The 273,121-nt window shown below is 51.8% G+C and overlaps 4 protein-coding genes across 47 annotated transcripts; 2 read left to right on the plus strand and 2 right to left on the minus strand.

Annotated features, from left to right (window-relative positions):
- Positions 1–16,418: 16,418 nt before the first annotated feature.
- IQCE (IQ motif containing E) lies at positions 16,419–63,063 on the minus strand. 26 transcript variants are annotated; one of them, XM_070484116.1, is made up of 25 exons: positions 62,844–63,060; positions 62,511–62,610; positions 57,341–57,388; positions 55,867–55,912; positions 52,698–52,826; positions 52,010–52,144; positions 51,057–51,127; positions 46,480–46,593; positions 46,293–46,343; positions 43,463–43,533; positions 42,276–42,348; positions 41,972–42,021; positions 40,026–40,189; positions 38,417–38,472; positions 36,831–37,030; positions 35,050–35,154; positions 33,589–33,679; positions 29,239–29,406; positions 24,525–24,548; positions 22,010–22,120; positions 21,378–21,499; positions 19,972–20,075; positions 18,828–18,941; positions 17,574–17,689; positions 16,423–17,309 (listed from the first exon to the last, which is right to left on the minus strand). In XM_070484116.1, the coding sequence occupies exons 1-24, from the start codon at positions 63,008–63,010 to the stop codon at positions 17,595–17,597; spliced, it is 2,409 nt and encodes an 802-aa protein (XP_070340217.1). In that variant the 5' UTR covers positions 63,011–63,060; the 3' UTR covers positions 16,423–17,309; positions 17,574–17,594. The 26 variants fall into 26 exon arrangements, 19 of the variants coding, with proteins under 19 accessions (XP_044603497.2, XP_070340214.1, XP_070340216.1 ...); XM_070484114.1 differs by having other exon boundaries at positions 39,981–40,189; XM_044747562.2 differs by lacking the exon at positions 17,574–17,689 and having other exon boundaries at positions 16,419–17,309; positions 39,981–40,189; positions 62,844–63,063.
- A 2,459-nt stretch (positions 63,064–65,522) lies between these two features.
- Positions 65,523–79,101, plus strand: BRAT1 (BRCA1 associated ATM activator 1). Of its 16 annotated transcripts, none has more exons than XM_014846692.3 (16): positions 65,523–65,626; positions 65,990–66,218; positions 66,312–66,440; positions 66,524–66,667; positions 70,098–70,252; positions 72,785–72,932; positions 73,420–73,792; positions 74,004–74,123; positions 75,095–75,186; positions 75,946–76,064; positions 76,141–76,327; positions 76,517–76,590; positions 77,244–77,346; positions 77,485–77,583; positions 77,741–77,916; positions 78,234–79,101. In XM_014846692.3, exons 4-16 carry the CDS (start codon positions 66,541–66,543, stop codon positions 78,930–78,932), a joined length of 2,472 nt encoding a protein of 823 aa, XP_014702178.3. In that variant the 5' UTR covers positions 65,523–65,626; positions 65,990–66,218; positions 66,312–66,440; positions 66,524–66,540; the 3' UTR covers positions 78,933–79,101. The 16 variants fall into 16 exon arrangements, with proteins under 16 accessions (XP_014702178.3, XP_070340207.1, XP_014702180.3 ...); XM_070484106.1 differs by having other exon boundaries at positions 72,788–72,932; XM_014846694.3 differs by having other exon boundaries at positions 66,534–66,667.
- Positions 79,102–86,703: 7,602 nt separating this feature from the next.
- AMZ1 (archaelysin family metallopeptidase 1) lies at positions 86,704–126,307 on the plus strand. 3 transcript variants are annotated; one of them, XM_070484128.1, is made up of 7 exons: positions 86,704–87,007; positions 103,500–104,026; positions 105,785–105,952; positions 110,511–110,639; positions 110,974–111,143; positions 111,712–111,888; positions 114,204–126,307. In XM_070484128.1, the coding sequence occupies exons 2-7, from the start codon at positions 103,723–103,725 to the stop codon at positions 114,762–114,764; spliced, it is 1,509 nt and encodes a 502-aa protein (XP_070340229.1). In that variant the 5' UTR covers positions 86,704–87,007; positions 103,500–103,722; the 3' UTR covers positions 114,765–126,307. The 3 variants fall into 3 exon arrangements, with proteins under 3 accessions (XP_070340229.1, XP_070340230.1, XP_014702184.1); XM_014846698.3 differs by lacking the exon at positions 86,704–87,007 and adding an exon at positions 96,680–96,806; XM_070484129.1 differs by lacking the exons at positions 86,704–87,007; positions 110,974–111,143 and adding an exon at positions 96,679–96,806 and having other exon boundaries at positions 114,204–114,447.
- Positions 125,061–238,059, minus strand: GNA12 (G protein subunit alpha 12). 2 transcript variants are annotated; one of them, XM_044746384.2, is made up of 4 exons: positions 237,628–238,055; positions 187,622–187,837; positions 129,697–129,747; positions 125,061–128,193 (listed from the first exon to the last, which is right to left on the minus strand). In XM_044746384.2, exons 1-4 carry the CDS (start codon positions 237,937–237,939, stop codon positions 127,624–127,626), a joined length of 1,149 nt encoding a protein of 382 aa, XP_044602319.1. In that variant the 5' UTR covers positions 237,940–238,055; the 3' UTR covers positions 125,061–127,623. The 2 variants fall into 2 exon arrangements, with proteins under 2 accessions (XP_044602319.1, XP_070340231.1); XM_070484130.1 differs by lacking the exon at positions 187,622–187,837 and having other exon boundaries at positions 237,628–238,059.
- Between the last annotated feature and the right edge of the window lie 35,062 nt (positions 238,060–273,121).

Genomic DNA, 273,121 nt, shown 5'->3' on the forward strand with positions numbered 1-273,121 from the left:
AACCACGCTGTGGCAAGCGTCCCACATATAAAGTAGAGGAAGATGGGCACGGATATGAGCTCAGGGCCATTCTTCCTCAGCAAAAAAAAAAAAAAAAGATGACTGGCAGATGTTAGCTTGGGGCTAATCTTCCTCAAAAAAAAAAGGTTAAAATCGTGATGCATATTTTCACACACACACACACACACACACACACAATATGGTTACATGTGAAAGTTCCCCGCTCCGCCTCCCTCTCTCCCTCCCTCCCTTTCAGTGAAGGAGAGTTGGGAGTGGAGAGCATGGATGAGAGAGTCTGCAAGGAGAGAACACCGAGGGCTGAGTGGCTTGGAAGCATCTGGTAGGAGCATCTGGAACGGAGTGGGAGGCCAGGCCAGGAACTCCCCAGGGTCTGCCTCCAGGCCAGGAAGGTAGCTGGTTGAGGCTCCTGAATGGTTGTCCCAAGACCTGTGGGCGCCTGGAGCAGGGCCAGGCAGGGGCCGGGTCCCCAGACGCTGGGGTGGAAGCCAGAACAATGGAATCCCTTGCACTGGGGCTCTTCCAAGGAGGTTCACATTTTCCGTGGAGCTGGAGCTCACGAGAACTGGCAGGGAGAAGGGAACGCCGGCGCCTGCCGGGACGTGGCCGGGAGACGCTCTAGCTGCACAGCCAGCCCAGTGCCTGGCTCGCCACAGTCACCTGGCTCATGGACCCCGGCCACAGGAAAGCCCAGGAGCACTGCTTTCAAGCCTGTCCGTGATGGAGCTGGCCTGGTGGCTCTGGGGGCTGGGAGAGATGCAGCCAGCGTGGTCCCCGAGAGGTCCACGGAGCACGACAAACACAGACGCAGCAGGACGAGGATGTGAGCACCCCCGTCATCTGGAGTCACCTGGCCGGCAGCCTCGCCAATCCAGAGAGTCCCGGGGAACCAGGAAATCAGCAGGGATGGCCTCTGAGCATCCGAGGATGCTGTCCCCAGACAGCCCACAAGAGTGGTCCCTCTGAGTCTCTCTACTCGTACTGGACTCACAATACTCACCAGCCTGGTCTCCGGGTCCCAAGCTCAATGCAGACCAAAAGCAACACCCCAAGGGAGGTAGCCCCAGGGCTGATATAAAAAGGAGTCACAGAGACACCCTCCCACCCCGTGTGGGGCAGTTTCCCCACGGCCCCTCATCCCTGCCCGCCTGGCAAGCCAACCTGGCAGCTGGGTTTCGCTGCGATGAGCATGGTGCCCAGAGTCACAGGCCCCGGGGCACGTCTCGGGCTCTGCCCACCAACTATGAGCCCTCTGGGGACGCATGTCACCCTCAGGGGCCTTGGTGCTCGTTCAGCTCAGCTTCCCCCTTTTACAGCCGCAGAAGCAGGCTCTGACACAACCCTGACTCATCAGGAGAGCAGGAAGCTGCGTTCAGGAGCAACTCTTACTCAAGGACAGAGGGCGACCGTGCACGAGCATGCATGTCTGCACAGACACCCCAGACCCTGGGCCCGACGGCTGATCTTTACAGCCCGCGAGGGAGAATCACCTCCCTCATTTTACAGACGAGGAAACTAAGCAGCCCTCCCAGCGTCCCGAGCCAGGAAGCTGGAGACAGTGTCACCCTCTGGCAGGCACCACGGGCCCCTGTGCGGTGACAAACGTGGCCCAGCGCAGACTGAGGTCTGACCTTTGCCCCCACCGCAGGAGGAGACCTGTGTCTCGACTGATAGGTGAGTCCTTGTTGGGGGCGGGGCTGGCCACACCAGAGGGACCAGCCTAGTGATTGAGGATGGGGCTTTGGGTCACCAGCACCAGTTGACCCGGGAGCGATGTCGGCGATCCGTGAATCAACCCACTGTGCCTCTGTAATGGAAAAGCCGGGACACTGGAGCCGGGGCAAGCGTCCCCCGTTGGCAACACTCTGGGTTTGGTCACACGTCAGTGCCGGAGGGTCACCCATCCTGACGACAACGGCAGCTTCTTGTATGGAACCCTCCCAGACTCTGTGGCCTGGAGCTGTTCGTTTGGCTGATGTTAGTCTGTATCCCGTGTCGTAATGAACCATAACTCTGACTGTGCCAGCCTTCAGTGACTTCCGCGAGTCCTTCTAGGAAATGATCGAGTCTCAGGGTGGTTTGGAGAACTCTCCAGACCTGCGATGGGTGGCAGAGGTGAGGCAGTCTTGGGGACTGGGCCCTCAGGCTTTTGGCTGAGGCTAACTCTGAGTAGCCACGGTGCCCTTGCACGGCCAGAGTCTCAATCCTCGCGCGAGACAGATGACCACCATCCTCACTTTACGAGGAAACAAGAGCTCAGAGAATTAGGTGATGGAAACCCCTGTCTTTTTAAATTTTCTGGTCTAACTCTCTCTCCAGCACAGCCCACCGACTGATGTATTTTTTCTTTTGTGTGAAGAAGATTGGCCCTGAGTTAACATCTGTTGCCAATCTTCCTCTTTTTTTTTTTTTTTTTTGAGGAAGACTAGCCCTGAGCTAACTGCTGCCAATCCTCCTCTTTTTGCTGAGGAAGACGGGCCCTGAGCTAACATCCGTGCCCATCTTCCTCCACTTTATATGTGGGATGCCTATCACAGCATGGCTTGCCAAGCCGTGCGGTGTCCGCACCCGGGATCTGAACCGGCAAACCCCGGGCCACTGAAGTGGAACGTGTGCACTCAACCGCTGCGCCACTGGGCTGGCCCCTGCCGATCTTCCTCTTTTTGCTTGAGGAAGATTGTCGCTGAGCTGACGTCTGTGGGCATCTTCCTCTATTTTCTGTGGGTCGCTGCTACAGCGTGGCTTGATGAAAGGCGCTAGATCTGCACCCAGGATCCGAACCTGTGAACTCCGGGCTGCTGAAGCGGAGCGCACAAGCTTAACCACTACGGCACTGAGTGATGTATTTTTAAAAGGCTGATATATGAGTCATCTACCGGTGCATAATGAACCACCCCCCAAACTTAGTGGTTTAAAACAGCAACCACTGTATTTGACTCTGGTGCTTGGCGGCTTGGGCTCAGCTGGCGGTTTCTTTCCTGCTGTCGCCCAGAGTCACGCATGCACCTGCAGCCGCGTGGCAGCTTCGCTGGGGCCGATGGTCTCAGACAGCCCCAGCCATCTGGGTGGTGCTGACTCAGTGGGCCATGTGGCTCCAGGTGGCCACCTGGGGCTTCTTCACCCAGCGTCGAGGGGAGGCAGGCCAGCACGCCCTGAAGCCTGAGCGCTGGTCGGCTTGTGTCCCATCTAATAGGGCCCCACTGGCCAAAGCCAGTCACGGCCAAGCCCAGAGGCAACGGGCAGGACCGGACAAAGCACAGACACGGGGAGGTGTGCACACGGGGCCGCGGCTGTGGCCATTTGATTCCGTGGACTTCCAAAATGGGGAGAGATTTCTTAAAGTTCTGGAGCTCTCAGGGATGTTTTTGCTCAGCTAATAAATTCCTTCCCTCCCTGGTGGGCGCAGGGGAGGGGTCTGGATGCGGGCGGCTGGGAGAGGGGCTCATGGAGGCTGAGGAGCACGTGGTCCCCTCCTGGCAGCCTCAAGAGCCTCATCTCCATCTCCGGGAACAGCGGGAGGGTCTCCGGCCCTCTGGGGACTGGGATCCGCGTTGGTGACAAAGGGGGCCGGGCAGCTGTTCAAAGGATGGACTGCCAATGGCACTACCCCGCGCTTGGGGAGAAAAGACGCCTTCTTGGGACTTTCAGAAGCAGGCCAGCAGCCCGGGCAGGCATCTCCCTCCCGCCGCCTGGGGCCGGGGGAGGGCCAGACTCTCGCTTCCCTCTCCTGAGCCCTGCCAGCTGCTCTCCGGCTTGAGCTGCCTGGTGACATTGTTCCCCTTCCAAGAGGGGAGACCCTTCCACCGGGCAGCTTTCCAGCCTCACTCTCCCAGTCTGCCAGAGGGGGACAGTCACACTTCCCTCCCTGGGGAGTTGCCAGGATTACGCTGGAAAGAGGATGTTTGTAGCTGTAACCCAGCCTCCTGCCTCACTGTGACCCGTCCCTCATGTGACCCGCCCAAGTCCCCTCGGGGAGGGGGGGTGGCTGTCACTCTCCCTGCAGCCACTGCATCTCTGCCTCTCCTGGGTGGAGGCCAGCCACTGCCTCCCCACGTGGGGGTCCCCGGGTCCTCAGATTCAGAGCCGGGCTCCGACAAACCTCGTCCCCTCACCCACCGGGCCTGTTCCGCCAGTCAGGGCGGGGTCCAGGGAATCGGGGTCCACCAGGCCTCCCTCCCTGGGTAGCCCTGGAGACCCCCTCCCCCACTGAGGGAAATGCCATCCGAGCCTGGGCTCAGAAAAGGAAGTGCCCCCTTGAGGTCACGGGTGCTGGGGGCAGCAAGGCCGTGCCCTTTGCCCTGAGCTTCTTCTCCCTTCCTCTGTCTCTGGGGAGGAACCTGACTGCACCTCCCCTCCTGGCCCCTCCCTGGCTCCCAGGGCCTGAGGACTAAGTCCAAAGGCACCCATATCTGCCCCTGGCCCACCTCCCAGGGGTACAGGGCAGGCACAGGGCAGGGCAGGAGCAAGGCCACGATGACGAGGTGACCACAGCAGGGTCCTGATGGGGGCTCCGTGCATGCTTCTGGAACAGACATCACCGTGCTCTCAGAGAGCTTTCCTGGCTGGCACCGGCCCCCTCTGGCCACCGGCTCACAGCCCCCCCGAGACACACTGTCATCACTCCCTTGTTTACAGATGGGGCAACTGAGGCTCATTGCAGGCCCCCGGCCAGCATGGGCCGGCTGGGCCCCTCAGCCGACCTCGGTCCTGCTGACTGAGGGTCCAGGGGCCCTTTCCTCCCCAGACACCCCAGCTGGCCCTGCAGCACGGGTGGGGGCATGTGGCAGGACAGGAGATCCCACCGGCTCACCCTGTGGTCTGCCCGGGACCTCAGCCGGGGCCTCAACCCTGCAGCCCCCCCAAGCCACCCCTCTCTGCTCCGGCAGGGCCTGGGAACACGCTCGATGGCTGCAAATGTGCTCTCCATCTAAGGCTGCTCCCCGCCTGCCAGGCCTCTTCCGCCTCTTGGCCTGGAGCCGCCTGCCCCTCCCCCGGGGGCCCTGGGACGCCGTGAGCCGCTCCTCTCTGCAGAGGGGGCTTCACTGGGCTCCAGTGGGCACTGGGGGGCGGGCAGCGTCCACAGGGCTGCTCACCAGCCTGCCAGCCATTGTGCCACCTCCCAGCTGCCAGCCGGGCCTTCCACCTTCTGAAATGCAAATCCCACCGTGTCATTCTCCTGCCAGCAGCCCTTCCAGGTTCCCACGGCTCCCAGGGCGAGCGAGAGAGGGCCAAGCTCCCCGGCAGAACGTGCAGCCCCCCGCCGAGGCCTCTGCTTCCCTCCTGAGCCCCACGGCTCCACCTGCAGCCCCAGCTGCCTCCTGCTATTTCCATGGCGGGGGGGGGGGGGGGGGGGGGATGCAATGGTTCCCTTGGCAGGAAGACGCCCCTCCCCACCCGCTCAGCCCCTCGTTCCCTCTTCTAGGGGGGCGGGCAGCATGTTCCGGGTCCCCTGGCCGCTGCCCCTCCCCACTCCATGCCCCTGGACCTCCCCGCCTCTCTCCTGGGCCCCCTGGCAGGGAGCACCCAGCCACGGGCCTGCCCGCCTGGGACCCTGCGCTGGGCAGGGGGACGTTGGTGGATTGGGGGGATTTGCTCAGCCCGCACTTCGCGATTGTGCACGCGGCTCCCTCTCTGCGAGCCCGCTGCCTTGCGGACGTGCGGTAAATGTGAAAACAGAAGAAGTGAGCTCGGGGTGTGAGAACACAAGGAAAGGAGAGGCTGATCCCAAAGAGCCGCTCAGCCGGGGGCCCTGTGGGCTGGCTCGGTGGAGGGACATTCCTGGCGGGGAAACAGCACGTGCAAGGGGGCCAGCGGGAGGCGGGGAACAGCCTCGTGGGTTCTGGAAAGGGCCGTGCGTGGCTGGAGGAGCGGGGAGGGGTCAGGCCCAGCGGGGGAAGGTGTGCCAAGCCGGGGCATGGAGGGAATCCAGGGTGCCGCGTGGAAGCGAAATGAGTCTGCTGGGCAGGAGGAGGACTGTGTTTACACTGCTTCTTAACCAAGGACCACCACGGCGGTGTGGGGAGGGGGGACCAAAGGGCCGGACTCTAGAATCCGGGGGGCCGGGAGGGAGGAGAGGAAGAGGGAGGAGGGTGCTGGCCATCCCACTGGATCTTTCCTTCTCTTCTTCCCTAGTAAGAGACCCTCCCGTTTTTATTGAGTCTATGGCCACCTAGAATAAAAACAACTTTTTCCAGGCTCCCTTGCAGCTGGATGTGCAAGTGACCACGTTCTAACCGATGGGATGAGAGTGGAAGTGTCTTCAAGTGAGGGGATGCCCCCTTCTTCCTTCCTTCCTGCTGGCTGGAATGCATATGTTATGGCTGGAGTTCAAGCAGCCATTTTGGCCCATGAAGCCTTGCGCTCATGGAGTGAAGGAACGACAGAGTGTGGGTCTTTGAAGGTCGTGCATCCACCATACCTTTCCCATACTGATTCCCTTGGGATTTGGGGAACTTCTCACTTGTTTGGGTTACCGTGATTTGGGGTGTTCTCACACTCCAGCCAGACCCAAACCTAACCAATGGAAGGGCGGGGAGGAGGGCTGAGACTCTGAGGACTCCACTGAGACAGAGTGGACAGAACTTGGTTCCCAATTTGATGGGGGCCAGGGGGCTGAGAAAGGAGAGCCGAGGCTGCCTCTGAGATCCCATCTTCGGAGGCTGGTCGAATCCTTCGCTTGCTATGCGTCAAGCACTTTCCATGTGCCAAGTGTATACACACGAATCGTATGGCCACTTTCTTCAAGGGGCTTGTGGGCCAGTGGGGGACAGATGGTACAATGGAAGAGCTCTGATGGAGGGAGGTAGGCACCTCACCCTGGAGCTGCCAAGCCCTTCATGTGCTCATTCTGCAGTTATTGAGCGACTACTGTGTACCAGGCGCTGCGGCAGATCTTGGGAACAGCAGTGAGCACCACGAACTCAGCATGGAGCTTATCTCAGGGAGTCTGAAGGGGGAGTCAGACAGCAGTCAGGTCACCACGCCGTTGACTGGCCAGGGCTACAAAGGAGACTCCCGGTGCTGTGAGCTGTCACACCAGGGGGCACAGGAGGCCCCGAGGGGATCTGCGACACTCCAGCTGTGTCCAGTGGGCGTCTCCAGGGCCCCGGGGCTGCCGGCTCTTGTAGAGCAAGGCAACTTCCCCAGCGCACCCCTCACACGTTCCTGGCCGCCCCCGAACCTCGACTGCAGCGGGCAGTGGATGGGGCCTGGCCAAAGCGAGTCTGGGCTGACGGGTCCAGGGGGTGTGGCCACGCAGGCGAGGCTGAGATGGCAGTTGGGCTGTCGTGGGCAGGGATGGACCTGGAGAGGAACAGACAGTTGTGGGCCATATTTAGGAGGTTAAATCAATAGGACTTTTTGTTGATGGACTGGAGATGGTGATGAGGGAGGGAGAGAGCCACGAATGGGCCCCTCCAGGCTCTGGCCCGTGTACACGACGATGGGCAGATGAGGGGCCCTGAGGGTGCACGTGCTTGTGAGGAGAGAACTGGGACTGTCATTTAAAAATTTCTTTCATTGCAATAAAATATATATAACATAAAATTTACCATCTTAGCCATTTTAGAGGGTCCAGTCCTGTGGCATTAACCACATTCATATTTTTGTGCAACCAACACTACCACCCGTCTCCAGAACTTTCCATCTTCCCAAACTGAAACTCTGTCCCCATTAAACACTAACCCCCGTTGCACTCCTCCAGCCCCCGGCCCCACCGTCTACTTTCTGCTTCTGTGAACTTGACTACTGGGTGCTCATATGAAAGGGATCATACAGGATCTGTCCTTTTGTGACCAGCTTATTTCACTTATCATGATGTCTTCAGGGTCCATCCACGTCATAGCAGGTGTCAGACTCTCCTTCCTCTTTAAGGCTGAACCATAGTCCACTGTGTGGATGGACCGCATTTTCTTTATCCATCCCTCCACTCATGGATGCTTGGGCTGCCTCCACATTTTGACTGTTGTGAATGGTGCTGTATGAAGGTGGGTGTCCCTGATTTGAATTCTTTGGGGTTTATGCCCAGAAGCGGAACTGCTGGATCATGTGGTCATTCTGTTTAAGTTTCTGAGCAACCGCCAGACTTTTCCACAGCAGCTGCGCCATCTTGCGCTGCCAGCAACAGTGCACGATGCTTCCAGTTTCTCCACATCCTCACCAACACCTGTGGTTTTGTTTTAATTTTCTATTTTGATAGCAGCCATCCTAATGGGTGTGAGCTTGGGGAGCATAATTTTGGACAAGTTGATGTGGATGTCTTCGAGACATCGAAAAGGAGATGATAAGGAGGCGGCTGGACAGCCAGGCCTGGAGCCCGGAAGACAGTGGGCTAAGGGGACAGATTTGCAATCACCTGCATGGCAGGAACAACCCAAGCCAGAGGTGTGCGTGAGCTTGTCTGAGCGGAGCACACGGCTTCCAGGGCGAGCTTGAAGGAACTCCAAGATGCGACGGCCAGTCGAGTAGCAGTGGCCGCAACGTAGGAGACTGAGGTTTTGTGGGAGGGGACCAGAAGCCAGATGTAGGCTGAGCAGCGAGTGGGAAGGGGGAAGAGAGAGGCTCGTAGACAAGCTTGAGACATTGGAAAGCCAAGGGCAGCGCGCGTTGGGTTTCCAACGGGAGACACCTGAGCGTGTTTAAGCCCCCGCGGGGGGTGGGGCAAAGATGGAGGGGTGAGCCCCGGGCAGAGAACGTCTGCTCAGCACCAACAGGAGGAGGAAGGACCAGATACAGGAATCAAGCTTCCACCAGCAGTAACCAAATGAGGAACGGGGTGCACTCGTAGGTCACAGACTTTGAAAAGTAGTGTGCAAGGAAAAAATTAGAAGATTCCAGAAGGACTCGGTCCCCAGTCCTCCAGAAGCAATAAGGAGGAAAGAAGAAAAGTCCACAGAGTTCTGACAGTTTTTGCCAGGACTTCTCCTGAGTTGCAAAGAACTCACTGCAGGGGTGAGTTGGTAGGCTAGAGAAATGTTCCAGAATGTTCTGGAATGTTCCTAGACCTCACAGCTGCACGATGCAGTTTTCCAAAGCTCCACAATGCCCTCTTGGGGAACAATCGGAAGCCTTCAGCGTGGTTCTAGGCAGAGAAACAGCTCAGGATGCACCCGGGAGCCCACCGAGTCCTTGTACCCCCGCCCGTGCTCAGGCTACAGGACAGGTCCGAGGGGCAGCCTCTGCCCTAAATCCCAGCTCGATGGAATCCCAGCCGGGCCCAGAGAAGGTGGGGAGTAGAACTCACCCTTTATCAGAGGAAATAAGAGGGAGAGCTGCCCTCCGAGGCATAAGCAGTATGAAAACACGATACATGAGATGGAGGATATGAGACACACCGTTTACGGCAGACAGACAGACAACTCAGACTGTCAGAAGACACTACGAAGGACAGAAGAAATCTCTGTGCTGTAAGGTCTAAGAAGAGCATGAACACATAAGGCAGAGCTCGGAGACGCAAGGCCTGCGTGAGCTCAGCAGTTCAGCAGCTCCTGCAGGTTCCCTTTTCTTCTGTTGAATTCAAGGAAAATGAAATGTGATATTTAAAAACCACAATAGCAGGTGTCCGTCTTTTTTCATATGATTGCAAAGTTATTTCCGTGTAGGATTTATCTACCTGTCCTTCCTTCCATCCTTCTGTACGTAAATGCAGAGAGAGGGGTCTGCGATGACATTTACCAGATGTCAAGACTGGCTGTTTCCAGGTAAAAGGATTGGGGACAGCGTGGGTCTGCTCTATACTTTCCTCTCTTCTTGAAGAATGTGTTAGATGTGAAGGAAGTGGTCTGAGGCGGGAGGACCCGGGGAGATGGAAAGGGTTGGAGGGGTCGGGGTCGGCCTCAGGCAGGAGGGAGACCGGGTCGGGGGGCAGCCAAGGTTGGCACGGGAGTGGGGGTCCAGGAGGCTGAGGTCGGGGTGTTTTGGGGATGGGAGCAGCATGGGGTGAGCAGGGCCTTTGTTTCACTCCAGGCCAGTTCAAATATAAGAGGAGGATTTTGCCCAAAAAATTATCCTTTGGAAAAGAGGATAAGCCCTTACGAAGCACTTCATGCCATGGTCTCTCAGTCACTTTACTGGGACAGCCACATACTGTTTGGGACAGCAGCCCAAGGGCCAGAAGCAACGCTCATCAAAGCCGCCTGAGGGAGTCAGCTAAATAACTGTAAGAAAGAAATGTAACTAGATTTAGTCATTATTCCAGGAGTAGAGCCTCGCATTTGCAAGCACTGGGTGTCAGCCTACAGAAAATCACTTTAAAAATACAGCCGGTGGTTATATTCTGGAAATATGGACAGTGGCACCCAGGGCAGAAACCACCACCACCTCGACACGTGGTCCTAAGGTCCTCACGCGGGTCGTCGGAGGTGGGGAAGAAAATTTCCAAAGACGACACATCCTATGTGGATTGTTAATCGCCGTGTGAATCTCACACAGCTTCGACGGAAGTCAGGATGCCGTGCGTGGGAGACTGTGTTAGATGATTCAAAATGGGGTGACATAGATACCGACGTGAGTTCACAGCACTGATGAATGTCTTACTTTATGTCTGATTTTAAATACGTACGTATGACCAAATTAATGCAATTAACTAAGAAGTTGGCATCTGATAATTTCAACCACAATAAAACGTTCATATTTTCTACTTGGTCACACCTTTTCTTTTTTGTGGTCTTCTCTTTGAAAAAATGGAGGCGCCTTATATCACTCAAGATGGCCTGAGTTTAGAGTTTGCGTGTGTGTGTGTTTTTGTGTGTGTGTGCACCTATGTTGATATTGTTTGTAACTGTATATTTGTATACACGTGTTTTGTGTGTGCATTTGTGTGAGAATATGTGTGTGTGCATGCATGTGTGTGTTTGCACTGTGTTTTGTGTATGGCTACTTTTCTGTGTGTTTGCGTGTGCATATTTGTGTTCGTGGGCTTGTTTGCCTGTGTAGGTGTGTGTGCATTTGTGTTTGTGTGTATGTGTTTGTGTATGTGTGTGTCAGCTTAAAAAGCAAATTTGCCTGTTATTTTATCTCAAAATGAGTTTATCAGGGAACAGACAAGATAACCGCAATTTGGGATACGCATGCTATGGCAAACCATAGGCAACTCTGGAGAACAAAGCAGTGAGCTACTTTTACGGAGGAAAAACGGGGAGTAGGCAGGGGCTGCTCTAAAGGAAAGGCCCCTGGGGGACAGTAACAGATCAGGGCAGCAACGGCTTCTCATTGGCTGAGCTGTGGGGTTTCTCATTGGCTGAGCTGTGGGGTTTCTCATTGGCTGAGCTGTGGGGTTTCTCATTGGCTGAGCTGTGGGGTTTCTCATTGGCTGAGCTGTGGCATTTCTCATTGGCTGAGCTGTGGGGTTTCTCATTGGCTGAGCTGTGGGGTTTCTCATTGGCTGAGCTGTGGCATTTCTCATTGGCTGAGCTGTGGCGTTTCTCATTGGCTGAGCTGTGGCGTTTCTCATTGGCTGGGCCGTTGCCAGGTGGGAGAGAAATCTCCCTTCCTAGCAAAGTAGCTGCACTTCCAGTGGAGATGCAATCCCTGTGTCTTCCTGTTTGGTGTAAGTGACCATGTGTGATGGGGGGGAGAGCTCCCCTACAGGCCTTCCCGACTCCAGTTTAGTTTTCTTTTATTAACTTCCACTTGTGAGTGTTTATGCATGTTTGTGTGTGCACATGTGCATGTGTGTGCATGTTTGTGCATATTTGTGTGTGTGTGTGGGCGGCATGGCATGTTCTAGAGTCCCTGGGGGCGACTGGTTGGGTCACTTGGCCCCGCTGCAGCTATGTGAGCAGAGTTGGGGCTCTGAGTGAGGGCCCCTGGGGCCTGGTGAGTGACTGCGGGGTGCGGTGGATGGAGGGAGACAGGGATGATGGTCAGGTTTCCGGCTTGGACGACTGAGAGGCTTGTGATGTTGTTCACTGAGTCAGGACTGCTGGGCGGTGGGGGGGGTGGTTAGGCCAAAGCTGAGCTGAGCTGAGCCCACTCCAGCTTGCAGCCTCTGAGACACGTGTGCGCAGACATCCATACTGACATTTAGAGTCTGGGGGACGGAGCCCACACCTAACAGACAGGCAGAGGAAGGGCTGGCACAGACTAGAGGGCAGAAGAAGAATCTGGTAAGTGGGGAGGTGAGAGATGGAGCGGAGGAAGGGGCCAGCCACCAAATGCTGCAGAGTGAGCAGTGGATTGAGGCGACGCCGAAGAAGTCATCCCTGAGCTGGTGAGGAGGCGGTCTGAGACGGGATGGCAGTGGGTGAGGCCGCCATCAGCAGGGACAGCTGCTTGGGGGCACACATGCCTTCTGTCTATGAGCGGCGCTCCCACCCACCCACCTCCGCCCTTCCTGGCTTTCCTTCCTTCAAAGCTGCCCGGGAAGGGTTGGGAGGAAGAAAGCGCCCAGACTGGGCCTCCTGAATGGCGGCCCCAGGAGCCTTGGCACACGTCAGATCCTCTCCTTTGAATCCCAGGCGGTTCTGGGACTTAATTAATGAATAGCCCAAGGGCCCCCCTCTCCCTATTCAGGAAGGACACAGCACCATGGAGACTCCCCCAGATTCCTTAGGCAGGCACAGGCTAATGGGGCTGCCCCTCTGGGCTCTAACTGGCTCCCAGGATGTTAATGGAAGGTGCTGGCCAAAGGCCATTAGCTGGTGCCCAAGCAAAGGAACTCGGCCCTGTTCCTCCTGCCCATCACGCCTATTCTGAACCCAACAGCGGTGCTAAAAGCAACCAGGAATTTGCATTTGGACTTTTTTTTCCATATTCCTCTGTGACTTTGAGGAATCTCATATTTGAAATCATCTTGGCAAGGACCTGGGGCTAACTCTGAGTTACCAGCCTTTAAGGAGGCCCATGGCTCCTTGATGTCTGTTGTCACCGACTCCTGAAGGCCCAACCAGCTCCTCTGCAAAGTGAACCATGTGAACCATGTGCCGAGACACACGGCGACGGGTGACGGGGTGTGAAGACAGGCTCGGGCAAATGTTGGAGCCAACCAACAAGTCACTGTGGCGGCTTCAAATTCCACCCGGGATAAGGGCCCGGGCCCGCAGCCTCATGCAAGCCAAGCCACGGATGCACCTTGTTCTGCGCAACAAAATACTGGAAAACAGTATTTTCCCAGAAATCAACTTAAAAAAAAATCATTGGCATCTGTTTGATTCCTAAGTACATTAATCCTTCCCCTGCTCCTGAAACAAAAATTAGTAGACTGTGAGGAAATGCCCCCCACAGCCCACACGCACAGTTTCATTTCCTGATGCTCAAGTCCTCACTCATGAAAAGGAAAAGAAATCTGAAGAGGGACGGAGGTGTCAATAGGTGCATCGGAATTCACGTGTGGCTGTGTGGTCCCTTCCCTCCAGCTGTCTCGAAACTCCGGAGCCTGTGCTTGGACAAAGTGGAATGCCAGAAGCCCAGAACAGTGGGGTTTCTGCGGCAGAGCCACCACAGCGTTTGCGCGGCCTGAGCTGCAGCAGCTGTACCCCTGGAGGTAGTGAAAAGTGACGGGTGGACAGGGCAGTCAAGATGAATACCCTGGAAAACAACGTTTACTTACAAAGGCCGATAGTGAGTAGCACAGAGTGACAACCTCAGTCCTCGGACACGGTTCATGGATGAATTACGTGGAAGGCTGGAATAATCCTAAAGAAAAATGCCCAGGACCAGGGATCCACTCCTTCCTCTGCTGAGCCACCTGGTGGTTTCCCACTGCAACTTCCAGTCCTGACTTCTCTCCCCTTGAAGGATGCTCACCCGGCCAGGATCAGCTGCTAACAGGTCCTCGGGAACTTGGTGCGATGGAGCCTGAAGGAGCCAGCAGGACCCCAGCCCGCCTGTGTGTCAGCTCTCCACTCCTCAGAGCGTCTCTGGGCCACACAAGAGCACGGCTGCTTCCAAACAGAGGGCGCCTCTCAGTGAGCTTTGATGGTTATGCGAGAATTCACATTGCATTTGGCTCATGAAGGCCAGCGGGTTTCCTGCAGCAGGTAGTTATGACTCGGGACGAGGCAGAGCGCTCTGTGCTCATCCGGGTAGACTGAGCTCGCTTGGTCTACCTTTCCTAATGCCACTGGTCTTTTTGTCAGGCTGAGGGCTTTTGGTCTGTCTGAAGGGCCGAGAGCACGGCCCTCCCTTCCCTTGTCAGGAGACAAAAAAGAAACTCATCAGACAGGAGATGGCCAGTGAGTGCCATCAGGACCACTCATTCATCTCCTTTACAGGCTCCCTCCTTAATGCACAGATGAATGAGCAAACCAGCCCCTGCTGCAGCAGGCTGCTGTGTCCGGTCAGCTGAGCACTAGTCCCGGGCACGCTGCCCATCGGGAGGCCTGGCGCATGGTGGTCTTGGCTGTCCTCCTCTCTGGGCCCTCTGCCCCTCCTCCCTGGTGGGGACGTCTCCCAGCCACACACCTCTCTCTCCAGGATCACACTCCACACAGACACCCGCAGCAGAGGTCCCTGAAAACCACTGTCACCTGGTCCGCCCCACGCACATCCCCCTCACATCTGCCTAGGGCTTGGGCCCCAGCCTTTATGCCAGCGTCTCGGCAGCCTTCTCTCCTAGCCCCGTGGTCTCCCCGCCAGCACCTGCCCCCTCCTGCACTTCTCCGGAGCCCACGTCTGGTGTGCAGATTTGAACCAAGGGCTGCAGAGATCACCCGGAACCTTCAGAAAGGCGACAGAACAGTGTGGCCCTGCCTCCCGAGCCTGGGGTCTCTCCCCTGTGGTAGGAACAGTATCCTCTGGAGGACTGATGGCCAGACCAGGCCAGCCCCCCTCGCGTCCCTGGAGGGCCCCTGGAGCTTGCCTGATAGCACCTCCCCTGGAGGGGTCAGTGGTGGCAGCAGCCCGGACCATTCCCCTGGCCAGGAGCACCCGCAGCTCACAAGCTCTGCTTCACAGAGGCCACTCCAGTGGTGCCGGGCCACCTGGTGTGCTGCCACCCACAGCTCAGCCCAGCTGGCCCGGAGGTTTCACAGTTCTCTTGGGGCTAGTTTAAGGGTATTTGGGATGGAGAAGGCATGTGCTCCATGGGAGCTAGACTACGCACAGCCTCTAAGAGCAGACGGTGCTGCTAGCGTGAAGTTTGAGGTGTGCGCAGGGGCAGCACTGAGCCCCGCACGCACTCGCCTTCCACCCAGGAGCGCATGACCTGTGCCTTTGGGGCCCTGACGCCGAGGTCGTGGCCCCTTTCTCCTGGATCACTTTTCCCTTCCCAGTCTCCCCGGGGACTTCAGTTGTGCCACCTCTTAAGGCCCCACTCACACCTGACCCCACCCATCCCTTGGCCTCACCCCGCACCCACTGGCGCTGCCCCCACCCTCCACTGCCTGACCCACAGCCGAGGAGTACAGGCAGACACATGCACGTGCAACTCTCAGGGCCTCTCAGCTCCGCCGCCGGCCAGGCCCCTCCAGCTCCAGGCACACGGGCCAGGTGGGAGGCACGCAGAGCCCTCTCCAGGCGGGCAGGGCGTCCCGGCGGGGTCTGGCTCTCCCCGGCTCTGTGACCCTGCGCCTCCCATGCTCCCCCTGCCCTCCAGCGCTTCCACCACCCCCACCCCGCTCCTGCCCCTCTGCTCCAGAGTAGTGCCTCCCAAGCCCTCTGGGGCCTCGTGGGTAGACGGGCTCCTGCAGACCTTTTGCTCAGAGCCCGCACCCAGGGAAGGATGGGTCTGGACGCCGCCGGGGTCAGCCCCAGCGGATGCGACAAGCAGGGGTCCACCACGGGTCAAGTTCGCAAGCAGTCCAGCGGAGAAGGAGAAAACTGACCTGGCAGCACACAGACCAAGAGGAGACCCAACCAGCCAGGCCCTGAAGACACAGAGCCCAAGTGGAGGATGGGGCGGGCTGGGGAGGCCCCTCCCACTCCCACGGTGGCACTGCAGAGCCGCTTCCTGCCATGGCCTCTCCAAGAAGGGTAGGCGTCTCTGGGAGGACATACAAGTCTGGGGGCACCTCCAGGAGGGTGAGCGTCAGCAGGGCCTGCCGCAGGGGTTTGGTGTTCTGGTGGGGACAGGTTGGGGAGTTCAGTCCCCGATCCCAGGGGCATACTCTGTTCAGGCTGAGAAAGCGCTGCTCTCCAACAGCAGCTCTCCTGGGATGCCCGGCCTGTCTGGCCCTGGGCTCCATGGGGTCTGGGTGCCCCTGAAATGCCCCAGAGCCCGAGGCTCGCTGTCGCCCCAGCGAGGGCTGGTCTCACCACAGACACACGTCCAGGGTTGAGCCACTAGAAGGAACTCCGTGCCCGACACACAGGCCGCGGGCTCTGTCGGGCCCCACCCGCACTCCGCGGAGCTGTGCCTGCAGGGGCCAGGGCTGGGGACTGCCACCCTCTCCTCCCCGGGGGTCACTAAGGCTTGGGGACAGCCTGTCCCGCTGCCGTCTTCAGAAGCAAACTTGCTGCTGCTTCTCTCATCATGTAATTTGGTATTTTTTTAATGCTTAATCTACCCAATGACAAAATTCTACCAGACGCCTTCCCGGGACTGGCAGCTCTTGGGGACAGCACCCCAGGTGGGTAGGGAAGATGACAGAGGAAAGGCCTGTGTGGTGAGAGGCAGAGCGGGGAGCCTGGGGAACACTAACTCACTTTGGGACCCGGATGTCTTCAGCGACTCGCGAGCTTTTGCAGCGGCTGCATCCGTCCTGGGGGTGGGAGAAGCCGCCCTCCACTGCAGCCTGTCTCATCTCCCCCTCTGCAAAGGCCCGGCGCGGCATGTCTAGCCTGACCTACTGGGCTGAGATGGGAGCAAATTCTGCTTGGAGAAGCTGTGGCCAAGGACGAGGAGGGCAGTGGTGAGGTCAGCGCCAGCCCGGTACACAGCAGCTCTTCCCGGGTCAAGGCCAAAGGCAGGCCCGTAAGTTGCTATAAGAGAAGGTGTCTTTGCAGGGCTCCGGGCGACCCCCGCCCCAGTCTCTGGCAGCTGTGTCTGTCTGCACTGAGAACCCCCATGTGAACTGCAGTGGAGGGAAGGATGTGACACTGGCGCTTCCCAGAGATAAAATAAAGGCAAATGAACTAGAAGAACCAAAGAGAGAAGCTGACGAAGATGCTGTGGTGTTGAGTAGGCACTGCTCTTTTCCTAAAAGATAAATTACTTTCCATTGAGTTCGTATACCTGCTTTGCCCCAACCCCCCTACAGAGCATCACCACCAGGGCAGACCGGGGGCCTAGGGCGGCAGGGCGCTCTTCCTCGTGGGCAGAGATGGAGCCATGACAATCTCGTCTGAGTCGTCGGAGTGGACGTCATCTGGGGGTGGAGGCGCCATGGGCTGCAGCCCGGCGGGAGAGGACTCAGCTGAAAGGAACCAGAGAGGGTCGGTCACACCACTGCTCGGGGCTGGGGCCCGCCTCAGGGCGCCGGTTATGGACACCTTACACTTCACCTCTTTGCTGGCAGGTGAGCCCAAGGTCACAGTCAGAAGGAGTGAGGGACAGGACAGACCTTCAGAATCAACTTCACGCCACGCCAAAGCCACTCTCAGTATTTCCCAGGCAACCACCCCCCCAAGTCTCCCAGCTCAGCTGTTAGCATTCTGGCCATTTCCAAAAAGCATAACACCTGCAAAAGCACGGAGGAAGCTCAGGTCTGCGGCAGGAGTCCCCTGAGAGGCATCCTTGCAGCAGGTCCCGGCGGTCTGGGCCCCGGGCGAGTGTGCAGATGAGGCCGGCAGCCACCTGCGTGTGTAAGAGCCAGCTTCCTTGTGAGAACACGCCGGTGGAGGAGGCAGGGCAGTACCCAGTGACCCGCCCCCATTTACGCTCCTTTCTTCACACAAGTCTACGTTTCTCAAATCCTGTCATCTCTGCTGGGACGGGTGCCACCTACTGACCACCGACACCCTAAATGGCCACCTTGGATGGGGGCCGCGCTGTGGGGAAGGGCAGGGTCACCACCCAGCAGCCTGGCCCCCCCGGCCACAGGAGAGGGCCTTAGTTTTATTGCTTCAAAAAGATGAAAGTAAAAGAGGAACCAGTGGCTGATTTGAGATAAAATGGGAAGGAAATTACGACTCAACCATGCTATAGAAACTGTAACTGTGTCAGCTTTTTTTCTGTAACTTCCAAGAAAACTAATATTAAAGTGGAAATGAGAAATTTTTAAAAATATCAGTTTTCCAGGTTATTTCAGTTTTCTTTTTCTTTAAAAACCCTTTCAAAATCAGATCAAACAAGGGTTTGACTGACACTTTTCACCCAGACCCGTTTCCCCGGGTAAATACAGCTGAAGGCCAGCCTGCGTCCTGCGACAACCCTCCTTAGACAGGAGGATGAAGCGGCTGCTTTAAAGGCACTGACGTGACCAGAAGAGAAAGGGCAGCTCAGACAAACACGCAGCCCTGATCAAAGCGTCTGAAGGGCACCAGACACGGGCTGGGGAAGCCCGCGGGAGATGGGTCTCTAGAGAAGAGTCTGAAGCTTTTGGGGAGCCCAAAGCTTCCAGCACGGCCCCTGGATTTTCAGGTTTTGCGCATCTGCACGTATTTCCTTAAAACCCCAGTGCTGCTCATCTTTGTTTGCTGAGCTTTACAGCTGGAGGTTTTGGAGAGAATATCAAAGTTCAAGGTTTGCTAGCTCTGACATGGCCAGAAAAAATGACTGAAGTGGATAGAACGCAGTTTAAATGTGGTGACTTCCAGGTGGGACATGGTGTAAAACCCTTAGCTAGTGCAGGAGATTCTCTGAGACACAGGCCCCAGCAGGCCAGCCCCTGGACGGGCAGGGGTCTCCAGGCCCAGGGACTCAGCCTCGGGCCTGCTGTGAGCTGAGTGCTGGCTCTGCCCTGGCTGTGGCCCCGCCACGGCCTCCCACTCACCAGAGCAGGGCTGCGGGGCGGCCGGCTCCCCTGGCCCCCACGGCCTCGGCGCTTCGTCCTCAGCAGCTGGTCCCTCCACGGTCTCCCCACTGCTCACTTCACTGTCTTCCTGACCTGCAATGACACGCACACTAGAAGCACTCAATCTGCAGAGGGACGGCCGCAGATACGGGCAGGGCTTGTCACGTCCGCCCTTCTTTCGACCCTAACATCTCTCGATTCAGAAAATCTGCTCCTTTTGTACTTCCTCCTTGATAGGAAGCACGTGCCCTGCATGCGCCTGTCCCTCTCTGCTTCCATCTTCGTGAGCTAAGGACTCAGCAAAGGACACTTCTTCACTGGAAACTGCCATGTGAGCTAAGTGTGGCGACAGCATTGACCCTGCGTGCCACATTCGTAAATCCGACCTCAACACTGCTCTTCTCAGGCTAACGACAGTCTCAGCCCTCCGAACACGGCCTCTCGGCTGCTCCTTGGCATTCGGTGACAGTCAAAGCAAGCGGCCGTGGACAAAGCTTCCCAATTACGGCAGAAGGGAGAAAGGATCTGAAGTACGGTCACAGAGTCATAGATTTGGGGACTGAAAGCAACTTTTGAGTTGTCTCGCCCAATTTTCCACCTCGCACATGAGGAGGCCCAGAGAACGGCAGGGCCCTGCCCGGGGCCCCACGTCAGGAGTCCGGCAGAGTGCGGACCAGGCCTCACAACTGGGGTGTGGCTCCCCTGCCAGGTCCAGGGGTTTCTCCACTGACTGCTTCTGGCCTTAATGAAGCAGAAAAGGAAATGCAAGGAAAGTTTTACTTAAAACCAAAAAACAGGAGAAACACTGGCCCAAGGGAGGGAAACCACCCAGCTCCAGCTAGAGCTGAGATTAAAAACCAAAGACACAGAAGCCACGAAGCTCCCGGGTGTGGCCTGCAGGTAACGGGAGACACGCTGATGCCCACACTGGACTGTCGGGCTCCAGGGAGTCCCCTGGGGCTTGTCCAGGGCCGAGAGGAACTGTGACAGGGAGGCTTGGCCAGGCGTCTCCCTGCTGAAGGCATGACTTAGTCTGCAGGTGGCCACAGGAGGGACGAGCCCCCATTAACGCTCAGAGGGCCAGCTGCCCCTTGCATCAAAATTCAAAAGGCAGTGAAATTACCGGGAGAAGCTGCAGGGCAGGGTGGAGAGGAGGGTTCGCGGGGTGCGGCCAAGGCAGACCTCCTCCTGGGGGGAGCGGCAGTGGCAGCTCTGTGGCTGGCAGCACTGGAAGAGAGAGGGAAACCAGCTGGCTCTGACTCGACTGGGGCCGACAGCGGCTCACGCATGTGCTGGAGGCAACTCCCCGAGAGATGTGAGCAGCAGGGCAGCCCGCACCGGCCAAGTGCAGGTCCTGATGGGCTGCAGGAGGGGGCCTCAGGCGTGGGCTGTCAGTCTCCCTGGGGCACCCGGCCTCAGACGCCCTCCTCTCCCCAGCTGTCTCTCAGGGCCCCATCTCCGGGGGATGTGGTCACCAGGCGGGCAGCTCTCCAGCTTCTGGCCAGGACTGACCACACCAGGGAGGGACCCCCGACCTATGCTGAGCCCCAGGCCCATCCCAGGTCACAGGGAATCAGGACCTGAGACTTTGACTCGGTCTGGCTCTCCTTTTGCAGGAGAAATTGCAGACTTAAAAGTGACAGTTGGCTGTGGTTTTCTGCCATGTAGGCTGAGAAACAGAGAGGTCTGTGGTGAGAGAGCAGAACGAGCCTAGTGGGGAGGGAGGGGAACGCCTGGGTCTCCAAGCAGCTGGCCCCTGTGCTGGCCCACACCTGGCGGGGAGCGGCCCTGCCCTGTGCCCGGAGGGGCGTTCTCTGAGTCTCACTGTAAATTCCTCTCCATCCAATGGGTTTTTGTTTTTTGGTTTTTGTGTGAGGGAGATCCTCCCTGAGCTAACATCTGTGCCAGGCTTCCTCTACTCTGTATGTGGGATCCCTCCACAGCATGGCTGATGAGTGGGGTATATCCACGCCCAGGATCCAGACCCGCGAACCCCGGGCCACCGAGGTGGAGCACGGGGAATTTCAACCACTCGGCCACGGGGCCGGCCCTGGGTTCTGAGTTTTTGCAACCAGGAGAGCCCTGACCAACCCCTGGCAGATCTAGCAGGAAGGGCGCTAATTAGAACAAGTGTGTGCTGCTGTAGGAAGGCTCTGGCAACAGCCATGTCTTCCTGAACACTGGGATCGCACCACATTTTTCTGTAAAAAGGAGCAATGCATAAAGACAAGCCAGCAGCTTGTTTCCAGGACCTCGCAGAATCCAACCCCGTCTGTTTTCTCCCAGTGTGAGGAAACAGTTCCACACAGGCTGCTTCCTGCAGACAGACCTCGTGGCCCGCCCGACCTGCACGGAGCGGCAGTTTTTCACAGGTGTAACTTTTGCTCTGACAATGTGCCAAGGTCCTGGCCCCCACAGCCATCACCTGGGCGCTACGGGCTGCGCTCCGGATGGGCAGCCTCCTGCGCGGTGTGTGTCCAGCACTGCCCTGTGACAAAGGGCAGAGGTGGGCCTGCCAGTCGGACTCACCTGAGCCTAGCCTGTGCCAGGTGTGCCCGGAAAACAGACTGGATGACAGTAATGGCCTCCTCTTGCCCTGGGTCACCCTCGGCCTCGACGACGGGGCTCGCAGAGCAGGGTAAGGGAGACTTCTGTGGTATAATGACAGCGAGGGAGAGACCTGTGAGAACCTCTGGCCCCTTCCAGGGTGTGGCAGGGGCCACGCCTGGACTTCAGAGCCGAGAACAGCATGGTTCCTTCTCAGATCACTCCTAGCTATATACTCAGCCGTTTCCTGATGGAAGGCTCTTAATCCTTAGACTCTGGACATTCTTAGGATGAACGTCTGTCATTCTCAGAGGAGGGGCTGACACAGAAAGCTCGTATCTTTGCTGAGACTTTTCAGCTGACATCCTCACTGCAAGATGGGCATGCTCCCTGATGTCCCAGCACCTCCACGCAATGTGGCCCCTGAAGCTACAGCCCCCAGAGGCTTGGCCTGAACGTGCCACGGGATGGAGAGGAAGGCACGCCCCCAGGGCAAGGTGTGCACGAAGACTGAAGGAGGCCTGTGCCCGCCCTGGTTGATGAAGTGAGAGCAGAGGCGATGGGGAGGGTGCTACGGGAGCTCTGGGTCTGCGTCCAGCCCCTTTGAGGATTACCTGGCTGGGGAGGCTCGGCACGCTGGGAGATTCTGAACCACATGCTTTGCTCGACAACAGCTTCGCCCGCGCTAGGTGTCCCCTGAAAGCCGCCTGGAGCACAGTAGCCACCTAGCAGGGAAAGAGAAAGAAGCGAGCGTTCACTGCCTGGAGGATGGCAGGTCCAGAAGGGAGATTCCAGGGGACGAGCTCTACGAGCAGAGAAAACGACGTCCTGTGCCACCATAACCACAGAGCATCTAACAGAGCCCTCTCTCTCACCTCCTACTGCGACAGAAACCAACCCTCTCGGGGGGGGGAAAAAGGCACAGACGCTCGATCCGCAGTAAACTGAGTCTTGGAATACAAATGAATCCTCTGTTAAGTGCTATTAAATTTAGCTGCTAATATTAGTCCATGATTTACACAGTCGTGTGAATTAATGTTGGGAGAGTTTATTCCATTTCGTGTACTTTCCATGTACATCTTCTAAAGTCAAGCAGGGGAGCGTGATCTCAAACTGTCGCGGAGGAATTATTGATCCTGCGCCCTTAATCTTAAATGCCCTTCTTGAGAAGCGCGCGGACGCTCTGTGAGTTCTGGACTCGCGGGCGGCACTTTGCTGGGGCCCTGCCTCTGGCCTTGGTCACAGACAGCAGCTCTGGTAACGTTTGCGGAGAAGGACGCGCACGCACACTGAGTCTTGATATGGGGGTGTTTAGAGGTCCAGATGTGTCCAGAATCACAGTCACGTCTTCGTTTTTTCTTGAAGGTGAGGTGACGGGAACATCATGAACGTGGGGTTAAGAACAAGCACAGCGAAGACACGAGAGCACCAGTTCTCGAGGGCACCTCACCCCCCAGCGCAGTGACTAGCAGCCAAGCCGGAAGGTGCACAACGCTCGCGGGACAGTAGAGCCGCTCCACCAGCTGGAGGGGGATGGCCGCTGACAGTACTCCAACCGAAGCCTGGCAGAGGGGGCAGCGTCCTTCGTGCGCACACTGCCCACTGTCACACCTGCCCCCACAGAGGCCCTGTGCAGCAAGTCCTTCACCATCGTGACTTTAGACAAGGGAGGCGAGGACTAGGGAGGGGTCTCAGGAGGGGGAAGGCAGATCATGGCTGACAGCACGTGCTGGTGGTCCATAAACACGCCGTGCAGCCCCCTGAGGAGGCCCAAGTTCGTCCATTCGCTCACTCACTAAATGTTTACTGAACACCTGCCACCCGCCAGGACATTCTAGGAACCGGGGATGGAACAGCAAAAGGACAGAGCTGGCCCCTGCTGCCAGGGACGTACGTTCTGATGGGAGAGATGAGTAATTAAAAAAATGCAAAGGAAAATATCAGGTAGAGCTAAATGCTACGAAGAAAATAAAGCGGGACATGGGCTGGGGAGTGAAGGGTGGTACGGGGCATTCAGAGAAGGGGTTTCTGAGGAGGACCCGTTCCAGCAGAGACCTGAGTACAGCAAGGGGCAGATACCAAACATCTGGAGGGAGAGAGTCTGGGCAGAGGCAGGAACAGCCCTGACGCTTCCGGGTGTGCAGAGGGGCCTCTGGACAAAGCACGGCTGCTGTGCCTTTAGGCTTTGGGCTTTGTTCCCAGCGTGAGAGGAAGTCACCCTGGTGGCCGTGTAGGGAACAGGCCGCTGGAGGGAGGAGAAGCAAGAGGACCGGCGAGGAGGTTACTGCAGTAGTCTGGGCGGCTCCCGGCTGCACTGCTCCAAATGCCACGAGCTCTCTGCCGTTTACAACTCGTCCTGCTGTGCACTCTGACTCCACTTCCGGGCTCACTCCCACGTGCTTCCCGAGCAAGCCGTGCTCTTCTGCACGCCCAGGACTCTACTTTCTGCTGAGAGTGCCCTTTCTCTCCCTTCCCAGTCCAGTGAGTTCCTACTCATTCTCAAGGCCCAGCTCGAACATCAGCCCCTGTGGGGACTTCCCAGGCCTTCACAAGCAGAGCAGGACCAGCAGCTCCACAGTGCCAGGGACAAGGCCCAAACCACCCCTTCTACACTGAAGTGTGATTGTTTACTTTTTTTTTTTTTTTGCTGAGGAAGATTAGCCCTAAGCTAACATCTATTGCCAATTTTCCTCCAATTTATATGTGGGTCACTGCCACAGCACAGCTGACAAGTGGTGTAGGTCCACATCCGGGATCAAAACCTGCGAACCTGGGCCATTGAATCAGAGCGTGCCAAACTTAACCACTCGGCCACAGGCTGGCCCCTGTTTACTCTTTACCTTAATATCTCTCTCTGTCCGAGGGCCCACCAGGTTGCTTCACATAGAACTGATGATCAATAAGTGTGTTGAAAGAATGAATGAATGATTGAATGAATTTTGAAAGTGTGAAATTACCCAAATATTTATTTGATGTTAATATGTCTTATGTATTTTAAAGTTAATGTTGGGGTCTGGTCTGATTTCATGAAAAGAAGTACCTCATGAAGCTTCTTGAAATATCTGCACAGTCATTTCACTCCAGAGTAAAAATACATAATTTGAAATTGGTGAAATAAACCTTGCTTACCTCATCCAGAGCAGACTTTTTTTTCTGAAATAAAGAGATAAATTAAGAATTAGCGTGAGGATGAATTTTCTGCAATACAGCATTCATTCGTTGATCCTGCCCTGCCACAGTGAACAGGGGTGGAAAGCGGAGTTGGGGTCCCAGGACACTCCTCACCAAGAGCCCCCTCCCCACCGCCCACAGCCCAGGAGGCTCCGCGCCCCCGTCTCCTCCAGTCCTGGCTAAGCTGAGCGAGCCAGACGCATCTGCAACAGCAAGGAAGCAAGCAGCCATCACTGGATGGCGTGTCGGTGTGGTCTGCACAGCAGAGAAGTAACTCAGGAGGACCAAGTCTGATGAGAAAGCCCCTCCTCCCACTCAGAGCTGTCCCGACACGGTGCCTCTGTGGATGAACACAGAATGGCTGGACACTGCCTGCTGGCGATGTTACAAAGGGGACCTCGCTCAGGGGTCTGGGTCACTGGCTCCCAAATCTGACCAGTCATCAGTCACCCAGGAACTTGAGTCAGCTGCACCCGAGAAATGCTGAATCAGTCATTGCAGATGTGCCCCAAGAATCTGTATTTTTAAAAAATCTTTTACTAACTTTACTGTCACTAACATCTGTGCCAGTCTTCCTCTACTTTGTATGTGGGATGCCACCACAGTGTGGCTTGAGCGGTGTGTAGGTCTGTGCCTGGGATCTGAAGCTGCGAACCCTGGGCCACCAAAGTGGGTCATGCGAACTTGCCCACTACACCACAGGCCGGCCCCCAGAATCCGTATTTTCATAGATGTAAGCAAAGCCCAAGAATGTACACATGCACTGAGTGGCTCACAACCACCACTAGATGGCATGCACATCAGCCAGCTGATTTTCAGAATTAACCAGAGAGCATGGCCCAAAGCTGTCGTGGGGAAAGGATCTGTCCCTTGAGGGATTAAGGAAAAAGAGAGTACAAGGACCAGCAGGGTGTAAGAAAGAAGCAAAAGAAATATAGGTTTAAGGAAAGTGGCAATGAAGACTGTGGGAAAGACAGTCTGAGACAGCAGATGGGGTAGGCTGGGGAAGGGAAAGTCCAACCGTGGAGCCTGAAGAGTAGAGAAGAGCAGTGACTCGAGAAAGATGGAGACGACGGAACGCTCACTCAGAGAAGCGGCTTTCTGAATCACAGCGCGCAGGGCACTCGCCCACTGAAGGGCTGCTGTCAAGGGCAGCTCGCAGCTCAGGCCCAGCTTCAGCTGTGCTGTGGAAAGACTCTAACAGCCCGAGAGAGCTCCCAGAGAGGTTGGTCTTCCTCCTCGTGGTTCCAGGCATCTTCCTTGACCCCGGCCGTGTGGAGACCAACAAGACCCCAGACTGAAGCCCAAGGATCCTGATCTCTAATCAAGCGGCCTTTCAAACGCTTTACTCTCAGCTCTCTTACTAGACGCATGCGTATTTGACTGTTTCGAGTTCTGCAAAGGCAGAATCCTGAAATAAACTTAGAAAGGACTCAGTTCACAAGAGCCAAGGCGTCAGCTCCTGAGGGGAGAGTAGCGGAAGCCAGCGGGGGAGCCCTGATGACCTGAAGGGGAGCAGCGGCCGGCGCGGGGCTCTCCAGGCACGTGCTCTATGCGTTATCTTCGTGATTAAGCAGAGGACTGATGGGAAGAGAGGGCAGAGGAGAAAGAAGGGCACAAGCAGATAAGTTGCTTCTCCAAAACCACTGCTCAGGAAGGGCGGATGCCAGCCCTGGGGTGAGGATGGCACAGGGGAGGCGACAGCTCGTGCCAGAACATGGGGGCATGCCAACTAGGAGCCAGACCCAAGGGCGGCCAAATTCGGGACCAGGTGAACACGAGAAAGAATAATGATTGCACTTAACTTTAAAAGAGTGCATAGGCAACTAATGTGAAGCCCAGAGTAATACTCCCACCCCTCAGACAGACAGAGGGAGAAGCTCACCTGCCTCCACGGGAGTGACCGCTAGAACAGTCCTTACTCTGAAATCATGTTTCCTTGGTACTGGAAGGTAAACAACTAAGCATTTACCCGTCTTGTTAGGAGGACCTGGAGTTTATGCCCAGCTGAACAGCCGAGAAAGAAGAGTGCCAGATATTGAGTGGAGGGATGGAATTTGAACAAAGTCAACCTGCCACAATCATCTGGGACGGCCAACTGAGGAGAGATGAGGAAAGGATGCTAATGCCATTAGGTGAAAGTGGTGGGGACCATTCACAGAGGGCCAGACTCGCACTCTGGAGATTACTGGTTAGTTACCGAGGGACAGTGTCTCTCTACAGTGGCCAGAGCTGGCAGCCACGACAGGAACCAGTGACCAGAACCAGAGACACAGACGCAGGACGACCTGGTCTTTCTCACGTCTTGAAGTGAGGTCACATACAGGGTGTCACCCATGAGATATTCTTGCCAAAGACGCTGAACCTAATCAGGCCTGTAGCCCTAACTGCCCCCTTACAGGAAATAAAGGGGACAGAGGAACAAGTTAAAGGACACCACGAGCAAACACTCACAGCCAGGATGTGGGACGTTCCGTAGGACACTGGCCTGCACTCTTCAAAAGGTGTCTTTTGAAAGAAAAGACTGTGGAGGACTGAAGTAAACCACACGAAGGAGACTTAGAACCAAATACGATGCCTTGACTGGATTTGAGTCAAAATCCAACCTGCGACGGAGCCTGGCCTGACAAAGACGGCTGCAAATGGCATCTTGGGACATCTGCAGGAATTTGAAAGGGACAGTAGACGATACTATGAAGTTATTAAACTTCCTGGGTGCGATAACAGTATTGTGGTTAAGTAGGAGAACACCCTGATTCTTAGAAGATATGCACTGAAGCTCCATAATGTCTAAAACCCACTTTCAAGTGGTTCTGGAAAAACTGCTATGTATAGAGAAGAAATATGGCTAAATGTTAACAGTCGTTGACTCGAGGTGGTGGGCAAGAATTAGTATAGCATATTGTTGAATAGACTAGACTCTTTCAACTTTTCTCTAAGTTTTGTAAGTTTTCATAACAAAAGTTGAGAAGAAGCAACGATAAAGAAATTCCACTGGCAACCTTGGGAGCTAAGACCTTACAACACTCGGTCAGCAGAGAACAGCTTTCGCTCGTCTGTTCAGCCGGGGAAAACAGGCCTGTGCTGGGTTCTACAAAACTAGCAGCTCTTGTAGAGCACTCCGCTCCTCTGAGGAGCCCACTGTCCTTGAAGGACTGAAAGTCAGTGAGCCACCCCAGGAGCTGAAGAAAGGAACCCCAGGGGCCCGCCTGGTGACCTAGTGGCTGAGTCCCCACGCTCTGCTTCAGCAGCCTGGGCTTCACGGGTTCAGAGCCTGGGCGCCGACCTACATGCTGCTTGTCAAGCCACGCTGTAGTGGCGTCCCACATAAAACAGAGGAAGACTGGCACAGATGTGAGCTCAGGGACAATCATCCTGGCCAAAAAAAGAAACGAAGAAAGAAAGGAACTCTATTCCTCCCTCCACAAGAGAACACTGGGAACATCCCCTGGGCTCCTGGCCTGTTACCTCACTTCACCTCGCCCCCCAGCTTGTTACTCCACTTCCTCCCTGGGATCTTCACCCATTACCACACTTTCCCCCAGGGTTCCTCACCAGTCACCCCACTTCCCCCCGGGCTCCTCATCTGTCACCACACTTCATCCGCCAGGCTCCTCCTCTGTTACCCCACTTCATCCCCTGGGCATCTGTCACCCACTTCCCGCCCGGGCTCCTCCTCCATCACCCCACTTCCCCCCGGGCTCCTCCTCCATCACCCCACTCCCGCCTGGGCTCCTCCTCCATTACCCCACTTCCCCCCGGGCTCCTCCTCCATCACCCCACTTCCCCCCCAGGCTCCTCCTCCATCACCCAACTTCCCCCGCCAGGCTCCTCCTCCATCACCCCACTTCCCCCCCAGGCTCCTCCTCCATCACCCCACTTCCCCCGCCAGGCTCCTCCTCCATCACCCCACTTCCCCCCCAGGCTCCTCCTCCGTGACCCCACTTCCCCACTGGCTCCTCCTCCATCACCCCACTCCCCCCCGGGGCTCCTCATCCCTCACCCCACTTCCCCCAGCACAAGGAACCTGGTGCTGTCGCAGCTCCTCCGTCTCCTGGGTCTGAGACACGCATGCCCACTTCGGTGGACAGCCTTCCTGTCCCGTGACATGCAGCTGCTGTCCTCTGAGGAGCAGCCCATCAAGGCAGGTTTTGAAATTCCTAATAACATAGACTGCACCCCGGCTGCTTGCTCCCATGGAGCCCCCGACTAGGGGCTGCTGCTGGGTGTGAATTTGCACAGAGGCTTCGGCAATCAATCTGCTTATGCTTGGGGTGGGCAGGGTGTTCCCAGGGCACGGTCGGGCCACACCCTGTCACTGTACCTGGGACCCAGCGCCCGGCCGCTGTGTGACAGGTCAGTGATCTATCTAACGAAGGCTTCTGGACAACCCACTGCCTTTCTCTGTCTGCAAATGGAACGGCTCCTCCTTCAAGGACAGCTGGAAGGGGAAACTTCCTCTCCTTCCCAGTGGGACCCAGCCTCCCTCACTGCTCTGCCTCCCCTCGCCCCAGGTGACATGACTTCCACTGCGTCTACTTGGGCCTACACTTTCCCACATGTCAGCTGTGCAGCACGGAGCCCGCATGTCAAAGCAGCTCCCGCAGGTGGAGAAGGCCTCCGTGCACCGGTGCTGGTGGAGCGGGCAGCAGGCTCTGCTCAGGACCCTCACCTTGTGTCTGTACACCTTCCAGCGGGACTGCAGGAGCCGGGCGGCGGTGTCTCTCCTCCCCTCGGAGCCAGGGGAGGGGGCCCGGGAGCCCTCCCCACTCGCCTGGGGCTCGGCGTCCTGCTGAGCGGGGCTGCTGGCTAGACGGGAAGGTTGGGGCTCTTCTTGGCTCTGCGGGAATTCGAGGCAGGAAGGAAGGCTGAGTCGGGCAGGGCAGATGGCTGTCAGGCAAGGGCAGGACACCACCGCCTGACTCGGGCTACACTTATCAGACTCGACCTCTCACTGAGGGGACAGAGTGAACCCACGCGCTTCAGCACGCCACATGACAGAAACTCGAGAAGCAACACACAAGCCAGGCCACAGAGCCACACGGGGGTCTTCAGGCGCCGTCCGAGGCCATCTGGCAGCACTGTCCTGCAGGGTCGAAGAGGCAGCTCGCCCAAGGGTCTGTCGCACCCTTCCTAAGCTCAGAACCATCGGTACATTACTGCAAGAATCATCTGCCCTCTGGGGGTCCTTTTTTAGTCTAACACTGTGTCACCAAAACAGGACTTCTGAGATTAAAGGCAATAGATTTCTAACTTGGTTTTTAAGGTAGAAAGAAGCGAGAATTCCTATTGTGACCATCAAAATAACACTGATTTCTACCACGTAAGGGGCCAAATTTATTATCTACAAGGGTACCTCTCAATAAAAATCAAAATATTTGACTATTTTTCTCAGAAATTCAAGCTCGGTGGAGGCACAGGGCTGGAGAAACCCCTCACGGAGAGACAGGCATCTGATAAAAATCCTCCCCTGGTGAGCTCTGAAACTATCACAGGCCCAGGACACCCAGCCTAGGTGGTCCGCCCACCGACGAGGCCATGGTGTCCCCGGGCCGGCCGTTGTCGTCGCCAATCTCGTCAGGCTGCTCACAGCGCTACTTCCTGCCAAGGTTCCCGCGGCTCAGCCTTGACGTCCCGGCTCTGTTAGCCTGAGGAGGGCCTGTCTCCTTCCCCAATCCTAACACATCTCCAGACCTGCCCCACTGGGGAGAGACAGTCTGTCCCCACATGCCAGTGTGAGCAAAACAGGTAAAATCAGTCTCTGAGAAGACAAGGGAACGTTTACTCCAACCGATCGAGGCACACAGCTGAAAGAACTTCACATGTTGAGATACACACGCATTCCTGGAAGCAACTGTTGAAAACGACTCAGATCACCGCACTGAAACCTACAACTAAGGGCTCACAGCCGCTCGCTGAGAGCCGCCCCCATCAGAACAGGAGTCTTCCTAATTCGTCCCTTTTTACTTTTTCTTTAAAATGGAAATGCTCTTCATGCAGCAAAAACTCAGAGCTAATAATGCTTATTACAAAAAATTCAGACAGTACTAAGAGAAAGTAAAGAAGCACTCGTGATCCACCCCCCCACAGAAACAGCCATATTTTGGTAATCCTTCCAGACATTTTTCTACGTATGTTTCTTCCTAATAAAGGTGATTAACGCTATGAACTTCTTTGGGGCAAGAGGGATTTGTTTTGTCAAGCCATCGGTCACAGGCCTCTCTCCCAGGCAGTCAGTGGAGATCCATTCTACCCTCTGCAGCAGCTGCAGACGCTCCACAGACGAGCCGTGCCACCACGCACGCCTGGGTCTCCCCTCACGGGCCCAGTGCAGCCGTGGGCAAGGCCGCAGTGACCGCCCGCGGACTGAGAGCCTGCGCAGTCACGGCTTCCTTCCTCCGGCCCGCCCTGAATGAATGGCAGGAACCTTGGGATCCAAGATTGGTCCCTGTCATCTACTGCACACATAATCTCAAGGTTGTATAAGATGAGAAAATAAACACCTAGTGTAACTTTGACACCAAGCAAACCTCCTCGGGCTGCCCTCAGGAGGAAGGGAGGGCTGACCGAGGATGCACTTCTTGAAGAAAGGACTCCTCAGGCTCTCTCTGACACGCCTCTCTGCCTGGCACTGAGTTAGCGGAGGACCCACGTCCCAAACGCCTGAAATGAACAGAGAAAGCGGCAAACTCTGCGGGAAACGTGCTCGACGCAAGGAGGGGACCCCGCAGCATCGCACCGGGCCCTTCCAAGCGGCCAGTGAGCGTGACCGGATGCGACAGGCACCTACACCTGGGTCATTTCCTGACTCAATTTGTGCCCAGTTAGTGCAGCAGGAGGAAATCAGTGCTAAGACGACCTCTTCTGCCTCCAAATCAACATGCTGATAAGACAATGGGACACACTTGTTTTCCTTCCGTTTTGAGGGTCTGCAGAAAACCTGACAGGCCAAAGAGAGGGAGGAGTCTTCGAGAACCAGATGAATTCCATACGCAAAGCCAGTATTTCCAGTCCTGTTGGATGTGCAAGATATTTTTTCTCCCTAAGGGATATAGGACTTTGAGTAGAAAGCTTTAAATATCAGCAGAAACACCTGCATGTTCTTACGTCGGGTTCCTCCCAGGGGTCGGGACAACCTGAGGTAGATGCGTCACAGCCGGTGCCCCGTGAGCGCCCCACTGGGAAGGCAGACTCTGCACGCCCAAAAGGGACGTGGTGGCTAGAGAAGACACACAAGCACAGCCCTGCCACAGGACATGCCCGTACTGTCAGCGGGGCAAGGACCATGCCCTGGCGTCGCACCCACCTGGGGCAGACTGCAGGCATTCTGGTAAGCAGGGGGGTCCTGAAAAGTGACCGTCACACAGACACTGGGACAGTGACTCTGCAGGACTCAGGACATTAACCAAAGCACTGGACAAACCGCCACGGAAATGCAGCCACACAGATAACACAAAAAGTTACTGTACTGAACAGCAAAAGTAGTTTCCGAGGGGACTGAGATGGACTCACACTGTCCAATCCTCACGCCTGGCCAGCAGGACATGCGAGATCAGGGCCACTGTACAATGCCCGGGGGCACCAGCTACCATGCACCATGAAAACCGCCTTTCTTCTGCCTACTCGGTAGTGCTGTGGTTTGTCTCAACTTGTAATTACAGATGTGCTCCTCAGCTCCTCCAAATTCCCTAACTTTTAGCTCCTCTCTTCTCCCCGCTGGTACTAGAGCTGAAGGACACGTGGTGTCACGCTAAAAGAACTGGCCTTAAAATTAAGACTCCAGCTAAACAAGCCCACCTTGGAAGAGGGAAGCCAATCCAGAGTCTAAAAACAAAACTCTTTTATTTTCGACCATCAGCAGATACCTCAGCTGTGCGGCCTGACAAGGCCCCTCCTCCTGGTCGCCAACAGCAGCCTCTTCAGGCCACTTGCTACAGTAAGACGCAGCAGAAACAGTACGTTGCTTTCTGAAGCCACACAACTTGTTGGCTAAAACGTGTGCTGGGTAAAGACCCGCCATCCTGGTGGATTCCCCAGGTGCGACTCCAATCTTTCTCGAGCAGAAAGAGGGTCACAGGAAAGGGACCGCAGCGAGGCTGCTGCATAGACTCCCCCACCTCTAACAGGCGCTCGTTGCAGACACACCGCATACCAAGCTGGTTTTACCTATCACACATCCACGCATAGGCTCCTCGTGGAGCAAACTGCAGCCACGGGGTTCTAATACTTCTGTTACTTGTTTTTCGTGTTAGCAGATATCAGACTTTATCTGCCATCTGAAGAATCCATTAACTGGAAAAAAGGATTAGTGAGGAGGTGCATTCTAGCCATCAGAATTCCAAGTGCAGGTAGCACTGGGCCAGTGGGGACCTCCAGGGAGGTGCCAGGGGAACCCCTCACGGCCACAAAGACCACCTTCATGTCCATATAAATGGAGGGAGCGAGGGGACAGGGACAGGAGCACAGTCTGCCTAGACTTGCCTCTCAGCTGCCCAAGGTCCTGCAGAGGGAAGGGGCCGTTTCATTCCACGCCGAAACCCGTGCCACGCCCAGGCAGGAGCAGAGGGCACGAGATGCGCCCGGCCACGGCAAGTACCACCCGCCAGGCCTGTGTCAGTGTCGCATTCCCCCAGCACACAGGGCGGGCACAGGAGGTCCTCACTGAGTGCTCGTGCCGTCCCTTCCCCCCAAGGCCCTCTCGAACTCCTCCTCACCTGCTAACGGACAGCCCCCCTGGGGTAAACTTTTTGTATATTTGAAGTTTTGGGAAGATCTTCACTCACCAGTTTAAATATCCAAGATGTGAATACTAGTTCCAAAGTCAGTTAACTGACAATCGATGCGCCCAGAACTCTGGGATTCAAAACACACAATTCACAGAAACCGAGTGTGATGATCAAAGGAAACCGGACCGTGAGTGCCGGGGTCTGGAAAAACCCTGGGTATGTAAACCGTCAGCGCCAGCACGGCTTGGCTGCGCGGCCACCATGCCTGAACGGGAGGCGGAAAACACCCACCATACCTCAGGAGTGACTTCCGGGGTGTCGTCTTTCTCTTCTTTCTTGAGTTCTACCAGCTCTTGAAACTTCTTGGTAAGTGTCTGAATTTCCTCTCTAAAGTGGGAAGGGAAAAGATGACCCCTGACTGGTCATCACACTGTGAGACGTCCACATGCGACAGCAGGGAGGGCAGCCTGCAGAGGTGGCAGGGACACCTTGCCCAGAGCACTGTGGGGTACACCACCCACTGCACCTGGGCACGGCCCCAGGGACCCCGCTGCAGGACAGCGCTGTCTCCGCTCGCCTCGTTGGCCTGGAGCTCCCCAAGGGCAGGGACTCGGGGTTCCTAGGGCCAAGCGCCACTCCGGCCCCTGGTAAGAACCGAAAATATACTGAGTGCCTGAATGACGAGCAGTGAGGTCTCATTTGGGGTTTTCAACAAGCAATGTGAATGGAAGGAAACACAACTTATGTCCTTGCTACAGATTTTAAAGGCAAAGTAGAAAGAAGTCTTCACTGTGTACCTGCCTTTCTGACTTACCTTAATTCTAGCCTTCTGACAAAACCTAGTCACACTTTTCCTGAAAATAACATTCATTTCAGTAATCTGTATCTTACTAATTATTCTGAGTGCTAAATATTTCTGCTCAGATTTCTAATCTACTATTTTGGGTATTTTTTTAATGGAGATGAAATTCATATAACATAAAATTCACTATTCTAAAGTCAACAAGTAGTTTTTGGTATATCCACAATGTCGTGCAACCATCAATACTACCTAATTCCAGAATATTTCTATCACCCCAAAAAGAAGCCCCATACCTGTCAGTCACTCCCCATTTCCCCTCCCCTACCCCGTGGCAGCCACTAGTCTTTCTCTCTCTATGGGTTTGTCTGCGCTGGACATTTCAGTACCACACGATAGGAGGCCTTTGCCTTTGGTTTCCTTCACTGAGCCTAAGGTTTCCGAGGTCCATCTGTGTTGTAGGGTCAGACCCTCATTCCTTTGTATGGATACACTTCAGTGTTTTATCTATTCCTCAGCTGATGGACGTTTGGGTGGTTTCCACTTTTTGGCTATTGTGAAGGGATGACGTTAAGGAGTGCAGGAGGCAACCATCCCGAGGAGGGAACTGACAGCTGGGCTGAGTCTGGAGCAGAGGTGTGGAACCAGGGTGCAGGCTGAGATCGCCCACAGTGGACACGGCTGGGGTGGAGGATGCACACGGAGGAGTTGGCCGTAACGCTAGAGAGACAAACACTGGCCTCATTATGAAGAACCTTTCCCCAGAGTTTGGATTTTGACTCAGAAGGAAACAAAAAGGCACTGAAAGATTTCAGCAAGAGGAGTGCCTTAGTCAGGCTGGAGTGCTGTAAAGACCACTCCAGAGGCTGCTGAGAACGGAGGGGAGGGTAGCAGGGGCGGCAGGAAGAGCGTGGGACTGCGTGTGTCCCCTAAAAACTCTGACTCTCGGTTCACTCACCTCAAAGCCTCCTCTCTTTCTCTTCTCTCCTTCTCACCTTCCTTCATGTTTTCCAGCTCCTTCTGTAAGTCAGCCTTTGTCTGAAGCAGCTGCTTCACTTCCAACCTGAACATACAGAACCAGAGACATTTCAAGTTCATTAAACAAAAGATCACAGTTACGCCAAGCGTCACACAGCAGGAAGAGCTTTCAGAGAAATAACGCAGTCCAACATCCTCGCTTATGATGGTGGACAGACGACAGGGGCAGAGGATAAGGAAAGGCACTTCTTGTAACTACACAGAACCAAGCACAGACCCGCGAGTCCCGACGCCCAGGCGGGCCTTCCTTCAGGTGTTTACTGAGCCCCTGCTGGGGGCCAGCGACTGTCCGGGGCCGGGAAATCGGAGGTGTGCCTGAGCTGAGGCCTGGACGGATGGCAGCACGGGGTAGGGGTGGGGATGACCCGGGTGACACGTGGCCAAGGACGTAGCTTTAAAACGAGACCTCTGCCTGCATCTCAGTCCCACTGCTTACTGTGTGGTGACCTAACGTTTCAAGGTCCCGTTAATCTCCATGTGAAGGAGATAAAACCCTGCGTTTAGCAGGGTCCCTGTCACCTAGTCAGGGCTCAATAAATGGAAACTATCACCATGCCATGTGATAGCTTGAGAGATAATCACAGAACTTACTTACTTTTCAAAATGACTAGCCTAATTTTTAAAATTCTTCATGAAATACTAGTTTTTACAAGAATCTATCAATTCACGTAGATGCTGTAGTAGACTTTGACTGGCGGTGAAAGAACGGTGGAGTGTGAGGGGATTTGCCTATAAACAGAAGGCAGCAGAACTGAGGCCAGGAGTCAGCTGGTGAGGCCTTCTCAGACCCACACCGCCCTGAGCTACCAGGGGGTCTCAGCTGCAGACTCAGACTCAGATCTGGGCCCGCCTGAGGCTCTGCATCTCCAACCAGCTCCCAGGTGGGTGGGGCCTGAGGCTCTGCATCTCCAACCAGCTCCCAGGTGGGCGGGGCCCGAGGCTCTGCCTCTCTAACCAGCTCCCAGGTGGGCGGGGCCTGAGGCTCTGCATCTCCAACCAGCTCCCAGGTGGGCGGGGCCTGAGGCTCTGCATCTCCAACCAGCTCCCAGGTGATGCTGAGGCTGCTGGCTTCCCAGGCCACACTCTGAGTAGCAAGTCTGAGAGAGAAACACCACCTCAGGAATGCATGGGTTTAGCTTACTCATGACAGGACTGCGACTAGAGAAGCCACAAATAAACAGTGAGGGAAGGAGACAGGTGCATTCGAAGTGGGCTACAGATCAAGACACTGGAGAACAAACAGTGGATAAGCAAATTCTTGCGGCTTAGCTTTTCATTCTTAGAGTCACACTGAATACTTCACAGCATTTATGTCTTATTTGATATACAGATGTAATGTCATAAGCATATTACTGAATCTTTAAACCACTCTGCATAAGATCTAATTGATGGCCTATGTTACACAAATCAATGAGAGTCCATTCTTCTCTAAAAAAGAATTTGGAAATACCTCTGGAATTCAACATAAAGAGATTTAAATGGCAGCCCCCATACTCTTTTAATTACATAATATGGCCAATTAATGTCTCCTTTTTACCACTAAAGCTGCCTTTATTTCAGAACCAAAATATAAGAAGTCTTAGAATCATATAAAAATACTTGCAATCACTACTCTGAGCTGAGCGTCTTTCTCCAGTTCACACTAGCGACAGTACACGTCAACAGAAAGCAGCCCCTCAGGAGACGCCTCAGCCCACGTACTCTTTCTCCTGCAGCTGGCTTTGCAGGGCATTCCGCTCGCCCTTCAGACTTTTCACGGCCCCCCGGAGACGCTCGCCCTCCTCCTGGCGGTCGGATCGCGGCTGCCTGTGCACGGTGGAGCTGGACGAAGAGTCAGCCGGGAAGCCTGCCTGGACCACTTCCGAAGCGGGAGACTTTGGGCTTTCCATCAAACTTATTTTCTGGGGGCAACATAGGCATCTGTTAGATGTTATTTCTTACTTCACCTTCTGTTTATGGAACCCAGAAAAGAGACGCTGACCAACGGGAAACTCATCTCAGGCAAGGGGATGGGAAAGGCTCTGTGTGACCTGAGAAACCTGGGGACGATTCTCCTGCCTCAGGGTTCTGCGGGCAGTGGAGGAGCGCCCTACCCAGCACACTTCTCTTGCACTTGAGCAGGAGAGCGCAGACCCCAGCTGGGGCAGGACGTGGCAGGGCCACTAACAACCCTGAGAGCAAAGGGCGTGCGGGGAGGAGACGTCATAAACTACTTTACTTCTTGCTCACGGACCCTATTATTTCCCCAGAATTTCTGGAATTTTCACCCTATGCTTTCGGTCTTATATGATAAGCCAGCTGGCTGGCTAGGAGACACCGAGCACCCTCAGATTCCCACGGGGACTGGAAAAGCACTGCCCCACAGGGCGTCTGGACCACCTCTGGGGGTCTTTCTCTCCTAACGGGCTTTTTGCTTAAAATATCCACAATTTAGATAAACTTTCTGCTTTGTACCTATGTGAAATTAATTTTTAAAAAATGTCTCCACTGGTTATTTTCAATTACGCTGAATTTGTCAGACAGCGTTAATTAATAATATCCCACATTTTAAAACCTGTAGATGTTGCTCTATATTTGAGTATTTTTGGTATTAACTTTAAGATGGGCTACATGGGAATTGATGAATATGACTTAACAAGAGTTAAAAAAATTAAGAGAAATAAATAATTTGGTTTACTGGTTAAAAAAAAAAAAAGTCCCCTCCAGGTTCACTCTGCTCAGCCGAACGACGACGTGACAGCCCCAACTTTTCACCATCTACTCAGCAGGAGTCGACACCTCCACCCACCTTCAGCAGAAGCAGACTGACTACCTGTTTCAAATTCACACGGGGCAGGTGAGGAAATGGGAATGCCCCAACTTTGCGGTTGGCGAAGTGTGGACAAGCAGAGTTTTGGAGAGAAGAGTCTGGTAAGTGACTGGCTGTAAACAGCCCACGGGTGTGTGTCCGGCTGGATTTCTGAAAGGCTCTATGGTCCCTCTACATTGGCATCCACCCACAGCTACACGCGGAAGTCCGACGCTGCGTCGTGCGACGGCTTTGCCGTCAGTGACACGAGGGATGGCAGGCCGTGACTCTCAGCTCGTCTGCACGGCGAGGTGCCTCCCTTGCCAGCTGTGCTGTGCGCCGTCTGGCAGCCGGGCACGCTCCCACATTCAGTGCGACCTCCCTCAGTCCTACGAGCAAAGCCCCTTGTTTCTGTCCCCACTTTCTAAGTCTCCAGCTACTCCTGAAGCGTGGGCAGGTCCCGAATGAGGGAGGTGACGCTGAGAGGCGTGTGACTCACTTTTTCCAGCTCCGAGATCCGTCGAAGCAGCCGGGGCTTACTCCACTCCATGTAACCTAGTGGAAGCAACGGGATTTTAAGACACGCTGTACAACCACCTCCACAGAGCCCCCAGCCTGGACCACCAGCCTGAGAGCCTCCCCTTCGCAGGCTGGCACAGCCCGTGGAGCCACAGCAAAGCCGGAAGACCACGCCTGGCAGGCTCCTGCGATCTGGGTGCCTCTCGCAGTGAAGGGGCCTCAGTTCCCTGCCTCTGCGGAGCCGTCAACACGAGTGGTCTCTGGAGGCCTCAGTGTGACATGCTGTCCAGATTCTACCCCGGGTGGGCTTGGCCCCACCAGCCCATTAAGATGGTTCTTCTCAAGGTCGCCCATGACCTGACCCTGCCGACTCTAAAGCTTACTCCGAGTCTTCATCCTCCTGAACGGCAGCACACCCGCCCTGCTCCTTCCGTCCCATGCTCCCCTCGCCGGGCTATCAGGCCCCACACGCCCCTGGCTCTACTGGCCGCCTCGCTGGCCACTCCTGTCACCTCCTAGCCCCTTGGTCCCCTCTTTGGCTCTTCTCTGCTCACTCCCGAGGTGATGTGAATCTCACCTGGGTCACGTGTTCACTGCTGCCCACGAGGGGCCTCTGCCCTGACTCATTGATACGTCCAGCCTCCCCCTGACATCTGTGACCCACCACAGACTTGCCCTGGCCCCTCTCCCCACACTGGTCCCTGCAGCTGCTCAGATAAAGACCTTGGAGCCTGTCTCCTCCCTTTTCTCACAGGCGACACCTGATCTCCAAGACGCACCTGGAACCTCTCACCACTGTGGGACCACTTGGTCCCGGCCACCAGCAGCTCCTCGAGGCCACCACAAAAGCTTTCGTCTTCCAGGCCCCTTTGCTACACAGTCCACTGGGCACAGAAGCAAGGTCTCCAAGAACAAGGCAGACGCTTCTCACCTTTGCTCAAACCCCTGGTTCTGGAGTGGCCTTCAAGGCCCTACACTCCATCTGGCCCACCGCTTCTCTGTCTTCATTGCTGCCACTCTCCACTGCTTCCCCACGCTGGGCACAGGGGCCACCTTGCTGGTCCTCAAACATGCCGGGCACACATGGGGCCTGGAGTGCCCTTCCCCCGGCCATCAGCACGGCTGTCCCTCAGCTCTCTCAGACTGTGCGCGGCTGTCACTGTCTCGGTGGGGCCTTCCCTGAAGACCCACTCACAGGTGCATGCCACTGCCCTGAGCTGCTGCCTCCTGCCCTCCTTTAACTGGCTCCATAGCACTCATTCCCACCTGACCCACACTGTACCCGCTGGCTTCTCCTCGCCCTCCCTGCGATGGTGTCACCTCCACGAGGGAGGCTGCACGCTCTCCTCCACTGCTCTGTCTCCAGCACCCAGAGCAGAGTGGCATGCAGCAGGTGCTCACTACGCTTCCAGCAGCGTTGCCCAGCGGGCTGTACCCGCGGCTGTGGCCAACGCAACAGGGCCCTGGGGGTTGGGAGGAAGGAAGGGCCACGATCCCCCATGGCCGCTACCCCACGTCTTCCCTCCAAGAACAAGAGACGCCACCTCTCTCCTCGTGTCTCCCTCCTTGGGTGGCTCTCGGGCAGATACCCTTTGTCTTGGAGACGGTGGGGGAGCTGCTCAGCACGCGGTCCAGGTCCTCCTTCAGGCTCTGGTTCTCCTCCGTGAGCTCCTGGACGCTCCGGGACAAGCTCAGGAGGGCGCTGCTCATCTTCTTCTGCCTTTTCAGGCCGATTTTCTTCTCCACTGGAGGCCTAGGGACAACAAAACCAAGCAGCTAAGGTTTGGGGCTCTTAACTGGCTTCACAAACGTCTTCAGTGAGGAGTGGGCACATGAGGGCCTGGGGCGCCTGTCCATGGCTCAGAGTGGTTTCTGTAGGTGAATATTTGCAGTTGAATAGGGAACACGAACTTTGAACCCCAAATAAGCAAAGTGTTATCCCCCAAAACAGAACTCCATTCTTCTCGTTAGTAAACCTGCATAACAAAATATTGTATTCACTTACCAGTAATATATTTTAAATTCTATCACTAAGAAATCTAAGGAAATTTATTTTCTCTCTTGTTACATAAGTACCTATCTAATAGTTTTGATTTTGTCTCTCATCCCACACAGTCTAAGATAGTTGATCCTCATTATTCACTGATTCCATATTTGCAAATTCACCTACTTGCTAAAGTGAACCTGTAACCTCCTAATCAACACATGTGGCACTCTCCTGGTCACTCGTGAATGTGGGCAGAGTGGCAAAGAACTGGAGTCGCCTGCTGGGCACATTCCCGGCTGAGGCTGAAAATGCACCGCTCCGGCTTCTAATTCCAGCTACTGCACTGTCAACAAGTGTCGTTTTCACCATCTATTTAGTGCATGCTTTTCACGTTTTTGTGATTTTGGTGATTTCGCTGTTTAAAGTGGCCCCCAAACATATGTACAGTGACAGAGAAAAACTAGACTATTGGTGGTGAGCACGATGCAGTCTATACGGAAGCTGACATATGAGAATGTACACCTGAAATTATACAGGGTTATAAGCCAATATGACCTCAATAAAATAAGTAAAAAAATAAGTAAATAAAACGGCGCTCCCGCATGGTGCTGGAGCGCGGGCTGGAGCTCCTGAGTGTGAGAAGGCTGGGATGGGCCTCATGGAGAAAACACGCGTGTCAGACGAGCCTCTCTCAGGCCTGAGTCACAGCGCTGTGGGTGCGAGTCCAATGTCAATGAGTTAACAACATAAACCTCACAAGGTGTGTTTAACAGAAACACACGTACAAAGGTTATGTATTGACCGCTGACAAGAATGTGGTGGCCAGAGGCTCATGGGAACCTGACCCCGGACCCCCAGGCGCAGCGCTTCAGTATTTGCCAATTCAGGACTCGCAGAGACTTTAAGGACACCACTGCTGCGAATAACGAAAATGGACCATAATTACTACCGGCCCTTTACAGGAAAAATTTGCCAACGCACTTGAAACTACCGAGGGAAGAGGAAAAAAGGGCAGACCAGGCCTGGCAGAGTGTAAACACTCGACAAACGTCAGGAATCTACTGCAGACCAGCTATGCGCCCAAATCCATGGAAAGGGGTCGCTCCTTCCATGGTGTGTTGAAAGCCTGAGATGGTTCAGGAAGGGGATCAGGGAAATCTATGCCATAAGGAAACCATGATGTCTCTCCTCATAAACTGATTTGGCAAAATGAGCTTGTACTTGGTATTAAACGTCTTCCGAGAAGGAAGATCTGCTTTGAAAAACAGTGTTTTCTAATCCTAAGCTGGAGGCTGTTAAGCAGTGTGAACGCTTAAAGCACAAGCACTGAACGTGCCGGGGGCAGTCAGCACACGGCCGTGAGGAGGGCACATCTGTGACACCCCAGCCAGACACGTGGCCACTCCCCCATCAAGGACACAGGCGCGGGCCGGTGCTGCTCGAGCTGAGGGCACCGGACACGGCCTCCAGGGAGTGACTGTGCTGCCTCTAGAGCAGCTGAACACGAGGACAACACAGGGGACAGGGCTCCCAAAGGAGAAACCGTACTTTTTTCCCGTAGGTTCAGAAGTTGCCAACAGAGTCTGGAGACGGTGAATCTGCAGGTAACAAATGGAAACGCATTAAAATACAAAGTGAGCAGGCAGACCCTCCTCTGACAAAACTGTAACCAGACTCCCGATTTCTGCCCAGTGGAGGGAAGCAAGCACTCAGTGGCTGTGATGCACGTGCAGGGGAAGACGAAACAGGAGGGCAGGGTGCCCACAGCACAGCCGGGCCGTGGCCCAGGTCAGCAGCTGCCCCTAGCCACACCCTCCAACCCCGAGGCCCCCACTGGGCAGACAGCACACACCTCCTCGTAATACGTCTCCATGGCAATCCTCATCTCTTCCAAGTTAGTGGTCTTTATATCAGTCTGCAGTTTGCTAAAAACCCAAGTTCAGAGTTAACATGGCAGTGCCAGCGTTCCCGAGGGCAGAACAAGGGTAAGACTGTTTCTAGACCATCAGAGGAAGGGCTTTGCAGGAGAACCGCGCTGGGCAGGGAAGCCTGAGTCGGCCCTCGGCTGGCTGGGGGCCTTGCACAGGACTCGTTCCGGGCCTGACAAGGGAATTCCTCACACCACAGGGCGTCCTCCATGTTGGACCAGCTACTTTCCAGGGTGAGGTAACAGGCTCCTTACAGACATGCTTTACTAAATAAGAGGCTGCCCTTAAAAAACTGGGGCAATCGTGAAGAAAGACCTCAGGGGCGGAGAGGACAGGCCATCTTCGGGGGTAGGTGGGAAGGACGGTTTTACAAAGGAAAGAGTCATTTTCTCCCCTTGTCCTGTTCTCACGGTTAACAGACTTTAGGTACACAAGCTCTAGCAGAGAAATGAAAGTAAAGGACAGAGTTCGGGATTCTGAAAGAAGAAATCAGCAAATAAAAACTGTTTAAATCGACAATTTCAGCAAGAAGCAAAGGAGGGGGGAACTTTGTATAAAGAGGAGATGTGGGGCAACAGAAAGCAGAACCTCAGATTTCCTTAAATAAACTCAATCACAGCTAGGAAAGACCCTCCCTCTGCACTAAAGCGACAGGAAAGAGATCTGTGCGGCCGCATCAAAGCCAGCCCAGGAGCGTGCAGGACGGAGAAGAGCTGGGGACAGGTCTGGGCACCAGGGCAGCATCGAGACCCACACACGTCCTACCAGAGAAAAAAGGAATCCACAGAGGACTAAGGGCAGAAAGCATTTCTTAAACGTCACCGGAACAGGAAAGGCCAAAGGAAAATTCCGTTCCTTAGTGACATCGGGAAGAGGCGGCTAATATTTACTTTCGTTTTTTTGGTAGGAAGATGAAGCTGGGACTAGGGACGTGGAACAGAGGACGGCGGTGGGAACTAACGCCGTGGTCTGAGAAAACAGAGCAGATACTGATACTGAAATCACAGGCAGGACGAGGGGCGCGCTTGTCAGCCCGGCCAACTGAGGTGGGCGAGGCCTAGGCGCCCCCTGGAGCCCACGGCCCACAGCCAGCCCCCCAACGTCTCCATACTTGATAGCGTTGTCCTTCTCCTTGCACTGCTGCTCCAGCTTGAGAATCCTCTGCTTTAGCCCATTAACGACCTGCCAAGAGAACACCACCACTTCAGGTTGACCATTTCCACGTCTGCGGCCTTCCTCGCCCTCCGGAGACTCAGACTGTCCTGTCCCCAGGCTGGGTGAGGTGCCCCCTACCAGCTGATCTGGCAGCCCCCGCATGTCATCCCATCGGAGCGCTCTTGTCCTTAACACCCCCCCCCCGCCCCCCCATTTAAGGCTGGCTTCTCTTCTAGGGCACAGGCGCAGCAAAGAGCGAGCCCACCGTCCTGCCTACTCAGCGCACAGCGCGGGGAGGGGAGCTGTGCCAGGGGGCAGCACGCAGCCACGGTCTGCATGCCCGAAAGCTGCCATCTTCCCTCCATCACTTCCATGCTCGGTAGAATGAATGGACAAGACACTTCACCAGTTACTGTCGAGGAAGCCAGATAGGAGAATCACAACCCTCACCTGGCCCACAACTCAGTCCACAGCACTCCCCTGGGAGGCAGCGCACAGCTGGACAGAGGCCTGGCGAGGTCCTGGGGAGGCCCTGCACCTCCCTCACCCGCTCACTCCCTCATCTCTCCCTTCTCTCTGTTAGTGTATCACTGTGGGAGATAATACCCTCTGTTCCTGGAAGAACATCCCTTTCTCTCTTTTTAAATAGCCAAACTACTTTTTCATTGGGTTTTAAGGTAATTTAAAATTATATCAGTAATACACCAATATGTTTCCTGTAAAAAAAACCCTTAAAACACTATAGATGAAAGTATACTCTCTGACCTTACCCCTCTCCACTAATATTGGGGTCCACTCACTGTGCATTCTCTAGACCTTATTCTAGGCATGCATGTGGGCACGCATGCCCCTGAAGGGGCAGCATTGTTTGCATAAATGGTACCCGACCACACATATCATTCTGCAACTTGTCTCTTCCAATCGACAAGCCGCCTCGGTGGCCACGCCTGCTAGTTCCGGTATGGTATGCCTACGCTCTTCCTCCAAAGGACGAACAGACCCGCTGCAGTGGCTCGCTCTTCCACGACAGACGTTTAAGTCGTGACCCGTCTTTGCTATCACAACCACTCCCTCATAGAAACCTCGGCCGGTCCTCCTTGTGCACGTGGCCCGATGTTTCCTGAGCACATGTGGTGACAAGCAGACATGTCCAATCCCAGGACACAGCCGCTGTGAAGGGCGGTTTGGCCATGGTATTAGAATGAAAACTGCATGTGCCCTGTCATCTGGAATTTCTACTTTCAATCAACTTTGATAAAAAAAAAACACGCACAGGATCAGAACAACAAAGATACAAAGAGCCCATTATTTACAGAATTCTACCTCCTCACCCAAATTAATCATGTAGATATTTCTGAACATAGCTGTACTGTTTTACACTCTTTTTTTAAAAAGTTTTTTCTAACCATATTTGATGTAGCGGTATTCCAATTTGAATGGCTTCTCAATTCCCCCCAAATTGAGCAGCTATAAATATCCTGTGCCAGAGGCTTTTTGTCCGGGATTTTTTCCTTGAGACATAGTCCTAAAACGAGCAGTGTCAGACGAATGCTGGGCACGGTCAGAACAACTTACGAGGCAACGACTGAGTTCTGAGGATGCCGTGTTTCCTCAGCCCTGCCCATCATCGTGTGTGTCTATTTTGCACAGGAGTTCAGGATGGGGCTGTCCCTCAAGTATTCACTGCTAGAGGAACGACGGGGATGGAGACAGACACCATCCCGGCCTTCAGAGCTACCGTCATTTATACGAACCCAACCTGGGCGAACCTCTTAGCCTCAGTTTCCCGATTTTAAAAATGAGCGTTGAAGTCCCTATTACGAGAAATCAAATGAGACTATGTACATGTGCAAACTTTACAACTCCACAACATTTAAGAGTTGCTATTATCTGAAAACTTTTCTTGTGGAAACACACTGGTTCCTTCTCAAGCAGTTAAGTACGCACTTTGCGCTGTCCTGAGCACAGAACCAGGCTTTGATCGTTTATTCAGAGAGAATGCTTTCTTCTTGATGGATTGGTATGGAGTCGCCATACATTCTGGAGAGAAAATCCTCTTGTATTGATCAAAATGTCCTCCGCCTCCCCACTACATGATCCGATATCCATCGCAGGCTTAGGGGATTTTATCATAAATTTTAATTTTATGCTATCAAATCCATTAATCGTATCATTAATGTTATTTTATTCTTTGTGTTCAATAATCTCAAAATCGTATCCTTTCCAGTTTTCTTTCAGCATTTCATATTTTTTTAAAAAAATGTACTTCCTTGACTCATATGAGGTTTATTGTGGTACCTTTTTCTCCAACTGCTATAGTTTATTGCCACAGCATTAATCATATAATGGCTCCATTTTCCATCATTTTGTTCCATTCGATGTGTTACGAGTTATTAAATAATATAGGAGAGGTATCCGTAGGTGTTTTAAGGTCTTTATTCTGTTCCTGCTTCGTTTCTCTGTTGTACGTCAGCGCCTCTTGCTAAGGATGGTGTTTTCAGGCACGAAGGGGAAGTCCCCCAATGACTACTTTTTCTACAACGCATTTTTGCCCTTGGGGCAATCAGGGCAGGCCTGCTCAGCCTCTCCCACTCCCCTGCCAGCCCTGAGGCGTCTTCTGCAGGCCCCGCGGCTCCGTGGAGAGCGGGTGGGCAGTTTGGAGCTGTCTCCACAGCTGCTCCTCCTCTTGTAAGAGTGCGGTGGAGAAGAGGCATCTCTCCCGCGGGGTGCGTCTAAAGCCAGGTTTCAGTGGGAAGCTTGCCTGTCTCGCTGGAGATTATACTCACCCAGCCGGTATCAGGCCTTTTCTCTGCCAGAGTCCGAACAAAATCCGTGCCCTGTGGTGAGTGGATGGAGACATGAAGACAATAGGCAGTTCAGCCCCCCGCCGCCCCCGTTAGTCCGAGGAGGGGAGCCTGTGGCTCCCACGCCTCCTGCGGGGGCACCACCACCACCGCCCAGCCAGCAACTTACTCGGGACGGATCCAAAAGCTGCTCTATCTGCCGGTCCTTTCGGCTGTTCTCCTCTTCCAGGCGCCGAAGCTTCGTCCTCATCAGGTCCACGTCACTCTTCTGCATGTGTAACGACTGAAGGAAAAAAGGACCACACACACACACACACCCATGCACACACAAAGTGTACACACAAACATCCAGATGAAACGGAGTTGGAGAAGAATTTCAAGAGCTGCCTGGTCCCCAATCAGGACACTGCGTGTGCGGTGGGATGAGGAGGTCTGGATGTCACAGTAAGGGGCACTGAAAGGCCCTACTGGCATCTAGTGGGTGGGGATTAGGTGGGTCAATGCCCTGTTAGGTGCAGGACCATCTCACCCAACTAAGAACTCTGCCACCCAACATGCCAACGGTACCCCCAGGGAGAAACACTGCTCTATAAATCCACACCGTCAACAGCAACTCCGGAAGGTGCCAATGTCACATATTCTCCATGTCCACAGGAGAAAGCCCATTCCTGTCACACCACAGATCACTAAAACTCATCAAAGGCTAATGTCCATTTAAAATTCTTATTGTCAACTAAGGCCTAGTTGGTCAGGGCAGTGGTTCCCCAATATTCATCTGCGGACCAGTTTTTCAGCAATCTGTGGTGAATTGAGAAGAAAAAGACTATGTAGTCAGTTTTCGCAAAACTAAGTTTATTCACTTTCTACAACTATGCTGTACTTTGAAATTATATCCTTCCTACTATTTGGACTTATCTAGTCCTTTCATCAAACGGTGATGGTAGGGCATTTTTAATTATCGTTTGCAATGTCCTCACCTGAAAAAGCTTCTCCCCAGCCTGTGAGCCCCACAGCCTGAAAAGCACGAGGTTAAAACAGTGCTCACAGCCCCGGCTGGGTAACGCCCACAGGGGTCTGCTGTGCCATAGCTAACTGGCTTCCAGCATCTGCCTGCATCCTAACCAGCCAGGTATCTTGGAAACATCCTTCTCCTTTCAAGGACTCATGCTCAGAAGGGAGACAGTGTCTGAGCAAAACCAGCTCCCACCACTGGAAAGACAATTCAAAGTGCGTGTCCCACCAAGGGAGGCCTGCATGTCAGCCACATATCCACACTTGGCAAGAACGCCAGCGTCCCTACCGGGCAGGAGAGATTCCTGGCACTTGATGAGCATGCAATGAATAAGTTAGTTGGTGCACAGTCATTGGGAAAGACAAGAAGTCTAACCATGGGAATTTGCTTTGGGAAATATGGAGCACATTCACTTTTCCCTATTCACGCTGCTCAGCACAGCTCAAAACCTTGGACACTGTGCGTAGAACAAACATAAGAAGACTCAGAAAGGTAGAGAGAAGAAGGCAGGCTAGCAAGGGACCTCAGGACTCAAGGAACAATGTGCAGAGAGTTCCTCCAGGTCTCTTTCGCCTCCTATATCCTGGACTGGGTGCTGGAGAAGCCAACGGCCTGGACAAGCCAATGCGCACAGACAAGGAAAGCCTCCTCTCTCCAGCAGGAAAGGGGCAGCCTAAGAAGGTAGAAAACTTACAGACAGTAACTGCTGCATCCCAGGCAAACACCACGGAAAACACCGGGGCCCCACCCCTGCAGCAAAGGCTGAGTGGGCAGCCTGGACCTCGACCGGCCAGGCTGCAGCAGGCACTGTGCCTCCACCTCACTGAGGAGGAGGCGGGTTGTCAGAGGAGCCGACTGGAGGGCCAGGACTTTCCCTGCCTAGCGGTAATGCGGCCACACACGCACAAAATAAAATGGGAGACATAGCAAGAATTATATTAAATGTAAATGATCTAAACAAACCTGTTAGAAGACAGAGATTGGCAAAGCAGATTAAAAATCATGATCCAACCATATGCTGTCTAGAAGAGGCTTATTTTAAACATAATAAGACAGGTTAAGTCAAAAATAAACGGAGGGAAAAAGAGATGTCATCAAAACATTAATCAAAAGAAAGCAGGAGTGGGTATAGTAATGTCAGATAAAGCAGACTTAGAGAATAGGAGATTACCAGGACAGAGAAGGACATTATATATTGACTATAAAGGTCAATCCACCAAGAAGACAGCAATCCTAAATGTGTGTTCACCAAATAACAGAGCTGTAAAATATGTGAAAATATGTGGAAAAATTGATGGAACTGAAAGGGGAAATAGAAAAATCCATTATAGTTGGAGACTTCAACATCCCTTTTCTTGATAACTGATGAAACAGCTAGACAGAAAATCAGCAAGCATACAGAAGAACTCAACACCACCATCAACCAACAGGGCCTAACTGCCATTACAGAACACGCCACCCAACAACGGAACAGCCCTTCTCTTCAAATGCCCACGGAATGCATACAAAGACGGACCACACCCAGGGCCATACAGCAGACCTCAACAGATTTAAAAGAGATGAGATTATATAGAGTGTGTTCTGTGGCCACAATGGACTCAAACTAGAAGTCAGCAACAAAAATAACCAGAAAACTTTAAATTCTGAGACACTAAACAATACAATTCCAAATAATTATGAGTCAAAGAGTCTTAAAGTGAAGAATACATCAAAAAAAGACAACATGTCAAAATTTGTAGGACACAGCTACAGCAGTGCTGGGAAGAGAGAACTACTGAAACATGAAACAACATCGATGTGTCTTGGGGCATTCTGATGAGTGGAAAAAGCCAGCCTCAAAAGGTCACATACTGTATGATTCCATTTATATAATATTATCGAGATGTCAAAATTATAGCGATGGAGGGAACAATCAGTGGTTGCCAGGAGCTAGGGATGTTAGAGGGGAGGGAGCTGAGCTTGACCGTGAAGGAGAAGCATGAGAGAGATCTTTGTGGATGGAGTTCTGTGTCTTGATAGCAGCGGTGGTCACAGGAATCTACACAGGTGGCAACATGACACAGAACTACACACGCACATTGTACCAATGTCCGTCTCCTGGTTTTGCTACTGCGCTGTAGTTATGTAAGATGCAACCATTGGGGGAGGTTGGGTGAAAAGTCCAAGGGACCTCTCTGTACTATTGTTGAAACTTCCTGGGAATCTATAATTATTTCAAAATAAGTTTTTTGCAAATGATCTACACTCAGTGACCTTTTCCTGTACGTCAGGCACTGTACTAAAGACTTTTCGGGTTACTCTACTGAATCCCCACAGCAACCCTATGAAACCGTACTATCATCATCCCCATTCTTCAATAGGAAACTGAGGCATCGCTTTGCCATAAAAAAAAACTACTCTGATGCTCAAGATCCCAGAGCCACAGAGTACTGAAAATAAATTTCTCTTCTCTCTGAATTTAGACGCCTCAGCTGATTTTATCCAGAAACCCACGATGGTAAGTTTGAATAAAGTCAATATAACTTTACCCAGAGCCTCATTTCTAGCCCCAAGAAGACTGCTTCCAAGAGTCCTTCGGCGGGGATTATTCAGTTTCAGGGACTCTCAGAGTTTATTTAGTAGTCTCCCAACCAAAATAAAAATTCTGTCTACAATATCCCGGATAGTCAACCAACATCTGTTTAAAATCTATGGGAAAGGGCGTGTACTGACTCATCAGGCGGCACTTCACTGCTAGACAGCTCCTGTGGTGACCATTCTTTTGGTCCTACCTAAGATCTGAGCATCCTCTCTGGACCGACAGAGAAGGGCTGCATCTTGTACCCAGGGGCCTGTAGCAGCTGCCCAGTTTCTCCCTGTGATCCTCAGGTGAGATGGCTTCCGACTCCTCGCCATGCTCTGGGCATGCTGACTGCCAATGTCCTGCTTAACCTCTGGTGCCCAGAAGGACCACAGTCCTCCAGACGCAGCCCAGTTGGCACAGACAGCATGTCCATAAACAGACTAACATTACGGAAGGGAATGAACCCCGGTCATCTCTGCAGGGCACAAGAATATGTATGGATATTCAACACCAGTGTGGGGATAACGGTGGTGGTGGTGGAGGTGATGAGGTTGACGGTAATCTACCTCAATGCAGTCTGCACTCTAGGGAGCAGGAGACAGCAGGGGGTAGCAAAAAGAGCCTTGCCCCTGGGAGGCAGACGACCTTGATGGAAATCCTGGTCCCGCTACTGGTTAACCTTGGACAGACTACTAATCTCTCTCAGTCTTAAGATCATCACCAGATAATAGTTGAAACCTATCGCACAGAGCTCCTATAGAGATCGACTGAGACAAGGTACGTGAAATGTCCTGTTAACACTAACAAATCACACAAACGGAGATTATTGATAATAATGACACCAAATGGCCTTGTCATAAAGTCAAGCCTCAGGGTGCAAAGGGACTCTTAAGTTAATCCCGTCCTTCCCCAGTGTCCTCCACCACACTGGGGAAGCAGAGCACAGATGAGTCTAAACTTCGTTGAGGCCTCTCACAAGCTGGTGCGAGGCCTCGCTTTAACCAGGGTCCCCCAGCTCCTAAGGCCTCGGCCAGTGTTTCAACTCAGGTGTCTCTTTAAAGCTCATGTTCTTTCCACACGGACACATCCCAGCAAAGATACTGCCCTTCCCACCCATTGTTGTAGAAAGCCTGCACTATTTCAGATCAGCAAAGAGCAGAGAGAAAGATACCTTCTTCAGCTCAATGATCTCATCATACATGTCTTCCTTCTCTCGGTAGACAAGGGTCCCAGGAACGTGACCTGGAGGAAGACACACAAACCCCTTAAAAGATTATCTGAAAAGCTGAAAAAATTCTTCGCTACACCTTAACGAACACCTGGAAGTTAATAAAATTTTCCTTTTAAGAAAGAAGAGTAAAAATATTTCAACCTTTTTAGCTTGATCACAATACTTTTCCAAAAAGTAAGGAAACTAAAAATAGTAGTGATGTAGAAAGATGAAGCAAGAGAAAACTGAAAGACGTTAACACAGGGCTTCATTGCAGCAAAAGGACTGCAGAAGGGCGTCCAAAGGAGAAGCGCTATGTGCGGATCTGAACAGCAAACACAGCCAGCCAGCGCTCACAGCGGAGGACACGCCCATTCCCGGGTCCGGCAGCGCAGTGGCCTCTGGTTTCAACGGCTGCCTAACATATTGGGACTCTCAAACATTGAAGCCCCAAATAGAGCCCTTAGCCTGTGAGCACAGTAAGGTGGTCAACTCGGGGGACAGTGACAAGGTTTCCCCACGCTTCCTACAGAGGGCTGCAGGAAGAGCAGTGAAAGCATAGGGCTAAAGGCCAGAGGGGAAGACGGGAACATGAAAACAAACCCATTCTTTTTGGTGTGATTATTTGCAATTTTCATTTCATTTCTAGTATTGTTTACATGGCGAACTTAAACAAGACTCTAAGTTTAGGGAGGGAGGCACAATTGAAGCCTGGGAAGATGTCACCGTGCACATTAGGAAAGCCACTTTCTGGGAGGGCAGAATGGACTTTCAGAGTCACTGTCCTCAGGACACTCCACAATCTCCACCGATGGAGCTAGCACAGGAAGCCTGAAGTCTCACTTTCTCAAAGGACACCCTGGAGTCCCAACGCTTTTCCTTAGCCACGGCTTTGTCACCATCAACGTGCTCACCATTGCTGGCAGAACGCCTGAGGTCTGACCTCCTCCTTCTCAAAGCTTCTGTCAGATAGTCGGGGGTGCTGCGGGGAGGGCTGGTCCATGCGTGCTCCAAGCTGAGCTCTGATTTCAGGGGTGGGGTCAGACCTCCTGGTTTGAATGTGCATGGATTTAATATGACAGGCACAAGCAAATACAACGGCAGGTTTTGTCTCTAATACCGATCTTCCGAGGTTGAAGACAGCTTCAGTCAACCAGCTGACAGTGGCCATCAGCAGGGTGCTGACAAATGTTCAACCACCAGCTCTCAGAAAGAAAGCCCAGATCGACAGCATTTGCCCATTTCCATGGTATAAACAGTTCCCACGATGTCCAAGTGCAAGCTGCCAGTGTGATATCGACTAGCTCACAAAATTCCTAAAAATGTAACAAGTGGCTCTTGCAAGCCGGTAGGAGCTGCCTCCAACACACCCCTGCCAGCAGTGCTAAGACAGCAGAAGGCCCAGAGCGTAGTGTCACACACATGGACCGTCAGGAACCACACTGGCACGTTATGTAAAAGCTATGAGCTCGATGTCTTTGAGAAGATCAAAAACATTGTCATCCACACAACATCTCTTAAAAACTCTCCTTCAAACCACCACCCGCAATTTCTAAAACCCCCCTCGGGGCAGGAAAGGTTTCTGCTGAAGCAGCCACATACCTTGCTTTGAGCTTCCCAGCCACAGCGTCTGTGGGGTCAACGACATTCTGTTACCAAGAGGCATGCTCGTTGCTGTCCTCAGAGACCTCCAGGATGCCACTTTTCTCGGCTTAGAGTGATAAGGTGACTCTAAAAAGCCAATAAATGGTTTTAGAGGTGCAAAATATCAACACCCTCTCAACACATGTGCTTTGGAAAGACAAAAACAGCAAAACAAAATAGTCACGAGAGCATCACGACTCCAGATAAAAACATTCTGACAAGAATAAAAGATACAGTTATGATATACATTATACCTATATACACTGTCATATGATATATATATACTTACACTTGTCTTTTAAGTTTTATTATAAAGAAATAACATAATAGGAAATTTATTTAAAAACATGAATCCAAAATTCTACCAATACTATAATATTTAATTTCCCATTCAGTTTTCAATTCCATACATATTTTTACATCGTCACGGTCATAATGAACACACAATTCTGTATCCTTTGTACTTAACGCTGTAAACATTTTTCATGTTGCTACATACGGACATAAGTAATAATGTTAGAACTTAACATGTAACCGATCTGGAAGAAATGAGAAAAAAATTACACCTTTCCAGAGCACTTTTGATTTTGTCATCAAAATGAGGGAAATGTTTTAAAATCATTTTTCAATCTGGGATTTCAGCTCCTTAATTATGTAAAATGTGACAAATTTATGTGAAAACTAAGTTGTTCACAAAACATGCTTATATTTCTTAAATAGCAAAGAAATTTATATCTGTAGAAGACCTTCAAAATCTAAGTCTAATATACTTAATGTTTTTAATTTCTAAGTTTCTCCATGGCTTCAAAATGTATGGAAAATTTCCCATTATAATTTAGATGAGGGAATAAAGACACATCAGACTCTGGCGCATTTGCACCCCCCCAGGACTGCAGTACCCACTCCCGGGACATTCTGGAGGCCCTGCAAATTTTAAAGATCCACGGAAGAGCTCACTTATAAAAGTAAATCCGTGATCAGAAAAAAAGACCCACAAATGATATTTCCCTCCTAAATGTATGTGATTTATCAATGAATAGTGAGAATCTTCAGGAAAACATGCATGCACGTGGATAAAAGCTGGGAAGGAAGAAGGAAGAACGAAATATACTGGTGACGGACACTGCCTTAGAAACAGGAAACCCTGAAAGAGCGGAGGCGCCACCGCCTGCCTCGTCCTCCCCAGAGCGCGGGGAGGACTAAAAATCTCAGGACACTCTGGAAACTTCAAACCCACGTGGAACTCGATTAGGCACTAAAGAAACACACTTATGAAGTGGACAGGACAGACGCGGTCCCTGCTCTGGCGGCAAAGAAACCCAGAGAGAACCCCTGCTGAACAAGCCTCATGAAGGACGTGACAGGAGCAGGTGACGGGGTGCGACCCGAGGAAGTGACATCTGAGCCAGTCTGAGAGGGCTGAGCGAGCCACATGCAAAGAGCCCCCAGGGCACTCGCTCAGGAGGGGACGGCTGCCCAGCACGGCTGGGGGCAGAGGGCACAGGCACTGAGTCACAGCGCACCTCTCGAGTTTGCAACACTCTGGGGTTCTGGCCGTTCAAAATTACATCAGACCCAATTCTGACATTTACAGAAATCAAGATAAAAAGAATCTGATTATTGCTCTCTTCAATACTTGAAATGCCTGACTTCCAACGAGAGCAAGATGGTCTAATATTTACCTCAGGTACTTTCTAGCCAAGAAGGACTTAAACAAAATGGTTCTAAAATGAGAAGATTTATAACACAAACACCCACACCTTTTCCTTATATCGATTCTCAATTTTCTCCCTGGAAGGAGAGCAAGGCTATCCAAAGTCCAAGTTCTAGATGATTTCTTTCTAATGTTTATATTTATTTGTAATACAAAACTCGCTTTCTTTTCTTTGCAGGAATTTATCTAATTATGCTCTTCTTGCCCTACTATGAAAGCTCATTTGTATTCTCTGAGCGTGTCATATATTCGACATAATATGTCTGAAGTATATATGTATATAAAATCATACATATATGCATATATGATGACATCAGGGAGGGCCACAGGTTTCTGGGGAGCAAAAGGAAGCCAATCTAGGATTTAAAGTTTGTCACACAGACATTCACCAGCGTGAAATTCACACATGGGTCACCGTGCACTGGAGCAATGTTAGAACAGGGGCGGCCGTCTGGACTAACCCCACCTGTTACAGACTGAATGGGTGTATCCCCCAAAGTCCGTCTGTTGAAACCTAACTCCCAATGTGACAGTATTAGAAGATGCGTCTTTCGGGGTGACTAGGCCATGGGGTGGGGACCACACAATGGGATTAGTGCCCCTTTAAAAGTGAGCCACAGAGCTGTCTCATCCCCTCCACCACGTGAGATAAACGAGGAGGTGCCTGTCTGCAACCCAAGAGGAACAACCCCAGAATCCAACAGGACTAGCACCAGGCCTCCAGAATGGTGAGAAGTAAAAGTCTGCTGTTCAGAAGCTGCCCCATCTATGTTACCACAGCCCGAACTGAGTAGATCCACTCCTGCCACGTCCTCCCTGACGGGCAGCCGCCTGCTTGACCAGGGCCACGGACGGAGCCGCCCTCCTCCTGCTGAGGGCAGGCAACCGAAGAATCCTGCCAGCAAAATAAGCCCAGGGCATCCCCAAAGGAAAAAAACCCAACTTTCCAGCTGGTCTTGGAACATCTACACCGTCTCAGTACAGTGCCCAGAGGAGCAGCTCTGATCTCAAGGCACGAGCCTGAGCTTAACAGAAGGCCTGGCCTTGAGGAGCGTCCTGAAGAGGGAAGTGATGAGACAGCGGGAGAGAGAGAACAAACACTAAGGCCCAGAGGCAGTGACTGCGGGAGGCTCAGCCCACAGGGGCCACTCAGGAGCCTCAGCCCTCGGGCCGGCCTCCTCCCACCAGGACCACTGGGACGACGGGGAAGGCGGGGACCCCAGGAGCGTGTGCTCCCGAGATCCCAACACAAATGGAGCCAACTGGCGAAGTGTCGTGTCTCAATGATCCCAAGGGCTCAAAGGAGAAAACATCCTCGGTCTTTCTGCCAGGACACCAGGGAAGGACGGTTCTAAAAACCATTTTCCAGGTTAAATGTGGGAGCTGCGGGGACGGCGGGCTGGCCATACTTACTTGGTGATGGAGGTGGAGGTTTGCGGAAACTTTTCTTTTTTGCCTTCTGAAAGAAAGAAGAAACGCTGTAACGCACGCTAAGCCTTCTCCAGCAGCCAGAATGGCCGCGCTCAAGAAGCAAGGCGTGTTCAGAGCGGGTTGGAGGGGGTGGAAAGGCAACAAGAGAGGAGATAAGCTCAGCGGAGACACAAGCAAAGTCTGAGCGAAGGAAGGAACGCAGGACGCGGGAGGCGCCACAGGGAATGTGGTCAGGGCTGCGCTGAGGCGGCCTGGCCCCAAGCGCCTGCGTGGCTCCAGCCTAAGCACAGGAGGGAGCGCCTGCTGAGCCTGCCTGAAGAGATCGCCCAACTGTCCTCCCGCCAGCACCAGGTGCTGGGCTGTGACTGTCCCTGAGGGCGGATTCAGCAACGTGAGACCTGTGAAGAAGGCCACTGCGAACCCCACCACGGAGGGAGCGTCCAGCAGAGGAAGGACCCTGCCTGGAACACCGTCTCCCGTGACAAGCATGGTGCCAAACGCAGAGGCAGGCGCCCACCGCTTCTCCTGCTGTGGCTGCAGGCCCGGGCAATGCACAGCCCTCCCGCCCTACCTCCTCACCCGCTTCCCACGGACAGAGAGCCCCGTCCTCCCATCCGTGGAGGCTATGCACCTGCTCCGTGCAGGCTGAACCGTCCCCGGGACACTGGTCTGGACCCCTCCTCCTCCCAGGAGCATCCTGGGCCACATCCTCAGCGGTGCCGAGGGGGAATCCTTAACTCTGAGGAGGGCCCTCTCCAGACAGCGGAGTCGTGCTGCTCCCTGGGGCCACAGAGCGGAGGCGGGACGGGGACCAGCCAGGGCCCCCACAGAGCTCCATGCTGGGGTCTGGCTACAACCCTATCTGCTGGGAGACACGCTTCCTTTGCTCTTATTTCACAAGCACATGGAGTGGCTTCATTTTCTACCCAGCCCAGCTTTGCATACAAACCCAGAGGGGCCGGGCTGGGGGCCAGTCTGCCTCTGGACCCCTGGATCTGCCCACTCCTGCTCTCCTCTCTCCCTTCAGGCCAGCTCCCAGCAGCACGGGGGCTGGGCCACCAGGCCAGGACATCATGCACCTCCAGAGCCACAGCGGCCCAAGGGTCTCCTTCCTCCTACCACAGTGGCTTCCAACTCCCTCACCCTGAGCTCTTCTCGCGCCCTGATGAATCAGGTTTGAGGGGTGGAGGGGGGAGTGTGGGCCAAAGCCAGAGGCGGGATAGGAACCTGCCGTCTGCTCAGGACTAACTCTGGATAAGCATTGTAAGATTATAACCACAGCTCTGCACACCCAACTGAGGGCTTGAAACTTCTCAAACGCCGAGCAGCGTCTGGAGCTCGTCCGGCAGCTCTAAGCACGGCACGTGTGGGCAAGGACCCACTGTGCGTGTGCAGGTAGAAGTGCAGGGAACAGCACCCAGCCCCGGACCAGCCGCGGCCTCGCCGTCACACTCACCGTCTCAAAGTCAGAGTCAAAGGTAATTGCGGACAGACTGTCATCCCCCTGGAAGAAGAGACGCAAATGTTGAAACCTTTGGGCTCCTGCATGGCTCCCAGCGGCCCTGCTTACAAAGTGAAGCCAGCTGCGCACGGCCGCCGAGGCGGAAACCCAAGACCAGCGGAGCAGACCCTGCACATGCCGCTCGGGCAGCGGCCAGCCTGTTCAGTCACTGCAGAAGGGACGGGTGGGGGACAGAAAAAAAAACTCCTCCCAGTAGGACCGCTCCCGGGCTGTCAATGTAGCGACAGCATCTCCACAGAATTGCTGTGCACGCTCGATAAAGAAACAGTTCTCGATAAAAGTATTTCATTTTTCACATTGTTTAAATGTTCTCTTATTCACCTTCACATCAAAGCACAAGGAATCTGTGACGGTACCCTGGTAAGAACAAGTCAAAGTCATTAAAAACACACATTCATTAACACACGCATTATTTGGGCTTACAAAGTTTCCTTCCTTCCTGCTGCAGTGACGTGCCCCGGCCCAGGGAGTGAAATAAAATCCGCTCCGTCTAACGGCAGTACCAGGGTGTCAGCAAGAGGGGACTTCCCCAAGGGAAGAAGTTTTCTTTTTTTTTCCTGAAGATTTTATTTATTTTTTATTTTTCCTTTTTCTCCCCAAAGCCCTCCAGTCCATAGCTGCATATTTCAGTTGTGGGTCCTTCTAGTCATGGCCTGTGGGACGCCCCCTCTGCACGGCTCGATGAGGTGCTAGGTCCTCGCCCAGGATCCGAACTGGCGAAACCCCGGGCCGCTGAAGCAGAGCGCGCAAACTTAACCACTCGGCCACGGGCCAGCCCCTAGAAGTTCTCTGTGTTAACCCACTTATTCAAGTCTAAATCCTAAAAAAAGAGGAAGCAGAAAAACTTTTAAAATGCCTTCAAAATACTGTAGAGTCGACTTATGATGCCGATACTGGAAGTGAGGACCGAACGCCTCTATTCCGAGCCACAGCGCTCTGTCTGCGGGGGGAGGTGGCGGTGTGCCGGCGAGCTGTGTGTGGCACAGGTGAACCCACACGGCACCGCGGGGGGATTTCACTGCTTCCTGCAAAGCACACACATCGTCCACAAGGTTAACCATCAGCATGTGAAGCAACGAGTCTGCGGGCAGTTTGAATTTTTACTAGAACTGTAAGGCTGCGCCACAACGTGGATGAGCTGCCACCGTGACGATCGGGCGCCCTCCACTCGCACGCCTCTTGAACACGGAGTGTCCAGTTACAAGCGCGGCGTGACTCGATTTGAGGGACGAGGGGAAGGTACTGCGCTCCAAATAAACAAAAGCTTTAAAAACATCAGCCACTGTCCTAGATGTCTGATGTCACTAAACAGGTGACATTTTAAGGCATAAGCAAAAAGAGGAAGATTGGCAACAGATGTTAGCTCAGGGCCAATCTTTCTCACCAAAAAAAAAAAACACACACACAAAACCCCAAAAAACCCAGTGATGGTCCATTCGTTCCTCCTTCTCTAAGTACTGTTCGAGCTGCCACCTGTTTCCAGACTAGATGCACCTATATTCATCGTGTGTCAGGAACAGGCAGGGCTCTGGCCGGCCGGCAGTCGCTGGGGGGAGTTCAAGACGGCCAGGAGTGGCTCCACGCCAGCCGTGTGATGTTGGTCATGCCACCGACCCCTCTGAATCTCAGCTTCCTCATCGACAAAGGGGCACACGTTCTCCTACCAAATTTTTAAAAGCGTTAAACACATATATAAACAAACTAAAACACTGGGAAAAAAGACAGAGCCCAGAAAGAGATGCAGGGACACACGGGAATTTGGTGTGTGGAACAAGTCAGGAAGGACAGCAACGCCCCAGGAGCCTCTTCCAGAACGGTGGGCGCAGAGCTTGGAAGACTGTCTCCTCAGCAAACCACCATTTACCAGAGAAAGCTATAAAACAGTCAATCACTGGAAGTTTCTAGAAATTGAACTAAGGGCATACAGCAATGGAGAAAGACTAATTCAAGAACATCCCCTAAGCCAGGGAAGCACAGTGAGAGTCGGGGCGCCTGCCCTGCCAGCTCTGTCTGACAGACACTTCTCCAGAGAACTCCACGCCAGGTGGGTGCACCGAGACGACAGGGGTGCTGGTGGGGTTGTGGTCCCCCAGCCAGCTCCCAGAAGCTCCCAGAGGCGGCAGGTTAAGACTCCTGGGTCCCCATGCCCCCACCCCCGCGTGCTGGTAGGAGAGGTTGCACGCAGGGAGGAGCAGGCCCAGGCGGAGTGTCACTCCAGGAGAAGCGCAGCACTGTCCCTGCGCCAGTTCTTGCGTGGTGGCACAGAGGTCCTTCCCAGGGGGAGAGACAGACCAACAGCTGTGCCCTAGGGACGGACTTTATTTGCATACAGAGTGGAGAACTCCACCCCTCCCCGATTCCACCAACTAGGACAATGGTGACCTGGCGGGGAGCACCTGCAGGGCCCTCCTAGCTCCAGGATCGGGGCAGTGGAAAGTGAACCGGCAGGGCAGCCAGAAGGCCAACAGGGCCCAGAAGAGCCTTCCTGGGGTCACCGTCAACCTTGAGGGTCAGGGAGGCTGCCTGCGAGCGCTGGACTGCACCCGCTCAGGAAGGGCGTGAGTTCCACTGGCCCTTGGGGCCTCGGCACAACCTCTGACCAAACACTGGCTGAACAATCAACTACTCTGACCCAAGAGCAGCTCCGAGGAAACCAGGCCTAAGGATGAAACCACACACATCCCTGGAAGCCCGGAGGTCCACAGGCACGTCTGAGGGTGCCCTCTCAGGAGAGACGGCCGAGGGAAAACCCAAGCTACTAGCCCCTGGCTGCACGGTGGGCAGAACCACAAACTCCTGAACTGTGATGGCAGCCCCCGAGCCACCCACCCACCCACACACACACATGCGCAAACACGCACACATGCAATGGTAAAGGGTAAGTCTGACTGGCTGAGGGGCTTACACACAACTTCTGACCAACAAGTGGCCTCTGCTGACTCAGGGGTGACCGCTAGGTAGTCCGGCTAAAAGATTTAAACAGGAAACGAACTGAGCAGGGAACCGGAGGCTGCACAGTGTGGGGAAGTCGACTTCACAGAGTTGGTTCAGCCAAGCCACCCATCAAACCAACCAACCACCAGGCAAAGCACAGCCACCCGCGGGCAGGAGCGATCAGTATTGAGCCGCTATTATCTAAATGTCTAGTTTTCAACAAAAAATCATGAGACATACAGAGAAACAGGAAAGTGTGACCAACACACGGGGACAATGCAGGCACTGGGACTGCTGTTGAAGGGACCCAGATGACGGCCTTAGCAGACAAAGACTTCAGAGCAGCTGTGATCATGACCGATATATTCAAAGCAGTGTTGTTAGGAGGCTCCAACACGAGAGGGGGACTCACGAGGTGGGAGAGCACAGCGGTCACAAGCAAGAGGTCTGGAGGGGGAGACCTGAGCAGTAAAGCACGTGACACAGAACCTCACAGACAGTAAACGCCCGTAAACGTTCTTCTTATCTCGTTCTAGAAACCACGAGCCCTAGTACAAGTGTTGGCCCTTAGATCACTGGTGACCACGCCCAGGCTCCATTTCACCCCTGCAGCCTGCTTACAGCCACAGCAGAGGAGCCCCCGGCACACGGTAAGTGCTCTGTGACGTTCATGGGCAAGTCCAGAGACAGCGCTCTTCCAGGGGACTTGGGGGCCTGGACGGCCTGGACAGTGCCTGCCCTCCAGAGGCTCCCGCCTGGTTTAGAACAGAGCCACGCTCAGCAGAGAGCAGGCCGACGGCTGAGAGGCTCCTAAACGCCCAGAGCGCGGCTCCAGTTCTCCCTCGAGCCTGCAGACCCGGGTGCGGGACTAGCTTGTTTTTGCGTCCTCAGAGCCCGACACGCGGAAAGAACTTAACAAATGCTCACGTGTGAGAACATCCACAGCAGCACTGCTTCTAACAGCAGAAAAGTGAAAACAAAGGGGGTAAATGCAGGGAATGGAGAAGTGAAACAGGGGCCCCCACAGGTCAGAGTGTCCAAAATCATGCTCTAGAAAATGTGTGCATATGGGAAAACGCTAACAACAAACTAATCGGCAAAGACTACTAAACAATACAAGTACGATCTCAAAGTTTTAAAAAGGGTATGGAAAAAAGATGCACTGTGAAAAGACTGGAAGGAAATGTCAGACCTTAACTGTGGTTTTCTGCAGGCAGTTAGATTACAGGTAATTAATTTTCCAAATCTTCTCTAATGGGCATGAATTGTTTTTACAGTCACAACGTGAGAGGCCACTTTGTAAAGATGAAGGAGCTGGAACTGAGGCCCGTGCAGGTGCCAGGCCTCCCAGGGGAGGCAGGACTCGGAGCCTTGAGGAACAAGGAGGAAACCTCACCTGCTCCCGCTGCCAGCAGCACTGAGTCAGTCCCTGCTCTGGGTGAACTGTGCACGCCCGGCTCAGCACTCGCGGGCTCGGGGAGAAGGAAGCAGCGTTCCCTCGGTCTGGAACCCTGCAAAGGCCTCCCGCTGTGTCCTGAATAAATTCAAACTCCTTGCATGGCCTGCAAAGATCTCCGTGGTCAGGCCCATGCCCACCTTCCACCCAGGTCCCCCTGCCCCTAACAGATCCCGGCAAGCTTTCTCTGGGGCCCTGGCACACACTGCAGTTTCTCACCTCAGGGCCTTGGCACTGGCTGGTCCCTCTGCTCTCTGACCTTTACCAGACTGCCTGCTTCTTGTCCATGAGATCAGGGCACGTGTGAGCCCCTCAGAGGGCTGTTCCGGGGCACCCCATCTAAAGCAGCCCTCCCCAACCCCCCTCCCTCACAGGGGCCTGTTTTCTTCTCCCCGCAGCACGTTCCTGACATCTTAGTGATCTGTTTATTGCCTGTCCTCTGCCCCCTACACCCTCGCTCCACGGGAATGCAAGCCTACACATCCGCATCGGTATCTCCAGCAGGAAGGCGCACCCAAAACGCTCGGCAAAGGAACGAGCTGAGAGCCCGCTCGCCCGGATCGGAGGGAGTAACCTTAGCGGGCACCTCCTCCAGGAAGCCTTCTCTGATCAGTGCCGGGCAGGGCCCTGTTCCCAGAGCCTGGGGCTTCCTCCCTCAACACCCGACTCGGGGTCGTCCCGGGCCCTGGAGGCAGGGGGTGAGCGGACACTTACGCAGTGAGCTCGGTCACCGCGCGGGCCGCGGTCGCAGCCCGGCCTCGCAGGCGCCCAGGCGAGGACGCAGGGTCCGGGAGGGCTTCCTGGAAGAGGCGGCCTGTGCAAGGGGCAGGCGGGGTCTAGAGGCGGCTGGAGGCTGCACGGGGGCGGGGGGGGGGGGCGGCGACGCCAGGCCGGCCGCACGCTGGCGGGGGCCCGAGGTCCGCTCTTATGCGGTAACAATAATGGCAGCTGTCACCCGGCGGCCGCAGGCCCTGCGCCCCCGCCTCCGCCCCGCAGGCCCGGCCGGCCGCGGGGAACGAGGAGGCCGGCCCGCCCGCCCGCGCTTACCGTCTCCGAGGCCGACTCTCCGGGGCCCAGCGACATGGCGGCGGCGCTGGCCGGCCGCCCCCTCGGCGCTGCGGGCGCTGCTGTCGGGCTCTGGGGCTGCGCGGACCACCCCCGGCCGCCCGCTGCCTCAGGGAATGCCCGCGCGCCGGCCGCGACCCCGCTGCCATGGCAACGGCGCCGGGCCGCGGAGTCCCGGATGTGGCGGGCGCCGTCCAAGCCGGGCCGACAGTGCGCGTGCGCGGCGGTACCCGCGGGCCGACCCGCAGCGCGCCCGGAGGTGCGGGGCGGAGAGCCGCGGAGGGGGCGGCGCTGAGCAGCTTACGGAGCCTGCGTCCAGGCTCTTCGCTCCTCCAGGCTCCGCGACGAGCCTGGGAGCTGGTCACCAGCGCAGGACGTTAACAAGTCTTTATTAGGTTGACGTTGAAAGAGACAAGGGGCTTGTGCAGTGTCGCAGGCTGCTAGTTCTGGACGCCTGGCATTCAGAAAATTACCCTCCCTGACCTCTATCCTGGGCTTTAGGGCTCTGATCTAGCCACGGGACAGCAAGACAGAAGAAAAGTTTGCATCGCACTCAATGTGTATCATGATCTTTAGGCGCCCTGGGCTCCAAAGTTCATTTAAATTATTATTAGCAAGTAGAATTTGCTCTTTCTCTTCATCCAGGTCTCCAAGGGCATCTGGTCTGTCCCCCTCACCCTGCTTATTTTTTCCAGCTAGCTGAAATTTATTATCTGCAAGAACATTCCATGGCTAGAATGTAAGCTCTCTGGGGCAGGAGCTTTGCTTTGCTCACGGCTGGATCTCCGTCCTTTGGACCAGGGTCTGGCACACCACAGGTGCTCAATCAATGGGTAGTGGCTATCCCGCGAGTCAGGTCCCTTCTCTGTACCTCTGTTTCCTCGAACATAGAGTGGAAAAAAGGGTTGTTGTGAGGATCAAATGAGTCAATATCTGTACAGTTGTCCCTTTCCAGAGTGAGTGCAATGTGACAGTGTAATTGTTACTATGTGGTGAACGAATGAACGAGTCCTCTCGTCGGTGGTGTAGCAGAAGGAACACCTGTCAGGTTATTAGTGTTCTAGTTCCACCTCCAACACCTACTGCAGGGTCCATGGCCCTCTGTTCGTCAGTTTCCTCATCGTTACAAAACGGGCTGAGCTGCCCCTGGGGAAGGTGGTGGTGGTGGGGGGTTCCCCGGCTGTCTCCTCACCAGCAGGGAAAACTGAGCTGGTTAGCGTCAGGAGCCTGGGTTTTGTAGTCTCACCATCAGTCGTTTATAAAAGGCACCTCTTACCAGGCCACTCACCTGCTTACCAGCTTCAGCTTGCTTTCTGGGGGTGTTGTCCACGTGCCAGGCAAGGGCTTTCGATGCCAAAACTACCTATGTACATGTGCCTCTTGCTCCTCTCCCACTTCCGGAGCTCTCCACACATCCTGTCCTTCCTGCTTCTGCTGTGTCACTGTCTTTCCTTTAACTATAGAGACAGTACATGTCCACAGCCTTTTATCTGCCGCTCTGAAAAACCTGTTCCGACCTCAACTCATTTGTCAACAAAAATCTGAGCTGAGGCTATTTATAGTATTTATTTATTCCACTTGCAGTGTATATTTCACCGCAGAACTGTTCATGCATTTGAATGTGGCATGCTGCGTCAGCCCCTGCTGGGATTGCAATCTCATATAGAGTGTATGTGTACCAGGTAACTTTTCTAAAACCTGAACAATTCCGAATTCTGAGCCGTTTGTCCCCAAAAGTTTCAGGTAAGAAATGGTGGACCTGGATAACGTAGTATTCAACTGGGGAGCTAGAATACCTGGGCTTGGTTCCAAGCTGTGCCAGCCCACTAGCTGTGAGACCTGAGGAGGCTGCCTCTCTGTGCCTCAGTTTCCTCATCTGAAGGGGTGGTAATAGGACCCACTCTCCCAGAGTTGCTGCAGAATCACCTGAGTTAGCATAGTGCCACTGTAAGATGTTTTTTCCCCACAACTGACCAATCAGGCAAATATTAGTATACTCATTTTTACAATGAGGACTCACAAGTCCGGGAAGAGAACTGTGCAGTTCAAATCTTTTCACCCAAATAGTTCTAAGGGTGTGTGTGTGTGTGTGTGTGTATCAGGGAGGGTGGTTGTCCCAAGTGGTTCCCCCAACGAAGTCAATGTTCTTAAAGTTTCTTTTTGTAACACCCATAGAAATCCTGCTGTTTCCTCATATATACATGGTGTTTCCCCCAAAATCTTGCTGAAAAACTGACGCTATGGGAAGATGAGCTTTGTTTTTATCCTCTAACTTTGAGAACCTCCAGCACACAGCTGAAGGCCTCTGACGACCCAGTTTCGAGGCCAAAACACCAGAGTTTTGCTCAGTGATGAGTACGCCTGGTTGCGGCACGTGCTTCCCGCCCGCCCAAACGTATGACGCCCCCTTGGCTGGCGAGGCCACGCCCCTTCCTGGAATAGCCCCGCCCTTTCCTCCAGAAGCCCCGCCTTCCGGGCGCAATGCCCGCCGGACGCTCGGGTACGTACCACTGAGAGTCCCAGTGGGGGTGATGGGTCGGGGCGACCGATTTGTCGCCGGCCTGTCCCCAAAGCCTCTCAGCTTGAGCTCGTTTCCAAAGTCTTGGCCCTTGGGGCTTCCAGAGTGGCCATCCCGGGGGAGCTTTCACGGTTCCGCACACCTGCCATCCCCGTCCTCGCCCCCCTCCAGACCCGGCAGGTGGCGCGGTCGGGGCGGGGCCTGGGCGGTGGGGGCGGGGCCTCGGCGGCGGACGGGCGCGGAGCGGGTGAGGCGCGCGCCGGGGAGGGTCTAGGTCGCGGTGGCGCATCCCGTGGAGTCGGGGACCAGGACCCAGGGCGGGCTGGCCGGGGAGCATCCTGCGGCTGGCGCGCGCGGCCTGTGCCGGGTCCTGACGCGACTGCGGCCACCGGCCCGGGCCCTTTCTGGACCCTCCGGGCGGCCCCGACCCGCTGCGGGTTCCACGGGGAGGGCCCCTTCCGCAGGGACCTAGCCTCGCCCTGGATGGACAGACGGATGCCCCAGCCCAGGCAGACCCACTCCTGACCCCGACAGAGTCAGCGGCCACCCTTCCCTCCTGCGAGAGCCCTCCCTGATCACAGGACCGACGGGCTTCCCTGTCCCCTTCCAGGCTGGACACGCGGGTGCACACCCCCGGCCCTGGAGGGACCGACAGTGGACAGAGCGCCTTCCCCTCCGCGCACACTGCTGGCTGCAGGGTTGTCAGATGCAGACGCCCTGACCCCCAGAAGGGACAGAACAGACAGACACTTCCAGCCCGGACTGAGACGCTCTTCCTCTGTCCGCGTTGGCTGGCCCCAGGACGCACACACCCCCTCGACTCTGGCCCTGCAGCCTAGGTGAGCATCCTGCTGTTCTCCTCCCGTCAGAGCCCAAGGTTGGCAGGCTTTGAGCTCCTGAGGTCTCATGGTTTACACCGGACTCCTTTCCAGCTAGGGTGGCCAGGACTCGGCCCTGCTTACTCTTGATCCCCTCCAGCCCCACCCTGGCTGAGGCTTTGCATCCATCCTGGCAGCTTGGAGCTTCTCTCCGAGAGTTGTTTTCCAGCCGCCTGGCCTGAGGTGAAAGTTCTGGGGCCTGAGCAGGCATGGGGACTGCCTGTGACTAGGGTGGGTGGGGTCTGGCCCTGACATTTCCTTTGTAGGAATCTCCAGCCTCACCATGGACCCAGAGTGCTCCCAGCTCCTCCCGGCTCTCTGTGCTGTTCTGGCAGACCCCAAGCAGCCGGTGGCAGATGACACCTGTTTGGAGAAGCTGCTGGACTGGTTTAAAACGATCACTGAAGCAGGTAAGGGTGAGGGTGCTGCTCTTGACTGTTTCCCCGGTGGCCAGAGGGTGCGCGGGGCTCCCCTGTCCTGGGGAAGGGGTGTCCACCTGGTGTCCTTTCTCCACATCCTGAAGGTTCCTCCCGCCTAATTGCATCAAGCTACAGCCTGAGGGAATGATCAAGAGAGCTTGAGGTTGAAGTTTGTAGCTGATTCCAGCCCTGATGCAGGTCTCCCGTTGTTCAGTTCATGTTAGATGGCTGCAGAAGGCACGGACAAACTTACCTTGTTGTTCTCATTGCATTCTTTTGTTTGTTTTAAGAAATCGGCATTCCTTACTGATTATGAAAGTAGCGCATATTCTTTAAATAAAACTTGAACAACACAGAGGGGTAAAGAGGAAAATTAAACCACCATTAACGTTTTTATTTATTTCTGGCCTTTTTCCCTAACACAGCACGAAGCTGTTTTTCTTATGAAAATGAGATCACAGCGTAAATACAATTTGATGTCTTGCTTTTTCTCTCTTACCGTTATAGTGGGTGTTTTCCCCATGGAACATGTTGATTTTATTGACTGTGCCACTCGCTGTATGAATGGACCGTAATTTATACAATCATTCCACTATTTTTACATACATTCCTAATGTTTCGTTGTTGTAAATAATGCTGTAATGGCTTTCTTTGTGCCTACATCTTCTTGTGTAAGTGTTTGTCCTCTTGGCTGATAATTGCCTTAGGGTAGATGCCTTGTCATTAATTTCTGCTGTTTGTTACTTACTTTGGTTTATCCTGTTCTTTTATTTGCTTTTTGAGTTGAATATCTCAGTCTTTCTTGTTTCCTAAAATATGCATTGAAGGCTACACAGTTCTCTGAAAGTGTCACTTGAGCTGCACCCTGCAAGTTTTACTATGCGCTATTTTTATTGTAACTTAGTTCCAGATATTTCATGCTTTTCGTTACGATTTTTCTTTACCCACAAATTATTTATTTATTTATCTTTTTTAAAAGATTCTTTCTTTTCTTTTTTTTTTTGGTGAGGAAGATTAGCCCTGAGCTAACATCTGTTGCCAGCCCTCCTCTTTTTGCTTGAGGAAGATTGTCCCTGAACTAACATTCATGCCAGTCTTCCTGTACTTTATATGTGGGTACGCTGCCACAGCGTGGCTTGCTGAGTTATGTGTCGGTCCACACCCAGGATCCCAACCCATGAACCCTGGGCCCCCGAAGCGGAGCGTGCAAACTTAACTGCTACGTCACTGGGCTGGCCTCACCCCCACAAATTATTTAAAAGGCTATCTTTTAGACTCACAATATGGAGGTTTTTTCAGTTTTTTTATTACTGGTTTTTAATTTATTTCATTGGAATTAGAAAACATCTGTATTTTGATTCTTTTATATCTGTTGAGGTTTTTATTGCAGCTTAGTATGCAGATAGTTTTTGCCAGTGCCCTATAGATTTCACTATCTGGTATTTTTTTTTGGTATTTGTAAGGCTCAATTGTTGCCTAGTTTGTAGCCAAATTTTAAAAATTATTTTTAAACAGCTTTATTCTAGATATGATTTACATAGCATGGAACTGACTTACTTAAAGTGTATAATTCGATGGTTTTTAATACATTCGCAAGGTTGTGCGACCATCACCACAATCTAATTTTGCAGCATTTTCAGCCCTTTGAAAGAAGCCCGGTGCCCGTTAGCAGTTAATCTCTGCTTTCTCCTCCCCCAGCGTGTACTCAGTTTTCCTTCAAGTTCTACCTGATGGAGGAACGTGGTCTCCACACAAGTTCCTTGGTTCAAGTTTGTGTTCAAGCCTGCTCTGTTCTTGCTCACTTATTTACTTAATTGTTCTTGAGAGATGTGTAAAAATCTTACACTAAGATTGCAGAGTCAGCAGTTTTTCTTTGAAATTCTGTCTTGTTTTTCTTTGTATACTTTGAGGTTGGGTTAGGTCCGTGCAGGCTCGGACTCCTGTCTTCTGAGATTTATCTCTGAGCAGTGACTTTCTCTCTAAAGCACTGGTAACACTCTTTGCTTTGAAGTCAGTTCTATCTGATATTACTCTTGCTGCTGCAGCTTTTCCAAAATTAGGATTTGCCTACGTCTCTTTTTACTCTCAGCTTCTCTGCCTTGTCAAGCTTCATCGCTTCTTAGAAACAGACTGTTGCTGGCCTTTGGTTCTTAATTTAATCTGAGCGGCTTTTTCTTTTAACAGACAGGTTAATCTGTTTCATTTGGGAGCTGTTATGTCTGAACCTGTTTTCACCGCTTTCTTTTGTGTTTTTTTAATTTCCCATGCCTTGTCTTTGCTCCCTTTTCCTCCTTATCTGCCCTCTTTGGATTTATAAAGCTTTTGTTTTTCTAATCTTTCTTCTGGCTTTGAAGTTATGCATCTCACTTATGTCCTTTAGGGTACCCTTACAAGCAAACTGGATAAAAACAGTGGGAAGTGCGTTAGCATCTCCATCCTCTGGTCCGACAGCTCGAGTGTCTTCAATGGATCTTGGAGCATTCCAAGCCCAGCACAATGTTCCAGGTTTTTGTGTCTGGTATCTTGATTCTATCTTCTTTTTTTTTTTTTTTGAGGAAGATTAGCCCTGAGCTAACTGCTGCCAATCCTCCTCTTTTTGCTGAGGAAGACTGGCCCTGAGCTCACATCCATGCCCATCTTCCTCTACTTTATATGTGGGACGCCTGCCACAGCATGGCTTGCCAAGTGGTGCCATGTCCACACCCGGGATCTGAACAGGCGAACCCCAGGCCGCCGAAGCGGAACGTGCGAATTTAACCACTGTGCCACCGGGCCGGTCCCTCTATCTTGTCTTAAAACCCTTCAAAAGTTAGTTATTGTTAGTTTTCAAAGTCAGTGCCTATCTGGGTTTTCCCACGTGTTTATTGGTCTCTGCCTCCTGCTTCTCTCTTCTTCACGCTGTCCTTTTTCCTTCTGACTGAGCCGTATTCTTTGGTAGTTCTTTGAGCACCAGCCTCTCCGTGGAAGCTGTCCCCACCTTTCCCCCCCATTGGTGCTTTTGAACGACAGCGTGGGTGAGTGTAGAAATGTTGGATGCCAGTTCTAGAAGGGAGGTACTCTCACGTCAAGTACTCTCGGTTTAAGAAAAAAGTATGCACTGGAGAGGTGAAAATGGTCTCCTGCTTTAATCTGTGTTCCTTTTTTCTAATGGGTGAGACAGAGCATCTTTTCAGGTTTGTCGGCCGTTTATATTTCCTGTCCCCATCCTTTCCCTGTTGTGGAAGTGTTGGCTTTCTGCCGTGTCCCCCGTCGTGGAGTGACAGTTAGGAATCCTTTGCTGCAAGCGTTTTCTCCCAGTTAGACGGGAAATCTCACAGCTGGAGAGAGAAGGGGCCTGGGAGTCATTAGAAGAGCAGTCGTTCGGGCAGATGGGCAGCGGTGCACCCCCGGTGACGTGCCCCCCGGCTGGGCTTGTCTCCAGGGTCCAGCCTGCTGTTGCTGCAGGAGAATCCCTGCCTGGTGGAGCTGCTGTGCCACGTGCTGAAGCCCCAGGGCCTGAGCGCCAGAGTCCTCTCCTTCTCCCTCCGCCTCGCAGGGGTGTTTGCGGCCCAGGAGAGCTGCTTCCAGTATCTTCAGGTGAGCCTGGGCCTCCCACCTCGTGACCCGCCGAGGGGCGCGCGGCTCTTCCCCTGCAGGCCCGTAAAGCAGGGGTGGCTGTCACGGTCCCTCCGTCTCCGAGACGTGCCTTGCCCCTGCGTCTGAGTGTGCCGCAAGGTTTTGCTCCTGAGAGGGACCCCCTTTGAAAGCCCACTGGGAGTGACGTTGGGTGGAGGGGTGAACTTTTTGGAATGAGATGGAACTGGGGTGCGTTCAGCTCTGACGCTTAACCCGCTGGAGGGCCTCGCCCGCCTCCCTGAGTCCCCTGACCTCGGTTTCTCCCTGTGACGGAGAGGAGATCGTGCGTGTCCCATGGGTGTTGTGAGGATTAACCAGATGACCAGTCTGGCACGTAGCCTGTTGGGTGAATGAATGACTCGTGAGAATTTCTACATAGCCCCAAGGCATGGGAGTGTGGAACCCCCCAAGCTGTGTGTCGTGCAGCTTCCCACACCCCTGCGTGGGCGCAGCTGGGCTCACGAGGTGACGCCTGATGCCGGCCTCTCTGGCCCTACCAGTCACAGCAATGGCGTCTCTGGGCACCTCACAGCCCTGCCAGGTTGCGTGGAGGCATGCCTGCCTTCTCTGACCCCTGTGCCAAGAGCCCCGGGGGAGGCCGTGCTGTGATGGAGCCTCTGGGAGAGAGGACAGCAGGAGGGAGGGATGTGTCCTCCCAGTGCCATTGGGATGCTATCACGGGTGCTCCTCAGTTCAGCCGTGCAGGCTCCAGGGACCCAGCGCAGTGCCAGCCTGCTGTGGGACAGCCTTTCTGGGATCCTGTCTGTCGCCTCGCTACACTGAAGTGTGTTTTAGGGCGTAACTTTGTGCTTGCTGCCCTCCCGTGCGGTGATCCCGCCTGGCCTGTGGTGTTTTGCAGTTTATAAAGCACTTCAGAGTTTGCAAGATCGCTTTCGTGTTATCCTGGAAGCTGCGGCCAGTAAGCAGACCAGGAGTCTGTGTCTCCGTTTCCTAGATAAGGAAACGGAAGGCTCAGTGTGAGGACCCCGCAGATCTGGCGGAGCTCACTCTGAACGCTGGAAGTCTGACCGTTTGCGTGACTTGTCCACTGCCTGCTTCTCCAAGAGCGAATTCTCGGTCCCTAGCACGTGGCTCCTCCAGCTGTGTTGGTTTCCTGGGGACTTTGTTGTCCCATCCCTGCTTCTCCGTCTCCTCCTTTTCCTTCCCTGGGGCCGCCGTGCCTTGGGGGCTGGAAAGGCTGCTGGCTGCACCCCCCCCCCACGTCTGGTAGTCCGTCCCCGTATGCCGGGACGAGGGCTCCAGGCTCTGAGTCGTGGGGAAAGCTTGCTCTCCTCTCTCCGGGGCCCACAGCACGGGGTCAGCCTCCCGTCCCCTTTTCACCCACTTCTTCACAGACTCCCAGGTGGTCTCGCAGCCCCTCGTCAGCCAGCGGCCCAGCACTGGCCCTGTCTGCAGTGCACAGTGTCTGGGCAGGGGACGTGCCCACAGTCTACTTGAGGGCTCCCATTGGCTGTGAGCTACCCCCAGGGAGGGGCTATCACTTTGAGAGGGTCCTTAGGTGACAGCAGATCCCGCAGAGGGCCTCCCCGGGGAGCCGCCAGCAGCAGCACCCCCGGGGCTCACGGCCATTGTAGAGTAGACTTCTCGCCTGGAGTGATTGTAAGCGTGTCTCCAAGGCCCTGTGTCCTGTACCCTGGAGTCTGAGATGGTTGGAGCGTTCCTGTCCCTTGAGAATGAGACAAAGCTGAACAGGATGTCCCAAGACCTGGCCTGCCCTGGGCACAGGCCCTGCCCAACATTTCCACCGTGGAGATGGGCGAGGCTCAGAGCAAACAACCACACCAGTGAGGGCTCCATTAATAAGAGGTGGCACCGGGGTTTCCTGATCATGGCGGGAAACGTAGGACAGCGTGCATGCGTGACCGTGGACGTCCATAACCCTGTGGGGACTGAGTGGGGGGTTAGCCGCTGCCAGCCAGTGGGTAGGCTTCACGGGGGCATTGGACTCCCAGCTGGGTTGTAAAGGGTTTGAACGTGGGCGGGGGTGGGGCAGGCCTGGCACACCAGGCCCGCTGGGGCATCGGGGGTAGGGGGGCGCCTGGAGGAGGTGGGTGCTGACCAGGCCCATGTGCCAGGCTCGGGAGTCCAGTAGGCCCTGGAGGACCACTGGGATCCTCGAGTTCAGAATCTCATGGTCAGAGGTGGGCCGTTGGCGGGGAAGCTGGTGGTACTGTTGTGGGGGGATGATTTCTGAATAAGCGGTAACAGGATAGATGGGCCTTTACTTAAAACCCTGTCCTTCTCCCAAAGCTCTGTCCCCTTGAAGGTAGACTTGACGGTGCTGTGGCCACCCTTGGCTGGCGCTGGTGGCCACCCGCCACCTCCCCAAAGCACAGCTGCCGCGGGTGCGGGGGCTCTTTGTATCAGCAGCGCATGAGAAAGTTCCCCAAGTGCCTCAACAGGACGGCCGTCCCCGATCTGCCTGTCCCCTGCAAACAGGCCCGCGTCACCGCTTCCTTCTCTGCTTCCCAGCAGGCGGAGTTGCTGCCCGGGCTCTTTGGGGAGGCCGGACCCCTCGGCCAGGCAGCCTGGAGCGCCCCCACCGTGCGCAGCGGCTGGATCCAGGGCCTGCGCTCACTGGCGCAGCACCCCAGCGCCCTGCCCTTCCTGGCCGACTGCGGTGAGTGCCCCGCCCGCCCTGCCCGCCATCTGTGGCCCCACCGTGCCTAATGCTCTGTGCCCCAGGGAAAGCACTGGACCTTGCTGGGCCTCGTGCTCTCATCTGTAGAACTGTCTATGATCTCACAGGGCTGTTGTGAGGAGCTCACGGGGTGATGGGGGTTAGAGGCCCCTCGAGGGTGTTACAGTGGCCTTTGGCTCATAGGTCAGACCCAGCAGCTAGGGTGGCCGTGAAACTAATTGGAAGGAATCAGAAGCTTCCAAGGGTCTAAGCTGCTCGCCCCGTGAAACTCCGGTGTGGTTCCCTTGCCTCTGCTCAGAGCGGAGGCTGGGGCCTCTGAGGGTGCCTCCTGCAATCGGCCTTGCCCTGCGGTTCTGAAGTCCCAGGTTAAAGCCGCTCAGTGGTCTTAGCATCTCTGCTGTCTGCCTCCGATGCCGTTCCAGCTGATCCCTGTGTTCTTCTCTCCTCACCCCTTGTCCGCCCCCAGGTGCCCTTGACACCATCTTCTCCCTGCAGGGAGATTCCAGCCTGTTTGTGGCCTCGGCCGCCGGGCAGCTCCTGGTGCACATCCTGGGCCTGTCCCTGCAAGGCCCAGCTGAGGGACCACCCAGCCCGCAGACTTGTGACTGGCCAGTGTGTGCCCAGAAGATCGTGGGTCACATTGAAGGATCGCTGCGCTCTATGGCCACCCCACAGGTCACACAGGCCCTCAACGTCCTGACCACCACCTTCGGGCACTGCCACGGCCCTTGGACGCAGGTCCTTTGGGAGCAGCTGAGTCCCCTCGTGGCCTGTCTGCTTCAGGAAGACCCCCTCCCAGCCGCACACTCGCTCGTGGACCTCCTCCTCAGCGTGGCCCGGTCAGCTCCCTGGGGCGCAGCTGGGGGCGGGTGGAGGGGGCGCGGCTGCTGCACCTGGGGCCCGTCCCCTTGGCTCCCGAGAGTGCCGCCTCATCGAGGGGCCCTGGAGGGCGTCTGAAGGCCCGCACGCCTAGGCGGGGCCTTCCATCCGAGCTGGGCCTTGGTGCCCGGGACAGAGCTGTGATTCTCTCTCCCGGGTCCTTCTCTGCAGCTCTCCCGTGTTGAGCTCCTCTGACTGTGGCCTGTGGGAGACGTTGGCACAGACCCTGCGCCGTCTGAGTCCCGCACAAGCAGGGCCTCTGGCTTTGGGGATCCTGAAGCTGCAGGACTGGTGAGGATTGGGGCTCATTGTGTGCAGGCAGGGAGAGAGGTCTCGAGTGTCCTCAGGGAGCTCCTGGAGCTGGAGAACAGTCAGAGCCATGTCCAGTGTGGCCGTGTTGGGGTGCGGCCTCTGCACTCTCCTTAGTGACAGGAGAACTTTTTCCGACAAGAGCTTTATAGGCTCCGTGGAGATAACAGTCAGAGTCACTCTGCCTGGAGCTGGGCCTGCTCACTCAGCTGCCCTCTGTCCCCGTCCCTAGCGGCCTTAGCTTGCAGATCCTGCATAGGCACTGTGCGCACCACTGGGCTGGGTACTAGGGGCTGTGGGACAGTAGAGAGAGACACCTGTAGGTGGGAGCAGCTGGACAGCTCCCTGGAGGGGAAGGGATGCGCCCTGCCTGGAAGGATGGGTGGGGTCTGGAGAGGTGCGGAGGATCAGGAAGTCATCCCAGGGTTCCAGGTTGGCCTGGGCCAGGTGAAAGTGGCCTTAGGACCCACCCCCCAGAGGGGCTGGAGGTCCTGTGTGAGCCCAGCTCTGGGCTCCAGGGTGTCTGGATGCTCTGAGAGAGGGAGTGGTCTGAGGATGGAGGGAAGGATTTGGCAGCCAGCCTGGAAGGTGAGCTCTGGGCCAGCTTAGCCTCCCAGCCCAGCCTGGGCCCAGGTGTGTGGCAGGACCATCTTCCAAGACGTGGGAAGGGACGTCTCCCTGCCCCATGGCTCTGAGCAGGCACCGCCCATCGGGCAGGTCTGGTCAGACCTGGGGGCTGCTCCTGGGGCCTAGGGAGGCGCTGTCTAGCAGCTGCCATGGAGTTGCATGCCAGCGGCCTGCAGTGCCGGCCCCGGTGCCTGCAGGGAAGCTGTTTCTCAAGGGGCATCTGGATCCCAGCACCGCCCCTTTGCCCAGACTTGCTGGGGATGTTAGGTGGGCAGACAGCCCACCTGGGGGTTGGGGAGCCCGCTCACCATGTTCTCTGTCCTCAGTCCACAGGCACTGAGGGCCCAGGCCTTTGGTGTCCTTCTCCAGCCCCTGGCCTGTGTCCTGACAGCTGCCGATCAGGCCCCCGGACCCCCAGGTACGCTGCCTGGGAAGGGTGGGCAGACCAGGAGAGCAGGATTCTGGGGTCCTGAGTGTGTCCTTGCGGTCGGCGCAGGCTGATGGGCCACAGGGCGCCCGGCTCGCCACCCCCAACTAAGAGTGAAGGTGGCAGGGTGTAGGCCGTCGTCCCAGGTGTGGCTTTGCCACTCACGTCTTCATGTCCCCACCCCGGAGTCAGTGGGCAGCATCGTCGCCCCCGTTGGGCATGATGGTGGCCCTGGAGTGGCTGGCTTCTTGTCCCCACCCCAGGCCTTGGTGGTCAGTGGTCACTGTGGGCTCGAGTCACATGGTTGTTCCTGACCCAGAATGGGCACGTGGGCCTGGCACTCATCCTCCCAGAGCTGTCTGGATTCTGGGACGGGCGAGTGGGTTTCCTCCTCTGACTCGTCTTGCTTCAGCTGCATGATGTGTGGAGGATTAGAGATGGGACCCAGGCACGCCATATGGCTGGCGGACGCCCGTGTCAAGCGGAGGGCTGACCTCCTGGCTAGTGGGACCCGGCCAGGAACAGGCTGCAGCGAGAGCTGGGAGTCAGTTTCTCGAAAGCCCTACGCACAGGCTCAGACCCAGCTCCGGCTGTCCAGACATCCCCCTGGACCAGCCACCTGCTTGGAACCGTTGGTCCTCGTCTCTAACATGGAGCAGTGGCCTCGGGGTTGGTGACCGGTGGCAGGGTCTATGCTGGTCACGCAGGAGGTGCCCGTTAACCTGGTACTGTTTCTGGTTTGGCCACCAGGCTTGCCGGAGGGGACCACGGGTGACTCGGTGACAGTGGACACACTCCTCTCCTCCAAGTCAGCCTGTGCCGGTCTCCTGTGCCAGACCCTGGCCCACCTTGAGTTGCTGCAGCCGCTGGTAGGTGTGGCCCTGGCCCGCGTCCACACCGGCAGTGGCGCTCGAGGCCTGCGCTGACCCTCCCTTCTCCCCCCAGCCCCAGCGTCCCTCGCCCTGGCCTCAGGCGCCACTGCTGGGGGCTGCGGTGACAATTCTGCGGTTCTGCAATGGCTCGGCAGCCCCTGCCTCTGACGTGGGGGGCCGCCTCTGTGCGATCCTGGTGGGCTGTGTCCGGGTCCAGCGAGCAGCCCTCGATTTCCTGGGGGCGCTGGCTCAGGAGACAGGTGAGTAGGGGTGCGTTCTCGTGCAGCCCGGCGTCAGGCAAGCCCCCGCCACGCTTTCCTGGCTGCCGGCCTCTGGTGTCTTCTCGGGGGATTCGGCTGACCCGGGGGTTCTGTCCCCTGACTCCCTCCTGTGCTGGGGAGGCCCCGGGGCGGAGGTGGGGGTGCTTCACCCGTCCGCGTCTGCCTCAGGCCCCCAGGAGTTGGTGACGCAGGTGTCTGCTGTCCTCCTGGAATACCTCAGGAGCCCCGACTCCAGCCCCACGGTACGGGCACGGGGGCCGGGGGAGAGGAGGGAGGTGGGCACAGGGACCCCCGTGGGCCTCTCGGAGCGGGGCTTTCCCTGGGGCTGGAGTCACTTTGTGACGCGAATTTGGAGGGGCAGGCGCACGGGGTGAGGCCTGGGTGCGGGGGCTGCGCTGTGGAAGCAGGGAGGGGTTCCCGTCTTCTCCTGGGAATTCTCGAGGAGACAGTGAGCCGGAGCCATGGGGGCCCTGCACTTGGGGTCCAGACTCACTGACATCTCCTGCAGACGTGCTCATTCTCCCACCCATGGCTGAGCCAGGTGTGGCGGGCGCAGTGTCAAAGCCACTGGGCGGGCAGCAGGGGGACTCGGGCGAAAGGCCTGGCAGGCTCCTGGGGCCTTGTGGAGGAGCTGCCCTGGCGTGCCCCGTGTCTTGGTGCAGACATCCCATTTCCCCAGTGGTGGGGGTCCCGGCGAGAGCTGCCTCCTTCTCCATGTCTGGGATGCCAGTTCTGCTGCTTCCAGATGCTTCTGCCTCATAAAAATGAAGCCCAGCATTCCCTTTTCCCTGCACCTGTCCCCATCACGCACCCTGGGGCGGGGGCAGGAGAACAAGAGGCTGATGGGGGGCAGCTCACCCCTCGTGGCCCCACAGCCTTGTCCTGCCCACTGCAGGTCCTGAAGAAAGCCTTCCAGGCCACGCTCAGATGGCTCCTGAGCTCCCCCAGGGCCCCCGGCTGCTGCGATCTGGACCCCGACACCCAGCTGTTCCTCAGAGGTAATCCCGGCCCCTGCCAGCAGTAAACTAAGGGAGCCGTCGGGGAGGAGGCAGCTGGGTGCTGGGTGGGAAGGCCCAGGTGGCCCTGAGGGGTGGGGACGCAAACCTGGCCGCTCTGAGCCGCTCCTCCTGCTCCAGAGCTGCTCCCTGTGCTGCGGAAGCGTCTGTGCAGCCCCTGCTGGGAGGTGAGGGACTCGGGCCTGGAGTTCCTGACTCAGGTGACCAGACACTGGGGAGGTGAGTGTGGAGCAGTGGGGCTGACCCGGCCTTGACATACCAGTCGCCTCTTGTTGGCTTTGGGAACCCGGGCCCCCTTGGCTGACCTCAGGGGAGCAAGGGGAGGCTGCGGGCTCAGCCCTTGGTCACAGCTGGTGGTGGCCCCTTGGACCCCCAGGGCAGGCCAGCTTCAGACACACGCTCCTCGCGTCAGAGGTGCCCGAGCTCGCCAAGCAGCTCCTGCGAGACCCTGAGAGTTACGTCCGTGCAAGCGCGGTGACCGCTGTGGGCCAGCTGTCCAGCCAGGGCCTGCACGCCACCGCCGCCAGCCCAGAACAGCTGGGGGGCCAGAAGGTAGGAGGCGGCAGGGCCCATGCCAGGCAGCCTCCACCACAGCCATCCGTGTGTGTATCTGTCTGGTGCCCATAGCATAGCAAGTCAGCCACCTGGGCGTGGGTGGGGACCAGGGTGCTGTCGGGATGTCCCCTGGGTCTGTGGCCCGGCCCCCAGGCACCCCTGTCACTTGGACATGGTCACCCCATCTGACCGAAGAGAGGAGAGGGCCGAGGGGCTGTGGCCTGAAGGAGGCAGAGCAGACTGAGCCCAGCCCTCCACGCCCCGCCCATCAGGAGCCCCAGCCCCACCGACCCTCCTCCCGCTCTGTCCTGCAGGAGAGCCTGCTCGCGGAGCTGCTGCACGTCCTCTCCACGGACTCGGAGGGCTTCCCCCGGAGGGCCGCCATGCAGGTCTTCACCGAGTGGCTGAGGGACCACCATGCCGACGTGGCTGAGGACACGGAGCAGTTTGTGGCCAGGGTGCTCCAGGCGGCAAGCCGGGACCTGGACTGGGAGGTCCGGGCGCAGGGCCTCGAGCTGGCGCTGGTGTTCCTGGCACAGACGCTGGGCCAGCCCAGTGCCCGCTGCCCCTATGCTGTGGCCGCGCCCCAGGCGACCCCGCCCGGCCCCCTGGCCCAGGTGCTGCGGGCGCTCAGCCGAGTGCGGCTCTTTGAGTTTGCCTTCCGTGCCTTATTTGACTGTGACCGGCCCGTGGCCCAGAAGTCCTGTGACCTTCTCCTCTTCCTGAGGGCCCAGGCCACTCCCTCCGGTGGCCTTCAGGAGGCCGAGGGCAGCCCTGACGTGGTCCCTGTGGAGGCCGCCCTGCAGAGGTGGCAGGCGGGTGAGCAGGGCGAGCCTCTGGGGGACCTGGAGCCTGAGGCTGTGCTGGCCGTGCTGAGGTCCTTGGACCTAGAGGGCCTGCGGGGTGCGCTGGCCGAGAGCAGCGACCACGTGGAAAAGAGCCCTCAGTCACTCCTGCAGGACATGCTGGCCACTGTGGGCGTCCGGGGGGAGAACCAGGCCGACTGCTACTGAGACAGCCCAGCGGAGGCTGCCCAGCCCCTGCTGCTGCCCTGCGTCCCTTCCTCCAGCCTGGCCTGGCTGCACAGGGGACCCTCAGGGAAGCCAGGACCTCGTGAGACCAGCGAGGTCAGAGAGCCCACATTTCGATGTATTATTAAAGAAGTGGCTTATTTTCTACTCAAAATCTGTGGCGTTTGACAGTGCCTCTTTTGAGTCAGGCTGTGTTCTAACACTGTCCAGGGGGAGGCCTCGGCCTCATGGGGTTTGGAAGAACGTCAGGAGGGACCCCTCTGTAGGACAGCCACGTGCTTCGTGGGTGTGTGTTGGCGGAACGGGTCTCCACCTGGACCCTGCTGTGCCCGGTGAGGCCCAATGGTCAGAGAGAAAACACTTGAGGCTGGAGAGTGTCTGGCCTTGGACCCTGCCCCTAAGATAGTGACCCCGAGTCCAACCAAGGCCAGGTTTCCCGCCCTGAACCCCCAGGATCACCCTGAGCTTGTAGCAATTCAAAGCCCGCCGTCTCGACTGAGCAGGTGGAGCTGCCGGTGGTAATGATGGGGAGTTGAGAGCCAGGCTGGTCCCCAGGGGACCAGACAGCTACACCAGGCCCAGCTCCGCGTTTCCTGGCCCTGCGGCCGTGGGCGAGGCACTTCTCTCAGAACCTGTTTCCCCGTCTGTAAAGTGGGGATTTCACCATTTGCCTCCCACAGATAAGTGCCCGAGTGTTCTGAAGCACCCATGTGGTCAAAGGAGAAATCTCAAGAGAAGTTAAAAAATGTTTGAACTAAAGATGAAAATGCAGCTTATCAAAATTTGTGCCATGCAGGAGAAGCAGGACCTAGAGGGAAACTGACAGCATAGAACGCACATATGAGAAAAGAAGATGCCTCTAAAATCAGTCATCTAAGCTTCGACTTTAGGAAACTAGAAAAGGCAGAGCAAAAATAAGTCCAAAGTAGAAGAAAAGATATAATCAAAGAGCAGAAATCAATGGCATTGAAAACAGAAAATCAATAGAGAAAGTCATCTAAACCAAGAGCTGGTTCTCGGAAGAGATCACTAAAATCAATAAGCCTGTAGTCGGGCCAAGAATAAAAGAGAAAGGACGCAAATTACTAATACCAGAAATGAAAGAGGGGACATCACTGCAGATCCCAGGGAAATTGAGAGGATAATGGAATCCTAGGAATAAGTGAGCTTCCACAAATTTGATAACCTGGATGATGTGGACCAAGCCCTTGAAAGACAATCGGCCAGAACTCAGACAAGAAGAATCAAGACAATTGAATAAGGCTGTTTCTATTAGAGAAGTTATGTCAATAATAAATAATGTTCCAAAATGGCACCAGGCCCAGACGGGTTCACTGGTGAATTCTACCAGACCTTTAAGGAAGAAATAACACCAGTTCTCTACATTCTCTTCCCGAAGACAGAAGCAGAGGGAACACTTCCTAACTCATTTTATGAGGCCAGCATTCCCCTAATGCCAAAACCAGACAAGGACATTGCAAGGAAAGAAAACTATGGACTAATATCTCTCACGAACCTAGATGCAAAAATCCTCAACAAAATATCAGCACATTGAATCCCACGATGTATTAAAAAAAACTATACACCAAGATCGAGTGGGGTTTATCTCCAGTATACAAGGCTGGTTCAATCTTTGTACATTTTGGTTCAGTCAACTAATGTCATCCATCACATCAACAGGCTAATGGAGGAAAATAGCATGATCGTAGCAATAGATGCAGAAAAGCCTTTTGACAGAAGCTGTCGTTATCCTCAGTTTTCAGATCAGGCTGAGAGGTGAAGGCCCCACAGCCTCTGGAAAGCCCGTGTCCTTTCCTACATCAGAGAGACTTCCTGGAGGGAGAGGGAGAAATGAGTGTGGACGGCAGGATGACCGGTTCCTGGAAATTCTGTGCTCTTGCAAAGGAGCCGGTGTTGTTTTGGGCGGAATTTGCATTCATGGTACAGGCCCAATGGGCTCCATCTTCCCGCTCCTTCACTAAGGGAAGGGGCCCATCAGATGGACCCGGGTCAAGCCCTCGCCCCACCACTTCCAGGCTGCTGTGTCCTTGGGCAGGTCATTTAACCTGCAGAGCCTGGTGTCCTTGTGTGTGAGATGGGGCGGGAGCTCACCACGCTGTCACCAAGCTGACGGAGACGTGGTGAGTGAAATGCTGGGCATTGCATCATCCACAAGGAAGGCCATCGGCTCGTGCTGGCATCTTGGTTACTCCGTCCCCTTCCTCACCTGCTGTGTTCCCAAGGCGCTGTGGGCCAGCCTGTTCTCTTCCTCCCCTGCCCGCCTCCTCGGAGTACTGTAATCCAGTCCCCTGGCTTCACACAGCACGCTCACACTGAGCCCTCAGGACACCCAGGACACCTGCCCAGACTTCCCTCAGCCCTGGACCTGTGCGACCACTGCCACCTGGTCAGCTGCGCTGGGATGGGACCAGGACACTGACGTGTGAGATCATAACCCTCAGCTGAATCCACTGCCTCTCTCCCATGGATTCCTGCAACCACTTTAAAAAAAATTTTATCGAGGTCATAATAGTTTATTACATTGTGCAATTTCAGTTGTATATCATTATTTGTCAGTCATCATATAAATGTGCCCTTTTACCCCTTTCACCCACCCCCAGCCCCCTTCCCCTCTGGTAACCACGTGTTTGCTTATCTTCCACGTGTGAGTGGAAGTCATACGGTGTTTGTCTTTCTCTTTGTGGATTATTTTGCTTAACGTCATACCCTCAGAGTCCATCGATGTGGTTGCAGATGGGACAACTTTGTCTTTTTTATGGCTAAGTAGTATTCCAATGTATGTATATATTCCACACCTTCTTTATCCAATCATCAGTCGATGGGCACTTGGGTTGCTTCCGTATCTTGGCTATTGTGAGTAATGCTACAATGAGCACAGGGGTGCATAAGTCTCCTTGAATTGTTGATTTCAAGTTCTTTGGATAAATACCCAGAAGTGGGATAGCTGGGTCATATGATATTTCTGTGTTTAATTATTTGAGGAATCTCCATCCTGTTTTCCATAGTGGCTGCACCAGTGTGCATTCCCACCAGCAGTGGATGAGGGTTCCCTTTTCTCCACACCCTCTCCAACAGTTGTTTTTTGTCTTCGTGATTATAGCCATCCTAACACATATAAGGTGATATCTCGTTGTAGTTTTGATTTGCATTTCCCTGATTATTAGTGATGTTGAGCATCTTTTCATGTGCCTGTTGGCCGTCAGTATATCTTCTTTGGAAAAATATCTGTTCATATCCTCTGCCCATTTTTTGATGGAGTTGTCTGTTTTGTTGTATGGGTTCTTTATATATTTTGGAGATTAACCCCTTGTCGGGTGTATGATTTGCAAATATTTTCTCCCACTTGGTGGGTTGTCTTTTCGTCATTCCTGGCTTCCTTTGCCTTGCAGGAGTCTCTTTAGTCTGCTGTAGTCCCATTTGTTTATTTTGTCTTTTGTTTCCCTTGCTTGAGTAGACATGGTATTCAAAAAGATGCTGCTGAGACTGATGTCAAAGAACATAACGCCTATATTTTCTTCTAGGAGTTTTATGGCTGAAACCACTTTTTTTTTTTTTTTAAAGATTGGCACCTGAGCTAACTTCTGTTGCCAATCTTTTTTTCTTCTTCTTCTCCCCAAAGCGCCCCTCTCCCCCCCCCCCCCCCAGCTAGTACATAGTTGTATATTCTAGTTGTGAATGCCTCTGGTTGTGCTGTGTGGGATGCTGCCTCAGCGTGACCTGATGAGTGGTGGCATGTGCACACCCAGGATCTGAACTGGTGAAACCGTGGGTCACCAAAGCAGAGTGGGCAAACTTAACCACTCGGCCACCAGGCTGGCCCGTGCGACCACTTCTTAATGGATTTCCTTCCACCAGCCTTCCCTCCTTCAAATCTCTTCCCCTCTCTGGCTGCCAAAGTCATCTGTCTAAATTTGGTCATTGTCACTTCCCTGCCTAGAACCTGCCATGGCTCCCCATTGCCTGCAGGCTGGCACAAAAGACCCTTTAGGCCAGGTGCCTGTCAGCCTCTTCAGCATGGTCTCTTGCAAAACCCTACTTTATTCCACACCGTGGGAAATCACCAGCATTGGGACTGTCAGAGTCACTTGGCCACAGACAGATTTCTGGGCCCTATGTCAGAGTTTCTGAAGCAGGAGGTCTGCAATGGGGCCAATGAACCTGCATTTTTAACAAGCACCCCAGGAGAGCCTGGTAGTATAAATATCTATTTTGGGGGCTGGCCCGGTGGCGTAGCAGTTAAGTTCTTGCGCTCTGCTTCGGCAGCCCAAGGTTCACCAGTTCAGATCCCGGCTGTGGACCTATGTACCATTCATCAAGCCATGCTGTGGCAGGCGTCCCACATATAAAGTAGAGGAAGATGGGCATGGATGTGAGCTCAGGGCCAGTCTTCCCCAGGAAAAAGAGGAGGATTGGCAGCAGATGTTAGCTCAGGGCTAATCTTCCTCAAAAAGAAGCCTATTTTGGTTTGTTTTAGAATGAGCTCACTTTCATTCTTGGAATATATTTACATGGAGTATCAATCCTGGGTTGGCAGGTCCTTTCTTCCGTGCCACATCGAGCACATTCCATGGTCCGCTGACGTCCGTCATTGTGGCCAAGAGGTTGCCGTCAGTCTAACTGCTTCTTGAAGGTCACCTGTCTTTTTCCTCTGCTGCTTTTAAGACTTTTCTCATTGTCTTTGGTTTTCTGGATTCTACTATCATGTGTAGATGAGAATTTCCTTTCGTTTATTCTTCTTGGGATTCACTGGGGTTCTTGAATCTGTGCATTGGTGTTTTCCCTCAGTTCTGGCAAATTCTCAGCCACTCTCCTTTCAAATATTGTCTCTGATGCACATTCTCTTTCTCTCCTTCTAGAACTCCAGAAACATCTGAGATCTCACTTCTTCCTCCACGCCTTTAGCCTCTCCTCAGTATTTTCCATCTTTTGGGTTCCCTATGTTACGTTTTATTTGTGCTTCTTATAAATTTGTTGTCACTGTATATAGCTTCCTGTTCTGTGCTGACATTTTCAAGCTTGTCTTTGACTTTTTAAAACATAATAAGCTCAGTTGTCTCACAGTCTGGATCTATATTAGTTACGATAACCAGGTGCTTATCAAAGCAACCTTAACACGTCACGGCTCAAACGGACACGAGTTCACTTATTGCCCACAGAGTAGTGCCCTGCAGCTCTTCCCGTTGGGCAGCTTCCCTCCGGGTGGTGAAAGGAGGACCAGGCCCCTTCGTTCTGGCACCTTCTCATCATCAGCCGTGGTTCCTAAGGCTGCTAGGGTTTGGGTCCCTGCCAGCGTGCAGAAACGAGAGAAGAGCATGCAGGATCAGATAGAGGTTTCTATGGGCGAGGTGCAGAAGTCGCACCTGTTACTATTATCTGCATCTCACAGCCCAGACTTCAGTCATGTGGCCATGCCTAACCACGAAGGATTCTGGGAACATAGTAAGGCCGAGTGCACGGGACAGAGTGAGTGGGACCCGCCAGCCAGCGTCTGCCACAACGCGTAACAACTCCAGGACCTGAAGCCCAGGTGAGCCCTCTCACGGCGTGTTGTTTCCACATGTTCTTGGTCATCTCTAACTGCGTGCCGACCACTGGCTTTAAAAAACTTCTCCGTGGGGATGCTTGGAGGCCTAGGTGAAAGGGAACCCTCGTGGGGAGGAGTACGGTGGGGACCCCTCAATCCAAGGTCGCTGCTTGGAGTCCTTGCGCCACCCAGTCTCACGTCAGCGCACGGGCAGATCTGGAGCGCTGGCTTCTCAGGGACTTCTTCCTTCCCGCGGCTCCCGGGGGTCTGGAGCAGGTTGGAGGGGCAGGGTTACTTCTGATCCGTTCCTACTCGACGAGCACAGCCCCACAGGTTTCCAGTTTCAGGCGGGGTGGGTCTTCCATATACTCCACACTCTGGGCAGGACGGGCCCCAACTTCTGTCCCCTTGCCCCACGAGGCCGCCGAACAGGTGTTGGCAGGTATCGGCAAATGCTCTCTGAACGGGGGCACTGATCAGAGTGGACTTTGGCTGGGACGCCCCGTCACGGCATGGCAGCCCAAGCCGACCGCGGTCACTGTTCCTGTGCAGGTTTCCCTTCCCAGGGAAAGTGGGCTGGGCCGTCTACACCAACCCTCTCACCACAGGCCCCGAGAAGGCTGGGTGAGACGTTGTAAGCTGTCAGCTGAAGAGCTCTGAACGGCTGACATGCTAGTGGGGAGAACTGGATCACCCGGGCACAAGCGCCACCCGGCCCGGCTCTCAGCTCAGGGATGGGGCAGGGGGCCGCCCACCAGAAGCTGCGCCAGCATAGCCCTGAGCCACAGTCCTCAGTGAACAGGGACTGAAAAATCGCACCTGTGATGTCCCAGTCCTTGCCGTCACACAGGAAGTGAAATGCTTCTGAACAGGTGCCCCCGGGGGGAGAGAGGAAGAGCTCTGCTCCAGCCGGGTACTGCGGCCACACCTGCCTGCTCCTGAGTGACCCGGGCCTTGAGCAGGTCACCCACCTGCTGCTACCTGTCAGCCGGGACTGGTGGCCCCCCCTCGGTGCTATGGTCTCCTAGACGGCAGAGATGAGCCTTACACATGCAGCTCTGTCTCTTGGTTTCAGTACAGGGCTGGCACATAGTAGGTCTGTGTAAAGCCCTCACACTCTGGGCAGGTCCTCAGTGTCCTGGGGGAGCTTTTAGGGCATTCAGCATGTGCTGACTGTGTGAGGTTGGTGGCTGCTGGCCAGCGCCCTTGAAAGAGGGTGTATCGGTTAGCCACTGCTGGGTAACAAATAACCTCAAGTGACTGAAGACCACAACGCTTCACTATTTGTAAAGGGCCTGGGGCCACCTGGGCGGTCCTCCTGCTCTGGGCTGGCTCTTGTGCGCTGTGGGCAGCTGGTGGGTTGGCTAGGGGCTAGGCCATCTCGGGTGGCCTCAGCCGGGAGCCTGGGGCTCCCTGTGTTCTCTCGCCTCCCAGCAGACCAGCCCCAGCTTGCTCTCACGCTATCTCAGGGGTCCAAGAGAGCAGCAGAAGCAGGCACGGCATGAGGCCTAAGCTCAGGGCTGGTGCAGCATCACTTCTGTCCCCTTTTTTGGCCGAAGCAAGTCACAAGACAGGCTGGATTCAAGAGCGGGGTTACAGGCTCCACCTCCTGACTGGAGGGCCCAGATGGTTCGGGGCGGGGCAGAGAATGGGGTTGGTTTTGCAGTTGATCTTCCACAGAGGGGAGCCTGGCATCCTTGCCCTGTGGAGCCAACCCCTGAGAAGGTGGGCAGCTGAGCTTTGGTGCTCAAGGAGTCACTGACCTGCCCAGGATGGGCCTTCAGTGGGGCAGTGGGGACAATAGGACACGACCATGAGCCCTTTGTGAGCTGAGCCCATCCCTCAGGCAGCTTTGCAACCAGCTCGCGTTTGTTGAATGACCGAATGACCTAAGGCAGCTCCTGTAGCATGTAGCCCAGAGGGAGTCCGGGAGCCTCCTTGGCAGGGTGCAAGGCTAGTTCAGGGCAGGGGGGCGTCTCCCCTCGTGGGAGCATCCCCTCTCCCGAGCCTGAGGACACATAGACCTCGAGTCTGTCCCCTCCTGGAGACGTCTTCCCTGCACTCATCTGGGCCTGTCAGAGCCAAGACGTGTCGCCATGGAAACCGCTTGGCAAAGACCCGCGGGCAGAGGCGGCCGCAGCAGCTCCTCGGCGTGAGGGTGGCGGGCGGCGCGAGCGAGGAGGTGGCCGGGCCGCGGGGAGGGAGGGCTCGGGGCAGCGCGTGCGGCGGGCACGTGGGCGCCGGGGTGCGGTGCGCTCGGAGCGGGTCGCCGCGTGCGCGCGTGTGCCTGTGTGTGCACGGCGGCAGGTGCGTCCGTGTGGGTGCGCCGAGTGCCGGGCGCGGGCAGGGACGCGGGCGTGTGCGGGGACGGGGGCTCCCGCGCCGCGCGGTGAGGCGGGGTGGCCCGGCCACCGAGGCTGAGCGCCCGCACGGGGCCGGGCGCCCGCGGGGACGAGCAGACGGCCGCTGCCCCCGCCCCGGCTGCGGTTCCGCCGAGGACAGCCCCGACCAGGTACCTGCAGTGCCGAGGGGAGCGCGCGACGGGAGGGCTGCCGGGAGGAAGCGGCGGGGCCGAGAGTCTCGGCGCGGGTGGGAGGTGGCCGGGGAGGGCGGGGCTCCGGGGGAGGGGCGCGGAGCGAGGCCGAGGAAAGAGAGGCTGGAGGGGCTCGGGGCCTCATCCTAATCTGGGGGACCCAGCCCGGGTTGCGGGCGCCGGGAGAGGAGGGGCGCCCTCTGGGCAGGGGGACCCCAGAGGTGGAAAGACGGTGCGCGTCTGGGACGGACAACCAGGGGGCGCTGCCAGCTGGCGGGGTGGGATGTGGTGGGCGAGGGCGTCGGGGCGTCAGGGCCCCAGTAGGAGGATGGCGCGTTATCCTAAGAGCAAAGGGAGATCTTGAAAGGCTTCTGCGGGATGTGTGGCTTCATCTGGTGGCGGGTGTGTGGCTTGGAAGGGGCCACGGGGAGGGTGAAGGGGGCTGGCCTGGGGCTGGGGGCAGTGGGAGGTTGACCAGCTGCTCCCTGGGGGCGGTGGGGGATGAGAAAGAGGGGAGGGGCAGGGACGGTGCATTCCTGGGATGGGAAGCACTGAGGGCAGAGCAGTCTGGGGGAAGGTTTGGGTTCCCTGAAGGTGAGGTGCTCGAGCCCCCCCGGAGCTGTCCCACCGGGAAGCCCCGTTACCCACACCCTGTTCTCTGACGTCTCCGACAGGCAGGACACCACAGTGGCCGGAATCACCAGCCCCTGCAGGCTTCTTGTTCCAGGCTGGGTGGGGTGTGTGGCCCACCCAGCAGGCCCTTCCAGAAGACCCCAGCGCCCCTGGGGACTTCCCTGGGCTCCTCCAGAGCCGACTCTTGGAGAGGCATTAAGCTCCGGCCTCAGAGTCTCAGGAGCAGGCTGGTGTCCATGGCCCCGGGCGGGTTCTTAGCCGTCTGCAGGCTCCGAGGCTGGGGTGCAGGCGCGTGGACACGGCAGGAGCTCACGCCTCCCCCAGGAGGGGGGCGGGGGGGGGGGCTGCCTGTTTGCACAGCCCTGCCAGCTCTGTGGGGGTGAGGGCAGAGTCAATGGCTCCCGCAGTGGCCCCTGACACCGGCCCACTGATTCCCCGGGGGGCCACTTCAGGCTGACTCTGGCTCCACCCGCAGGACCCTCCCCCAGCACCTTCCCTGACCAGCCCCTCCCTCGTGTGCCTGCTTGCAGAAGCTTCTGGACTATGGGTTCTGAGGACTCAAACTGGCCACAAAGCTGGGACCCCTCAGGCAGGGCTCGGCATAGCCAGGGGCCCCGACTTCTCACAGGGCTGCCCGGGGCCTGGGGGTCTCCTCCTACTGGGCTCCGGGCCTCCCCAGGTCTCACTAGGGGGCCAAGCCTGGGGCCAGGTGTGCCTGACAACAGGGTGGAGGAGGGGCCTGCTGGGTTCTCTCTGGGGGTAAGGACATCCCAAATCCCAGGGTGGGCCCCCGGCCAAATCACCAAACCCGAGCCTTTGAGACCCCGGTGTCCACTGAAGACGAGCTGAGCGACACGTGCTGGGCAGGCCGCCCCGGGGTCAGAGACCTTCCAGAGTGCCGACATTGACTGTGTTCCTACCTCAGTCTGGAGGACCGCCCGAGCTGGGCGTGGCTGGAGGAGAGACTGAGCAGGATGGGGGCTCCGTCCCGAATCCCCCCATTGGCCCTGCTCTGGGCCCCGATGATGGAGATATTATTATTGTTGTTGTTGGGGACCAAATGCAAGAGCTGTGGAACCCAAATGGGCAATGTCCAGGTCTGACGGGAAAGTCTTCAGGTGGTCCAGGTGCGGACTGACCCTGATGAGGACAGATGTGGCCAGGAGCAGGGCCGCATCCGAGGGGGGCGCGGGTGCTCCAGCAGATGTCTCCCGCATGCCCCACCGGCCCTGTCTTTCTGCTTCTGTTTGAGAAGCAACATGTGGGGTTTCTCTCCCGTCCCCTGACCACACAAACCACGAGAGGCGAAGAGAACGAGATGGAGGGAGGTACACGGTGACAGAGACAGGGAGCAAGATGCCCCAGGAGAGACACACAGGCAGACACAGAGAGAGGCAGAGAGAAGGGGGCGCTGGCCAGAGAACCCCTCTCAGGCGTCTACCCCGCCCCCACCCCAGCCTTGGCTGAGCCCATGAGGGTTCTGGGTGGTCCGGGAGGGACTCCGTGCTGCCACCAGGAGGGGCAGGGCCCTGGGTGTGTGTATGTTGCGGGTAACTGAGCTGAGCCCACCCCCCAGCCGGCCCGGCTGGTCCCTGGAGGGAACAAGGGCTTTCAGAGCTGGACGCCCAGAGTGGACACTGATCCAGAGCTCAGAGGGGCCTCACGGGCAGGCAGGCAGCCCCAGCCCCTCTCTGCCCCCCACCCCTGCAGAGGGCGCTCCGTCTGCCCTGGCCCTAAGCCCGCTGTCTTGCCTCGAACACCAGGGGCTTCTGTTCCCCCAGGCCTGAGAGGGCCCCCTGCCAGCCCAGGTCAGTGGGAGAGGGCTGGAGGTCCCGGGGAGTGGGGTCCCCGGGCACCCTGGGTGGGCACTCCCTAAACGGTCATTTTAAACTGGCTGCCGGGCAGCTCCCGGTGGGCAGGAGGGTCCTTGGCTTCCTCGAATTCCTACAGTGAAACATGGCTCAACGCTGGGAGCACTGGTGGGACAGGAGGCCTGGGGAAACTGAGGCACGGCCGGGAGCCCCTGGCCTGGAGGAGGCCTTGACTCCACGTCACTGCCCACTCGAGTGGACCCCAGGTCCCGCAGGCCAGCACTGAGGGCCTCCTCCCCCGTCCCCTGCCTGGGCCCCGGCTCGGCCCCCCTCGCCTGCCACCTGAACGTCACCTGTCCCCCACCGCACACCGCCCACTGCTCCTTGTCTTGCACCCTTCACTCCAGACCCATCCAGTGACTTCATGTCCCCAAAGGCCCTGCCCGCTCTGCCTTTGGGTCTTTGCTCACGCCGTCCCCTCCGCCTGTCAGGCCCCGTCTCAGCCCGAGAGCCCGGCTCATCCTGTCTGGCCTGTCTCCTGTGGCCCAAGCTCCGAGAAGCCGTCCTCGGCCCCTCCGTCCTTCTCTGGCCCTGCGCTCACCCTGCCTGGGGCCAGTGGACAGAGGAAGCCCCCGTCCCCCACCCCGGGCCTGGCACACAGCAGGTGTCCGAGTGCTTGCTGACTGAACGGCTACCTCTTCTAAGGACCTCCTATGTGCTGAGAACACTGTGCATTTTTCTAATCCCAACAACAGCCACAGGGAGCATTTTCTTGTTTTTCCACTTGTGTTGCTTTCCTGGGCCGCCGGAACAAATTGTCACAAGCTCAGGAGCTTAAAACGACAGAAATTGATTCTCCCAGTTCTGGAGGCCGGGATCCAGGTGTCCCGGGGCCGCCTCCCTGCAGGGGCTCCGGGGGAGGCTCCCTCCTGCCTCTTCCAGCTTCAGGGGGCTCCCGGCATCCCTTGGCTTGTGGCCGTGTCCTCCATCTCTGCCTCCGGTGTCATCCGGCCTTCTTCTCTCTGTGTCTCTGTGTCTTATCCTCTCCTGCCTCTTATAAGGACACCCGCCATTGGATTTAGGGCCCGTCTTAATCCAGGATGACTCATCTTGAGATCTTACCTCACTGACATCTGCGAAGACCCTTATTCCAAATAAGATCCCGTTCTGAGGGTCCGCTGGGCACATCCTTTGGGGACCTCTATTCAATCCCCTGGGAAACGGGGGCACAGTGAGGTGAGGCAGCTTCCTGGGGCCACACGGCCCTCTGGTACCCCAGATCTGCCCGGGGCGGAGGATGGCAGTGAGCATGAAGGTTGGGGCGGCACCCTTTGTCCGCCTGGCTGGAAGGACAGGGAACCCCATATCACGGCCCGTTTCTAGAATTGGCTCTAACGAGGTGGCTTCACAAGAGAGGTCTGGGGTCTGGGGTCTGGGACGAATGTGTCCTGTGTGCAGGGGGTGGGGTGGGCTGACCATGCATTGGCTCCCTCAAGCCTCAGCTGGCCCTGGGCTGGGAGTCAGTGGGCTGCCTCTGTGTTCTGGGGGACCTGGCACCAGGCACCCCCCCACCTTAGGGCAAGGACCCTTCTGGATGAACGGGGGCTCATCTGGATTTCCAATTTCACCTGCTAACCAGGAGGTGAAAGGAGGAGACTTGACAGGTAGTAACTATTCCAGCTGCTCCTGTCCCTTCGCAGCCACAGCAGGGCTAGACGAGTGGGAGGTGGCGTCCCACACCTTCTGTGGAATAACCAGTCTCAGGAGAGGACGTGAGCATTTCTCAGGTTCCGAGTTCTCTGCGCCCCACAGCAATAAATCGGAAAATCCTCGCAGCCCCATGCGTCAAAAGTGTAGCATTGGCAGCCAGAATCCATTTGTAGGGATTTATCCCATGGGGGAGCAATCGGATACCTGTGCAACGAAGATTTACGGAAACCAGATTATCACAGTGCCGTCTAGGTATACACGTAAGAGAGCGAGAAACCGGGAAAAACCGACCTGTCCCGAACTAGGCGATTCCTCCGGGAAGCAAAACGCAGCGCAGTCGAGCGAGGACACCGATTTCTGGCTGTGGACAGGGCAGGGTGTTACATGAGGAAGCCGCTGGCAGAACAGAATAAGTAGTGCGAACCCCTTAAAAATATATTTAAGTGTCGTTAGGTTTACTGGTGCCGTGAGTCGATTCTGACCCCCAGCGCCCCTGTGCACAGCAGAGCGGAACCCTGCCTGGTCTTTTTGTGCCATCCTCTCCCCTTCCAGTGCATGAAAACAGAGTTTTCATGGCCAATCTTTTCGGAAGTGGGTGACCAGGTCCTTTTTCCTAGTCTGTCTGAGTCTGGAAGCTCCACTGAAACCTGTCCTCCACGGGTGACCCTGCTGGTGTTAGGAATCCCAGTGGCAGAGCTTTCAGCATCACAGCCACACGCAGCTGCCACAACATGACAACTGACAGATGAGAGTGTGGTTCCCTGACCGGGACACGAACCCGGGCTGTGGTGGTGAGAGTGCCGGATCTTAACCACCGGACCACCAGGGCTGGCTGTGTTACATATATAGTTAAATGTGGAGGAAAAAACAATTATCTGAGGGACGTCTGACAAAAAGTTAAGAGAGGTCACCTCTTGGTGGCTGGATTCTGGAGTCTTCAGTTCTGTTTTTATTTTTCAGAATTTTCCAATTCTCCTACAATGGACGTCTGTTGTCGGAGCATTTCTCAGGGCTCAAACAAAATTCTCTTGCAGTGTTGGGGACGACGGTGACCAATCCCTCAGCCATCCGTGGGGGCGTTTCTGCAGAATGAGGCGGGGCGGGCCTGGCGGCCTTTGGCTCCGAGGAAGCCCTTACCGTGGAGGTTTCCAGAGGGAAAGCGCGGCTTGGGGGAAAGTCTCTGCGTTCGAGCTGGAGCGATGAGGCCGCCTCCACGGCGGACCCCCTGCACTGGGGGGTCCTCTCCACTCGCTCGGAGGTGGTGGCACGGGGCCCGGGCCACACTCGCAGCTGGCCCTGGGCGGAGCGGGGGTGCTGGCCTCATGGCCGCAGGGTGTGGGGACTGGGAGAAAAGGTGGCCCTCACTCAAGGTGTGTGTCTTGAGAACTTAGACTCCCTTTGCTCCACTCCCCCAGCCCACTGGCCCTCGACAGGACCCCAGGGAAGGGACAGACAGACCCCAGGGAAGCTGGCAGCGGCCAGCCGGATGGTCCACCAGAGAGGAGCTCCTGACCCCAGTAGCGCACTGGGGAGGCTTCCCGTGGGAGGCAGACCCTGACCCAACCAGAGGGGCCCGGAGGCGGGAGATTCCTCCTGACCACCCAGGTGGCCTTGGGGACGGTGTGGGGTGCCCATCCCCCCACCTCACGCGCTCACTATGCCTCCTGAGTCGGGACTCAGAGTAGAAGCTGCTTGAATTAACATGGTCTGTCTTGGCCCCCAGATGGGAGGACACCTTGGGGGTCATATGATGGGCAAGGAGACAGGCACACGACCAGACTCGGTGTGGACACAGGGTCTTAGGACATCAGTGTGCTGGGGGTGGGGGTCCCCAGGAGAACCCCGGCGGGGAGCACGGCTTCCCAGGCTGTCTGCGTGAGGGCAGCTTGAGTGCACCACGACGCTCACAGCCCAAAGGAGAGCAGGTCCCGGCACTGGGCCTGGATCCCCAACCTGAAGGGAGCCCCTGGGGGGCCTCTCGCCTCACCCTGCCGACATGTTGTACCAGGGCTGTCCCTCGGGGTCCCTCTCCAGCTGTGCAGAGACAGGGTGGCAGGGAGACCCTTCCAGGACTTCCATCCACCGCCAGCCCCACCTTCACCATCCGGGCTGGGAGGGGCGCAGGCCCTGCCCGAAAACGGATGCTCGCTCCCCATGGGGGCAGCGCCTGGTGTGTGGGTTGAATGAGGCCACCTCTGGCCCCCACAGCCCAGACCCCAGCCGTGCCCCCCGCATTCTGCCACCCCCGTCCTAGAACATCTTCCTCTGCGCTCCTGAGCGGCTGCTGTCACCCATTCCTCCCGTCACCCCGAAAGAACAGTCGACCTCCGTTTTCCCACCAACCTGCACCCCTCCATCCTGCCATGTGACTTTGACCTCTGCTCCATGGGGTGGCTTCATCTGAGGAAGACCCCAGAGGCCCTGAGGCCTCTTCCCGTCCTGCCCCTCCGGGAGCCCCTCCTCTCTGGGCTGCCAGGCGGCCTGGCCCCTGCACAGTGCTTGTCCCTGGTCCTCCTGGACACGGGGCTGAGTAGACAAAGGCCTTAAGGGGCGCACAGGGCCTGCCTGGTGGGCTGTCGGGAGATGTGCGTGCCCACACCCGCCTTCCCTCGCTGTGACGGTCTCAGACTGCGTGTCTCCGGCCTCTGAGGTATGCCCTCCTTTCGGCAGCTCTGCTCTGGGATCCAGCACCTTGGCTGAGGGATAACGACCCCGTTTACTAGTCTGAGGGTGGAGCTCAGCCCCTAAAGGACCTCCCGGACACCAGCCCCAGGGGGGCGCTGAGGATCGGGGTGTTGGCGGCCCAGGCCCTCCCCACTGGGGGCTAGCCCAGAGTTCCAGGAGGAGACGAGGTGACCTGTCCCTTTGGGTGGGCAGCTCGGAGGCCCGGGGCTCATGCCCAGCCGCTCTGGGGCCCTTCCGGGGCTCCCGGACCAAGGCCTCCGGGGCAGCAGCAGAAGAGAAGCTGAGACCCGGCCAGATGGGGACCAATGTGGCCCTCAAACCCGGGCTGCAGCCGCTGCGCACCCTACCCCAGGGGCAGGGCTCAGGGGTCCCTGTGGCCCCCGGAGGCCTGCACAGAGGCTTCCCCATCCCCCTCCCATCCTGGCCCCAAGCTGGCGTCGGCAGAGGTTTGTTAAGGGAATGAATGACCCTGACTGGACATAAAGACAGGCTGGAGCAGTTTCCATTTATGTGACAGCGTCTCTCTCCACTCACCAAACATCTATGGGACACCTACTGTTTTCCAGGCTCTGTTTTGGGGGCTGATCAAGTCCTAGCAGGAGGGATGGGTGGGGGGCAGGGCAGTGAATGTGGCCTCGGGTCGCCGTCTGAGCTGCAGAACTGAAGCCGGGTGAGGGGAGGGTGCGTGGGGGTCCTCAGGTGGGCCGTCCAGGGGAGGCCTCTCTGGGCTGGATAGAGTGATGGGCGGTGCCAGGGTGTATTTGGGGAAGAATGTTCCAGAAGAAAAGATGGAGGGCTAGAGGAAGAAAGACCACAGAACAGCGCCGGCGAGGTCTGTTGCTGGGTGAAGTCAGGACAAGGACTGGGGTTTGGGACGAGATGAGGTCATGAAGGGTCTTTGGAGCTGCACAGACCTTGGTTTTTATCTAGGTGACAGCTTACGGGCTGTGTGACCCATAAAATGGGGTGACAGTGCTTCCTTCCCCACTGGGTCAGCTAAGCGTTATGTGAGGTGACCGTGTAAGCTGGCCCCCGTCCGGTGCCAGGAGGACCATCCCCATGAGCGACATTGAGCGTGTCTCGTGCTGCTGCAGGGGTGCACGGGGGTTTCAAATGGCCATCTCAGCATCCCCGTGACACTCGCCCTCAGCAGGTGACATTACCTAGAACAGCCCGCATCCCTGCTCTGAGGAGACCACAGGGGTCATTGGCGTCGCCGTGGGGCGGATGAGGAAACAACTCAAAGACGGGATACGACCTTTCTTGGTCTGGCAGCTCCAGCAGTGGGTCCAGAATCCAGATGAGTGACCGCTGGCTCTGTGCTCGGATGGTCACTGGCCCCGGGGCCCAGCAGTCTTCTTCTGCCTCCCTGGGCTTGCTGGGGAGTCCTTGTGAAATCCTCCCGGCCGGGACCCGTCCTCAGTCAAGGCTCTTTGAGGGGGTGGGTATTGGGAACGCCCCTAAACTGCGCTCAGGGCCACAGCGACTCAGGCGGGCCACTCTCAGGGCTGGCCCCTCTGCGTGCGTGTCCACCTGCCCACCCTCCAGACCTCGCCTTCTAGACTGTTCCACCTTCTTCAGCACCAGGGGCCTGGGGTCTGGGCCCATGAAAGGGGAGCAGTGTAGGGTGCAGGAAAGGCTGTGGGGCCTGTGGCCTGAGCCGCATTCGCTATCAGGACAGGGCCCTGTGCCACCACGGGTCCCCATGCTGAGCCGCGGAAGAGAAGGAAGAGGGAGCTGTTAGGGGCTGCCACTGCCCTCGCTCAGCGGCCTGAGAAGATGGTAGGAAGTACAGAGGCCACCGAGACCCCTGGGGCCTTGGCGCCATCCCCGCTGTATCCCATAGAGGATCCTCGGCAGTCTGGGGAGGGCGAGACTGTCGCACACCGAGGCTCAGAGAGGGTAAGCCACAGTTCAGCAACAGCCGAAAGGACCTCCCGTCTGCCACCCGGGGATGTCCCCTTGGCCGTGCTGGCCTCCTGGGGCTAACAGCTCCGGCGCTGTGGTGGCGGGATGTGGCCTCGGCTGCCCTTCTCCTGGGGACACGCAGGGCCCAGAGGCGGCGTGTTGTAGGGACCCTGTGGACAGGGGCCGCCCCTCCTTTGATGTCCTGGGATAAAGACCACCTGGACCGAAGGCAGCAGGACCATCTCTGAGGAAGGACCCCGTCCACACGGCAGCATTCCTGAGCAAGTAGCACCTGTTATTCTTGCCCAGGCGCTGGGTGCCCCCATCACTGCGCTCAGGGGGTGATTAGCCCCTGCTCTGCCCTCTGGGGCTGTCACTTTCCCTGGCCAGTCCTCAGTTTCTCATCCGTAAAATGGGGACAGAAAGGACGGTCATCTCGCAGGCTTGTGAGAGGCTGTCATGAGGTGATGCATTTAGCATATTGTGCCGGGCACATAGAGTTCTAAAATAATCCTTATTACATCCTCATGGGGGGCCGGCAGGGGATGGGTGACAGGGCTGGGCTGCGTGTCATATGCTGGAGTTGAACCCCCAGGTTGCTGGGGTATCCCTGGTGCCAGGGCCTTCCCTGGGCAGCGCTGGCTCACCTCTCTCCCCTGGGGGCTTTGAGACCTCAGGCCCCATCCCCGTCTCCCCAGGGATTTCTGGGAGTGTCAGGGGTGTCCCAGGCATGCTCTGCAAGAACTCAGCAGAGATCCATGTCTGTAAGCCATGTCTGGGGCCCAGGGGCTCCGGCCAGTGGGCTGCCCATTGGTGACCTGCACGGTGGGCGAGAGGCGGTGGGGGAGGGTGTGGTCCTCCTCTCCAGCCAGGAGGCCCCATCGCACTTTCTACCCGGTCCCGCCTCGGTCCCTGCCCCTCTGTGCTGACGTCACGCCAGGACCTCCTCGATTTTCGTGGCCCTCGCCAAGTGCCCATGCTGCCTGCGCCGCCTCTGCCGGCTCCTGAGGGTGAAGGCGCGGGGCTGCGAGGTAGGGGCGCACTGGGGAGGCGGAGGGCGCGGGGCCCGCGGGGACACGAAGGGCTCGCGGGGCCAGGAGGTGGGGGACCTCGGGGTCTGGCGCGCGGAGGGTTTGGCACAGCGCCTCGGTTCTGGCTCTGCGCTCGGCGCCTGAGTCGGGGCTGCCCGGCTGGCCTGGCTGGGGAGCCTGGGGGAGGAAAGGGGCTCGGCGACCCCTCCCCACCATCTGCTCCCCAGGGGATGGCAGCAAACAGGCAGTGGCAGAGCCCGGCGGAAAGCAGGCGTTTCCTGGGTGGCCGGGTGGGCGTGGACGTCCCCCGAGCCGAGGCTTGCAGAGAATCTCCCCTCTGCCCCAGGCTCCTTGGCCTGCGTGCGGGAGGGGCCTCTCGGCGCTTAGGCGTCTATGGAGGAGGCGGCTCCTTGGCTGGTACACACCCAGACCGGGAAAGCAGGGATGGGGTGACAAGGAGATGACAAACTTAAAAAGGCTACAGGGTCAGTAGCGGGAGGCAGGTGCATCCTTCCCGGCCTCTGTCACAGGGAAGGAAACAGCGTCCAGAGTGGAATTTGGGGCTCACAGGTGGGGGCAGCTGCAACAGGAAGCGTGGGTCTGACACCCCTGTGGTCTGAGCCGTCCGCTCCCCTCCTAGCAAGTGGAAAGCTTCTGAGAAGCATGAAACCCCAAACCCCATCTCTCCTTTCCTGGGGGGGCTGCTGAATTGCCCTGAAGGTTCCAGCTGACGGCTAATGAATAGCTCGATGCAGCTGCTGGATGCTTTGCAAAGCGTCTTCAGAATTACAAGAACCGGAGCGTGCTTTCTTCCCCGGAGGCTGGGGCATCTGTCCAGTTGGACTGGAGAACGAGTTGCCGGGGCCGCCTTGTTCGGGGCAGCCTGCCCTTGATCACCTGGCTGGTCAGCCTGCCCTTCCTGCTGGCAGACCCCCCGCCCCGGGGCAGGAGGAAGTGGCCTGTACCAGGATGTGCCCTTTCCCAGGCTCTGGACAAAACAGAGGCTGGAAGAGGAGGGCACGGTGCCCCAGAGGAAGGGGAAGCAGCTGAGAAGTTTGGCTGGGGCCCCAGGAGTAATAGTGGCAGGGCAGAGACATCAGTGCTTTCCGGAGGGGGACGTCCCACCCTGTGTTGATGGTTAGGCCTTCTCTGCTTCTGGAACCCCACCAGAACATTAGGAGCTGGGGTTCCAGTGTGAGGCATGGCCTGGAAACGGGGCCCAGCTACTGCCCAGCTGTGAGACCATGGCCAAGTCCCTTAACGTCGTGAGCCTCGGTCTCCCCCTTGGAGACATGGGGACCTCATAGCGACTGCAGCATCACAGGGTCGTGAGGTGGAGGCGATGGTGCGGGCAGAGCTCAGGTGCAGGGCAGGCGCTCCGAGCACAGTAGGGCTGTCCTGACAATGATGAGGGGAGCGCGACGGATCGTGGCAGAGCCTGAATGACAGCCGAGAGCCTCAGTCTTGGAGGTTCCGTTCAGGGGCATTCACCATTGCCCAGGTTAACAGGGAGGCAAGTAGTGGGGAGGGCTGGGAAGCGCCCTGCTCTGAGCGCGGCTCCCTCCCGGGGCTCTGCGGCTTCCGCGTGGGGAGTGGTCTTGGGCAGAAATGACCTGGCAGGAGAGAAGGGTCAGGCGGGGTTTCCCTTAGTGACTTAGGAAGATGAACGTGGCCACATGGGCAGTCGGGGCCGACACGTCTGTATCCTGGACCCCAGAGAGAGCAGGACCTGCTTAGAAGGACAGAGAGACTCAAACACCCTCATGCCCAGCCTGGAGCCTCGCGTCCCGTGGATCCGCCAGCCTGTGCCCGTCCGAGTTAATGTGGCCACTTGCTCCCAGCTCTGGGCTTCTCAGGTGGCTGGCGGCCCGAGGCTCTGTGCCAGGGCAGGGTGTCGTGGGTTCCCACGAGGATGCTCCGAGCACCTGTGTGCCCGTGGGTGTGCAAACAGGTGTCCCAAGGAGGAGGATTCTGAGAGGAAACAGCAGTTCTCAAAGTGTGTTCGGAGGACCCTGCAGGGGACCCGTGAGGTCAGACCGTTTTCGCAACAATCCCCTTCCTCTTGCTTTGTCTCACGGGCGGGCAGTGGACTTTTCCAGAGGCCACGTGATGCCACGCACCTGTGTGATGCTAAAGGAGGCAGGGTTTTGTGTCCTTGTTTCGCTCATTTCTTGGTTTTAAGTTCAGACGCGGTAAACACTGATGGATATAACCCAGCTAAACAGAAGCTCTTGGGAGCTCAGTGGTTTGTGAGACGGAAACACAGGACCGTGGCCCCAGCCCGGCCACCCCCTTGGGAAACGCCAAGCGTGTCTCGGCTCCTTCCGGCTCGCAGAGTCTGTCCTCGCCGGTCCCCCCAAGAACTTGCCGCTATGGCCCTTCCTGATGCCGCATGACGTGGTCTTCTCTGAAACAGCCCCGAGGTTTAGTTTGGGTCCAAGTCGCACCTGGGATGGACATGGCAGGGCCCTTGAACTTTTGGGAAATAAAAGGGCCGTTTTCATTTCCCGAGGCTTTGCCTGGGTCAGGGCGTCTGTGGGCAGGGACACTGCCCCTCTCTGAGCTTCAGTCTCCTCGGCCCTAAAGTGGGTGAATCCTGGGAGCTACGTTACAGCGGCTGAGGGTTCAGACGAGGTGTTAGGTCAAGAAGTGAGCTTGGAGTTACGGGATGCTGCCCTGTGGGGAGGGATGGAGGCCCCGTGGGGAGGCATGGGGGTCCCGTGGGGAGGGATGAGGGCCCTGTGGGCAGGGATGGGGTCCCGTGGGGTGTGATGGTGCCCGTGGGCAGAGATGGGGCCCCCTGGGCAGGGATGAGGCCCGTGGTGAGGGATGGTGACTGGGGTTGGTTCAGGCAGCCCTCGGATATTGGTGTCTGTTCTGTCTTCACCTCCTTTGGAAAGCTTCGATACAGACTCTCCTGGGGATCCCAAAGGCCCCCGGGCTGCCCCCAGAGAACTAATTTATAGGCTCCTCTCAATGACAGAAAGAGTTCCGCGGCGGCTGTGATGCCAAGGGAGTAATTTAGAGCTAGCCGTCCGCGGTGAAGCCTGGCCCCAGCTCCGTGCGGAGAGGGTATCTGAGCGGAAGGGCTGGGGAGCGCCCAGGGTGCACAAGTGGGGCCGGTGACCCAGGGCCAGGACCAAACCCAGGTGGGCGAGAGGCACTGGTGTCGGGTCCAGGCAGCTCGTGGGCACAGGGCTGAAGTCAGCAGGAGCTGGGCACCTCCTCCTTTTCTTGTGGTCCCACCACGCTCTGGACAAGGATGGCAGGTGGTACCGAGCCCATTGTGCCTGGGAGGAAACTGAGGAACAGCAAGGTTAGAGGTCAGAGGGCCAAGTTCATGGCAGGCCCCCGCGGTCCTGGACTGCCAGGAGCCCACTGCCCACAACCACTCCTGGAGCTTCCTGGGGGGGTCTGTGTCCGCATCCCATGACACCCAGCCTCCCGGGGAGGGGCAGGCTTCCTAGAGCCCTGCCTGCGACGTGGCACCCAGCTCCCGTCACCCCTCTCCACCTCTCCCGCAGGAAAGGCCTGAGCTCTAAGAATGAACAGCCTTCCGAGGGCTGCACGACGTGGCCATCTCCCCTCTCCCTCCTGCACTCCCGACATACTGGTCTCCCACTGCTCTGAGCCCACCGAGGTGTGCATGTGCATGCGCCTGCATGTGTTTGCAGCAGGGCCTTTGCACATGCTCCTTCACTTGGGACACTAGGCCCAGATGCCCCCCGCTCACCCCCAACCGCCTCCTTCCAGTCTCGGCCAGATTGCACCTCTCAAGGAGGCTTCTCTGGTCACCCTGGAAAAAGGCAGTGCGGCTGGGGCCATCCTCCCTCTGCATCTTCTCGTTCACTGTGGCATTTGTCACCTTCCCACACAGTGTGGATGGTATTTACTTTTATTGCCTGTTACTGTCTGCCTCCCTGTCTCTAGAATTTAAGCTCCATGAGGCCGGGCCCCCTGTCTGTTTTGTCCGAGGGTGTTGGCCACGCCCCACAGATGGGCAGGCCCTCAGTGACTCCCGGTGGAAGGAAGGAAGCAGCCCACCCATGCTCTGTGCTGCTAGCTGGGAGCCCGCCCGCCCCACTTTGGAAATGCCAGTTGCCTCTTGGCTCCTTCTGGCTCACCGTCTGTCCTCGCTGCTTCCTCCTTGCACTTTTCTGGCCCCTGGAGAGCTTGCCTCCTGTGGCCCTTCCTGATGCCATGTGATTTGGCCCTCAAGGGTCTGTGCATCTGGTGGTCCAGCAGCGGGTTTTTCACTGCATTGCAAACCGCCAGCGTTGCCTGGAGTCTGGCGGTGGAGACGGGGGTCTGGACGGGGCTCCTGGGAAGGTGGGGGCCCCGCTGCTTCGGGTGACGGGCAGCTGGTGCTTGAAAATCAGTGCATTCCAATCTCGCCTCCCATCCCTACGAGCTGTGCGGCTTTGCCTACTTTCAACCTCACTCTGCCTCAGTTTCACCCTCTTAAAAATGGGGACAGTAACTGTACCCACTTCCCCGGGTGTTGAAGCCAGGGAGCCCCACCTGGAACATGGCGGGGTGGGCGGACTCAGTGCTTCCGGCAATGATTTTTATTTGCTGCTGGCTACTTAGAAATTTGGGGGCCGATGGGGCTGTAAATTGGCATGACCTTTCTGGAAAGCAGTGGCAATACAGATCAAGATTCCTTCAACATCTGCACCCAGTATCTTCTCTTCCGGGAACCCCACATCTATGTACAAAGACGTTCATCATGGTGTTTTTGACCAGCCCTCAAAAATGGCGTTTTTTTATTTTTTTTATTTTTTTAAAGATTTTACTTTTTCCTTTTTCTCCCCAAAGCCCCCCGGTACATAGCCCCCGGTACATAGTTGTATATTCTTCGTTGTGGGTCCTTCCAGTTGTGGCATGTGGGACGCTGCCTCAGCGTGGTCTGATGAGCAGTGCCATGTCCGCGCCCAGGATTCGAACCAACGAAACACTGGGCCGCCTGCAGCGGAGCGCGCGAACTCAACCACTCGGCCACGGGGCCAGCCCCCAAAAATGGCGTTTTTTTAATAGGATGTTTAAGGATTTTGGAAAATGCTTAAGATATACTGTGTCAAATGGATATAAGATTGCATGTGCAGCTGGATCTTCGATTCGTGAAATATAGATGTGGAAAGAAATTCGCGAAGCTCTCCGTTGGCAGGAGTCTCAGCACGCATTCAGCCCTGGGCCTCCCCTCTTCTAAGCCAGAACTCAACTCTGAAAACAATTTATCTATGGGTAGATGGCTATGTATGTGCATCTATGAATATAGCAGCCTCTGGAAAAGATTGTATGTATATGATTTTACAGAGGAAAACATAAATTATATATAGGCCAAATATTCCTCTCTATATGTGTGCATGTGTGTGTATTAGGAGTCCGTATATATAAATGTATTTTCCAGACAGTTTTAACCGGGGTTAGCTGAAGGGAGGACGGGCTCGTTTCTTCGTTCTTCCCAGCAAACAAGGCCCGTGAGGGTTTCCAGCGGGGCTGGGGCCCTGCCCTGTGCCCTGCAGAGCGGGGTTTGCGCCTCTGGCCTGACTTCCTGAGTTAAGAGTCCACCGAGGGCTCCTGTCCCCGTGCTCTGTCTCCCTTGCTCTCCACCCTGTTCTTTGTGCCTCTTCCTTTTTCTGGCTCTGGTTGGTTTCCTCGTTACCTCCTCGTCCTCTCCTCTGTTCTGTGCGGCTTCCCCCATTTCCCGCCCCGTCGATCGTGTGTCCTCGGACGGAGACACGATGTGAAGGCCCAGCCAGCCTGGTGACCAGGGCCCAGCCTTTCCCGGCAGATTTTGGGGAAGGGGTGGTGGAGGAGGGGGTGTCGTTTCTGACTGACAGATGGATGTGCCAGTCCTCGCTCCCGATTCGGAAGGAAAACTCCAGTTTGTAGAGTGACTTTGTCACCGTTCTGCGAGCCCGCCTGTGCCTCCCAGTGTCCCCTCCCCGCCCGGCCTGTCCCAGCAGTTAAAGGCCTCTCTGTTGCTTCCCCACATCTCCCTCTTTGTAGATATCGGCACGTGTGCCTGTCCCTCCCCCCCGGAAACTTCTGGTCAGCCGCTGTGGGGGCTCCCCTCCTCCCCGACATCTGCTTGCCTGGCCCTGGCTGGCCTGGCCACGTGGACACCGGGATCACCGCCCCCTTCCCCGGGCACGCAGGGCCCCTGCCGGGAGAGCTTGTATTGGACAAGGGGGTGCTGGGGGACCCCAGGTGACGGTGGCCCCAGGCAATGGGGCACTTGGTGATCACAAAGGGGTCAGGAGCCGCTAGTTTCCCACCCCGGGGGCCCTTCTGCCTGTGCAGGGGCTCAGCATAAAGGTGGGTGGTCTCCCTTTGAGCGTCCCCTCTTCGAGGGCTCGGGGAGAGTCGGGGTGTGAGTGGACGTTGGGGCTGCTGTCCTCACGGGTCTGTGTGCCCCTCTGCGTGGTTCCAGGGGTCTTGTGGCCTTCGGGGTCCCCTGGAAACACGTGTCCTTGCTGCAAGGAGGGCCCTTGTGCATACTCTGGGCTGGTGGAAGGACCAGCCTGCTGGAGGAGAAAATAGGGTCCTCCTGTCCCCGGCTGGGGGGGAGTGCAGTGTCCTGGGGGGACCAGGCCCCTCTGACAGCGTTCATCCCCTGCCTGAGAGAACAGGCCCGTGTCCATGTGCTGTGCTGAGGGTGTCCACTCAGCAGTGTGTGTCCCCCCACAGGGTGCCGACAGCCGGAGGTGTCCGTGCCACCCCTTGCTGTGGCTGAGCAGGCCTGACGCTGGACAGGGCCAGGCCTCACGGTCCCTTGGCCCAGTGTCCGTCCGTGGGGAGCCCTCAGCAGCCGCTACCATCAGCCTGCAGGAAAGTTCTGGAAGAGGTGGTGGCTGTCCCCCGGGTGGTTCATGGGCAGCGGCAGGGGCTCCCCGCAGTGGCCGGGCCCGCCATGCTGCAGTGCAGGCCGGCCCAGGAGTTTAGCTTCGGCCCCCGGGCCCTGAAGGATGCCCTGGTGTCCACCGACCCGGCCCTGCAGCGGCTCTACGCGTCTGCATTCTCCCCGGCCGAGAGGCTCTTCCTGGCCGAGGCCTACAACCCGCAGAGGACGCTCTTCCGCACGCTGCGCATCCGCACGGCCTTCGACTGGCTGCTCAGCCGCCCCGAGGCCCCGGAGGACTTCCAGACCTTCCACGGCTCCCTGCCGCCCAGGAAGCAGAGCCCGGCTCGCAAACACATCTACCTGCAGCCCATAGGTACCAGGGGATGGCGGGGGGAGGGGGCTGTGGCCCCGTGGGGCCGGCAAGTGGGTCATGAGCTGCATGGGGGGCATCCTGGAGCCATCAGGACCCCACAGAGGGATGAGGACCTAAACTCAGCACAAGGTGGGGTGTCTGTGCCCGCGCCCCAGGCACGACCTGAGATGAGGGGGACAGCACTGGCAGGTTTGGGATTGGGGGGGACAGGGAGACCCCGGCTGGGCTCAGGCTATCCGCCCAGCCTGAGACACTGTTCAATAAGCCCAGGGCTGGGAGCCTTCACAGCAGTGTCACCACCCTGGTCCCCCCCCCGCCAAGGGGCTGCCCCGTCCAGACGTGCCATCCTGGCCCCATCTGTGGATGTGGCATTGTCCCAGGCACTGTGCTGGCTGCTTTACCAGGACCCCTTCCTCAGCGGGGCGGGGTGGTGTGCTGAGACTAGGATCAGCCCACTTCACTGGAGGGGAAACTGAGGCTGCCAGAGGTGTCCTGACCTGCCCGAGTGGCAGAGCTGGCGAATGGTGGGGGCAGGATTCAAGTGCAGGCCTGTTTGACCCCAAGGCCTTGGCTCTTAACCCCAAGGCTGTCTTGGGAGATGCCAGCTGGGCACGGGGTGGGCGGGGGGGCCTCGAGGGTCCCGTGCAGTCACTGTCCTCCAGAGCTCATCATCTGGCACAGGCTGGGGACATGGGGTCCCAGGGGCTCCAAGTGGACCGAGGGCTGAGACAGCTCTGCCCAGTCCTCCGCGAGGTCTGCTGGCAGGGTGCTGGGCCTCTGCAGGCCGAGGGCAGGTGGCTGCAGACGGGCAGGGAGGGCAGTGGGCCCGAGGAGGCACTGGCCTTTGGAGGAGGAACAGGCCAGCACTGAGCTGAGAGTCCCAGTGTGTCACACGGCTCCCCTCGGGGCAGCGTCTCCACAGCCAGCCGGGGAAGGCTAGGTCTCGGCAGGCCTTGCCCCACGCGGCTCATCACCGGCCCACCTGCCCCCTCCTGCGCGTGGGGACTGGGGGCCTGAGGCATCCCCCGTTCTCCATCCTCCCACGGCCCATCTGCCATCCCTGCCCGTGGCCTCGGCCTCCAGATGGCTCCCACAGTGGCCGCGTCGCTCCACATCCCGCTCCAGCTCGGAGCAGCGCTTCTCCTGTTCCAGCGGGCGACACGGGGCATCTTGTTAACATGCAGGCTCTGGTTCAGGAGGGCCCTGGTGGCCTGGAACCTGCATTTCTAACCAGGCCTGGGCGAGGCCAACGCTGCTGGCCCAGGGACGCTGCAGCCACCTCACAGGTCTCCTGCCTTGCACCCTTGATCCGTGTTCCTCTGTCCTCCTACAATGCTCCCTCCGTGGCGCCTTGCCTGCCTGCATGGCCTTGTCCTGCACCCACCATGTCCCACTCCCTGCCCTGGCCAGGCGGGGTGTTGACAGGATTGAACCCCGCAGGCTGTCTCTAAGCTGCCCTCGCTGCCCTCGCCTGGGCAGCCTCAGGGATGCTGGGGCCAGGGAGGCCCTCCCGTCCCCATTTTCTTCCGTTTTTCTCCTTCTTTTGCCCTTTTTTAGAAAACACGGGCTTAACGTCTCTTTTCTGTACCTGACTCTGCTCTGGGAGGGCAGGGCGTCCTGGGGGCTGGCACGGGCTGGTGGCTCCGAGGTTGGGTGCAGGCTGACGGCGCCGCTCTGCCCCCAGATCTGAGCGAGGGCCCGGCGGGCGGTGTGCTGCTGGACCACCTGCGCAGGCTGACGGCGCCCCTCTGCCCCCAGATCTGAGCGAGGGCCCGGCGGGCGGCGTGCTGCTGGATCACCTGCGCAGCTGCACGGAGGCCTTCTTCCCGGGCCTGCAGGTCCGGTGCCTGCCCGCGGTGGCGGCCGCGTCCATCCGCTGCTCCTCGCGCCCCAGTCAGGACTCGGAGAGGCTGCAGCTCCACACAGGTGGGTGAGTGCGGCGGGCACAGCACAGGCCACGCGGGCGCAGCCCTCTCCACTTAGCCAGAGGCCCTTCCAGAAGGCAAAGGGTGGGAGGAAGGAGCCCAGGAGAAGGAAGAAATCCCCCCACTTTTTTTTGGGGGGGGACATCTATTTCCCAGACTTTTCACAAGCAGGACTAAGACAGATGTTCCTTTCCCATCCAGAAGAGGGTCTGGAGACCTGACCGTAAAAGCCAGTGTCCACTGGAAAACTCGGGGCATGTGGAGCAGGTGAAGCAGTCCCTTTCCGGGCCGTCTAAGTCATCCCCCCAGCCTTTTGTCTTTATAAAGCATTTTATAAGCGTCTAGAAGACCCCCAACCCCACCAATGCCTGGGGGTCACTGGCAGCTGCAGAGAGTGAGGCTGGGGTGAGAGGCACAGATGAACCGTGGGCTCCCAGGGGTACAGGAGACCCAGCCTCAAGTTTCAGGAGGTCCCCAGGAGGGGCTGGGCTCTCTCTCTGGCCAATGCTGGGTCGAGCGGGAGTGGACTGATGCGTTTGATCAGTTGTGGAGAATTCTCAGCCACTGTGTCTTCAGACACTGCCTCTGCCCCGCGCTCTCTCCATCCGGGACTCCAGCTGGATGTGGGTCAATCTTCTCTCGCCCCCGTGTCTTCCTTCCTTCCTTGTATTTCACCCGAGCCTTGTTCTCATCTTCCCATTTACTAATTCTCTCTTTAGCTGCACCTAATATACTCTGACAGCCCTATATTGAGTTTCTAGTTTCAGTTATCATATTTTTCAGTTCTGTAGTTTCTGGTGGATTCTTTTTCCAAGGAGCAGTGCCACTTTTTTCCAGTTTCAAGTTTTCTGCTAAAATCTTTGAGTCCAGGGACACGGTTGCTTTATGGCCTGTGTAGGATGACCCCACTACCTGGAGCGCCCACGTGGCTCTCTGTGTAGTTTCTGCTCATTCTATCCTGGTTTCCTGGCCTCGTCATGTGTCTGCTTTTTGACTGTTAGCTGGACAGCTTATATGAAAAATTAGCTGAACTTTTAGGAGAAGGTGTGGCCTGGGATGATGTCATTTTTATCCAGAGACGATTTTATTTTTCCTCAGCCAGGCACCTAAGGGTGCTGACTGTCTGGGGCAAAGTCACGAAGCTTTTCTGGGCCACCTGATGACCCCCGGAGCACAGTCTGCGTCCCCTCTCCCCCGACCCCGTGCAGCTCTTTGGGGCAACAGCCAGGGGAGGGGTGTGTCATCAGGGCCACTCTCCTCCCCCATCTCAGAAAGCTCAGCTTCATCTCTTTGAGCGCTAATCCCCTCCCTCTTTGTTTTATTAGGTCTCTGATATCTTTTGAAGTTGTGTTTACTGAGCCGTAATTGACACAGTGAAATTCTTCCTTTTGAGTTGGAGCAGTTCTGAGTCTTGACGAGCACACGCGTCACCCAGCCATCACCATAATCGTGTGTGAAACATCTCACCTCGCCCCCAAGTCTTCCTGGGTGCCCCCTGTAGCTGCGCCTTCCCTACCTTAGACGTTTTAAGAAGCTGTTTATTTCCCTGGGTTTGTCTGGTTATCTTATAGCGGGGGGGGGGGCTGATCTAATGTCCCTAGCTGCCATGATCGGCAGCAGCTGGCGTTGAGTTTGCAGGGTTGACGGGACCTCCTGGCTGGGGTGGGTGCCATCCCGATGGTGGCTTGTTCTTTCTATGTGCCCGGCTTCGGGTTTGGTCACTCCCATCCTGCTCAGTGGGCACAGGTGTCTGGAGTGGGGCCCAGGGAGCAGTGGCCTGCCTTGGATCTGGCCCAAACACGGGGCCTGGGACCCCCTGCCTCTCCGAGGGCTCAGCCCCCGGCCTCCCACCCTCCCTCAGCTCCTGCGTGCCACTCACGGTGCCGTCACATCTGCTATTGCTTCCGCCTGACTTGTGTCTCTGAGAGACTGGGGTGAAGCCCCAGCTGCCCCGGGGTCTGTGGTGGGCCTCAGGGCCCCCAGTGCTGAGGGGCGTAAGGTCAGGTGTCACTCCTGCGCTTCTCCTCCTCGCTGCTTCATGGATGGACTGCTGTCCCGGCCCCATGCCTGGAGGAAGGAGTGGGCCCAGGAAGGCACGGCCAGCAGGCAGAGCGCGGAGGTCACGCTGGGTGCATCTTGTGGCCACATTTGCCTGGTTTAGATCACTGCATGAGCTTCCTGTGGCTGCCGGGATGAAGTCCCACAGACTGATGGCTTTTAACACCGGAAACGTATCGTCTCGCACGCAGTTCTGGAGGCCAGAGTCGGGGACCAAGGTGTCGGGAGGGCCGAGCTCCCTCTGAAGGCTCCGGGCAGGGTGCTTCCTGCCTCTTCCAGCTTCTGGGGGCTGCTGGCGTCCTGGGTGTGCCCTGACTGGGGGCTGCGTCACTCCAACCTTGTCTCCATCCTCACACCGTTTCTTCCCTGTGTGTCTCTTTGTGTCTCTTCCCCTCTTAGAAGGACATCAGGCATTTTGGGTCAGGTCCCCCTAGTGACCTCATCTTAACTTGATTACATCTGCAAAGACCCTATTTCCGAATAAGGTTACATATTTCAGGCACCCGGGGTGAGGACCTCAGCGTATATTTTGGGGGACTCAATTCAATCTACAATCGTCATCATCATCATCGTTTAAGAGCGAAAAGTCCTTGGTCCCTCCTCCAAGATCTGAGCCCCGCGTTCCCGAGGTCACGGCCTAGGCCTGTGCTGACCGGGACAGCGGCCACTAAACTCGTAAACGTGGCTGGTCTGAAACCGGATGGGCCGTAAGTGCAAATCGCACGTCGGAATTGGAGGCCTGGTATGAGAAACACTATTAACCATCTTATTAATTTTTTCATATTTGAATACGTGTTAAAAAGATATTGGTAAATTAGCTTAAATGAAGTATATTATTAAAATCAATTTGATCTGTTTATTTTACTTTAGAACTAGTCAGCCTCTCTCTGAACCGCTCCTCCCGGATTTCCCGCTCGGCCTCTCTAATGCCCCCAACTAATGGTTCTTTGACCCCGCAGGTGCAACGCGCTCTCCTCCCACCCTCTCCTGCCCCAATCCACCTCCTGCCCTCCCCTCCCGCCTTCCCAGGCTCTGGTTTCATGCTTCATCGCTGTTCCTCATCGCCCTCCTCCCTTCCCGTCCAAACCTGGGTAAATCTGACTCCCGTCCACCCGAGCAGCTGAACAAGACTGGAGGAGAACGCGCTGCCCGAGCCATCTCTCCTCTCAAAGGCGCGACCGTGAGCCCCGGGGCGTCCTCGATGGTGCCCCTCACACCTTCTCCTCCCGCTTCTTTCATATGCTGACCCTGCTGCCTTTTCTTGCCGGGGAAACACAGACCATCAGAGGGGAACTTCCGCTCCTCCCTCCGGCCTCGGCTCCCCACCGGCCGCCTCCTCGCTCCCCATCCTGCGGACGGCCCAGCTCCTCTGGAGGGCCCCCCACCCTGCCTGCTCCCAAACCCCACTCCAGCAGTTCCTGCCGCTCTCCCGCCTCGCACAAGCTGCTGTCACTCCCCCATCTTAAAACCTCTGCCCAGGCGCCTCCAGCGGCCGCCCGTTTCTCTGTTCCTTTTATAAACCCCTTGGAGAGTCTCCCTCCTGGCCCTGCGTCCTGCCTCCCCTCCCCTCCTGCTCCAGTCACTCAGAGCCTGTCCGGCTGCCCGGGCTCCTCCCCAGTCCCGCCTGCACACTGTCCTCCTGCTCCAGGCTCATGGACCCCTGCTGGTCTCTGTGTGCATCACTCCTGGGAGCTGTGTCCGTCCCCCTTGCTGCCGTAATGTCACTGCAAACTTAGCAGCTTCAACGCCGTTCGTTCTCACACTTCTGTGGGTCGGGATTCTCCCTGGACTTCGGTCAAGCAGTGGGCAGGGCTGGCTCCTTCTGGACGCTCCAGGACAGAATCTGCCTCCTGGCCTTTTCCGGCTTTAGCGGCCGCCTGCCTGCCTCGGCTCGCGGCCCCGGCCTCCGTCTTCAGAGTCGGCGCTGCAGCATCTTCAGAGCTCTCTGACCCTCGTGCCTCCTCTTATGAGGACCCGAGTGATTACACGGGGTCCAGCTGGGGGATCCAGAGTAAGCTCCCCATTTAAGGCCTGTAATCACATCGGCAAAGGCCCGTCTGCCACGTGAGGGACCACATTCCCAGGTCCCAGGGACTAGGGTGTGGCCATCTTCGGGCATCCATCAGCCACCGCGGCAGCTCACCCCGCTCCTGGCTGCAGTGTCGCTTTCCCCGGAACACTGGTCTCCTTGGCCCAGCAGCCTTTTTGGCGTCCCCGCTTGGATGTCGCTGGGCTCCTTGGACAACCACGTCCGAACTGGCTCTCCTGACAGTTTGGGAGACCGAGACCCTGAGATCTTACCTGCCCGCCTGAGCCTGAGGCCTGGGGCGCAGCTTCGCTGCTGTGAGTTTTTGGCCTCAGACTGATGGTTTCTTGCAGAATGTCACTAGGTCGCGTCCGACTTTGAGGAGGGCTGATCGGAGGCAGAGGAAGAGGACAGGACAGGGCTCAGCCTGCCCGGGGTCCCCAGCCTCCTCCTCACTGTGCCCTCTGGCCCTCAGACGGCATCCTGTCCTTCCTGAAGAACAGCAAGCCGGGAGACGCGCTGTGCGTGCTGGGCCTCACGCTGTCCGACCTGTACCCCTGCGAGGCCTGGAGCTTCACCTTTGGCAAGTTCCTTCCAGGGCACGGTGAGCGGGGGCCCCGGCAGCCTCTTGCCTCAGCCCGGGCTTGTGGGGGCCCCAGGGGCAGGGCAGCGTGCACGGCACACCCCGACCCCTCCTCCTTCTCACTCTGAGGGAAGATGCTGCATGAATATGGGATGGGCTGCTCTTGAACTTGCAGTCCTGCATTCTAGCTCCTTCTGGGCAGGGAGCCGTTACTCAAATTTGGGCTTCTGCCCCAGGGCCACCTTAACGTGGATGTGCTGGCGGGGCAGGGCCTCTGGGACCCATGCGTCCTGAGGACGGGGTGGCTTTGCCTGTGGGCTGCCCCTGGAGCCCCCGTCTCTCTGCTTCTCCCCAGAAGTGGGCATCTGCAGCTTCGCCCGGTTCTCGGGGGAATTCCTGCAGGTGGGGCCCAGCGCCCCTGATCCGGCCCCGGCAGAGGTGGCAGCAGAGGGCCCCGAGACGCCCCTGCAGGACAGAGGCCAGACCCTGTGCTTCAGCGCCCTGGGGATGGTCCAGTGCTGCAAGGTGGGCGTGGAGGCCAGGGCGCTGGGGGCGCTGCACAGGTTGGGGGAGAAGATGGGCGGACAGGAAGAGGAAGGAAGGGCTGGGGGTCCTGGCAAGCTCTGGGAAGATGCTAAGGATGTGGAATCAGACAGAAGGACATGAACAGACACCAGTTGAGCCCTCTCTGTGTCAAGCCAGTTACACGACCCAGTCCTCACCATGAGGAGGATGACCCTTCACTTTAGAGTATGGAAACCAAGGCTCAGAGACGCCAAGTCCTTTGCCCAAGGTCACACAGCTGTGAAGTGGCAGGGTTGGGATTTGAACCTGTGTCTGTCTGAAGCCTCAGCCCCCACGCCGGGTGCTCCCAGAGCTGACCACACCAGCTCGCCTTTCTCCCTGTGGCCGAGTGGGCCCTTGGCACCCCATGCAGTCAGGGGTGGGGGCCAGAGGGGGGCTTGGACCACTTCCTGGCCATCTGTGCTCACCCGGGGCTGCATCAGGCTCCTGGCGGGGCTGCAGGTGTCCCGGGAGTCGGCCGGGGCGTCTGCATCAAGGCTGCAAGCGCGGTGTGGGCCTTCTCCCTCAGGTCGCGTGCCACGAGCTCTGCCGCCTTCTGGGCCTGGGGCACTGCCGCTGGCTGCGCTGCCTCATGCAGGGGGTGCTCAGCCTGGACGAGGCGCTGCGGCGGCCCCTGGACCTCTGCCCCATCTGCCTGCGGAAGCTGCAGCACGTCCTGGGCTTCAAGCTCGTGGAGAGGTACAAGGTGAGTGTGCTCCTGGGGTGGAGGAGGGCCAAGGGGCAGATGGCTCCTGTTTCTCAGGCGACAACAATTAGAGTCAGTGTTTACTGAGCACTGATCCGGGGCTGGACCCGTCCCAGCACTGCCCGCACCTGCTCCCGCGGGTTCTTGCATCTGGAAGGGGCCTTCCCGGCCGCCACCGCAGCGCTGCTTCTCCACGTGGCTCCAGCCGCCGGAGGAGGCAGAACCAGACTAGACAGGACTCAGAAGGGCGGGGCTCCGAGTCGAGCCCCGCGTCGGGGCTGAGCCCGCGGGGAGAAGCCGCCCTCTGCTGTCGGCCGGGAGCGCGGGCCCCAGGTGGCCGAGGAGCCCCGCCAACCGGTTCAGCTGCCCTGGGGAGACTCGCTCGCAGACTCAGTATTACTCTGAGTTCAGAATTCAAAGGCAGGTGGTGTTTATTTTTTCTTTAAAGCTACCTTTGGTGAAAATGCTGAGTTAAAAAAGGTTTCATTTGAATAAAGGCACAAGGCCTGTCAAGCTTTGGCTTGATTTTAAAATCAAAAAAAATTTTTTTTTTAAAGATTGGCCCTGACCTAACATCTGTTGCCAATCTTTTTTTTTTTTCTTCTTCTCCCCAAATCCCTCTGGTACATAGCTGTATATTCTAGCTGTAGGTCCTTCTAGTTGTGGCATGTGGGACGCTCCCTCAGCATGGCCTGAGGAGCGGTGCCATGTCGGCGCCCAGGATCGGAACCGGCGAAACCCTGGGCCGCCAAAGCAGAGCACGTGAACTTAACCACTCGGCCACGGGGCCGGCCCCTAAAATCAAGTTTTAAGCCACAAGCTTTAAGTGACTGTCATTGTGTTCGAGGCTCAGCTTGTGCTGTTCTGGGAAACCCTCCTGGAGGGTTTCTGACCCCGCACCTGGGGGGTGGGTCAGGATTGGCATTTCTAACAGGATCCCCGGTGATGCTGCAGGTCGGGACTCCATGTTGAGGACCCCTGAACCAGAGGGTGGGCATTTCCGAGTCTCAGAGCTGCCTCTCTACGTGGCTCTTTCTGGAACAGACGACTCCGTGGTAAACAGAATATCAAGGAGGCACCCAGAGATGGTGGGCCCAGCTGGCGAGGGGACCAGGTGCCACCCCGCTGGGGTGGGCTGCCACATCTGCAGAGCAGCGAACAGCAGTCCTCACGTGGGTGTGATTGGCATGGTCACCCGTGCCTCGTTGAGGCTGGCTGCCGTGAGGCCCAGGGCAGGGTCAATGGACTTGGCAGTAACCAGCTTACGATCCTCACGGTGTGTGAGGGGAAGCGAGGCCAGCTCCCGTCTGTGAAATGGGCCGGGCTCCTCCTTTATGTCCTTCCTGGGGCTCCTGTGCACCTGCCACCACCTCGTACACCTTTCATCCCCCACCCATACACACGGCCCTCCCGGCCAGGAAGCGTGCCTGTCCCTGTCCCCTAATCTTGTGAGGTGCCTGGTCTGCTCCGGATCTGAGTTGGAGGAGCAGTCCCTCTTTTCCGCCCAGAGCGCCCCTGAAATGTCGGCCCGCTCCCTTTGTCTCCAGGGGGCATCACTCAGTGACCAGAGGGGCTCTGGAGAGGGGGGGTGGGCTCCAGCCCGAGGGAGGGAGGAGCTGTGGCTGCCACAGCCGTGCTCCTCTGAAGAGGGGGCTCGGGGAGACCCCACAGGGCCCTGGCCTTCCAGGCTGCTGTAGGAGGGGAACTGCCCCTAGAGGTCCCTGGAGTCCTGGTCGGTCCCCGACCAGAAAAGGTCTCTGCTGTCTGTGTATGCTAGTCAGCCGTTAGCTGGAAAACGCCCTCTAGGGAAAAAGCCTTGATCTGTGGCGTCTGCCAGTTTGCATGGTGTCCATGCTCTGACCAGGGCCAATGTCAAGCTGCCACTGGCCGCAGAGCTGGGAGGGCCCCTGCTGTCACACCCCATCACACAGGGTGTCCACATACAGATATGAGAGACGTGAATAACCTGGAGGCAGGACACGGCAAAATGCAGCAAAAACATGTAGGAAGTGATGAGTTTTGACTACTCCCTTTGCTTTTAAGATAATTGCGAAGTGTAGCTGTAAGCTCTATATAATTTAACTGTGACTAATGGTCGGGTTGAACAGCTGGCTTGCAAAGCTCCTGGAAGTTCACCGGCGGGCTCTTGCGAGCTGGTCTGTCTGGCTCGTCTTCAGAAGGTGCCAGTCGGAAGCGACCTGTGTCTGAGTGCTGACACTCGCCCCTGGGTAGCTGGGAATGGCGAGGCCCCCTTAGGTAAGGGGCTGGGCAAGTGGCCCTACAGAGCGAACTCAGCGTGTGTTTCTCCCTCTCAGAGGCTCTACTCCTGGACTCAGGCGGTGGTGGGGACGCCGCCCGGCCCGGAGGCGGGGGAGCCGTCGTTGTCGGAGGACACCCTGCCCGGCAGCGCTGACTCGGGCCTGTGCTGCGAGAGCGACTCGGAGCCTGGCACCAGCCTGTCGGAGCCCCTGAGCCCCGACACCTGGAGCCGTGCCTTCTCCGCAGGGCCCGAGCTGGAGCCTGAGGACGGCCTGAGCTCCCTGGCCGCCTCGGAGGGTCCGCCGCAGCTCGGAATGCCGGCGGAGGCCATCAGGGAGCACGGACGGTGGCTGGCGACGTGCATCCAGGCCCTGGAGAGGGAAGTGACTGAGGAGGAGCTGGCGCGGGTGGACGGAGCCGTGGACGCCCTTGCCCGGTGGGAGATGTTCACGGGGCGGCTCCCGGCCACCAGGCAGGACCTGCCCTGCGGCGGAGACGGCCCGGGGCTGCGCAAGGTCTTGGGGGACAAGTTCTCCTCCCTCAGGAGGAAGCTGAGTGCGCGCAAACCGTCCAAGGCGGACGCCTCGCCCTGTCGCTGGAAGGCTGAGGAGCATTAGCACAGCCAGCGCGTCCTGCCCAGGGCCTGTCTTTCCTTGGGACAGCACCTGCCTGGCCCTGCCCAGCGACCAAGGGTGCTGCGGGCCCACCCGGGGTCCGAAGGAGAGGGCCCCAGGGAAGCCGACGAGGATGTGTGGTCAGGTGGCTCTCTCAGTCCCTGTGTCCCACCACTTGCCCTGTCCTGACCCCAGCCTCCCACTGTGGCCAGTGGCCCCCGGGTCCCACAGAGGGTTCACAGGCACCCAGAGGGGCTGTCCACAGGCTCAGCCTGGACGTCACCATGGGTGGCGGGAGGCAGGGGGCTGTCCCCTGAAGACTGGGGCCTGCAAGTCCCTCTGGGGATTTATAGCTGGGGCTCAGAGGCCGCCTCTGGCAGAGTGACAGGGTGGGGGGCCCGGGGACCCTGCTGCCGCAAACTCGGGCTCCAAGGCCCAGAGCCGAGGTCTCCACTCAGAGGGGACGTGAGGGGGTCTGTCTCTATCCACCATGTCCCCCCTGTACACACACAGAAAGGGTCGCTTTCTGCGGCCCCAATGGCACTCTGATCTGCAGGGCCTTCAGGAGGGCGTCCCTGTGACGGTTCCGGATGGTCACCACCCACCACAGGACATGCCCATTGAGGGCTGCTGTTTCTTGACAAATGCTGAGAAAGGAGACTGCTCTGCAGATTTGAGGGGCTGCAAGGCCCTCTGACGCCCCGAGACGGCTGCCTGCTGTAGCCTGCAGGTCCGTCCCTGGTCCCGTTTCCTGACAGAGGTGGCCTGCGATGTCGGCCTCAGGTCAAGGTGGTTCTCTTGGTGTTGGCAACATCATGTACCTACGGATCTTTTTTGTCTGGTTCTTTCAGTTGCTGAGAGAACAGCTGATGCAGATGTGAAAACATCGGCCACATCTGTGCAAGTGTCTGTGCTTCCCTTTAACTTTGTCAGCCTTGTTCTCGTTATCGGAAGCTCCTTTGTGTGCATACACATCTGATTGCTGTGTTTTCCTATGAATTGGCCCCGTTTTCATTATCAAATGCCCCAGTCTGCCTGCGGCGTACAAGTGACAGCAGAATTGAGTGGTGAGCGGGATCACACCATTTCTCTGGTCTGGAAAGAGGCAGGAACACGGGCAGCTCATGTATCTTGTGGGGAGCTTATACAGTTTTGGGGGCGCTCTAAGAAAAACAGTATATGATACAAATGGAGAATTAGGAGGGTCCCACCCAAGCACGGAAGCCTGGAGCTTCCTTGTCATCTGACTCCGGGCAAGAGCCAGATCCTGGTCCCAGAGACGAGCACAGGGAGCAGCATGTATGGGAGTCAAAGAGCAAAGATGCGGCTCTCAGGTCTCCTCTTCTCTTTTGTGAGGCTGGAAAGAGGCAGCACGAGGATACAGAGGTGACTGTGACGGAAAGGGGTAAGACGAAGGGCTGGGCTCTGCAGAAAGTGAGCCAGGGTGGACCCCACAGAAAGCGTGACCTGGGAACGGGAGGCAGCCAGAGCCTGGGCATCTGTCACAGCGACAAACCACCCAGACCTTGGTGGCTCAGATTCCAACACTGTCTAGCTCGGGAATCTGCACTGTGGGCAGAGTCTGGCGGGGAAGGTTTGCCCCTGCCGCTTGGCCGGAGGGTCGACCTCGAGGATGCTTTGGTCACGTGGCCGCCAGCTGGCAGGGGCCTGGGCACTGTCTTTGTGGCCTGGGCTTCCTTGCAGTATGGCGGCTGGCTTCCCAAAGTGGGATTTCCGAAAGAGTAAGACAGAAGCAGTGTAGCCTTTTATGACTCAGCTTCAAAGTCCTGGGACATCACTTCCACCATCCTCTATTAAGGCCGTCACAAAGGCCGCCCAGGTTCACAGGAGGGGACCCAGATTCCCGCTCTTAACAGGGTGTGCAAAGGTTCCAGAAGAGCAGGTGGGATGGGAAAACATTTACAAAAAATCTGCCCCAGCAGCCTTCACTGCCGGGCCTGGCCATCATGTGGCTACATAATCCTTCCTGTTTTCCAATTCCTTCTGTCTTCTGCAAGTGGTCAGTCACTGGAATGATGCGAGATCAAACAGAGGCGATGCACACGCAGCAGCCTGGCTCAGACTGAAGGGGGGGCTCCTGGGGTTATTACCAGCTTCTCAGCACTGTCTCTCTCTGCCCGTGACCTTTGGCTCTCAACTGTGACAAACGTCCCAAAAAAGCCATTCTGAAGTGGGAAGGGACAGACCCTCCACGGCTTCCCCAGTCGCAGATGGAGGGTAATTTTTTAAAGTAGCTGCTGGGAGGAACATTTTGAAAATAAAACTTTTAGGAACAGAGATCAAAGATTCCTTCCTCTGCTCAAACATGAGCCCCAGCTTCTGTCCCTGACGGCTGGGACAGTCCCCAGGGGGACACGGCTCCGGCAGAGGAGGAGGAGCTTATGAATGCCGTCCTCTCCAGCAAAGTCGCTGTGCACAAATCTCTCTAAATTCTTCAAGCTGGAGGCAGGACACAGTTGAGCGCCTTAACCGAGCTGGACCGGCTGCAGATAGTGGTTTCCGAGAAGCACGGGCCCTGGACTTTATTTCTGTAAAGGTACAAAGTCGACCGCAATGCTTTCCCATGTCCTTATCTGTCTAAAGTCTCCGAGAGTCGTCAGGACAGGTCTCCGAGCTTGCAGGAGAGACTCAGACATCTCGGTGGGCCCAGGCGGAGGGCCCTGCATGGAGCTAAAAATACTCTGGGGTCGTGACATTATCCATATCGCTGTCTGTGTGTGATGGGGCCAGGAAATCCGCACGGGCCTTCTAAAGTAGCTTGAACACACACGGCAAAACTACAGTGTTTGAGGGCGATGAGCAGCGACACCCCACTCTGAGCGGTGCCAGATCCTCTCCGGCAGCCCTGCTTCCCTCTTCCTCCCCGAAGCCCCTCGCCGGGCCGTTTCCAGAGTGTGGGTCAGCGGGGAGGGCTGTGGTCCCGTTAATACTGCCCCACGGGACATCTGATTCAGACCTTTCTGGGAGGAAAGAAATCTCCAAAGGGGCTTAAAGAAAAAACAAACACTCGGTGGCTTAGCCCAGCAGCGGGTGTTAAAGCTGAACCCAAACTCAGATCCCACCAAGTTCAAAGGAGAGGCTGGAGCATTCCAGGGACGCACACGCAGAGCGGGGCCACGCGGAGCCGTCCCCACAGCCGACAGGCGGGGCGGATGCTGGACCAGACCCGCCCAGGACGGGGGGCCGTCTTCCCTGCAGATAAACGCCCCCTTGAACAGGTCCCGCCAAGGGCCAGGGACGTTCTCCCATCCTCCACCTCCTCCCAACCCTGCAAGGCCGAGGCCCTCACCCCTCGGGGTGGATGAAGCCCAGATTACAGGCTGTCATCTGCCCAGGCTGCAAACAGTGGGGATGACATTCAGAACTTCACCCTCTCTTCTAGATCTTTCTGAGGGGAGCATGCTGGGTCAGCCTGAGCGGGAAGGAGGGGCAGAGGCATGGGAGGACAACCTGCTCCCTGACTCCGGAGCGCTGCCCTTGGCCCGCCTCTGCCCTGGCTTTCTCAGACGACCAGCACCTTCGGGCTCCGGCCTCTGGAGTCCGAGCAAGGCCTGGGTGGGTGGCCAGCACTCGTGGGCGAGGATGCCAACGTCAACAAAGCCGGGGCTGCTGGGGCTTCACGGATGTGTTTGTATAACGAGGGCGAGTCCCCAGCAGGAGTATTTTTATCCTCGTGAAGACCGGGAGGATCAGGCGGCTCACAGACCGGAGCGGGAGCCCATGAGCCCAGGGGCCCAGAAAGGCCAGCTTCGGGGCCCGCCCTGCGCCGTGCGGCCAGGCCGCGGAGGCCAGGGGAGGCCGCGAGGGCAGCTCCGCGCCCCCAGCCTGCTCCGGGGCGGGAGCGGGAGCCTCATGTGAGCCAGGTTAGTCCTGATGGCTGCGGGGGATGGCAGAGGAACCCGGTCTCAAGGAAATAGCACCTTGATGGCTGGGAAAGTGACACACGAACAATCTAGGAGTGCCCGCTGCCCGGCTGCAGAGAGCCGCAGAAACCAGTAAATAACTGCAGGAGCGGCTCCCGGGGCCTCTCCGTTCCCAGCACCTCGGAGCGGCACCTTGATGAATGGGGAGCCAGAACAGCCAGCGTTTATTTCTGAACTCGGCTTCCTGGGCAAAGAGACAAATGAAAACAAGCTTATGTCAGGGGGGTATTTTAAAAAGCAATTTCCAAGAAATGTCCTGGGGCCACTACGCGTCCAGTCCACTCCCCACGCCTCGGTGCCAACCGGGGCGGCCGGAGGACTCGCTGCTCAAAGAGGTGGCTGAAGGCAACGGCCCTTGCTCCTGGGCTGCCAGAAGCCTCGCCCCAGGGAGGACCTACAACGAGGGGGTTGGGTCGAGGATGCCTCTGAAAGGACTCCAGGCTTGTAACAAATTGACCAGATACGCCATCCACCAGGTTCCATGAGAGGCCACCCCAAGGGGCCGTTACCCACGCATCCTCATGAGCACACTTTCGTGCACTGAAACTGGGCCAGGCCTCCCGTCACCGGGGCTCTCGACCCCTCTGTCCTCATTGGACTCCACTCGCTCACAGGTCCTGCCCCCCTGGCATCTCAACTCCCGAGGACCCCAGCCCCTGCACCTGGGACTGTCACACATGCTTCTCCCCACTTGTCCCTCCACTCTGTGACAGCGTTCTGCTAGGGTGCGGCTTAAATGTCACTTCTCAGCCGAGGCCAACACGGCTTCCTTCTGGGTTTCACCGACAGCCTGAGCGGCGCGCTCGCCATGGGCCATTCTGCTCTTCTCCTCAGAGGGGCTCCTCTCGGAGACTGACCGTGCGGCTGTGTCGGGTTGGGGGTCTTCACTTCACTTCTCCACGCACACATCCATCCAACACACACTTCTAGGCACCTCCTGTGTTCAGGTCACTCTGCTGAGGTTTTAAAAAACCTATTTATCAAACTGGGTCACTCCATAAATGCTCATTCCCTGTTTCCGTGTTTTCTAAGGTCCAGGTTGATGCTTCCGATGCAATACAACAAAAAGAAAAGGCCAGTTTTTCTGGGGAGGGGGGAGTGCTGGTATTCCTATTTATACTGGGATTACCCACAGCGCTTTTTCTACCGCGACGCTGCAGGCCGGGCGCTGTCACTCAGCGGCGCTCACCCTCATCCACATTACAGGTCTGCACTGTGACGGCCACGGAGTTGAAAAACGAGACTACTGTTGAATAAACTCAGGCTAGGCCTTGAGATTCCTGCCAAGGGAACCAGCCCCCCAAGAGGATGCAGGGCGAGGACGTAAGAGAGAGCGGAAGGCCCAGATCTGGGACCGTCATAACCCAGCCACCTCACTTTGCTGCTCCGCGGCCTCGGCCCATGACGCGTGCCACAGATGCAGTGACGACCACGAGGAGACCTCTGCTTCTGGAGAGGTGGCCGTCCGAAAGGCAGAGTTTTACCCCGGAAGCCTACGGACACCACACTAACCATGCCTTCACGGGTCCACGGTCACATGTGCCCTTCCGTTCACAGGAGCGTCACTGTACAGATGTGGAGGGCGTGGGAGCTGGCGTTTCATGCAACACACCAGGGAAACAGACGTAATTTAAGGCAAATTTTAATAGATTTATAAAAATCATATATACAAAACATGTTAAACTAACCACCGTAGCTATAAAATACACTTTTTACACTTCATATTCTATTTTAACCTGGCACACATTATCCAAGAATTGAGGCCTGACACACAGCTGGTGCCCACTGTGGGTGGGTTTGGTGGCGCAGCGACACTGGTGGGGGAGGTGCCCAAGAGGAAGCACTCCGCGGGTATTCCTGGCATTTCCTTTCGGTGTGTAAAGACCCTCGGGAGGTTCAAAGTGCAGTTCCTGTAGTGAATGCTGAAGCTGAAGGCTGCCGCGGCCCTGTCCCCCAGCAGGGTCGCTCATGCCACTGCAGCAGCCACTCGGCCGCACTACAGGGGCCATGCCCCAGACACCGTAAGGTGAACTGAGGACACGTGCGAGTGGAGGGGGCTGAGAATACAACACTGAACTTCCCGGCTGCCCTTGTGCCAACGGAGAATGACATGCCGGTCAGCTTTGGTTGGTTTGAATGGAGTTAAGAAAAAGGACATTTGGAATGTTTTAAATCAATTAGCATAATAGGTCAAAAGGTATTCTTCAAGATTCTAGAGATGGATAGACTCTGAAGAGATCCACGTTAAATTCCTCCATCAACAGGCTTGTTAAAGAACGTGGAGGTGAACTCCTAACAGGAAAGACGGTGGAGGACATGGCCCGAGTTTCTACCGGCTGCACGTGGGTCCTGCAAACCACCCACCCACCTGCCTGCCACAGAGCCCGTCCACCTGTCTGCAGGGGTCTGGCCCGTCCGGGCAGCTCGGGCGAGGAGGGCCACAGAGAACCAGCTCAGGTCGAGTCTGGTGCAACGTTTACAACCTGAGTCCCAGAGTCTCTGAGACGACAGAGTGCTCTCTGCCTCTGGTTGGTACTGACCTTTTCTGAGGAGGGCAACGGGACAGGCGGTGGGGGAGACCTCCGGGGTCACCCCGGGCTGCGGGAGACTGCCCAGGGAGCCGACTGTGGAAGGGAGTGGGGGCTGCGGCGCACAGGGACGTCGGCACTGCGCTCCCACCCGCCGGCCGTGCATGGACCAGCCTCCGACCTCTTCTTCAGGGACAGACTGCAGATCACAGACGGGCCCCCAGCAGCGCCATCCTCAATCTCCCTTTCGACGGGAGTCGCTCTGAAGTCAGCTGGGAGCAGGAACCCTGAACCAGCCCCAGAAAGCACCAGACCCGGGACGGGAGGGCTTGCTCCGAGCTGCCCCTCGCTCTGACCTCCCTCGTCTGGAGCCGCAGCCGGCCTTACAGACGAGATGCGACGTCTGCCCACGGGCCCAGGCCCGCGGAGGCCGGCAACCCCCAGCACGCCCGGCTCCGCGACCTGTCAGGAGCTGAGGCCCCACGGGAACGCCCACCTCGACTGTGAATAGCTGGGATTATGTCCATTTGGGTGAAATACATCAGCCTTTAAAGATACAAAATCAAGTGAATTCAGTGTTAATAAAAAGGCGCCAAAGGGACAGCCTGGAACAATAGCCCTTTCTTCTCACAGACCAGGCCGGGCTGGACAAGGGAGGCCTCTCTCGGCCGCCGGCAGCTCGGGCCGACCCTCCGCATCAGCGCCCGGGCCTGCTGCTGCCCCATAGCAAGTTCAGGCGAATTCGGGAACCCCAAAGTGGCTGCTCTAGCGTTTCACTTTGGTTCACGTTAAACACATGTGAAAAAGAAAACCATCTGATGAAAAAAATGACCTTTCACATTTTTGATGACCTTCACCTGGCAGTGGAGAACCTAATTCTCAGGCTGAGCCAGGTCCGCAGTGGGACTGTGAACGAGCCGAAGGGCCACGCCGATCGTCACCCAGATCTAAGGTCTTCGGGCCCCTTAGGATAAGACTCTACAATGACAGCTGAAGATGTTCTGCTGGGTGCCGACACAGGACCGGAGGAGGAATGAGGTGCCACAGGTCAGGGTCAGACAGAGCAATTCTCGCCTGTTCTCAGCTGTCCGGTGCCCCGACCAGCCAGGGGAGCGGGCATCCCATGGTCTATTTCTCAGTTCCACCCACTTCCCTACCCCTCGCTACACACGGACACCAACACCTCGGAATATCTATCCTGCCAGGACATTTGAGAACTCACTCACTTGTTTCTGGTGACATCCTGCTCCTTCTGTTGTGATCTGGGATTGTAGCCTTTCAACAGGAAATTCAAACGTTGAGCAGAGCTCAGCCCTCCTGGGGACCAGTTCGGCAAGACAGGTGCCAAGAAGAGCCCAATGCTTGCAAAGCACAGCTCTCGGAGCCCCGGGGTTTCCAGGCTCACGGCTCTGTGGCGTGGTCACCACTGTCAGGGTCAGCAGGACCTCCACAGGCACGCGGTCTGCTCCTCGGAGCCGCGCTGGGTGTGGAAGGCCAGACGTAACCTGGGTGAGAGAAGGGGCCCCGGGGCTGCTGCAGGTAACGGGCAGCCTGTCTGTGGTTTGAAGTCATTTTCCCCTGAAGACACACCGACAGCCACGTGGGAATCCAATCCACCTATAGTAATACACCACCCTGAAAGCTAAAGATAACCAGCCTCCAAAATGTAGAGAGTTCCGAAAGGAGAGATGTGGCAGTAAAAGAGAGCACGCCTCCCGTGACCTCAGCAGAAGGAAGGAAGACAGACAGACAGAGGGACTGCGGAAGCAGGAGTGGCCAAAGTTTCCACGGGCTCCCTCCCCCTGCGGTCATGGCCCAAACTTCAGCCCTCGCCCTTCCCTGAACACAAGTGCAAGCTAGCGTGTCATCTGCCATCAAGGGCCATTAACACAGCCAAGTGTCAGCTTCGGAACCGCCTTAACCGAATCAAGTGAGCTCCTGTGTTCTGGGGCGCCCTTCCTACAGGGCCGCACAGTGGCTCCCAGTGCAGCCAGAGAGGAGGACACAGAGGCAGTGAGACCAGCCCCGGTCCAGGGCGCAGAGCTCCCAGCCCTCCAGACTGCGGCCCACTGCCAGCCTCCAGGCCAGGCGAGCGCCCCAAATGCGAAGCCAGGGAGACATGGGAATCACATCCGTGAGGATCCTCTCTCCCCAGGGCTGCCGTGAAGATTACGTAAGCCTTAAGAGTCGTCCTTTTCTTCAAACAAGGCTTCCTACATTTTCAGGGATCATTGCAGAATGAGGCTGCTAAGCGCCTCTGGCGTACCTTACGGAGAAAATGGTACCAGCCGACTCGAAAGGACTGCCTGACACACTGTGAGAGGCCTATTAGCAAGAGCTTCCTGTCGCCACTTACTTAATCGCAACAGAGAACCCACCGTCGCTGCTGCTTCTCGAGGCAGGGTGCTAGTCACGGCGAGGGAGCATTTGGTGGCTGTTACAAATCTAATTCTCACCGTGCTAAACGCAGAATGCCACCAGCCTGGAAGGAACCCGCCAAGATTAGCTACTTGAGTGGCCCTCCACACTGGCTGCACAGTAAAACCACCGGGCCATCAGGAATCTGCATGCACGAGGTCTGTCCTGGACAGGCCCTGGGTGGCTCAGCCCGGGGCCTCTGCAAAGCTCCTCAGGTGATCTGACCTGTGGCACCGGAGCCAGAATCACCATTTTGTCCAACTTAGAAACGGAGAAATTGGGACCCGAAGAGCGTGGCCACAGCCACAGGGACAATCAAGAGCGCACGGCATGCTCATCACTGGCATTTTTCTGGAGGGGTTTTGTCTCTCCCACTTGTGGTCAGTTTAAGCCTCACATACAAAGGTACCCCACAGGGTCCCACCCAGGCCAGGGCCACTGGACAACACATACATTCCTCTTTCTAGAAAAGACTCCTGAGCGTGACAAGCCGTGTCGACGACTAGGAGTCGTCCACGCTTCGTGTCAACGTGTCTTCACTCTGTGGCCGGGACGATGACCCCAGGGGGCTGCAACAGCAGAATGCCCACCCACCCTTGCCTTTCCTTCCTCCAGGCTCCGGTCACGTCAAACGTCTGTCACCAGGGCCTCCTCCTTGGGCTCTCCACATCTCAGAGCAGCAGCACCCCTCCCTTGCACACATGCGTGCGTCTCTAGGTGTGTATGCCGCAACAGCCTGTTCTGAAGTCGTGTCCCGGGGGCTTTTGTTCAGAACATTTTTGGTGGCAGTTCTCCTGTGTGTCAGGCTTTGTTTTCCATGTGGAAACACAAACTGTGATTAACAAACAATGAACCTTTAAGTAAAATGAGGATTAGAGTTATCTGCTTGCATTTTTGGGACTGAAAAATTAAGTTAATGTCGGTTTTGAAGGCTGAGTGATATTTCTATTAAGCAAAGAAAAACGAAGGATTCATTTTACTAAACATCCAGAGACTGAAGGTGGTCAAACCGTCTGAGCAGACCCTCCTAGCAAACAACCCCGCTGTGTGCAAAGTGTAGGCCCTGAGCAACCCACCAGGACCTCTCCATTCGATGGGGCCTCCGTCTTCCAATGCCAAGGTAGTGACGTCTGCTCCCGGGACCCCCAGGTCAGTCTGTCGTAACTAATGATCCTGTTTCAAGATTATCTTCTGGTCTTGGAGTTAAAATAACCTGACTCATTTTTCTTTCATCCAAGAAGTAAAAACATTACAAAAGTTAGAATTCTAGAGATCTCTATAAATTACAAAGCTATAATGCAAAATCTTTGCAACAATTTCTCTACCAATAGAAGAGTTAAGAAAATATTTCAGTAAAAAACCTACACGTGTCCTCAGGTGTAAACAGTGTTAAGTATGAGGAGAACATCTTATTTTGAGGAAGTTTATTGTTATATTTTTGCAATAATAGATGAGGCACACCTATCTCCTGCTTCTCCAACATCTCCATAAAAAAGACAATAATCAAGGATAACAGTGAAATTAAAATAAAAAAATACAAAAGCCTAAGGTTTTGGAGACAAAAATGGCTACAATCTATGTGTAGAAAAGGTGTAACTGGTTTTATTTAGCCTTGCAGACAGTGATCTTCTCCGAGGCCGACGAGTCACGGGGTCACAGCCGGGCGCCTGTACAGACTCTCCTTTGCCCGCTCATCAGAAGAGGAGGCAGCCTAGTCCCAGCCGAGCTAAGTGGGGTCAGGGGCTGAGCTGGCCAAGGACCCAGGCCTTCCGGCCATCCCACCCTGCCTTGCAGTCAGTTCAACACAGTCACAAGCTCTCTTGATTACATGCTTCCGGTTCTGCAAGCGAACCAGCAAATTATCCGAGTGTTTAAAGGAAAGAGCACTCATGGACAGGGCTGACCTCAACTCATCAGGAAGGCAGTTCAAACACCTCCAGTCGGGACGGCAGCGGCCGCCACCAGAAGCAGAAGGATACTTCCAAGCTGGCGAGGAAGAGCTCTGCATCCCTAACGGACCTGTAAGACCCAGAACACTGAGTGGGCGAGGAGCACCCGCCCCCGGGCACGGGCTGCACCTCACTGCCACAAAATGCAAACGCGATCTTCCACGGCCCTGACGGAGCCTTCGAGAGGGCTCTCCTTTCCTTTAAGCCTGGTCATCGGCACTGATCCTGGGTCACGTCCTTTCAGTTTACGGAGAGCCACAGGAAGCAGCACGCAAACAGCAAAACTTTTTTTCCAGCCAAAAAAAAGAGCCAAAACCCCAGCAAATGTCGACACCGAGCCTTGAGCACCAAAACGGAAAGAGAGTTTCATGTCTCCTCATTAAAAACACAGTGATAACGGGGATGACTCAGGAGCAGGTTTTCCCTCCCTTTTCTTCTGGGTCAGCATCTGCCACAAGCGTAATGTTTATCTGGCTTGCTGGAAATGAGCCAAGAGTGAGATGCCAAAGGGACACAAGGATTGGGAACAGTGTGGCCTCAGGACAAGGGCCCTGGGATGTGTTTTTAAACGCAGTGACATTGTGGTGCCAGTTACAGAGGAAGATTTTTTTTTTTCTTTTAAATGCTAGGAAAAGTCCTAAACACAATAGACAGACTTTTTTAGTAGAGTAATACACAGAGGGGACCAGGCTGGAATGCAGTGTATTTTTAAACACAGTGAAAGACCCTGGACAAAGGTAACTGAACAAGGTAACCGAGTGTCAGGTTTACCAGCTCGTGTCAACGTCGCAGCCTTCTGCAGCTTCCCCTGATGAGAGCTCTGTCTGGTAGTGTTTACTTGTTATGTGTGTGTACACGAACAGAAGCAGGAGACCTTGATAAGGATCAAGGTTTAGAGGGGAGCTGAGAACGGGGACCGGCTGTCCAAAGGCAGTCTGGACAAACTCAGATTTCTCTGGAGCCTGTAGGCTTCCTGAAAGGTCAGGTGTTAGGAGCTCGCCAAGCAGCTGTGGCATTAACAAAGGCTTTGCTAGTAACTTGCCAGCTTCCAAGCCCCTGTGAGGAGTAGGAAGCTCTCCACTGCTTCCAAAAGAAGGAAACGTGAAATGCAGGCACGTGCAAGTATCAGATGACTGGGAAGATGGAGCGGTCATCCGCAAGGCCACTTGGTTTCTACGTCTTTGCCAGTGGGTGGGCACGGAGCAATAAGCACCTCTGTGTGCAGAGGGGCAGACATTCGCTGTCAGCACGCTGCTTCTGCGCAGCTCCACCCCGTGCTGTGTTGCTGGGCAATCTGACAAGGCAGGAAGAACCGCGCACGTGGTGGGGCATTAAGGCAAGTCCATACCTGCGGAGCTCTCGCTCCCAGCCTCTATAGCTGGGGCCCCTCGGCTTAACCTAATATGCCTGGACCGGGTCTCAGGAAATTGGCACAAGAGTTTTAAAAGGCAACTCGCTTTGGGAGGTGGCACTGAGACCCCACAGATGGGGGCTCGGGGGCCCGATGTGGGGACTCTGAGTTTAGCAGCATCAGCACGCATCTGATCTCCTAAAAACTACTGTTAGGCAAAAGCTTTCCGGTTAGTTCATCTCGCCACAGACTTGCAAGTTAGAGAGAAAAGCCATCTGCAAGGCAGCTGGTTTGTGTGTTTCTGTCATTAACAATAGAGCGTGTGCGTGCACACACACAGGATGCTCGATTAAACTGTGTCAGAAAAGAAAGAGAATTTCTGTAAAAAGAAAGAAAGCTGTGTCATTAGGTATCACAAATTCATACCAAAGTGATCACTTGGCTTCTCAGTAGTTTCGCTAGTCCCCAGGATTCAGTAGCTAACATCGTTTCCACGGCCTCCGGGCCAGAGCACGTCGGCGTGGCTGGCTTTACAGCATTCCTGAGCCAGGTGTTGGATGGCGAGGATCCGAGAAACCCACTCCAAGACCAGATGGATGATACACACCAGGGGGATCCGACCAGTGGCTACGGAGGCTGTTTAAGGACGACGGCAGTGAGGGGCTTCCTCTTTCACTGCAACATGATATCTTTCAGATTCTCCTGCAGGATGGTGTCCTTCACAGCGTGAAACACGAAGCGGATGTTCTCAGTGTCTATGGCGGTGGTGAAGTGGTGGAAGAGCGGCTTACTGCGGTTCCGTCTCTTCCGGTCGAAGCACTGGACCAGGTAGCGCTGAACGTCCTCCAGCCTGTGGGGGTCGCCCTTGAAATCCGGGAAGTGCTTCTTGATGCTGACGGTCTTCACCTTCTCCACCAGGAGGTCCATCTTGTTGAGGAACAGGATTATGGAGACGTTGAAGAAGAGCTTGTTGTTGACTATCGTCTCAAAGATGTTCATCGACTCCACCAGCCGGTTGGTGCGCCTGTCCTCCATGAGGACCTGGTCGTACTCACTGGAAGACACCATGAACAGGATCGACGTGATCCCGTCAAAGCACTGGAACCACTTCTGGCGCTGGGACCGCTGGCCTCCCACATCCACCATTTTAAAAGGGATTTTTTTAATAACGAAGTCATGTTCCACAATGCCCTTGGTGGCTTTCCTTGCCAGTAGGATGTCTTGCTTACTGGGAAAGTAATTCTGCAAAATATGGGATAAGGGAGAAATTTAGGAGAGGAAGAACACGAGAAAATAAGAACACAAGACGGGATGGAAGGAAGGAGAGCCAGCCTGACTTTTGCGAGAAGTTGAACCAAATACCAAAAGCAACTTTCATTTATAAAATTATAAATTTGCCATGAAACAGAAAGCGAAGGAATTAAACAGCTCATTTCAAAACGAGCGAAGGCGCAGGAGTCCGAGGAGGCGTTCCCAGAATCCTCACTGTTCGGCCCCATGTGAAACCTCGTCCATTCTCTTTTCCACAGGAAAGCGACCCTCTTCGTTTCCGCACCATAGCTACCTTTTAATTTTTCTAACGTCCAGAGGACGCGCATTCCAAAACCTTACTAGGAACTAATTTAATTTAGGTTTTGCAATGCTATTTAAAGTTAGTCTGCAGTATATTTAATATGTTATTCTTGGGGAACTCAAAGTCTTTAGCAACACAGGCAACTGCAGGGGCTCTCGAACACTCTACACTATTAGAAAAAAGCCCGGGCAAGGATTGCACATGGGCACTCAGGCAGCAGTCCCGCCAGAAACCAAACAGGGACGACGAAGCCTCTAGACCCAACTACCAATTCACAGGGGACCCAGGGGACAGAGAAACCTGTTCAGTGACACTGACGGATGGAATAGCAAAATCCTGATATGAATACCCTAGAGGAGAAATAATCCAGTTACTTCAACAAATAAAAGAAAAAGAAGGCTGGAGGGAGAAACGTACAGATTAAAAGAAATCTAAGCGACATGGACCAACTGCAATAGATAAACATTCCTAGGATGTTGATTCAAAGTGCTGGCGTAAAGCAGCATTCACAAGAAAACATTAATGAGACAAGCGGGAAAATCTCAAAATTGACTGGATATTGGTTGATATTAAGGAATTATTGCTAAGTTTTTAGGAGCAATAGTGGTATTATGGTTACGACTTTGAGAGTCTTAGCTTTCAGATACACTGTAAAATATTATTGATGAAATGATACAATGGTGGACTTGTTCCCGGGGGGTGGGGTGGGGGCTGATGAAGCAAGATTGGTCATGAGCGATAATCACTGAACCTGGGGTTTCACTGTACTATTTATTTCTGTATGTGTTTGAATTTTCCATAATAAAAAGTTAAAGGAAATAATTTCTTCCATTTACTAAAGAACTGTCTCCTTTACAGTGATCTGGGCAGACGAAATCTTCCAGAAACGCCACCTTACATTTGAATTTAGCAGTGACTATAGGTTTGTGAGTAAGAGTGAGAATTTCCTCCACTTGAATGAGGAAGTCCTCACCACTGAGCACTCACTACCCCCCGCCCCCCGAGACAACACAGATCTAAGCGGGGCAGGACTTGGTGACACCATTCACGGTCTCTGATACAACAAACACGGCTCAGGGGTGAGATGAGCCCTCAGGACTTGGGGTGCTCCGCTCTCCACACAGGGGTTTCTAATCCCGATCACAGATTCTTGGGGAGGGGTCTCCACTCACCAGCTGGCCGATCCGGTCCAGGTTATCCAGGAAGTACTTCACCGATTCACCCTGTCAGGGAGGAAAAATATTCACGGCTCAGTCATCATTGAGGAACCCCGATTTGGTGAATGGAGGGGCTTAAAAGGGGAACATGAGTGTTATCTTGCCTTGTGTAAACAGGAAGGCGAAAGAGAAAGATTAATAGTCTACACGTATTTTTTAAAATTAAAAACAATTTTTAAAGAAAATTTAAAAATGCAGTTTCCTCTAGCTCCAACCCCAACGTTCAAATTGAGACTGTGTTTGTCAAAGGGCCCCTGACTCATCCTGGGGTGGGCTGGGTGCTGGCCCCTCTGACCAGCCTCATCCCTTCCCTTCCAGATGTGGAGACTGGCCTGCTCCAGGCCACGCCACCACGGAGGGATGGGGCTAGAGCCGGAATTTTAGACCAAGTTCCTGTTTTGCTCCTGACAGAGATGGCCCGATGCACTCGAGACACTGTCTCTAAAGACAGTAAATGTTTAAGAGCAGGCACATAGGACAAAACATGTTCCAGTTTTGGAAACAGGCCTAATATTCCATTATCACCCACACATCTGTGCGATCTGATTCACAGCCTGCAGCGAGGGGCTCTTTAGTTTGGACCGCTGTGCTGGAAGCACCAGTCTTCCTCGCCCTCCCGACGTTCTCCGGCCTGAACGTGGATGCGAACCGAGCCGGCTCCAGAGTGGAGGCGCCCTCTGAGGGTCGTCCGCGGTCCTGTTTGAGGAGGGGCTCAACCGCCAGATGCAAAGGCCCTCAGAGCAGAACAAGTGTTCAGGGGCGTGCAGTGTTGACTCGCACGAAGCTAAACAGAGGAAGTGGTCAGCATTTCCCTGGAAGCTGCAAAGCTTTCCCTTAAGAAGCAGAAGGCTGAAAATTCGTTCTCCCACATTCGCACAAGGCCGCGCTTTCTCAGATTTCTCCCTGGACCGTCCTCGGAGGGATGCAGAGCAGCGAGGATGGCCGGTGCACGGACTCCTTGACGCCAGGCTCTGCGGGGAGAGCCCAGGAAGGGCCACGGCAGGTCTCCATTCTTAGGCAATCGGCAAGGCCACACACGGCAGGGGCCACTCCAGACTTTGTTGAAGAACGAACGACAGGCACACCCAACTCCTGACTGATCTGTCCCTGCTCTCTCAGACAGGCCCACAGGAGAAAGCGAGGGGCAAGTTCCCTTCCGTGAAGAATCCACCCAGACGCCAAAACACAGGCCGCCCAGCTGAGTCGAAGAGCGCGCTCGGGTTAAGGGGACAGAACCCCCTTCCCTGCAGGGCACTGGCCGCGCGCGGATCCACTGTCCTCTTCTCAGGGGGTGCTGCCTGCTTCAGAGAGGCCCCCACCTGCTGGAGCGGCCCCCTGCCCGCCTCCTCCCAGGAGGACAGGAAACAGCTGGGGAGCGAGAGAGCTGGGGAGCGAGAGAGCCGGCGAGCTGCCTGATTTACGACCCCTCCTCCCCCAGCTCCGTCCCTCTTCCCACCTACTGCTCCCGTCTGGGCCTGGGGAGGCGTGAGGGGCCCCACGAAGAATAGGGCACTGTCCTCGCCCTGTCTGCCCTGTCCTTGCCCGGCCCGCTGCAGAAGGCCCTGTGCTGTTCAGGGAGCCGGCGGCTGGGGGCAGCTCGGGCGGGGGCGCCAGGCGAGAAGAAAGCGGAGTAAATCCTGCCCGGGGGCCTGGGCTGGGGTGGGCACAGCAAGTCAGGGCGACACAGGCGCCCTGGCCCACGCTCTGTCGCCACAGCACGTGGATTCTCCCTGGGAGACACTGCGACGCGGGCCAAGGGCCTACCCCACAGCACCGACGAGACGGGAAATGGCCCGGGGGACACAACGAAGGATGAGCTGAATGCACAGTATTAAAAAGAAATTATTTTCCCCTGGTTTGAATTTAATTATCCCTATGAGTTTGAAATCAGGGTCACCCACCCGTACTTTAAAACACACCCGTTGCTAATAGAAACAGAACTTCATTGTTTCTTCCTCCACCAGAATGGTTCGCTTAAATAATCTCAGCAGCTTGTTTCACTCCCTCGAAGGGACAGGATCTGTTTGTGACTCTTTGCCATTGTGCATGGCCATCAGCTTCAGCTCCTTCTAGGAAGGACCAGTAGGAGGAGAGGAGCGAAGTCCAGGCTCATGCCAGACCTGCCTCTTCTCACCAGTGACCGTGCAGGTCCACGGGGGAGCTGCTCGTGAACCGTAAGGCACAGAGATCTGCGCCACAAAGCTCTGTCTCACGGGGCCAGCAGGAAGGAGGGAAGACAGCAAGTCACCTTGCACCCAGAAATCAGTGGCTGAACTCCACACTCTGCCATCCTACTGGGCCGAGCTGGAACCATGGTTTAGCTCACGGGGGTTCATTACCAGAGACTGGAGAGAGGGCATCCTTCGATTGGACATGTAGCCCACAGGACGTCATATGCACCAGGCTTCACAATTTCCACAGCGTCAGCTCATTAGAAGGTCCAGGCTTAAATTCTGATATATATTCAACACTGGGAGAACGCAGCCACTTCTTCAGAGAAACAGCATGCGGCAGAAGCTGAGATGCCAAGGTGAAATTGACCACTCAGAACCAGCTGTACCCTGAAGGTTTGTGTTCCCCCCAAATTCATATACTGAGACCTACCCAGTGTGACAGCATTAGGAGGCAGGGCTGCTGGGAGGCAATCAGGTCAGGACAGTGGGGCCTTCATGAACGGGATTAATGTCGTTATAAAAGAGCCCACAGAGATCTCCTCCTGCCTTCTGTCAGTGAGGACACAGCGAGAAGACGGCCGTCTATGAGCCGGGACGTGAGCACGTGCCAGACATGCATCTGCGGTTCTCGTCTTGGACTTCCCAGCCTCCACAAGTGTGAGAAATGCATGTTGGTTAACCCACCTAGCTCATGACATGGACCAAGACAATGCCTTTATAAAAACAGAGCATCGTGCACTGCAAAACGATCCCAGAGTCCTCGCTTGAGAGCTCCTGAAGTAACATGGTCTTGTTAACAAAAAAGAGCAAATGAAAAATGGGCTTTTTATAACCCTCCTTGGTTTCAAAATCTAAATCACTTAAGATTAGTAAGAACACAGATTCATGGATTAGACAAAACCAATTCATTAGGGTCCCGGGTCACCCAGCACATACTTGACATTGGGCCTGCCTTCCTGATTCAACCAAGCAAAGGACTTATTCTCATCAGCACCGGATGGATGAGTCCGGGGTGAGGGTGCTGGCGGGTGGAGAAGGGAGAGGTACCTCTGCCAGGAAGAGGCAGGTTTCTCTTGGGACTCTGGCTATTGTGCTAGGCAGACAGGCGAAGGCGACCTGAGGATAGCGGGCAGGGCCCAGTAAGAAGCAGTAAAAAGAATCATCTTTCTGGCAAATGGACTCATCCTCCCTGACATCTTCACTAGAGGCACCTATCACCCACACCTCTGGCGGATGAATTACACATCCTGGGCTTGCGGCTGCTTCAAAGCTTCTGTCAGGCATCTCTGACATACCTTCCTGTGCCCCCGTCTGTCCAACACCTGAGGGTCCACGCTGAAGTCACCACTTCAGCGGACATGGGCCAGCCTCACGCGCCTCCCTAAGCTAACTTAACGACGGCGAGAACAGAGCCTCCACTCTCCGACCTGCGCGCGCCCAGGCGGTCAGGGTCAGGAACCAGGGCTGGACTCTGGGCACACCTTCTTCTCTGCCCGGATCTGGAGCCCCTTGGTTGAGTCCCTGGTACTTTCCGTCAGTGTCACAGGCCAACACGTTTGTGCAATGGAGACACAGGCATGAAACAGAGCCCGTCTGGGTCAACAGTCACTGGCAGAATCCCCACTGGGGAGTCAGAAAGGACAAAGGTAGGTGTGAATTAGTCCAAGCTGCAAAGGCAGGGCCTGCGAGCGGGTACAGAGAACACCACCCCCGTGGGGCAGGCGGCGCTCTGCACACCGGGCTGTGTCGACAGCTCCCGCACTTAGTGAGGTTAACTCCAGCATTCTCAGATGGGGTCGGGCATGCGGCTACAAAGATGCAGGGCTCCTCAACGCTGAGTCAGAGGATCCGAAAACTCAGTTCACTTGTTTCAACACATTACAAAGATACATTTTGAAACTGCTGTATATTAAAAATAACAACAGACTATTCCCAAGGTCAGATTTTCATTTCCACCACTTAATAAACATCAAACTTAAGACTTAGTTTCCCATTAACATAGATGCTAACCAAACAACAACATGTTTGAATAGAGAACTTTAAAAAGAGATACATAATTCCCAAAAAGAAACCCTCATCTTGAATTCTGGCTTTGCTATGTTAATATCTGCGACATCTCACTGGGATGAGATGGGGTGAGATCAAACAATTAAATGACATAATAGCTGTGAAAGTATTCTGGAAAAAGAGCATCATATTAACATACATTATAAAAATAAAGATTCTCAAGTTTTAATTTGGGTGCCTGTAGACTGTTGCTGATTTATAATCCTAACATATTAGGAACAAGACTCGCTGGCGCAAGGCTGTCGGCTGCGGCCTGCTGTAATATCAGACTGGCAAGAACCCACGCGTGCCCCATCGGACTCCGGTGGAACAAACCACCTTCTCGCCATGCAGTTGCAGAAAGACGAGGAAGATCTCTAGGTACGGCCGTAAAGCGGCTTATATACTGTTAAATGAAAAAACCAGGGTACACAATAGAATGTCCAGTGTGCTTCCTTTTGTACAAGAAATGGTGAGGAAATGGGAACATATATACCATTTGCTTATATTTCAAAAAGGAAACACGAAAGGATAAACCAGCAACAAACAAAGACGACGACATCAAGATGGGAGAAGACGGGAGGTGGACAGGGGAGAAGCTGGACCTCTCAGAATGTGTTCTGATTTTGGAACCATGCAAATCTCTTACATAATTAAAAACAAAATTAAATTTAAAAAATGAACCCCTCAAAAGCGAAACCGAACAGAAACCAATGCACCGAATGGTGTATTGCGTCAGAGGCACAGCCTAGGGCTCCAGGAGCCACGCGCGCAGGGCCCCCATCTCGCCTGGCTACAGGGGCTGTGCCTGCGCAGTCCCCGCCTCCAAGCTCTAACCCGGCCCGCGCCCCCCCAGATCCCAACAACAGCGCCCCTTGGCAACCGTGGTGAGACCCCAGGAAGCGGCCCGCACAGGGGCTACAGCCACAGGGGGCCGAGTGCGCGCTCTACAGGGCCAGGCCCCTCCTGTTCGGGATTTTTCTATTTCTTAAACTGAGGTAAAGTTCACATAACGTAAAATTAACCATTTTAAAGTGTGCAGCACGGTGGTAATTAGCACATTCACAATGTTGTATAACCAGCACCTCTCTCTGGTTCCAAAACATTTTCATCACTCCCGAAGGAGACCGCAGCCCATGAACAGTTACCACCCCCCCCCCACTCCCTGACAACCGCTAATCAGCTGTCTGTGTCTATGGATTTGCGCATTTTGGACATTTCGAACAAATGGAATCATACAACACGTGGCCTTTGGTGTCCGGCTCACTTCCCTCGCGCGGTGTTCCCAGGGCCCGTCTGGGCCGCAGTGCTCTCGGGACCCCGTTCCTGTTCACAGCTGAGCAGTACTCCACTGTGGGGACTGTTCCACACACTGTGTGCCCATCTGTCAGCCGATGGACACTGGGACTGCTTGCAGCTTTTGGCTGTTGTGAACAGTGCTATGAATAGTCATGTAAAAGCTTTTGTTCAAATACCTGTTTTCAGTTCTTTGGGGTACATATTCTACCTAGGAGTGGAATTCCTGGGTCATGTGGTAATTCTACGTTTAATTTTTTGAGGAACCACCAAGCTGTTTTCCACAGTGGCTGCACTATCTTACATTCACCTCAGCAATGTACGAAGGCGGGTCCAGTCCTTGCAGGCACTTGTATTTTCTGATTTTTAGATTATAGCCATGGGTAGGGTGTGAAGCGGCATCTCATGGTGCTCTTGTCCAGGTTTTAAGGTGGCTCTGTCTGTAGCATTACAAACTTGTGGATTTTACAGAGTAGAGGCGAAAATGGCAAAATGCAAACACATTACTTTGGGGACTGGGTATATGAGTATCTGTTAGGCTCCTTTCTTAAACGGTTTCCTAAGAGGCTGAAGAGTACAAATTACAGATCCAGCCTTTAAAACTAGAGATTCAGATTCTTCATTTGTATCACAAGGGCTAGGGAAGAAATTCCAGAGATGGTCCTTCCCTCTGAATAAGAAAGCACCAAAATCACGGGTGTGGTTGTGGTGGGGGCGCTTAGCCAACTCGTAAAAGCTCCCAGCACAGATCCCCCAGACGCTGATGCAGGGGCATGCCATAATCACGGCTGCCTGTCAGCTTTCTGTGTTCTGGGGAATTCACATCAGGATTCCAGCCTCTCCAAAGTAGCAGCTGGAACCCAAATTCCAAGTCCGGCTGGGGCTGGGGCAGAGGCACATGTGGAAAGCTGCGAGAATGGGACAAAGAACGCTCACGCCCCTTTACGTGCATTCACTCATTGGGAACACTCTCCCTCACGTGCTTCTCCTTGGTTCTCTCCCTTTCAATACAAATATTTTTTAGGGAAACAGTTGAGAGGAAGTTGTCTGTTTACCTCTAAAAACTTCAGTGGATGGGTCCTAAGAATAATGACATGTGCTTCTACGACCACGGTAACTTCGGGAAATTTTCCTTCCATTGCCGAAAATGTAGCATTTTCCTCCTCCAGAACGGAATTCGGTCTAGGATCAAGTCTTGCATTTACCTGTCACGTCTCTTTAGTCGCCTTTAATCTGAAACACTGACATTTTTAAAGAACACAGCCGTCCCCTGGGCGCGGGGAGTGACCTTCCTAATCCTGACACCACGAGAGCTGCAAAAGGATTTTCCAGGTAGCACTACTCCTAACCTACCAGTTTGTGGCCGCCATTCTACTGTGAACAAGAGTGCTCCCTTCTCCTGGATTATCTATTTATTATCTACATGGACTCAGAGATGGCTGTGTTCTTCTTGGTTTGCAGTTCATTACTGTCCTTAATTATTTTGGTGCTCAGATTGAAGAACACGTTGGCTCTTTTTGGCCCTTTGCATTTCCGTATCAGTTCTAAAATCAGCTGTCAATTTCTACCCTCTCTCTTCCACAAAAACACCTGCAGGGTTTTGAACAAGGCCTTTAACCTCTCTTGGTAATGCTTTTTAAGTTTTCCTGCACAGAGGTTTTGCACTACTTTTTATTCTTTTTTTTTTTTGAGGAAGATTAGCCCAGAGCTAACATCTGCTGTCAATCCTCCTCTTTTTGCTGAGGAAGACTGGCCCTGAGCTAACATCTGCACCCATCTTCCTCTACTTTATATGTGGGACGCCTGCCACAGCATGGCTTGCCAAGTGGTGCCATGTCTGCACCCGGGATCCGAATCAGCAAACCCCGGGCCGCCGAAGCGGAACTTGTGAACTTAACCACTGCGCCACTGGACGGACCAGCCCCACTTAGATTTATTCTGAAGTATTTAATCTTTTATGGTGTTTCTTCAATGGGATCTTTAAACATTTTTCACTTTCTAATTCTCTGCTGCTGGTGTACAGAAACAGAATTGATTTCTGTACATTGACTTGTGTCTGGCGACTCAGCTAAGCTCCACGTTCATTCTAACAGTGCACCTGTGGATTCTCGTGGATGCTGCAGGCGCACCATCTCATCTGTGAGCGAGGGCGGCCTGGCCTCTTCCTCTTTCCTTCTCGCCTCACAGGACTGGTAGGGGAGCTAAGACAACGCTGAGTGGAACAGGTTAACAGCAGCTTGCCTGTCTCTACCTCAAAGGGGGAACTTTCACTGCTTAATTATTAAAAGTGATTCCTGTGGTTCCACTTCCAATATGAAGGATTAAACTCCTACCAAAGAGAGCCTCCTGCAGATAAAACCATAAACTCTGGACAAAATACAAAAAGCAAACATCTGAGGGTTCTGGAGAGTGAATAAAAGCGGGCACATTTTGGAGGGGAGTTGAGACGTGCCGGAAGCAAATGGCACAGGGTGAGTTCTCCGTTCTGTGGCTTTGCCCCGAGGTCAGCCCCAGTTGAGGTGGCACGTGGCAACAACTAACATTCTAACAGAAAGCTTACCATCTTCTTGGCTGGAGGAAGCAGGGGGAAGGAGCAGGGGCAGCCAGGACTGGCAGGGGGAAGGAGGGAACCCCCGAAAGCAGAGAGCCAGAGACAGGGAACCCCAAATTCTGTGTACACATGCTGCCCAAGGCTCTGGCTGCCTCCTCAGCCACACACGTGCGGGGCAAACTGGGCGCAGTCTGAACTGAGGTCTGAGCCACCAGCAATGCAGGCGTGACCATGCTGGCAGTTTTGGTCTCATGAAGTCTAAAGCAGAAACATCAGCATCAGTTGGTGAATATAACAGGATCTAGCATCCCTAAAATGACATTCATAATGCACAGGATACAACCCAAAATTACTCAATATATTGAGAGCCAGGAAAATGGCACTCATCCTCAAGGGAAAAAAAAATCAACAGATACCAACTCAAATAACCCAGATATTGGAATTATTAGACATAGACTTTAAAGCAGTTATTATAATTATGCTCAATTAGGTGAAGAAATGCTTATAATGGATAAAGACATAAGAAAATCTTAGCAGATAAACAGCAAGTATAAAGAGAGCCAAATAGAAATTTTAGAACTAAAACATACAATACCTAAAATAAAAAATTTAATGGATGTTCTTAATAACAGACTGGAGATGGCACCAGAAAGAATCAGTGAATTTTGGAATTATATTAATAGAAATTATCCAATCCCCAGAAGAGGAAAAAAACCTGACAACAACTCTGGCATCTGTGAGGGCACTTTCAAAAGGTCTAACATAACTTAATTGGAATCCAACAAGAGAGAACAGGGAGAATCAGGCAGAAAAGTATTTTTTTTAAAAGCAGAAAACTTTCCAAATTTGGTGAAAGACAAGAATTTACAGATTTTGACAAGTTCCACCAATTCCAAACACAACAAACATGAAGAGAATCACACCAAGGATATTAGACAACACGCTTCTAAATAATCCAGAGGTCAAAGAAGAAATCACACTTTCTCTGGTTTGACATGTAAAGAACTTGGAAGTTGTCACTCCAATCCTCACAACAAGGAAAAAGCTGAACAAACTGAAAATCAACAGCTCTTCTTAGATCCTTCAGAAAACTGTTACAGGGCAAACTGTTGCCCCTGAAACTGGAGAGACAGGAGAATACAGAGAATTACAACTTACCAGGAACAGAAGATGTGGCTGGAGCCAGCAAACAATACATTATGTCTGGCTTTCAAAAGAAAATGTCAAGGCACCCGGCTTTCAACAGAAAATGGCAGGGCACGCTAAAAGGCAAAAATCACAGACTGAAGAGACAGAGGAAGCATCAGAACCACATTCAGATATGGCAGAGGTTTTGGAATGAACAGATCGGGAATTTAAAATAATTATGATTAATATGCTAAGGGCTCTAAAGAAAAAAGTGGACAACATGCAAGAACAGATGGGTACTGTAAGCAGAGAGATGGCAACTCCAAGAGTCAGATGGCAATGCTAGAAATCAAGACGAAATCACAAAGTAAATTAGAAAATGTTCTGAACTGCGAGATAATGAAAATAAAAATCCCCAAATGAGTGGGATGCAGTACTAATTAATGTAGGAGTCAGGGGAGAAATCTGTAGTTGTAAATGCTTAAAGCAGAAAAGAAAAATGATTCGGAATCACTGACCAAAGTTTCCACCTCAAGGAGCTGAAAAAAGAAGAGCAGGTGAGCCCCAGGTAAGCAGAGGGAAGGAGATAATAAAGGTAAGACCACACATCACTGAAATAGAAATGAACAAACAATGGAAAGAACGAACAGGGCAAAAGTTGGTTCTTCAAAGAAGTCAACAAAATTGATAACCTCCTAGCCAGAGTAATCAAGTAAGAAAAAGAGAAAAACCACTAGTGTCAGGAATGAAAGAGGAGTGACACCATCAATCCTGCAGATGTTAAAAAGATATTAAGAGGATATTACGAACAACTTTATGCTAACAAATTGGACATCTTAGATGAAATGGCCAAAATGCTTTAAAAAATTCGATTTATTAAAGTGACACAGTAGGAAACAAAATCTGACTAGACCTATATTTATTTTAAAACACTGAATTCGTTATAAAAAAATGTTCCCTCAGAGAAAACTTGAGGCCCAAATGGTTTCATTGGTGAATTCTGTCAAACACTCAAAGAAGAAATAACACTAATCTTAAGCAAACTTCTCAGAAAACCAAAGAGGAAGGAATACTTCCCAACTCTTTATGAGGCCAGCATAACACCAAAACTGACAAGGACATTTCCCCAAAGAAAAATTACAGACCAGTATTCTCTTGAACAAAGACATTATATCCTTAACAAAACCTTAGCAAGTTGTGATATTGTGATTTATGATCAGATGTATTTGGTATTCATCCCCTTAAGGCACAGAGCTCCTTAAAACCCTTGGACTTTCTTAAGTGCTAAGAGAGAGAAAGGTGTCTTTTGTAATTCATAACAAGACCCTTTCAATCACATCTCAGTTTATGTTAATGAGGTGACTTTTGGAAAGCCCTGAAACCAACCATGATTAGAGTTGGAACTTTCAGTCCCATCCCTGACCTCTGGGCTGGAAGTTGAGCCAATACCAATGACTAACGATTTAGTCAATCGTGCCTATACGAGGAAGCCTCCACAAAAATCTCTCAACTAGAGTTTGGAGAGCTTCTGGGTTGCTGAACTAAAATGCATCCAAGTGTTGGGAGGATGGCGCACCCCAAACTCTAGGGGAGTTCCTGTGCTGGGACCCTTCTGGACCTCGCCCTATGTGTCTCTTCATCTGGCTGATCATCTGCATCCTTCAATATACTTTGTAATAAACCAGTAATCTAGCAAGGAAACTGATTCCTGAGTTCTGTGAGCCACTCTAGCAAATTAATAGGACCCGAGGAGGGGTCATGGGAACCTCTGATCTACGGCCAGTTGCTCAGAAGCACGGGTAACAACCCGGACCTGTGATTGGCAACTGAAGTGTGCATGTTGGGAAGGCAGTCTTGTGGGACTGAGCCCTTAACCTGTGGGATCTGATGCTATCTCCAGGTAAATTGTGTTAAATTGTAGGACACCCAGCTGGCATCTGGAGAATCTGAGAACTGCTGGGTGTGGGAAAATCCCCACACATCTGGTCACAGTAATGCTCTGTGTGAATAGTAAAGGAGACAAAAAGGAGTGTGTTTTTCCATACAGATCAAACCCAACAATACCTAAAAAGGACAACACATCAATAAAACAGAAAATGAGAACCATTTTAACAAAATAGGGAGGAAAAAACAAATGAACATTTCAATAGGTGCAGAAAAAGCATCTGATAAAATTCAACATCCATTCATGGTTGGAAACTCTCATCAAACTACACACAGAAAGGAACTTCCTCAATCTGATAAAGGGCGTCTATGAAAAACTTCCAGCTAACATCATAATTCATCACCAAATATTGAATAAGTTCACCCTCACACTGGGTACCAGGCAAGGATGCCCACTTTTACCACTTCTAGTCAACACTATGTTGGGGGGCTAGTCAACCCAAAACATCAAAAACCAAGCAAGCAAGCATAAAAAGCATTAAGGATTGGGGGCTGGCCCCGTGGCCGAGTGGTTAAATTCGCGCGCTCCGCTGCAGGAGGCCCAGTGTTTCGCTGGTTCGAATCCTGGGCGCGGGCATGGCACTGCTCATCAAACCACGCTGAGGCAGCGTCCCACATGCTATAACTAGAAGGACCCACAACAAAGAATATACAACTATGTACTGGGGGGCTTTGGGGAGAGAAATGAAAAAAATAAAATAAAAAAAGCATTAAGGATTGGAAAGTAAGAAATAAAACTAAATTTGCAGATCAGATAACTGGTTGCATACAAAATCATAAGGAATCTATAAAAAAGCTAACAATAGACCCAAGAAGTGAGTTTAGTAAAATCACAAGATACAGGGTCAGTATACAAAAATCAAGTATATTTTTATATACTAGCAGTAAACAACTGGAATATTTAGGAATAAATGTTTTTTATTTTGCTATAGATTTTGTATTTTGAAAAAATTATAGATGCACAGGAAATCGCAAAGATAGTCCAGAGAGGTCTAGGGTATCTGTCACCCCATTTCTGTCAATGGTTACATCTTATGTAATTATTGTGCAATATCAGAACCAGGGAACTGACATCGTACCATGTATGTGTGTAGTTGGATGCACTGTATCACATTTATAGATTCGTGTAGCCAACCCCCGCCCCCCACACTGGAGACAGAGAAGAGAGCACCAGTGTGAAGATCTCCCTCCAGCTGCCCCTTTCCGGTCACACCACTCGCCTTCCTCTACTGTCCCCGATCCCTAGCAGCCACTAAGCGGACTGCCATCTCTACAGTCTATAGTCATCGATCTCTTTTCTGTCTGGATAGTGTTGCCTTTTCTAAAATGTCTTTAAAATGGAATCATACAGCAAGTGACCTTTTGAAATTGGCTTTTTTCACTCAGCAGAATGCCTTGAGAGCCCACCAGTTGTGTGTATCAACAGTTTGTTCCTTGTGATTGCTGAGAAGCATCCTATGGGATGGACGTACCACAGTTTATCTGGCTGTTCACTAATCTAGAGACATTTTGGTTGTTTCCATATTTTGGCTATTACAGATAAAACTTGATGTGCAGGTTGTGTGTGGATGTAGTTTTCATTCCTCCGGGACAAATGCCCAGGAGTGTGACTGCGGGGTCGTATGGTAAGTATATGTTTAGTTTATAAAAGATTTCCCAACCATTTTCCAGGATGGCTGTACCGTTCCGTTCCCACCAGCGATGCGTGAGAGATTTCTCCGCACACTCAGCAGCCTTTGGTACTGTCGCTACTTTTCATTTGATCCGTCCTAATAAGTAACTCAGCACGGTTTTAATTTGCATTTCCCTTAAGCTGCAATGACCCACTGGCTGGTGATGTTGCATATCTTTTCACGAGCTTATCTGCCAACTGGACATCCTCCTAGGTGAAATCTCTCATATCGTTTGCCCATTTTCTACTTGGATTGTTTCATTATGGTTGAGTTTCAAGAGATCTTTATATATTCCAGATCTGAGTCCTTCGTGAGATATGTGGCTCGCAAATACTTTCAGTCTGTAGCATCATCCTCTGAAGCGGGTCTTCTGCAGAGCAAAAGTTTTGAATTTTAATGCAACCAAAATGGACTCTTATTCAAAAGTGCTTTTTTTTAGTGGATCAGGCTTTTGGTGTCATATCTAAGCACTCCTCAGCCAGCTGTAGGGCCCAAAGAGTTTCTACTATGCTATCTTCCCAGTTTTACATTTAAATCTACGGTCCAGTTTGAGTTAATTTTTGTAGGAAGTGTGAGATTGAGGTCAAGGTTCTTTTTTGTTTTCTTTTGCCTATGGATGTCCAGCTGCCCCAGTGCCGTCTGTTGAAAGGCTACCCTTCTTTCACTGGACTGCTCTTGCACCTCTGTCAAAATGCAGCTGGGCGTAGTCATGGGGAGCCACCCCGGGTCCGTTCCACTGATCTGTGTGTCTGTCTCTGCCAGCACCACACGGTCCTGAGTACTGGAGCTATATGAACCGTCTCGAAGTGAGGGAGAGTGACTCCTCCCACTTCACTCTTCATTTTCAAAATCATTTTGGCTATTGTAGGGCCTCTCCATATAAATTTTAGAATAATCACTTATATTTACAAAAGATCTTGCTGGGATGTGCGTAGGAATTACTTTATATCTGTATATAAATTTGGGGAGAACTGACTTCTATCTTCTCCAATTTCTTTAATGAGTGTTTTGTAGTTTTTATCCTACAAGTCCTATATATGTTTTGCTAAATTTACACCAAAGTATTTTCCCCTTTTTGGAAGTAATTTGAATGGTATTGCATTTTTTTTTTTTTTGAGGAAGATTAGCCCTGAGCTAACTACTGCCAATCCTCCCCTTTCTGCTGAGGAAGACTGGCCCTGAGCTAACATCCATGCCCATCTTCCTCTACTTTATACGTGGATGCCTGCCACAGCATGGCTTTTGCCAAGCACTGCCATGTCTGCACCCGAGATTTGAACCGGCGAACCCTGGCCGCTGAGAAGCGGAATGTGCGCACTTAGCCGCTGCGCCACAGGACCAGGCCCTGGTATTGCATTTTTAATTTGCATTTCCATACGTTCACGGCTAGTACATGCAAACAAAATTGATTTTTTTTAAAATTACTTATTTATTTTCTTTTTTTTAAAAAAGATTTTATTTTTTCCTTTTTCTCCCCAAAGCCCCCCGGTACATAGTTGTATATTCTTCATTGTGGGTCCTTCTAGTTGTGGCATGTGGGACGCTGCCTCAGCGTGGTTTCATGAGCAGTGCCATGTCCGCGCCCAGGATTCGAACCAACGAAACACTGGGCCGCCTGCAGCGGAGCGCCAGAACCCAAGCACTCAGGCACAGGGCCAGCCCCCAAAATTGATTTTTTATGTTGATCTGGTATCCCGTAACCCTGCTGAACTGAGTTACTAGTTGTGACTTTTTCGGTGGATTCTTTGGGATTTTTTATGTCATCTGACAATAGGAACTGTTTTTTCTTTTTAAGATTTTATTTTTTCTCTTTTCTCCCCAAAGCCCCCTCATACGCAGTTGTATATTTTTAGTTGTGGGTCCCGCCAGTTGTGGCATGTGGGACGCCACCTCAGCATGGCTTGACAAGTGGTGCCATGTCTGCACCCAGGATCCAAACTGGTAAAACCCCAGGCTGCTGGAAGCGGAGTGCATGAACTTAACCACTGGGCCACAGGGCTGGCCCCTAATAGGAACTTTTCTGATCTGTATGCCTTATGTTTCCTTTCTTATATTTCTTGCCTTATTGCACTAGCTAAAACAGAAAAAATTTTTCTTAAGTGAAAATCCTCTTTAATGGAAACTGTAGAACACTGGTACAAAAAAATTAAAGACCTAAATAATTGGAAAGATATGCCACGTTAATGAATTCTGAAAGACTCAATATTGTCAAGACGTCAATTTTCCCAAACTGACCTATAGATTCAATACAATCCCACTCAAACTCCCAGCCAGGGGGCCGGCCCCGTGGCAGAGTGGTTAAGTTCGTGCGTTCAGCTTCGTGGCCCAGCGTTTGCCGTTTGGGATCCTGGGTGCAGACCTAAGCACCGCTGCTCATCAAGCCACGCTGAGGCAGCATCCCACAGAGAACTAGAATGACCTACAACTAGGATATGCAACTATCTACTGGGGCTTTGGGGAGGAAAAAAAAAACAAAACAAAGAGGAAGATTGGCAACAAATGTTAGTTCGGGATCAATCTACCAAAAGAAAAAAAAAAGAAAAATCCTGGCAGGCATTTTTTTTGTACAAATGGACAAGCTCATTTAAAAAATATATATGTATTTTTTAAAAAAGACGTAGAATACTTAATTTTATAAAAGAAAAATGTTTTTTACAATGCCCGATTTTAAGACTTACTATAAAATGAGAGTAAAATAGAATTTGGTGTTGGTACAAGAAAAAGGCATATAAATAGCTGAACAGAAATGAGAGTCTAGAAATAGATTCACACGTAGATGGCCACTGGATTTTTGGAAAAGTTGTCAAGGCAACTCAGTGGGGAAAGGAAAGTCTTTTCAACAAATGGTGCTGGAAAAACTGGTGATGTGTATGGAGGAAAAAAGGGAACATAGACCCTATTTATATCCTATACAAAAATTAACTCAAAATGGATCACAGACCTAAATGTAAAAACTAAAACTATAGACCTGAAAAAAAATATAGGCGAAAATCTTTGTGATCTTGGGTTAAGACAAGATTTCTGCACTGGCAGCATTTTAAGAGGATACTCCAGGACAAGCGCCGGGTACGTCCCCCTCCCCTGGAGCTAGAGGAGCCTGTGGACAGGAGGGGACAGCACCCCTGGGGTTAGGCGATTTTAGTCTTGATTTTAGACAATCAAAGGAAGATGGTCCTAGGTGGGCCTGATCCAATCAGGCGTCTTTTCAAAGGGGCTCTCCTGCCGGCCTGGGAGAAAGCACGAAGCCACGTTGTGGGGCGAGGGTCACGCAGCAGGGAACTGCGGGCGGCCCCTGGGAGCTGAGAGTGGTCCCCGGCCGGCGGAAAGCTAGCAAAACCCCCAAAGATCTCAACGAACAACTGTAAGGAAATGAACTGTCAACGACAGGTGAGCTGGAAAGGGGCCCCAAGCCTTAGAATTGCAGCCCCACTGACTGCTTGATCTCAGCCTGTGAGACCCCGAGAGAGGAGCCGGTGGACTCTGGGCACCAGGACTCCTGACCTCACACTGAGACGGACACTCGTGTGGGGGTTTTAAGTTGCTGCACTGTAATCATACGCTACCCAGCAACTGAACTAACAGATTTCTTAGGGCAAAACCCATGAACCATAAAAGACAATGCTGCCTTCACTGTGCATCCGCAGCCCCAACAGAGTCTTGCACTTACCAGGTGCTGAACGCTTGCTGGTGAACGAAGGCGCCTTCTTTTCAAAGCTGCCTGTTTCAGTGCTGCCTAAACATGATTTCCTTAGTGAGCTCCTGACCTGGTTTGCTGTCTAGGACCTATCTAGAAAAGCCTTCTCCCACATCAGAAGGGCAATGACAAGGAATGAGTCCTCCTCCTCATGGAGCTGCCCAATTAACATGAAATAGAAGCACTGAAAACCTAATAAATGTCTGAAAAATGTCTTGCTTAGGCATTAGTCATTAGTTAACTCAAAACAAATGGGATGAGTCAGAATCTGGTTTCTTCAGGCTGTGTATGGAAAGCCCCTGTTTTTTTTTTTCTTTTACTAACTTATTAAAATAAAAGAAACAAAGAAAAAACCCCTCAAAACCCAACATCTCCCAAACTCTCAATATTTACCGTATTCGAAATGAAAACTGAGAGAATTTAAAACTACAGGAATACACGAGCATCCATCTAGTTAGTCATCAGTGATGACATCGCCACATCTCATGTGGCCTCTGGAAAACTCCACTGCACTTTCTTGAGAGGATGAGAGTGAAAAAGGCAAATATCGTCTCGGCATCATTAGGAAAATAGTTTTGACCTTGTGGAGCCCTTACAAGGTCTCAGGGACCCCCAGACCACACTTTGAGAACTACTGCCCTGTAGGACTCCGGCGCACATGTGCCAGAATGTTCCGAGCGGCAGGACCATCAAAGCCAAAGCTGGAAACAACGCAAGGCCCACATCCAGTTCCACGGATAAAGCCACGGCAGCACGCTCACGCACAGAGCACACGGGAGAGAGCACACGGGACAGCTGTCACCACATGCACCCACACGATCGCGCTCAACACACGACGGTGAACTGAAGACACAAGGCATAGTGAGATACTTACACTACTATCACATGACGTTTAAAAACAGGCAAAACTACACAGCACACAGAGTTACAGGAGCCAATACATGACAGTGCCAACCAGGCTGAGTACTGTTTAGGGTCCCTTGGGTGGTGAAAACACAAGCAGAAGGAAGGAAGAGTCAGCCTGCATCAGAGCGGCAGCTATGGTGGGGCACACGACAACAGGAGGGGGCGCGGGCTTACGAATCACCTTCAACGTTCTTATGCTGAGTGGAAGGACAGATGTGTTGGGCTTATTATTTTTTAAACTGTGAATATATGTTTTCAGACTCTCTTCTGTAGCCAGACGGGAGGTGAGAAATATGCATATATTTTAGAATTTTAAAAAAGAGCAAGAGAGAGAAAGAAACACAGGGAAGGGCATTAAGAAACAACCCCAGAGGCCAGGCCACTCCCTCCAAGTGGCTTCTCAGGAGATGTGGAGATTTCATCAAATTGGATCTTTCCACCTCTTTTCTCAAAGGCCCATGATTGGGTCTACTTTCTCTCTGCCACCCCCTCCTGCCACCAGACTGCTTGGCCTGGGAGCAACCAGTGGCTTTGTCATACGACTACAAACACACAAAAATGACACAAATACTCACTTTGAAAAGTATTAACAAAATAGAAAAATACCTGATACTTCAAGGGTGAGGCACTGAAAGTCAAAAAGAAAGGGGCCAGCCCGGTGGCACAGCAGTTAAGTTTGTGCGCTCTGCTTTGGCAGCCCAGGGTTTGCAAGTTTGGATGCTGGATGCAGACCTACACACAGCTCATCAAGCCATGCTGTGGTGGCATCTCACATACAAAACAATACAGGAAGATTGGGATAGATATTAGCTCAGGGCCGCTCTTCCTCATGGGGAAAAAAAAAGTGAAAAAGAAAGACCTCTGTTAGCAATATGTAAATTGGGTATATGAGCAAAAAAAGAAAGAAGCACTGTGTGATTAGGTACATGTGCTTAATGACAGCTGGTCTGCACTGGTCTTCCCTATTATCCCTGTCTTTGCTTTGGGGAAGAAGTAGAACATGTTGAGAGATGACTGAAAAGATAGTAAATTATGAATTATTCAGAATTTCCACGTAGGAGAGAAATCACTGTTACCCAAACCACTTATCCAGGCTTGCTTCTAAGCACCAGTGCCTTCTGCGAAGTCCAGAGGGCTCATCTTCTACACCCCGAGTCAATCCGAATGTTGTGTGAGCACACCAGAGGATCACCAAGTCAGCGAGTGCAGGGAGCTCTGAGCACTGAGCAGATCTAAGAGACATCCTGTTGGTCTTTCCCAGACACAGCGGGAAGGAAGTACTCCAGAGCTGAAAAGGCCATTCCACCCACCAGTTAACACTGTGCCTTTCCTGCCCTCTGGGCGCAGTTCAGTCTCTATTCCAAAGACCACCTATGACATGATGGCAAGCGGTGAGCTCTCACGAGCCACATCAGAGCCTGTGCGGGCCCACGCAGGCACACACACGCCACACGTCCCGAGAGCGCCACCAGAACAATCTTCCCAAACCTGCCGCCTGCCCTTTAAGCCTTCCCAACCCCCTCCCTCCGGATCCAATCCATCTTCACTTCCTTCCCCAGGCGGCTTATCCAGGGAGCTAAGTTTAGCTACCGCCACGGCTAATCTTTCCTCCGGGGACATCCGCGAGGTCCCCGCTGTGGGCCGCCGCTGCCGGCATGACGAGGCACCAGACACTTGCTTTGCTGGAAGGACCAAGGCCCTGGATGAGGACCGCTGTCAAGCCCCTGGCAGGACGGGGTCATTCCTCACAAGTGTTTTTGGGGGTCTGGGGGACACTCTTCTGAAGGAAATCTCCCTCACTCCAGCTCCTTCCATCCTTCCACTGTCCTCACCATCCATGACTCATCTGGGTACAGTCTGTTGTTTTGAACCCAAAACAATAAAATTGAAACGAGTTCCCACAGAACGCAGTCACCCGCCTCCAGTGCCCGGGTCCCCACCACGGGAATCCTCTCTGAGTCACACCCACGGGAGAACCAAGCGGCCTGCATCCGAGGCCACGGCAGGCCCAGGCCCCGGCTCTGCTGCTCACGGTGGGGACGGCAGAGCTGCGCTCTGTGCCTCGGCTCCTCTGCTCTGAAACCAGAACGCGACCCCGACTCACAGGATGTCTTCAGGCTGAGACACGGAGGGACACAGACGGGCTCTCAAACGGGAGCGGTTATTTTACTCAAACCAGACATCCTGCCACATGTGCTTCTAAGGAGGGATGACATGATGACAGAATTTGAGACATTACAGAAGGAAAGTAAAAGTAAGGAAGAAAACCTGGTAAACTTTTTTTAACCTGATGTTGTTCAGGCTACATGGAAAGAGCGTTTAAGAGCCACACCCTCCTCTGTAGCTACTGGAATGGACCATATTACCCTCCAGAATCACTACCAGCTAATCTGTTTAATTCCTTCTTCTTCTTTTTTTTTTTTTTGGTGAGGAAGATTGGCCCTGAGCTAACATCTGTTGCCAATCTTTCTCTTTTTGCTGAAGAAGATTGTTGCTGAGTTAACGTCTCTGCCAACTGTCTTCTATTTTGTATGTGGGACGCCACAACAGCATGGCTTGACGAGTGGTGTGTAGGTCCGCACCCGGGATCTGAACCCGGACCGCTGAAGCAGAGTGTGCAAATTTAACCACTACACCACCAGGCCAGCCCCTAATCTGTTTAAATTTCTAAGGATTGGAACAATTCCCACTTTCCAGTCTACATGCTTCCAAAGCCAGCCTCTCAGCCCTAAACTCAAATAAAATTACACTTGATTTACCATTTGGCAACTATTGGCTCTTCTTCCACATATACTTGAATTTGCTTAAAAAACACAGGTTCATGAATAGCTGCCAGAGCAGGCCACTGGGAAACAAAAAGGTCATCAGCAACATTGTAATACAAATGTGGACAGACAGCAACTAAAAATACTGCCTTCCTACTTGAGGTCTGGTTGGTGCCAACCAGCTCTTTAGACGACTACTTAAAATTCCACTCCCGACCAGTCCACGATGTCCCGTCTGTCACACCAGCAAAACTCCAGGCTTAGGAGCACAACGCCACACGGTCCTTAGCAGAGCCAGACCACGACTCCCCACCTCGCAAATGTCGAGACTGTCATCAACACCGCAGCTCTCTCCTCACTCCCACGGCCATCCCGACTCCAGCCCCCGAGCACACCGAGAGCAGTGGAGAAATCTGTGCAGTCAAGACACGCCAAGAATGTTGACTCAAAACACCAAAAAGCGCCAACTCTGAGGCTGAGCAGGTGAACACAGGCTTCATTTCCGGGAGGGTCCTAAGGGCCTAGCATAGAGCCTGGCTAACAAACCCTCCATGGACATTTATTCGTTAAAGCTCACAGATGGGGAATGCGGTTGGATCAGCACAAACGCTCACTCAGCTGGACAGTAACGCCAACAAGAGCTTCTCAGCGCCAGGCACTGTGCTCTGCACTTGACAGATATTATCTCATTTAATCCAAATACAGTACAATTATGCCCATTTTTCTAGTTGAAGAAGCCAGAGCTTAGAAGTTAACTAGCTCAAGGTCAAAAAAGCTGCTCAACTCCAAAGGCCAAGCTCTTAAGCATGCCAAGGGCAGGGCTGCAAGACGGTAGCTAACTGACCACCAGACCATGGGCCAAGCTTTAAAGCGAGGAGTTAAGTCTGACTGCACTTGCTAAAAATTACACTATAAAATTGGAACAAGGACAGTCATCCCATTCCTGATCCAACTGACTGGCAAGGAGAGGATAAATGGGCTGACCTGGGCAGAGCTCTGAAGCCAGCTGCCGCCCCCTGACAGCAGGGGGGAGCCAGGGGAAGGGCCGGCGCTCTTTGGCGGGATGTTTACCGGGCCTCATCCTCCCCCACGTCGGGCTGAACAAAAGGGAAAGAAGTGCTCAAAGCAGCCTTGGCCTGCCAAAGACTGAGTCATCTGGGCTGCTCGGCAGCTGGGCTCTCGGAGGCAAGAAAAGGCAAGCTCTGCTCAGGGAACCAAGGAGGGCTGCGGCCAGCTGGGAGGAGGGCGAAGCCCGTGACAGGAGGCCAAAGGCAGGGCCGTCTCAGACACTGCTGTCTGGAGAGCGGGGCTGCACCTCCTCATAAAGAACCCTTGTGCCGTGTGCCCTCGCCAACGGGACTGCACGCGGAGGGGCTGGCGCGGCTGGCCGGGACCATGGACTCAGTAGCTGCCCCCACCCCAAGGACTCTGAACTTGCACTTCGAGAGGCCGGAGGCCAGCAAACTGCCTTAGAACTCTCCTGCCCTTCTCCTTCCATAACCATTTCTTAAATTTCCTGCTGACAAGAAGTTAGCAGGATTTCATAAGAGACACCCACCACCACCAAAAACCCAACAAAACACAGTGGCATAAATGCCAAAGGCGATGTGCAGAAGAAACTTATGTCCCCACAACACGTGAGAGGAGCTGAGGAGACTGAGACACAATGACCTTCTTGCGGCACGAATGCCAGCATGCTCTCAGCCCGGTTTATTTGCTTCCTCTGGCAGGGAAAACCCGGCGTTCCAGCACAGGTAGCCTGCAAAGGATTTCTTCCTTTGGCCTTGCCAACCGTCTGAGTAAATGCCCCGTCTTAAAAAGCTCCCAGAACTCTCTGACCCCGGCACCAGGGCAGCTCTGTTGAGTGGGATGAGCTGGGACACACGTGTCCTAACTCGCTTTTCACCTCTAAATGGCCCTATGATCTAAAGCTAGCTCAAAAGAGAAGAGAGTCATTCCATCGTCTAAAATACCTGGACAGAGCTGCCATGAAAACATTCACATTTCCCAATAAGCACCAAAAAGAAGATTGTGGATGTGGGCGCCTACTGGCACCCGCGTTGTTGTATTTATTCTTGGATTGTGCCATGGTACTTCAAAATTTGGCACTTTCACTAACTGCTCTTAACCTAAAAAAAGAGTCATTGCATTAGTTAACCTCCACCTTAGAAAAAATTACCTTAAAAAACAAATCAGACTGAACAAAATGATCTTTATTTAGGTTTGTTACCAATGGGGACAACTTCAGTGCAAGATCAGCCTATCGATATCATCTCGAAAAGAAATGCACGGTTCCAGGCAGAGGATGAAAGTCTTAGGAAACGACTTTTGTGAAAGTGACTTGCCAAGTAATTTAGAGATCAAACCTCAGTCAGTAACTAAGCTTCCTGATCAATGCCCTGTCTTTTTTCTCTGCAGTGGAAAATGGGGGCCAGCCAGAGAGAACTTCGAACTTGGGTCTTCTGAGCAAAGTGCCGCCTATCGGAGTGTGCTCTTTATGGAATGACCCATGAATGTGCATACACCCAAACCCGGGCTACTTTTGGGGTGCCTCCTTAGGACAACATTCGGATTTGTTCAGGAACCGAGCCAGAGGAAACGTAAGCCACCCACAGCCTGAGCGGCAGGAACATCCTGGACAAAGGGGACATTTGAAAGGCGTCAATAAATTGCTCTTCAAAGCAACATGTTTTCCACCTTCTCGAATGGAGAATTTTGCTTGATATTTCCGAAATTTTTTTTTAGGCTCGGTAAATAAAAGAGTGAACTGTAGGGTTATTTCACAAAATCTTGCTTCTTAAAGCTCAGGGAGGACACAATATTTTATCACGTTCTGCACTAAACTTAGCAGATGAAAATTCCTTTTTAAAAGAGAATATTCACTAAGAAGCCAAAGTACAGAGTTATATACCCTCTCTCCCCCAAAACCTAAAAAAAGCAGTTCGTTCCTGGTGATCAGCCTCGGCCAGAGCTGAAATCAGCAATAATGAGAGAAAGAGGAACGTAACAGCTACGTCATCAGGAAATTTTGCTCCCGGGTTCCCTAGTGCTGACTTCATGTGCTCCGCTGAGTTCACCTGGAAAGACAAGCTCACTCCTTTCTTTCACTAAGTGATCATCGAACTCACCATCTGGAGAGCCTGATTCTCGTATAAAGCTGGATAAGAATAAAACCTGGGGAGAAGATTACTTATTGTAAAAATCACCCCCAAAGAGCCAAACTTCAGCTCTCTTATAAGCACCATTAATGTATTTCTATGTCCTTTTAAAAAGTTGCGTAAGAATGTTCATAGCAGCATTATTCTTAAGCCAAAGAAGGCAAATAACCCAAATGTCCATCACACGACTGACGAACAGATGAAGGAAAACGTGGTTTATCTATGAATGGAGTACTATTCTGTCACGAAAATGAACGAAATACTGGTCCACGAATGGAGCTCAAACACATTACACTAGTGAAAGAAGCCAGACACAGATGGCCATATATTGTATATTCCATTTACATGAAATTTCAGAAATTGTACAGAGACAGCCAGTGGATGAGGGACTGCCTGGGGTAAGCGGAAATGGGCACGAGGGGCCTTCCTGGGACGATGGGGATATTCTAAAACTGCCCTATGGTGGTGGCCCCACGACTTGGTGAATTTACTAAAAGCTATTGAACAGTACACGTTAAAAGAAAAAAGTTCCCATAAAACCAAGTTATTTACTCAAGAGTGCTCTTGTTTTGCTCACACTGAGAATTAATCATCTCCATTTAATAACTCCTAAATAGCTCAACACTGGTTCAAGTCTAAGACTATTTCAGAGGCTCAGAATTTTCAGGGCAAGTAAAGCTCCGATTATACAGTCTGTTACAGGGCTGTTTTCATCTTTATTAAACCACAGTTATTTAACAAAATAGCAGCAGGAAGTCAAACAGAGCCTGGACGTCAGTTAAAAGGAGATGGAGCTAATACCCCTGAGCGGACCTGCAGGCCTCTGCACGTGTCCACACGGCCCGCCTGCGCTGGGGGAGCGCACGGGAGAGAAGGGCGGAGGGGCCTGGCGCGCCCCGAGAGCTGGAGGCCCCCTCGTCCCCTGCGGACATGGTCTTGCCTCTTACAACCCCTAGAAGAGAAAGGCAGAAGCAGATTCTGGCCTGGCACGGCCTCTCGCCCGGGGACTCCCGAGGTGCATCTCCTCCGATGAGGGGTCTGGAGCCCACCGCCGGCCTCCCGGGGCGCGGCCAGGCCTCGCTCTGCCCAGAGCCACCCAGGGCTGGGCTTCACCCGCTCCTCTCACATGTACTGTCAAAATCCTTGTCACACAAGACTAAAGTCTACCCTCTCTTAACAATTAGGAAAAAAGCCCACTCTACAATGTGCCCTTATGAAAAATGGGGAAAAACCATTATCTTTGTAATTTGTTAAAACACGCTGGCACCTGTTTGGTGCCTTACAACTCCACGGTGGAGAGACGGCTCGGATTGAACAAAAGCCTTCAGAGAGAGAATTCTATGGGAGACGGCGAGAGGAAGCGATGGAGGGGGCAGTGATAAAGGACTTGTGCCTGGCCGAGGGGAGGACGGGAGTCCTCGGAACTCCTCCTGCAACGCTTCTAGAAGTTTGAAATGATCTCAAAACAAAGTCAGAAAAACAAAAAACTATTACGGCAGCTACTCTGGGCTTGTGAACAGGAGCACAAATGCTACCTGAGGAAGGTGGCTGACATTTCAAGAAGTCAGCCAATTTAAGGCCCCTCCGGCTCTGTTTCAGGAAGTTCTTCCACAGACAGGAACGGTCGGCTGGGGTCCTCTCTGCAGAAGGGCTGCCTCAGGGACCCAGAGATACAAGTCGCGTCTGCGGTCCATGCAGGGAGGGTCCCACAGAGACGCTACAGGAGAATGAGGTCAGAGCTCTCCCCTGGAAGGGCGACTTGCGTGCTTTTTCTAGAAGTCTCCCTAAGGCTGCCGCACTGCTATCCTTGCTGGTTTATTATGCACTGAGAAGTGCTTCTGATCGTCCTGGGAATTCGCTGACCAGATTACTGTTGAAATCCTGTAAGAAGTTAATTTGTTCAATGATCCGAATCCTCCAAGCCATTCCAATAACAAACAGCTTATTTGTTTTTATCACGGTGGAGCTCAGCTTTTATTTCATAATCCAGACTTTTCTCTCTGTTGGCATCTGGACAGCAGGTTTTACTTTCTTCCTAACATGTAAATGAATTATTTTCTCTTCTACAGTTTAGGGATCCACATTCATACTTTTTTTTGACTTAAAGCTAAAGAATTTCCTCTCAAACATTTTGCTAAAATCATAACTTTAAAAAAATTCAAAAAAAATTTACGGTTTCAATTTTAATACTCTTATTTGAAGGAAAGAAACCAAAAAGCTTTCTAATGCAGCGCCTGTCAACTGGTTTAAGCAGAGCCCAGGGCTGTCCTCCAAGCTGGGGCTGCATCTGAGTGCGCTGGAGTTCTCTTTGTTTCTCTGCAAAGCGGAGGGAAGCGGAGGGAAGCTGACGACCGGCCCCAGTAGTTTCAGCCACAGCTGGGCACCAGAGCAGCATCTGAAGCTGCCGCGCCCATTTCTCACAGCGTGTGCCAACGAATCCTGAAGGGAATGCAGAGATTAATTCCCACTGGACTCGCTTTGGCCCAATCCTCTTAAGTGAACAAAACCCTCGGAGACTTAAGGAAGCATTAATTATTTAAGATGCTTCTGTGCAGGCTGAATGCACAGTGTGGCGGTAGGTCTGCTGCATTCCGTACGGTGAAAAAGTAATAATCTGTATCATGAAGAAAGTGAAAACCTTTCCTTAAAGGGAAGGGATCCATAATCCCAGGACTTGCATCCCAGGAACCCCAACTAACTTTCCAAAATTTTAACCCCTGACATCTATAACCACTTTCGTTAAAATTTAAGGGAAATGTAACACCAATTTTGCCAGGCTGATGGCAAAGTCCAACACAAGAAGATCTTGTTAAATGAATGAATGGGCAGGGAACAGTGGGTAGTCTCTAACTTCAGAACTCACTTCTCAATTTTGTGACTCAAATATTCAATTGAAGGTGAAGAAAATTTGCAGTAACAAGTAAGGAGTTCTGTATCCTGTTTTTAATCACAAAAACATATCTTGTATGTTCTGTTCCATATTACCACACACATCTACTTTTCTTAGAATCATGGTAAAAAATACATAACATAGGGGCCGGTCCCATGGCTGAGTGGTTGAGTTTGCATGCTCCACTTTGGGGGCCCAGGGTTTCCCAGTTTGGATTCTGGGCGGGGACCTAGCATGGCTCATCAAGCCATGCTGAGGCGGCATCCCACATAGCACAACCAGAAGGACCTACAACTATGTACTGGGGGGTCTGTGGGGAGAAGAAGAAGAAAAATACACATAACATAAAATTTACCATCTTAACCTTTTTGTGTGTGTGAAGAAGATTGGCCCTGAGCTAACATCTGTGCCAATCTTCCTCTATTTTATGTGGGATGCCACAACAGCGTGGCTCGACAAGTGGTGCTAGGTCCACACCTGGGATCCATACCTGTGAACCTTGGGCCGCTGAAGCAGAGCACACAAACTTATGCACTAGGCCACCGGGCTGGCTCCCCTCTTAACTGTTTTTAAGTGTACAGCTCAGCAGTGTTAAGTATATTCACATTATTGTGAAACAGATCTCTAGAATTTTTTCATCTTGAAAATCTAAAACTCTATACTAGTAAACAATAACTCCCCAATCCCCCTCCCACAAGCCCCCAGTAACCACCATTCTACTTTCTGTCTCTATGGTTTTGACGACTCTGGGGACCTCACATAGGTGGAGTCACACAGTATTTGCCTTTCTGTGACCAGCTTATTTCACCGAGCATAATGTCCTCAAGGTTCACCCATGTTGCAGCATGTGACAAGATCTCCTTCCTTTTTAAGGCTGAATAATACCCCGTTGTGCAGATGGAACACATTTTGTTTATCCATTCACCTGTCCATAGACGCTTGGGCTGCTTCCACCTCTTGTTTATTGTGAATAGTGCTATGAACTCGGGTGTACAAATATCTCTTGGAGACCCTGCTTTCAATTCTTTTGTATGTATGTGCAGAAGTCGGACTGTTGGATCATATGGTGGTTCTGTTGTTGATATTCTGAGGAGCCTCCATACTATTTTCCATAGCAGTCGCAGCATTTTAGAATCCCACCAACAGTGCACAAGGGTTCCAATTTCTCCACATCCTCACCAACACTCTGTGTTTCTTGATAGTAGCCACCCTAATGGGTGTGAGAGGTGCTACCTCATTGTGGTTTTGACTTACATTTCTCTGATGATCACTGATGTTGAGCATCTTTTCATATGTTGTTGACCATTTTTGTGTATCATCTTTGGAGAAATGTCTATTCAAATCCTTTGTTCATTCTTTAATGGGATTATTTGATTTTGTTGTTGAGTTGCAGGAGTTTTAAAGAAATATATTCGAGACATTAACTCCTTATCGGATATATGATTTGCAAATATCTTTTCCCTGTGTGCCAGCCCCGTGGCCGAGTGGTTAAGTTTGTGCGCTCCACTTTGGTAGCCCAGGGTTTCACCGGTTTGGCTCTTGGGCGTGGACCCAGCACCGCTCATCAGGCCATGCTGAGGCAGTGTCCCACATAGCAGAGCTAGAAGGACCCACAACTAGAAGATACAACTATGTACTGGGGGCGCTTTGGGGAGAAGAAGAAAGAAAAAGATTGGCAACAGATGTTAGCTCAGGGCCAATCTTAAAAAAAAAAAAAAAAAAGAAGTAAGTACCCAAACATTTCCTCCCATTCTGTAGGTTGCCTTTTCTGCTAACTGTGTCCTTTGATACACAAAAGTTTTTAAGTTTGACGTAGTTTTATTTGCCTGTTTTTACTTTTGTTGCCTGCGCTTTTGGGGTCATATTCAAAGAGTCATTGCCAAGTTCAATGTCATGAAGATTTCCCTCCTAATTTTCTTCTAAGAGGTTTATAGTTCTCGGTCTTAGGTTTAGGTCTTTGATCCATTTTTAGTCGATTTTTGTATGTGGTATAACATAAGGGTTCATATTTTTAAAAAATAGCTATACAGCATTCCAATGAATAAATGCACAAAAATTTATTTGACCCTGTCAAAAGCCATCTGGGCTATTTCCAGTGTTTTGCTTTCATGAACGATGATGACATGAGTACTCTCTACGTAAGCCTCTTTACACACAAGAGCAAACCTCTGCCAGTCTTTTAGGAGTTCAAATCAACTCTTGGCTGGCTTGCTTCACGTTTTATTTTTCACTTCTTCACTTCTTCACTTGTGCTACAGTCCTTTGCCTTGAAACCCTTACGACTAGACAGATGTGCTTTGGAATTGAGAAACTGTCAGATTTTGGAAGGTAATATGGTACGTATGCTATATATTATGAAATGTCACCAGCTGGATGCTAGGGGAATGTCTCATCTCCAGACACGCTAATACGTCTGCAGTAACATACATATAACACACATGTAACATATAACATACAACATACATGTAACACACACACTTAAACCAATGGGGGAAGGGAGACCAGAAATGCCCAAAGGTGACTGAGGTCAGGCTTTGCCACCAGACAAATCGAGGTTGAGTCAGATCAGGCAGGTTTTGTTGCCAAATAGGTCATCAGAAAAGTCTCCATTTTCAAAGTTTATATTCAGTAAATTTAGTGGCTAACGAATTACTAACTCAAACCTGTATTTTTCAGTTTCACAGTCATTCTGCTTAACACAATGACGGGGAGTAACCTTCCTTTGAGGTCCTCCCTCAGCAGGCCAAGGTCTTCCCAGCACTTCTCTGGTTCAGGGAACTCAGGGGAACACTAACTATGTTGGAGGACTGCTCAAAATGAAAATACCCTAGGGGCCGGCCCTGTGGCCGAGTGGTTAAGTTCGCGTGCTCTGCAGCAGGCAGCCCAGTGTTTCGTTGGTTCGAATCCTGGGCGCGGACATGGCACCGCTCGTCAGGCCACACTGAGGCGGCGTCCCACATGCTACAACTAGAAGGACCCACAACCAAAATATACAACTATGTACCGGGGGGCTTTGGGGAGAAAAAGGAAAAAAAAAATAAAAATCTTAAAAAAAAAAAACAACAAAAAAGAAAGAAAATACCCTAGATCCCCTGAGATTTGCCCTTAAAAATCTGGATAGAAGATAGAGGAAAAATAAGATGAGAATAAAACCCAATGCTAATAGTGATTATTTCTTTTCTCTTCCAAAATTGTTATTATACAATTATGTACATTTTTTAAAATTCATTAATTTATAAAGCTGGGAACAGAGGAATGCATCCTCAAGGTTAAAACACAGATAAAGGAGAGTTCGTGCTCATCCCCACATCCCTTCACCACTGTTATCAATTTGGTGTATATTTGTCCAGATCTTTGTCTCTGTATTTATTATGCATATATGCACATGTAGAAATTTATAGTTTTAAGATGTGTTTGGTTTTACACAAAGAGGATCAAATGCTACATACTGTTTTGCATTCTGGCTTTCACACTTCCCATGGCTTACAGACAGGAGAACCTCCATCCCTTCTATCAACCAGCCAAGACTCCAAAGCAGTGTGGACACACATGATTTACCTAACGAGGACCACCGGTGGACATTGAACTGGTTTAATTTCTGCTACTGCCATCAGTGCCGCTAAGCATCCTCGTGCACATCACTCCTGGGACACGTCTGACTATGTTTGTAAGCTACATTGCTGTAAAGAGAACTGCTGGGTTAAAGGGTAAGCACATTTAAGTTTTTAATAGTTCTGGCAAAAGGTGGGACCAATTTACATCCCACAAACAAAGGTTTAAGATTTCTATTGCCCCATGCTCTCACCACAGTGGATATTTAACAATCTCCCCCACACCCAATTTGATGGGTGAAAAGTGGTATTTCATTACTTTTTCAGCCTGGATTTTTTTCTGATCACCGGGTGTCGGGGAGCTTAAGCACTTTCCCATATTTATTTCACTTTCGTAAAGTAAAAAGTTTCTAACAAAAAGTCACGATAAAAACAATCATGGTGACATAAGATTCAATTCAAGCTACAGATTGGCTTAGTATTGTGAGGAAGACGAAATGCATTTCTGACATCATTAAACTGCACAGATAGCCACAAAATGAACCCAAAATGCATGACTCTACTCAAGTTTGTTGCCATGCTGCAGTTAGGACAACCATACGTCCCAGTTTGCCCTGGAGAATCCCAGTTTGAGCCTATCGTTCTGGCAAAATTATTAGTAAGGTTCCTTTTCACTCGCAAAATGCCCTGATCTGTATATTAAATGATATGGTGACCCAAATTTCACGTTTAGATCTGCTGAGGCTCAACAGCCCCTAGAACCACACCAAGTGCCAACAGTTCAAGTCTGCCGGCGTTCAGCTAGGCTCGCACAGGGCAAGGCTGGTCCGCTGGAGCTGGCATGAAACACCAGTCTGAGACTTCACCGAACCCTTGAGAGCCAATGAGATCGTGTGCTTGCAACTCTGTTTCTGCAGGCAGGGTCATTACAGATCAGGATTACTGGGCAGCCACTTGTTCCTCTGCTGTTGCCTGCTTAAATGCCAAGCTATTATGTAGCATTTTGGCAATGCTTTAAGATTGTGTGAGCATGGACCTGGTAAGCATCAAGCTTGGGTGATTTCCTGCCAGAGCAAATTGCATAAGGGATAAAATTAGGGAACCAAATTGTTAAAATCTAAGAAAAGAATCTGAAGTGCAGAGCTCAGGAACCTTCGATATGCAAAGTGCATCTCATTCAGCTTTCCAGACAAACATAAAATAACATCCCATGTGCCTAAAGTTGCAAAACTACAACGAAGTCTACTGTTTAGTGTGGTTACACTAAACTGCACCAAGACGGGGATACTGTTTCATAATCCATTGTTTCTCTCTCCTTCCCTTCCCTCCAATCTCTCCTAATAAAATATCAAAACAAAACACGGCTTGTCCTTCTTTTCTGTAAAAGGCAACAACAAAGGTCCAGATTACTAAATTTTTCTAATGGGTGCCAAAAGTTTCAACTTCTGCACCGCTCTTTCCATTGAAGGACACCAGTTCTGTGGCAGCTGTCATGACAGCTTTGGTCTGGGGGAAATTGAAAGCAGCTTGCTTGGTAAACACATCTGGCAGACTAATTCACTGGTGTGTTTTACACAACAGACCTAACGTTGGAAAGTACTAAATAAATCAGTCTTCAAACAATTACACTTAAAGCTTCTACTTAAATGCAGGAGTACAGCGCAGTTGTCTTCAGCGACCGGGCAGTTATCAGGACCAATCCGGCCTACGGAGCAGAGGATGGTGGAGGGGGCAGGTAGGGTCCTCAGATGGCCCTGACCCTCTGGTGAAGGGAAGAAACCTCTAGAATGACAGCTGTGAACTAGGAAGATTACTTTGCTCTTTAAGAAAGGCAGTCTTTTCCTCGCCCTCCCCAATCATCAAGTCATATCCCAGGTCTTGCAGACCTGAAAATGTAAAAAGAGGCAGTGACATTCAAAGAAGACTCCTTTCAATGAGTTACTTTCATAGGGCACCAGGAAAAGAATCCACTGAAAACCTGACCCAGTGAATTCAAGAGCATTATCTTTTTTAAAAAGAGCTTTATTGAGGAATAATCGATATACAAGAAACCGCACACATTCAGAATGTACAATCTGATAACCTCTGACGTACGCACACACATGGGGGCTGTCACTACAGTCGAAGTAATGAACATGCATCCATCACCCGGAATGGGTTCCACCATCCCTTCTCCTCTCCTGCCCTCCCTTCCTAACCCCAGGCAACTGCTAATGTGCTTCTGTCAGTATATGTTAGTCTTCATTTTCTAGAATGTTACATAAATAAAATCATACAGTATGTACCGTTCTTTGGTTTGGCTTCTTTCACTCAGCCTAATACTCTGAGATTCACCCGCACTGTTGGTCGTTTCAATAGTCTATTCCTTTGACTGCTGCGTAGTATTCCAGGGTACGGACACGCCTTCATTTGTTTTCCGTTCACCTGTTACTCAGCTGTTAGAAACAAAGCTGCTAGGAACACCTGGGTGTGAGTCTTTTGGGGACACATTTTCAGCTCTCTTCAGTAAACGCCTAGAAGCAGCACAGATAGCTCTTATGACCAGTGTCTGCTTAACTTTTAGGAAAGTACCATACACTTTTCCGAGGCAGCGGTTCCATTTTACACTCCTAGCGGGAGCCCAGGAGAGTTCCAGTTCTTCCACATTCCCACTGTACTTTGTATGGTCAGCTCTTTAAATTTCAGCCATTCTGAGAGGGTGGTGGTACCTCGCCGTGGTTTTAATTTCCGTTTATGTCGAGACTAAGGATCTGACTGAGCATCTTTTCAAGCGTTTATCTGCCATCTGAATGTCTTTGTTCAAATCCTACATCCACTAAAAAAATTTGGGTTGCTTGTTTTCTTATTATTGAGTTTTGAGAGTTCTTTATATATTCTGGATACGAATCCTTTATCAGACATGTAACTGCAAACATTTAATTTTCATTCTCTTAACAGTCTCTTTCAAATGCAGAAGATTTTAATTTCTGGACTCTAAATTTTATTTATTTTTGTTAAATAAGTTAAAGTAAAAAATAAATTTAATTAAACACAATTCAGATTCTGGATCCTCCATCTCATCCCACAGACTCATTTGTCTATTGGTGGCCATGCCACACTGATTTCTGCAGCTTTATGCTGTCTTGGAATCAGGTAGTGTTCACATTCTAACTTCGTTATTCTTTTTCAAAGTTGTTGTGGCTACTTGTAGGTTCTTTGCATTTCCATATACATTTTAGAATCAACTTGCCAATTTCTACAAAAAAGCCTGCTGGGATTTTGATAGTGACCGTACAGAAGCTGTGGATCAATTAGGGAAGAAGAGACATATTGACGACGTCTATCTTGCAACCCATGTACACGGTACAGTCATGTATTTATTTTGATGGTCCTTAGTTTCTCTCAGCTATGTTTTTGTACTTTTTCAGAAAGTTTCAAGAGTTTGCACATCTTTTGTCAAATTTAACCAAGTATTTCATGCTTTTTGGTGCTATTGTAAATGCCATCTTTTATTTCAATTTTTGATTACTCATTGCTAACATACAAAAACACAACTGCTTTTCTGAAAGACTTAACTAACTGAGAAGATACAGAGGTTTCCCATATACCCCCTGCCCCCACACATGCCTAACTTCCCCCGATCAACATCGCCCAGCAGAATGGGACATTTTTTCCTACCAAAGATGAACCTACACTGACCATCACATCACCCAATGTCCACAGTTTACTTTCGGGTTCACTCTCGGTGGGGTACATTCTAGCAGTGTGGACAAAAGCATAATGATATATTTCTATAATTATAATATTACACGGAGTATTTTCACTGTTCCAAAAATCCTCTGTGCCCAGCCTATTCGCTCCCCCCTTTTTACTGTCTCCATAGTTTTGCTTTTTCCAGAATGTTATTTGGTAGGAATCATACAGTATGCAGCCTTTTCAGATTTCTCTCAAAAACATGCATTTAAATTTCCTCCATGTCTTTACATGGCCTGATGGCTCATTTCTTTTTAGCACTGAATAATATTCCACTGGCTGGATAAACCAGTTTATTTCTCCACTCACCTACTGCATGACATCTCGGTTGCTTCCAAGTTTTGGCAATTATGAATAAAGCTGCTAGAAACATCCGTGTGCAGGTTTTTGTGGGGACATAAGTTGTCAACTCCTTTGGGTAAATACCAAGGAGAGCGACAGCTGGATCCTATGTTAAGACTATGTTTAGCGTTATCAGAAACTGCCAAACTGTCTCCCAGAGCTGTGGTGCCATTCTGCATTCCCGCCAGCCACGTACGAGAGTCTCCACTGCTCTGTATCCTTGACGGAATCTGGTGTTGTCGGTGTTCTGGATTTTGGCCATTCTCATAGGTGTATCTCATTGTTGTTTTAACTTGATTTCCTTGATGACAAATGACGTGGAACATCTTTTCACATGCTTATTTGCCATCTGTCTATCTTGTTTGGTGAGCTCTCTGTTAAGGTCTTTGGCCCAGTTTTTAATCAGGTTGTTTGTTTTCTTATTGTTGAGTTAAAAGAGTTCTTTGTATATTTTGGATAACAATCTTTTATCAGATGTGCTTTTTGCAAATGTTTTCTAACAGTCTGTGGCTTGCCTTCTAACTTGCTTGACATCATCTTTAGGAAAGCGGAAGTTTTTAATTTTAATGAAGTCCAGCTTATCCATTATTTCTTTGATGGACTGTGTCTTTGGTATATCTATAAGGCCTCGCCACACCCAAGGCATAGTTAGTGTATTTACTTCCTATATAAAGTATCATCAGAAAGCCTGTCTGCCTGGAGCAGAACGAACGAGAGGAAGAGCAGGAGGAGAAGGGGTTGTAGGACACGGGAGTCGGGATCCTTAATTCACTGAATGCTTTTATTACATAAGGTTCCGGTAAAGCACACGGTTTAAGAAGCTAAAGTCAACACTGACCACGGAATATTCTTTTCAGACTTAGAGATTTGTCTGTCTTTTTACACAAACCACTTTCAGAGATGAATAAAAATCAAACCACTATAAGAACAAAAATAAGGATAAAGCCTAGGCTATTAGTCGTTTGTTGTTAAAAACAAAGACAATGTCCTACATATTTATGAAGCCAAATCTGTTAAAGAGCCGACTTCTCACTTGGGGTTCGGTGTCTGGTTCACGCATAGCGGCTGGCGCAGTAACCACTCCATACCTCGGAATCACTATTCATATTATTGTCATCGCTAATATTCTAAACACAGCGCCAACTGCCCAACTCAACTTACTGACATCCTTTTCAAGTTTGGTGGGAACGTATTTGTCTTACATAATTTGGACTTTTCACTATGTTAGAATTACTTCTCTATTATGAATTATTGACATTTTTAAAGTTTTTGAATAGATAATACATGCACATAGTACAAAATTCAAGAAGCTGAAAAGGGGTGGAGGAGAGGAGCAGTAAGTCTGTCTCCAGCTACCCAGTTCCCTCTCCAGAGGCAACTACTGTAATTAGTTTCTTGGATTTTTAGGTTTTATTTTAATAGGCTTATGTTATCACTCTTCTGGAGTTAGTACACTGCTTTTTCTTTATTTTACCACCTAGTTTGGGGTTAAATATCACCATGCAAGTTGACTAGGACAAGAGAGAGCCAGTCTGAACTGTCTCAGGAGACGAGGATTTAAGTAAGAAGTTCTGGAAGATAAAGAGCAGGAAAAAATAACAGAGAGGAAGAAAAATAATCTCAAAATAGAGCCTATTCCCGATCGTCTTAGTCACAGGCTCAGCAGACCACTGCGCCCAGCGTCTCAGCAAGAGCGGCAGCCGGAGCTCTCTGCCAGCTCCATCTGAAATGCAGCAGAAACTCCCGAGATACTGAACGCCTTGTGTCAGAACCACACAGCCTGTTCTAAGGTGGGAGGGCTTCTCGGAAAAGGACATTGACCGTTAAACCTGCCAGGGAATCCAAGAGAGAGGAGCCCAGCTTTCAGATCACATGAGGAGAGGAGGGCAGGGACTCAGAGGTCCGTCGAGGGTTCCCAGCACGGGTGGGGCACCAGAAATACCTTGGGAGCAACCCCCACAGAGATGGCTGGGCCCCCAGCCTAGATTGCTGAACCCATTATGCAGGGGTAGAGGGCCCAGAAGGGTGCTGGAAAAAAGGTTTGCACAGCTGAGCTTGACGGCTACTGGGTTTCTAGCACAAGAGCACATTTATAAGTGTGGTAACCAGGGTTTCCATGTGACTGACTTATACACATTCACTGGGATTCCTATTAGTGATGGCTCTTTTTTTTTTTTGCTGAGGAAGACTTGCCTTCAGCTAACATCTGTGCCGAGCTTCCTCTGTTTCGTACATGGGTCGCTGCCACAGCATGGCTAATGAGTGATGTAGGTCCACGCTTGGGATCTGAACCCACAAACCTGGGCTGCTGAAGCACAGTACACTGAACCCAACCACTATACCACAGGGCCAGTCCCAGTGATGGCTGTTTTAAAGAAACAGGGTGATACTACTGTGACTTACTGCCAAATCACTTATGAGGCACCTTCCAGAATCCATAACACAGCAGAGAATACACAGACGCACACACATTTATAGCCAAAAGAGATGATAAAACACACACATTACTATTCCATCTTGATTGTGGTAAGGGTCTCGTGGTATATACAGATGTCCACTCTTACCAAATCATACACTTTACATATGTGTAGTTTACTGTGTCAATTATGCCTCAACAAAGCTGTTAAAATTGTTTTGTAAAATAAAAAGTAGTCTACATTTAAAGGATAGGGAAGTATATGATATATTTTGAAAAAAAGTTCCAGCAAAGAGATGTGAATAAAAATTCTGGTGCTAAAATGTAGAAAATTCACCTAATATGAATCATGCCAGTTGCCGGCGGTGCTGGTTAAATATGGTGTCATCCTGGTGACAGCTCTGCACCTTTCCTTTCCCTGGTGCCTGTGCTTTCTGAGCGCGCTCACAGACACTGTCTCGGTGGACAGCACACCGGTGAGACAGGCAGGATGAGCTTCCCTGTACTGACAAGGACACGAGGCGTGCACAGGGGCTGAAGTCAGCGGCAGAGGAGGACAAAGCAGGACTCCTGGCCTCCACTTTGCTGCTCCCGCCTGCCCGCCCACCATGACCCTTCCCCCCACCCCCCCACCAGCCCTACCGCAAGACGACATCTGGGCCAGTGCTAGCCAGCCGCCGGTCTGTTTCTGGCCAGAGCGAACTTCTACAATTCTAGTTGCCGTGACAGCAGCAACGGGAAGGCAGGCACATCTATGGACTAAAGTTGGGTGGAGAATATCTGAAACGTGAGAAGGATGAAAGAGAGAACAAAAAGGAGAGAGATGAAAGAAAAGGTGGCTGACGATTAGCAAGTTGACAACAGTCTGGATTAGACACCAATCCCCGACACTTGAGTCGGAAGCAGTCCGAGCAGCAGGCAGGGGCTGGGCGCTACCCGCACCACAGGAGCCCCAGGGACCGCAGGAGTCTCCAACTTCCTTGGCTGAAGCAAAGCAAGGAGAGCAGCCAGAACTCCAGGGACAGTCACAGTTGGCTTGAAACATGAACTGCATCTGTGAGACAGCCAGGCTTGTCCCATCATACTTCTTGGGAAATACAAACTCAGAAACCGGCTGTGGAGAATTTGCTGAAATGCCCCAGAATGATGCAAAGTACACAGTGCAACAGCTCACAGCCAAACTGAGCTCCTTTCATATCAAACACTGCCTAGGGGATGAGATCAAAGCCTCATTAAAACAAGTTCCAACCAGAACCGCTTATTCCAATGCAATGTGCCCGCAACACGAAGGTCGCTCCTTCCTACCATCAGTTTGGTCCCCAGGAACTTCACAATTAAACTGGGTCGTGGGAAGAACATACACCAAATTGTGAATAAAAATTAACTGTGTTTCCAGGAATAAAACCCATTTACCGACTAGTGGTTTCCATACGAGTTTCGTTAACATTACCACCAGGCTTTAAATGGCAGAGGAGGGAGCCAAAAGGCAGAGATGGTGGTCCTGTGGCTCATCAGGGCTAAGTGCACACGGAGCCACCTTCCCGTCTCTACGTGAGCATTCACGACTTCCCGCGGGGGATTCCCTGGGCAAACGCAAGCCTTGGTCCCTACCTTCCTCTCCCTGAATTCTGCTTTTCACAAAATTCAGGGGGTTGGGATCTCTCTTAAAATAAAAGTTTCAGTGCAACCTAATACTCTGGATTCAAAACTCTTGGAAGGGGAGAAGGAGGGAAATCTCATTGTAATGACAAAGGCTTTCTCATTCCAAGACATGAGAATAACAAGACAGATCCGGTAATGGAGCCAAACACATAAAACTTGAAACGCAAGGACTGGAGGGAGCCGAGGTAAAAAGAGGTGGGTTAACTGTCTTTGGGAAAGGTAGTGGGGACAAGGGGACAAGGGAAGGGACTCTGCTATGGCCTGAATGTCTGCCCCCCCCCCCCAGATTCTGATGCTGAGGCCCTAACCCCCATGTGATGGAATTAGGAGGTGGGCCCTGGCAGGTGTCAGGGTTTGGATGAGGTCATGAAGGTGGAGCCCCCATGATGGGATCAGTGTCCCTGTAAAACGAAGAAGAGAGACGAGAGTGCTCTGTCCCAGTGCACAAAGAAGAGGCCACGTGAGCACACAGAGAGAAGGTGGCCATCTGCGAGCCAGGAAGAGGGCCCTCACCAAGAGCCGACTCTACCGGCACCCTGATCCTGAGCTTCTCAGGCTCCAGAGCCGTGAGGAAGAGTGCCTGTCGTCCAAGCCACGCAGCCTGTGGTCCCTGTTACAGCAGCCCCAGCTGACTGAGACACCGCGGGGCAAACACTCCAGCTGCGGAAGCTGCCCACTGAGATCTGAAAGGCTCACAAACAACAACACGGATTTATTCCTAAACCTTAAACTCACGGGCAGAAAATGTTGATAAAGACTTTCGAGGCGTCCCTGGTGATCCTAGCAGAGATGTTTTCCAATTTCAGAAGATGGGCCCTTCCAATCTCTTGGCCTATTTATTAAAGGGTAAGCCATAACCCATCCACATTCACACAGACTGAGTTGGGGAACCCTAACCTGGGATCCGCTTGCTCAACTGTTAACACTAGTCGGCTAAAGAGGTTAAAGAAAGTGGCATATTTTGCCACAATTTTAAAAAACAGGAAGAAAGAAAAAACGCGTAATAAATCAACCGTTTTGTTTGGCTTAAATGCAAAATTCTCAGAAAAGCTTTCCTAAGGAAGCCAGAATAAGGCAGTCTCACTTTCTCTAGATGCCTCTTTCACTACAGTCACCTGAGTGTTTCAGAGTCTGATGGCTACTTACGGATTTCATCAACTCGTCAGTGCCCCCGTCCCTCCCATTTCCTTTGAATTCCATCTTTCATCAGAAACCCAGCCATGTTAAAGCCTAATTTCCTCATGACACTCTGACCAGCAATTCCCGCTCACACAGATTCCTCCACACGCTGGATGATGCAGGTGCCTCCTTCGGGCATCTGAGCCCTGGCTCTGGGGGAGATGGAGAAGAGACACGCTCCTTTGTATACATACCCTTTTCCTTCTTTCTAAACAGAAACAGGACTCTCCTATGTATATGCTGCTTCTTAATCTGCTTTTCTCACTTGATGTATCAGGGACTTCTTTCCGTGTCAACATGCACGTTCTCTTCCAGCTTTTCTAGAGCTGGCTAGCACCCTGTCACATGATCAGTATTCTAATTTAGTCAACCAACCCCTATTGGAGAGTATTTAGGTTATTTCCTCTTTGTTTTTGCTTTTATAAGCAATACAATCAACATTATTTACAAATAACCTTTGCATATTCATCTAATTATATTTTCCCTTTCAAATTCTTATCACTATTATGATAATTTATAGCAGAATATAAGAAAAGCATGTAAAAGATAAAGGTACAAATGAACTGATAAAACAGCAACCACCGAGGTCAAGCACCACGACCAGCACCCCGGAGGCGGCCTCTTAAAACGCTCACTCTGCTTCTAGAAGTAACCACCATTCTGACCCTGGTGAGATTACTTAACTTTTCCCTGCAGTTTGATCACACACGCACGTCGTCCTCAGCAACACGGCTGAACTTCTAACGGAATCACACTGGCGCAGGCTCTCGTGAGAACGAAAGGCGCTGTGCGTGATCTTTTGTGTCTTTCTTTCTTTGGTTCAACATCACAATATATGTGCTCTTTGCTCATTTTCACTGCAGTGCAGAGGACCAAAAAACGATTTACTTACCCATTTTACTGTTGAGGGACATTTGGATTGTTTCCCACGATGAATGCAGCTGCTATGAACATTTACTTATATGCCCTTTATACATCCAGGAGTAAGACTACTGAGCCACAGAGAATACACACCTTCAACTTTAGTAAATACAGACGGTGTCAGTTCAACTTGAGATTTTTCAGCTTTACGATGGAGCGAAACTGACACACATTCACTAGAAACTGTACTTCAAATTCTGAATTTTGACCTTTTCCTGGGCTATGGGGTATGGTACTTCCTCATGATGCTGGGCAGCAGCAGCCACACGATCAACAGGGTAAACAACCTTCTGTATCAAGACAACCATTCTGGTTTTCACTTTCAGTACAGTACTCAATAAAGTACATGAGATATGCACCACCTGACTAGGAAATAGGCTTCGTGTTAGATGATTTTGTCCAACTGTGGGCTAATGTCAGTGTTCTGGGCACATTTAAGGTAGGTGAGGCTAAGCTAGGATGTTAGATAGGTTTGCTATATTAAATGCATTTTCAACTTACGGTATTTTCAACTTATGATGGGTTTATCAGGATGTAACCCCATTGTAAACTGAAGACAATCTGTAATACTAATCTGTTTTCTAAACTGGGTATAACAATTTATACACCTACCAGCACCAGGGTGTATTACTCCACACCCTTGCCAATTCTGGTCAAATGTTTTAATTTTTGCAAATCTGCTGAGCCCATATTAATTTCCTCCTCTCAGAAATGTCTTCAAACCTTCAATCCATTTTTCTATTGAATTGCCTCTTTCAGGCAGATTTGCAGAAGTTCTTTAAACATCCTGGACACTTTTTCTTTCTAGGTTATAGACGGCTAACATGCTCTCCAGTCCCACAGCTGGTGGTATCTTTGCATGAGCAGAAATTCTTAATTTGATGGTAGTCAAATTATTCATCTTTTCCTCTTGCATTTGCACCTATAATGCTTTAAGAAATTCTTCCCTACACCAAGATCATGAAGATTCTTCTATGTTACCTCCTAAAAGGTAATGCTTTTCATATTTAGGTCTTTTTTTTTTTTTTATTGAGTTAATGATAGGTTACAATCTTGTGAAATTTCAGTTGTACATTAACATTTGTCATTTGTGTTGTAGGTGCACCACTTCACCCGTTGTGCCCACCCCCCACCCCACCTTTCCCCTGGTATCCATTAAACTGTTCTCTTAGTCCACATTTTTAAATTCCTCATATGAGTGGAGTCATACACAGATTATCCTTCTCTAGCTGGCTTATTTCACTTAACATAATTCCCTCAAGGTCCATCCATGTTATTGCAAATGGAATGATTTTGTTCTGTGTTGCAGCTGAGTAGTATTCCATTGTATGTATGTACCACATCTTCTTTATCCATTCGTCTGTTGATGGGCACTTAGGTTGCTTCCACGTCTTGGCTATTGTAAATAATGCTTCAATGAGCATTGGGGTGCATAGGACTTTTGGGATTGCTGACTTCAAGCTCTTTGGATATATACCCAGTAGTGGGATGGCTGGATCGTATGGTAGTTCTATTTTTAATGTTTTGAGGAATCTCCATACTGTTTTCCGTAGTGGCTGCACCAGTTTGCATTCCCACCAGCAGTGTATGAGGGTTCCTTTTTCTCCACAACCTCTCCAACATTTGTTACTATTAGTTTTAGATATTTTTGTCATTCTAATGGGTGTAAGGTGATATCTTAGTGTAGTTTTGATTTGCATTTCCCTGATGACCAGCGATGATGAGCATCTTTTCATGTGCCTATTGGCCATCCGTATATCTTCTTTGGAGAAATGTCTGTTCATGTCTCCAGCCCATTTTTTGATTGGGTTGTTTGATTTTTTGTTGTTGAGTTGTGAGAGTTCTTTATATATTATGGATATTAAGCCTATGTCAGATATATGACTTGCAAATATTTTTTCCCAGTTAGTGGGTTGTTTTTTTGTTTCAATCGTGTTTTCATTTGCCTTGAAGAAGCTCTTTAGTCTGATGAAGTCCCATTTGTTTATTCTTTCTATTGTTTCCCTTCTCTGAGAAGGCATGGTGTCCGAAAAGATCCTTTTATCATATTTAGGTCTCTAATCCACTTGAAATTGGGTGTGTGTGTACAGGAGTCCAATTTCATAGTTCTCTGTGTGGTTCCACCAACTTACTTACCTAATTCCGTACCAATACCCCCACTGTATTGGTTATTAAAGTTTTTTTCCTTAAAAAATAAATCTTAATATCTGATAGAGAAGGAGTTAGCAAACTGTAAAGGTCCAGATGGTAAATATTTTCGGCTTTGTGAACCACATACAGTTATCTTTATTGAATATTCTTCTTCTTTTTTTTCCAAGTCTTTAAAAATGTAAAAAACATTCTTACTTAAGGGTCCAAACAAAAATACGCCCCATGCAAGTCAGCCTGTGGGCCTTAGTTTGCCAACCTCTGTGAAGAGCAAGTACTTCCCACTTTATTTTTCTTCAAAAGTAGCTTGACATCATTGGTCCTCAGGGGAATGCAATTCAAAACCATAATGAGAAAAATAAAACAAAGCTGGAAGACCCACATTTCCAAAATTTTAAAACTTACTGCAAAGCTACAGTAATCAAAATAGTGTGCTACTGGCATAAGGACAGACATATAGAGCAATGGAATAGAACTGAGAATCCAGAAATAAACCCAAACGTGTACGCCAGTGGATTTTTGTCAAAGATGCCAAGACCACTCGATGGGGAAAGAACAGACGTTCGACAAATTGTGCTGGAACAATTGAACGTTCTCATGCAGGAGAATGAAGTTGGACCCCTACCTCACTCCATATACAAAAATTAACTCGAAATGGATCAATGACCTAAATATAAGAGAACTGAAAACGTAAGAAGAAACCAAACAGGTAAATCTTCCTGGCCTTAGATTTGGCAATGAATTCTTAGATTCGACACCAAAAGCAGGACCAACAAAAGAAAAAAATAGCTAAATTAGTCTTGATTTTTCTTATGTTCCAAATCCTCCACCTGGAGTCACCTTCCTCTTGCGTGAATTGTGGTCCTTATGATTCCTTTAGTGAGGATCTGTTCATGATCAATTCTCTTTCCACCTGAAACTGTCTCTATTCTGCCCTCAACTTCACAGAATTCTAGATTAGTAGTTAGTTATACTCTCTCTTAGACACCACCTGAAAGTAGCATCCACTCTTTCTAGCTTCTGTTGCAGCTTTCGGGAAGAAAGCTGTCAAGCTGTCACTCTCTGAAAGTTCATCTCTACTTTTTTCTACAGCTGCTTTTAAGATTTTTCTCTCTGTCTTTGGTTTTCTGCAGTTTTGTTACGATAAGTCTAGTATATAGGTTTTTTAAAATTAATTTTGCTTGGGATTCACGGCGATTCTTGACTCTGTGATTTGATATTTTTATGAGTCATTATCTCTTCAAATATTGCCTCTGCCCCAGTCTTCTATCTTTTCCTAACTCTTGCTTAAATGTTCATTAGACATTCTCACTCCATCCTCCGTAACTGTCAACCTTTCCTAATTTCCCTATTTTTGCCTCCCTGCTCTACATTCTTGATACTTTCATTCAATAACTCTTCTAGTTTACTTTTTTTGGGTTCAAACTACTGTCTAATGTATCATTGAGTTTTTAATTTTGTTTTTTTATTTTTCAATTCTAGAAGTTCTAGTTTGTTCTTTTAAAATGTCACTTTTAATGGTTTCTAGTTTGTCCTGAAGACATTTTCTAACTTTTATTTCTTTAAGCATATTAAGTATAGCTGTTTTAAAATCTGTGTCTGATCAGTCCAATATCTGAAGACTGTGGACCTGTTTCCGCTGTCTGTCGGTTCCTCTGATTACAGGCTCTGTGCCTTGTTTCCCTGTGACTCTGGCTATCTCTGTGATGCCCCTCCCCCCCTTTAAAAACATCATTTGTGGGGAATCTCCCAGGTTTAGGATGACAATGTCTTTTCCAGAGAGGACTTTCGTTTGCTGCTACCAGGCACTCAGGCACATGACCTGTTTGGCGTCACCTGAAACCTCATCCCAGCATGGGGGGCTCTCGGGCTGCTCCCGTGAACCTGGGGTGAGTCCCCAGGGCAGCCAGCCCCCAGTAGGTTTCTTCTGCCTCCTCTCCCTTCCCTGCCCTGGCTCAGCGCCAGGCACGGCTCTCTACGCTCCCTGGTTCATGGTTCACTTTCGGTTCCTCCTCACCCTCTGACGTCCCAGCTCCTCAAAGCAGTCCTCCGTTATCTGCGATTTCACTCCCACAGTTTCATTACCTGGGGTCAACTGTGGTCTGAAAATATTAAATGGGAAATCGCTGAAACCATTCACAAATTGCGTACCGTCCTGGGTAGCGTGATGACACCTCCCGCCTTCCCTGGAAGTCCTGCCCGGAACGTGGATCATCCCTTGTCCAGGGTATCCACGCTGTAGACGCCATCTGCCCATTTAGCCCATTAGGGAAAAACGTAGTAAGCACAGGGTTCAGTACTATGGGCGGCTTCAGGCATCCACGGGGGGTATTAGAATGTATCCCCTGTGGATAAGGGGGGACACTGTGCAGAGGGGTCTCCTACCAGATTCCTCAACTTTAGCAATCTTAAATTTCCACCTCCCTTCTCAGGGAAAGCAGCTGCTAAGGGTCTGCTTATCTCTTAAGGTTTTTTCTCTCTCTCTGTTGGGGTTTGGCCTGGGGCTTCTTTATAAGCTTGTGAGCACTTAGATGCTTTCGCACATAAAGTTATTTCTGACACTTCATCTAGCCTTCTAAGTCATTCTCAGCAGCAGTCTCTAGGAACTAGTCCACGGTAATTAGAAGCTGGGAATCTGACACTTACCGCTGGAGGATAAATTCCTCGGAAGATGAACCACTGCCGGAGGCTAGGACGCTTCATGTTCTGACACAAACGGAGAGGCTGAGTCACCGAGCTCCTGGCACCTGTGTGACAGAAGCCACTTCCCCAGACCCCGCCAGCCCGGGTGTGGCTCTTCAGGATCACCACCATCTACCTGACGCAGGTGACCTCGTCCTTCCTGTCATTTGCATTTCCCTGACCAGCTGCCAGTTTGCTGATCTCATTTCTTCTTTCATTCAGGTTCCTAGTGGGGATAGGTTCTTCATTTATCGACTCCTAAGAGCTCCCGTGGGCTGCTGCCGTTGGTTTACACTCTCTCTCAACACGTAAAAACACCTTTGTCATACGTTGCAATTGTTTTCCTAACTTGTCATTTGCCTTTTAACCTTCTTTATGCTGACTTTTGCCATACAAAAGTTAAAAATGTTTACTCAAATCCATTATTCCTTTCCTTCACGGTTTCTGGCCTTGTTACGAGGCAAAATACGCCATTATTAATTCTACTACACAATGGATCACATTTCCACCCTGGGCCACTGTGTTACCAGCTTACAAACTCTGCAGAGGCAAAGCTTTACAGCAACATTTTCCACAAGGATCTATGCTAAAATGCATAACACTTCATTTTCCTTTTCTCAGGGCGTAGACTTCTAGAGCTCTGTAAGTATATAATACTATTCGTGATTAATGAAATGAAGGGAAAAAGCCAAGATCATAAGCAGGAACACACACAAGTTTCTCACCAGTAAAGGATCCAAGAATAGCAAATACCTCAGCTTCCTGCTTCTGTGTCCTCGGGCAAGAGTCTCCCCAGAGGAAACTAAGTGTGCCCCCTCCCCTTCCAGAGCCGGGTGTGAGTGCGCGCATGCAGACCCAGACAAGCCATCACCACAGGCCTACTCTGAGTTCTTTGCATTCTAATCTTGGCCAGGCCATTCATTAGCTTTGACACTTTGGACAAAATTCTTTGACTCCCAGGCCTCAAACTGTCTCAATATCAAATAGGAAGATTTGGCTAGAGGGTTTCTCAAGCCCCTCTGACTGTAACAGTGAGCTTTAAGAAGGCTGAGATTTCCTTTGTACTAGGAAAGTTAATTTAGTTTGAAAGGTTACAAACTCACACACGCATACATAGCACCAAACTTACCAAGAGAGAAACTCTGATCTTCTAGTGTCTGAACTATAATTCCATTTTCTCTAGAAATTAGTCACTCATTTCTGACCTACAAGATAAAAAACGATGCATCCTTCATATATGTCTATGTTTATCTAACTCCCTGCATGTGGAGGAACTGTGCTACCTCCACACCATGGAATACTTTGTCAGTGCCGTGAGTCGATCTGACCCCAGCGCCCCTGTGCACAGCAGAGCAGAACCCTGCCTGGGCTTTTTGCACCATCCTCTCATCTTCCGGTGCTGTGTCAGACGATGCTCTGATGCCATTCACAAGGTTTTCAGGGCCAATTTTTTCAGAAGTGGGTGGCCAGGTCCTTCTTCCTAGTCTGTCTGAGTCTGGAAGGTCTGCTGAAACCTGTCCACCACAGGTGACCCTCCTGGTATTTGAAAGCCTGGTGGCATAGCTTTCAGCATCACAGCCACACGCAGCTGCCACAGCATGACAAGTGACAGACGGGGGTGTGGTTCCCTGACCAGGAAATGAACCCGGGCCGCAGGGGTGAGAGCACCAAATCTTAACCACTAGATCACCAGGGCTGGGTCCACGCGATACTACTCGGAAGTAAAAAGATATACCATTGATTCTTGCAACAACTTGGATGCAGCTCAAGGGCATTACAATCAGTGACAAATGTCAACCTCGAAAGGTCACATACTTTGGATTCCATTTATACAATATTCCCCAAATGATAAAATTTTAGAGATGGAGAACAAATTAGTGGCTGCCAGGCGCGAGGGATGGTGGAGGAAGGAGGGTGGCGTGGCTGTGAAGGAGCAGCATGAGGAAGTCTTCGTGGACGGAATAGCAGTTCTGTGTCTGGACTGTGGTGATGGTTACACGAATCCACACATGTGATCACACGACACAGAACCACACACACGCTGTACCAATGTCAGCTTCGTGATTCTCATATTATATTGTAGCCACGTAAGATGCAACTGTTGGGGGAACTGGGCGAAGGATACAAGAGGCCTCTCTCTACTATCTTTGCAACTTCCTGTCAATCTATAATTATTTCAAGATAAAGAGTTTCAAAAAAAGGTGCTAGAAAAATATGAGTGCCTGGTGACAGACTAGTACAAACCAAGAGAAACTTGTTCCCATGGCTGGCCCCACAGCCTAGTGGTTAAGTTTGGCGGGCTCTGCTTCGGCAGCATGTGTTCTCGGGTTCAGACCCCATCTGCAGATTCACACCACGTCAGCCACGCTGTGGCAGCGACCCACATATAAGGTGGAGGAAGACTGGCATGGATGTTAGCTCAGGGCTAATCTTCCTCCAGCAAAGAAAAAGAGGATGATTGGCAACAGATCTTAGCCCAGAGTAAATCTGCCTCAGCAAAATAATAATAACAATAATAAAATAAAAATTAAAAAAATTCAGGAGAGAAAACACTGCTCCTTTCTTTTTTTTTTTTTTAAAAAAAAAAAGAGAAACTTGGGGCTGGCCCCGTGGCCGAGTGGTTAAGTTCGAGCGCTCCACTGCAGGCGGCCCAGTGTTTCGTTGGTTCGAATCCTGGGCGCGGACATGGCACCGCTCGTCAAACCACGCTGAGGCAGCATCCCACATGCCACAACTAGAAGGACCCACAACGAAGAATATACAACTATGTACCGGGGGGCTTTGGGGAGAAAAAGGAAAAAAATAAAATCTTAAAAAAAAAAAAGAAAAAGAGAAACTTGCTCCCAACATAAAAAAAGCAAAGGATGTCACAGCCAACTCACAAAAGAATAAATACAAATGGCAAATAGACATATGAAAAGAAGGAATAATCATGGAAATTTTCACTTATCAGGCTGGCAAAAATTTAAGAAGAATCAAACGAGGATGGCCAAGGGTGTGGGGGAAAATGCTCTCACGCACTCTATGAGAAGGCAGACCTGGTAAGAGCATAAATTGGCACTATTCGCTGACTTCAGTTTTTACTACTTAAACCCTAATTAAATACTAGTTGAGACTTTGAACTCAACAGTCCCCGACCAGCATAGAATGGGACTGAGGCTTTGCCCGGGGTGGGTTCTCTAAGCTACTATGACCTTGCCCCCCAACCCCCGCTCAAAGTCTTCACTCTCAGCATTCCAATGGTAAGGCGTGAAGGAAACGAAGGGCAACTGCCCTGCACAGCAGGCCTGGGGCCGACGGTCTGAAACGGGTCTCCTGGCAGAGAGCACGGACCTCGAGAAGGAAGACACTAGTCGCATTCAGACGGCTGACGCCGTGAGCAGAGCTCAGCTCCGCATGCCCCACGCTCCAGGGCTGGTTCCACACACACAGGCAGCTGGGGAGCCACTCAGAGAAAAAATGGGCTCTCCATCAGTGTCCGACACTGGAAACGTACACTGACTGAGCCCCACAGCAAGCGCCAGGGCTGACCGGAGGGGCTCTTTCAGCGGGACGGGCTGTTGGATGAGGTGGCCTCCGAGCTCCTCTCTAATTCTAACCTGACCGCTTCTCCTCGCCTCCAGCTCAATCGCACTGATCTGAGCCGCCATCACCTGTCACCTAGATCACTGCAGAAGCCTCCCTGCTGCTATTATGATACAGCGGCCTAAGCGATCCTATTAAAACGTAAACCAAACCCAGTCACGCCTCTGCCCAAAGGGCAAGTCCTTCCGAGGGCCCCTCACAGGGCCCCTCCCAAGGCCCCCCCAAACCCCGGGCTCTGGGCACCTGGCCTGCCCACACCCCTGCTCACTCGGCTCCGTCTCACACGGGCCTCCTCGCTGCACTCTGGACACCAGGCGCGCACCCACCCCAGGGCCTTTCTGCTGTTCCCCTCCTGGCTAGAACACACTTCCGTCTTCTCCAGACACCTCCAGGCCTGCTCTCCCACCTCAGGAACTGTCTCAGATGCCACCCAGGGAAGCCACATCAGCTCGGGCTACAAGCCGAAAAACAGAGGCTTAAACAATAGGGGCTGGGGCCTCTGCCACGCTCCGTGCGTGGCTTTCACTTGTGGGTTCGCGCAGACCCCCAGGTCCTCAACACCAGGCAGCCCGCGGGAAGGAGGAGGGGGGCTGGGGAGGACGCGTCCAGTCATTTTAACAGCGAGACTCAGGACTTAGTTCCATAGAGAGAGCAGAAAACATGGCCCGGCCCTGTGGCCATTCTCAACTCGATTCTGCAGGAGAAAGGAAAACAAGCGTGGGGGAACCAAGAATCTGCTACAGAAACTTCCGGGACCACGCTATGGATCCACCTAGGCCCCCTCCACATTCTCGATCCCAGTTCCCTCGTACTCTCCTCTAGAGCACAGGCTCGTGCATGCATGCACGCCCACGCACGCACGCACACACCGTGATTAATTTATTTACTGTCTGCTCCGTACAGGCAGGGATCTTTTTGTTTGTTTGCTGGCCGCTATTTCCCCGGGACTTGTCAGAGTGCCTGACACATGGTGGCTGCTCCACAAATATTTGCTGAATGAATGAATTCCATAAAATTAAAGCAGACGCACAAGACTGAAAGCACAGTTGCGAGGCCTCCCCACCAGCCCAGACAGAACACTATAATATCAGAGACTACGATCCTGTGTGCTATATTATTGTCCCCTCACTCAATAAAGGAGAGTTCGAATAACTTACAAACCCAACTTCGCCCTCCTTGGGCTCCAGACCAAGCACCATCTTGAAGGCAGAAAGGTCCCAAAGGGACTCTGGCAGGGGCTGCCGGCTGCCTGCTCCCATCCCGCCTGCCCCTCCTCCTCAGTAACAACCCGCCAGCTGAGAACCACATTAGCAGCCTCCCCTCGAGGTGTGGCCATGTGACCACGTTCCAGTCGATGAAATTTACGAGGCAGTGTTGGATGGGACTTGCAGGAAGTCGCCCTAAAAGGAAGACATGGACTCTTCTGCACCCTCCTCCCGTCTGGCTGGCCAAGCCTGAGGAATGGAGCCAGGCAAGAGGAGCCTGGGAAGGGTCTGGAGGGAGACTCACCCTATCATCCCTGGCCTGGCTATCTCTGAACTTCCTTCACGTGGGAGGGAAAAAAACTGTCACTGCTGTTTTGGGTTTTCCATCACATGCAACCAAACTTCACAGTAATAGTACAGACACCCAGGAACACGCACCATCTGCCACACGCAGCAGAAAACCACCCTCATTTCAAAGTAGAAAGATTCTCTGAAATGCTCCAAACTGTACTGCAAGAAAACCAGAGGCTAAAGGCACTGTCCTCATCACAGCTTCTGGGTTTTTTCTTTCTTCCTCTAGCCTAAAACCTTAGATTGCAGTATTTAGGAAATCAAGTCTCTAGGATATCATAATAGCAGAGAAAAGAGGAGAAGGCAAAGAATTACACCTGCAAAAGGATTACAACTAACATTAGGTGGCCTGTGTGAAACTCAGACGGCGAAGAGACGACACTGGTGACAGAGCCTTCAGAGGCCGTGGAGAGCACCATGTTATCCCCAGACAGCCGGGGACATGGCCTGTCACTTGCCAGGCAGGCTGCTACTTCAGGTCTTACTCCTAATCAGCCAGCTGCCATGGAACTGCTCACGAGGGACTGAAAGCGACCGCCAACCCACCATGGAGTAGACTGCTCTCCTGGAAGGAAGCAGTACCGGGCACAGAAAATGCACAAAACTCCACAGTTCAGTATGTCACTGTTTCATGTGGCCTCAAAGAAAATTACAAAAAGTTGCTGTAGCTACAAATCCCCTTGTCTTCCCTTTAGCCCAGGCCTCCAGTGTCTCTAAGAACTGACTACGAAAGTTCGGGGAGAGTGTTCTGAAACTCAGTGAAAGTAACACCAGCAAAAGCACAGGCAGTTCCCAGGGGCGGGCGCTGACCTGCGGCGTCGAGCCCTGGAGAAGGGGCGGTCCTTCCTAAGAGGACGTGACTGCCACACGGCACACGCTGGGGTTTGTTTCAGGAAGGCAGAGGAGAACCTCGGGACTGCTTTACCCCAGGGAAGCACTCGGAGCCTGAGAACTTGTAAGCCACGTGTGTGTAGCCCTTACGAAGCAACACACGGGGGCGGGATGGGGGAGACGCGCCGAGGCAGCCCAGGGCGTGCCTATGCGGCCAGTGCAGCTAAGCCGGGGTCATGCTGAAGCACAGACATCACAAAAATGGAGCACAAGACATGTGGATCTGATGTCAGGAACGAGGCTGGCAATGCGAGTGATTCTTTTTATAGTTAGCGTGTTACTCACTAAGCCGCAGGGTAATTTTCCTCTCAAAGCTTCACACAAACTGGGTTCTAAGGCGGCAGCATCCACAAACAACCAGGATGGATGACTCCTCTACATCTAAAATCCAGCCCGCACATCCAGCCTTTTCTAGGAACCTCTGCTAATGTTACAAAGACTTAATAATTCCTTTAAACAGGACAGGAAAAAAAAACCTGTGTAATAAGCAAAATCATTAGATTTCCAGAAATCAAGAAACACTGTGCTATCCAAATAAACTTACTCCTCCAAACTGAGCATGCAGCCCCCTCTTCCAATGAAGACATTTTTGAGCAGGCACAGGGCCCTGCCACTCTGAAGTAAGAAGAGGAAGGATGTAAAAAGCGATTCTCAATACAGTGAAATTTTTTTTTGGTTAACAGCCAAGAAACGTGAGGCAAAAAAATATGAGGAGAGGAAAAGAAGAGCTCACACTGTGTGTGCAGCACATCCACCTGCACTGCCTCCCCATCTGCACTAGCAAACGGTCGGCTCAGGATCGGACCACAGGAAGTCAGGTGAGGACCTAACAGAGGGACCCAACTCCCAGGATGACCGTCCAGTGGGCTGAGCAAGACGAGACACACCTAACTTCCAGTAACAGCAAGTCCTGAAAGGTGGCTGTGGCCACAATCTCAAGAGCACATCATGAAAAGCAAAAATCAGCTCCATCTATCCAGGCAATTCTGTACCTAGTGTTTTCCCAGCCGGCGCATGCGGCACGGTTCAGGGAAGTATGACGATGCAGATGGCCAAGAATGAGATGGCCAGCAAAGACCTGTGCGGAAAACCAGTAGCGGTAAAGCACGAGAGGAGGCCAAGTGTCAAAAGCCCTCCGGCCCTGGTTCAAGTTCTTACTCTCTTAACTGGACCTCTAGAAGAGCCCGCCAAGCAGCCTTCGCCTCTAGCCCAACTGGCACACGATGGACGGTGCTTTCTGGAAAAACCGCAGGGATCTCACGTTCTGCTTTTGAACACCTCAACGGCTCCTCTGCTTGCAGGCAATTCCAAGCTGCTTGGCGTGGCCACGTGGCCAGTGGCACTGTTGTTACCTGTTCTCCCCTCCCCGCCCTGGGCAGGCTGCACCGCACTCCAGGGGTAGGCCACCCCCTTCCCACAGAGGTGAGAGCAGGGAGGGAGAGTTCCCCCAGGCCCGACCAGCCCTGCACTGTATTTCCCCGGCCGTGGCAGCTGGCCCCTCCTCGCTCCTGTCGGTGTGCGCCGCTGAGGCCTTACTCTGCTGCCACCATTTCGCAACCACAGGGAAGGCAGACCAAAAATGAAGGGGCACAGAGAGGTGGGCAGAGCCAAGAAAAGCGCAGAGAAGCAGTTCAAACCGTACAGACGGTTCCGGCCTCAGCCTCCATCCCTGGAAGTTGGTCAGTGCCCAGCTCACAAGGCCCAAGTCCCTTGATCGTTTAAGCCAGTGTGAATGGGGACTTCTGTTACCTGCATACAAAGCATGATCACCGGTGCATGGCCTCTCCCCAGGGGCAGGCCCCACTGCCCCGCCCCCGTCATGTCCACAGCCTGCCTGACTCCCCAGGGGCGGCACCCACTGCTCTCTGGCCATGTCCACAGCCTGCCTGACTCCCCAGGGGCGGCCCCCACTGCTCTCTGGCCATGTCCACAGCCTGCCTGACTCCCCAGGGGCGGCCCCCACTGCTCTCTGGCCATGTCCACAGCCTGCCTGACTCCCCAGGGGCGGCACCCACTGCTCTCTGGCCATGTCCACAGCCTGCCTGACTCCCCAGGGGCGGCCCCCACTGCTCTCTGGCCATGTCCACAGCCTGCCTGACTCCCCAGGGGTGGCCCCCACTGCTCTCTGGCCATGTCCACAGCCTGCCTGACTCTCCAGGGGCGGCACCCACTGCTCTCTGGCCATGTCCACAGCCTGCCTGACTCCCCAGGGGCGGCCCCCACTGCTCTCTGGCCATGTCCACCGCCTGCCTGACTCCCCAGGGGCGGCACCCACTGCTCTCCAGCCACACTGAGTTTCTGCAGCTCCCAGGTGCCTTCGCAGTCCCGTATCTTTTTTTTTTTAAGATTTCATTTTTCCTTCTTCTCCCCAAAGCCCCCCGGTACATAGCTGTGTATTTTTAGCTCTGGGTCCTTCTAGTTGAGGCATGTGGGATGCTGCCCCAGCATGGCCTGACGAGCCATGCCAGGTCTGTGCCCAGGATCTGAACCAGTGAAACCCTGAGCCGCCGAAGCAGAATACGCAAACTTAACCACTCGGCCACGGGGCTGGCCCCCCATATCTCTTTTTCTCTTTTACAATGATTCTTGTGTCATCTCACTCCCAGCTGTCTCCGTGGTTCATTCCTACCCAATTGTTAGAAAATCTTCTCTAAAGGCACCTCCTCGACCCCTTCCTGCCATGCAGAATCGTCTACTTTTCTCCCTTTATGCCTAACGTACCCTGTATGTTCCTCAATTATACTTCTTATCACATTCTATTGCATTTATTTGCTTGTCTGTCTGTCTGTCTGTCTAACCAGGTTCTTGAGGAAATGGGACTTGACCTGAGCACAGTGCCTGGCACACAGGAAGGGCTCTGTGAAAGAACACCCGCCACGCTGCCCGGCAAGGAGGACCACGACATACGTATTCACGGTCATCACCAGCGCAGGCGTACGTAAAAGACAACCAATGTGCCTATGCTGTGCCATCCTAACGAACTAGACCCCAAATTAAAAGGTGTAATAGAAGTAGATAAACCATGGAAATATTATCCATATGCTGTATTATAAGCACATTAATGGTAATTTGCAAGATGTACTTAAAAAATTCAAAATTCTCTTTTATTAAAAAAACGGCTTATGAGTAGACAACATTTATATTATACTTATGACAACAATCTCTCTGTGTAGAGTCTTGCTGTGTCTCACTTAAAGGTGTTTTAAAAGATAAGGTCTAACATGGAAGCTATCTTCCTTCCTTTTTGATTAAGCCACAGAGGTTCTACCAAATCCTGTGTGCAAATGGCAGCTGACATCAGTGACTATGTGGGAACAGGGATGGGTGAGGAGAAGGGCAAGGCTTTCTCCTCTTGGGAGCAGGAAGGGGCACTCCCACCGGCATGCCCACCCTCCTCCCTGTGAGGAGAGAGGGTCCCTGACGCAGTCAGCAGACACAGCCTTTCTTCTTGCTCTTCCTGTTTCTGCCTCTGCCTGGAAGAGCAAGAAAAACTAAGAGGTCAGAGGGAACAGGAAAAATCTAACACCTGGCTGACAGCAGCTCTCAAAGCAGCTGGGTCTCTCCCTGAGACACCGCCAAAGGCTCTGAGAGTTCTGTCACCCCGGGAGGAAAAAAACACAAAAAACAAGTTGCTGAAACATTGCCCTGGAGAGGCTTTTGACCCTGAGAGAAAGATCCTCTGGGAAGAGAAAGCCCGGGCCTGCTGAAGATGGGGAGGAGGGGAGCGCTGACCTCGCTGCATTCAGAGGCTTCTGCTCTTCACACTTTGTGGCAACTGGATATCTTAACAATGACTACGAAGGGCCTATTACCCAGATATTTTTTTTTAATTTTTTTTTTTCCTTTTTCTCCCCAAAGCCCCCAGGGACATAGTTGTATATTCTTCGTTGTGGGTCCTTCTAGTTGTGGCATGTGGGACGCCGCCTCAGCGTGGTTTGATGAGCAGTGCCATGTCCGCGCCCAGGATTCGAACCAACGAAACACTGGGCCGCCTGCAGCGGAGCGCGTGAACTCAACCACTTGGCCACAGGGCCAGCCCCTCACACAATGTTTTAAATAAAAAGGAAAATATGGAAAAGTACAAAGTGTAGGAATAACACACACTCATGTATCTACCACCCAACAAACAAAACTAACAGTGTCACATTTGCCTTTGGATGTTAAGGTCTTTCAAAATACACACTAGACTTGAAGAGAACACTTTTCAGCAGCCGTACCTTCAGAACGTCGGATCAAAACACCGGGCCGACCCCTGACGCACCTCGTGGCGCCCTAACCACACGCCAGGCGGAGGTCGACAGGCTCAGTTTCGGTCTTAGACTGCGGCATGCCCAGCACACAGCACAGTGCCCAGCACACAGTAAGTGCTCCGGAAACGTTCGGGAATAGAGGAATGGGGGGAGAGAAGCAGACGGCACTTCAGGCCCATCCTCCGCATGGTGATTACGAGGAAGAGACGGCCTGGGGCAAGCCACAGCTCTCTGGGCCTCTTCCCACTTCTAACAAGACCAGGCTCACTCAGCCAGGAGATCCCGCCCAGCTCCAGAGCCCTGTATCCCAGAGAAGGAGGCAAACGACAAGTCTGACAAAACCACCCCGTAACACCGATATCCCTGACGGAACACTTACTGACACCAGTCATCAAGAATCAGCTCTGGATGTTTCTATTTGCGTCTTTGGTAAATTCTCAACTGATAATAGCAATCTCCATCTGCGTTCTGAATGGACCAGAGTCTGCTTCCCCAGACCATGGGAGTTTATGGGGGAAAAAGACGTAAACCCCCGGTTCACACTGGGACATTGCCTTGCATCCCGAGCTGTTTCTGATATCCCTGCCCTTCAGAAGACCAACATTTCCTTTCTATGGCAGCCACGTCTTCCACTTCTTTGACTCTTGCACCTTAATTTCTAAACTTAACTTGAGCAAGAATGTGAAAGTGAAAAAGGGTTATGAAAATGTCATCCTTCGGATCCACCGCTGGGCATTAAAGTTAGTGGGCAAAAGCACGAGGAGAAACAGGCCATCTGCACTGCCTCAGAGTATCTGCCCAAGAGTTTATCAATAACGCAGAGAACGACAGCTGCTGTGTGGGGGAGAGACCTGGCGAAGGCCGCCCTGGCCGAGGGTCAAGGCTCAGTCACCAGAACTGAAAGTATCCACAGCACAGACCCCCGATATGATGCCCCAAGTGGACACAGCATCACTTCTGTGGTTTTCTTGCCAAAAAACACATCTCGTTCTAACGACGAGAAAACTCCAGACAAACCCAATAGGGACGTACTACAAAATAACTGATCGGTGCTCTTTCAAAGTGTCAAGGTCATGGAAATCAAGGACAGGCTGAGGGACTGTCACAGACCAGAGACTAAGGAGAGCGGACAACTAACTGCAGGGGGGGCCCGGAGCTGGACCCCGGCACCTAAGAAGGGCACGAGAGGGACAGCGGGTAAATCCGAGGAAGGTGTGCGGGTTAGATGGCAGCACTGCACCGATCTCAATCTGCTGGTTTTGATGACTGCACTTGGTCGTGTAAGACGGCAGCATCAGGGGACCCGGCGAAGAGTGTGTGGAAACTGAACTGAAAGGATTACTAGGCAGACCACATGCAGAACCTCTCAAATAAATGAAAAGAATACAAATAGCTCATTAGGAAAAATTGGCGAAAGACACGAACAGGCGTTTCCCCCGAAGAGAAAACATATATAGCCAATAAATCAGGGAGATTCCAATTAAACCATAAGGAGATATAACTAAAAAATGTAAAGTCTGGTAACACTAAATATTGGCAAGGATGAAAGCAACAGGAACTCTTCTACTGCTGGTAGAGGCAAAGCAGTACAAGCACTGTGGAAAATAATTTGATTACGTTGTCCATTTAGAGGTAAATATGCCCTACAACCGGGCAATCCTACTCCACGATATGCATCCTAGAGAAACCCTTCAACACACGCACCTGGGGGCACATGAGAACGATCACAGCTGTGCTGCTTGTAATAACAAAACATGGAACACAATCCCAAAGTGCACCTATGAGAGAATGATGAGTCCTAAGATATTCACACCATGCAACAGGACACAGCAGCAAAAACAAAGGACCGCAGTCACACACATTACGTGGATAAATCTCAAAATGTTGAGTGAAAAGTGCAAGTCACAGAAGAATACACACGGAATGAAAGCATTTATGTGAAGTCTGAAAATAGGGAAAACTCAAGACTCTGCTATTTAAAAATAAATTCATACTGTGGCAACACTATAAAGAAAGGCAAGGACCGATGCCCTCAAGCTTGGGCCCTGGATCTCAGGGGGCACAGCGTGTGAAAGTCGGGGTGTTTCTGGGTACCCTGGGGGCGCACTGACATCAGCTGGGCACATCTATTCTAGCCAGAGGAGAAGTCTGATGCTTTTCTTCATATACTGTTAATGTTGAAGGATAGTTAGAAAAAAACAAGACACAAACAGGCTGAAGACGCAAATTTTCCATTTACAGCCTCGTATCCTAAATGATCTAAACAACGAAGACAACTGGGCTTTCTGAAACTTTCAGACCTTAAAATGAAAGGAAGGAATCGCAGGGCACAACCTGGAGGGGAGCTCCCAGGCACTGATCTGGAGCGTCCGGGACTCGCCAGCAGGATGCAGACAGTACAAGCTGGAAAGCTGTTATACGGAGGCGTTCATTTCCCACTGTGAGTGAGATCTAAAAGACGTGAGCTCCTTGAGTTAAGGCCGATCTTCACTACTTTAAAAATTCTTCATGTTCCTTGAACAAGAACATTTACTTAGCCTGAAGGAAGTAATTTTGCTCCCTCTTGAACCACTGAGATAGCCTAGTGTGCCTGCATTGTGTGTTTTTGTTGCTAGATATTAGGATTTACAGCAATTTACAGCTCGCCTGTCCTTTAGCAGAGTTTTTAAGGCAACGCTACTAACGGTCAAAATGAGGCGGGTAAAGCAGAGGCGCGAGGCCCAGCGAGCGGCTCACTCACCAGCTGGAACTCGCTCCTCCGGCTGAAGGCCTCCCTGATGCCAGAGTCCCTCCAGAGCGCGCTCAGAGCGGGCACGTACAGCTGGAAGGTGGCGGGCTCCACGGGCAGCCCCGCTCGGTTCTCGAAGGCCATGAGGAACATCCCATGCTTTTCGTTTTCCGAGTGCTGCCAAGGAATGCCAAGCTTGTCTCGCGCATCCACAAGAACTCTTGAACCCTGGGAAACAAAAGACACAAGAAGGATTTAATTGTGGGCCCAAGACTAACTGAGGGCAGAGAACCTCGACGTGGGCACCACTGCCATAAAGCAAGAACCTCACAAGCTATCACACTCGCAACCAGAACTCGTCTCTTGGTTTGTTTTGTCACGGTGCAAACGGCTTAACTCCCAGGAACGTGACTGTGCCAGACAGACGTGGACACACACCACACAACAGGTCTGCCTTGGCTGTCACTCGGTTGGAGAGGTCCTGGCAGGAAGACAACTGGTGGGAAAAAAGTGGCCACAAACTCAACAAAACAAACACTAGGAAGGAGCCCCGTCAGTAAAGGCGGCAGTGTTCTGAAACAACGACGACCATCAGAGCTGCCACCACCATGATCCCTGAAATCCAGTGGCTCCTCAGCACCAGAAGGATCCAAGTGCTTGGTCCAGCTCAGAACGAGCGGGAGAACAGCCACACACAGGCAGCCAGCGGTCCTGAGACAGGAAAAGACTAAAGCAGACACAAGTCGGCCCGCCCCCTGCAAAAGGAGCCGGGGGTCACGTTCCAGATTTAATGCTCCCATTGTTCATGGGGATGAGAAACTAGTTTTCATTCTTTTGCTTATTTCCTCACTGTTAAAAATAAAGTTAGTATTTTCTGCCCTTTTCTTACCTCACTGACAGAGTCAAGGGGATGGAGAAACAGCCTAAGCTAAAACAGCCTGAGGGAAAGCACCCGGACTGTGGACAATACCGTCCTGGTGACAATGGCTCACTGGGCAGTGAGGAGTCTATTCCATCATGCTTAGGTTAGTGCTCCAAAGTCAGCAACACAATATCTAAGGGTGTTTCTGAGTTCTTCTGAGGTGACCCAGCGAATGTCCTGGCACCATCGATCCTGGAGTGAGTAAAAAGCAGGGAGGGGTGCCCCCTTCTCCGGAGAAGCCTTCACTGGCTCAAAGAGGTCTGGCGGGACGAGGAACAACAGACAGCAGTCCCCTGCCGCCCAGCACAGAGACCACCAGGACATCACTGCCCACTTGGGACTTACTTTTCTAAAAAAATAACAGCTGTATTCGACTGTAAGTCACATAACACACAATTCTCCATTTACAGCGTACAACTCAATGGTTTTTAGTTGGCAGTTATCCTAAAGGTCTGACTTCCAACACCTGGGGCAGAGGGGAGGAACCAGTTCTGCCTTCTTCACACCCCTGGAGCATCAGTGTGGTGCCCATGACTTCCCTTTCCGCCGTCAACCGCTGAATCGAACGGTAACGGTGAGTGAAAAGAATACCGCAGCCTCTCGTCCGGACCCCGCGGGCCAGGCCTGTCTGGCTGGAGATGTTCGCTGATTCCCTCCCAGGGTGCGCCGTCGGGGACCATGCCCCGTCCTAGTGACCCACAAACATGTGTTCGGTGCTTCCTCAGGGCAAAGCACCGAGCTCGGTGCTGTGGGAAACAAAACATTTATGAAGCAGTGTCCGACCTCCAGAAACTCAGAATCTGGCTAAAGGGACAGACACAGGAATTAAAAAAATTAACACCCATTTATGATGAAAACTCTCAGAAAACTAGGAATAGAGAGAGGAGAACTCCCTTAAGCTGATAAAGAACACTGAGTAAAAAGCTCCAGCTGACATCACCATGAATGGAAAAAAGACTGAAAGCTTTCGCTCTGTGGCCGGGAACCAGGCAGGGCTGCCCACGTTCATCACGGCTGTTCAACATGGCACTGCAAGCTCCAGCCGGTGTGGCCAGGGGAAGACAAGACATATAAGAGGTACGGATCAGAGAGGAAAAAACAAAACTAAGCCTATTTGCAGATGAAATGATGATCTACGTAGAAAACCCCAACGAATCTACCAAAAACCCTCCTGGAATTCAAGCAAACTCAGCAAGGTCAGCGGATATAAAATCAACCCACAACACTCAACCGTCTTTCCACATACTAATAATGAGCATGTGGAAATAAAAGTTTAAAATCACTAAAGAAAAAAAACACTTAGGTATAAATCTAACAAAACGTGCAGGACTTGTATGCTGACAACTACAAAACACGGATGAAAGAAATCAAAGAAGATCTAACAAATGGAGGGACATATGTGCACGAACTGGAGGCTCCACAGTGACGTCAGTTCCTCCAGATTAATACACAGGCCTCGCGTAATTTCTATAAAACCCCAGTCGAACCTTTTATGGATATAGATATGATTATTCTAAAATGTACATGGAAAGCACTAGATTAGCTAAAACAATCTTTAAAAAGAAGAATTAAGTGGGAGGAATCGCTCTACCCAATTTCAAGACTTACTTTACAAGCTGCAGTCATCAAGACTGTGTGGCACTGGTGAAGGAACAGACACGCAGATCAACAGGACATGACAGAGAACCCAAAGATGGTCCCACACGAGTACGGCCAATTGGTTTTTGTAAAGATCCAAAAGCAATTAAATGGAGGAAGAACGGCCTTTTCAACAAATGACGTCAGAGCAACTGGACATCCACAGGCAAAGAAAAAAAAGAACCTTGACCTAAACTTCACATCTCAGACAAAAGGAACTCCAAGCATAAAACCACAGCATAGGAGAAAATCTTCACGACTACAGCTTGGTACACAGTTCTTAGACATGACACGAAATACATGATTCATAGAAGAAAACTATCAATAAATTGGACTTCATCAAAATTAAAACTTTTGCTTTGCAAAAGACTCTCTTAAGAGGCTGAAAAGACAAGCTATGGACTGGGAGAAAACATTTGCCAATCACATAGTTTTCCAGTGTCTTCAAAAATTAAACATATACTTATCATACAACCCAGCAATCTCACTGCTGGGCATTTATCCCAGAGAAATGACAACTTCTGTCCACATAAAAACCTGTGCAGGCATGTTCACAGCAGCTTTATCCATGATAGCCAAAAACTGGAAACAACCCAGATGTCCTTCAAGAGATAAATGGTTAAACTGTGGTACCCTCTGTACCATGGAAACGACTCGGCAATAAAAAAGAATGCACTACTGATATCCTCAAGAACTTAGATGGGTGTCAAGGGAACTACGCTGAGTGAAAAAAAAAAAACCAATCTCAAAAGGTCACATACTATGTGATTCTGTTTATATAACATTCTTGAGATGACAAAATTATAGAGATGGAGAACAGATTTAGTGGGATTAGGGATGGTAGAGGAAGGTGGGTGGGTGTGACCATAAAGGGGTGGCTGGAGGGAGATCTCTGTGGATGGAGCAGTTGCGCGTCTTGAGAGCAGTGTTGGTTACACAAATCTGCACATGAGATAACAGGTCAGAATTACACACATACATTGTATATTGTACATGTCAATTTCCTGGTTTTGATCTTGTACTATAGTGATATAAAATGTAACCACTGGGGAAAACTGGATGATACCTTTCTGTGCTATCTTTGCAATTTCCTGCGAACCTATAATTATTTCAAAACAAAAAGTTAAAAAAAAAAGTTAACCAGCAATCATGGCAATATATGCTCCAATTACATGGTGTGGAAAGGGAAGGTTACTAGAGGCCAAGGGAAGAGAGATCAGGAAGATGAGGCTCGGAAATTCCTAACCCCAGACGGGTCTCAAACGCAGCTTTTGAAGCACCCGTTAATTTCAACAAGCGGCAACAGCGGATTAGAATCTAACCAGAGGGGAAATATGATTTAAACACATTCTCAGCTCTCCTTCCTCTCTGTCTGCACCCCCCACCAACACATTCCTGCCTCTGGGTCATTCCCATCCCCCACTTTCTCTGATGGCACCACACCAAACTCCACCTGCCCAAAAGGACAATGCTGAAAAGGTTCCAGAACCCAAGAAAACAAAGATGTTTCATATTCTCCACACGATGCACAACAAAAAGCATGGAGAAGGTAGAAGAGATTTCTCTGGCGAGATTCTTGGCAAAGGGTCACAGATCTTTGTGCAAATCAGAGGGAGGGTCCCCGCCATCCGGGCAGATGGGGCCCCACGCCTGGCCAAGGAGCTGGGTCAGGATCTCAGCCTCCACCTGCACCCCAGGTAGGCAGCCACCCCACCGACCATTCGTCACGGCCCTGCTCGCACAGTCAAACACAGCGAATCTGGTCGCACACACAGATCTCTTTTCAGTGCTCTTTAGCGCATGAAAAAGTTTAGCTTCACAAGGAGCACCACCTCACTCCAGAGTTAAATTGAGCCTCCGCTCCCCGGGGAGTTTTCATTTAGACCAAGGCAGGGAACCAAAGTGGACTGAGAAGGCTGGGCAATCGTTACCAAGACTGCTTTCACCACTGCACAAACCAGGCCTTCCCTAATTATTGGGGCGAACGTCGGTTTGGCTTAAAAAAAAACGGTCCATCCCAAAGCAGCCTGTGTTCCCACTGCACACTGCCACCCAGGCAAGCTGGAGCCGGTCCAAATTAACTTCACCCAAACCCGAAGAAAAAGCTCCTTATTTCTCTTCTTAAAAACCCAGGGAAATTGGCGAAACTGCTAACGAACTTTGAATTATACCAGTTAGCTACAGGCCATTTTCTGCATCTTATTCACTTCGCTTGGAGAAAAACGGCATCAAGAAAAAAGAGATGTCTTTTGCCCTTGTAAATTGTTCTAGTCAAAAGCTACTCTCTGCCAACTTTGTTCCAAATATACGAAACTGAGGCCTTAGGGGAGTTTTCCACTTTGGGACATCTGCTTAAAATCTGAGTCTGCTTCTTCCTTTTCGGAGAGCGCCTAAGGTCTCTGCAAATGTTCCGTTTCCTGCACTTCTGCACAACTGAGAGGTACACGTGTCACCCTCATTATACAGAGTTGCTAATGTCTTCAAAGTAAGCTACTAACATAGCAGGCATACTAAAATAATAAAACGTCGTGCTGTTATCCTTTTCCAATAGAAGTCCAGTTTCCTAAAACACAAAAGCCAAGAAAATCCTAAAATCTATATACACTCATAAGAAAAAGAAAAAAAATTAAGGCAGAAGAGAAGTTACTTAAGCCTCATTCACGGCTATAGGGCAGGCCCTTCTTTCGGTAACAGTGTTACTGAAGTATTAATTTTCTCGATAACCATGCATTTTATCCAGCCACGCAAATATAAACAGTTAAAGTCTTAGCAGTTTGATGACTTCATCTCAACACTATGTAGCACTTCAAACTGTTCAGAGAGCACATTTTTAAGACAACTTACAAATACAGCAATTTAAACTTCTGGTCAGAGACGAGATCCCCCGTGCGCTGGGGGTGTAGATTGGGGGTTTTCGGTTTGAATGCATGAAGAACAAAAACTGCAAATCCCCTCATCTCATTTCGAAATAGATTTTGTTAGTTTAGCCCCTAACCAACCCGAAGCTCTTCAGATTAGCCATTCCTTACTAAAATCTTCCCGCAATAAACACTAAAGCTAAGATAGACAGAAAATGCTAGTAGATCGAAATAGCTTTTTCTATAGAATGAAACAGTTACCCTAAGAAAATATTATGGTTTTCAATGATCGCCCAATTAGACAGCAGCATGCGTACTTGGAAAGCTCTGTTTTTTTCAGAAACCCACGAGGCCGGGTTGTTTGCCTTTGGCCACCATCCAAATAAAAGAAATGTAAACAGGATACATTTCTTTAAGTTAATGAGTCCAGCAAGCAAAGGCGGATGTCTCCTCTTGGTTTCTCTCTAAAACTGAAGTGGAGGCTATCTCCTAATTTAGAGGTCGGAGAAAAAGTGAGAAAGGCAGCCGCAAGCAGCCGGACCGGTCATCAGAGCGCCACTGTATTTACGACAGAAAACTGGAGGGCCTCCTGGTCCAGACTGCGGCTGACCATACCTCCTCATGTGGGCTTTTTGGGAACAAAGGCATTGTTCTAATACAACAGACAACAGGCTATTCCTCTCCATGTCGCTTCACTAGGAAAGCCACCTAGGGCTCTACCTGCAATTATACTGAGGGTTTGCCTCGCGCAAAGAAGTGCCAGGTGACGGTGAAAAACCAGAAGGGTGGTAAATGTGGCGCCCGCTCGGAGAGCTTTCAGTACAATCACAGAAGCAGAGCAGAGCATCCGATGCGTAGGCCGGAGAAAAACATCACAAACAGAAGGAGGAGAAATGTCACAGGACAGTCGGAAATGTCACCATCGGTGAAAGGGGCAGGTTAGAGGCAGACTGCGGTGAGCTAAGCAGTCTAGAATTCATTCTGTAAGAAACAGGGAACAATCAAAGGATCTGGAAAGGAGCCTGACCAGGCGGAGTGCGAGGGGTGGCTGTGGGGAGGGAGCGAGTACAGGTGGGGAGGGCCATCAGAAGGTGATGCCGAGGCCCCCACATGAGGGGATGACACAAAAGGAAGATGAGCTATAAAGCAAGAGAACAGAATTCACCAAACATGGAGAGCAGGGCGAAGCTGAGAGTGTTTGCACGACCAGAAGACGGCTAACCGGTTCTCCCAAGTTGAGTCCAGAGGTGGAGATGGCTGGGGGCGACTGAGATTTAGGTAAGTTTAGGACAAATTCAATGTAATGGGACAATGGGAAATCCAAGGTAAAATTTTCAGGAAACAGACGGAACTGGAGGAAAAATTCTAGGCTTAGGGAGTGCGTGGGAGAAGCAAATTATCATCATTACTTTTTTTCCAGTTGCCTAGAAAAGGTTAGTTCTCCTAAAAGTAAAGAAAAAAAAAAAAAGGAATTCAGCATCAGGGCAGATGTCTTCAGATCTCTTAACCAGAATGTGAAAAGTCATGCTGGATTGCAGAACCAAAAGCCAGCAGGCTGGAGATTGTGAAATCGTCTCCTGGAGCCACGTATGGACCAAGCGTTCTCTCTTCTACTCTCCAGGTGTCAGGCGATAAGCCCTGGAATCTACTTTGACTAAACATTTCAACTAAATGGTATGAGGGGAGATGAAGCCTTCCTGTTGAGCACAGAGAATATTAAAGAAATCTGTGAATAAATAAATACTAAATATCATTCCAAAGGGAAAAAATTCTGTAAACACTACAAACAGGTAACATAGCTTACTGTGCTAATTCAGTGTGTTCCAAATTCAGGAGCCACGTTGTGAAATAACTGTGAGCATGCAGAAAATGAAGCAGAAAATGACGGTAAGTATCTGAATGAACTGTAAATAGTAAAGGCAAGAAAGTGTTTCATAGAATTTTAGTTATAATAGATACCAGAATACACAGAGATGTCTATATGGATGGACATGTATACGTGAGTGTGTGTACACACGTGAACACACACAAAGTCCCAACGGTAAATATATTTTTTACTGTGGAGCGTGGTCTGAGAGCCACCGGGCCAGACCCCTGTAGCTGAGCCTGCCATGAAGGTGGCCCTTTCCTGTGCCTCCACCACCATCAAATCTAAGGGAACTGGGCTGCGTGTCGGAAGTCCAAATAGTAATGAGTTGGGTTTGGGGAAGAAGTGCTAACAAAGTGGAAAGACGCTTCGTGAGGAGGTGCGAGAAAACTGTGAAATCTTTGTCTGTTCGGGATAGTGTCACTAGATTTGTTTTGATGAAACACAATTCTGGCCAGTTTGTCAGGGTCATCTCGGCCTGTAAGGTGAGGTCTGGGAACCAGAGAGCTCTCACACAGCATTTCCTACCACTAAAGACCCCGGCACAGATAAGCGGTTAACATTCACTTTAGAAAGACCGCTTTTCACTTGTCCAAAGATCAGATGAGTTTGTGGTGGTGGCTGTACCCCCATGAAATGCACATAGAACCCTATTCCTGAATAAGTGCCACAGCTTCCAACGTGATGAGGCTTGGGGCCTTGGCACACTGTGGTAAATGAAGGCTCAGAGGTCACAAAAATGCTCTTTCCGCAAAGTGCAAATTCTGACCAAGGTGTCAGATGAGCAGATGCAAACATATATGAAATGCATGCTCTTCCAACAATCAAAAGACTGTTTCAGAGATGCTACAATAACATGTTATCATCTACCACACTGAGCGCGTGTCAGGTGAACATACTGTATCAAGTGCTTGACGCTCATTAGCTCATTTCGTCTTTAAAACACCGTGAGGAACAGTATCATGCCCATTTCACAGACGAGGAAACTGAAGCTCAAAGTCACGCAGCCATTAAGTGGGACTGAGTGGTTCAAACATGAGTGTTGTTTACCTACATTCTATACCTCCCTGGGTATATCCGGGGAGATACGGGAGCAAAGAAAGGACGGAGGTGGAGGTTGTCCTGTCTGCTGCCAGTTTTTCATAGAGCTGACAGCCAGCACTGAGACTAGAATGAGACTGGACTCCACCTTCGAGGACTCAACATTTCTGGTATTCTGTAGAATGTTCTTAAAAAACAGTAATTAAATCTAGAAGTATAGGATATGCTGTACACCTGCCTAAATTAGAGGGAATTTAGCAAGTTCAGATCCTCCCTTAATCTCCAAATAGTAAAAAAAGCTTCACTCATGTCTTAGCACGGAATTAGGACATCCTATGGCTGCTCTGTCCAGCAGGGTAGCCCCTAGCCACCCGTGACTACAGAGCAGTGGAAAGGTGGCCAGTCTGAATTGAGATGTGCTATAAATACATACTGGATTACAAAGACTTGGTATGAAAAGTAAATGTAAATATCTTTCTTTTAATATTGATTACATGTTGAGATGACAGCATTATGGGTTATTAAAATATATTATTAAAATTAATTTTATTTATTTTCACCTTTCCTAAGGTGGCTAATTTAATGTACATAATGGCTTGCATTTGTGGCTCACATTACATTTCTGTTGGACAGCACTGCTGTATGGGAACATATCTTAAAATAGAATTTGTTTCTTTCTGATAACAAAGATATTTTTAGAGGAGAAAATAGAGGAAACATAGAAATGCATGAAGAAGAAAATTAATCCTCAAAAAAAATCACTACCTAGAAATAACTTTTGTTAACATCTTAGAATGTTATCTCATTCTTTATAAAAATTCTGTGTGCATATATAAAAATTTCACAAATCTTTAAAAATACTTCTAGCAATATGTCAATCTAGCATATACCATGTCATTAAATATTTCAAAATTTCAAGATCTGTAATCACTGCACAGTAATCCAACACATGAGACATGCTATAATTAAGCTGATGCCCTGTTGCTGAACATCTAAATTGTTTCCAAAGCATGGGAAGTATGAACAGTGATGCAAGGAAACCCCTGATACACATCTGACTATCCTCTAGTGATGAGTTCCTACAAGATGAATCATGGAATTGCTAGGTCAAAAAGCATACACACATTTTTGAGGCTTTTGATAAGTATTACTCAACTGTTCTCCAGAAAGGCTATACCAATTGGCCATTTGTATTAGGTAACTTTTCATTTTCCTTTAATTTTCTAAAAATTATTTTTTTTTAATTGGTCTGTTTGCTTTGCTAAAACTGTCCTCCAATAATATCTAACCAGCCACATCTTCAAACTGTAGCTCCAAGAGAAATCACAAGAAGCAGCAACTGAGATTGAAGCAAATATATATATATATGCACACACACATATTGACAACCGAAAGTCAGGAAAAAAATAGAAAATTAATAGACATTTGTCTTCTATACTTCAAATAAGCTTTTATATAAGCATTCATTTTTTTCCTCTAGGTCCTATTAATAATAAAATAAACATTAATAAATGATAAGCTAAATAAATGAATAAATAATTAGATAAAATAACAATAAAGTAACCACTAATAATAAAAACGCTTGAATTTCCCAAGCACGTTTGAATTTATAAAGTGCCTTGCTTCCAATCAGAGGACGAGGATCAGTCAACACTTCCAAGAAAACACTTCATATCAAGGCATAAAGGAGAATTTAAAATATTTAGTCTGAGTTCTTAGAAGAAGTTTCTAAATCAGGAGAGCCCTGAATGTGATGGAGGAGTTATCATCAATTCCTGTCCATATAAACAGAAATCTCTTGGAAGACGTCAGCATCACGGTGGAGTGAGTTGTCCCCTTTGCCTCTCCCCTCTAAGGTACAACTAAACGGACATTCATTAACCAAGAGGATTCCCTACACAGCACAACAGGATGTCTGAGAGATCCATGCAGCCATACATCCGAGGGTGGGGGGACTGGACCCCGGGAAGCAGTGGAACTAGGAGAGTGGATCCCTCCATCTCCCTGGCAGCAGTGATCTAGGTCATGGGTCCTCACACAGTGGCCAGTGCAACTGTAAGAGGAGGCAGGGGCAGCCTGGCCTGCATGCAAACACTTTCAGAGTGGTAACCCAGCCTGTGGGAGTGCCCACCATGCCGCGGCAGCCTCACCCATAGGAATTCTCCCCACCAAGTGGAGCGGCTCAGCCCTCGCAAAGGAGCCCCCACTAGGCTCAGCAGCTCAGCTAAACCCACGAGTGCAGAGCCAGCCTGTGTGCGAAAGAAAGCGCCCCTCTCCTCCCACCTAGTGCAGCAGTGCCACATGAGAGCAATCCCCTGGCAGAGCAGAGAGGCCCCACCTACATGTGCATGCACCATCTGCCGAGTGGTTTCAGCCAGGGTGCAAATACAGAGCAGCCCTACCAGCACAAATTTCAGCAGACAGGTCAGGATCAGAAAACACAGCTCCTGCCCATCCTCCAACAGTGGCAGGTGGAATCTGAGACCTGATACTACCACAAATGCACTAGCAAAGGATCAATTCAAGAAACACCATAAAGAAAATAACATAAGGAAAATGACAAGTCTTTGGAAACCAATCCTGAAGTCACAGAAATTTATAACCTAAATGACAGAGAATTTCAAACAGTTGTCATAAAGAAACTCAATGAGAGCCAGCCCTCATGGCCTAAAGGTTAAAGTTCAGCACTCACTGCTTTGGCAGCTGGGGTTCATTTCCCAATCGCAGAACCATACTGCCTGTCTGTCAGCTGCCATGCTGAGGTGGTGGCTCACACAGAAGAACTAGAAGGACTTACAACTAGGATGTGCAACCATGTATTGGGGCTCTAGGTAGGAAAAAGAAAAAAGAAACTCAATGAGTTACAAAAAACTCAGAAAGACAGTTCAATGAGCTCAGGAATAAAATTAATGAGTAGAGGGACTATTTCACCAAAGAGACTGAAACTCTAAAAAGAAAAACCAAACAGAAATTCTGTATATAAAGAACATAGTTAATGAGACAAAAAATAATCTCGAATCCATAAAAAATAGAGCTGACATTATGGAGGACAAAATTAGTGATTTAGAGGATAGAAACACAGAAATGCTTCAGCTAGAGGAGGAAAGAGAACTAAGATTTTTTAAAAATGAAGAAATTCTTCAAGAAATACCTCCTCAATTAAGAAAAGCAACATAAGGATTATCGGTATTCCAGAGGGAGAGTGAGGGAGAAAGGAATAGAGAGCTTGCTCAAAGAAATAATAGCGGAAAACTTTCCAAACCTGAGGAAGAAACTGGACTTACAAGTAATTGAAGCCAATAGAACTCATAATTACATCAATGCAAAAAGACCTTCTTTAAGGCAAATAGTAAAACTGGCAAAAGTCAATGACAAAGGAAAAATATTAAGGGCAGCAAGGCAGAAGAAAGTAACCTACAAAGGAACCCCCATCAGGCTTTCAGGGGATTTCTCAGCAGAACCCTTACAAGCTAGGAAAGAATGGAATGATACATTCAAAATACTGAAAGACAAAAACGTTCAGCCAAGAATACTCTATCCAGTGAAACCATCCTTCAGATACAATGGAGGAATAAAAGCTTTCCCAGAAAAACAAAAGCTGAGGGAGTTCATCACCACTAGGCCTGCCTTACAAGAAACATTGAAAGGAGCCCTCTCATCTGGAACTAAAAAGCAGAGATTTACAAAACCTTAAGCAAGGAGATAAATAGAGTCAGAAAACTGCAGCTCTCTATCAGAATAGGCTAGTAAACCATTATAGCATAAAAGATAAAGGGAAGGAAAGCATCAAAAATCACTATAAACACTTCCATTTACTCACAAACTCACAACCCATAAAAGAATAATTTGTGACAACAATAACTCAGAAGGGGAAGAGGTTAGGGATGACACCTGCTTGGGCTAATGGAGATAAGAGGGTATCAGAAAATGGACTATCTCACCTATGAGATCTTTTAGACAAATCTTATGGTAACCACCAAAAAAAAAAAAAAAATCAAAACAGAGCCACAAATCATAAATAAAGAAAAAACTGAGAAAATCATCACAGAAAAATGCCAAACTGAAATGGCAGTCAGAAATATAAAGGAAAAGAAACAGTGGAAATATAGAACAACTGCAAAACAAGAGATAAAATGGCAGTATTAAGCCCTCATATATCAATATCACTCTAAATGTAAATGGATTGAATTCTCCAATCAAAAGACACAGAGGGGAAAATGGATTAAAAAACAAGACCAAACAATATGCTGCCTCCAGGAAACACATCTCAGCTCCAAAGACAAACACAGGCTCAGAGTGAAGGGATGGAAGGAATATCATCTTTAAGTAGATGAATTGCAAGCAAAAGAAAGCAGGTGTTGCCATATTTATATCAGACAAAGTATACTTCAAGACAAAAAAGACAATGAGAGATAAAGAGAGGCAGTATATAATGATAAAAGGGACATGCCAACAAGAGGACAAAAACTTAAGAATATATATGCACCTAAAACAGGAGCACTAAAGTATAGAAAATAACTATTAACAGACCTAAAGGAAGAAACTGACAGCAACACAATAATAATAGGGGACCTCAACACCCCACTCATATCAATGGATAGATCATCCAGCCAAAAAGCCAACAAGGAAACAGTGGCCTTAAATGAAATACCAGACCAGATGGACTTAAGATATATAGAACGCTCCATCCCCAAACAGCAGAATCCACCTTCTTCTCAAGTGCACATGGAACATTCTCAAAACAGCAGAATCCACCTTCTTCTCAAGTGCACATGGAACGCTCTCAAAGACAGACTATATGTTGGGAAACAGGGCAAGCATCAATAAATTTAAGAAAACTGAAATCACATCAAGCATCTTTTCCAACCACAAAGTGATGAAACTAGAAATCAACTGCAAGAAAAACACTGGGAAAGCCACAAATACGTGGAAACTAAACAAAATGCTACTGAACCACCATTGGATCAATGAAGAAATCAAAGGAGGAATAAAAAAATACCTAGAGACAAATTAAAATGAAAACACAACATACCAACTCTTATGGGATGCAGCAAAAGTGATGCTAAAAAGGAAATTTATAGCAATATAGGCCTACCTCAACAAAGAAAAAAATCTCAAATAAGCCATCTCAAACTACACCTAAAAGAACTAGAAAAAGGACAAATAAAGCCCAAAGTTAGCAGAAGGAGGAAAATAATAAAAATTAGAGCAGAAATAAATGAAATAGACTAAAAAAATAGAAAGGATCAATGAAACTAAGAGCTGGTTCTTTGAGAAGATAAACAAAATTGACAAATCTTTAGCCAGACTCACTGAGAAAAAAAGAGAGAAGGCTCAAATAAATAAAATTAAAAATGAAAAAGGAGAAATTACAATGGATACCACAGAAATACAAAGGATTTTAAGAGAATACTATGAATAACTATATGCCAACAAACTGGAAAACCTAGAAGAAATGGATAAATTCTTAGACTCATACAATCTCCTAAAACTGAATCAAGAAGAAATAGAGAACCTGAATAGACCAATCACAAGTAAAGAGACCGAAACAGTAATCAAAAACTCCAAAAAAACAAAAGTCCAGGACCAGATGGCTTCTCTGGAGAATGCTACCAAACATTCAAAGAAGATTTAATTCCTATTCTTTTCAAACTATTCCAAAAAACTGAAGAAGACATAACACTTCCTAACTTACTCTATGAGGCCGACATCACCCTGATACCAAAACCAGACAAGGACAACACAAAGAAGGAAAATTACAGGCCAATATTGCTGATGAACATAGATGGAAAAATCCTCAGCAAAATACTGGCAAATCGAAGACAGCAATACATAAAAAGGATCAAACATCATGATCAAGTGGGATTTATACTAGGGACCCAGGGATGGTTCAACATCCATAAATCAATCAATGTGATACACCACATTAACAAAATGAGAAATAAAATCACATGATCATCTCAATAGATGCAGAGAAAGCATTTGAGAAGATCAAACATCCATTTATGATAAAAACTTTCAGTACAATGGGTACAGAAGGAAAGTACCTCAACAAAGGAAAAGCCCTATATAACAAAACCACAGCCAACACCATACTCAATGGTGAAGAACTGAAAGCCATCCCTCTGAGAACAAGAAAAAGACAAGGGTGTTCACTCTTGCCATGCCTGTTCAACATAATACTGGAGATTCTGGCCAGAGCAATAAGGCAAGAAAAAGAAATAAAAGGAATCCAAATTGGAAAGGAAGAAGTAAAACTCTCACTGTTTGTGGACGACATGTTTCTATATATAGAAAACCCTAAAGAGCCCACCAGAAAACTATTAGAAATAATCAAAAACAACACCAAAATTGCAGGGTGCAAAATCAACTTAGAAAAATCAGTTGCATTTCTATACTCTAATAATGAAGCAGCAGAAAGTCAAGAATACAATCTCATTTATAACTGCAACAAAAAGAACAAAATATCTAGGAATAAACTTAACCAAGGAGGTGAAAGACCTATACACCGAGAACTATAAGACATTATTGAAAGAAATCAAAGAAGATATAAAGAAATAGAAATTATTCCATGCTCATGGATTGGAAGAATAAATATAATTAAAATGTCCATATTACCCAAAGCAATCTATAGATTCAAAGTAATCCCAATCAGAATCCCAATGACATTCTTCACAGAAATAGAACAAAGAACCCTAAAATTTATATGGAACAACAAAAGACCCTGAATAGCTAAAGCAATCCTGAGAAAAAAAGAACAAAGCTCGAGGCATCACAATTCCTGACTTCAAAATATACTACAAAGCCATAGTGATCAAAATAGCATGGCACTGGCGCAAAAAGAGACACAGAGATCAATGCAACAGAATCAAAAGCCCAGAAATAAAATCACGTATCTACAGACAGCTAGTCTTCAACAAAGGACTCAAGAACATCCAATGGAGAAAGGAAAGTCTCTTCAATAAATGGTGTTGGGAAAACTGGACAGCCACAGACAAAAGAAAGAAAGTAGACCATTATCTTACACCATATACAAAAATTCAGAATGGATTAAAGACTCGAATGTAAGACTTGAAACCATAAAACTCCTCAAAGAAAATATAGGCAGTACACTCTTTGACATCAGTCTTAGTAGTAACTTTTTGAATGTCATGTCTACTCAGGCAAGAGCAATAAAAGAAAACACAGACAAATGAGACTACGTCAGACTAAAAAGCTTCTGCAAGGCAAAGGAAACCGTGAACAAAACAAAAAAACAACCCACCAACTGGGAGAAAATATTTGCAAATCATATATCCGACAAGGGGTTAATCTCTAAAACATATAAAGAACATATACAATTTAGCAACAAAAAAACAAACAACCCGATCAAAAAATGGGCAGAGGTATGAAGAGACATTTTCCCAAAGAAGATACACAGTTGGCCAATAGGCACATGAAAAGATTTTCAATATCACTAATTACTAGGGAAATGCAAATCAAAATTACAATGAGATATTGCCTCACACTCGTCAGAATGGCTATAATTAACAAGATGAGAAATAATAAGTGTTGGAGAGGATGTGGAGAAAAAAGGAACCCTCATGCACTGCTGGTGGGAATGCAAACTGGTGCAGCCACTACGGAAAACAGTATGCAGATTTCTCAGAAAATTAAAAATAGAAATACCATACAATCCAGCTATCCCACTACTGGATATTTATCCAAAGAACACAAAATCAACAATACAAAGATCTATGCACCCCTATGCTCATTACAGCATTATTTACAGTAGCCTGGATGTGGAAGCAACCCAAGTGCTCATCAACGGATGAACGGATAAGGAAGATGTGGTCTATATATACAATGGAATACTACTTAGCCACAAAAAAGACAAAATCGCCCCATCTGCAACAACAAGGATGGACTTGAGGGTATGATGTTAAGTGAAATAAGACAGACAGAGAAAGACAACACCATATGATTTCACTGACATGTGGAAGATAAACAAACACATGGATAAAGAGAACAGATCAGTGGTTACTAGAGGGGAAGGGGGGAGGGGTGGGCGAAACGGGTAAAGGACACATATGTTTGGTAATGAACAAAAACGAGACTATTTGCGGTGAGCACAATACAGTTTATATAGAAACTGTATATAATAATGTACAGCTGAAATGGCACAATGTTATAACCAATATGACCGCAATAAAATAATTTTTAAAAACCCCAAAACAGAAATCTCTTGAAATAGTGAGGCATAAAGATAAGGTGTAAGAGGGGGAAAAAATAGCCTGGAAAACACACCAGCTCGCTCACTGTTCTCATTCCTCCTCTCTGAAACTGTCTGATGGAAAGTTCAAAACTGGCTATAGGACTGACTGGAGAAAAGTTAAAAAAAGGTAAAATTACTGTTGCAGAACTCAATTGCTGTGCCACTCAGTAAAGTCAACAGTAACATATTCAGCCCTGAAAATGCACTTGGACAGGTCACTAAGTTAGACACCAGCATTAGGAGACTCACGCTAAACTGTGAAGACAGGCAGCCTTTCAGATCTCAGGCACAGCAGGCAGGAGAGAGCAGCTCCTCAGCTCACTAAACAGCTCTCAGAGCCTCACACACTCGGCTTCCTTGCCCCACGGAGGAGCTATGGTAAAACCAGGGAAAGGCACCTCAAATCCCTACTATTATTCAGGCTGTTTCCTTCCTTTTAGGACTCGGGCTACTGCTTAGTGAGATCCTGCTCCTCAGGCATCTGTCTCTACTGACTGGGCGAGTAACAGTTTAGGCAGCTGAAAACGAAAATCTGAACTTACGTTTAGTGAGTGCTTATAAAAGAGCAAAGAGTTGGTCTCTACAGTTTTCAGCATTTATTTCATGAATCTGCAGCTATGCTTCCTTCTCGCTCACACCCACTTCTCTCTTTAAATACAGAGAGAGCGCATGCAGTGATTTCTAACTCTCCACGGAGCGCAGCACATGGTCCATCACGCCTTTGGAAAAGTTACTTCAGGACCCTCTGCAGGTCACCAAAGCAGGGCCGAGAGACCCACCTGCCCTTGGAGCCTGCGCCTCCCCCTGCAGGCCGGCACTGGCAGCAGCCACCCCTGCAGGCCAATCTTCAGAAGGGTCCAGAGGGCCTGTGCGGGACAGCTGGGCCACACTCCCCACAGGCGTGCAGCAGCGAGGAGTAAGAAAGATCACCCCTGCCCATCACCCGGCTGTCAGCAGATGCCACCTCCAAAATGCTTCGAGAACGTGACTGCTTCCTGCCACTCCACGGAGATCGCTGTGGTCCAGCCACCACCGTCTCTCACCTGGACTCCTGCAAATCCTCCTACTGGTCCCCTCATGGCTACACTCGCCCCTTCAGTCTATTCTCCAAATAAGTCAGTTCATAGCGCTCCTCTGCGCAAACCCTACCAGGGTCTCCATCTCATCAGTCCTTACAAAGGCCGAGCAGGCCCGAGCCCTGTTGCTTCTCGGCCCTCACTCCCTCCTCATCTCCCCTGCCTGCTCCACGCCAGTCATGTGGCCTCCCTGCTTCTGCCTCAGGGCCTTTGCACTTCTGGTTCCTGATGCCTGAAACTTTTTGCCCTAGATGTCCACATGACTCACCCCTCACCTCCTTTGAGCCTTTACTCCAACATCAGCGTCTTAGCGTAGCCCTTGGCCTTCTTATCCAAACTCTCGACCTTCTCCGGCCCCACGCCTCCCCTTCCATCCGTCCCTGCTCTCTTTCTGTCTAGCACTTCCTGCTCTCTGACGGACCCTGCAGTTTCCTCATTTATCCTGTTTACTCTTTCTGCCGCACTGGAATGTCAGGCCACGAGGGCAGGCTCCTTGGCTGTCTTGTTCACTCCCATATCCTGGGCGGCACACAGCAGACGATCTGCTCATTGAGAGGCTGGGTGCCTGGATCTCAGGTTCCTCCTCTGCCAACCCAGGGCAGTGACCCCTCTGCCTCTCAGGCGGCATAGAGGAAGACCTGAAGGAACAGATGTGCACCCAGTGTCAACACTCCGATTCCCCTTGTACCAACACCGATCGAACAGCACACAGACCGAACATTAGCCGTTTCAGCTTACTTCTCACTGGAAATTTCACCAGATGAGGAATCGTTATTGAGGTTGAGAAATTAATACTGGCCCATACTTTATTTGAAAGCAATTCAGTTTTATAACGGGCCTGGAAATTCCTTTTAAAACTATCTCCTTTTTGCATGTCAAAGATAAAAGAAAAGTCTGTTGGCAGGAAAAGTTCAACCCAAGAGACAGCTTAATTTACTGCAGCAAGAAAATCAAAACGGCGCAGCGAACGACAGTTTAAACAGAAGGAACTTTCTCACACACACGTGTGTTACTGCTTTTCAGTTATACAGATGCTTTCATGATTAGTAAGCTACAAACACTTCTTTACAAGCGGACTGAGCTGGAGCAGGCTTCCAGTGTTACACCTTCTCCCAATCAACACACGCTTAAGTACAATCACTTTCTTGTAGGGAGAAGTTTTGACGTGAGAAAGGGATCAACCCCAGAAGGGCTGGGGCTCTCTTATGAAATAGCTACTTTAATTTTTCGGGATTCACTGTAATAGGTAAAATAATAATAAAAGTAACATTAGTAATAATGATAGTGATAACCATGTCATTTCCGTTAGGAGGAACTTAGCTCAGCATCCCATCAATAATAACAACAGAAAGAAGCTGGATCCCAAAAGACAGATCCCAGTAATTGCCGGCAAGATAATAGGAAAAACGAGGAAGTAAGGCCCCAGGCAAGATCTAATTCAACAGGGGACACCGAGGCCAGCGGCTCAGCCTTTATAGACAGCAGGTGCAGAGAATCAGGAGCGAGAGAGACTTCTTGCATAGTCAAGGATGGGACTTCATCTTCCAACAGCCAAAGGAGATAAGAATTTGAAGAGAACACAGACTTACAGGAAGCCCCAGCCCAAAGTCCCTGGGCTGGGCGGCAACTTCAGGCACAGAAAGGCATGCTCAGCTCTGACCTGACTTCTCCTTAGCTCGGCTGTGGACACCTGGCTCTGCGTGGAGCACTGCTTTCCCTCACACCGGCCCCAAGGCACCAAGAATGCGTGTTCAGCTAGTGTCACACCAACTCACGTGGAAGACAGAGCGCAAGAAAGCCGGCAGAACTCCAGTTTCTCCTGAGCAGCAGAGAGCCCCAGCACAGCCAGAGTGTTAACAGGTTTAAAAGGGGTAGGAGAATACACTTGCTTCTCCTCAGTATGCAGATAAATTTTACATAATGGCCATTAAAGTCACTTTTACCAAATTTTTGTTTACTATATAGACTTAAAAAATCACTTTGAGAAGAGACGTCAAAGCGAAGTTAACGTACCTGAGAGCACACTGCCCACACTTACCAGGCTGTGAAGTGGTAAAGGAGGGAGGAGTGTAACCTGAGAACCATTTCCATGATAGGCTCCCCATGCGCAACACTGAACCAAACTCTACTGAGCCAGCCCCACTCTGCCAGCTCGACCAGGAGCTATGCGGCCTGCAACAGGCAGCCAGCGGCACACACATCAAAACCTGCTGCGATGCGGCGGCGGCGGCAGCTACTTCGCAGACGGGTCTCCACTCCCCGCACGCCTCCTCCCCAACCATGTCTGATAGACCCGAGACGGCTGAGATGGAGAAAGTCGATAAGTCGAATTCGCTAAGTCGAAATTGAAGACGACAGAAAAGAGAAAAATCTACTCCCTTCGAAAGAAATGACTCAACAGGAGAAACAAGCAGGGGAATCGAAAGGAGGCAGGCGCCGCCAATATGCACAGTACATTCCACAAGCACTGCCTTCTTATTTTACTTATTTTAGCTGTTTAACTTTCTAAGACGCAAAAGTTGGATCCAGTTTAAATGACTGTGCTGCCGCTTTTCACACCAAAGAATTGAGAACTGCTGACAAGGAAGGGTGCACCTGCCTCTCCCCTCTGCCTCCACCTGGCTGGCTGACAGGGAAGGGAAAGAACTGGTATGTTGGTGGAGAAAGCAGCTGGGTGGGACGACCGTGAAATCCAGAGTAAAAACCAAGCTGGTCCCAGCTGTCTTGCAGGCTGTAAAATGCAGTTTCATCAGAGTGCCGTTTTCTTTTTGTTCAAATGATTTCAATTATTGGAATGCACAAATTTTTAATATGCAAATAAAAACTGTTAAAACTCCAAGAGTCCCCAAAAACCTGCGGAAACAGGCGATTGCCTCAAATGGAGTCTGGACTATGTAAAACCCAGTCCACAGGCCACACCAACCAGCAGTGTCCGGTTCCTCAAAGCACCTTCCATCAAGAAGCAGGTGAAGAGTCACATTTTGTTTCCACATAAACCGAAGGAACTCCGATATTTAACACACACGCACTAGTTATTCCAAGCACACAGGGACCCCCCCAGAAAGTCTCCCTGGTCACTCAATGCGACAGCGTCTTCAGAGATGGAAAGGCTTCCCGGTGCTCAACAGAACCGGCACCTCAGACTATTCCTCACTAGAAACCTGCAAACCGAGTTAATCCCTTTGTTACTAATTCTATGAAAAAGCCACTTTCAGTTTTCAAGGGAGAATACCTCTTTAAGGACCCACATCTGCTTTTCCTCAAAATTATGATAAATCCTTCAGACAGTGTTTTCTTAGCTTATTTTCTTTTTCTTTTAAAGCTGTTGAGACACTAACGTTGAGTCTTCAGACCTGGGTAATTTGCTAAAACCAGTGACTGCGCGCTCCCGTTCAGTCCCACTCGATTCTACAACGGCACTCTACCGAGGCCACACGAACGCACAGCACTGACCACCACCTTCAAAGGCCAGCTAGACAACGTGGGGGTGGGCGAGGAGAGAAAAAGACAAACTAAAATCTGCCTGAAAAACCCACAAAACCTCTACCTTTACCTAATGGTAAAGCTGGTAAACAAAGTAGTTATTCAATGTTTTTAGAGGGGTTCAAGGATAAGCACATATTACAAAATCAAAAGAACTTGGCGATCTTTACAATGTAATTGCTTCGTCCCCAATAACAAGAGGTTACAGTTTACATTTTATATTTTCTAGCTCTAAGATGAAACAAAGTTTTAAAATTATATTTATCGGCTTTGATGAAACGGAATGCTCTTTCTCAGGAGGATGGCGTTTTGAATTTTTTTAATTATTTAAAATGTAGATGATGACACGCCCCAGTACAAATGTCATTAAGTATAAAAGGGCATCTGGTGACAGTCTCCCCCAGCAGTCCCCGGGCAGTGAAGCTTGTGGGAGGGTTACAGACGAGGAGACTGACTGTCCCACAAGAGTGAAGCACACCTGGACCAAGACACCCACCGTATCTGCTGCACCCCAAGGGACGGGGCTGGAGACGAGGTGACAGTCATTCAAGCAGCGAGCTAAGATGGGAAAAACTGAACATGCCTGAAAGGTGGGGCAGACCAACGTGTGAAGGGAACACGAGATGCAAACGGGGCAGCTGACCAGACTAGAACTGGAAAATTTGCAGACCCTGGGATTAGCGAGAAGAGCTCGAGACTGGAGGCCGTGGCTGGGTCTGCCCGTCGACAAAGACTCCTCATCTACGAGAAGGGAGCAGAGATCAGGAAGCTGCCTTGCTCCGGGTGCGCTGCGGCTGGAGCTGAACCCAGTAAGACCCAGCCCGGGAGCCGCAGTGTGCAATTAGTGTGTGCTCAAAACAGCAACAGACTTTCAGTTTCCATCTGGTACCCTGATTCACGCAAGCCAACGTTAGTCTTTAAGAATCCCAATAACCCGAACTAAAGATGATTAAAGACACCAGAATAAAGGCCCCTCTCAACCTTGTCCAAGCTCACAAATAAAGTCAGAGTCACAAACCAAGACTCTTAGCGGACTTCTTTCACGAACATAAAGTCTTTATTCAAGAGTCATCTTCTCAGGGGGGCCTTACTGGACCATCCGGCTTAAAACCACAACCCCCACTACAAAACTCCTTATTTCCCTTTCCTGCTTTCTTCACAGCTCAGAATTTCAGAGTTGGAAGCAACTCAAAAAGGTGCTTTGTCAAATCACCCTCCAGATGTGAATTCCTTATTAAAAAACAGCCTTCTGTCCATAAATGGTTACCAGCCTATGTCTGACACACTTGCAGGAAAAGAGACCCTAACTTACCCCACAAACCTGATCAGCAACCTCCCTGTGCTCTCCCCAGCGCCCCGGGCTCACCCTCACCTCCCCACCGGGCCCTGGGCTCACCCTCCCCTCCCCACAGGGCCCCAGGCTCACCCTCACCTCCCCACAGGGCCCCGGGCTCACCTCCACCTCCCCACAGGGTCCCGGGCTCACCTCCACTTCCCCACAGGGCCCCGGCTCACCTCCACCTCCCCATAGGGCCCCGGGCTCACCTCCACCTCCCCACAGGGCCCCGGCTCACCTCCACCTCCCCACAGGGCCCCGGCTCACCTCCACCTCCCCATAGGGCCCCGGGCTCACCTCCACCTCCCCAGAGAGCCTCAGGCTCACCCTCACCTCCCCACAGGGCCCCAGGCTCACCCTCACCTCCCTATGGAGCTGAGCTTTGGAAAGCAGCCTATAGATCAGTCTGAATCTGAGCGGAAACATCAAAACCTCCGAGCATTATGAATGGACCCAATATCCAACATCGCAATATCAAAGAACAAAATGAAAGTTTCTTCCTCCTGAGTCCACGCGCCCTGACGCGAGAGCCCCGCGGAGCTGGAGAGAACGCGGCTCGGCCTGCAGCGCCCAGACCAGAGCGAGAGGCAGCGACTGCGGCCCTGGTTCAGAACTCGGCAGACACCCTGCCTGCTCCCGTCCAGTGGGGCAGGCCGGCCAGCTAAGGCCCGCAGGCCACATGTGTGCTGCCTCCTGACTTTCCCAGCCCTGTGAGCTCAGAATGGCCCTTAGTGAGGAGCATCTGTGTCTGGGTCAACGGTAAGAACACTGACTGTGAACTCCAGTTAAGAGAAATGTTATTCCCCAAAAAGAATTTCATTGTCCTCAATAGTCTACTTGCATTACAAAAAATTGTACTCAATTGTCGGTTTATATTTTGAATTTTATTAATTAAAAATTTGTGAAAATTTGTTTTCTCTCTTGTCACGTGGATACACGCACAACATCCCTGACATGGACTCCTGGCCCCAAAGCCTAAAATCTCGACTCGGGCCACCCAGGGCTTCGGCTTCTTCCCTCGGGGCAAGCTGAACCGACACTAACAATCCTCAGAGCGGGTTATCGGAGGCCGCTCTCCCCGCGTCAGTGCTCCTCAGCCGGGGCTGCCGCGCGAATCACCCAGGGTGTTTTAAACATCCTGCCCAGGCTGCACCCCAGACCAATGAAGTCAGGGCCCCTCGGGTGGGGCCACAAGCTCCTCCAGTGACTCCACCACCCCGACCCGTGCCGACCTGCACCAGGAGGGATAACAGGCTCGCAGGGAAAAACTGAGCAATTTCATGTTTCTCAGCATTTCAAATCTATGGCTTAATTTTCTTTGGGTTATTGCTTCTGGCATTAATCACGTTTTCTATTTTCTGTATTTATGATGCTCTGACATCTTAGGGGCCTTGTTAATCCTGGAGAGACTGCCCCTCGTGGCGCTAGCTAATTCCCTGTCACAGGGAAACCAACCCATCCAGAGCCCACACTCAGAACCACCTCCTCTCTCTGGCTTTTACGCTCCAGGAGGCACTGGTCCTCTGCCCTAATCACCCAGGGCCAGGTCCTGGACACTAGGGACCATCCCTAGAGCCAGGAGACCACACTACCCCCTCTAATCTGTTTACCCTGCCTTGCCCGTTCCTTCCCACAAAACACCATAGAGGCTCCTGCCCACGCCTTTCCTTCGCTCCCGCTGCCTCCTGACGGACCCCAGTGCTTCCCTGAGTGGCCCTACTTGGTGTGAGTGCTCCTGTTTCCAGGGGTCAGTCGGTACAAACTCCTTCCTTCATGATGTCATTTCCGTGTCTGTGCGTCTCACCACGCACCTGATTAAAACAAAGCCCAGGTATATTTTCTATCGCCCACCCACCCCTTTTCAGAGCACATGTGCTCAACAAGTCCCAATCATCTGTCTACTCAAACACATACAGGGGGAATTCTTCCTTTATCTGAAATAAGGAATTATAGTTTTCCAGTTCATTTAACAGCTCTGTTCGCTAAGATGTCCCATGAGAAGCAACATCTGACGACACCCAGTAAAGCTGGAACTGCAGATAACTGACCCAGCCAGTCCACGTCTAAGTACATTCTCCAGAGGGAGTGGCCACAGTGCGCCACAGATGTGCACAAGGACACACAGAGCAGCACCGCTGGTCGTAGAGAAAATGGAAAACCACCCAGCTGAGCATTAGGAGAGAAGGGATGACACATCATGGTAATTAATGTGCTGGTTAGAATGAACAGACTGGATCTATATGCACCAATGTGGACAGAAAGCAAACACACTGCTGAGCAAACCAATTTTTTAAATGACTATTCAAAGCGATACCATTTATATGAATTCTTAGAAACACAGGAAACACATACATTGATACAGATATACAGACATGTGGTAAAGGTATAAAAAGGCAGAGTGAACACAGATCAAAGTCATGACAGTGGCGGCCTCTGAGCAGAGAGGGCAGCAGCAGCAGTAACTATAAACATGAAGTTGACGGTGACTGACCCCCAGGACGTCCAGGCACAAGTCCGGCAAGTGTTAACTCACCCCGTTCTTCCGGCAACCGTGAGAGAGCTACAGTCACTATCCTCACTTCAGAGATGAAAACCCGAGGCTAGGGAGACGACGAACGACCCCGTGCACTGCTCCCACCTAAGGGAACAACCCACGAAACCTGTCTGGCCCACGGCAGTCCCCCAAGTGACTCCCTGCTTTCACTCGGGCCCACACTGCCCCCTCCCCAGCCCCTTCTACATTCCCCACTGAGTAGACAGGTGGATCCTTTTAAAAACACACGTCAGGTCATTTCACTTCTCTGCTGAAGACTCTCCAGCGGCTTCCCTTGCACTCAGTTTTAGTGCGAAATCCTGGGCATGGCCAGCGAGACTGAACACTCTGCCCCATCCCTGCCACCCCAGCTCCAAATACTCACTTCCTCTCCCCTGCAAACTCCACTCTCCCCACACTGGCCTTTCCACTGCCTCTCTGACCCCCTGGACACACCCCAGCTTCTGGGCGTCTGCAAATCTCAGCATGGTTTGCCTCCTCCGCGAGTCCTGCCAGCTGGTTGATTTCCAGACCTAAGTCAGTTATGATCTCCTGGTTAACCGCCCACCATGGCCTCCTCCTTATAACCTTATAGAGGTGAAACTGCAGCCACGTCTTAGTCAACACAGACAAAACTCCATGGGAGTCACTCACACGCTAGAGAAATGGGACCGAAGTGAAAGACGCCAATCAACGATTTTCTGATTAACGTTCTGCTTAGTACAGGTTTAAGAACTTGTGTGAAGATTCTTAGATTAGAGATGTTCTTCAAAGACAGGCTGAGAAAGAAAATGACTCCGATCACGGGCTTTGTTTCAGAGAAGAGACTCCCCCTTTCAACAGCGGGAAGCCCCCACTTCCTGTGGGCAGGTGCCCAAGGCTCAGTGTGCCCCCTGCGGAAAGAGCATGTGAATGAACTGACCAATCAGCGCTCCTTGCAGCAGCAAAGAGACAGTGTGAGAAAGCGGATGTTGGTCTTCGGCTGACGGCAGAGAGGAATTAGACCCACGTGTTTTCGATTACATAGAAGAATAGAGAATTGCTTTTACTGGCTACTCATGAAACTCCCAAATTGTATGAATGACTCTATATAAGGATACCAGGGCTGCAACTCCTGACTCACTCACTGGGTGGCCCACGCAACAGGATTCACCCCTGAACAATTTCGCCTGGGGACAGTGGCGGTTCCTCCACTCATCCTGTTTTCAGAGCCCTCTGCTCCACTTCCCCTCCACCTCAGCAAGACAGCTACACACGGTACCAGGTGAGCTATTTCTCTTCCTCCGGCAAGTCTACCAGGACAGGGCTGGTTGCCGGGAAACACCAGGGAAGACGACCTTCCTGCTCAGTAGAATCCTGAGCTTCGTGTTCTTAAAACATGAAAAACATTTTTTTTTACAGGATCATCAACATTAAAATTTGGTTTTCAAGATCTTTCAGACTTTTTTCTTCTAAAAATATTTATTCATACATCCAACAAATAGTTGAATGCCTACTATGTGCTGGTGCTGTGCCAGGCCTTAGGGATGCAAGGTGCACGAGACCAGGGCCCCGCACGCCCACCCAGGACTGACATTCCAGGATGCGCCTCCTAGAACTGTGTAAAAACGTCCTACGCACACAAACAAAGAGGATTCAGACTAATACCAAAATTTCCTAATAAACCTGGCTTAAAAATGCTAGGCTGTATTTACTCAGCTTTCCTATTCTCTGTTTTTATAACTTTTTACCTAACTCTGCAGATGTGAAGCTCCTTCTGGACGCTACTCTTCCTCTGAGATGAGCTCCTGTGTAGGCTGTCTCACCTCCCAGATTTCACTGGGACGACACTCAGAATCTGCCTGCCTGAACCAGCATCTGTGGAGTGTCCAGTAACCAAGAGTGGGAATTCTGAACTACGGGGGCCTCTGGCACACTCTCAGCTCCCAAATCTAGGATCTATCTTAGGGAGCCCCTTTTTCCAGCCCTAGTAAACATCAGAGGCAGTGACTTGCAAAGAAGGGGAACAAAATCAACACTCCCAACCCCCCGAGCCCCCAGACAGTCTGCTAAAACCACCCCTAAAAGCACTAACTCAACAGATGCTACATGAAGTTATCACCCCTTGGCCTCGCATTTACTGGAGTTCAATATGGTTTAAGAGATTAGAAACAGTACGTCCTTCAGGAACTACTATGGCCTTGAAAAAAGTAATTTTAATTCTTAGTGACTATTCATACATTACTTGTAAGCAAAAAGTCGGCTGTGAGGCACCCATGGCAGGCTTTGCTGGAGGGGCCTTTCCACACTTTCTGGTCCAGACACGCCAGAGCCAGCGCCCCGCACTGATGGGTCCTCCTGCCTCCTACGGACAATGCACAATTAAACCCAAGGGACCCGTTTTTCAATAACTACAGAGGCAAGAGGGAAAGATTTACATAGAAAGGCTGCCTATCCAACCGAGGCACTGACAGCAGTGAGGGCACAGCGTGTCCCCAGATGACAAGCTCTCTGAGGTCTAAGGAAGAACTTCCTGGTGGCATAAGGAGGACAACGTGGGGAAGGTAACAGGAGCAGAGACCAGGACGAAAAGAAATGAGAAGCTTAGAGAACATGACAACCATTCTTTGGCCTTTCTAATCATGCCAATAATAAACCTCTGCAGATTTAGAAAAACAAAACTGTTTTGGAAGAGGCCCAATCACCACTCAAAAGAATTAGAACAATTCATTCAATAAGCACCTCAGAACCACCTGCTACAAGGAGACTACGAAAAACCAAGACGAAATCCTCAGCTTCAAAGGCTCTTGCATTCTAGTTGGCTAGACATAAAAAATTAACTAAAAAGATAAAAAATTTTAAAAGCATGCTGTAGACACAATAAGGTAGAAACTGTTATTATCTATAAAATGCGATGCAAATGGCTGATCTCGATGGAATAAAGGACATGTAGTAAAACTATGTGGAGAAAGAAAAAAGTTGTTTCATTTTCTATAAAATATAGGTGCATTCTAGAAAACAGAAGAAAAAACAAAATAAATCCCTTTAATTAGAGATAAATATTCACCATATTTTGGTGAAAGTCGTTATTGTGCCTCCCCCCCCCCCAATTTTATTGTTTTACTCAAAATTTGGGCTTTGAAAAACAGTTCACTCATTTTTCAGTTAAACCCATCGCCATATCTTCCATGTCTCAAAACCGTATTTTCAACATCAGTACCTTCCAAACATTTCCAGAACCTGAGCATTTCTCACGTCTCTCCTCCTAACGCCCTGGGCCCCCTGGAGCGGCGGCTGCCAGCAGCCCTTGAACGTCTAAGGCCGATGGTGTCGCTCCTCTGCCGAAAACCCTCAAATGGAGCCCGTGTCACTCAGTTAACGGCTGAGTCCCTCCGATGGCCTGCCCGGCCCCACAGGATCTGCACACCCCTTCTCGGGCCCCCTTTCCAGGGGGTCTCCTCCCCCATCCCGTGGCGCCACACTGGTTTCTAATGTCCAACCTAACCCGGCCTAGCGCCTCCACACAGGAAACCCCGATCCCAGCATCTGCCTGGGAACTCCTGCCTCCGCCCTTCCACTCAGGTGTCGCCTCTGACCGCGCGCTCTCCACGGCTCGCCTCCACCTCCCTCCCCCTGCTCTCCTTCTTCCCACAGCCCTTCTCACCTTCTAGCGGTTTGGAGAAGTTACCCACCGACTATGTCGCCATCTGTTAGGATGTAAGCTCTGGGAGGACAGGGGTTTGTTCCGTTTTGTTTTCACTGATGTATCCTAAGCACCTAACACACGGGAGGTGCTCAATAAAATGCAGTTGATTTAATGACTTGTCAACGGCTGTGTGGTGCCCATTACACACTGCACTGTAACCAAGCATCCCCCACTGCTGGCAGCTGGATGCCTCCAGATTATTAATATCACGAATTAGACTGCAGTGCAAATCCTCGCTATTCCAAGGGCGGTCTGAGGACCAGCAGCCCCACAAACCTCCTCCGGGAGCTCATCAGAAGTGCAGTGTCCCAGGCCCTCTTTCAGGCCACTGAGTTCGAATCTGCATTCTCTCAAGATTGCCAGGTGGCTCCACGCACACGGAAGGGCCTGGACCAGGGCGAGGTGAGGCCACATCCCAGGAGCATACCTCAGGGGGGCTCTCTCTCAGCCATGAGAAGCAATGCCTGCATCTGAGAGTGGCACCCCACTTGCGCCTCACCCATCCTGGCCCTGGGGACACGAGCCCTCGGGACCGTCTTCAGTCACCAAATTGCCCTCATGAGAGCTTATACCAATTTATTTATTTATTTTTAGGAAGACTAGCCCTGAGCTAACATCTACTGCCAATCCTCCTCTTTTTGCTGAGGAAGACTGGCCCTGAGCTAACATCCGTGCCTACCTTCCTCTACTTTATATGTGGGACGCGTGCCACAGCATGGCTTGATGAGCAGTGCATAGGTCCATACCCGGGAGCAGAACCGAACCCTGGGCCACGAAAGCCGAGCGTGAGAACTTAACCTCTGCGCCACTGGGCAGGCCCTAAGTCACTTCGGGTTCCCAGGAGGAAAGATAAATACGGTACACTCAAATTCGGGACTAAATACAAAGGTGTAGGGGCACAGAAGGAAACTCGGGGGGATAAATATCCTGATTTCATGCTCTCCCCTCCCTCCCTCCCTCTCGTCTCTGGCCAGGACTCTGCAGGGGCCAAAAAAAGGCCGGAAAGCACAAAACTGCCACAGATCAGCCCACAGGACAGAGAGCAAAGTGGAAAGGGCGGAGAGAAGACCTGGAGAGCCAACGTCACCTGGCGCGTGCCCCCATCCTCAATGCAAATAAGGCGGCACTTGCTACCTGAGCAAGGAGGTGGGGGCTTTCGTGCCGACATACAGCTACTGTGATCATTTCTGGCTCAGAAATTATTTGATCTGAAGGGAGATTAAGGGTCATGTACTGGGCAAGGAAGGAAGGACAGAAAAGCAGATAAGCCAGCAGGCTGGCTGCTGTGGAAACACAGGCGTAAAGCAACTCAGACCGCTGAAGACAACAAGTCTTTGAAGAACTTGTTTTCCGATTCCACACTCCCAACAGTCTCTAAAAATAATAAAACTCTAAAAATCACTGGCTATTTCCAATTCTTCCTCTGAGTGGTAAAAATTGTCATTAGCTCCTGAATATATACAGATACGGTGATCATTATAAAAGTATGATGAACTAGAATGACCTACAACTAGGATATACCAATATGTATGGGGGCTTTGGGGAGAAAAAAAAAGGAAGATTGCCAACAAATGTTAGCTCAAGGCCAATCTTCCTCACCAAAAAAAAAAAGCATAAAAGTATGATGAATCCTCACATAGGTTTCATTAAATAGGAAGAAGTGAAAGTCAAGTCAAAAAGAAGAGTCTTACTCAAAAGCAGACAAAACACATAAGCATGTGAAAAGATCCTCAATGCGATCAGGAAATGCAAATCAAAACCACAATAGCTAGACAAAAGAGATAACAGCAAGTGCTGATGAGGATCTGGAGAAACTGGAACCCTCACACACTGCTGGTGAGAACATAACAAGGTGCAGCCACTTTGGAAAACTGTCTGGCAGTTCCTCAAAACGTTCAACACAGAGTAACCATGCATTCCAGTGATTACGCTCCTAGGTATACAACCAAGAGAAGGGAAAACAGACGGCCACACATAAATGTTGACAGCAGCACTATTTATAAGAGCCAAAAGGTGGAAATGACCCAATGTCCATCAACTGATAAATGGATAAGCAGAACGTGGCACACCCATGCAATGGAATATTATGCAGACAAAAAAGGGAACGAAGCACTGATACACGCTACAACGGAGAAGAACCTGTAAACATCACGCTTCAGAGAATGAGAAGACAGCCAGAGACTGGGAGAGAAGAACTGAAAAAACACACATATGTTAGAAAGGACTTGTATCCAAAACATATAAAGAATTCTTAAAATTTAACAATAAAAACCCAAATAAATAATAGGCAAAAGACCTGAACCTCACCAAAGATAACCAGATGGCAAATAAACAAATGAAAAATGCTCATCATAAGTGATCAGGGAAATTCAAATTAAAACAATGAGATACCATACACACCTAACAAAATGGCTAAGATCCAGAACACTGACAACACCAAATGCTGACAGGGATGTGCAGCAACAGACTCATTCACTGCTGGTGGGAGCACAAAGCTGTGCGGCCACCTTGGAAGGCAGTGCGGCGGTTTCTTACAAAACTAAACACACTCTTACCGTGTGGCCCCGCCATCGCGCTCCTTGGTGCTTACCCAAATGACTTGCAAACTGAGGTCTACACAAAGCCCTGCACAGTGTTCCTAACGGCTTTATTCATAATTGCCAAACTTGGAAGCAACCAACATGCCCTTCAATAAACACATAAAAAACCAGGGCACATCCAGACAAAGGTATATGATTCAGCAATAAAAAGAAGTGAGCTATCAATTCATGAAAAGACACAGAGGAATCTTAAATGCATACTGCTAATGACAGACGTCAACCTGAAAAGGCTATAGACTGTATGATTCCAACTCTGTGACATTCTGGAAAAGGCAAAAGCATGGAGACAGTAAAAGATCAGTGGTTGCCAGGGGTGGGGAGGAAGAAAGGAGGGAGGGAAAAATAGGTGGAGAATGCGATTTTTCGGGTAGTGAACTATTCTGTCTGATACTATAGTGGCGGAAATGTTTGTCAAAACCCAAAGAAATGTGTAACACGAACAGCAACCCAAAGATAAACTATGGACTTCAGTTAATAACAATGTCTCAACTAGAGAATTAGAGAAAAATACAGAGAGCATACTAAAGCAACTTTAGCTGCCTAGGTGAAGTTTTTGATGTCCCAGAGAAATTCAGCCACTCGTCCTGAGTTAAAGCACCTCCACTGACCCCACCAGGGGCCATTCGGGGGGCCACTGCACAACCAGGCAGATCATGGGGACTGCGGCTAAGCTGCCAGCAGCGCAGAGGAGGGGGCTCAGTCAACAGGACTCACCCATGGACGGAAGGCGGGAAAGAGAGGTTTCAAAGACGATTAGGTTCTCAGACTGAACAACGAGGCAGACGCTGGGGTCACTTACTGAAGCGGCAGAGCGAAGCAGGACAAGGAGGTCAGGAGTTTGGTTTTACACGTCAAGTTCAAGATGCCCATCGGACAGAGGGGGAGGTGTCAGGGAGGCAGTGACACACGAGAGCCGGAGATGAAAGGGCAGAGTCAGGGCTATCTATGTAAATCTGGAAGTTACTGGTAGACGGATGAATCTTAGAGGACTAAGGACATCAGCTCTTTATCTTATGTTGTAAATACTGTTTCCCAGATCACGTGCACGCTCTTTGTCGCCAAGCAGAATTTTAGACATTGTTATGGAGTCAAAAAGGTCCACCCCCACGCGCTTATCATTTCTATCTTCAGTGTCATAATTTGAAAGGTCTTCCATATCCTGAGATGATAAAAGGACTCATCTACATTCTGTCCTAGCCTTTTCACAATCCATTTGTTAATATTTTTATCTTTAATCATATGGACTTGATTAATGTCTTAGAAGGGGACCTAACTCTCTTTTTTCCTAAGTGACTAGCCATTTTCCCAGCACCATGTACTCAATCATCCGTCTTTTCCCACTGTTCTGAAAGGCCCCCTTCATGATATTCTGAAGGCCCAGGTACCTGGATCCGTTTGAGACGCTGTTCTATTTCACTGATCCACTGTCTGTTCCCAAGCCAGGCCTTAATTACAGTAGCTTTGTAATACTTTAATATCTCTCACGGTAACTGCCCCAAACATGAGACATTTTTTCTGGAATTTTGCTAATTATTATCACATATTTATTTATCACGCAACCCTTAGAATCATTCTGTCAAGTTCCAAGGAAAATAAATTGGGATTTGACTGGCGTTGTGTTCAATTCATAAACTGGCATTTTTTACAATATCAAGAATTCCCACTCACAAAAAATAACCCAATTTTGCCCATCTTTTTTATGCTCTTCAGGAAAGTTTTCTGGCTTTCATCATGCCGGGTTTACTCACTTCTTGCTTATTCCAAGATATTTTATCCCTCCTGTTGATGTTATATTTTTCTGTGACAGGAAAGCACATATAGACACATGTTCATACATAAACATTTATTTTGTATTCAGCCACGCCTGGAACTGTTTTTAATTCCAATAACTTTTTGGATGATATTTTGGATTTACTATTAATGTTAATTTTGTCTTTTCTTTTCTAGAGATACAACTAATTTCTTTTTTCTTTTATTTAACTGACTAGAATCTCGAGAACCTCACTGAATTAGGAGATTATTAGATTGGCGTCCTTGACTTGTTCCAGTCTGAAAGAAGGATGTCTCTGAGATGCGGGATAATCTTTCCTCAAGTCAACACACCTACAGACACCTTGATTGCTAGGTACTTGTGACTGTATCTATTATTGAGCACTAAATGATTTCCTCCTGGGTCACGTCGTTTATATAAAATAGATTGGGAGACAGGATCAATGTTAAAACTATTTGGGGAAAAAAGACATAAGCAAGGAAACAATCACTAGAGTATTAATTACAAAAAGAATACAAAAGAAAATAACCATTCATGCACATTTATTATAATATATTGCTAATTAACTATGAAAACATTGGACAAAGTTTTTTTAGAAGGCTCAATTCAAGATTTAAGTCTTTTAATCTACTTCAAAAACACATTTAAAACATTCTCCTTATCCCCAATTCTTTATTTTTAAGAATGTTGGTTTTTTTTAAATAATGGAAGAATAGAAAAGGGCATGTTACTTTGTCAGAAGTTTTAATCTGTTCCAGATACTACAGGAAAGAGAGCTCAGGAGACTTGTGGCTCTTTTCCTGAAGTTACCGAGAATTAAGAAAGACTTAAGAAACAAGACAAGTTTCCAATTTAAAAAAATGCCGAAGATGCTGTGGTCTCCTCAGCAAATATTTACACATTCTGCAAATATTCAAGATTGCAAAAATTCTGAAGCAAGATTTAAACCACAAATTAAGTTAAAACACCTACAATTCAAAATGAAAACATCCTGCTAACTGTAGAGCAGTTAACGTAGAGGAAAAGGCTTTAAATAACCATGACTGGATCATTAAATCATATTCCTAAGGACTCATACTATCAAAGTACCATTACCAGGGCAGTCTCCAGAATAACGTTTACTATAGAAAATGTACTTTAAAAACAACACATTCATAATTGTTTCGTAGACACTTGGTATTTTGTTACTCTTTGGATCCTTTTTTCTGGGTGTCGCTACACATGTTTTTACAACAGGATCACAGTACACAAACCATTTGGTACTGAGTGTGGCAGCCTGAGTGTCCCGCTGAGTCCTGCACTGTATTGGACGCGAGATTCCGCTGTGGTTACGGTCACCTGTAACAATCATTGCACCGTGCTGGTTCCCAATCCACTACGGATACCACAGCAGAGGAAAAACTACAAACGACGGCTGGAAACATTATGGCCGCTGAAGCCGTACTCCCACTTTTTAAAAAGATGGGCCTCAGTAAATCAACACAGTCCACTGCCACCAACTTGTTAGGCTAAGTCACGTGTTTTTCTCATCTGAAATGCAGCCCCTTGCCTGGCCTTTCTCTTTTCTGTGAAGCTGCCACAGTTCACAAACAAGGTAACTGTGAAAGGGGCATTGAAAACTGTGAAGCCACACATGCAAAAGAAGTCCTCATTGTTACACGGCAGCAAGGGCAGGTGGGAGAAAGGCCAGAGTTCCTAAGGAACTTGGTAGGCGCCTGCCCGCGAGCCCTCTCCTGCTCGCACGTGTGCAGGCACCAGGAAGGAAACCAGCGCAACTGTGTCTGCTCTGGAGGAGCGCGGCTCAGCAGGTGGGAAGTAAATAAACCTCCCTCTCCCCAACCAGCTCCTCCTCTAGGAACAGACCCACACCTCACCGGCCCGTTCACCGAGGTGGACTACAAAGGGCTCACGGGGGCGACACAGATGGACCCAAGTGCAGAGGTCCACTGCAGTCCCTGCCTGCACAGATTATAAACCGGGAGGCGAGACAAGAACACAGCGGGCTGATCACCGGCAGACACCTTGACGTCCCTCTGTAACTTCTCTGGACATGGAAGTTTAGGCACAGTTTATACACAAACGCCTGAAGCAGTCCAGTGGTCTCGCCCTCTCCTAACTCCACAAGGATGGGGAGCAACGGAGGGTGGGGTGGGACACGTCCCCATGCGTCCTGGTTAACTTTCCACTCCGTTCCCTCCTATTTCTGACTTCTTAATGGCATCTCTAACGGTGTTGTCTGAGTTTTCAGTTTCTCTCATTAACTCTGCAATTTCCCTTTTCACCTCATTTTATTGCTTTATCATCCTTGAGCTCTTGTTCTCATCATCTACACGCTTACTTTCTTACACAACATAAAGCACTCTCGGGCACCTGGCTTCCGTTTCAGGGGTCACCGTCTTCTCCAGACTCAGCGTGCACTCGTCTTCTGCAGGCTGTGCCCCACCTGCTTTGCGGACACAGCACTGCCATGCCGTCCTTCCCACTTTCTCATGTTTAACTCCTCTTCTCAGACGGGCTCGAAGTTGACTCTTCCTGATGGCACTCTACCTTACCTGTCTTCCCAGACCAGAGCTGGTTTGACAGAGGGTTCTTATTTCACTAGCTGTCTCAGGGAGCGGAGAGGAAGAAAGGTGAAGTCTTGTCTGGGGTGAGTGGGTCTTCTTCTGCAGTCCTAGGAAACGTCCTCACCCGACGCTCACTCCCCCGGCTCCGCGGGCTTGGCTCAGCTCACGTTCCATCCCTGCCAAGGTCCTCTGCTTTTGAGCGCCTTCCCCCATTTTCCCAGGGCTTTTATTCCACACTCCGGGCCTGCTCCTCTCCAGATTGAAGGGGATCGGTGAGCATGTTCAGCGCCATGCTGACCCACCTTCTTCCCTCAGTGTTAGATTTGGGGGGTGGGGTTGAGGTCAAGAGATGCTCTACACGGCCCTAGCATCTTCTTTTTGCCCTTGGCTGCAGTGTTTTTGAAATAATACATTGGACCATTATGAAACTGCTATTTTGTAGGTCGAGATGAATAAAATATCAGAATTTCATATGGTTCAATCTACATGCGTAATGTTTCTTCTCCTTCCTTGATTATTTCTGGTGAATTTTTTATATTCACATGTTAAGATTATTGTTTAAAGATATGCACACAAATATATACACACACCTGCTTCCCACTGCAGCCAGAACTGGCTTGGCCAATAAGGCCCTGCCAGGTCTGCTCCCAGTTCTCTCTCCCCCACCTCCCCATCCAGCATTTCCACAGAGCTTTCTTTCATTCCTTACTAGCCAGCTTCTTTCTTGCCTTACTGCCTCAGGGCATTTGCTCGAGCCGCTTTCGTCTGCCTGAATTCTTTTCTTCCAGCTCCCCACAGAGCTGGTGCCTTCTCCTCCTGTACGATTCTGAACGTTTTCAGCCACGAGTCACAGACAGCCAACTAAAACCAGCACGGAGCAGAAGGACACGGTCCGCAGCTAAGGGCAGTGCTACCCACAGGGATAAGGAATCTCTGTCTCGTTCTTTGCTATAGCATAGCACCTGGGAAAGCTGTTGAATAAACAGAAGAACTCGAAAAGCTTTCACATCAAAGGAGGGTTTGTATTTTGTGCTGCTCCACAGAGCACTAGGTCAAACGGGTCCAAGTGTTTCAGAGTCACCTATAACAACCCAATGGCAAGGAAGCATGTTCAGTGAGGTGCGGGCAGCCATGGTGAGCGCCCGACCCAAGAGCTGCCTGAGCAAAGGCTGAAGCAGCACTTGTGGGAGACGTGTGGGAGGTGAGAAACTCCGCAACTCCAGGGTCCTGTCAAACCCGCAGAGCTCAGGCAAACTGGCAAGCACAGTCAGCATTCTTGATCGGTTCTGTTCTGCATCGGAAAACAGCAGGTGATGGCTCCCTTCAGGGACAACTACATTTATGCCTAAAATAATAATTAGCTTGCTATTTCCACTCATCCCTGAAAAAGCCCTGAACGGATTTTAGATGTCGACAAGGGATTTCCAGCCTAGAAGGTGACCCCAGGCAAATTCATACTCAGTGAGTCTTAATTTTTCCTTCTGCTCCCAAGGCTAGAATCAATTTGGAAATCAAAACAGGAGTCAGAGAGATGGAGATCAAAATACTGGCTTTCTTACTAATAAAAGCCAGATGGGAGAGCTTGGTTTTAGATTTGCAGCCAAGTAGGTGTGCTCACGGGCACAGCTGGACAAACACAGGGGGCCACCTCTATGGCTGATGGCACTAAGAAACAAGAAGGCACACTCCCTGTGGGCAGGATGGCTCCAGAGGAGAGAACCCAGAGGGAGCTGAGCTGGCCTGCTCACTTCCTTCTCCAAAACTCACCAGTCAAGCAAGCTCACTCCTCTTCCCCTGAGCAAAGGGGGTGAGGAGATGAAAATTACTGTGGCTGCCAGTCAAATGAAAATCCCTCCCCCCCAGAGTAAGCCCCTGCCCCACCCTACAGGGCTACTGAGAGGATCAAATAAGATAACAGCTAAGGTGCTTTAAACGCAAACAGGAAAACAACAGCTCCCAATACAAAGCAAAGGCATCCTTCCTTCCAGGCAGACGGGCAGCTTCGGCAGCATCTAGCGCGCGCGCACACACACCCACCCACCAAGCAGGCTTCCCAAATCGATGACTTTTGACGAGACATCTGCTTTAACCAGCATGTTCTGTAGTCCCGGTATGTTTGTTTAAAACGCCATCTCATTGCTCTACAGTCATCTCAAATGCATTCCGATAAGAAGGTAAATGACCAGTTTGCTATTTCTCAATTCTGACCAGCTCATCTCTCAGGCAGTTTCTCCTCCTTTTCCACATCACTCCACACTTTTAACAGAGTTTTCAGCCTCTATCTATCTAACCAAGTCATCAGAAGCCTGAGGAAAAAATGTTTCCTTTCACCCATCCTAAAACTAAAATTATGGAACTTTGTTTGCTTAAAAAAACACGTAAGTGGCCACAAAAATAGAAATAGTTTTTGGTCGTCTCCTGTGTGCCAACAATTGTGAATATATAGAACTGAATATCAGTGGAAAACACAGATTAAAAATCCTGCTAACGATGGGGCCGGCCCCGTGGCCGAGTGGTTAAGCTCGTGCGCTCCGCTGCAGGCGGCCCAGTGTTTCGTCGGTTGGAATCCTGGGTGCGGACCTGGCACCACTCATCCAGCCATGCTGAGGCGGCATCCCACATGCCACAACTAGAAGGACCCACAACTAAGAATATACAACTATGTACTGGGGGACATTGGGGAGAAAAAGGAAAAAACATAAAATCTTTAAAAAAAAAAAAAGTTAAAAAAAAATCCTGCTAACGAGTGTTATAAAAATGCCAGAACAAACCTGTGAAGCAGCTCTTCCTTTACCTGCGAGGGAAACGAGCAGAAGGCCAGACCTGAAGACACGGCCCCTCTCCTTCCTTGGTAAATGTCGAGCCTTTCGCTGGGAACACTGTGCATCTTGTCTACAAAGATGTTCATCTTTGACTTTACCTTGAAAATGAATGCAAAATGCAACACCCAGCGTTCGGTCGGTGACTGTGGGGCATGCTCGCCGAGCATTGGAAAGTTCTGTTACAAGGTTCTCAGAGCCCGAATCACCGATCTGGCCCTGTGACAGTCACTGCTAGACTAGTCCAGATGGATCTCACGCACCCTGTGGACGGTCTCCATGGCCTCCTTCAGCTAGGGTAGGGCTCCCTCTCCTTCCAGTGACTTAACCAGGGATGTCTCCTCTCCTGGGGTCCTGCTCTCCCCTGTGCTTCCTGGCCCCGCAGAAGCCAACCTGGCAGATAAGCACCATAACAAGGACTCCCCACTGTGCACTCTTCCACTCACACCGTGCACACAGCACAGCACAAACGGCCTGGCTTTGAACGACAGGCGCAGGGCTTCCTGTGGCCCCAACGTCTGGCCTGCCTTCCCCGGGCACAGCAGGGAGCCTCCCCCGGACTGCCCCAGACAGGCGCTCGAGGCTCTCGGCGGAAGCCATACCACGCACGATCAGCGGAACACTCCACCCAGGGAACGGCAATACTACCACGGCACAGGACACAAATTCTGAGTCTGAGTGCTCGCCTGGCTTAGAGTCTCTGCTCAGTCAGTCTAAGCAGTTGTTCGACTACTCGAGGCCTGGCTGCACTGGCTAACACCATGACCGTTCATTCAGGCCAGTCTTCGCTGCTGAGCCTGACGTCCCAGGGCCAGCTGACAAAGCTGGTGCCAGGCTTTTAGGCTAGACAGAAAAACAGATGACCAAGTTCAGAGAGGTGCCGCCTCCTTGGCTTCTGCCTCCTTAAGAAAGCAGGTCTGGGGACATCCAGAACAACTGCCGTGCTGCTCTCCAGTACTTTCTATGCACTTGCAAAAACTCCCTCTCCATCCTATGGATGCTGCACTTCCAAAGCACAAGTTCCAAACAGATTCGGTCCACCAACCAAAGCAGAGCGTGGGCTCTCTACCCGATGCTCCCGCGCAGAACGCAAGTCATGTTTTCCATTCCAGACGCCAACGCACCCGGACCTACCTGAACACTCAGCCTGACGTGAGACAAAGATCTTAACGCACAAAAGAATCATTCGGAAAGAGGAACCTATCACATGGTCAGCAACTCGTCTTCATACTTCGCTTACTCTAAAAGGGTAATCAGTTGAAACTAAGCAGCTGCTTTGTCCAGCCTGCCTGACAGAAGATGCGACGAGGACTCCCCTGCTTTTGTTTCGATACAAACAAACCGTAATAGCTGTAACATGAAACGGACCAGCCTGTCTTTCAGGAACGGCACTGCCCTTCAGGTAACGCAAGTCCGCACCAGGTCCATCACACAACAGCAGCTTCCTCGGTTGAACATCACCCTATAATTCCATCTCCTGATAAGCCTTAAGTTTAAATCTTCAGTTCCATTTAAAAGCGATAAGATCCACGTCCCCATTCTGGATTATGTAATAACAGAAAATAATTACGAGCTGTCGACACAACACTACCTACCATCAAGCACAGCTCTACTTCCAATCTCACCTGACAAATGGCTGAAGGTCAAATCTGGTCCCCTGAGACAGATTTGGTCAAAATAATCAAGACACCAACCTGAAAACTGGAGGGGAAGACCAATCGGCCTGTGCTCGGACACCCCAACAATGGCAGGGGCATCTCTCTGATTGAAAAAGATGTCTCCTGTTTTCCTGGCATCACCAAAGGACCAACCACGTGTGTCCACGTGTTCAAGTAACCTGCTCACTTAAATGCAACCTGCTCACAAGGCGATAAAAACGCACTGTTCTCTCAGACCCAGAAGCACAGTTACGCTTCCGCTCTCACGCACACCCACTGGAGGGTCAAGCCCAAAAAGTGATTCTTCTGAACCCAAGAAACAGACTCTGCAGGCCAGGAGTCCCAAAGCGCTTAAAACAACACAACACAGTGCAGGCTTCTTCGGAGTCCTGTGCGCCGTAGCGAAAAGTAAACGTGACCTAGCAAACAAGTCTTAAAAAAACAAAAGAAGAAAGGTTTTAATAATCACTATATTCCACAACAAACGTTCTTAAACTGAAGTCCACAGAGCACATGTAGGCCCACGTTGGGATTTACGACGTCCAGGGAAGTCCCTGAAACTATATGCATTTATATGAATTTTCCAGGGAGAAGGTCGACAGCTTTCAGCTAAAGAGTATTGTGACCACAGGTCTCTGGCACCCACCACATTATGACGAGTCCTTTGTACTAGAAAGTTCCACGTGGTTCCTACACTCACCCGTCTTTGATACCTCTACCTATGAGCATTCTGTCTTACGTGACAGACAAACATACGGCATCGAGAGGGTCCCATTTGTGTGCTCCTCTCCACCTGCTGAAACCCTATAGCGCCTTCAAAGCCCAGCTCGAACCACACTTCCCTAACAGGCTTTTCCAGATCCCGCAGCCAGAGCTCGTCATCCCCATCCTTGGGTAACCCGCCTCTCCACCGCTCAACGGTGTCTAACATGGTATACACTCAGACTCTACCTTAAGGCTACTAGTGTAAGCGTCTCCCCGGCCAGCCAGAGTGCCTGAGGGTAGGGACGGGGCAGCAGTCATCTTTACATGTGCCTTCCCCCGCCAGCACCCAGCACACCACCTTGGGTATACAACCAAAAACCGTTTGCTGAATCGAATTCTTTTGTTTCAGTGTCAACAAGAGACCACTAATTCTAACAATCTAATTCTTCACAAGGTTTCTAAATTATTAATACAAATATACATGAGGAAGGCCCACCTCTGAGTGGCTAAACGATACACCCATGCAATTATGTGTACGGCACTACGATTTCCAGCCCATGTAACAAAGGACCTTCAAACAGAGAACATTTTATTCATTTCTAACTAGATGCGAAATGCAGTAATTAAAAATGGCTCTTAAATTACAGGTGAGGGCGTGGAACCTCCGTGAGGTAAAGCCAAGCTGGCTGGAAGCCTTCCACACCAACACGAAGGCACGCGCTATCACCAGAGGCATCAGCACACAACTCCTGAAACACCAACTACGCGAACTGTAAAGACAGCCCATTTAGGAAGTGAGAGAATGTCATCTTTACATCATAAAAATAAAAGGAGGGGCCGGCCCAGTGGCACAGCAGTTAAGTTTGCACGTTCTGCTTGGGCGGCCCGGGGTTCGCCGGTTCGGATCCCGGTGTGGATATGGCACCGCTTGGCATGCCATGCTGTGGTAGGCGTCCCACATATAAAGTAGAGGAAGATGGGCACGGATTTTAGCTCAGGGCCAGTCTCCCTCAGCAAAAAAGAGGAGGATTGGCAGCAGATGTTAGCTCAGGGCTAATCTTCCTCAAAAATAAATAAATAAATAAATATAAATAAAAAGAATGAATAGGAAGACTTACTGGGAATATTTACAGGAAGTCAAAGCAACCTGTGGATTCAAATAATCCACTGCAGAGGGTGGTGTGAGGGAATGAAGTCAAAGAAATGACATGTTCAAATTCAGGCACAGCTGTGATCACGGAGGAAGAGCCCTGAACCTGGAATCAATCGAAAGACCAGGATGACAGGACTCCGGGTTCCCAAGATGGAGCAGCTCCATTCCTTGCAGGTCCTCCCCTTACGACTAAGACGCTCTGGACACGGCACAGCAACAAGCACAGAGAAGAAGGAAGAAAGAAGAGGGCAGGTGCCTGGGACCTTGGGACCTGTGGAAGGACCTGGCCATGAGCGCCCCAGGGTCCTCACTGCCTCCCACCTGTCCAGGACGGGGCTGACAGAGCTCCAGGAAGAGCTGTTGCCCTAGGCAAAGGATCAGGAAAAGGGGAGTCTTACAACAGAAATTCTGGTATCATCCACCCTGCTTCAGCCAAATACCAACAGAACACCGGCAGACGGGGCCCTCTGAGGTCTCAGCGGGACTGAAAGGGAGGTTGATCTCCCCGGCTTCCTGCCCCACAGAACCAGCGGGCATGTCCAAGTGGCCTGACAGGTAGTGTTGGTAGGGCCAAGCAGGGATCTCATCTCCCACCCCGCCTGCCTAGAAACACAGGAGGTGACACAGGAGTGTCAATGGGGAGCCGAGCCTCCACCCCGACCCAGGCCCAGCTGTAGCAGGAGGAGCCTGTCGCTCTGCTGCCCCTCCCCTCCCTGGTGTCAGCTGGGAGTGGGGCGGGTACCGAGGCTACAACCCCACTCAACAAGGCAACAGAGTCTCAGGGACCTGGAGGTCAGTGACAAGAGCTAACACCCCCATCACCAGAGTCTCAGAAGGAGGGGAGAAAGAAAGTGGGACTGAAAAAGTCTTTGAAGAAATAGCAGCTGGAAACTTCCCAATTTTGGCAAACGACATAAATGTACAGATTCAAGAAGCTGAGCAAACCCCAAATGCATTAAACTGAAAGAAACCTACGTCGACACAAATCATAATGAAACTCTGGAAACTGAAGACAAAGGCAAAGTCTTATAAGCAGCCAGAGAGACAACATACTGACATAGGAACAGCAATTCAAATGACAGTAGATTTCTCATCTGAAACCAGGGAGGCCAGAGAAACGGGGCACAGTTTTCAAGCACTGAGAGAAAAGAAGTGTCAGCTGTGACTTCTATAGCAGGCAAAGGCATCCTTCAAGGATAAAGGGGAAATAAAGGCATTCTTGGATGAAGGAAAGCTGAGAGAATTTGTCCTAAGCAAACCCACTTATAAAAAATGGCTAAAGGAAGTTCTTCAAACAGAAAGGCGGGGGTAACGGGAGAAGACTTACAACTTCAGGGAGGAAAGAACACCTTCGGAACTGGCACAGATAGGGGTAAATAAAACTATCTACTTCTCATGAGTTTCTTAAATCGCATCTGATGATTGACATAAAGCCATCTGATCTGGTACTCAATAAGAAATACGACATTGACATTTAAACAGTCGGGAAGGTAAAGGGATCCAAAGAGAAGTACCATTTCCACACTTCACTTAGGCTGTAAAACACTGATGCCGGCAGACTCGGGGGAGTGAAGAATGTACAGTGTAACCTCAGGCAACCACCAAGAAAACTACACAAAGCTTTGATCGACAAACTCAAAGATTAATCACCAATCAATCAATCAAGATGGAATCCTACAATATGTTTAAACAACCCACAGGAAGGTAAAAAAACAGAAGAAATAAACAGAAAGTAAAAAAATAACATGGGAGACTTACGCCCCAAGATATTAACTACCTTACCTTAAGTGTAAACGGTCTAAGCACACAAATGAATTAACAGAGATGGCCAGAGGAGGGAAAGAAAATATGACGTAACGGTATGCTGTCTATAAGAAATTCACTTCAAGACAACCATGCGGGTAGGTTAAAAGGATGGAAAACATATCATGAAACTATTCATCAAAAAAACAAAAAGGAGTGGCTATATTATAGTATCTGATAAGACTTCAGAGCCAAGAAAATTACTAGAATCAAAGAAGGTCTATATTATAATGATAAAAGGACCAATCCACCAGGAAGACATAAGAATCCTAAGTGTTTACAAACCACACAACACAGTCAAAACACGCAGAGCAAAACGTGACAGAACTGAAGCAGGAACAGACAAATCCGCAATTACAGCTGGACGCTTCAACACCTCGCTCTCAGCGACTGACAGAACCGCTAAACAGACAGTCCGCGAGGACACGGAACTCAACACCACGATCAACCAACAGGACCCAAACAACATATGGTAGAAAACTCCAAACAGAACACACATTTTTCTCAAGTGCCCGTGGAACGTTCACCAACATAGGCCCACAGAACATATATCAAGATAGACCATGTTCTGGGCCATAAAACAAACCTCAACAAATTGAAAAGAACTGAAATCAGACAAAGTATGTTCTTTCACCATAATGGAGTCACAGAAATCAATAACAGATAAACAGAAATCAATAACAGATAAAAGGCAAATCTCTAAACTCTCAGAAATTACAACACACTTCTAAATAATCCATAGGTCAAAGAAGATATCTCACAAGAAATCAAAATATCAAAATATGTGGACACAGCTAAAGCTGTGCTGAGGGGGATACTTAACAGCACTTAAAACGCTTACATTAGAAAGAGGACAGGGGGACTGGCCGACTGGTGCAGCAGTTGAGTTCACACATTCAACTTCGGCGGCCTGGGGTTTGCCGATTCAGATTCCAGGTGTAGACATGGCACCGCTTCGCAAGTCATGCTTTGGCAGGCGTCTCACATATAAAGTAGAGGAAGATGGGCACGGATTTTAGCCCAGGGCCAGTCTCCCTCAGCAAAAAAAAAAAAAAAAAAAGGAAAGGTCTTGAATAAATAATCTAAGTCTCTAACTCAAGAAACTATGGAAAAAAGAGTAAAATAAACCCAAAGCAAGTAGAAGAAAGGAAATAACAGAGCAGAAATACAACAAATTAAAAACAGGAAAACTATAAAGAAAAATCAACGAAATAAAAAACTGGTTCTTCAGGGAAAAACAAAAAATCAATGAAAGTGATAAACCTCCACGAAGACTAACAAAAATAAAAAGACACAAATCACCAATATCAGGAAAGAAACAGAAGACAGGACTACTCTCACCACTCTCACTCAGCATAATACTGGAGGCGCTAGCCACTGCAATGAGGCAGGAAAAAGAAAGAAAAGGCACACCTATTTGTGAAAGAAGAAATAAAACTGCCCCTGCTTGCAGATAACATGACGATCTATGTAGAAAATCCCAAGGAATCGATAGGAAAGCTCTTAGAACCACGTATTCAGTTATGACACAGGATCAAGACACAAAACTCACTCACCTTGCTGTATACGAACAACGAGCATGTGCAAACTGAAAATAAAAGCACAAAATCATTTACGATTGCTCTAAAGAAAACAAGACATGTACAGGATCCGTATGCTGATAATTGCAAAACGCTGATGAAAGAAATCAAAGATGACGTAAATAAACAAGGCCATGTCACGGTCGTGGATTGGAACACTCAACCAAGTAGAGACGTCAATTCTCCCCAGACTGACCTGTAGGTTGAACGCAATTGCTATCAAAATCCCAGCAAGGTTTTTTATAGACACAGACAAGCTTATTCTAAAATTTATATGGAAAAGCAAAGGCCCTAGAATAGCGAAAACAATCTTGAAAAAGAAAAATGAAGCGGGAGAAATCACTCTGATATTAAGGCCTACTACATAGCTACAGTAATGAACACAGTGTGATACCAGCAGAAGGAGAGACATACAGATCAGCGAAACAGAATAGAAATCTGAGAAACAGACGCCCCCCCCCGCCCCGCAATTTGATTTTTGACAAAGGTGCAAAAGCAAGTCCATGGGAGAAGGACAAGCTTTTCAACAGATAGTCCTGGAAAAACTGTACATAGGAAAAAAAAAAAGAAACTCAACTTAAACCTCATACCTTACACAAAAATTAACTCAAAATGGATTATGGTCTTAAATGTAAAATATACAACTGTAAAACCTTGAGGAAAAAAAATAAGAGAAAACCTTTGAGGTCTAGGGTTAGGTAAAGAGTTCTTAGACTTGACACCAACGCATGATCCATAAAGCAAAAAAGCTATCAACTAGACCTCATCAAAATTAAAAACTATCGTTTTGTGAAAGACCTTGCTTAAAGGATGAAAAGTCAAGCTACAGACTGGGAGAAAATATTTGCAAACCACATATTTGGCAAAGGACTAGTATCTAGAACATACCAAGAACCCTCAAAGCTCAACAATAAAGAAACAAGCAACCTAATTAGAAAGAGACATTTCACCGAAGAGGACATACAGACGGCGCACAGGCACACGAAAAGACGTTCAACGTCATTAGCTACGAGGGAAATGCAAATTAAATGGCAATGAGATAGCACTTACACACCTGTCGGAACGGCTGAAAGAAAAAGTGACAACGCCAAATGCTGGTGCGGACGCAGAGAAACTGGATCACTCGCACACTGCTGGGGGGAAGGTACAATGGTACAACCACTTTGGAAACAGTGTGGAGTTTCTCATAAAACTAAACACGCAACTATCACACAACTGAGCAACTGTGCTCTTGGGCATTTATCCCACATGTATACATGAACATGTATGTCACAGAAGATTTAATTCACATGAGGCAGAAACTGGAAACAACCCAGACATCCTTCAATGGGTGAACGGGTAAATGTTGCACTGGGGGAAATCCATACCATGGGTACTACTCAGCAACCAAAAGGCATGAGCTATCGATCACCAATATACGCAACAATTTGGGTGAATCTCCAGGGAATTAGGCTGAGTGATAAAAGTTGATTCCAACAGGTCACATTTTGCATAATCCCGTTTATAAAATATTCCTGAAATGACAAAATTATAGAATTGGAGAATAGATCAGTCACTGCCAGGTCAGGGACGGGCAGAAGGGAGGAAGTGCCTATAAAAGGCAATGCGAGGGATCCTTGGACACGGGGATGTTCCGTATCTTGACTTTCTCAATGTCACTATCTTGGTTGTGATACTGTGATACTGTGCCTTGCAAGATCTTACTACGGAGGAAAACTGGGGAGAGGGGACATGAGACCTCCGTATAATTTCTTACAACTGCCTGGGACTCTAAAACTATCTCAAAGTTAAGAAAAACAAAAAGACCAGGTTTGGTTCCCAGCTCTGTCACCTGCTAAGTAGGCAACTGACCTTGCGCAGATTTTAAATTCTCTATCTTCAATTTCCTCATTGGCTAAATGGGCTAATACCATCCATAGTCTCATGAAAATTAAATGCCATACAGGAAAGAGCCTGGCAACGTGCATATTTAAAAATAGCCTAGGGGCCGGCCCAGTGGCACAGCGGTTAAGTTCACACGGTCCGCTTTGGCAGCCCGGGGTTTGCCAGTTCAGATCCTGGGTGCAGACATGGCACCGCTTGGCAAGGCATGCTGTGTTAGGCGTCCCACATATAAAGTGGAGGAAGATGGGCACGGATGTTAGCTCAGGGCCAGTCTTCCTCAGCAAAAAGAGGAGGATTGGCAGCAGATGTTAGCTCAGGGCTAATCTTGTCAAAAAAAGAAAAAGAAAAAGAAAGAAAAGCCTGTTAACACTAAATCTTTTTGTAGATGCAAATATTATTCTGAACTGTATCATTCAAAGGCACTAAAGCCACTACAAAGCACTTTATTTAAAAAGCTTCTTCCCGGGGACTGGCCTTGTGGTACAGCAGTTAAGTTTGGCACACTCTGCTTCCATGGCGGGGGTTCACGGGCTCGGATCCCAGGCGCAGACCTACACCACTCGTCAGCCATGCTGTGGTGGCAACCCACATATAAAGTGGAAGAAAACTGCTACAGATGTTAGCTTAGGGCTAATCTTCCTTGAGCAAAAAATAAATAAAAAGTTTCTTTGTAAAGTGATCTGTCCAAATAAAAATGGGGGGGAGGGTAATTTTTGGGTTTAGACTGAAAGCTGAATTTCTAACTAGTTATTGAAAGAGTCACCACAGATAAAGTGAGTTTAATATGGAACCGCAATTAGTAAAAAAAGTTGGGAAGGAAAGTAGGATAGCGGTTAACAAATCCTGTTTCTGTTGATAAGGAAGTCAGTAAAAGTTAATGTTAAGGTTAAGACTGAGTTTTCCAAAACACACTTAATACACTGATTTAGATTTAAGATTCTACGTTTCTAAACATTTTCTCCACCTCCCGAGTTGAAAGAAACAGGGAGACAGTCAGCCAAATCTTTATACTCTTACACCTGCCTGGTTCGGAAGTTCAGAAAAGCAGCCAAAAATCTGGCTCTGTGACAGAGAGAGACAATCGAATGCACTTTAGCCCAGAAGACGAGGGGAATTTTAAACACACAGCCCATCCCCAGAATCACACTGGGCACCCAGCCTTTAAAGTTTACGAAGCACTGGGCCAGAGCGCTGACTCACAGGCAGGCTTTTGAAAGAGGTGAAAAGGGGTGTTTTATCATTCAAATTATTCTCTTCCCGTCAGGATCCTAAAAGAGCTATTTCTCTTAAAATGAAGTAGGTCAATAACAAATACATAAAGTGGGGATACTGGTGCTGACGCAAGCCTGGAGGAAGGCAGGCCTGGACGTCCGGAGGCCAGGGTTCCAGCATCCAGGCCCCAGCAAGGAGCCTGTTCATCTCCCAGGCCCACGCTTCCCCAGGGCTGAAGGGAAAGAAATGTACCGGACGGACGGGGTTTCTACAGCCCTTTGCTAAATTTAAAGTCCTTCGGGCGCCATAAAATCTAGTCTCCAGGCAGCTTTCTGGTATGACAAGCTAGCTTCCTTCTGCCTCTGCTCGGAGACAGCTTCCCTCATACCTGTAATTTGGCTTCCCCAAAATGGGTCTGGGAAAGAGTAAGCCAGGGGACAAGAAAAGGGTAGAGGTAAAGTAAAAAAAAAAAAATAAAAAAGGAGGAAAGGACCCTATCAAGGTGCAGGATAGACTCCACTCTCTCCTCCCCGTCACTTTGCTCCTGGTTTCCTTTCTTTGGGACCCTGTGTAGCACAGGTTCTCAGGACAGAGAGACGAGAACCCAGACTTTGTCCACTGTACAGTTTTTTTTTTTTTTTCACAAATAAGTTGCAAATAAGAATGGGGCGAGAGACAGGAGAACATCTTAAGGATATCTTAAGAGAGATATTAAAAATTGCAATGTAAGGATTTAATCTATATCCTGATGGAAACAAACAAAACAATTAGGCAACAAAGGAGGAAATTGGAACACTGGCAGGATATTTGAGGATATTAAGGAGTTACTGTTAACTCTTAAGGCTGGAGACTGATAAGGGTACCGTGGCTATGTTTTTTAAGCCAGGCCTTATCTTTTGGCGATATATACCAAAACATTTTCTAATAAAGTTTTACAATGTCTGGGATTGGCTTCAAAGAACACAGGCGCAGAGGATACAGGGGAAACAAGACCGGCACTGAATTGATCGTTGCTGAAGTTGGGGTGGGGGGTGGGGTGGCGTGGGTACACAGAGTTCGTTCTATTCTACTTTGTATCTTGTTTGAAAATTTCCCAATACACAGCTTAAAAGGAGAGACTTGGCGGCCGGTTTCCCCTGCAGTCCACACTGCTCTTCTGCACTTACTGGAAGGGGAGGCCCAGGATGGCTCCCCGACCCCAGGAGGCCGGCAGCAAGAAACGCGCAGGGGGGCGTCCCCGACCCGGAGTCCAGGAGGGGGGGCCCTCCCCACTACCAAGACTCCCCACCCATCCCCAGCCCCCCCAAATCCCCACAAGCTGCCCAGCTTTTCCGCCTCCACCGCCCCCAAGTCCCCGAGAAGGGCAGAGGCGAAGGCGATCAGGCCGACGGGGAGCAAGGGCGCGCATCCTTGGCCGGCCCCCCAAGACTGGGAGCATCTGGAGCTGCACCCGGGTCAGGGGGCAGATGGAGGAGGGTGGGGGGCCGCGGTCCCGGCCGGGGCGCGGCGGTCCCCGGGCCGCCCCTGCGCGCACCTGGGCGCAGGTGTGCGGGCGGGGCGGCGGGGGCGCGCGCACCTTGAGGATGTTGTCGAAGATGGTGTCGCGGAACTCGAGCAGCGCCTTCTGGTCGAACTCGCGGCCGTGGATGATGCGCATCTGCTTGAGGAAGGTGGACTTGCCGCTCTCGCCCGCGCCCAGCAGCAGGATCTTGACGAGGCGCCGCACCGCGCGCCGCTCGCGGGCCAGCCCCGCGTCGATGTCCCGGCTGCGCCGCCGCGCCTCGCGCTCCGCGTCGCGGGCCCCGCCGCCGCCCCCCCTGCGCTCGCGGGCCCCGCCGGCCTCGGCCGGCAGCAGGCAGCGGCTGAGGGTCCGCACCACGCCGGACATGGCCGCTCAGGCCATGGACCCCGCCGCGGGCGAGGCGAGCCCCGCGGGGCACCGGCCGCTCCCTCAGGCCGCGTCCGCCGCCGCCGCCCCGAGGCCCGCTCTCGCCAGCCGCTCGGCCCCGGCGGAGGGGCGGGGCGGCGCCACCCGAGGCCCGGCGATTGGGCCGGCTGCCGTCCATCCGGACGAACGGGCCCTCCGATTGGGCCGTGCCACGCAGAGGGGCGGGCATCCTTCCGGCCCTCGGGGCGGGGTCGGCGCCGAAAGAGGCGGGACCTTTGGGGTGGAGGCGCTTCTCATTGGACGCCCGGGCTGAGGTTCTTTCCTGCAGAATGAAAGGGAGGCGGGGTCGTCGGGGAGGCGGGGCGGCCGTCCTCCATGACCGATCTTGATTGCTCTAGGGGCACGTCAATCACGGTGAGCGGGCTTGGGATTGGGGGTTTCGAGAATCGGGGCGGGACCAGAAGTGCCAGGTGTACAGAAAGACTCGCCGTGGGCTCCCAGATTGGGTCAACCTGTGAGATCAAGGAGGTTCGCGGAGTGGACTCCACGTTCCCTGAAAGCTGGGGAATGCTGACAAGAGGTCCCCCTGCGCGTCTTATGTTTAGAGAGAAATCTGTTCCCAAACTATTTTACTTTCAGAAACGCTGGGCGCGGGGATGACACATATATTTCAAATAAATGCACCCTTTGAGAGTGGCGTGGCTCTCTCGGTAGCTTTTCTCAAAGCTTTTCAAAGATCTAAAGATTTTAATCATCAAAATCACCAGAAACCCGTCGAAAAAGCATTGCGGAGTCCAGTGATTGAGAGCGTGGTCTGGAGTTGCTCGGTCTGAGTTGGAATCTCCACTCGACCCCTGACCAGTTGCATAAACTTTTAAGTAGCTTTTCTTTTCTTTTTTTCTTTCCCTCCTGTTTTTAGCTTCAATTTCCTCCTCTGTAAAATGGAGGCCGTAATAGCAACTACCACATAGGGTCGTGAAAATATAAACGGAGAACATGAACTTGTAAAACACTTAGCACCCGTGCCTAGGCCCCAGTAAGTTCTTGCTAAGTGTTAGGTCATCTTATCACAGCTTCTTATCTGACTCAGACGGAGTATGAGTCGGAACCTCCTGGAAGGAGCTCAGATATCTCTTTGTCCCCAGGTGACTGGCCAGATCTGGGAACCATGGTCTGTTAAAAGATAAACTGAGGCATACTAAAAATTTTAGGAGTTTATTTGAGCAAAAAATCTATTCAAGTCTGGCAAGGACAACCTAGAAGTGGTTAGAGCGCTCTAGGGAAGGGAGCCGGAGAAAAGACTTATAAAAAGTATGGAAGCAAAGAAGGAAATCATTGATGGGCTACAGCTTAAAGGCTAGTTGGCTGTTTGTAATTGATTGTCATTAGCATTTTGATTTTGTAACCCTGAGGCATTTACAGGATTAGATTTTGGTTTGCTTACTCAGGCCGCCAAGGCATGAGAGCCGCCTCAGTCTAATGGCCTCCTTGTTTAATTAATTAAACAGGTCTCAAAGATCGTCCTGTCCCAATTCTCCTTCTCACCAGGTGGATAAAATAAAGACCAGTCTACAAACACTTACTGACCTGAGGTCCCACGCAAGAGCCGACTAGACCCCTGCTCTTTCACTGCATCCGTCTGCCTCTACAGAGGGATGTGCACAACAGAAAAAAATGATCAGTCAATGTGATGTCGCTTGGGTCTACAGATAATTTTTGCATGATCATGAAAATGCCAAGCACTGGGGACTTCTGGAGAGGAAGCTGAAGACGGAAAAGATGCAGCCATTGTGTCAAGAAACTTACACATTAGTTAGGGAGCCAGGCCGCTCGAGTCACCAGGCAGAGAGCAGACTAAAGGAAGCCATAATTTCTGCCATAGAACCGTGATACTCAAGGATTTAACTCAGAGATCTGAATTCTCAGAGGCCCTTGAATGCCCGTGATCTGTGGCATTTGTCATTGATTGAGGCATGAATTTCTATCGCTTACAAGTCAACACATTATCTTGCACTTTGTAATCCTTCAAAAACGATGAAAAAGAAAGTCTTGTTTGTTTCAACGCTAGTCTTATGATAGGAGTGAAGAGAAAGTAGAGAGGCCTCTCTCAGAAAGCAACGTTTCTTAGACAGAAAATAGGAACCTTTGACAAATAAAGAGGGGAATGTGGAACTCGGCAGTGGACCATGGATAGCGCCTCATTCAGTTCAAAGAAATTAAGGAAAGGTGATTCAGAAAACACTTCGAGTAAATGCTCCAGACAACAGTTACAAATAACTTTGTATCTTTGTAAACAGATTTATGCCTATGTGTATACAATCTTTATATGGTATCCAATTTAGGGATTTGACAAGGTCTCTAGACATAGCCTTCACATTTGTCAAAGGGCTAAGGTGCCTGAAATAAACAAGCTTATCTGTGTACTCAGTAATAATCTCTTAATCATCCCTTACATTTGTATGGCACGTTATAGTTTTTATAGCACTTCCAAACTCATGATGTCATTTGTCCTCTTCAACCCCGCTGGGAGGGAGGCAAGGCGGAGATTATGGTAATAGAAGAATCTAGGTCCCAGGGAGCTAACGTCACTTGTCAGGGGAAGTATGGTTACTAAGTTGCAGAAGCCGGACTGGAAACCTGACCCAGTGTATCCTCCATGCGGGGTATGAGATGAGGAAAAGCAAGAGAGCGCTGGAGCTTGGCACCACCTCCTATTAGCTGTGTGACCTTAAATAAGTCACTTAACCTCTCTGAGACTTAGTTTCTTTATTTGTAAAATCAGGATAAAATAGGGCTGTGATAAGGTGTTCAGTAATACATATAAGGCCCTAGCACATAATGGTCATTCAATAATTTCTAACATTATTATTATCATCATCATGGAGCTTTGGGAATCAGGTACTGAAAATTTAGAATTTTAGAATAATAGTAATGGCATGATGATGAAGAATCTATAAGGATGATACATTATAGGATAAAAAAAAACGGGAAAAGGTTGGGTTAAATAAATTAAGGTACAGCCATAGAAATGCAATAACATACAGTTCCTAAAAAGAAGAAGCAAGACCAAAATTTGTAAACAGATGGCCACTGTGTGTTTAAAAATTGCTGGAGGGGTGGGGGGTGGGGGAGTGGCCTGAATGCTCCTTTCAACTCCTGTTCCATTCCACCTCCTGAGCTAAGGGGCAGACGGGAGGGAGGGTCCCATGGCAGGGCCTGGAATGTACATGAGCAATGGCGAGCTCTTCTGGGATCCTAGAAAAGGGGACAGTCACAGGACTCTTTCACTCTCTCACTGGGTGGGAGTGAGGGGATCAGCAGCTCAGAGGCCTGGGGTTCCCAAAGGGAATGGGGTCTGCTTGGGTCTCATGCATGTGCTCTCCTATGAGGTCCCTGTAGGGTTTTCTGGCCTGGGGAGAATGTGGGTGAGCTGCATGGGGCAGGGGCCTGGGAGGTCCCTGCCACCTCATCCCTGAGAATAGGAGCTTGCCAACAACTACAACGGCTGAGACCTGGTAGCTTCCTCCTGGTGTTCATCAGAGGAGCAGCATCTTGCATGTTACCTTGTGTTTTCCCACCAAAAAAGAGACCCTAAAAGCTTCCCCCGAAAGCCAAAGAGCTCTGCGTGGGAAAAAGAAAATTTAAATAGACTTAAGTGGCCCCGCGTGCCACAGAGAAGAAGATAGAGCAGGACATTTCAACTAGTGGTAAATAGATGAAAACTTTACCTCATCATCACCAGCATCACCACCATCAACCATCATCACCATCATCACCATCACCATCATCATCATCATAATCACCATCACCATCACCATCATCATCATCATCACCATCATCGCCACCATCATCACCACCATCACCACCATCAACCATCATCACCATCATCACCATCATCATCACCATCACCACCATCATCATCATAATCATCACCATCATCACCATCATCACCATCATCATCACCGTCACCATCATCATCATCATAATCATCATCACCATCATCATCATCATCACCATCATCGCCACCATCATCACCATCATCGCCACCATCATCACCATCATCGCCACCATCATCACCACCATTGCCACCATCAACCATCATCACCATCATCACCATCATCATCACCATCACCACCATCATCATCATCATCATCACCATCACCATCATCACCATCGTCATCATCATCATCACCATCATCATCACCATCACCATCATCATCATCATCACCACCATCACCATCATCACCATCGTCATCATCATCATCACCATCATCACCATCATCACCATCGTCATCATCATCACCATCATCATCACCATCAACATCATCATCATCATCATCACCATCACCGTCATCATCATCATCACCATCATCATCACCACCATCATCACCATCATCACCATCATCCTCACCACCATCATCCTCACCATCACCATCACCATCATCACCATCATCATCACCACCATCATCATCACCACCATCACCATCATCACCATCATCACCACCATCACCATCACCGTCATCATCACCATCACCATCATCATCACCATCATCATCACCATCATCATCACCATCATCACCATCATCATCACCACCATCATCATCACCACCATCACCATCATCACCATCATCATCACCATCATCACCATCATCATCATCACCATCATCATCATCACTATCATCACCATCATCACCATCATCATCACCATCATCACCATCACCATCATCACCATCACCATCATCATCACCACCATCACCGTCACCATCATCATCCCACCTTAAGAGAATATTCATGGCCTAAAAAGACATTATACAACAACAACAACTGATGATTTTTTTAAAAATTTTAGTAGAAGAGGGAATGGTAACCATTGAGAACTGTTGAGAAAAAAATGAGAGGACTGGAAGATAAAATGAAAGAAATATCTCAAAACCCAGAGGAAAAGTCTAAAAAGATGGAAATCATGAGAGGAAAGATAGGAGAGTTACACGTGGATGACAAAAGTTCCAGAAGGAGCTGGGAAAGAGATGGAGGAAAGGAAATATTTAAAGAAGTAATAATGAGACTTCCTTTTCTGACAGTATAGTAGATCAAATTCTCAGATTAACCCTCCTGCAGCAACAATTAAGAAAGCTGTATAAACCATTCAAAGCTTTTTTAAAAAGAGTCACTGAACTGAGTAAGGAAGGCTCAGGGGCCAAAATCACAGTGGAAGCAGAAATTCAAAGAGTGAAGCTGATCCATGGTGAAGCCTCCAGCCTCCCTGAGGACATCTGTTGAACCCTTGTAAGCTCGACCTTCTATTTTCCTGGCCACAGGTGAGAGACAGGAGATAACACCGAAAGATCGTCAAAGGTGGCGAGTCTGATAGGAGACAACTGCCCAAACCCAGGACCACGAAGGACTGTACCCCAGTGGAAGTGAACCAGTGAAATCAATAGTATGGATATCAATCTTTTATCAACAGATTCAGTTTCAAGGAGAGGGAGTGTACATTGAAACAAAACCACTAAACCCTCAGGAAAATAAGGCATCGTGAGTGAAAGTCAGCCCAGACTACAGACAGCAGAATCACACTCACAAGGGTTTGAGATATTGGAATTACCAAACACAGATCATAGAATAAATATATTTAATATCTCTAAAGAAATTAAAGAGGGTATTGAAAGTATAAGTAAGGAATAAGAGAACATAGAAAATGTCTGGAAAGATGTGAAAAGAGCCAAATAATACATCTAAAAGTGAAAAATATAATTGAAATGGAAACTTAATAGATATCTTAAGTTGCAGATTAAGACGCAGATGAAGAAAATAACCTGGAACGTGGATCTGAAAAAATTGCTGTGAATCCGGAAGAGACAAAGATATGGAGGATGAGGGGCAGGAAAGAGAGAGGAAGGGTATCGAACATGTGTCTAACCAGAGTTCCCGAGGGGGATAGAGAGAATGAGGAAGAGGCAAGGTACACCAGAGTGACATTGAAAGACGTCAAGACAAAGAGATCTTAAAAGCAGCCAGAGAGAAAATAATAAACGCCACTGTTTCTATAATAGCTGCTAGGTGCCAGGCACTATTCTAAGCACTTTGTGTGTACTAACTCATGCCTTCCTCAAAGGAACCACGCAAACTGAGAGCTGATATCTCAATGACAAAAGTGGGAGCCAGATGGGAAATACTGCCTTAAAGGCATTGAGAGAAAATAACCATTAACCTAGAATTGTAAACCCAGTAAAAGTATCTTTCGAGAAAATGAGGACATTTCAAACAAATAAAAACAGGAAATTATTTTATATTAATAATATGTGTTATGGGCTGAATGGTTTCTCCTCCCCAAATTCGTATGCTGAAGTCTTAACCCCCAGGACCTCAAAATGTGACTATGTTTGGAGACAGGGCCTTTAAAGAAGTGATTAAGTTACAAGGAGCTCATTAGGGTGGATCTTGATCCAATATGACTGGTGTCCATATAAGAAAAGGGAATTTGGACAGAGACATGTATAGAAGGTAGACATTGTGAAGACACAGGGAGAAGAAGGCCATTTACAAGCCAAGGAGAGAGAGGCCTCAGAAGGAATCAACACTGTTGACACCTTGACCTTGGATTTCCAGCCTCCAGAATTATGAGAAAACAAATTTCTGTTGTCTGAGCCCCACAGCCTGTGGTCCTTTATTATGGTGAGCCTAATAATTTAATACAGTGTGCTTCAGGAAGAAGGAAGAAGAATCTTGAAAGGAAGGCCTGACATATGAAAAGGAATGGTGGACATTTTGTGAACATAGAGATGATTCGTATCATTCACTGCATTAAACAACAATAATAATTTTAATTTGTAGAGTTAAGAAAAAATAGAACTAAAACATTGGACACTAAAGGCATATATGCTGGGAGGGGGCAATCATAATTGACATGTTCTAAGATATTGGAATTGTTTGAGAGGAGAATAAATATTTTGATTAATGTTAAACTTCATCAAGTTAAATATTCATGTTAAAAATTTTTAGGGTAAACAGAAAAACAAGAGGAATAGAGTCTATAAATTCCACACTAGCAGAGAGGAAAAATGGAACGAGGAAACAAAAATCAGTCAATGCAAAAGAATGTGAGAAATGAAGAAAAAAGAAACACAAGAAGAAAAACAGGACAAAGAGAGCAAAACAAGAAGCTGGAAATAAATCACACATACATGACTCCTCAAAATAAATGTAAATAAACTAAAATAGTTGAAAGACAAAGACTGTCAGACCGGATAAAACAAAAACAAGGTCCAGCTACACGTTTATAAAGAACATACCTAATGGCCCAGGAAAGATCAAGGTAAAAGGATGGAGAGAGATTGACCACCAGGCAAATACCAACCAAAAGAAGTCTGGCATATTTTTATTAATAGGAGACAAAATAGATTTTAAGTCTAAAAGCATTACTAGTGATAAAGAGAGTCATTTTAGACAATAAAAATTTTAATTCGCTAGTAAGATATAACACTTGTAAACCTGTATGCTGCTAATAACATAGCCTCAAATATTTAAGGCGAAAAAATTGACAAAATCTCAAGGAGAAGCTGAAAAATCCCCCATCATTGCTGCGGTGAGGATGTGGGTTAAACATACCTCTTCTAGTAATTAATAGTTCAAGCTGTTGAAAAATACAGTTGTGGTGGTCTATTCCATTAATAGCTTCAAATGAACCACTTCTGGCATTCACGCCCTTAGGCAGCCCCTCCACTTGAATCTTGAGGCGACCTGGGACTTGCTCTGACAAAGAGAATGTGGCAGAGGTGACATTCTGCCAGTTCCAGGGTTGAGACTTAAGAAAGCCTGACGGTTTCTATTTTTGTGCTCTTGGAGGCCCGAGCCACCATTTAAGAATCCAGCCACTCTGCTGGAGAGACCATCAGAAAAGGTAAAGACCTTGAGACTGCTTGGAAAGAGAGAGCATCCCAGGCAGGCCAGCATCCCGGCTGAGCCAAGCGCTTGGTCAATACGCAGCTGAAAACATGGGAAGGACCAGCAGAAGAATTGCCCGGCTGAGCCCAGCCCAGGTTCCAGGATCATGACCCAAAAATGTTTTAAGCTGCTTTAAGTTTTAGAGCAGCTTGTGATGTACCAGCAGGTAACTGAAGCAGCAATGAACAAATTTGACCTAATAAATGTATGTTGAACAGTGAACTCAATAATTCAAGAATAAATATTCTGTTTAAATGCAAGGAACATTTTCCAATATTGACCCCATAGGCCATCAAGCAAGTTTGAAGATGTTTTAAAGGATTGATGTCACGCAGACCACGTTCTCTGACCATGTTGCAATTAAATTTGATATCGTTGACATTGTATCTTCTGAAAACTCCAAAATTATGGAAATTAAAAATACACCTTCTAAGTAAATTCAGTCCGGCTTGTTAAACTTACGTGTTACTGCATCATAGTACCCTCATTACCTAATTTATCCTCACTGATCCAACTTCCATGTGACAATGTGGTCTAATAGTTAAGAGCATGGAGGGGCTGGACCCATGGCCAAGTGGTTAAATTCGCACGCTCTGCTTCAGCGGCCCAGGGTTTCGTCGGTTCAAATCCTGGGCACAGACATGGTACTGCTCATCAAGCCATGCTGAAGCAGTGTCCCACATGCCACAACTAGAAGGACCCACAACTAAAAATACACAACTATGTACCGGGGGGCTTTGGGAGAAAAAGGAAAAATAAAATCTTAAAAAAAAAATCACAGAAAATTAACCAAAAAAAAAAAGAAAGAAAAAGGAGCATGGGCACTGGGGCCATCTGTCTGCATTTGAATCCTGGCTCTCTCCTCTTCTCGTTGTGGGACTTTGAGCAAATTACTTCATCTCACTGCGCCTCATTTTCCCTCGTCTGTAAAGTGGGAATAATAATGGTACCACAATAGTGCAACAAGGTTGAAATCATTGACGATTAAATGAGATACATATGTAAAGTCCTAAGAATAAGGACCGGCACAAAGTCAGATCTCAATAAATGTTAATTATTGTTACTATGATTATCTTCATATCACAATATGTAAAATCTGACAATGTAAAATCTCTCACCCCAGATTACACATTGAGGAAGTGGCAGAACCAGAATTTGAATCCCAGTCTTTTGGCCTCACTTGACACCCTAAGCTCCCTTTACAGCATCACATCCTCTCCAGTGCAGCCCCTTCGCATGACTAAGAATAGGGTCACCATTGCTTCCTCCTTCTGCCTCCACTCAAGCCCATCCACCCCGGGAGAGTTTGGCAATCCTGGCTCACATTCCGAGGAAAGATTGCTTTTGCCTCAGGCCTCTGCTCCAGCTATTCCCTCAGCCCAGAAGACTGCTCCACGCTCAGTTACCTCCCAGATCCACCCTTTAGAGCTAAGTTCAAATGATACATTCTCAGGAAGCGTTTCCTGACCCCAAACTTCCCCATCACACCCCCAAATTAGGCCCAGTTCCTATTATCTTCTCTGCTGGTGCCCTATACTTTTCATTCCTAGCATTTATCATACTTAAAATTATTTGTGTAATTATATGTTGAATGTCTGTCTCCCAAATTAGGTCCCTAAGGCAGAGTCTGTGTCTATCTATGTAGGGCTCAAGCCCCTGTGCCTGCACATAGTAGGAACTCAATCATTGTTTGTTGGGTAGATGGGTGAAAGCAGGCAAGCAGGAAAGAAGGAAGGAAGAGAAGATGGAAGGATAGGTGGAGGGATGGATGAGTGGATGGATGGATGGATGGATGGATGGATGGATGGATGAGTGGATGGATGGATGGATGAGTGGTTGGATGGATGGATGGATGAGTGGATGGATGGATGGATGGATGGATGGATGGATGGATGAGTGGATGGATGGATGGATGGATGGGTGGATTAATGGGTGGATGGATGGGTGGATGGATGAGTGGATAGATGGATGGATGAATGGATGGATGGATGGGTGGATGGATGCGTGGATGGATGGACTGATGGATGGATGGATGGGTGGATGAGTGGATAGATGGATGGATGGAGAATGAATGGATGGATGGATAGACTCATGGATGGCAGGCAGGTCTGGTCCCCAGGAGCCTTGAGAGATGGCAGAGGGGCCTTTCTTTAGGATGAGCTTGGTAACTTCTCTTGGAAGTGGACAAGGGGATTCTCGAGGATGCTGCCATCCAGGGTTTGTAAGAGAGAGCTAGTTGTCTTTCTGGCTGATGATCTCACCCATGGTCAGCAATTTTTAAGGAAGAGTTACTCCTGGAACCCAGACATCACATGCTAAGGCAGTTCCCTACGGGAACCTAGGTTCTACTCTCTTGTCCCTGGAGCCCCGGGAGGCGAACATCTATGGAAACCAAGAGCCAGCAAGTTTGAGGACCAAACCAGCAGGCTGGAGAGCTGAGTGACTTTCTACCTCACGCGCTGATCAAGGTTTGAGCATCACAGGTTTGTGCATGTGATCATTTCATCTTGGGTAGCAACACGTGGAGCCTTTCATGACGTGACCTATAAGGAGCAGGCAAGGATCTGGGGATGCCTCTGGAGGATGCTCAAGAAACAGCAAGCCAGTTCATAAGGGTTGCGCCAATGCATGGTGAGGCAGGGGGACTCCATTTCTTTAGACTTAATTTAGCTTCGCAAAATTCTCCTAAACCCAAGATTTATTTCTGGCTCCCACCCCAAGTGCATCAAAGTTGTTTGAGAGATCTCTTTCATGTCATCTCACTCCAGGATCCAGGCTGACCCGGCAGCCACCATCGTGAATACTGCTGGTCACTGAGCAGAGGGAAAGAACGGACTCTGGAGGGAGTCACATCGATACTTAAATGTGCAACCTGGAAGTGACACGCCAGCTCTGCACACAGTGTGCTCAGAACTTGTGATGGCTAGTTTCATGTGTCAATTTGGTTGGGCTCCAGTGCCCAGTGATTTAATCAAACACTAATCTAGATGTTGCTGTGATCTGTAGGTGTTGTGTAGGTGTGGTTAACATCTACAATCAGTTGACTTTCTGTAAAGGAGAGTACCCTTGATAATGTGGGTGGGCCTCGTTTAATCAGTCGAAGGCCTTAAGACCAAAAACTGAGGTTTCCCAGAGAATAATTCTGCCTCCAGACGGCAGCATCAATGGCTACCTGAGTTTCTAGCCTGCTGGCCTGCCCTACAGACTTCAGCCTTGTCAACCTTGCACAAGTGCGTGAGCTAATTGCTTAAAATAAATGTCTTGAGGGGCTGGCCCCGTGGCCGAGTGGTTAAGTTCACATGCTCTGCTGCAGGTGGCCCAGTGTTTCGTTGGTTCGAATCCTGGGCGCGGACATGGCACTGCTCATCAAACCATGCTGAGGCAGCGTCCCACATGCCACAACTAGAAGGACCCACAATGAAGAATATACAACTATGTACCGGGGGGCTTTGGGGAGAAAAAGGAAAAAATAAAATCCTAAACAAAACAAAACAAAACAAAAAATAAATGTCTTGGCATCTATAAATACAGTATAAGTCTCCTGACATATATATAACATCTATTACATACAACATTACATATATGAATATAATCTCCTGTTGGTTCTATTTCTCTGGAGAACTCCCGGACTCATATAGAACTCGTTGTGACACCACCAATGAAGGGGCCAAAAGTACGAACCTATCATCCACCATGAAGTCATTTAGAATCTCTGGTTAGGAGAAAAACCTCCCATGGACTTGGCGCACAATTGAGAGATCATACATGGAAAACACCCAGGGTGCCAAGTATAACCTGGGTACAGCGGGGCTCTGCCACTTACTGGCTATGCCGACTCTTGGATGAGTTACTTACCTCTCTGTGCCTCAGTTTCCTATTCTGTAAACCCTCCCTGCCCTTGGCTGTCTCATCCCATTGCAGCTGTCTGGAAATTCTGCCTCGCTTCCTGCATGTTGCCGTGCCTGGAGGATGGGCAGCACTGCGTCCCCACAGCTCTCCTGGAACAGGCAAGAGCACAGGGCGGTGGTGGCCCTCTCCTGCTCGCTGGGGTCCCTCTTCTGGTGGCGTGTGCAGGCTGAGGCTCTCGGAGCCTGTGGGGCCCTCCAAGGCGGCGGGCTCAGAGCCTACCTCCTGGGGAAGGAGGAGGATGGAGGAGCCTGCCTGGGGTCAGAGATGCCCAGGAGGTGCCGGTGGGGAGCAGCATGCAGAGAGCCCTGGAGCCCGAGGAGTGGCTTCCATTTGCTGGCTGTGACCTTGGGCAGCAGGGAGCGATCCCAGGATGGACTATATAATTTTCGGAGCCCAGTGCGAAATGCAAACGCGGGGTCCCTTGTTCAAAAGGTGTGAAGAATTTCAGGACGGTGATGCAGAGCATGAGGACCAAGCGTGGGCCTCTTCTGAGCACAGGGTCCTGAGCCTGTCGAGGGCATGGGCCCTGGGGGCCTCGGGGGTCAAGCCCCTCGTGCAAAGCACATCTGGGGCATGGAACTGGTGGGCGGAGGGCATCTCTGGTCGGTCTCCACGGCCTCGGGTGGGTTCCCAACCTGCTCCAGGCCTGGGAGACGGCGTCGCTGTTTGTGAGCGCTCAGCCTCACCCGAGATGGCTCGGTCTTTCCCACCGGTGACTCACTCCCTTAGCCTTGCTCTTTCCAGTCTCCGCTTCCTGTCTGTTCAAGGGCTGGGGCTGAGTCTGTCATTTCCTGGGCACTTTTGGGCCAGAAAAAGGCCGGTTTGGGTGAATCTGAAACTTCCAACCCAAATCCAATTTCACGCTGCTCTTGACCCCTCCTGCAGAGCAGCCAGGCTGGCTCTGACAGCCCGGATGAGCCGGGGGGTGGGGATGGGGGGGTCGGGGGTGGTTGTGGTTAGAATAACCAGCCGTCTCTCCCTTCTCTTCCTCCCTCTGTGCTGGCCATGGCGGGTGGGGTGGGAGGGGAAAAAAACAAGCGTCTCCTACTTAACTCCCCCCAACCAGGTCCCCGATGCCTGATTTCTCCTCCTGTCTCCTTGCGGTCTCCTGCTTCTGTGGCCAGGGGTGGAGGGATGGGGAGAGGGTCGGGTGCCATTTTGGCCCCATCTTCAGCCCTGAGAAGACGTCTCCCCCTTTTTGCTGCTGGCTGGGGACACCTGACACTGCTCTGCCTCCAGCTGGGTGTCCAAGACCGCAGTTCTGGGGCAACAGGACAAGGGCCACTCCCTCAGGCCAGACACAGTAGGACACGCAGAGCCTCACAGGGAAGCCAGGCAACAACCAGCCGCTTGTCTGGCCTCTGGGCCCAGTGATAATATCCACGATAATCGCAGCAATATTTACTTAACGTGTTTTCTTCGTGCCAGGAGATACAGGAAGCAGTGTAGTGACATTAAATTCTCCCAAGTACAAGGCGTGTGCTATTATAAGCCCCATTTTTCACTGGCAAGGAAACTGGGCTGAGAAAGCTTAAGAACTGTGCTGGAGGCCACCGATGAGGAAGGGGCAGTGTTGCGAGGTCTTCTCAGCTCCAAGCCCAGTGCTCACAGTCTCTGACCTTCTGTAAGAGTCCATACAAGGTGCACGAACAATATGTTGAGGGGGGTTGGGGTGTTGATTCTGCCCTTGGAGTATCAGGGAAGCCTTCATGGAGGAGGCGACCCTAGAGTTTAGTGGTAAAGACAAGTGAGATTTGTCAGGAGGCTGAGGTGCAAAGGGCACTGCAGCTAGAGGGAGTGGCATGTGCAAAGGGCCTGAGGCCTGGACAGCAGTGCAGATGAGAACTTGTAGGTGCTCCATGAGGATGGGCCCAGGCCCGTGTCAAGGGGAGAGCTGAGAAGAGGTTCGCTGAAGGCCCTGAGAGAGATTTTGGACTCTGTTCTGGAACTTTGTGAAGCAGGCATGTGACCACTTTATTCTTCTCTGGCTCCCTAATGCCCAGCACGCAGGGGATACTCCATACATGTTTGGGGGAATGAACGAATGAATGCATGAATGCATGAATGGATGAAAGAACTCCACCCGACTGGGAGGTGTGGTCCCCGTAGCTCCACTTTGCTGCCCGGCGCGGAGTCCTCAGGCACCTGCTGAGCCGCGGCTCACCTCCCTGGGTGGTCCCGCCTTTGCCCGGAGAGGGGCGGGGTCAGGGCTGGGGGTGTCCCTGGCATCCTTGCTAGAGCGACTTGAAATTCCCACCTTCAACCACCAGGTGTCACTCACGCCCCACAAGGAAGCCCAACGAGGGGCTCTGTGGACCGGCCAGAGCGGAGGACCTGCGACAATCTCACCTGGGAGCCACCAATGAGTTCTCCGGGTGCTTCATTATCGCCTGGATTCCCTCCTCCAGGACCAGAGAGGTGTGACCAGCGTCGTGGGCCGAGGGCCCAGGTCCCCCTCCCCAGCTATGGGCAGCTGCGGGTGGGGAAGTAGGATGCTGCTGGGGAAGGGGACCCGGGGCCAGGACCTTGCTTCCATTCATCCAGCAGCCCGGCCTCTGCCCACTGCTCTTGCCCACCGGCGTTGGCCTTGGTCTTGCCCGTTCAGGAATGGCTGGTTCTGCAAGGCAGTTCATCAGCCGCCCAATGCTCCCCCTCCCGGGCTGCCCGCCCCACAACGGGTAGCTCAGCAGACCCAGAGGAGCAAGGGCATTCTCCCGACGCAGCTCCCAGGGACTCGGCCTTGCTCCCTTTACCAGGGTCTTAGCTTGGGGTGCCTGCTTCAAGCTCTGGGGGTCTGGCCACTCCCACCTTCAGCCACTCAACTGAGTTCTGGAAGCTTCTCAGCCTCCCTGGGAAGGATGGTCTCGTGACTCAGCCATTAGGGATGCATTTGTCACTCCACAGACTCGGGGGAAGCAAAACAGAACTGTGGGTTTCTGTAACTCGATCCAATTGCTGTTTCAAGCCCCTATGCTGAACGATGGCCCATTCTGGGTAAATGTGGTCATTTAAACTCAGACAGTTCAGAGCGGCCTTTGCCCCTTGTTCAAAGTGGAGTGGCGGTTATGTTCCAGGGGTCGATGCGGACTTACGGCACTGGGGAAGCACCTGGTCAGGGCTTGGCCCGTGGAGGGACACGGTCGTGTCTGATCCCCTGCTCTAGCCGTCCCCAAGGTGCCCAGTCCCCCTGTGGAGAGGGCTCCCTCTGTGTCAGCCTATTCGCTGTCTCTCACTGACTTCTGTGCCCTCGTCCTGCCTGCCCCCAGCCACTTCCCTCTGTGTTAGCACAGTGGACCCCCCAACTTACCATTTTCCTGGGGTCCGTCTCTTACCAATCTTCTTCTTTCTGCTTGAGGAAGATGGTCCCTGAGCTAACATCTGTGCCAATCTTCCTCCATTTTGTATATGGCACACCGGCACAGCGCGGCTCAATGAGCGGTGCAAAGGTCTGCACCCAAATCCGAACCCGCAAACCCCACGCCGCTGAAGCAGAGCGCACGAATTTAACCACTATGCCACCGGGCCGGCCCTAAATAGAGAAATAATAACTTTTCAAAATAGAGCTACAGTTACTCTTGTACTTGCTGCAAGACGTGGGCGTGGAAGGAGGGGTCTCACAGGCATCGCAAGGTGTCGCCTGTGTGACTCAGGGTCCTGCAGAGAAACAGAACCCGTAGGATACAGAGGACAGATATAGATACACTTATCCTACCCCTGGCGGCTTCTTTTGCCCCTGCTGGCTGAGGGGGGCAGGCTGCAGGACCTCTGGAAGCATCCAGGCCTCTGGCTTGCCCTGGGTCTCTCCTCTTCGCCCCCAGCTGGAAGGAGCTCCGTCTGTTTGGTTGGGGAGAGGGGAGAGTCCAGTCTCCGGATCTTTTTTTTACCATAATGGTCAAGATTTTGCATTCTCTTCTAAGTTCTCTGCCCTGAGGGGATGACCGCCCACCCAACAGGGACAGTCCTGGGGTTGAAAGGAAGCGTGCGTGTGTACATATGTGTGTGTGTGTGTGTTGGTGTGGAGTGAATTTTAAGGATATCTTTTATTTATCTTTTATTTAGCCCAATATGTGTAAAACATCACCACTTCAACATGTAATCGACATAAAAGTTAGGAATGACATAGCTTAAGCCGTTCCTTCTGCATTAAGTCTCGGAAATTTTGCACAGACAACACATCTCAACAAGGATGTTCCATTTTCGTGGGAAATACTTGACCCGTCTCTAGATTCCACAGAACCTACAGCCGGGAAAGTAGATTGGCATTCCTGAGTTGTATCAAACATAAGTTTCTCAATCATTGAGTTCAGTATCAGTTTTTAAATTAAAATGAAATAAAACAAAAAATTTCGTTCCTCAGTTTCATGTCAGGTGCTCAGTAGCTGCCTGTGCCCAGTGGGGACCATATTGGACAGAAGAGGTCTAGAATGTTCTCTCCTCCTCCTGCCCAACACACTCTTTCCTCCTGCTTTACCTGGCTAACCCCTCCCACCCATCAGCTCTCATTTCTCCCAGTTTCCCAGGCTGGTTCCTCCAGACGCCCCCAGCCCCTGGCCTCAGGGTTCTGACCACACCACTGAGTGGTCACTGACACAGATTTGTTTTACAGACAAATGACAGTGACTTTGAGGTGCCCAGAGACTCACCATTGGGGTTTGGGGCTTGATCTTAAAATGAGGCTGCAGCGAAACACATATCGGGCAAAGGACTTGTATCCAGAATATATAAAGAGCTCTCAGAACTCACTAACAAGAAAACAAAACAACCTAATAAAAACACACAAAAGATTTGAATAGACACTTCACCAAAAACGGTATTTGGACGGCACCCTGGCACATGAAAAGGCATTTACCATCAGACGTTCATGCAGGTCTGAGGGCTGTGAAGGGTGGAGTGGGAGGACGGAGGGTTGGGTAGGGAGAGTCCTGGATGCAGTGCAGCTCTGACAAAGCCCCGGCCAGGCCGCGGGAGCTCTAGGGAATCCTGGGCGGGAATGGCACCACCACGCCCCAGGGCTGCCTCCCGGGCTGGCGGCTCACGGCACTCTCTTGGCAGTTGCTTCCCCAAAGGAGGGCTGGGTGGGGCACGCCCGGGGCCACCACGGTACCGCAGTGTTACTGCCACGGGGAGATGGACAGGCTGACATGTGCACCAGGGTCCTGACCAAGGGTCATGGGTCAGGGAGACTTCTCCATGGAGGGGACCGACAGCAGAGATGTTAACCAGGGTAAAGGAGTGTCAGAGGGCAGGGGACCAGAACATCCCTGACGGACTGGTCTGAGGACAGCATCGTAGGAGCAAATGGACGGTGGGAATCATGGTTCGCGGTGAGGCTGTGAAGGGGCAAAGGCTGGTCTTGCAGGGTCTGAGGGCCACGTTTAGGATTTTGGTTCTGTCCACTGACTCACTTTGATTCCAATGGCCAGTCCAGCTCAGACCAAACCTCCCCCGCTGGCTTGACCCAGGCCCTGGCCCCAGGCCCGTCAACCAGCTGGCTGCCCAAGCTCTCTCTGGCATTGCAAGCGCTCCTGACCGGTACAGCTGGCCTGATGCCCTAGGACAAGGTTGAAGACACTTCTGTTCAGTGAGGGGTTTGGAGAGCGTCCAGGTGGGAATGGAGGTAGCACTGGAGACAGAGCCACTCCAAACCCGATCCGTGGCCCGGCATCAGCATCATCTGTGCCCTGTGTCTGCTCGGGGCTGATTTTGCATGGGTGACAAACTCACTTCCTCCACCTCCACCTCTACCATTTACGCCACCATCATCGCCACCTTCACCTCTACCTCTGCCTCCACCATCTCCACCACCTCTACCATCTCCACCACCTCCACCATCTCCATCACCTCTACCACCTCCCCACCTCCACCATCTCCATCACCTCCACCACCTCCACCATCTCCACCATCTCCACCATCTCCTCATCCACCACCTTCACCTCTAATTCTACCTCCACCATCTCCACCACCACCTCCACCACCTCCACCATCTCCACCACCTCTACCCTCTCCATCACTTCCGCCACTTCCACCACCTCCACCACCACAACCTCCACCACCACCACCACCACCTTCACCTCTAATTCTACCTCCACCATCTCCACCATCTCCACCATCTCCACGACCTCCACCATCTCTACCACCTCCGCCATCTCCATCACTTCCAGCACTTCCACCACCTCTATCACCACGACCTCCACCTCCACCACCACCATCTCCACCATTTGCACTACCTCCACTCCCCCATCACCTCCAGCACCTCCAGCACCTCCACCACTACTTCCACCTCCCCTACTTCCCTCACTTTGCCTGCCCTCCCTGGCCTGTCCTCTGCGAGGATGGAGGGAGCTCACATTCCTCAGGAGGGGACCACATGGCAAAGACTGCCATGCCCCCTGCTGCAGGGGGCCCTAAGAATGGAGGCCTCTCCCTCCAGGCAGGTGAGAAAGGTGAGTGCTGGAGCTTGGGAGGCAGGTGGAAGCAGTTCTGGGCTGCAGTGGCAGTGAGAAAAGAAATCTCAAGGACGGTCAGAGGTCAAGGGCAAGTCCCTGACATGGGTGGGTGGTGACCTGGGAGGCACGTGGACAATGTAGCAGAACAATGCAGACACACTGACAAGGGTGAGCCAAGTGGCAGAGATGACACAGGGCAGCTGTCACCCCGGAGAGAAGCGTGTGTGCTCCATGAAACAGCTCCAGGCTCCACCATTCCTCTTGTCCCTCAGGGAAAGAAGAAGACCCCACAAAAGGGGACGGTTGAGTCCTGTCACTCGGCTTTGAGAGCTTTTGACGCAAGGTCTCCTGGACAGGCTGTTAACACAACCCCTGTCACCGTTCGGGACAAACGCACGAGCTGTTCCCATTCTCATGTTGGTGTCATTGCTGTCCCACTTGCGGATGAGGTGACAGAGGCCCAGTGTGGCGGTGGACTTGCCTATGGTGCCATCCGCGAGCATGGTGGGGCCGGGACCTGGACCAGGACCTCCAGGTTCTGAGCCCCAGTGCTCCTTGAAGAGGAGAGCATCTTCGTTTGGCTCCCCCCTAGAAGCTGATCCTGAGAAAAGGCTTTGCGGACAGTAGTTTATTTTGGAGGTGACCCAGGAACCCCATAAAGAGGTGAGAACTGAGACGGGGAGGGGAGGAAGGCCCATGAAGGGTGTGCTGGTGAGGGTGTATTTGTTTCCTGTCGCTGCTGTCATGAGTTACCAGGAACCAGGTGACCTAAACCAGCAGAAATGTGTTCCCTCTAACGCTGGAGGCCAGGGGTCTGACGTCAAGGTGTCAGCAGGGCGGGGCTCCCTCTGATGGCGCTGGAGGAAGGTCTCTCCTGGCCTCTTCCAGGGTCTTGGCGGCTCTGGCTATCCCTTAGCTTGTGGGCGCACCACTTCCATCTCCACCTCTGGCCTCACGCGGCCTCTACCCCGTGAGGGAGGTGTCTCCACGTCTGTATGTGGCGTTCTCCTCTCCACGTGTCTGTGTCTAAGTTCCCTCTTCTTATAAGGACATGAGACATTGGGCTAGGGCCCTCCTGACTCCAGCGTGACCTCGTCTTAACTAATGACATCTGCAATGACCCTATTTCCAAATGAGGTCGTCTTCACGGGTTCTGAGGGTTAGGACTTCAAGCTATCTTTTGGGGGGAAAACACTCCAACCCACAACAGAGGGGGTTCCAGCCGTGGGCAGCTGGGGCTCAGTCTTGCTGGCAACCCTCGTAGAGCCTGTGTGGAACACGCCTCAGAACCGTCTCCTGGGAGGTGAGGAGCTGGGGTAGTGAGGAATCCACTCCCTCCCACCCGGGGTGTGTGGGAGCCGCGTCAGATCGGCTGCGAGATGCAGTGTGTGCGTCTCTTCCACTCTACCCACAGCACTAGCTCATTGCTGGTTTGAAATCAGCCACGGAGTGGGGGGTGTTTGCATCACAGAAATTGGCCAATGTTATCATCAGGGCTTTCTTCTTTTCCTTCCAATTACCGGCTCCCCACGCTGCTCCCACCCTCCTTGGTTGAGGGTCACTCCCAGCGTGTGGGCTCCTAGCACAGCGCTCTGCCTGACGAGTGGGCCAGGCGTGCCTCCCCGACAGAGAGGATGCCTGGGAAGGCATGTGTGCAAACTACCGACAAGTGATCTCTGGGCTTGGTGAAGCACCAAGAGTGCCAGCCACAGGGACCAGGCGGGGAGCCAGTGTCTGGCTTGCCAGGGGATCAGCCAGTCCAGCGCTGCCGGGGTCTGGTTTGCCCATAGGAGTGAGTGGCCGACTGTCACTCGACAGAGTCCCAGCCGTGCTGACAGGTGTGGCCAAAGGGCAGAGGGTATTATTATAAAAGAGAGATTGTGATTTACAGCAGCAGCGGCCCGGGACGGCCGGGCCTGCGGACGGCAGGAAGATGGAAGAGGTCTGGCAGGATGCTAACAGGATGAGGGATCCGCATTTCATTGAGACGGTATGCTGGAGTCCACGCCGGCTGAGATTAAATAGCCCGGCCTCTGAATGCGGAAAGGCAGAAATAAATCAGGCTTTACTGCGAGCAGGGTGGCAGGGAGTTAATTAGCAATGGGGAAAAAAATACATTTCAAATCACAAAGAAGCCGAGTGAGCGAGCAAAGAACGTCTCGGCCCCACCAGGGGTCGGTGCTATTGGGGAGCGGCTGTGGTCCATCCCTCTCGCGAAGGACACTCAGGACCTGGGAGGATGTCACCTTGGAAGTGCCAGGGCCCGGGTGTGAGAAGGTGGACTCCTGGCTGCCCGTGTTGCTGAGCCTGCCCTGCACTGGGCTCGTCTTGGCTGGTGTCCCGCCAGCGCCGTTCTCTGGGTCCTGAGTTTCCAGGCTGAGGACCAGGTGGAGGGGCAGGTACTATGGGTCACACTCGATGGGTGCTCAGTAACGCTCATGGAGGGGAGTGTGCCCCGAATCTCCCCTGCTACCCTCGCTGCTTCCCACCAGCCAGCGGGCATCTTGCTGTCTCCCAGCAGCACCCCCCCACCACCCTGAGTTTGGGCTATTTCTGCCTCCTTGGCTTGTGCAGCTCCCCCACCTGGAGTGTCCCCCCCCCCTCACTTCCTTCTCCTGTCTGATGCCCGTTCATCATTCAAAGCCCAGCTGATTTCCAACTCGCCATTGGGTCAGCAATCATGTACCGAGCCCCGACTCTGTGCTGGGACTCCTGCTGTAGGATCTAGAACCCAACAGCCCCAGCCCTTGATGAGCTTGCAGAGGCTGAGCAGTGAGGGGGGAGAGACACGTGACCAGGCGTGCTAATCCGGCATGCCGGGGCTGAACTGGAGTTCAGGGACTGTGGGCACCAGCGAAAGGCCAGCTGGCCTCACTTTGTGGGGAGGAGGGCCCAGGGAGCAGAGAAATTCGGGGGCAAACCCATGGATTGACGTGCACGATAGTCAGCTCAGGTGCAGCTGTGCTGCGGTAAAAATACGCCCAAACCTCATCGCTTAGAACGACAAGGCTTCATTTCTTGGTCACACACAGTGGGCTGTGGGTCCATGTGTGTCTCAGGCAGTCGTCCTCCGGGTAGTGACCCCACAGCTTCTGCGTCCAGGAAGCAGCGCAGCCCACGGGCCACACCTGGTCACGTGCATAGGTGATAAAGTTGGTGCAGGAGGTAGAACCAGACTGCAGAGCGCTGGAGACCAGATTCAAGGGCAGATTCTGTCCTGAGGGCAGTGGGAGCCCAGGAGGGCTTTGTGCTGGCCAGTGACAGGCCGCATTTGCATCTAGAAAGGTCCCTCCAGCTGCAGGGAGGAGCGTAGGGTGGAGGAGGGTAGGAGGGAGCCTGAGTGGCTGGGAGGAGGCTCTCGCTGCCTCCAGTGGGAGCTGATGGTGGCCTGGACTCAGGGGGGAGGCGATGATGGAGAAAGAGGGACTGTGCATGGCACCCTGGCTCCAGTGCCCTGCCCTGAGCACCTCCTGCCCCACAGGCTCCCACGGCTGGACCGCTGCCCAGGCTGGCACGGGCTCACCCTGGTCCCTGTCTGACTCCATGCACGTTGGTCCTGCTTCTCTTCGGAGCCTGTTAGCCCCTGGAGGGCAGGGATCCTGTCTGGAAATCGTAGCCCTCAGGGATGCAAAAGAGGCTTTAAGAAATACACGTTCTCAAAAAAAGAAAAATGCAAGCAGGTGGGGGAGCACCTTTTATTGACCCTGCAGTGGGGAATACTCTGCTCCATGATCCCCGTAACTCCCTTCCACGGTGGGAATTATGAGTCCATTTCATGGAGGCTGTGGGCACACGTGGAGGCCCGCCTGGGCCAGCTGGAGCAGAAATGATGACTTGGGACCCACAACAGCTCTGCAGGCCCCTCCCCCTCCCCCAAGGCCGGCCAAGGAGGTCAGGGAGCCTGGCCTGGTGTCCCAGTCTTTATGGGATGTGCCCAGGGTCCCAGCAAGGCTGGTGTGGGGGGCATGGACTGCTGAGCCATCCTCCCGTGGACTAGCGTGACCATCTGACGCCCAGATGGGGGTGTGGAAACTTCCAGGTGCAGCCAGATGCTGTGCAGGGGGAATATGGGTCTTGAGAAAAGTGTTATGGTTTTTATCATTACAGAAGTATTATGCGCTCACTGCAACACTCAGATCTCGCAGCCCAGAGGTAAGCCCTGTCAATGTGTGGCATCTGCACCCCAGGCGTCTCTGTGCACACATGAGCCTGCATATCCGTATATACGTGATCCACATACACGGTTTTACAGATTTCTTCTCCCATGTGCGGGTACTTCTTGGACATCTTTGCACACAGAGCTGCCTCGCTCATTTTCAGGAGCCCAGAATCCCACGGGCCCCATTATTTATTTGCTCTGTGGCCCACTGAATTTGTTCTTTTGTTCTGATTTGGGGCTCTTCCAAGCAACACTGCAGTGGGCGCCCACGGACACAATCGACGTGCACTTGGGTGAGTGTGTCGATGGTGCACAGTCTTCGAGTCGGCTTGCTGAGCCCTGAGCTCTGTGGTTGGCAGGCCTGGGGTTGAGGCCTCGCTTTGCTGGGCAGGTCACTGAACCCCCCTGCGCCTCGGTTTGCTGGTCTGTGAAATGGGATTTCAGCACTTCCTCCTTTACAGTGTTAAATGGGTGAGGGTGTCAAGATCCCCCATTGCGGGTCCCTTTCTGGGGTGGGTGGCTCGGGGCCTGGGCCCAGCCTAGCGGGCGCAGAACAATGCCCGGCTCCGGGAGAACAACAGGCCCTTCCCTAGCTGTCAGGGCGTGAGGATTAGATGCAGAATAATGCAGTCCCCGATCAAACCTGCAGCTGTAACTCAGGCCCCGGACGCTGCCAGCGCCATAAATTTGGGCGGAAAGTGCAGCTCTAGCAGTTTGCGAACAAGAGCGGGAGAGGCCGGGTGAATTACGGCCCCGAGGAAGCGGGGCCCCCTGCCCGGCATTGTTAGCCAGAGCACGGATTGATTGCACACTGGCTTAATGAAATTGAATTTTAATTTATATCCCGGCCCACCGTGGCGGGGGAGAGGGGAGCAGAGTGTGCCTGGCCAGGGGTGGACTCAGCCCCTGGATGGGGGCTCCTGCTGGGGGTGTGGTGGGTGCTGCAGCCAAATCCTACAGGAGGGGATGATGGGCACTCCAGGGTGGCATCTGCTCCCCAGCGTTTCAAGCTCCTGCCGGCCGTGGGGCCTTGGGCAAGTTGCATTAGCTTGCCCAGCCTGGTCCTCTCATCTGGTCACACCTGCCTGCTCAGCACAATCCTCCAGCAGGCTCAGTGGAGGGAGGGTCCCTCTCCCTCCTCTTCATGGGAACTGGTAGCTCCGCCAGGTGCCAGGACCGGGTGTGGAGGAGATGACGGGGGGATGGGAGGATAAATGATTCTCGGGGCCCTTTGGGGGTCCCCAGTTCACCTCTCCCAGGTGTCCACAAATGACACATTGGCACCTGCTGCTGCTTATTGCCACATTAGCAGGTGTCGGATTTCCGAGGCACTGCGCAGGGTGGTGCCCCCGCCCCCCGCGCCCGTGCGCGTCCACGGCGTATTCACCTCCCGGCCTCGCGCACGCGTCACGCACGTGCTCTTGGGGGGCTGTCACAGAGGCGACACTTCACCGGGCCATTGGCCTGGTTCCAAGTCCCAGCCGCACGTTTTCTGGGCTTGGAAAGCCCCTTCGCTCCCTGAGTCTCGGTTTCCTCCTCCTGAGTTGGAGACGATGGAGACCCCCGCACCCTGGGCGTTTTCAGGACTCAGGAGGCCGCGTGTCTGAGCCCCCCCCGCCCACCGTGGAGGCCACGCCTGCACCAGCCATGGTTCTCTGGGGAGCTGCCCCGGACGCTGCTCAGATCTCCCGGGGCAGTGTGCTGGGGGCCGGAGGGGCCGAGCGCCACCGGACCCACCCCATGGGCAAGGCAGAACGAGGGTCTCCTGGGAGCCCGGTGAGGAGGGGGCTTCACAGAAGGGTCGGGGGGGGGTGCGGGCATCCCGGGAGCAGGGCTCCTGCTGTGAGCATTCCACCTGCATGGGGCGGGACCGAAGGGCCAGTGCCCTCCCGGAGTGCAGCGGCAGAGTGGAGTGGCGAGGGGCAGCTGGCCTGCCTGGGGGTCGGCAACAACACCGGGACTTTTCTCTGCCTCCCTAACTGTGCCGCCCCCCGGCAGGGCACCTGGATGGTCACCTGCCAGTGGCTTCCTGTCTGACCTGGGCTGGACCCCCTATTAGTAGAGCGGGGGGTGGATCTGGCTGCTGAGGGTCTGTGGACCACCCCTCCCTGTGTCCTTCCCGTCACCCACCCAGGCACCCATGTGGCCTCTGAGCCAGCCCTGCTCTCAGCCCCGCCTGCAGACACCAGGGCGGTGGGGCCTGGGTCAGTAATCTGGGACGGGCTGATTAGGCTGTGGCTGATGAGCGAGGCATAAATCCATCTGCTTTGGGTGGAAGCTGTTTTCTGCTGGCTGGATCTGTCTGGTAAAGCCATTGCAGGGTATGTGCATGGCAGGGGCTGGGGAGAGAACCCCAGAATGTGCTGAGGCACCTTTAGGAACCATTAGAAATCAGCTCCTACCTTTGAGTTTATAGATGGAGACACTCAAGCCCAGAGAGGGACAGATACTTGCCTGAGGTCACACAGCCAAGTGAGCAGGAGATTTGGGACCAGCCTGGGTCACTGTGGCATGGACTTGGGTGAGGTGTTGTCAGGTCTGCGGGCCGCATGGAATGCGGGAGATGGAAAAGACGTGAGTTGTTCGTGTGTCGTCAGATAGAAAGGAGGCCAAGAGTCCCCTATCCCTTTGCCTTCCAGACTTCGAACTCTACGCGCACAATTACTGGTGGGTGGACAGTCCCTTTGTGTAGAGAAAAAGATGCCCATCCTCTGGGCGGCCACAGCATTGTGACCTGGTGAGTAGGCACAAGCGGGACTTCAGCCCCTCTCAGACCCCTGACCTGCTGCAGAAGGCCTTGATTGGGACCCATGTGCCATCCTGACGCCAGCTTCATCTTTCTTTGAGTCAAGTCACCTGCTCTTCGACCCCGATAAACTGATTATAGAAGGAAACTTTGCATTGCCACGATTGATGGGAGAGTGGCATTGTTTGCCAAAAATGGAGAAGAACACAAAAATATGTCTCCAACACATCTTATATTCTTAGATTATAATGTATATTACATGTATAATATATGTTTAGGTGTATATGTATAATTTTTACATATATCACATATATATCACTATATATATTATATTATTTAAAAAGCCTGCGTATCCCCTAAAATCACTTGCATATTGCGTGTTGGGAAACCCTCCCTTCGTCCAGGCCCGGGCCTGAGCCTCTGGGTCAAGGTCTCGTAGGCGCAGCAGGCTGTTGCTACAATGTGCCCACCTCAAATAAAAGCAAACCCACTCCCAAGGATGAGCTGATCAGCTTGGCTCTCCCACGGCTGGGGAGGGATGGAGGACGGCTGAGTTTCAAGGGGGACAGTGTGTCCCCAGGTCAGGGTGGTGGGTGCCGGGCAGCAGGTGGTGGGGAGGGCGGGCCGGGCACCAGATGCACACCGGGCAGCTCTGTGCTAGACGCCCTGCATCCATCCTCTGGCGGCCTCCACGGGGGCTTAACACCCCCGCTCCTCTTTACTGTCTTCTCGTGAAGTCACTTGAACGTACAGAGAACTATGGAGCCAAGCAGCTCAGTTGCATTCTAGGATTCCCCACGCAGGTGCACGGATGTTCTGAAAGAAGCAGAACGTGATGGATGTTATGGAAGCCCCCCTCCCATGTGCCCTCCCCCATGCCTTCCACTCCTCTCCCTCGGGAGAAAGAGCGCATTCTCAATTGATCGCTCGTCTTTTCCATCACACGTGTTTATACCGCAAGGGGGCATGGAGGTAGCAGTAAACGGGATGTGTGGTATTGTTTTCCAGTGTCTCACAGTCCGTGCCCATTTTACAGCTGGCAACACTGAGACGCTTGTTCAAGTTCACACCGTCGTGAGCAGCACAGCCAGGTCCACGGGGGCTGTTTCTGGGGCCCAGCAGTCACCGGGGGGCCCTGGAGAGAAGTTTCTCCTCCACACAGGCCCCCCGGGCCAGCGTCAAGAGGCTGGATTTATTGAGAGGATTTTAGGGTCCGGGCACCTCCAGGGCGGTGGTGCCAGGCCTCAGAGGGCCCAGGTCACTTGGGGGAGGAAGAAGCCGCAAAGAGCCCGCCCTGTGGGCTCCGCGTTGCAGGAGGAAAGTCAGTGGCTCCTGCTCCTCCAGCCAGCGTGCTGTCTGCGGCCCTGGGGCTGGCGGGGGGCAGGCCACGGCTCCGCAGAGCCGGGGGGAAGCTCAGTCCTGGGAGACTTATGTCACCAACGATTGTTGGACTCTGGGTCTGGGGAAGGGGTCCCAGGCACCGCTCCCTGTCGCTCAGATGGAAAAGCGGGTCAGTGGGCCTGAGAGAGAGGGTCTGCGGGGGGCCGGGTGTGCCAAGCTGGCAGTGGCCTGTTTGGTGGAATTTGAAGAGGGCGGGGTGCATTAGGGTGCAGATGGCACTCACAGCCTGGAGGGAACAAGGCCACCAACGGAGCCGGGGGTGATGGAGGAAAGTCAGGGGTGGGGTCTCCACGCATGTGTGTGTGCCCCGTAGCTGAGTGCCCAGCAGCCACATGTGCCCCAGTAGGGACCTGACACCCCACACTCCAGCATGAGCAGACACGTGCGTGCACACACCCGAACACAGGTGCAACCCACCCCAAACACACGTGTGTGTGTACACGAGACACATCCAAACACACTGTACACAGGCACACAAACACGTGTACACACTCGAACACCCAAGACAAATGCGTGCACACCCAAACACACACGAGCACACACACGCATGGCAGTGTGAAGCCCTTGTCACCACTAGAGGGAACTAGAAGTCTTCTCTCACACACACACACACACACACACACACACGCGTACACGCAAAAGGAAAGACAGAAAAAGAAAAGAAAATCCTTTGAAAAATATCACAGTTGATGGTAATTCAAGGCGCCGCGGGCCCGTAAATCCCGGAGGTGATAATGATCAAGGATGAAGGGAGCGGTGTCAGATTAACAGGCTGCTTAATGTCTTTCCTCCCACGTCGATGATAGGCTGCGCTGAGGTCTTTCCCGCCTCGCGGACCCCGCCGAGGCGGCCCCTTCTCTAGGTTTTGGGGACCGGGGTCCATCTCCTTCCCTACGCCCCCTTCTAGCTCCTCTTGGCACCACTAAAAGCTGAATGGGGGGCGGTGTGGGGTGAGAAATTGCATTTCCGATGGCAGCATCCCAGAGTCTCAGCCGGCCGTCCTGCCCTGAAATGCAGCGGGAAACGGGTCCTGCAAGTGCTGATGACCCCACCTGCCAGGCCTCGGCCTGGCGCATGCTCCCCGACCAGCCCTGGTCCCCTGCCTGGCCCCAGGAGGGGCGATGCAGCGCGGACCCCTACCCCGGTCCTTGCCCTCGCTCAGGGGGACCAGGACAGGCAGGAGCTGCACTTACTTGATTCCTGTGTGCTGCCTAACTTTCCTCGCTCTCTTCTGGCGCAAAGGGTGACTGTGAGCGTGTGAGCAGCTGTTTATTGGAGCCGTCAAGGTCTCTAAGGACAGAGACAGATGGCCCTTCGCGAGGGGAGTGCCGGGCCAGGCCTCCTGGCTCAAGCTTTGGGGGAAGGTCTGCCTTCCTTTCTGCTGAGGGGCCCTGACAGCTATGCTCAAGGTCAGCGACACCCTCAGGGCCATGTGTAAGGAGGCTGGGGGCACCCTTGGTCCTCGCCAGGCCCCTGAGCCCAGGACGTGGTTCACTCCTCAGCCCTTCCTCTCACACCAGACCTCGACTCTCTTGCCTGTCCGGTGGAGCAGGGCTGGGCTCCCTGGCCCCGGTCTTGGCAACACTTCTGGCACGTTCTGGGCTTTTCTCAGTTTGGGGACAGAGGAGGAACGTGACCCAGTTTGCATTCCAGAAAGATCCCTTGGTCAGAGGTTCTTCACTTGGGTCTGTGAACAGAATCCAAGGGGGGGTCGGTGGGTTTGGACCATAAAAATTTACATCTTCATTTTCTCTGACCCTTCATTAAAAGTTTTGTTTCCTTCCATTAGGAACAGAGGCAATGGACCCCAGGGGCGTGGGCGCAGTCCCGGGACCCCTTCACCAAGAGGAACCCGGGTGTCTTCTCCCTGCGGCTGCCGCAGGTGACTCAAAACACCGTTCATGCTCATCACGACTTTGAAATAATGCCAGCGGTCGGCGCCATCGCTAGATCTTGCTGTTGAATCTCGTTATTTAACGCAGTCACAAAAAGAAAGCGCATAAGGGACCAGATTACGAGTTTGCTCTTTATTTTAATGGCATTTCAACAAAGACGGTTTCCTTTGCAAGCCTGTGGGTTTTATTTTATGCATTTAAGAATGTTATTTTGAGGGGGGGGTGTGGTCTGAGCCTCCAGATGCCCAGGGCGTTCATGGCACAAAAGCGGGTTAGAACCGCTGCTGGCCGGTTTGACACCAGTGGGGGAGGGGCCGGCGACCAGTTGGGGGTGATCAGTCAGGTGGGCTAGACGGGTCGGGGGGCTGGAGAGAAATGGGGCATTGGAAGGGGACATCGGGCTCAGTTGGGAATTGAGGCTGAGGGCTAGGCTCCCTGCTTGAGTGTCTGGTGGGGGTGCTGCCATGTACGAGGTGGGAGAGGAATCGGTTTGGGAGCAGGAAATGGCATGTTTGTTTGGTTTTGCACGTTTAATTTGGGCAACTCCCACTTGAGAAGTCATGGGGCCCTGGCCTCACCGGGCTGGCCGTTAACCACAGCTGAGCTGCAGATGCCCATTCGGGGGTTCCTGGCGCAAGCTCACTGGTCCTCATGGTGACCCCATGTGGCATGTCACCTGGGGTTTTTAGGCTCACTTTACAGATGACCTTCGGGTTACAGAAAGTTATCTTAGAACTCAGAAGTCCCCATTCCACCCCGGGGATCCAGCCCACAGATGCCCCAGGATCCCCTACTGCACAGCCAAGCATGGCTGAGCACAGCTGTCACCAAGATGCCTGGTGTCTGCCCCGTGCCGGGCTGGGGACCTGACGGGTAAGAGCCGGTCTTGTTCTGGAGGAGCTAGTGGTCTCGGTCTCTGTCTCTCTCTGTGTCTCTGTCTCTTTCTGTCTCTCTCCTCCTCTCTGTTCTCTCTCCCCCACCCCCTCTCTGTGTCTGTCTGTCTGTCTCTCTTCCTCCTCTCTCTCTCTTTCTCTCTCTCTCACACACAAAGGCAAAGGCAATGTCACAGCCTCATGCCCACGTTCGCGTCCAGTCAGAGACACGAACGCTGGGGAGACACTCAGCATCGTGCAAAACAAGATCGGGGCTGAGCGCGACATGTGATAGGAAAGAAAGAAATTCCTGTATTAGAGGTTCATTTCCAGTCAGCCCGACCAGCTCGGAAACTCTCAATACAATTTTTAGACAAACACCTGGGGTTTCGAAGCAGCCTGTGCCGAGAGGAGAGTGTGAGCCCTCGGCCCCCTCAGTCATGAACGGCTAATTTTAGCATCCAAACAAACCAGAAAGGCAAAAAGCTCCCCTCCTCCTCCTCCTCGCCCCCTCCCCACCCACCCTCTTCCCTCCATGCTGTGGCTCTGCCCAAGCCCGCCCCGCCCGTGAGCCCCAGACTTCCTGCCGTGGCCCTGCCAGGAGAGCACAAGGCCCAGGGACCCAGGGAGCCAGGCCGGGCGCTCCTGGGGGCAGAGGGCGGTTGGCACCAGGGCAGTGCAGGGAGAGGGGCGCTGGGCCAGTGGAGGAGAGGCTGGTGGAGGGGACAGGGCATCGCGGTGCCTGTGACCTCTCCCACAGGCCCCCTCAACACCGGGCCATCCCTTTCCTTCAGCCCTTTCCCAAGGACCTGGGCGCTCCAGTCTTCCTGAATTTTGCCTGGCCTTGCCCCCCAGCCCCTGGAATGGAGCCTGCCGTGAGCTCCAGGCCAGCCTGAGCCAGGGGAGCCCCGGGCCGCTCTGAGGAGCGTCCTAAAGTCCCCCCTTCAAATCTCTGTTCTGCCCCTTCCCAGCGGCGACGCCCTTCGGAGCCTAAGTTTCCCCGTCTATTAATCAGGGGGGATGTTTGCCACTGGCACACGTCGGTGCCAGGTTTGGAAATGACATCCGTGGGTGTGCTTGGCACATAGTAGGCACATCCGGCACACAGTAGGCACACTTGTCCAGTGGAGAGGATGGGCGAGTTTGGAGGGTCTTTCTCGAGGTCAGAGGTCTCGGGTGACCCTGACCAGCTCACCTGAAGTGGCGCTCAGAGGCACCCCAGAGCAAATGACTGATAGGACCCGATGGAGAATCAATGTGAGGGCAGGAGGCCGGCCTCTCTGGTTGCTGCTTCCATTCATCAACAGAGATCTGATAACAAGAGGCCAACACGGTGAAGGGCGGGAGGGGAGTCTGCTAGGAAGGAGGTGGAGAAGGACTCTGACCCCTTAGATGGAGCAAAGCTGCGCCCGGCTCCCTGGAGACCCCCACGAGCCGGCCATGAATGAAAGAGACCCCTGCCTTCAGTTGGCAATTTTTTTAAAAATGCATAAAAACTCTACGGAACAATTGGCTTGGGAGAAAAGTTAGGTGTGAGCCGAGAAGTCAGGAGGGAGCGAGCAGGCGAGCGGGCCTGTGCTGCCCTCTCTCTCTCAGCTTCGTGGAAATTCACCCCTCTGCTGTCTGCTTGGAGTTTTTCTTCTCTGAAGGCTGAGGCCACGAGAAGACCCGGAATCACGGAGCATGGAGGGCCTCTGGGGCTCACAGGAGGGAGAGGACCTGGGCTGCCCCCGCCACGACCTCTTCTGTGGGGATGGCCAGTCCCCAGCCCCAGCCTGCCCGTCCGTGCCCCAGGCCCATCCAACCAGGAGCGGATGCCGGACGCAGGCTGGTCCCGACAGATCCCTCTGCAGGAATTAGGGGGGGTCGCCTGGGAGCCGGCTCCGTTGGGTCTGGGGCACTGAGCTGCACGTCGCGTGGACGCGAGGACCAAGTATAAGATGAGCAACTTGAAGAGAGAGAGAGGAACGGGTGTATCAGAAGGTGGGGGGTGTGAGGAGTCAGGAGAGGCCGACAGGGGTGTCCGGGCAGAAAGAGCCCCGATCCGTGGCTTTTGCTGACACCCACGGTGTAAACCCTCGCAGCCCGCGGTCCTGGGGGCGGTGTCAGGGCACCAAGTAGGCAGTCGGAACCGACATCCAGAATGGGCTTCTGCTGGCAGGGCCTGCTCGGTGGCCCCCCCGCCCGCCCAGCGCCGCCTGGGTTTCTGGCGGTTTTCCGGTCCCCGCGGGGCTGGCCCCCTCCCGTCCCGAGAGCTCTCTGATCATGGAATTCTCAGACCCTCCGGAGACGTGACCCAAGGGCCGTCTCTCAAGTGTCCAAAGCCAAGAAACACAGCCCAGCAGCCAGAAAAGGAATCTCAAGACGGGCAACTGCACGGCTCACGCCAACACTCTGAAGGATGATCTTTCCCCTCCACCGGCTTCTCACCAGAGCTGCTCCCTCCTCTCGTGGAAAACTACCCCCCCCCCCATCCCCTGCCCCAGGTCTTGCCCAAATGCCTCTCTTGCCCTCATCCTGACGTCAAAGCCGCAAGCCTGGGAGTGGGGGAGCCCTCCTCAGGGGGAGAGGGAGGGAAAGAAGCTGAAGGGCAGAGTCAGAACTTCAGTGGGGGAGGGAAAGTTCTGTGCCATCACACAACACCCCCATCCTTTCCACTTGGGCCTGCTTGGACAGGCTTCTGTGTCGGCCTCAGGGCCTTTGCGTTTGCTGTCCCCACTGCTTGAACGCTCTTGCCCCACATCTCTGCTGGCTTGCTGACATTCCCTTGAGGGCCCTGCTCAAATGTCCCCTCCTCCAAGCTTCCCTGTGACAAATGCTGTCGTTTGCGTCCACAAAGACCAGCTCTGTTTTCTATGTTTGAGTGACAGTGTGCATAGCCCCAGGGTGGGTATGTGACTCAGTACTGGCCAATGAAACATAAGGGAAGGACTCCTGGGGGCTGCTGGGAAAGGGGTTCCTCCTCCTGCATGACAAACGAGACACCCTCCTTCCTTCTTGCTTTGGGCACCAGCATCTGAGGATGTGATGCCAGGAGCTGTGGCAGCCATCTTGTGATGATGAGGTAACCCGCCCAAAGAGGAACGCCAACAGTTCTCTTGAGCAGTCAGATCTGGCAAGACAAGGCTTGCTTCCCACATGGCTCCAAGCAACTGGCTGAGTTCCACCTGCCCCTTTTAGATTGCCAGTTTGCTGTAGTCCCCTCCTGTCCCTATTGCCTTTCTCTGCCCCACTTCACTCATTTGCATCCTTTCTGGACCCTGGGCAACTCCAACAGCAAAGCCATGACTTGCTTAATTGTATGTCCATCTCAGCAGGCAGCCAGCACCGAGGACCAGGGTCGGGGGTGAGTGAGACAGACATGCTCCCCACCCCTGTGAAGCTCACAGTCGGGAGGTAAAGACGGAAAATGAAGAGAGTCATTCCAACGTGGGCTGACAAAGGTGTGACAAGGGTGTGTCAGCTCAGGTCAGGGAAGAGGTGACAGTTCAGCTGACAGCTGACAGGTGAGTAGGAGTTAATGAGGCAGAGTGAAGGGAACAGCATTTCAGAGAAGAGGAACAGCCTGTGTGAAGCCCCAGAAGCCAGAGGAAAAGCCAGAGGGCTGATGTGGTTGGGTGTGGTACGTGTGGGATGGGGGGGGTGTCCTAGCTGTCCAGTGAGAGAGAAAAGGTCAGCCTGGACCATTGGGGTGGCTGTGGGACAGGGAGAGGTGAATGGATTCAGGAGGGAGCTAAGAGTTTAATTGACAGGATGAAGTGACTAAGGATGTGGGGATGTGTGTGTGTATGAGTGAGACAGAGACAGAGACGGAGAGAGATGGAGATAGAGACAGAGAGAAAGAGAGACAGAGAGAGACAGAGAGAGATGGAGGGAGAGAAAGAGAGAAACAGAGATGGAGAGAGACACACACAGAGACAGAGAGAGATAGACAGAGACAGAGAGAGATAGAGACAAAAAGAGAGACAGAGAGAGTCAGAGAGACAGAGAATGTGGGTGTCACCCAGGATGCTGGCCGAGTGACTGAGTCAGGGGTGGGTGGGAGGGCAGTTTTAGGGGGTGGGGTGAATGGCTTTAGGCCCGCGTGGACTAATGTCCCTCAGAGGATGGGAGGAGGGGCCGTCTGTGTCTCGTGGAGGGGAGTGGGGTCCCCGTGCCAGGCCCCTCACCCCTGGGAGGAACCCTGGTTCACAAACCACGCCCCCCATCTTGCAGCAAAGAGCAGCGCCAGACCTCAGGCTCTTTCTCGGGATGGTGATGTGTCAGCGAGGCTGGTCGGAGGCTCATGGCAAGTCTGCTGCTCACACATAGGCAGGCCCCGTGGGCCACACAGGCAAAGACGAAAAGTCGCAGAGCAGGGCGCCAGGCCGTGTGAACGGTGCCGCCCCAATGGGGGCCATACGGGCTGTGCAACAGGTGACCCGTGCGAACCCCCCTGAGGGCCCCGCGTCCTGCCGGCTCCGGGAACAGGAGGCAGGGGCCCAGCTACTCCCCAGGAGTGACCCTGCGGTGCATCCCCTCGGCCCCATCGGCTGGCTGAGGACGTGGCGGGACAGCCAGACGGGAGAATGCAGGCCGCTGTACGAAGGAGCGAGGAAAGGGGCCCAAGTGACACACTCCAGGCGGAAAAATCAGTACAGAAGAGCGTGCCTAAGTGTTCTCTCTCGTGCAACAAAAGGGAAGGGGCGTAAACGCCTGTCTGTGCAGGAAAGCTCCGGAAGGGCACCCGGAACACTAATAAAAGCGGTTTCCTGTGCGTGCTGGGGGCCTGGGGACCGGGACAGGGCAGAGGTGAGGGTTGAAATGGATGGCCCCCTGATAAGGGGTGGCTTTCGAACTCTGGGAATGTCTTGTTACGTAAAAATGGATACGAAATTCCAGATTAAAAGCGAAGGCTCTCCACGCTCGCCCTGAGGCGCCCAGTGTGTGCAGCTGAGAGGTGACGGGCCAGACGCCCCGTGTCCCTGGGCAGCCTGGGGACAGCCCCACAGGTGCTCTGTGCTCACGGCCTTCCTCCCTCAATCCTGACAGCCCAGTGAGGTCAGGCTTGTTCCTTCTTCTTCTTCCTGGCGACCTGCAGCCCCGTGACCTCGGAGGGAGCACCTGGGACTGTGGGTGACAAGCCGGCCTGGGTGGGCTGGTGCGGGCGGGGAGCAGTTGCCTTCAGTTTGGGTTCCTGGAGTTTGAAACGGAAACTAAAAGCCTAGGTTCGGCCTCAGCCGGAGTGGTCTCCTCCCCTTCTGGAGATTTCTCGGGCTCTGGGCATGGTGGCACAGCGCCAGGGCTCAGAGACGGTTCCCTCCTGGGTGCCACCCCCTCCCCCAGGGGCGGCCTGGTCAGGTCAACACCCAGGGCTGCTCAGGTGGCGCCGCTGGGGCGTGCGCAGGTCCGAGAGAGGAAATCCGCTCCTCTCCATCTGATCATCCTGCGACCCGGCCCCAACCAGCCACTGTCCAGGACACCAACCACTTCCTCCGTTCCTGGAAGAGCAGAGCAGAGGCATGACAGATGCCACCAGGGCCCCAAACAGCACCTCTGAACCGGGAGATCCAGCAGAGAGCCTGCAGTCAGCAAATCAGCCAGGCCTGGATGGAGTTCCAGCTTACCAGCTGTGTGACCTTGGCCAAGTTACTTAACCTCTCTGAGGCTCAATTTTCTCCTGTATAAAATGGAGAAGACTTTCGGGATCAGGAAGTAAAAGAATGTTTACAAAGTGCTTGGGACAGAGTAGGAGCTCAAAAAAACAGTGAATATTTGCCAAACCCAAGAGCAGTGGCCCTTGATCTTTGGGGGATTATAGGACCCTTGGG

Source organism: Equus asinus, chromosome 14 (genome assembly GCF_041296235.1).
Source record: "Equus asinus isolate D_3611 breed Donkey chromosome 14, EquAss-T2T_v2, whole genome shotgun sequence".
Lineage (NCBI taxonomy): Eukaryota > Metazoa > Chordata > Mammalia > Perissodactyla > Equidae > Equus > Equus asinus.

What these genes read in the sequence shown, in the direction of transcription:
- IQCE (XM_044747562.2), bottom strand. Translation starts at nt 63,010, where the DNA reads ATGGCAGCGGGGTCGCGGCCGGCGCGCGGGCATTCCCTGAGGCAGCGG. An exon ending in TTGACTCTGACTTTGAGACG is followed by an intron (nt 55,913 to 57,340) that starts GTGAGTGTGACG and finishes TCTTTCTTTCAG; the next exon opens with AAGGCAAAAAAGAAAAGTTT. An exon ending in GAGAAGGACAACGCTATCAA is followed by an intron (nt 42,349 to 43,462) that starts GTATGGAGACGT and finishes TTGGGTTTTTAG; the next exon opens with CAAACTGCAGACTGATATAA.
- BRAT1 (XM_014846692.3), top strand. Translation starts at nt 66,541, where the DNA reads ATGGACCCAGAGTGCTCCCAGCTCCTCCCGGCTCTCTGTGCTGTTCTG. An exon ending in GGCGCTGGCTCAGGAGACAG is followed by an intron (nt 76,328 to 76,516) that starts GTGAGTAGGGGT and finishes CGTCTGCCTCAG; the next exon opens with GCCCCCAGGAGTTGGTGACG. An exon ending in AACAGCTGGGGGGCCAGAAG is followed by an intron (nt 77,917 to 78,233) that starts GTAGGAGGCGGC and finishes TCTGTCCTGCAG; the next exon opens with GAGAGCCTGCTCGCGGAGCT.
- AMZ1 (XM_070484128.1), top strand. Translation starts at nt 103,723, where the DNA reads ATGCTGCAGTGCAGGCCGGCCCAGGAGTTTAGCTTCGGCCCCCGGGCC. An exon ending in GAGGCTGCAGCTCCACACAG is followed by an intron (nt 105,953 to 110,510) that starts GTGGGTGAGTGC and finishes TCTGGCCCTCAG; the next exon opens with ACGGCATCCTGTCCTTCCTG. An exon ending in AGCTCGTGGAGAGGTACAAG is followed by an intron (nt 111,889 to 114,203) that starts GTGAGTGTGCTC and finishes TCTCCCTCTCAG; the next exon opens with AGGCTCTACTCCTGGACTCA.
- GNA12 (XM_044746384.2), bottom strand. Translation starts at nt 237,939, where the DNA reads ATGTCCGGCGTGGTGCGGACCCTCAGCCGCTGCCTGCTGCCGGCCGAG. An exon ending in GGAGGAGCGAGTTCCAGCTG is followed by an intron (nt 129,748 to 187,621) that starts GTGAGTGAGCCG and finishes CCTCCCTGACAG; the next exon opens with GGTGAATCGGTGAAGTACTT. An exon ending in TGGACCGGATCGGCCAGCTG is followed by an intron (nt 128,194 to 129,696) that starts GTGAGTGGAGAC and finishes CATATTTTGCAG; the next exon opens with AATTACTTTCCCAGTAAGCA.